Here is a 258,416-nt window from a genome sequence, read left to right as displayed (position 1 = left end):
CCTTAATCCCAGAGTATGCTCCTGATTGGCTGGTTATGGACAAGATTCTCTCTAAAGATCCTGAACTAAAGACACAGACACATTGTGTAAGCTGGTTTGAGAGTGACAGGCACTGAAGTTGTGAGGTCATACATCACCTGCCCAGATAGAGAGTCTGACTCTTGGGACAGCTGCCACCACAAGTACGTACGTTTTCAAAGTTATTAGGGTGGGTCTAAGGCCTCAGGTGTTTCTCAGGAATGCCCAGCCCCGTCTTACACTTATAGGAGCATCCAAGATCAACAAATTGGCTCTGATTTGATAAGGGATAGATGGCCCACTGCCTAACTGGACTGCCCATCCACCAAGCTAGGCTAAAAAATGTTGCTACAATACTGCTGCTTTTAATGAAAACCATTCTATTCTTCAATATTTGTTTTCAATTTCTTAGAATATCTCCTTGGATAGGAAGATCAATAACAAGGAATGGCAAAGGGAAAAAGAAAAGGAGCTATGTTGGGGACAAGTGGATGCTAGGATCTGGTTCATCTATTTCATCATTCACTCACTTTCCTTTCTTCCCTCTTGTGATTATGGAGGGGTCTGGGAATTCCTGCTGGGGAATAGTCTTAAAATATAGATTCTAGGACTCTGGACCTACTGACTCAGAATATGTCTGAGGCATATAAACTTTTTTTTTTTTTTAAGCTCCCCAAGTGATTACAGTACAGACATCCTGTGGACCTGCAGAGAATCCAATGAGATTAGGTACTAGTTGCCATCTTTGCCACTTGCAGGCTGATCAGTATGCAGACAAAGGCAGTGTTTAAAGAAAATCAAAGGAATGGAAGCAATGTCCAGAGTGAAGCAAAGAAGAACCCAAGCAGTCCACAAAGAGGAAGAAAGCCAGAACAGCTGCCTGAGAACTTTCCATGTAAGAAGGGCTCAGCTGTATGTCTGGAACTTATGAGACTCCCAGCAGCCTTACATGAGTCAGATTGAGTGGGTTTCTGTTCCTTCAACCAATTCACCACTTTTTAAGTAGTGAGTATTTCACTGCCCCAAAAAGATCTCTAATCAAACAAAAAAACAGAACAAACCTCAAAGAGATAAAGCTTTAAGACAAGTCTGAAGGGCCAGTGATGGATATAGGCAATTTCTTCTTCCCCTTGAAGCAGAATTATAAGGGTAATCAAAATGGAAACGCAGAGAAATGTAGATAAACAACAAAGAAAGATGACAGTATGTATATCACCATTCAGTCACCATTCAGCTCAAAAAGCATGCTCAGGAAAATTGACCAGCTAACACTAAATAGGAAAATGGAGTGAGGAGAAGGTTAAAAAAAGAGGAATTTCCCAAAACAAGTCATCTCTCTTAGAGTATTTGCAGGACATGGTTAAGCACATAGTCTGCACTGAGTTGGCCAGCAGGATCCAGATGCAAAGACACATCCAGCTCTTACTTTTGCCCCTAGTATTCTTTCTTTAGAAGGTTAGATGGAGAGATGGATATTCTGTACACAGGGCCACTGTGTACAGAGACCAGATAGAGCCTTTGGGTAAATTTAAAACAGTACCTCCTGGAAAAAGGAAGCCACAGGAATGGAGTCTCTGGCTGGATTTCAGCCCCCCTCCATCCCCTCAGCCAAGCACCTTCAGGCACTGCAGGATCTGCACAACCTTAAACAACAAGACTGGGCAGTTGGGTGAAATGGTAAACTACGCTTAAAGCGCATAAAACAAACAAACAAAAAAACCACATTTTTATTGTTGTTTTCCTCAGCATCTTTCCCCAGTTTTTCAGCTTATGGTACTTCCATCTCCCACGTAAAACCACACTTGCCCTGTTCCATGAGGTTCTGGTAGGCCTAGCATCACAGTCCCCTCCCCTCCAGAGCACATGATGACAAGTGCCTGGAGCAGGCCTGAGTCCTACCCCGGAATTTCACGTATTTGTTGGCTTATTATTTCCTGAATGGCTACTAGATCCTGGGGCTGCCCCATTAACAAAAGAGGCACTATTCTTGCTTCAAGGATTCTTCCTTGTAGTGGGGAGGAACAACAATCAAGTGAGCAAATAAATGAGATAATCTGTGGTAAAGGCAGTGAAGGAAACAGTTGATAGAGCAAAGAGTGAATGACTTGCAGGGCTACTTCAGAGGGGAAGGCCTCTGGAAGGGTGTTTTCTCACTTCCTTTTGGAATGAAATAATTCTGAAGCTGTCACTCTGTCTTCCTCCTCAAAAAGCTCCCTCTACCACCACTACCACCACCACCACCACTAACACTTGGAGGAAAGCTCATGTGTGTTAGAAAAGGATCCACAGAAACAGAGAATCAGAGCTAGGAGATGATGAGAGGGTTCTGACATCACGATGAGAATGTCTATCTCATTTATTTAAAGCCCGTTCCATCTCTGTTCTTCCTAATTATATGGGCCAAGAAATCTCCACTGCTTAAGCTAGTCTGAGTGGTGTTTCTGTCCTAACATCTGTTTTATAAATAATGCAATTTGGAAGTACTAGGAATTACCTTGTTACCAGTGCATGCCACGGACCACATACCACCGTCTTGCACTGAGGAAAATGTGTTTATTTTTATTTATCCTTCATTTTATCCAGTTAATGAGTGATCAGTTATTCTAACACTTGCATATTGACAAGGTCTATTATCTCCCTTAAAGACTCCTTAAATTTTCTTCCTTTAAAGAAATCACTTAGAAACTCATTGAATAATGGTTACAATCAACATACTTTGTGGTTGATTTAAAATAGGTAATGTACACATATGCCACTAAATAAAAAGTTGGTTGGGTTGCTCTATATTGTTATTCATCCATGAATGAGTAAAAACAACTAAAAATTTAAAAAATAAGTGAATAGAACTGGGCAAAGTTTCTCCTGGTTTTAGGTGCTTTAAGTTAAAGAATACCAGTGGAGATATTTATGGGTTACTCTTTAGCTACCTAATAGGTAATTTTAATCTAGTACCAACATAGCCGAAAATAAACAGTGTCTTTAAAAGTTTAGGTTAGGGCTTCCCTGGTGGCGCAGTGGTTGAGAGTCCGCCTGCCGATGCAGGGGACACAGGTTCGTGCCCCGGTCCGGGAGGATCCCACGTGCCGCAGAGCGTCTGGGCCCGTGAGCCATGGCCGCTGAGCCTGTGCGTCCGGAGCCTGTGCTCCACAACAGGAGAGGCCACAACGGTGAGAGGCCCGCGTACCGCAAAAAAAAAAAAAAAAAGTTTAGGTTAGCTTAGGTTTAAATTCTCAATTCTCTTTGTAAGTTATAAAGCAAGCAATCTCTAGGAAAAAGGAATCCACTACTTTATTTGCTAATGGCCAATGTTTGCACAAAACAGGTTTCCAAAAAAAAAAAGCATCTGCCACAGGTAAAACAAGTACAGTGATTAACATTGTGGCTTGGGTTCTTTTTTTTCCAAATTGCTATATGAAAAAAAAGTATTATCTGTAGTGCTCATGTAAGGTCAATAAAAATATCAGGCATGATTCAAAAACCCTAGATTGAGTGGCTATATCAGATGCTGTTATGTAGCAATTTTGTTCCAAAGATTCTTTAGGTGTTATGTGGATCCAACACAGGGGCAAGTCTATTCGAGTGCCTTAAACCCTTGTTACTCAAAGTATGGTCCACGGTGCAGCAGCACTGGTATCACCTGGGTGGTTATGAGAAATGCAGGATCTCAGCTCCCAAGCATAACCCAACCTACTGAATCACAACCTGTGCTTTTAATAGCATGTCCAAGTGATTTATGTACACGTGGAAGTTTGAGAAGCACTTCCCTGAACATTCAAAAAAGAATCTGATTCATACCCATTAGACTAAAAATTAGATGTTGTCAGACTTTCAAATGTGAACAAAGACATGAGAACTGGTAACACATACAACACCACTAGTGCAAGTGTAAACTGTACAACCATGTTGGAAAACAACTTGGTATTATCTACTAAAACTGAAGAGGCACATGCCCCACGTTCCAGCAATTCCACACCTAAGTACATACTCTGAAGCAACTCTTGCTTTGTACACCAGGAGACACATAAAAGAATATCCTTAACAATATTTTCACACTAGCAAAAGAAATGGAATTAACTCAAGAAAAAAGATAAATGGCGGGACAGTCACACAGTGGAATATATGAAGAAGGGGATGATAAGCAAGCAGAAATTTCAAGAGAATGGTTACATTTGGGGAAGTAGTATAAAAGCACACAGGGAACTCCAAAAGTAGTGGTTATATTTTTTAAGCTTGGTGGTATATACGTGTTTATTATTGTTTGTTAAACATTTTCATTACATCACATGAGTGCTTCAGTCACATGAGTGATATTGTGACAGATTTTCTTACTCCCATTTATTGCTCCCCTCCTATAAGATGATTGTTTTCTCCCCCTGTTGCCATGTTACCTGCAGGGACTATGGGAGGATTATAACTGCCTCACATCCACTGACATTAGGTTTGGGCATCTGACTCATGATGGCAGCAACATCTACAAACAGAAATAGTTCAGCTATGGCTTCTTTTCCATCTGACATGGTAATGACATGTCCTAGGTAAGTGCTGCTTCTTCAGACTGGGTCCTGGGACAAAGATAACACACAGAGCTGCAGCAACCTACAAGCAACATGCAACACGAGAAAGAAAGCTTTGCTGATGAAAGCCACTGAGAGTGCGGAATTGTTTACCACCACAGCATGATCTAACAAAAGCTAACCAAAAAAGTAAATATTTTAAAGAAGAATCTGACCCACAGATTCCCATCTAGTTTAGTTTAAGAGAATCTCTCTGATATATGAGCACATAAGGATTCCGTCTATGGTTAAAGAGTTTGAAAACAGTGTTTTCCAAACATTCAGATCTCATTAACCGAATTTCCCCCCAAATTTTACCAATTTAAAAATGATCTTTCCTTTAAAAATAAAAATGCAGAAAGGACAAAATCTTGGACTAAAAGCCTTTCCATTGAGCACATTTAGATTGATCAAGAACTCACTTCATGCTCCCTGTGAAAGCTTTGTCAAGGGCCAGCATTAATCTATAGAGTTGTGTCAGGGAACCACTGACTTAAAGGAAAACAAACTAATACAAAACAATCCTGATGAATTCAACTGTAGTTACAAAAACAAAAAAACAATAATGCTAAAATTGCTTGTTTTAGAAGAAAAAGAATTGTATTGTATGTGTGTTGATTTACTAAATCAGTATCTCGGAGAAACTCTGCCTATCGTGCTGGAAGAGGCATTCTGTTCCATTGCAAAGGTTAAATAATACACTTGAAAAATTCATCAGAGCTGTGAGTTAGCAGGCCTAAGTCACGCCTCATTACTAAGAGAGGCAATAAATGGAAGTTTAACACTTTGTTATCTTCCCATAACAACAACAAAAAGATTATCGCACTTAGTCTAAAATCTCAAAACTTGTTGGGGGGTGGGTATTTTACATTTGTATAAGCACACATAAAACCACAGCACTATCACACACACACACACACACACACACACACACAAAATAACCTAGAAGTCAAGCCAGCTTATGGTTACTGTGTATTCTTAGTTTCACCACTCTGCAAGTGTGCATTCTGCTTTTTTTAAATTTATTTATTTATTTTGTTTATTTATTTTTGGCTGCGTTGGGTCTTCTTTGCTGCATGTGGACTTTCTCTAGTTGCGGCGAGTGGGAGCTACTCTTCATTGCGGTGCATGGGCTTCTCATTGCGGTGACTTCTCTTGTGGAGCATGGGCTCTAGGCGTGCGGGCTTCAGTAGTTGTGGCACACGGGCTTAGTTGCTCCGTCCGCAGCATGTGAGATCTTCCCGGCCCAGGGCTCAACCCGTGTCCCCTGCATTGGCAGGTGGATTCTTAACCACTGCGCCACCAGGGAAGTCCCCATTCTGCTTCTTTCATTTCCTCTGAATATGTCTTCTGTTTCTGTTTGTTATGAAGATGTAGATAGTCACCAAACAGGATGTGTTATGTGGTCAGTTAAATCAGATTTCAGAGAGGTCATGCCAGCCAAAACTAGCTAGACCTTAGCCAATATTGCACAAATTATTTTCTTGTTTTATAAAAAATTTTGGTACATTCTTTTGAATAATATCCAGTAAGTACTTAATTGAATAGCAGGTTCACACAGAAGGATTATATCTATTTAATTTGCTTTTTACAGCACTCAAACCGCAGGCTGCCTTTACGGCCACTCAGTTTTCTTCCACTACGTTCATTTAAAGAATGAAACTTGGGCTTCCCTGGTGGCGCAGTGGTTGAGAATCCGCCTGCCGATGCAGGGGACACGGGTTCGTGCCCGGGTCCAGGAAGATCCCACATGCCGCAGAGCGGCTGGGCCCGTGAGCCACGGCCGCTGAGCCTGCGCGTCCGGAGCCTGTGCTCCGCAACGGGAGGGGACACAACAGTGAGAGGCCTGCGTACCGCAAAAAAAACACAAAAAACTGCTACCTCACAAATACTGTCCTCCCCGATTAAAAGGCTCACCTCTAAAGTGGAATCAACGTATCCCCCCGCCCCCCCACACACACTTTTTTTGCTTTGGTTGAAATGCATAGAGTTAGCTCCTAGAAAAAAAAATTCTGGCTTTTTGGCTTAAACTGGAAACTGTCTAATTAAACTGAATTCAAGCACTCACACAGGTTTCATTTAGGTAATATTTAGGTAATTTAGGTAGTGATGTCAAGCTTTCTTGATTTGGTAGTCCTGATATTCTCTAACAAACACAGAAGCTTGAGAAATCATGGGCATGATTCAGCTCCTGATATCCCAAAGCTAAAGGACTCCATAAAACAATCACTCATTTCTAAGACTGCCCACTGATAGAACAGAGTAACATCATAAAATTTATCAATCCTAAAGTTTCTATAGGCCTAAAAGACAGCCAAACATTTGTAAAGAATTTGTTTGAGCCCAGAGAAAGAATCAGTGGGTATAATAAATCTTCGGTATAATAAATCCTCAATACATCTCAAATAATGTTCCAAAGGAAACCAGAACCAGACAACTGATTTGTTTTCAGAATCACAACCCTCAATCCCACTTAAAAAAATAATTTTTTGAAAAGAATAATTTATTTGGAAGAAGGATACACCGAAGACAAGCCAATGAATCAACTAAAACAAAATCCGCAATTGAACCATTTCTGCTTACTGAGAAAATGTTGACAGAATAAATATAGTGTGTGTCCAAAGAACTAAGTGTATTGCATAAACAAAGTACAGTTCATTCTACCAAGTGCACTGACTGATACTTGGTAGAATGAACTTTGATTATATTTATCCCCTATCAAATCAACTGAAAAGTGAAAAAAAAAAACCCAATCATTTAACTAGATTCTGATTAGATTAATAGCAATACAGTTTTATAATACAGGTAGTAAACAATGACCAGAAATATCACTTAGTACTACTGTTTGAAACAACTCGGTGAATAGTTGGTAGCAAAGGAGCTAAATCAGAGAACTCTGTTTTGAAGCCCAGAAACTGCTTTTAAACAACAAGAGTATATTTCTCCCATTTTAAAACATTTCTTACATGTATCTTATTCAAAAAAACTACTTAACCACGCTCTTGCAATTAACTTGCAACTGACATTCCTAATTCCCTGCAAACTGCTGCTGAGAACATCACCACCTTATCAATCACCCTAGACAGAGTCACATGAAACTTTACTTAGAAATTATAGCTACAGAAAGCCTTGCTACTGAAAACTGGTATTTTTCTTTTTCTTTAATGAAGATTGAGCCACACTTTTACTTCAGCAACAAGGAAACTTACAGCTACATCTGAAACTCACATCTATGATCAATTTATTCATCTTAATGTTACACTCCTAGTTTTATTTTCTCTGGTACTGGTTTCATAATTTTTTAAAACCCAATATTTCTTGTAAATGTTATTTTTTATAAAGTGACTCAACACCTTTGTGTAAAAGGTAGTATACATGAGAATAAAACATAAATAATACATTTCCTTACTGGTTTTCCCTGGCACTTATAAATCTGAAATACCTAAATTTAGAGACTAGGTAACTGGAGTTCAGCATTTCAAATGAAGAGAAATTATTATTCTGAACTCACCAAAAAGTATACTTTCATACTTTTAGCCTTAATACATCCTTACACTCTTAAAGAGAATTCCATTTTTAAAACGCAAACACACTTCTAGCGCCAACTTAAAATATACACTTTATTCTTCGTACAATTAAAGTGAAAACTGAATATAAAATCTTCCAGAATTGTAAAGTGCAGAATGGATAACCATGTGTCAAAGTAAAAATCTTCTTTCCAAGAAAAGGAAAAGGGAAAAATGATTTGCCACGTGTAAGGTTAACATTTTTCTTCTACATTTGAAGACCAAGAGTGCCCCATCATTTTCATGGTGATCCATTCCAAATATTCACTCAGAGCCATTCTACCCCTCCAGGGGCCCTTCTCCCTCCCCTATCCCTGAGGTGAAGCAGCATGCTACACCCTGCTGAGCAGGCCACATAGAATTACACTACCTTCTACTAGGTGACGAAACAGGACAGCTCCCAAACCCAGTGAGGTCTTCCTCAGGTGGTGGCCTACCATCACCTTCCCTCGCTGGAACACCTTCACAATGGTACCACCCAGGGAGATGACACCAATCTTCCCCCTTCCCAAACTGTACTTTCCCTCAATACTGCCCCCTGGTACACAGAGCTGTGAAGGCAGGGCAAGTGCACAAACTCACAGCAAGAGGCTCTATTAGATTAGGTGAACCACAGGTACACAGTGTTACCTTACTCAACTATTTTGGCATCAAACTGAAATAATGATCTAACTCTTTCAGTATCTTTACTCTCTGCAATCAAGTCTCTCCTCTACCCTTTGGTCAGAGCTGCGTACTTTTTAATTCAAATACCAGTTAAAAAAAGAAAGGAGCCCAAGGGCTCTAAGTCCAACTTGAAGTTCAAACTAAAACTACCCTCAAAGCCACCCCAAAACAACTTAGTTGCCACATACTGGCCTTTGCTCATAAAAATATCCTGACTACCTTTCTTTCCCAGCTCATTTGGAAACGGTGCTTCTAACATCCACTGGCATAGAGTTCTATTGTTCACAGAAGCGATATGTGTTCAATGCAAAATAAACAAATAAATAAAGGCCAAGGACAAACAAAGTTGTTTATTCTGGAAACCCACCATCCAGAGATAATCACTGATGATGTATTAGTGCATATGATAACTTAATTGTTGATATATTTTTTTCTATATCTATGTTTAAAACAAAAATTGGTTCATATTACACACAGTTTGGCATCCTGCTTTTTGCATTTCATAAAATATCAAAAAAGAGTGTCTTATCAGTATCCTACAAAGTTATTTTTAATGGCTACTTAAAATTTCCTCTTTCTAAAATTCCCAGGGGCTCTAAAATTTCTTCTTTCCTACTTCTCCCCCTCCACAGTTTCCCAGTAGGAACACAACTAAAAGGCAACATTCATTCAATTAATACATCCTAAACACTTCCAGAAAACCAACATTCCACTGTATTCACAGCAATTATTTCATTTATATTGTTAGATGATCATGAATAAACAACTGTATCTGTGCCACCAAGTTCCAAGGAAGGGCCAGGCTGCCATCAAGTCTACAGTGTGTCTCCCCCATGAGCCATGACATATAATTCAAAATAACTCCAAACAAAATAAGAGTCACAACAAGGTACAAGTCTTTCCTAGAAAGACTATTTCATTGTTTCTTTAAAAGTCACAAAACATTAACAGATGGCCAACAGGCACAAGAAAAGATGCTCAACAACGTATTAGAGAAATGCAAATCAAAACCACAATGAGGTATCACTTCACACTGGTCAGAACAGCCATAACCAAAAAGTCTACAAATAATAAAGGCTGGAGAGGGTGTGGAGAAAAGGGAGCCCTCCTACAGTGTTTTTTTGTGGGAATGTAAATTAGTGCAGCCACTATGGAAAACACTATGGAGGTTCCTTTAAAAAACTAAAAACAGAACTGCCATATGACCCAGCAATACCACTCCTGAGCATATATCCAGAAAATATGAAAACTCTAGTTCACCTCAGTGTTCACAGCAGCACTGTTTACAAGAGCCAAGACACAGAAACAACCTAAATGTCCACTGACAGATGAATGGATAAAAAAGTGGTATATACATACAATGGAATATTACTCAGCCATAAAAACAAATGAAATATTGTCATTTGCAGCAACATGGACGGACCTAGAGATCATCAAACTGAGTGAAGTAAGTCAGACAGAGAAAGACAAATATTATATGATATCACTTATATGTGGAACCTTAAAGAATAATACAAATGAATCTATATGCAAAATAGAAACAGACTCACAGACATAGAAAACAAAATTATGGTTACCAAAGGGCAAAGGGAAGGAGGGGAAGGGATAAATTAGAAGTACGGGATTAACAGATACAAACCACTATACATAAAAGAGATAAGCAACAGGATTTACTGTTTAGCACAGGGAACTATATTCAATATCTTGTAATAACCCATAATGGAAAATAATCTGAAATATATATATTTAAAAAAACTGAAAAAAATTTCAAAATATTATTTAAATTTTTTTCTCTCTTTTGGTGCCCCCTTGCTAACGCTCAAACACATGCTTACATCGTCTATTAAGCACTGCCTCCTGGGATTGAGAAAAGAACAGGTTTTGTTCCAAGGAATAATATGAGTTTAAACTCAGATGATAAAATCTATGCACAATCAAAATCCCAGACTTGAGCACACAGATTTCAGTCAAACACATTTTGAAACGGAGAATATTAACTGCTTGTTCAAAGCTGTATTATTCATGTGGAATCACTGGCAAATGCTTTATGCTGTGTTTGAAACTGTACAAAGCTTCCCGAGATATATGCAATGCTTTCATTATATGAATAAATGGATAACATGATTTGCATTGAGTGGTTTTACGGGGGAATTTCAAGTGACTTATTCAGCAAACCTCCACACTTCAATTAAAAGAGACGATTTCCTTCCAAAAAATTAAATGTGAAGAAGTGTCAACACACTAATGATACTGACAGTAGTTTAGAGGCTGGGTTCTAAAGTCAAACTGCTTTGGCTTAAATTCTGACTTTCACTAGCTATGGGACGTATGCCTCTATACTTTAGATTCCTCATGAAAAAATATCTCCTCCATTGGGTTACTGTGAGAATTAAATGACTTAATACATGTAAGGTGCTTAGAACAGTGTATTGAGCCTTCAATAAATATTAGCTAGTTACCATCATCCTTATTCATTATTATACATTTTTGTAAAAGGCTCAAAACCTACTTTCCACCTCTTTCTCCCCTTACTAAGGAACAGACTAGACCACAGAATCACAAAAATGTTATACAGTGCTGTATTAAACCCCTACCTTATAATTTTCAGATCAACTGTTTTGTTCCTACTTTCTTTAAAAAATAAACTGAAGTTTAATATTTACATTGTATACACTGCACTCACCCTATTTTTCATTTAACTGCCAGCATGCTATAAGATACTGTATATCTATAATGACCAGTATATACACAGAACAAATGGTACCTATATATACTGAACAACACAGGTCTTCAGGAAACCACAATGTTCTAAAAGGAAAAAAGAAGATGAAAGCTGGAATAGGAAGTAGCTCTAATACTGCTGTTAAATTTAAATATCATATCTAATGTACTTTTTTACTTTTAAAAAGATTTCTAAATAACATTTTTACAATTTACAAATAAAACAGACTACCTTAAACCACTAGTGTAAGGTTTATTCTAGACTAGAGAACTAAGTCTGCTCAACCAGAATGAGAAATATTACAAAGATAGAATCCATCATGAGTTTGCCTGGGGTTATTCTGAAACCTATAATCCAGAAATGACAGACAAGAGTTCTCTGACTTTTTTTTTTTCCCAAAGAGTACTAGAACAGTACCATAAAAATTCTTTACTGTTTTTTATGTAAAAGATAGAGGAAAGTGGCAGATAAAATGAAGAAAATAGGCCAGGCTTTGGACTCTGGGCCTACCTATTAATTTTGCTTTCTTGATCATAGATATAACAGTCTGCTTTAAATCTCAGGAGAATACACTGGTTAATAATGAAAAAGATTTATTTTCCCACTAAATGTTCTTTGGCCTGATTACTTTCCTATATTGTTTATTCATACCTTACCAGGAATATGAATAGCTTATCAAAAAGCCACTCTCAGAATAAAAAAAACCCACTTCTTCAAAAAACTAAAGTCTAGGGAATTCCCTGGAGGTCCAGTGGTTAGGGTTCCATGCTTCCAATGCAGGGGGCATGGGTTTGATACTTGGTTGGGGAACTAAGATCCTGCAAGCCATGTGGTGTGGCCAAAAAAAAGAACTAGAGTCTAATCCATAAGTCCTCCCAAATATTTAAAAACTTAAACCCCAAAGAAAGGAGAACAATCACCCATTCTACAGAACATCAAAACCACTGAAAGCAAAAAGAATAGACTTTGCTTGTATGTACTTGTATAATCTTTTCTGAAAACCTAGGAGGTAGACATGTTCATATACTACAGTTCAGGAAACTGAGTCTCAGAGAGGTTAAGTAATATGCTCAAGTTACAAAGTCAGTAAAATAAAGACACAGGACTCAAATTCACAACTTTCTTACCAGCTAATGATAAAGCAGAAATGACAGGCATTCCCTGTACACCAGTGTGAGTGGCCACGGAGACGAGGATTACAGAACAAGTCCTTCAGTGCTCCCTCCCAACTCCATGCGCTACACCGGAATCTAGCAGGTTAGATTCAAGTTATTTTTGAACACAGTTGATTGCTCAAGAAAGGAAACAGCTCCCTCCCAAGTCTCACCCCCTAATTCACAGGTGAATTATCTTCTACCTTATCTTCTGTTAATAAATAAATGAGCAATTATTTACTGAAGACCCAGAAATGTAACCATACCATAAACTGCCCTTATTATAAGTGCCATATAAGGTGGTGTAGAAGGAAGAGACCACTTATATCTTTAGTATCTGCCCCTTAACCACTCTTGTTTTATAATACATAATTGCACTTATTTACATGAAGGTTGCTCTTTACTAGTCTGTGAGCTTTTGATACAAAATTCTGCATATTCCCCACTCAGTATTAGTCAAAATGTAGGTGGTGTCCACTAAAAATGTTGAAAGAGGGAGTGAACGAAACATTGACGAGTTGAACCTTAAATAACAACATTTAGAGAGATGGAGAAAAAGAAGGGGAAGTACGTCCTAATGAGGTGGCTAGCAACCAGGCAGACGACTGCTGGGGAAATGGATAGGCAAGTCTGAGCAGAAGATCCGTATCACCAAGCAGGAAAAAAACGGTAAACTGGAAGATCTGGAATTCCTGACTGCAGGGTTAGGACTTCATTTTCTAAATTAGGCCAATGGTTTCTGAACATTTATTTTTAATGCAGGGGAATGCTTTGTTTAAATTAAACCCTACTCGAAACCCCAATATAGAAAACAGGTAAAAGCAAAGCAGTACCGGTTGAAGCCCCACTCAGTCCCCATCTTACCTAACTGAGAAGCCCCCAAAGCCCCTCCTTGGAGCACAGTTTGAAAACCACTGGGTTAGAAAAAGGTCTGGAAGGACAGATACCGAAGTGCTCAGAGCACTGACTTCTGGAGAACTGGGTTGGCCTAGGTTGAGGGAGCAGGGTAAGGAAGGACTTGAAATACTATTTTCACTTTTTAAATCCTGCCTTTTTTTATATTATTTGAACTTTTGTTTATATTGAGCACTTTTTACTTTTAAATTTCAAAAGAAATAAGATACCATTGATCTAAAAAAGCATTTTTAATGGTTAAATTTCTTCAAGAGAATTGCCACATTTTATTTATTTTTTTTTTTAAAGAAGACGTTGGGGGTAGGAGTTTATTAAATTATTTATTTATGGGGCTTCCCTGGTGGCGCAGTAGTTGAGAGTCTGCCTGCCGATGCAGGGGACCGGGTTCGTGCCCCAGTCCAGGAAGATTCCACATGCCGAGGAGCAGCTGGGCCCGTGAGCCATGGCCGCTGAGCCTGCGCGTCCGGAGCCTGTGCTCCGCAACAGGAGAGGCCACAACGGTGAGAGGCCCGCGTAACGTAAAAAAAAAAAAAAAATTATTTACTTATTTTTGCTGTTTTGGGTCTTCGTTTCTGTGCCAGGGCTTTCTCTAGTTGTGGCAAGCGGGAGCCACCATTCATCGCGGTGCGCGGGCCTCTCACTATCGCGGCCTCTCTTGTTGCGGAGCACAGGCTCCAGATGCGCAGGCTCAGTAGTTGTGGCCAACGGGCCCAGCTGCTCCGCGGCATGCGGGATCCTCCCAGACCAGGGCTCAAATCAGTGTCCCCCGTATTAGCAGGCAGACTCCCAACCACTGCGCCACCAGGGAAGCCCCGAGAATTGCCACATTTTAATGAATCATTTCCTTATAGCAAGATATTTTCTTGACTAAATTATACTGTAGTGAAAATGAACATCTTTGTGCATAAGACTTTCTCATATTTAGAATGATTTTCTTAGGATAAATTTATACAAGTTAATGGTTCCCATTTAAGTTCAATTAGTATTTTTTAAAAGTCATCCTATAGGGACTTCGCTGGTGGTGCAGTCGTTAAGAATCCGCCTGACAATGCAGGGGACACACGTTCGAGCCCTGGTCGGGGAAGATCCCACATGCCACGGAACAGCAACTAAGTCTGGCCGCCACAACTACTGAGCCTGCGCTCTAGAGCCCGTGAGCCACAACTACTGAAGCCCGCGTGCCTAGGGCCCATGCTCCGCAACAAGAGAAGCCACCACAATGAGAAGCCTGAGCACCGCAACAAAGAGTAGCCCCACTCACCGCAACTAGAGAAAATCCGTGTGCAGCAACCAAGAACCAACACAGCCAAAAATAAATAAATGTTTTTAAAAAGCCATCCTATAGTAGCAAGATTTGATCCTAGCATGCATGTTTAAAATATATAAAATCTAGGGCTTCCCTGGTGGTACAGTGGTTGAGAGTCCGCCTGCCGATGCAGGGGACACGGGTTCGTGCCCCGGTCCGGGAAGATCCCACATGCCACGGAGCGGATAAGCCCGTGAGCCATGGCAGCTAAACCTGCACATCCGGAGCCTGTGCTCCGCAACGGAAGAGGCCACAACAGTGAGAGGCCCTCATACCGCAAAAAAAAAAAAAAAAAAAAAAAGATATATAAAATCTAATTTACAAAACTAATTAGCAAAGTTTCCATATCTCAAAAAATGTATTAAAGAGAAATCTGAAACAGAACTTGAAGTCTGTCTACCTTTCATGAATTTTTCATAACTTCTCTTGCCACTTATCAAAACCATACACTGAAACAATTTTCCTTCACAGTTGGGTTTCACGATCCAATTCTGTGAAGTCACAGTGCTGTGACAGTACAATCATTCTCTGGCAACAAACTGACATCACTGAATTCCTAATGGTAAGTTCTGTTGGGTATATGGATGTTCTATTTTTACTTCTAAGATCAAAATCTATTTTCTGTTGCCTCTCCATTAAGCTCATATGATTGATACATTTTTTTTTCTTGGACAAGAAAGTAGGATTTACTGGTGGGCGTGAGTAAGGAGGGGACAGCGCCAAGGCTCTCGCGAGTGCAGGGCCCGCCATCTGTCCAGGGAGCCACAACGAGGGATGCATTCGACCCCACAGCCATCCGGGATAAGCCGCTTTTCTGCCACCATGTTTTCAAATGTGTCCGCGTTAAACTTTGTAAATCCCCACTTCTTGCAGATGTGGATCTTCTGGCGGCCAGGGAACTTGAACTTGGCCCTGCTGTGGGCCTCAATCACATGTTCCTTGTTCTGCAGCTTGGTGCAGATGGACATCATGACGTGGCCAATGTGGACCCTGACCCCTGTGCCCTGGGGCTTTCCAAAGGCACCACCCATACCTGTCTGGAGCCTAGACTGGGGACAGCATGCCAGTCATTAATGTCCACTGGAAAGGGCTGTCTTCGAGGTCCCTTAGGGCAACCTATACAGGCAACAGGCTGCATCCACTACCGAGGAGGCTGCTGTTTGCAACCACTGCGCACCAGGCCCCCATGGGGAAAAGAGCACAGTTGACTGGATTGGCTGCAGGTGACTGATACATTTTAATCAATGTATTCTCTTTGTCCCCAGCCATCTTTATAAAACTGCCTTTTGGCGAGTGCTCAGAGAATGCCGATCTGTTCAAACAAAATATAAATGGCTGCCCGACTGCCTCCTCCTGTGAACAGCCTGCAATGTTCTGTACTTCTTGAAAGCAGAAACCCCAGAGTCAGAAAGTCCATTGTTCTTTTTCTTATCTCTACTACTGCTTTAGTATAACAAAAGTACTTTTTGTTAAATTAACTTTTTGTTAAATAAGTGAATGGAGTTCTATCACTAATGAATCCAACTGGGCAAAAAGAATTTCTAATAAAAACCTTTTTCCGGCTTCCGTGGTGGCGCAGTGGTTAGGAATCCACCTGCCAATGTGGGGGACACGGGTTCGAGCCCTGGTCCGGAAGATCCCACATGCCGCGGAGCAACTAAGCCCGTGCACCACAACTACTGAGCCTGCGCTCTAGAGCCCACGAGCCACAACTACTGAGCCCATGTGCCACAACTACTGAAGCCTGTGCACCTAGAGCCTGTACTCCACAACGAGAAGCCACCACAATGAGAAGCCTGCGCACCGCAACGAAGACCCAACACAGCCAAAAATAAAATAAAATAAATAAATAAGTAAATAAATAAAAATTAAAACAACAAAAAAAACCCTTTTTCTTTTTCCAAAAGCAAGGATTGCTAGAAACATCAAGGTCACTTCAACTACTATGTAACAGTTCTAATAGTCAGGGTATTTAGACTCTATCAGCAAAGATTTGCCTAGTGCCTACTGGGCATGGGGCACCATGCTAAACGCCAGACGTTCAGTGTGAACAAGACAGAAGCAAGGCCTGCTCTCATAGATCTTTCCCTCTTGGTGCAACAGCACTTTGGCAAACCACGAATCTTTATGAAACGAGAAGTTCCAGTACCAAAAATAGAAATATTCTTTAGAAGAAAGAGACTGGAACCAGACTTTGGAATACCCGTAACACTGGGCCAAGGAATGCAAAGTTTATATTTGAGTAGAGGAAAACGAGGTATTCAAAGGGATCCTTAGAAAATATTAATCTAATCAGGCTCTGATTAAACCTTTTCAATGGCTTCTCATTTCCTCTAAGATAAAGCCAAAATGTTTAAAAAGGGTAACTAAATCTTGCATCACCATTCCTACCTACCCAAGATCTTTGGCTGTGGTCATACTGTTCTTTTTCTCTGTTTCCTTTATTGTAGGGATTTTCAAACTTTATACATCACGATCTAGTAAAGTATCTACGTGTGACACGCTTATTTTCTGTTTTATTTCTTTTTAAAAACATGCAGTTCACAACCACTAAATTAATTTTACAATCTCCTGGTAGGTGCCTAGGTGCCTGAAGCTTGAAAAGTACCACCTTGGTATATACCACAGTCTCTCTCTCTCATTTTTTGGCCTTTCCACACATTCTTTTCACCAGAAACATTCTTGCTCATCCTCCTTCTTGCCTTTTTCTGGCTACTTCCTATGCTACTCTGTGACCTGAGCTCTTAAACATCACTTCCCTGACCCTCTTAGATTAGTTCCCCCTCCTCTGTGTTCCTGAAGTACTCTATGCTTTCTAACATTCATTAAGATTTACTGTAATTGTATGTGTGCTAATTGTCTTTCTAGGCTGTAAACTCCATAAGCATCAGGACCCATTCTTGGTCTCTGCTGAATCCTGAGAGCCTAGCCCAGTGCCTGTTACTTATTAGGCACTCAGTCAATGAGGAGTAAAGCAAGTAAGGAAATGGACTTGAATAATCTATATATTTAACCGCACAATGAAATGAGCACCCACTTAAAAACTGTTAAGAGGTTTAGCCAGTTCAAAGGAAAATATATTCTCAGTTCCAATTATATAAATGGTGATTAAGTTCCTAAGCTAGCCTACAAAACACTATTACCCACAAGCACTTAACTGATGAGAGGATGTCTGCTTATTTGCCTCTCTGCAAGGACAAGAGAACTTTCACTCCTCTAAGTAGGAGAAAACAGGATTAAAGGGACACCTTGCTTTCTCCCTACTCTATCAGTTCCTCCTAGAGCAAAGTGACTTATCTAATGGCTGAGATAAGACTAAAGGTCAATATTCCAGACAGGCCCCAGCCCTGAGCTCTCACTGGCTCTTGGATTTATCTGTCTTCAAGAAGAGAAGGTTCTCCTTTCCCTTCCAACTCCTATGAAGAAATTTCCCCAAGACAGGGCTTTCCCTGCCTGCAGGGGAAACCTGCAGTTTTTTAGGTGCTATAGAATCACGTGGGTAGATAAATTAAGAAGGAACAGAGGAAGTGTGGGTCTAAGCTAAATTCTCCAATCCAGCTTTACCAGAAATGAAAATTAAATTATATTTTAATAGTACTATAATCCTCATCTGGCTTCTTGAATCTGATCTCAATTTGCAGAAGCTGGAGAGAGAAGAGATGTAATCAGCAAACTGAAAAGCTCCAAGAGGAATAACAGTCATCCCAGTCTGATTTCTGAGTCCGAGGAGAAGAGTAGCACAGAGCAACAAGGTGGAGCAAAAGGGAAGGGAATGAAATGAAGGAGAAAAAGGTTTCTTTCACTTTTCCTTGTTTGAATTTTTCTTGGGCAAAAATGTCTAAAGAAGTTGAACCTATCTTTGTGTCCTACAACCTTCCCCTCCAAATTGTTTCTCATTCTTGCTTCTCTTTTCTCATCTTCCAGACCTTTTATGCTGCCCATAGATCTCCATTTTCAACACCCACACTTGTAGAAATAGAGCAAGTTTTCCCCAAACCTCCAAAATGTTCCATGATCCCATACCACTAACATCTCCTATCCCTCCTCATGTCAAAACTCCCATTTCCTCAGTGCAGCTGATCTGGAGGAAAGCAATCTGATTAAATTCGTTCATATTAAGATAAAACAACTGGCTGACAGTCTAGCCAGCCTACTAGAGATACACATATTTTTTATTTTATACACACACACACACACAGACAGACATTTTTAAGCTATAGAAATCTAACTACAGTAATTTCAGAGAAAAGATGAGGGGTACCTAAAAATCTCCCATAAAGGAGGCAGGTCCGCTCTGATCAGCATTTCCCAGGGATCACATCCCCAAAGTTGTTCCCACATTTTCCCCAACTTTCAGTCCTTAAGTGACACTAAAAACCCCAGGGGGCAGAGAAAGCCAACTTGGGAAAGCATTTGTAACTACAGGATATTTAGTCATCCATTGGGTAAGTCAGTTACAATCAATATTAGCTGGGATAGGTTATAATTTCAGTATGTTTGACAATCATTCTATTAGGTAAAACATACACTCAGGTTATATATTGCAATTATTACCTCATTCTACTAATGAGGTCAATGAGGCATAAAGGGGTTAAATAACATTTCCATTGTTTAAAGTTTAGTAGTTGAAGAGCAGGACTGTAGGGCTCTTCACCCACTTTGAATCAGTTGTTTATCCATTAATTCCACTTGAAAATCTCTAATTTTATTTTCCATAACGTTTCTGAAATGTGGTAGTGTACTTTAGAACAGTCACATTAGAGTAAAAGAAAAATGAGCTTGAATTCCTGGGAGGTAAACATCATGTCTTTTTCAGTGGTTTTTGTATGAAAGACCTGAGGCTGATGCTGAATTTGTGTGCGCTCAGAAATTAAGCATGGAATAGGCAAAGTAGCATTCATTCAGCTGCAAGTGGCTCTTAACTTCAGCGCCATAAAAGATACTTATTTGCCGCCCAAATATGAATACAGCTGTAATAAAGACTACACACACTTAGGATAAGATCTTCCACTTTGCCTGAGAAGTATATGAAATTTTAATTGAGTAATTGGTGTTTGCTATTTTTTATTAGTTTGCTTAGCTAGACACCAAAATAAATTATTTGTAATTAAAGTGATAACTGGGACTTTCCAAACCAAGCATAGAATACATGAAAATGCTGTGTGTGTTCTCTCTTGACTTTGGTCATGAACACACTTTTTGTGGCTTTTCTCAAAATACCAGAAAGGGTAAAGGGGCAGTAAGGCACCCAAGAAATGACAGTTAGCATATTCTGACAGACTTAAATGGCACTTATGCACTTCCCCCAAGTAGAAGCATTATGTTGCTTGGTATCAGGTTGGTTGGGTTTTTCGGTCAGTACTCATCCCCCAAACCTAGAATTTTTTAAATATAATTCAACAATAAAAAGACAACCCAATTAAAATATGGGCAAAAGATCTGAATAGACATTTCTCCAAAGCAGATACACAAGTGGCCAATAAGCGCATGAAAAGATGCTCAACATAATTAGTCATAAAGAAATGCAAATCAACACTACTTCATACTCACCAGAATGTAATAAAAACTAGCAAATAACAAGTGTTGGTGAGAATGTGAAGAACCTGGAACCCTCATACACTGATGAGAATGTAAAATGGTGCAGCTACTTTGGAAAAGTCTGACAGTTCCTGAAAAAGTTAAATATACAGACCCAAAAGAATGGGAATCATATGCCCACATAAAAACTTGTATGCAAATGTTCATAGCAGCATTATTCACAATGGCCAAAAAGTAGAAACATCCTTAATGTCCATCAACTGAAAATGGATAAACAAAATGTGATATTGTAGTACATCAATACAATGGAATACTATCCCGCCATAAAAAATAAGTACTGATACATGCTACACATGGATAAACCTTGAAAACATTATGCTGTGTGAAGGAAGCCAGACACTAAAAGCCACATAATGTATGATTCCACTTATATGAAACTTACAGAATAGGCAAATCCATAGAGACGGAAAGGAGATTAGTGGTTGCCAGGGGGTGGGATAACGGGGGAATGAGGAGTGACTTTTAATGGGTATAGGGTTTCATTCTGGGGTGATGAAAATGTTCTGCATGGTGGTGATAGTTGCAAAACTCGGTGAAAATACTAAAGTCCGCGCTTTAAAAGGATGAATTTTGTGGTATGTGAACTATATCTCAATTTTTTAAAAAAATTCTTCATTTACAGAAAGAAATTACATAGACATGTAATATACCTACAAATGTATTACATACATATACGTATTCTCTTTCTATGAATCAACGTTTGGGGTTCTTTTTAGTTGAGATATATTTCACACATATAAAGAAAGGAATGAAAGAACACGGTGACACGGAGCAATTGTGAGCCCTGAAGCCTTGGATCTGGGGTGTGCCCCAGCCTGACTCGCAGGGTCTCCATCCGTGCTCACCTTCCACCCATCACTCAGCCACCACCCGCTGTCCGGTCCACTGTCAGGGCCGGGGACGACCCACCACGGCCGCCCGGCTCCGCAGCGGGCGCCCCAGGGCCGGCCAGCCCTGCCGCCCGAGGTGGGGCTGCCGCGGCGGGCCGGGCTCGGGCGCTGCCTGCGGGCCCGGAGGGGACGCGGCGGCTCGGGCGGGCCCCGTCGCTCGGCCGCTCCCCCTGCCCTGGCCTCCCTACGCCCCGGCCGCCGGGTCTCAAGCCTCCCTCCAGTACCTGGGATGCACCCGAACCCCGCGCCGCGGCCAAAGCCGAGACTTTCCCTCCATTATCACCTGCCCGGAAAGCGGTGCGAGGAGAGGGGACCCCGCCTCCTCAGACGCGACCGAGGCACCGTGGCAGGGGACGGAAGGGGCATTCACCTAGTTCCCCCGCGGCGGCGGCGGCGGCGGCTGCCCAGCGGCCGTGGCTCCTTCCTCTGGCGCGCCTTCTCGCGCCGTCGCAGCCCCACGGTGACAGCCCCGGAGCCGGCGCCCTCCGCCCGCGGGCTTCCAGCCGCCCGCCCCGCCCCCGCGCGGCCGCCCAGCGCAGGCGCAGCCGCGCCGCCGCCCCGGGGGAAGCGAGAGCCTGGTGATGTGGCCGCTGGGTTGGCGATCGGGAGCGCGAGCGCCGCCTTCTCCTGGACCTTTGGCCGCAACCTGACGAACGCGGGCCGAGAACCCGATAGGGCAGAGCAAAAGGGGACTATTTCAAGGGATGCTACTCAGCAGAGAAGGGCTGTGGACTTCCTTGTTCGTCAGCCCCCTCCATCCCCACCGACCCACGCACATCCACATCGCTGGCTGCTCCTCGGTCCGAGCCCCCAAATCTATGACTCATGATTTCTGTTCTCAGACCAGGGACCTCCTGCTGGCCGTCTTCGTATTTCCTTCTCACAGACCGGGGTTAAAACTGTGTAAGCCTTTCTTAAGAGCAGTGCAGAATGGGCCATGCTTGATCCGAGGTAGGAGAGAAGGGGAGCGACCCCCAGGAGAATGAGATTTAGGGCAGCTCCCAGCAGTGGGAGAGAGGTGTACAGGCAAAGTGCATGGGCCCTATGGACGTGTCTGGAATGCCACACTTTTCAAGCTTGCCCGTGTTTGTTTTGTAGTCTATATAAAAGTGAGCCACAGTTTGCAACGTAAAGCCGAGAACTCGTGTATTTTATTTAACAACTATCTTTTGAGCATCTTTTGCAGGTAATGGGCAACACCGCGGAGGTATTCCAGTGACCCAAACAAAGGTTTCCGTCCTCGGGCTCTTCTTCTAAAAGAGAGACTGTCATTTAAAAAATTACACAGCAAATGACACTTCCTCAAATCAAAGCTTCCACCAACTCTAAGTCACTCCAATGATTTAGTAGCAGATTTTCAGGTGCTAAAGGATATCAGAGAGTACATTTATCCCGTTTATTTCTTTTGCTTTGCCATCAGAGTTTTGACCTTCACCTTCAGGGTGCTTCTGTATCAGTCTTGGCCATCTGGGGTAATGCTTTTGATAATGGCCCATGCAAGTGTTCTTCACCCCTGAACATCATTATTAGGAAAGGAAGTATAATTGCAAGGAATATGGAAAAACAGTGTTTTGACTGCCTTTTCAAGTGGTTTCTGTTCTTAATGCTTTGAATTGCATATCCCTCAGAGGTAATTAGCTGCTGTTGAAAGTTTGCCAGAAGTAAAAGTTCCAAACGGATGTGTTCCTCCTCTTGAAAGGCCCTCCTTGAAAGGGCCCTGCAGTCTTTCAAGATTTCTGCGCAAAGCACACATAGGAGAGGCCACCCTCTACCGGCTTTGAAAATTCTACCAACGTTTCTTCTCAGAGAGCTGATGGCTTCCATTGCCCTGAGTTTCATTAGTCGCCATGTATGTAGCAACCTTCTGCTTATACAGCACCCTTCGTTCTGTATGCCACAACATAGAGTATATTTTTTTAGTTATTTTAAGCTTCGAGTTGGAATCCAAATTTAAGTTTCAACCCTGAAAATAGCTCAGGGTGGAAGCTGGCGAAGAGCTACCCCCTTCTGAAAAGTTAGGTCCCGATGTGTGCAGGCAACACCACATTACTAGTTCATCTTCTACCTGACAGCTGGCAACACTAAATGTGAAGCAAGTGACTTAGAGTTGAGGATATGTAGTAACCACTGTTGGATGATTGCTAGAGAAAAGGCTGGGAGTTATGAAAGTGTGTAACAAAGGAAGCTGTCTGTTCTGGTGGATAAGAAAGATCTCTTTGAGGAAGTGACATTTAATCTGAGCCTTGAAGAATAAAGAGGAGGAGGCCTGGCAACAAAGGGAAGGGGGTGGGGTGGGGTGGGGAGTGTGCCCTTGAAGCTACAGAAACTGCGGATTTGAAAGCCCTTTTGTAGGAAGGGGTTTCACCTGTGGAGGCCTTGGGACAGGGCCACTGTGGCCAGAGTGAGATGGCTCGTTCTGCAGGAGAGGCCGGCAGGAGCCTTGAGGGCCACGCTGAGGACTTTGGATTTATTCCTAAAGACAAAAGGAAGCCACTGAAGAGTTGGAGAGGGTCCATTTGGACATGATCAGATTTGTATTTATGAAAGACATTGCTGGTCATAGTGTGGACCAGGAATAGGAAGGGGGCAATGGAGGAGGCGTGAAGGCCCATTTGCGGGCAATGGGGATTAGGAGGTAGTGGGTCAAAGAAATAGGTCAGGGTTAGAACTGCAAAGGCTTGATCTTTGACTGTGTGTGGAAGGTGAAGGAGAGAAAAGTGTCCAAAAATGACTCCCAGGTTTCTGGCTTGAGCTTATCCTACTCCCTGAGAGGAAGAATCTGGAGGAGGAAGGCTAAAGGGGACCATTTTGAGTTGCTTTGGATATGCTGGGTTTGCAGCCTCTATGAGCTATCCAAGCGAAGATGCTGAGTATATATTTGGAAAATAAATCTGGAACTCAAAGTAGAGATCTGGACTGAAGATAAAGCTAAATTTTAAGAGAACAGGGAATATGACTTGTTTGTAAGAATTTAACCTCTAAGGTTTAGAGAAGATGAGCAGAAGCAAAGGGAATCTAAATTTACTACTTGTGAGATGCTTCACAGAGGTTATTTTATTTAATCCTCACCCCCTATGAGGGTGGTGTTATAATGCCGTTTTTCAGATGAGGAAACTAAGGGTTAAATCCTTGCTCAAAATTACTTAAATTCCCAATTAAATAAGAATCTCTGCGGGTAGTTTTGATGATCACTGAGGTTCAAGAACCACCCTGTGGACTGTTTAAAAGTGGTCCCACAAACCATATAAAACACTCATAAAGAAAAGAGGATTAGAGGAAAGCATGATTCAGAGGACATGCAGCCCATGCAGCCCATGTTTGCAGACATATGTCCCATTTCTTCCCCCTCCCCCGCATCCTACAATATTAACACTCCTCCCAGGAATCTCTAGAACATTCATTTGTTCATTCAATCAACAAGTAGTCATGGTAGACCTACTATGTGCCAAATAATAATAATAGTAGTCATTCATTCATTTACAAATATTTACTGAGCACTTACCTAATGCCATGCTCTCTCTGTTCTGTGCTCTGGGAATAGAGCAGTGACCAAAATGAACAAATTCCTGCCTTACAGAGTTCACATTCAAGTGGAGAAAGACAACAAACAAACAGACATATGCTTGTATATGTATATTGATAGATAGACAAATGTATATCCCATATGGTGGTAACTACTATGAAGACAAAAAAAACATGGTAAGGAGTTGGAGAGTTTGGGGGCAGGTTGTGGGGATGTGTAGACAGAAAGGGAGACTTTCTGTCTATAGGGTGATCCAGGGAGGTCTTGCAGGTCTGAACAGAAAGGAGTGAGGGAAGAGCTCTGCTATCTGGGAAGTACAGCAAGCACAAAGGTCCTGAAACAGAAGTGTGTTTGTTGTGTTCAAGAGACAGCAGAGTCCTGTGTGGCTGGAGTGATGTGATCAAGGGGAGGCAGAGGAGTGGCTGGAGGCAGGTCCAGGCAGAGCAGTGGCTGGAGGCAGGTCATGAGGCTTGTAGGCCGTGGTGAGGTCTTTGGCTTTCACTCTGGGTGAGACAGGAGCCACTGAAGGGCTCTGAGCAGAGAAGCGGTTTAGGGTTCAACGGGATCCCCGGTGGAGGACTGAATGAGACTCTGAGAAGAAAGTCAGGAGACAGGAATGAGGTCACCTGGTGAGGTCTCGCTGTTCTAATCGCCTTGTCGGGGTGAACTCACCCAGTCTTCGTGACAACTCTCTACGTTAAGTACTGCTGTTATTCCTACTTTATGGGTGAGTAACTGAGCCATTACAGTGTGCCTCAGATTCCACAGCTGTAAAATGGGGATGATGAGACTTCTGAGTTTACCACTGCATTGTTTGTCAGGAAAGACAGACAACTCAATAAACAATTAGAGTATCTGGAGCTGTGAGGGAGAGTCTGAGGGGCTGCAGTTGTACAAAGCAGCCGCATCTTCCAGAGTTTGTGGGGAGGGAAGACAGGCAGGAGTCAGGGGAGATTTACAAGAAGAAGTGATAGTGAGCTGAAATCTAAAGGATCAATAGTTAAACTAAAAGCCATTTTAGGAGGTAGGATAGGAAAGGAAGGAGAGTATCCCAGGCAGACGGAACTACTTATGCAAAAAAGAGGGGGGACAGGGATTTTAAGGAATTGAAGAATTTCAGTGTGACATTTGTATCTCCTTTAGAACACCTTGTTGATTGGTCCCTATTGAGAGTTTTCCTCCAAGAACTCATGGTAATGTTTCAAGGGTTCCCTATTCCTGGTGTCTTTAGAACGTATCTCTGAGAAAGCAGAAGTCGGCTATCCTTGAATACTCATCAGGGCCCTGTCGTTCCTCAACCATGCCCATGGGTTCCTGCCTCCCAGCTTCGGGGCTTGGTGTTCTCGTTAACTAGGACACTCCATTCTCCCATAAGCCTTCCCGAGTCTGCACCCACCAGCTGAACTCAGGGTCTTCGCCCACCAGCTGAACTCAGTCAGGGTCTTCGCCCTTTGCTTCCATGATGGCCAGTGAAGGGCATGATCACGGCACTTAATTAAAATACCACGTTGGAAATGTTTACTTGTCTGTCCATCGTTCTAGTAGGTTGTCAGCAGGGCGTTTAAACCTCAGACTAGCACACTGTTGTTAGCCTTGAACAGATACTCAATAATTTTCACCCTGAAGTGAATAAATAAATACATTTTAATTGACCTTCCTTTACTTTTAGTGGTGCTGCTACCAGCATTTTGATTTTCTGTTCCAGTTCCACTCCCAGCAGAATTATTAATAGATTTTATTTTTTTTTAATTTTTAAAATAAATTTATTTATTTTTGGCTGTGTTGGGTCTTCACTGCTGTGCACGGGCTTTCTCTAGTTGCAGCGAGCGGGGGCTACTCTTCGTTGCAGTGCGCAGGCTTCTCATTGCAGTGGCTTCTCGTGTTGCAGAGCACGGACTCTAGGCGTGTGATCTTCAGTAGTTGTGGCACGCAGGCTCAGTAGTTGTGACGTATGGCCTTAGCTGCTCCGGGCATGTGGGATCTTCCCAGACCAGTGCTTGAACCCATGTACACTGCATTGGCAGGCGGATTCTTAACAACTGCACCACCAGGGAAGTCCCTTAATAGATTTTAAAATGTAATTATATATGGCGTTGTTCTGGCTTCTTGAATCTGACTTTTCGGATTTTGTTGGGAGACAGGTTTTCTGTAACACTGGATGCTGATGGCTGAGATATTTTTCAGGGACATCTGGGTATTGACTACTCTTCTGGGGATGAGGATGTTGACCTTGCTGATACTGTTTGGTTAAGGACCTGGCAAACCAATATTTGTTTTGTTCTTTTTAATTAATTAATTTATTTATTTATAGCTGTGTTGGGTCCTTCGTTGCTGTGCGCGGGCTTTCTCTGTTGTGGCGAGCGGAGGCTACTCTTCATTGTGGTATGCGGGCTTCTCATTGTGGTTGCTTCTCTTGTTGTGGAGCACAGGCTCTAGGTGCACGAGCTTCAGTAGTTGTGCATGCAGGCTCCGTAGTTGTGGCCTGTGGGCTCTAGAACGCAGGCTCAGTAGTTGTGGTGCATGGGCTTAGTTGCTCCGTGGCATGTCGGATCTTCCCAGACCAGGGCTCGAACCGTGTCCCCTGCATTGGCAGGTGGATTCTTAACCCCTGCACCACCAGGGAAGTCCAAACCCAATATTTGTGACCATTCCCTTAAATGGATGCTCATATACCCCCCCCTCAAAAGACTGTATAAAACCATTCATAGAAACAGACTCACAGATCTAGAGAACAGACTTGTGGTTGCCAAGGGGGAGGTGGGGTAAGGGAGGGATGGAGTGGGAGTTTGGGGTTAGCAGATGCAAACTATTATATATAGGATGGATAAACAACAAGATCCTACTGTATAGCGCAGGGAACTATATTCAATATCCTGTGATAAACCATAATGGAAAAGAATATGAAAAAGAATATATATGTATAACTGAATCACTTTGCTGTACAGCAGAAATGAACACAGCATTGTAAATCAACTATACTTCAATAAAATAAAATTTAAAAAAAACTGTTCATAACAGCTTTGTCATAGTTGTCTAAGACTAGAAATAATCAAAAGTTCATCACAGGAGAATGGAAAAACTAAGTTAATAATAGAATTACTCCACAATGAAGTGAAACAAATTATGGACATACTTAACAAAATGGATGAATCTCACTGACACTATGCTGAAAGAGAGAGAGCCTTGACAGAAAAAATATACATACTATGCATATTTGTTTTCCATTGCTGCTGTGACGAATTACCACAAACTTAGTGCCTTAAAACAAAACGTGTTATCTTACATGTTTAAATGTTTTAAAAAAAAGTGTTTCCTTCCAGTCCTCTCTCAGGATTTAACTCATGGGTGTTAGTTCTGGTTCATTAATATTTAGCAGAATTTAATACAGATCTCATTTGTTCCATACTATGGATGGAACTTTGACAAAGAAACGACACCTTGCACTGTATACAAAATTCAACCCTTAAAATATTTTTTTCTAAATTCCAGCAGGTGAGGCAGAGAATCAAGGTTTAAGCCAGTTTATTTAAGGCGGCTACTCTTCCAAACTAGAAATAAAATCCTGTTCCCCGTGCCTCCCTACTCCCTCCCCCTGCGTGAACACGTTATGTTGCTAGAAAATAAAGCATTTCTTTCACACAAATGTTTGATTTTATCCATAGCATTGAATGGATGAATTATGAGGCTAACCAAAATAAATTATTTGCAATGTAATTACACCATAATTTTCAGCATTAAAATATCCATGTCTCTAGAGATAAAATAGTTTTGACTTGCAAAACTGGGTAATTAAATTAAGTAGATAATTGTTCCTATGGGCCTGAGAGTCACATAAGAGCAACTTGAAAAGTTACCAACATAAGTAATCAGTTTGGTGAGTCTGCTGAAGATAAAAAATGAGTAAAATTTACCTCTTAGGAAAAAACTCTCAAAATAATAAATCCCAAATATTATTGGCTGCAATAAACATGTGGATGCCTCCCTAATTTCCTTTGCACCCTCTCCGTATAACAGCAGCTCTGCTTTCTGGGTGATATTGACACGCCTACCCCCAGCTGGAGGGGTAGGCCCTGATCTGCCTAAACCAATTAGGCTCATCCTAATTGTTTCAGCTAATTCAATGGCGGGCCCACAACCCAAGTTGTTTAGTTTTACATTTTAACTTTTGGATAGCAATCTTAATTCCAATTTCTTGGAAAAGTTTTAAGGTAACACCCAATCAGCAATCGGGGGCTGCTTCCCTTCTCTCATGATTAGAGTTTTTGCCCATGATAATAACTATAACCTATATGCAGGTCAACCAATAAGTTTCTTATATTTATACGCCTTTTAAGTATCTTAAAATTTAAAACAGCTCATCTTCTTTTTGTATGATTTTCCCTTTGAAGAAAACAGAAATTTAACCTGTAGAATTTCCCATATTCTAGATTAGGCTGATTGCTTCCTTGAGTAGTTTCACTTATCCCTCTGTTCCTCATATTTCCTATAAAATGGTAGTTAGAACCAGGCGCTTGATTTAGAAAAGTTGTCATTATTTTACAAAACATATTAGGTGGTACTGTGTACTTCCTAATGCATTAAGGCAGCAGGGCACAAACTGGTTGGTCACACTTTTAGTGATGTCAGAATGGTTGGCAGATCCAGATTTTGTCAGTTTGGGCTAGTGGGAATCTCTGGAGTTAGTTCCAGATTCCTTTTGACATGACCCCAATAGTCTTTGAGAGCGTCCTTGTTTTCTGGCTCCACAGGTGTCCCAGGTTTATATTTCCTGACCCAGACTTGAAATCAGTCATTTATCTAAGAAGCTCTATTCCTTTTAGTGGGGAAAGGTATTTAACAGGCACCATCTGGGCTCAGGGATACTTGTATGGTGGGTTGCTATTGTTTCTAGACCTTCCAGTGGACCAAGCTAGGGAATAAGTAGTTTTTCAGAAAGAGAAGAGGAAGCCATGAATTTATACAGATATTGGCAATTCAAATTTAAGATTACAGGAGGGTTTTGCTTTTATTTCTTTTCTCTTGAACAAAACATCTAAGCTGCAAATGGTGTTAATATAATTACTTATTTGTTCTATCTAAAATATTTACATAGCAGTTTCAAAATAACCATACCAATAGTAGTATGAAAAATTAAGATGATTGAATACAATTTAAGATTTCTCTGAGGGTGTGTAGCTATTGTCATTGTCCTTAAGATACATCTTACTAAGGATGTAACGTCCAAATATTGAGGTTTAAAGTTGCCTAAAATAATTCCTTTCTGTGTTGTTAGGCCACAGACTTGATATATAGTTAAATTCAGTTATTTAAGTCTGTTTTCAGTTTTGGGTGGGTTTTTATTTCCTTTTGTATTTAATTTTTTTTTAAGTATAAAGTATTTACATGATTCCGAAGACAAAACTATAAAACAGCTCATTCGGAGAAGTCTAATACCTTCCCTGTTTCTTCCTTTCCCCTATAGGTAACTATTTCATTCTTTTTTGGCTTATCCTCCATTGCTTCTTTTTGAAGACATAAGTATATGTGCATATGTATGTGTGTGTGCATGTATATAAACATATATAGGTATTTCCCTCATTTTATTACACAAAAGGCTGCATATTATAAACACTCTTGCAATTTGCGTTATTCACTTATCAATATATCCAGAAAATCACTCCATAGCAGGATATACATATGTTTCTCATCTTCTGCATCGCATAGTATTCCATTTTGTGTTTATTCAACTAGATCCCCAATGATAGACATCTGGGTTATTTTAATTTTTACTGTTGCAAATAGTGCCACAGTGTGTATGTTATCTTGAATTTTTTCCCAGAGTATTGATAGGAATTTCTGGGTATAAAGGTAAATACATATCTGTAATTTTACTAGATAATGCCTATTCCTTCCCATAGCAACTCGACCATTTTGCATTCCCAACATTAGTGTATGACAATGTCTGGATATCCCCACAACTTTGCCAGTAGGTATGTTGTAATTTTTCATTCTTGCCTTTCTGATAGATGAGAAATGGTTCTCCAGTGTCATTTTCTCTTGTGTGTTTGTTTAGTATGAGTTTGAGCACCTTTTTTTAAAAATATGCTTGAGCATTATTTGTATTTCTATTTCTGTGAATTGTTGGTTCATTTCTCCAACCCGTTTTTCCGTGGAGTTATTGGTCTTTTTCTTCTCAGTTTTTAGAAGCTTTTAATGTTATGAGTATTGACACTTGGCAGTGAGATAAGTTGGAAATCTTGTTTTCAAGTTTGTCATTTGCCTTTTTACATTGCTTATGCTGATTTTTGTTATATAAAGTTTATTTTTGAATTTTTGTATAGTCAGATCATGGATCTTTTCTCTTACTGCTTCTGTATTTTGAATGATAGTTAAGAAAAATTTCCCCATTGATTCAGTTATAAAGAAAATGTTTTCTCCCTCCCTCCCTCCCCCTCTCTCTCTCTCAGTACTTTTAAGGTTTCATTTTTAAAGTTTGAATCTCTAATACATTTTCAATTTATTTGGATGCATAGTGTGTGGAATGGATGCAACTTTCCTTTTTTTTTCCAAATGGCTATTATTTTGTTCCAGTGCCACTTATTAAAAAGCCCATCTTCTCCCTACTGATCTGAGATGCTCCCCTTATCTACACCAAATTTCCCACTGCTCTGGGATCTCCCCTCTTTTGTGTACCAATACTGTTTTTAATTATTATGCAGACTTCATGTTTTTAATATCTACCAGGGGTAGCTCCCCCTTCCCACTATAGCTTTTCCTTTTCAGAGTCTCCCTGCTGCTACTGTTTGTTCGTCTTTTTGTATGAACTTTATAATCTCTCAAAGAGAGAAAAATATCTTTTGGTATTTATATTAGGATTGGGAAAATTTCATAGTGTACTTTAGGAGATTGACATGTTTTGACGTTGAATCTTTCTATCCAAGACCATGGATTATCTATGTTATATCGTTCCATTTACTGAAATCTGTTTTTTATATTTCCAGAATGTCTTATGGTTTTCTTCATACATTTTTTGCAGATTTCTTGTTAAGCTTATGACGAGGTATTTTATCTTATTCCTCTTATAAATGGGTTTTCCTTCCACTATATTTTCAGACTGGGTGGCATTTTTGTGTGTTTATTTTATTTCTTGCTACTTTACCAAATTCTCTTGTTAGTAGCAGTTTTTCTGATGCTTCCCCCACTCCCACCCCCAGGTATACCATCATAACATCTGCGTCTAGAAATAGTCTTACTTCATGCTTTTGAATTCTTGTTTCTCACTGTTTCCTTTTATGTAACTGTTTTGGCTAACATTGCCAATTCAGTGTTTAGGTACTAGTGAAGACTCTGAACATCCTTGTATTTCGTCTAGAGACTTCAGCAGGAAAGCCCTGTATTTCCCCATTAAGTTAAATGCTGATTTGGGGGCAGAGGTATACACATTTTATCATGCATAATGGGTATCAATTTTCATCTTACTGAATGTTGAATTTTGTCAAATATCTTTTTAACATCTATAGAGATGATTATGTGATTTTTCTTCTTAATTCTGTTAAACTGATGTATTATATTAATGACTATACTATTTTAATAAATATACTAATTTCTCCTGGAATCAGCATCTCTTGTATGGCATCTATTTTTTAATGTGCTCTTGGATTCTGTTTGCTAATATTTAATTTGTTGCATCAATATTCATAATTAAGACTGGTCTTGAGTAAAGGCTGTCAGTGCCCCTCACCCATACCACGTTGGCACTTACTATTTGTGTACACATCTGCCCAGTTTTCAATGACCAGCATTTACAACTCTTTGCCTGAAGATTTTCTCTGGCCAGTGGAACCCACTTAACTAGAGAGCAAGGAGCCGGCCAGAAATGCTGGGAAATTTGCACCCCGTTGGAGCAGCCCTCAACCAATGACTAACATGAGCTGGTGGATAAATACCAAGGCTCACCCAGGATAACTCTGGGAATTCCGCAGCAGGATTAATTTCCAGTTGCCATTAGCCACAATTTGCTTGATAGTAACACATTATTGGTTCCCTTCCTTCCTCGTTTCTCTTTCCCCCTCTGGCTCCCAAGCTACTAGCACTTGAACCTCGTCTCTATATTGGCTTTCTAGGGAAACCCAATTAAGCCAGGTGTATAATTTTCTTCTTCTTCTTTTCTTTAAAGTTTATTTTATTTATTTATTTTTGGCTGCATTGGGTCTTCGTTGCTGTGCACGGGCTTTCTCTAGTTGCGGTGAGAGGGGGCTAGTCTTCATTGCGGTGCGCGGGCTTCTCATTGCAGTGACTTCTCCTGTTGCGGAGCACGGGCTCTAGGTGCGTGGGCTTCAATAGTTGTGGTGCACAGGCTTAGTTGCTCCACGGCATGTGGGATCTTCCCGGACCAGGGTTAGAACCCATGTCGCCTGCATTGGCAGGCGGATTCTTAACCACTGCACCACCAGGGAAGTCCCTAATTTTCTTTTTTGTACAATCATTGTGAAGTTTGGGTATCAATGCTATATTCATTTCTTAGAACTTGGGAAATTTCCTTTTATTTCCCATACTCTGAAATAGTTTAAGTAGCATTAGATTTATCTGATCTTTAAAAGTTTGATAGAAAGCCCGTTGTAAAACCAACTGGGCATGGTGTTTTTATGTGGGAGCTCTGAAAACCTTCTCTGTAATGTCTGTAGAAATTGCTCTCTTTAGACTTGCTATTGATTCTGGGGAAATTGTGTAAATTATATATTTATGGAACACTAATATATAATATATAACAACCATTTCAAATGGTTTCATACAGGTTTTCAGTTTTATTTGCATAGAGTTGTGCAAAGTAGTGTTTATAAGTTTTTATACATTTCCTCTGATTTTATGGTTATTGTTCCATTACCTTTTATTTCATATGTTTATACCTTCAAACCTTCCTCCACTCCCTATTTTGGTTTAGGTTAGCTAGTGGTTTGTCATTTTCTTGACTTTTTCAATACTTAGCTTTTGGGGGGCACAGTTTCATTTCACTATTTCCTCTTGATGCAAGGATTGATTAGCAGTGTGTTTTTACAGTTTTAGGTGGAAGAGATTTTTTTTAATGTCATTATTTGCCAGTTATATAGAATTGTGATCACAGAAGGCCCCTTATATCATTTACATTTTTGGAATGTATTGAAATTTTCTTGGTGGACTATAATATGTCAATTTGGTGAATTTTCCATGTGATTTAGAAGAAAGTTTAATCTCTATTATCAGGATTCAGTGTTTACATTTATTAGATCTACTTTGTTTACAATTTTGTTTAGGTCTTCTGTATCCATACACATTTTTTTGTCCAGTTAGGTCTATTCTGTTATGAAAGTATGTTAAAATTTCCAATTATTAGAGTTTCTGCTTATTTATCTTTGCATTCCTTTTCAGTTTGCTTTATAATACTCGTTGCTGTTTTATTGGGCACATGGATATTAATGATAGTTTCCTCCTTGCAAATTGCAGTATTTAGCATTATAAAGTGTCTTTTTGTTTCCTTTAGGGGGAACAAGGCTGAATTCTTGCTTGTCTAATAATAAAGTCATGACACTGTTTACTTTTTTTAAAATTGAGATATAATTGGTATATAACATTGTATTAGTTTTAGGTGTAGAACATAATGATTTGATATATGTATGTACTGCAAAATGATTACCAGAATAAGTTAACATCCATCACCTCACACACTTAAAATTATTTTTCTTGTGATGAGAACTTTTAAGATCTATTCTCTTAGCAACTTTCAAATATACAAGACAGTGTAGTTAACTATAGTCACCATGCTGTACATTACATCTCCAGGAATTATTTACCTTACTAGAAGTTCACCCATTTCACCCACTGCCACGCCTATCCTCTGGCAACCACCAATCTGTACCTATGTGTTCTATTGTTTTTTTTTTAGATTCACATATAAGTGAGAACACACAGTATTTGTCTTTCTCTGTCTGACTTATTTTGCTTAGCATAATAACCTTGAGGTCCATGCACGTTGTTACAAATGGGAAGATTTCCTTCTAAATATTGCTGAATTTATATAAGTATCACATTTTCTTTATCCATTCACCTGTTGATAGACACTTAGGTTGTTTCCATGTCTTGGCTATTGGAAATAATGCTGCAAAATATGGAGGTGCTGATATGTTTTTGAGATAGTGATTTCATTTCCTTCAGATAAACACCCAGAAGTGAACTTGGTGGATTATATGATAGTTCTATTTTTAATTTTTTGAGGAACCTCCATACTGTTTTCCACAGTGGCTGCACCGATTTATATTTCCATAAACAGTGTTCAAGTGTTCCCTTTTTTCCACATCCTCTCCAACACTTGCTGTTTCTTGTCTTTTTCATAATAGCCATTCTATCAGGTGTGAGGTGATAGCTCATTGTGGCTTTGATCCCTCCCACCCTTTTTTAAATTTAGGTTTTATTTAGAATGGTTATAGATATACCAGGTACACTTAAATTTTTAAAAACACCATCCTTTTATTTTTACCATTTTAATCTTATATTTTAGGTAAGTCTCTTCTATCCAGCATAGAGTTGGATATTGACTTTTTATCCAATCTGAAAATTCTTTTCTTTTTATAGGTCAGTTAAGCCCTATTGCATGTATTGATACAATTGATATGCTTTGCTTCAGTTTTGTCATAATCATATAAAGTCTTTCCTATGAAGTCTGTTTTATTTCTTTCTCTCTTTCTATCTCATTAATTTGGGTATTTAGGAATATTTTAATTTTGTTCTAATACCTTTACTCAATACCATTCAGTACGCCCCCTTTTTTATATTGTCTTCCCACTATGAACAATATTGTAATTTGCAAGTCATCTCCTCTTTCTCTTCTCTCCTTTACCCCCAGCATCTAACTTAAAGTATTACCCTTTTAGTCCCAGTTTTTAAAAAGTCAGCTTTTCTCTTCATATATAGTCTCTGCTTCCTCCCCATTTTTCATATTTGTGTTATATCCATATTATCAAAACCTATATAAATTAAATACTATTCTTTCAACCTTATTCTCACTGTTTCTCCCCAATTCTACTGTAAAATGCTCACCACCAAAACTTAAGTTGAATTTCTCCAATTATTTTCTGAATCATATTCTCTAGTAAATTCTTTAAAAGGGGTATGGGAACAATATTTCCTGAGTCCTTGTATGTTCATAATGGTCTATGTCTCCAAAACATTATAATATATCTGATAAGAATATGTAAATAACTCATACGATCTGAGTTAAAATGGGCAATGGATGTGAATACACATCTCTCCAAAGTAGATATACAAACGATCAGTGAACACATGAAAAGATGCTCAACATCACTCATCATTAGAGAAATGCAAATCAAAACTACAATGAGTTATCACCTCGCACTGACTAGGATGGCTACTGTAAAAAAAAGAAAGAAAGAAAGAAAGAAAAAGAAAATAAGCATTAGTGAGGATGTGGAGAAATTGGAACGCTTATGCCCTACTGGTGGGAATAAGATAGCGCAGTCACTATGGAAACCAGTACAAAAGTTCTTAAAAAGTTAAAAATAGAATTACCATACAGTCAGTAATCACACTTCTGGGTATAAATCCAAAAGAATTGAAAGCAGTACCTCAAAGATATATTTGCATACCTATGTTCATTGCAGCATTATTCACAATATCCGGGAGAAAGCAACCCAGCTATCAAGGGACGAATGGGTAAAGGAAATGTGGTATGTGCATGGAATGGAATATTATTCAGCCTTTATTTTATTTTATTATTATTATCTTTTTTTGCGGTACGTGGGCCTCTTACTGTTGTGGCCTCTCCCGCTGCGGAGCACAGGCTCTGGACGCGCAGGCTCCGGACGCGCAGGCTCCCCGGCCATGGCTCACGGGCCCAGCCGCTACGCGGCATATGGAATCTTCGCAGACCGGGGCACGAACCCGTGTCCCCTGCATCAGCAGGCGGACTCTCAACCACTGCGCCACCAGGGAAGCCCCGGGAAGCCCCTATTCAGCCTTTGAAAAGAAGGGAATACTATTACTTGCCACAGCGTGGATAAACTTTGAGAACATTATACTAAGTGAAATCTGCCAGTTGCGAAAAGATAAATATTGTATGATTCCACTTATATGAAATATCTGAAATAGTTAAACTCATAGAAACAGAAGTTAAAATGGTGATTGTCAGTGTTTCCCTGGTGGCGCAGTGGTTGAGAGTCCGCCTGCCGATGCAGGGGACACGGGTTCGTGCCCTGGTCCGAGAAGATCCCACCTGCCGTGGAGCGGCTGGGCCCGTGAGCCATGGCCGCTGAGTCTGAGCGTCGGGAGCCTGTGCCCTGCAAGGGAAGAGGCCACAACAGTGAGAGGCCCGCGTACCGCAAAAAAAAATAAATAAAATAAAGTAAAAAATGGTGATTGTCAGGGAGAAATGGGGAGGTTGCTCAGTGGATATAGAGTTTCAGTTTTGCAAAAAATTCTGCAGGTCTGTTACATAACAATGTAGAGTTAACACTTCTGAACTGTACCCGTAAAAACAGTTAAGATGGTACATTCTGTGTTATGTGTTTTTTTTAACCACAATTAAAAAAAAAAAAAAAAAGGAAAGGAGGGCAGCCCTACCGTGCGCTCTTCAGGTTTAGCTAAAAAGCCAGCCTTGCCAGCTCTTTCATCCAATCACAGGGTCCCCAGACCCTCCTCCTTCCTTTTCCCACGATAGGAATGGCCTACTCACTCCGCTAGGGGCCGCCCTCGCCGCAGGCCACCCTCGCTCCGCCCTCGCCCCGCCCCTCCGACTTTCCTCTAAGTGTAGTCCTGGCCCCGCCCTCTTCCCCAGCCTTTTTCCGGCATCCGGACCTGGCGAGGGGCTGCTCTGAAGACGGACGAGCAGCATGGAGGCCCACGGCGAATCCCAGCCCGACGCGAGCTGTTCCTCGTTTTCCCGGGACGGCTCCGGGGTCTCGGTGTCCAGGGAGCTGCTGACGGCGGGCAGCGGCGGCCGCGGAGGTGACGGGCGGGTGGCGGCGGCGTGGGGCGCGCACGTGCGGCAGGGGTCGCGCTGCCGGAGCAGCCGGGGACCGGTCGGCGGCTCCCTGCCCAGGCCTGGCCCCACCGAGGGACCCCCGGGGTGGCCGCAGGACTCGGTGTGGGACCGGGCGGCTGGGGGCGCGCACCCGGCCTCGGGCCTGGGCGTGGTTCCTGTATCCTGCACCGCGGTGAGCGCCCACTGATGTGCGCCACAGCAAGACACCTCCCCTAAGGGGACGGCCTTATGGTCGGCTCTGGGTCCCAGCAGTTGACTGGTAAGGGGAGCGGATGAGTATTAACCACCCTTCCTCGGCAGATGCCCACAGAGCCACCCTTAGTGCCTCTCTCTAGAGGAAGACGGGTGCAGGAAATCCGCACAGGATTTCAGACACCATAATAGAGAATTAAAAAGCAAGGATTCGAATCCCAGCCCCACGAGTTATTCGCTATGGAACTTTAGGAGAGTTGTTTACATTCCCAACGCCTCAGTTTTTACATTGGGAAGATGGAAGTAGTAGTATGTATAGAATTTGTTTTTCTTTTCTTTTTTTTTTTTTTTTGAGAAGAATACACCTACGGTCTTGGGCTTATTCTCCTTAAATACTTTTTTTTTTTTGCGGTACGTGGGCCTCTCACTATTGTGGCCTCTCGCATTGCGGAGCACAGGCTCCGGACGCGCAGGCTCAGCGGCCATGGCTCACGGGCCTAGCCGCTCCGCGGCATGTGGGATCTTCCCGTTCTGGGGCACGAACCCGCGTCCCCTGCATCGGCAGGCGGACTCTCAACCACTGTGCCACCAGGGAAGCCCTTCTTAAATACTATTTTGAAGAAAAGATTCTGTGAGAATCCAGAACATCCAAAGAAGTTATAATAATAATAGCCGAAGCTTTCTTAATGCCTGCTTTGCCCCAGGAATTAATTCACTAATTTAATCCTCACAACCACCCTGTGTAGAAGGCTCTGTTATCCCCATTTATAGATGAGGAAACTGAGACCTGGTGTATCATACAAATGAGTGACTTGCTGGAGATCGTGTGGCTGGGAAGTGGCAAAACTGAGATTTGAATCCAGTCAGCGTGGCTCCAGAGCCCATGCTCTTTGCACTAATCCAATTGCTAGGTCTAAGGTAGTAAGCAAGGAATGTTGAGCTGCTGCTCTGAGGGTGAACGGGATTTTTACACCAGAGTGAAGAGATTTTCGAGGTGTTGGAAACACGGTGCGCAAAGCATTGGGTTTTGAAAGACAAGTCCTGTTCTCAGAGCTCTGATGAGCTGGAGAGTTGGGTTGATTTGAGGAGTTGTGAATGTAAGGCTGAATAGATGGAGTTGGGAGTGGGGAGGTTTAAAGAGCTGTTTTGTCTAGGTTGGACATCTTTACTGAGGGGGAACTAATCTGGCAGGCATGTTTTATAAATGAAGAAATTAATGCTCAGAAAGCTTAGGTAATTTGTCCAATATAATGCAGCTGGTAAACAATTTCTGGCTTCACTTAACCCTTATGGTACTTTGTATTGCTTCTTGTGTTCTGTCATTGCCGACCCACATTTGTCATTGATGGGTTTCTGACCCAGAGAGGTGCAGTTCTGTGTTCATTTATTACCTGGCATTGGTGACGCAGAGATGTAGGAGACAGATTTAAGAAAGGGGAGATCTGTGTGCAGAGCTAAAATGTTGTAATGGAACTTGGAGTGCTTCTTTTTTTAAGAAATGTGTTGGGAAGTGAGGAACAAATGGTCAAAACCTGAGGGCTTGAGGGTGGTCTTGGAAAGTTTGCTGATGGGCTCCTGTTTCTTTACGCTATAGTAAATGAAGTGTGTGTGTTTGCAGGTATATGGGACAGGTTGCTCATCAACTCCAAGCCTAATTCCAGAAAGAACTCTACTCTTCAAACAGTTCGGATAGAGAGGAGTCCCCGTAAGTACTCTAACCTCTCTCTCTCTTCCTTTCTCTCTCTCTCAAGAACCCTCTGATGTGAAATTCTGCCTAATTAAGCGCTTATTTGATGGGACAGTATCTGCCTTTGTTGTCAGATATCAAACCACAGAGAGTGAAGCCGAGCAAGTCTTACTTGGGAATTACGTTGTGAATTCAGTGCACAGGGATAATACATTATTCACCTGAATTAAGAGGGTAACCTTGCCCAGAAAAAATCCTTGTGGGATGGATTTTTAGAAATCAAAACCAATTATTGTTAATCTCCATGGGAAATTTTTCTAGAGGTTACTGAGTCCTGAATTCAATATTCATGTGTGGGAAAACACTACCAGATCCCATTAAATTGGACATAATTACTTAAATAGTAAATGTTACTCATAACAGGGCCAGCTCTCTTCATTAATTACTCTGTCATATTGCTGTACTGCTCATAGACCACTCATACTTTGTTCAGGTAGCATTCATGTAATACTCAGGTTCTGTGTAATTCACTCTGAATGTTTAAAAAAAAAAAAAGAAGACAAGAAGTAGTAAAAACAATGTAAGTGATGCATGAAGTTATCATGTCTATAAACTAAGAAGTGATGAGTATTCCGAGAGGGGAACTTAACTATAGTATGCACTAAATCTACAACAGCTAAAATGACTGCATGGTGGCTCCCCGTTCAAATCCAAGCTTTTGTGTGGACATAGGTTTTTATTTTGGGGGGGGTACATATCTCTGAGTGGAATTTCTGGATCATATGAAAAGTATTCTTTAATGAAGAAAAAATTGCCAAACTCTTTTCCAAGTTGGGTATGCCATCTGGAATCCTTCCAGCCATCCTGTATCACAATTAAAGGCCATTTCTTGACCTTCACCTCGACTTTCTTCTCTTCTTCCGTACTCTGGACATTTCAGTCAGCTGTTCTGTGGTTGTATCAGTGACTTAAGGAGTTCTGAGAGCCTATGATGTGCATAGTTACGTGCCGGGCCTCTTTTTAGAGCTAAAGAAATTAGAAATCCCTTGTTTATTGACTCCCCTTTGCTTACCATAGTGCCTTTCAGTTATCATCCCTGTTTTACAGGTGAGTAAACAGGTTTTGATTGGTTAAATTAAACGTATTAGTTAGACCTCTGTGGTTGTAAATGACTGAAACCCCGTTCACATTGCCTTCAGCCAAACGATGTTGGCTCATTTTGTTGGGGAAAAATACCCCAGTGATTTCAGGTACATCTGCATCCAGGTGCTTGGCATCATCCGGGATCTTCTGCTCTGTGTCTCTTAGTTCTGCTTTCCTAGGTGTTGACTTCATCTAGAACAAGCTCTTCCACGACCAGTGGCAGGTGGGCCAGTTTATCAGCAGCTCCAGGCTTACATTCAGCAGCTCACTTAGTCATTTACTCGGAAAGAAGGGATATTTCTCTCATCAGTTCCAACCAGAGTCCCAGAGCGATCTCTGATTGGCCTGACAGATCACAGTGTCGTTAAACCAAATCATAGTGGCCAAGGTTGTGGAACACGTCGGCATGAATGGGGTAGGGACAAGAGTGACTAAGAGTGACAGAGCTTAAAAGGAAAGTCATCGTTACATTATCAGAAGAAAGGGGAACAGATGTTGGGCAGGTAAAAACAGCCATTGCTTCATTAACATGCCCAAGATAACTCAGATAGTAAGAGGTGGTACTGGGGTTCTATTATCATCGTCGGTGTGACCCCAAAGCCTCGGAGCCTCGTGCATTTAATTATTAAGTCCTACTGCCTACTTATTGAGTTACTGTTTGTTGAATGCCAGCCTTCTAGGAATTTCCAGTCCTGGGCATATATGAGAAACACAAAACATTGAGAAATAATTGCAGAATTGTGTAGTCCTACCGTTTTAAGAATTCAGGAGAGGATGGGAGTTTGTAAAATGGAAGGAATTTGAAAGATTTTATTATAATTATTGTTATTCCTGTCAAATTTAGAAGTGTTTTTACAGGAAATTCTGGATTTAAAAATTTGAAGTTTGGCCAAATACTAACATAAATATTGATAAACTATATCTTCTCTCCTTAGTATTGGACCAAGTACAGAGCTTTCTCCCACAGATGGCTCAGGCAAACGAAAAGCTAAGGAAAGAAATGACAGCTGCACCACCTGGTCATTTCAATATTGAAAATATTGACGAGACTCTCGGAAAAGTTATACAAATGGTAACTATGCTTTTTTTCATTTCATAATGTAAAATTACCAGTATGCCTCGTCACCTGAAAAAGAGAACTTTAAAATTTTAATTCTGCGTGTTTTTTTCCTTCTTTCAAAGTCAGCTCATGTTTCCAGTACTGCATAGATACTCGGTCATGTGATTAAGGATCTCATAGGTCAGTAAGCTTCCCTGGGTGAAGTTTAGGAATTTAGTAATTCAACATCATAGGAAGGCCTTTTTCAAGTCAAATAGCACATTTGTTATCTTGAAGCATTTATTTACTAAGTGTTCTAACTGGATTTTTTTCTTACTTTCCCATCTGAGGCCCAAAAGAGGTAATCATAGTCTGATTCATTGAGAATGCAAAAGTAAATGATGTGTATAACAGAATAACTGATCACGTAAGCCACACGTGAAAACTGTCTCTCAATTTAGGCTCATATCTTATTTCTACACTGGAATTCCCTGTATAACACTCGTGTCTGGACAGCGCTGACACCATTGTTAAGAATCATATCTGATTCATCAGCAGATCTGGCAGCTCTACCTCCAGAACACATCCCAAATCCAGCCATTTCCACACGGCATCCACCACCCTTTCTCTAGGTGATAACGGTCTCCCCTCTGGATTATCCCGGTCATTTCCCAACCAGTCTTCCTGCTTCCACCCTTTCTTCCCAGAGTCTGTTCTTCACCCAGTGTGTGTGGCCTGCAGTTTGGGAACCAGGGTGCTTGCCATCACATTTCTAATTAATTCAGAGTCCTTCGGGGGCCTGTGTGATCCTGCCTCCAGCTCTATGTTGACCTTGTCTCCCACCAAGGACCCTCAATGACTGCACTGCAGTCTCCATCTCCTTGCTCCGGGCCTTTTCCCTCCTTGCAGAATGCCCCTCCCCAGATTCCTGCGTCTTGACTCCTTCCATCTCTCATCACTTGTCACCTTGAGAGGCCTTCTCGGTGGCTCTCTTATTAGCTTTTATTTTTTTAAATTTTCACTGCCCTACACTATGCTTTCTGTGTAATTGTTTATTGTCTTTCTTTCCCAACTAGAACAGAATTCAGCAAACATTTTCTGTTGGGGGCCAGATAGTGAATACATTAGGCTTTGTGGGCCCTACTGTGTCCGTTGTGACTACTCATTTCTGCCATTTCGGTGTCTGAGCAGCTGCAGGTGATATGTAATGAATAGGCAAGTTTTATAAGCTTTATTTATGGACACCGAAATTTGAATTTCTTATAATTTTCATGTTTCATGAAATATTACTCTTTTGATTAGCTTTTTCTACCACTGAAAAGTGTAGAAACCATTCTTAGCTCAGAGCTGCACGAAAACAGGCAGTGGGCTGGGTCTGCCCTGCAGGCCGTGATTTGCCAACTCCTCAAAAACATAAGTTCCACAAAGGCCAGGATTTTATTGTTGTTGAGCCACTAGTGTGGTACCTGGTTCATGTTGATACTTGTTAATATTTGTTGAGTGAATTGTGTTGAATATAATCAGGATATATAGAATTCGGTTGTGGGGGACTTTTTAGACTTGCAGTAAACATAAATCATTATGGTGGAAAAAAAAAAAAATCATTATGGTGGACTCTGGCAACTGAAAGAATAATAGTGCCATATTGTATTAAGAACTTTTCTTGTCCGGGGGAATTCCCTGGCGGTCCAGGGGTTGGGGCTCCATGCTTTCAATGCTGAGGGCCTGGGTTTGAGCCCTGGTCAGGGAACTAAGATCTTGCTAGCCACGTGGCACAGCCAAAAAAAAGAATGTTTTCTGTCCTGCGTGCTTCTTGGGCTAAAGGTTGGTCCCTTCCCAAAGTTGTTACTGTAACTTTTTAGGGAACTGCCCTGAAATAAATTTCCCACATGGTGGTGTTTTGCAGGATGTGGCCTTGTTTGAGATGAATCAGTCTGATTCAAAAGAAGAGGACAGTTCAGAAGAGAATTCACAAGACTGTTCAGAGGACAGTTCAGAATTTGAGGATGAAGATGATAGCACCTCTTCTGAAGGTGAAGTTACCATCGATACCATAAAGCTTCCTCATTCAGAAGATGGAAAAGGCAAAATAGAGGTTCTGGACCATCCTACCGGTGAAAAAAAAGAAACAGGGAAATAATCTGAGAAACAGGTGATAGATGCCTGCTAATTCTGTGAAAAAGAATGTGGCTTGCCGGTTATTTTGCATTTCAGATACCTATGGTGCTTTTTTACAATATTGAATGTATTTTGCTTCTTGGAGAAACAGAAGCTGGCTTTTAAAGAGTTGGAAGCGATAGCATTTGGGCATCTTCTAAGAGCAGACTGTTTTTGATCTCATGCTAAAGAGATTTAGTTTAGAAAGCTTAACTTTATGTATGGTGATGAGTGAATTTGTTGGCATCCTCTTTCATCAGCATAGACTTAAGAAATCTCAAACTTATTTTAAAGTAAAAATACAAGTTACCCATTTGTTTTCGTTTTAAATTGGCCTCTTGGGGCTTCCCTGGTGGCGCAGTGGTTGAGAGTCCGCCTGCTGATGCAGGGGACGCGGGTTCGTGCCCCGGTCCGGGAGGATCCCACATGCCGCGGAGCGGCTGGGCCCGTGAGCCATGGCCGCTGAGCCTGCGCGTCCGGAGCCTGTGCTCCACAACGGGAGAGGCCACAACAGTGAGAGGCCTGCATACCGCAAAAAAAAAAAAAAATTGGCCTCTTGGATAAAACAACCTAGGTTGGGTTTTTTCTTAGGTTATTATAAAGTCACATTTATTTGTTACCATCAAAATGGGTCCAGTGAGGGGGAACTTTTTAACATCTTTATTGGAGTATAGTTTCTTCACAATGTTGTATTAGTTTCTGCTCTATAACAAAGTGAATCAGCTATATGTATACATATATACCCATATCCCCTCCCTCTTGCGTCTCCCTTCCACGCTCCCTGTCCCACCCGAGGGAGAAATTTTTTACAAAGAAAAGAATTACTTATATTTAGATGCCCTCAGACATATCTACTTTAATTAAAAAAAAAATCCTTTCCAGTTTGTGCTGGAAAACTGGTGCTCTGTGGTTTAATCACTGTCAGTGACTCTGTAGCCTCTCAATGCATGTAGAATTTGCTGGTTGGAAAAATTTGTGGTTTTTTTGGTTTTGTTTTTTTTCTCATAAAGGAATTTTTTTGTTTGTTTCAGCTATTAAAATTATTCCTCCCAGTTGCCCACACTTTTGAAACCTATTAATTGTAGAGAATAGGGACACCCCAGGAAAATAGAGCACAGTACATAAAAAGGTAGTAACAGGTTTTCCCTTTCAAAAGGCAAAATGATCCTGCATTGGAGTTGCCTTTCGGCCACATTCTTGATCTTATTTAACTTGTTTGGGATCTCATCTGCCATGGGACTGGCTTTGCTCAGGATATAGACCCGAGAATTTAAAGGACTGTCTCCAAGTGCATTGAGCTGATGGGACTTTGTTGCCTAATATCTTAGGGGTTTGTTTTAACTGTTATTTCCTACTCCTCTCATTAGCCTATGACATCTTGTAAATACTCTGAAGATAATTCTCCAAGTTCCTTCTGGTATTTTTCATTGGGAATTGGAAATTGGCTGTGCACTCAAAGTGTGCAGAAGTGAACAGATCTGGAAAGGAGACTTCTTAGCTGCAAAGGGTATTATGCTGTACTTTGTAGCACCAAACACAGGTGTGATGAATTATTGGTGTGACTATTTAAGGATTGTCTTCTACTAGATAATATTTATGCCACATTGTGGGAAGAGTTGCATTTGTCTGGTTCACTCCTTAGCTTGGTGCATGGTACACAGTAGGCACCGAATGATGTAGATAAATGAATTTACAGGTGTATTGAGGATGTACAGGGCATTTTAAGCCATGGTATCCATGTGGATATGAAAGTGTAACTTCACCGGAAATACAAAGCCTAGTAGAAATAGTCTGATGGTCAGTGAAAGAGACTAGTCAGTCTAGAAATATATACTAGTGTGTAGAATTATATTTCTCTCCTGCCATGGCCTTCTCATATAATACAACTAGGTATTCTATACAGTTAAAGAAGTCAACTAAATTCAGTTCCTCTGGACGTTCTTATGACATAGGAGGAAAAGGAAAAATAAAAATTTAATATGTGATAGGGATGTCATTTTAAGTAAGTGTAAAATGGTTGAATTATTTAATATACAGAGTCAGGGATGGCTGTTTTTAAACAAAGTTGGATACTAATATAAATTATGTATGTCTTAAAGGTTTAAATATAAAGAAATAAAATTACAAGTTTCATACTAAAATATAGATGAATATTTAATAACATAGTTGGGCAAAAGTTTTTTTTTTTTTTTTTTAAAGCAGAACATCAGAGCTTGAAATTACAAAGGAAAAGAGCATAGAGTCAAGTTTGAGAATCACTGGTCTAGGTCTTAGGTCCTCTTGACTTCACTTTACCCACCGGATCCCAGGAATACTTCCACCACACTCTCACGGCAACATATTACTTCCCTTGACCTACCAAGATCTCTCATTCTGTCACACCCCAGCCATCCCATCTGTTTCTGTCATTTGTCCCAAAGCTGCTTTAGAGTAGTCTATACCATCTGCTTAAACTCCTAACTTTTCAGCCCTCTGCAGTTTGGCTTTTGAAACTGTTTCCCTAAAGTCTTCCATTACTGAGTATTCATTCAGCTGCCATCTGAACTAGACTGTGTGAATGGAACTCAATTTCTTCCTCTTCAGATCATCCCCTAAAAAAAAAAAAAAAAAAAAAAAGGATCATCCCCTGTTTTCATCCTCCCAGTGAATGATACCACTAAACTAAAGCCTGGAGTTTTGGGGGCTCTGAAATATGAACTAGAATGGAATTTCCACAAGGCTGGTGACTTTGTCTGGAACATGGCTATACTGTGTGGCATGTGGGATCTTAGTTCCCCAACCAGGGATCGAACCCAGGCCCCCTGCATTGGGAGCGCAGAGTCTTAACCACTGGAGCACCAGGGAAGTAAGTCTCCTATAGCCCTTTTTTGGTTGTTGTTGAATTTTATTTTATTTGTTTGTTTTTTGTACGGCAGGTTCTTATTAGTTATCCATTTTATACATATTAGTGTATATATGTCAATCCCAATCTCCCAGTTCATCCCACCCCGCCACCCCCATAGCCCTTTTAAAATTAGTGTATCATTTAAGAATGTTTATATCATGTAAATCATATCTCTGCTAAGGGGTTAACATCCAGAATATATAAAGAACTCCCACAACTCATCAAAAAACCCAGTTTAAAAATGGGCAAAGGACTTGAATAGACATTTCTCCAGAGAAGAAATACAAATGTCCAATAAGCACATGAAAAGATGTGCTTTTATATCATTAACATCAGAGAAATGCAAATAAAAACCACAATGAGATACTACCACATCCATTGGGATGGCTATTATAAAAATAAACAAAACAGAAAATAGCAGCTGTTGACTAGGATGTGGAGAAATCAGAATCCTTGTGAATTGCTGGTGGGAATGTAAAATGGTGCAGGCCCTCAAACCAAAAAATGTAGGGACTTCCCTGGTGGCACAGTGGTTAAGAATCCGTCTGCCAATGCAGGGGACACAGGTTCAATCCCTGGTCCAGGAAGTTACCACATGTTGCAGAGCAGCTAAGCCCACGAGCCACAACTACTGAGCCCACGTGCTGCAGCTACTAAAACCTGCATGCCTGGAGTCCGTGCTCCACAACAAGAGAAGCCACTGCAATGAGAAGCCTGCGCACTGTGATGAAGAGTAGCCCTCCACTCAGCTTCACTAGAGAAGGCCCGTGCACAGCAATGAAGACCCAATGCAGCCAAAAAAAATAAAATTGAAAAAAAAAATGTAGAATTACAAAAAAAAAAAAAGAAAGCATAAAATTCATAAATATTTAAAACTAGTGGGTGGCAAAGAAGTTTAAAAGTCAAGGGACAAATTGGGAAAAATAATTTCATTGTAAGGCAAGAGTGAGTGTTATATAATGGGCTCTTTCAAATTAGTAAAAAAAAAAAAAAAAGACTAGTATCTCAATAGTGAAAAGGCCTTAGGACTTGAACAGGTAATACACAGGAAAAAAATGTTCGGTCCCATTTCTCAAAGAAATGCAAATGAAACCAATGTTGTATTTTTTACCTCTCAAAGTGGCAGATCAAACAACAGCTAGTACTTAACTGAGCCCTTTTTATGTGTCAGCCACTATTCTGAGTGTTTTATGTTTAAGAGTTACTGCCACTCACACACAAAAATTTCTCGAGTTATACATTTAACATCGGTGCACTTTATGTATGTTATACCTTAATTAAAAAGCTGTTTTGTTTGTAAGCAGTGTGCTCTACAGTCTCTTGGAAATTAAATCACCATCGTGCTTTGGTTGGTCTGACCCTGTGGGTTCTCTGCCTGATGCTTTGGTGTGAGGTGATGGCCGCCATTTGGAGAACAGTTCTGTTCCTGCTAAGGCTGATGAGATGTTCTCTTCAACCTTGTGTATTATCTTTCTATGGCTCTTTGACAGTCATAAATCAGAAAATTAGGTGTAATGGTCTTTGAAGCAAAAATATTCTTAATGAGTCTCCTCTATCCTCCTAATACTTTAACTGTGCATCAAATATGGTACTTATAAAAAAAACTGCCTTGCAAAGTAGCTCGTATTCCTGTGCCTGAGTCCACTACTACGGTAGGAAAGACAAGTAAAGAGGTTGAGTCTTTCATTTGTATTTCCTCAGTGCCTGGCATGGTGCCTTTCACTCAGAATGTACGATAAATGTTCGTGAAACTTTTTTTTCCTCTTGATGCCAATAAAGTAATACATGTTAAACATCAGTGGTTCACAATCCTGAGGAAAGAAAGACAGGTTTACTATCTTTTGATTGGTAGACTTTTCCCAGAAGTTTAATGGTGGAATCTTTGTGGTTGATTCCTCACCATATGTTCATGGAAGATCCTTGCCAGTGATTGGCTTGGGGATGGGCATGTAACAACCTTCCCAAAGAGGCACAAGCCAAGTCTTGTTAGTAGGCTTTTGGAAAGAAGATTTCTCATTCCTAAAAAAGAGGTACATGAAAAGATGGCTGCTTTCTTTTGAAACATGGATATCTTGTGACTGGATATGATTCCTGGAACTCTGGCCTAGTGGCCATAAATGGAGCCAGCTCCTGAGGGTACAGTCGGCACGTCAAGGATAGCAAAGAGAAGCAAGGAACATCACTGAATTACTGCATCAAATAACTGTAGACCAAACTATCACTGGGTTTCTTGTTTTGTGACACAATAAATTTCCTTTTTGTTTAAAAAAAGAAAGACCACCATCTTATGAGATATTCTCTTGTACCTACTTCACAGATTTAAGAAAAAAAAAAGTGGAAGGGAGACACTAAGCAATTTTTTTAAAGCCTTACAATAGGTAACTGGTGGAGCCAACTTTTAAGTTCAGTCAGCCACATCCTGCCATTGTGGGCCTAGCAGTCACTATGCCACAAGCATGGGCTGTGAAGCTGGATCGATCCCAGCACAGCCACTTTCCGTTTGTAAAATGGGGATAAGAGTATCTCCCTTATGAGGTTTCAGTAAGAAATTAATGAGTTAATACTCATCATGTTCTTAGAACAGTGCTTGGTAAGTGTGAGGTATTATGATGCTGTAAGAATAATGCACAGGGCTTCCCTGGTGGCGCAGTGGTTAACAATCTGCCTGCCAGTGCAGGGGACACGGGTTTGAGCCCTGGTCCGGGAAGATGCCGCAGAGCAACGAAGCCCGTGCGCCAAAATACTGAGCCTGCGCTCTAGAGCCCGCGAGCCACAACTACTGAAGCCTGCGTGCCACAACTACTGAAGACCGTGTGCCTAGAGCCGGTGCTCCGCAACAAGAGAAGCCACTGCAACGAGAAGCCCGCGCGCACCGCAACAAAGAGTAACCCCAGCTCACCGCAACTAGAGAAAGCCCGCGTGTAGCAACGAAGACCCAATGCAGCCAAAAATAATTAATTTTTTTAAAAAAAAGAATAATGCACAGTGGTGGCAAAAATTTGGAGAAACTGTTGGTAAGATTACAGATTGCTATATCCTTTTAATCAGATTCCACCTCTAGGAATTTATTCTAATTAAGCAAACAACAGTTCACAAATTTCTATCTTAAGATTGACTGTGACATTTAAAATAACAGAATGCAAATGTCCAACAGTAGAGAACAAGTTGAATTAAAGCCACTGAACATATGCAGAGGTATGTTTATTGACATAGAAAGATGCTTACATATTGTTAATTGAAAAAAGCAGGTAAAGTTATGTACAGTATTATACTAGTTCTAAAAAAAGTGTATTCATAGAAAAAATCTGGAACATCTCAAATATCTGTGGTTATTTGTGGAGAGTTTATGGCTGAATCTTACCTTCCCATTTTATTATTTTTACAAAATTAGGTATTAATCATTTTAAAAATCAGCTTGGGTGTTATTTGCATAATAGGTATAATAATAATAATAATCCACCCTATCCATCATGTCTCATGTCTGATAATCTACTTATAGCCCAGGTTTCCCTTGATAGCTTCTATTGTCTTAGAAGGGAGGTATGGGGGAACCAGTTTAGTTCCTTGCCCTGTCTCTAGTCATTTCCACAAAAGCTCTTGCAGTTAATGTTCACTCTGCTTAGCTTTTTACTTTGACAAATGTTTAACATTTGCCTACTATTCATTACTGAGGGCCTGATTCAGGCATCGGCAGTAACAGCATCTTAGCTTGGTTAAGACTACCAGCTTCATTGCTTGAGTGCCTGTTCTGCCACTGAATAGCTGTGTGATCTGGGCAGGTTTCTTAACCTCTTTCATTTGAAAGCAAATATTTATTGAGCTCCTCCTACGTGTTAGACACTGGAGATACGTCCTTGAACGAAGAAGCACCTGTTCACGAAGCTTACATTCTAATGGGAAGAAATCGATGATAATAACTATGCCAAGGTGGTGGTCAGTGCTACAACAATAATGCAGGAGAAGGAGACTAAAGAATGAGGACAGATGAGGTGTGAATGTGGGGATCTATGTGCTATTTTAGGAAGAGTGGTCAGCAAATGGATCTCTACTAAGATGATGTTTGAGCAGAGACTTGGAGGAAGTAAGGCAGCCACCGGCTGGGGGTGGTGTGTGGGGAAAGAGTTTCAGGAAGAGGCAGTGGTGTGCTGGCGCTGGCCCACACTTGTTCTAATTACCTGCATCTCATCCCAACTCTGCATTCAGTGAAGTCAAGTTGGTAGCTTGAAATCAGCCTTCGTGAGAGCATCTGTACACAGAAATCAGCAAATGCTACAAATCAGAGTTTTCTTTTCCTCTCAGAGGGCCACTTGTTAAATATCTACCAGCACACCGCTAAGAAGAAAGAGCAGTAAGTGCAAAGGCCCTGAGGTAGGAGTGTGCTTGATCAGTTGGAGGAACGTCAAGGCAGCCAGGGTGGCTAAAGAGAATGAGAGGGTAGTTGATAGGAGATGAAGTTAGAGGTAGCTGGGAACAGAATTGATAGGACTTTGCACAGTAAGTACACTGGACTTTATTCTAAGTGAAATGGGGGCCATTAGAAGGTTTTGAGCAGAGGAATGACACCATCTGACTCAAGCTTTGAAGAGAGTCACACAGGGAGGAATCGGGAAGGCCAGTCAAGAGACTGGCGATAACCTCTTGGTAGTGGTGGAGCCAGGAAAAAGAGCACCTTGATTTATTCATCTTTTCAGATGTTGTGAAGATTAAGTTGGCTTAGCATAGTGACTAGCACACAGCAGCCCCTCAATAAATGATAGCTGTTGTTATTGACATGCCAATCCTGGGGGTGGGGGAGGGGTGCTCATATCTAATTAGGAAGACCAGTAATTCCAGCACCAAGTGGTAAGTACTATGTTCCAGACAAGTGAGAGGATAGAGAGACACAAGCAAGTTGGGGGATAGGAGAGGCCAGGGAGGGTGTATTTCAGTAAAAGGCTAGGGTGGGGGTGGGTGGGTGCTGGGGGCTGCTTTAGCAAAGGCATCAGGAAGTGGACTTGGAAGGAAGACAGAACTTTTAAAAGTGTCTACACCTCCCCAACTCCCCGGTTCGGGGGACAGATCACAGCTTTCTCCTTCAGATTAGCAAAATAATCAGTGATCTGAAGAAATGGTGATAAATTAATTACTCAGTGTGTTAATTAAATCACCTAGTAGGCTGTGCATCGTTACGTTCCAATTCAAATTCACTGGTAATTTTATAAATTCCATGGAGCCTTTGATTCTGGTCAGCAGTCGGATATAAAAACTCAAGCCGCTGAGAACTTTAGAACTCGCTATGGGAAAAGGGAGTTCTTAATCTGGAGGTCAAGCATGGGTTTTAGGAGGTCTGTGAATCTCTTGAAGTTATTTGCAGAACTAGGTGTGTACGTGTGAGTTTGGGACAGAGGAGATCTATAGCTTTTATCAGATTCTCAAAGAGGTTTATGGCGCAAAAACTATTAAAAGCACTGCTAGTGAGAGTAATATTAGAGGGTAAAAGTCATTCTAGAAGAAATGGCCAGGTTTTTGTTTGCCATTTCATCTATCATTAAAATATCTGGTAAAGTGATACTTTAAATCACATGAAATCAGTTAAAACACTGCATTTAAAAAGTGGTTCCTTTCTAGTAAGAACATTGTCATTTTATTCAAATATGAACTGTCAGTTTGAACCCAGCTGGGTCCACATTTAGAATTTCACCTGTGCCGAGCTCTGAATGAGCTGTGGTACAATAAAAAACGCTTACAGGCAAAATTTGCTCTGTTGATCATCCAGGATCATCCCTGATATTCTTCCTATTGAATGTTTTCTGCCCCTGATTTTTGTTATTGTTGTTTATTGATTACTGATTCCCTACGTTCTTCTGACGTTAAGCTGCCAAGTTTCCGAAGTAACAAGTAATCCCTAAGGGCTTCTTCAAAGCCAATGAGATAGAGATGTTTACTGTAAATTTTTAAAAGGAGGATTCATGGAAATTAATTGCTCTGACCACCTGCCAAAGACTCTTCAATTCAGGATCTCACCTTCTTCTAGTCATACATACATGGATGGTTAGAATCTACCCACCTGCTCTTGTCTGACAATGAGCAATTACGTGAGTACTACATGGGTTGTAATAATTCCTCTTTCTTGAGCGCAGAGAATGGTCCAGACACCTTGTTGAGTGCGTTATGTATATTATCCCACCGGATCCTTACAACACCTAATGAGATAGGGACTTTATCCCTGTGTTATAGATGCCAAATCTGGGCTTTGAGATATTAGGTAACTAATTTGCCCAAGATCACCCAGCTAGTGGGCGGCAGAACCAATTGGTAGGAGAATGGGAAACCAAATGTCCTAGAAGGACGAATGAGCTGTAGAAAGAAAAGCACCCTTTTCCTTGTACCATTTTTCACTACATGGTATTTTCCAGTGCTGCTGTATCAGATGCTGGGTCAGACAATGGAGGAGAAAAGCAGCATAGGAATTGATGACTACTGGAAAGGGTTGTAGGGAAATTAATTCATTGAACTAATATATCTCACTATATTTTTAAAATAGTGATGGGGAAAGCACTTAACTTTTATTGAGTATTTGAGGATTTACCACAAACAAAGCCCAGTGCAAGGTGCTGTACTAAGATTATTGCATTGAATCCTCATAATAAGGCTTTCGAGGGAGGCACTACTGTCCCCATTTTACATATAAGGAGACTGAGGCTCTGAGAAGTTGCATAAGTTTCCCAAAGTCACATAGATAGTAAGATGGTAAGATATGAACCAAGATAAGCCTCCAAAAGCTATTTGCTTTATAATACATCATACTGTAAAATCCACTTTAACAGCTATTGACTAGAATTTAAACTATTTGGGGCCAAAGATCATGTCATTAAATTTTGTATACTCCTCAGGACATAATATAGTACCTCGTACTTGGTATGTACTCAAGAACTGTTTCTGGGTTGGTCACTCATCACAGTGGGTTGAAAAATAGAACATCAAAGGCACAAAGATGTATCTTATTTCCAAAAGGAAAAAAAAAAAAAAGAACTTCCTTCACATTCCTTAGAGGATATACTGTTTCTTGAGAGCAAAATTACATAAAATCTTTTCAACAACCCTATATGCCTGGTTCAGAGGTTAAAACCTGTACATATTATACAAGGGCTGCTAACAATGCACTTTCTGTATTATAACTGCATGATATTGATGTCTGCAAGATGAACAACCATGACTAGGTTAGTCTTGGTGGGGAACAAAAAAAGCAGCTTGATATTTTAGAAATATGTGTGGTATATGACATAGTCAAAACCCAACAACTACACATCATTTTAAGGTATAAAAGGGGTATTAGAGAATACTCAGGAACATGTGTAAACGCTTAGACACGTGGCCCGGTCCTCTTTGTGGTCCTTGCGGTTTTTTTCAGCTGGTGGCTGACACCTCCTTCCTCAGCACAGCCCGGCTTCTTCAGTGTGGAGAGCTGCGGAGCGGTGCTGTCTGAGAGGGGTTCCTGATGATGGCACTGCTCTAATATTCCAGCGTCACGGTCTTGGTTTTGAGGTATTCGTTTAGAGCTTCCTCACCTAGGGAAGAGAAAAGCAGCTGATGGACCACGTTCGCAGGTGGATGTGATGTCGCCAGATCTTGGACACAGGTGCAGGCATATCCGTCACTAAGCGAATAGAATGGGGCTGAGGCAGTGCTTCTCACACTTTAAATTCCATGTGAATCACCTGCAGATCTTGTGACACTGCAGATTCTGATTGGATTAAGTCCGGCAGAGGCCCCAAGGTTATATGTTTCTAACCACTCCCCGACGATGCTGAGGCTTGTGGTGCACAGTTTGACGAGCGAGGGTTTAGAGAGTGTTGGCTTATCACTTTCTACCCCAAACCCTTCCTTTATTTCCCAGCTTGATGACAAATCTCCATGTCTATTCCTTGCCCGTTCAGGCTGAACAGAAGTGATCAGGATACTGTGCTTCTGATTACATTAAATGAAGCAGAATAGAGCAAAGAAAGTTTGAGATCATTTGGTCTCATCTTATTTTAAAGTTAAGGGAAAGGCAGTTTTCCTGACTTACATAGTATGTTAGAGACACAGGGGCATATCCAGGAAAAAATAAATAGGTCTGCCTTTCTGCTTCTATTCTGTTCCTATTTTGAGCTACCACAATCATTGATTTCTACAACAGTTAAACGGCATGAATACCACAGGTGAAATTAGTGAGTATATGATTCTGGAAGTTGAGCTAAACCCAGGCTTCTTAATGTTAAATTAGAATCACCTTAGGGAGCTTTTAAAATTCCTGATCCCAGGTCATACCCCAGACCAATTAGATCAGCCTCTTTCCTTTTTTTTTTAAAGCTCCCAGGTGATTCTAATCCAATGTGCACCTGGGAAACATTGGGCTGAGGGAGTTTCAAATTAGGAGAGGAAGAAACTGTTAGACAAAGTCTACTGTTTTATAATAAAACAGACATGAAGTGTGTCGATCATTCTCTATCAAAAGACAAGTGGAACACTGTTGTCTCACTTTATAAAAATAATTTCCCTAAGAAAATCTCCCCATGTGTTTTGGATCCAGGGATGAAAGCCAGGTTGAAGATATGAAAAAAAAAAAAAAAAAGACTTTACCTTCAACTCAATGGAATTTAAAACGAGAGCCACTTTTATTGTTGCAAATACACTGCCAAAAGTCTTCAGGAAAGAGAAAATGTAAAAATACCCCAAATTAACCCAATTTATGTTAGCAGACTGTAATTGCAGTAAATCACAAGCATTTCAATTTTTGAAACAACCTGCCAGACTGACCATGGGGCGTGAGAACATGGGCTGCATAGCCAACTGTCTGGCTTTGCATTCTTTTTGCCAGTGGCTGTCTGGCTGACTTTGGGCAAGTTACCCCAAATCTCTGAGCCCCATTTTTCCCGTCTGTAAAATAAAAATAATAGCACCTACACTCCCATGGCTATTGTGAGCACTGCTCGTGCTATTACAGGTAGAGTATCAGAATAGGGCCTGGTACATATTTAGTGTTCAAAGTAAGCTGTAACTGGAAATGTGATAGTGTTACTGCCCACGGTGAATTACATTTTGGGCTCTCTGCAGACTCTCAATCTGAGCTCCCAGATGCCCAGAAAACTCTGCCAGTTTCAATGTTGTCTCTGAAAGACTGCCAGGTGGCTCAGAGACAGGATTTATTCTTGGGGCTAGCTGGTTATTGCCTTCTACCCATTTTCCTTTCTTGGTTCCACTTGGTCCCATGACGTCTAAACCAAGTTCATGCTGAATGTCAGGTTAAAAAAAAAACAAACCTAACATATTTTAGCTAAAAGATATTGTCAGGGTTTTCTTTTCAACACGAATCTTCTTTTTTAAAAGGAAACACTTTTCCGCACAATTTGAGTACTTTTCTATATTTACGTTATGTTCAATAAAAATGTTTAACTTTGAAAAAAATGAGTACCCTTGAAAGCCCAGATCCAACTGCCATGTAGGAAATGCCCTTTAAAGCAATACAAGAGTGTTGCATGAAGCGGACTGTTCTGTGATGTGCAGTAGAAAGGTAAGGCATATTCATACCTAAGTCTTTTCCAAAGCCAGACTGCTTAACTCCACCAAAAGGGGCTGCCACATCCGTCTTGTTGTAGGTGTTAATAAAAACAGTTCCTGCCTCTAGCTTTTCACTCACATACATAGCTTTATTTATGTCTCTCGTAAAAACCCCTGAGGCCAAGCCGTACTCTGTATTATTTGCTCGCTGCAATACTCCATCGATGTCCCTGCAAGATGTTTTTAGGAAGACGTAAAACCTCATTAAATGCAAAAGCAAAACACTTTCATTTTCTGTTCTAATGTTTTTCCCCTCCGTGCTAGAAACAGGAAAACATTACTGCCAATGTGCTTACATTTTTATAAATGAAATATTCCAGGCTTACACCAAAAGAAACTCCCAATGAAATATTACAACTCCAGTATTATATTTTTCACATATATCATGAAACACCTTTTAAAATCTGAAGTCATCCTTTCAGCCTTCTTCATTGCTTCTCCTTCATGATTACCCCATTTGTTTTCCGCTCCCTTGAGCTCCATTTACAGACATATTCTCAGAACACCCGCAGTGTCCCTCCATCTATTCAGATTTTACATGCACATTTCAAGGCTCATTCACTCGATGCCTCACCCTGAAGCCTTCCCAGATCCCACCAGTGCCACTGTTTAGGCAGGTAGTGTAGTGGCCCGGTGAGAAGGCTCCATAGCCAGACTGCCTGGGTGACCTTGGGTGAATCATTTCATCTCCCCTGCTTTTGTTTATTCTTGTGAAAAAATGGAAATAATAATAATAGCACCTGTCTTCTTGTCATGAGGATTAAATGAGCTAATAGTGTCTGAAGCACAGGAAATGCTCAATGAAAGTTAGCTATAATAGGGTAGCACATATTCCTCCAATTCAGTATTTTGGTTTACCTTTTCGTGTATTTGGTGTTCACCCTCCAACTAGACTGGAACCTCCCCGAGGGCAGGGATAACATCTTGCTTTTCTGTATACTAGGGTGTTGCACCATCAAGTGAGAGTGAATGCAATTAATATGCCAATCCAATAAAAGGGTAGTAAAATCATCCCTTAAATGGGTCTGGTGACTTCCCTGCCTTTTGACTCAGTATGTGTACACACCAAGTAAGTGTAGATGTGAACCTGCTATTCTCTCAGTTGGGTCCAGTTCCAACATGCCTGCCATAGTGTGAGTATCTCATCTTTATGAGTGTCATACTAATGTTAAAAAAATGCACGAACTACAACATGGCCAGCAAATGTAAGCCAAGATTTTATCTGGGTCTCCGGCAAAGAAACACGATTTCTTTTCCAAAACTGGAGCAAAAATTAGTTGTGCTGAATTCTTTGAGAGCTAGCATAGGCTTCAATGTGGTGTCTTCCCAAGGGATTTTCAAAGGTAATCTTGACTATACACAATCTTCAACTCGCATGAGAAATGTGGAATCTAACTTGGAAAGGACTGAGGCTCTGCCAAAACTCTCACACTTGATGCACTGCACCTGATTGCACTGCGAATACGTATAGCCTGGACTAAGGCCGAAAGACGGCTGTATGCCATTGCCCATTGAGGACTACTGAGACGACATAGCTTCACAGCACACCTTGCCCACTTTTAGACTAATGAGCGTAATGACGGCAATGTCACCAACAGCAAACACTTGACTTATTTAACACTTAGAATGACCCAGAAAGGTAGATACTATTAATAACCCAACTTCACAAATAGATAAACTGCACAAACAGAGAAACTTAATAGAGGAATTAAGTGGCCCAAGCCCACAGAGGTCGTCAGTGCACGCTCTACCTACTACACTTCCCACCTAGGCCCTCTGGGGTTAATTGCCCATCTCCTTGTCTGTCTCCCCTATTAGATGGTGACCTCCTTGAGGACAGGAACTGTGACTTATCTAGGCTTACATCCCCTAAAACTGGCTTCTAATATCTGCATATTTAACACAAGGACCATCCTATGGGGGAACTTATAATAAGGAAAAGAGGGTAACAGGGCATCCTTGGATCAGTATGTCAAAAGGTTACTCACTACAGCTTAGTGTCCCCAAAGGTCTCTCACAGTATGTCTGTTCAAGACCAAGAAGTCCTTCTGAACCCTGTATTCTGTTTTCTCATTGGTTAAAGGAAAACTAAAGCCAGAATTCTGAAGAATTGTATGCAGTATACCATGAGAGTCTATTGTGTTAAATATTCTGATATGAGCTCAGTTACCATACGGCCCTCTTTGATATGCTAAACACCGAGCATATCAAAGTTTCAGGCACCATAACAAACCAGTATGTCATTCACGGTTGATTATATATGGTGATTGTGGACATTTCTACAAAGAGTTGAGTATTAGGCTTTTGGGGGCATGATCCCCTATGGAGAAAACTTTCTTTGGGAAAATCAGATTTCATAGATGCTGCCTTCCCTAGAAATGTAAATGCGAAAACCAGTTCTGTTATTCTCAGTTACTGACCTTATTCCAGAGACATTTCAAATGCTGACTGTACAAAAACTAAAACTTAGCGAACATCCCATAATGTCAGCCATTAATTTAAGCTAAGGAGCAAAAATGTATTACAATCTACATTGGTTAGCATTCTCTTCTAATTATTAAGACAATTATGGTAGAAAATTACATGTTCATTGATTTTATGCTCTGTACATAGCACAATGACAGAAAAAAGAGAAGTATCTAGGCAATCTGGTCAAATTATGCCTGAGGAACATACCCATTTTGGAATTTAGAAATGACCATAATAGGCCCGAAGGATTCCTCTTTGGCAAGATACATGTGGTCTTCCACATCTGTGAAGACAGTAGGTTCCATAAAAAAGCCTATTTGAAAAACAGAAGAAAATAACATCAATTAAAGGGTAATTTTCAATTAGTAGTTCTCTCGTTTAATTACATTATAAATTTTTTTCTTCCGTTATGGGTCAGTAAAACCAAGAAGACTTTCATTTTCCTATTTCGTGTTAGCGTTCCTAGGTTATTATATTTTTAATGTCCTTATTATAAAACTTTCAAACATATGTAAAAGTAGAGAAAATAGTATAATGAATAGTAAAATAAATCTTTATGCATATTTTGCCATATTTGATTCTTTTTTTTCTTGCTGAAATAGTTTAGAGCAAATTCCAGAGATTACAATTTATACTCCACAAGTATTTCGGTACAAACCTGTGAAAAACAAGGACATTTTATTACACACCACAATACATTATCACACCTAACAAAATTAACGCCAATTCCTTATTCATAGTTTATATTTCAATTCCTTTTTTTAAGTTCCAATTTTTTAATTGAGATGCAATGACATATAACATATTAGTTTCAGGTGTACACCATAATGATTCGATACTTGTATTCAATTTCTGATTTCTGGAAAATATCTTTTTATAGTTGACTTGTTTGATTCGGAATTCAAACAAGTTCCACACTGCATTCGGTTGTTAGATAGCTTAAGGGTCCATTAACTCTAGAATATTTCTCCCCTTTACCCTACCCCTTATTTTTCATGCCATTGACTTGTTAAACAGACTGGTTCAGTTGTCCTGCAGAATATTTTATGCATTTCAGATATGTCATTGCTTCCTTGGGATGATATTTAATTTGTTCCTCTATCCCCTGTATTTCTTGTAAATGGAAAATATGACCTAAAGGCATGATTAGATTCATGGTTAAACATTTTTGGCAAGAATACTTCATAGACGATGCTGTGTTACACACTGGATCCCACAGGGGGCACATCATAACCAGCTGTCCTGCTGGTGCCCAATCTACCTACAACAGTAAAACATGAGGTTTTCCAGTTGCTGTTTGTTTGTTTTTCTCTCCTTTTGGGTATCATGACATTGAGCCATTCACATACTTCTGTAACAAGTACTACCTTAGACAACAGGAATGAATCCTTCCCAGGCTAAGCTGGCTAAGATTAAATCTCACATTGCCAGGAATGAAAATCACCAGTGCCTGAATAACACCGTATCCATTACACTTGTTTACTTACGCTGCTAAGGGCCTGTCACATCCATTTTATTTGATTTTAACGGCCTCGTAAAGCAGGATATGCACATTTCATCACATTTTACAACTGAGGCTCAGAAGAACTGTTGTTGAAGGTGTCACAGCTTATAAGTGGCCAAGCAGGATCTAGAAAGTAATTCTTCTTATCATAACGTAAATGACACTACTTTTGAGGCAAGATGGTGCTGCAACGGAAACTGTTACCATTTATTCCAATTTAAGAAGCCAGGCCCCCAGCACACCTCCTATGGAGGCAGTCTTACCTGGCCTTTGGACTTGTCTTCCTCCGTACACCAAGGTGGCCCCCTCTTTTACTCCAGCTTCACAGTACTGCAGGAGCTTTTCCAGATGGGCCTTATGATTTTGGGGTCCATGATCAGTAGATCTGTCAAGTGGATCACCAATTTTCATCTTTTTAATTTCTTCCACCTGTATGTCACCCAGTTCACAAAACACAATTGACTGTTAATAATAAGAATGGATGCCCTTGACCGAGTTTCTATTGTGTGATAGGTGTTGTACTAGGCTGTTCAAAGATGTGTCCTCATTTAGTCTTCAGTAGCACTGGAGGTAGATATTTATTATTTCCATCTTATATGAGGAAACCGAGGATCAGAAAGGCTAAGTGACTCGCCCAAGGGCACACAGCCACTAAATACTGTAGAGTTTTCTTGCCTTGAAAGTCCAAGCTTGTAACCACTGAGTTTTAAAATTATCCCGAACGTTAATTCATTAAAATAGCAAACCTGATGTTCTGGAATTTTTGTTAATACAGCATACCTACACTCTTCATGGCAAACTAATTTCTAAAATGGCCACATTGCTGTCTTTTTCCTTTCCCCAAATGCGGCAGACTGCCCTTGTGAAATTCTCACGGTACAGCCACACCAGAGGATATACTAGAATGTTCCAATGAAAAACCATCTTTATCGAAGAACGTTCATCACTGATATGTGCTCCTTGGTTATCTTAATCGATTTCTCCGTTTCCTGATGTTAAGTCCAATTCTACTAAGGAGAGAGAAAGGGAGTTACCATGACCCCACAGGGCCATGAATTTGAATTTAGGTCTGGCAATAATCCCTCAGTAAGTGCTCAAGAAATACCTGCTGAATGAACAAATGAGTACTGTTCATATGTGTGCAAGACATGTTTGTTGATGGACTGATACAGCAAATCCTTGACATTTCTGGTCTCAGCATTTTAAATTTCAACAAGTTGTTGTAAAAGCCCATGACGTGTAGTGCTGTACCTTGCATTTTACTAAGGCACAAAACTGAATTATGGGGATGTTCATGAGGCAGCCACTGCCCTCCATCTGCCTCTCCATATGACTTCCTTGTTTTCCACTCTCATGAGGAAAGATGCCTTTGCTTCTTGCGGGGTGGGATGGGGGAATTGGATCTGAAGGAAAAAAGGCTGGGTGCTGGTTTTTTAAATAGAAACAAATTCGTGATTACTATTACCATAATAATGATAGAGTGTAGTATGTTTTTTTTAATTAATTAATTTTATTTTTGGCTGCGTTGGGTCTTTGTTGCTGTGCACGGGCTTTCTCTAGTTGCAACAAGCGGGTGCTACCCTCGGCTGCGGTGCGCGGGCTTCTCATTGCGGTGGCTTCTCCTGTTGCGGAGCACAGGCTCTAGGTGCGCAGGCTTCAGTAGTTGTGGCACGCGGGCTCAGTAGTTGTGGCTCACAGGCTCTAGAGCGCAGGCTCAGTAGTTGTGGTGCACGGGTTTAGCTGTTCCCCAGCATGTGGGATCTTCCTGGACAAGGGCTCAAACCCGTGTCCCCTGCATTGGTAGGCAGATTCTTAACCACTGAGCCACTGTGGAAGTCCCTGTGTAGTATGTTTAGTGTTCATTTTAGCCACAGAATTCATCTTAATAGTTCTATGAATGACGTTTAGTCTCATATTTATGGAATCATGCCCAACTACAGGGAGTATGTATATATGTATGTATATATATCTGTCTATCTATCTATCTTAGTGGAGGAAATTATATACTATCATTTAACTGTAAATTCAGGATTTGTAAGAATCTAGTGGTATATCTCTCATAGCCAATTTAGGGATTTATAATAATCTAGGAGTATATCTTCTACAAATATCAAGGATCTAATATACTATAAATGCAGAGCAAGGTATAGGTAGTAATAGCTCTTAAGTATACCTTATCAAGTTTTCTAATATAGACCTATAACTTTTTACTATGAAAAATTATAGGGACTTCCCTGGTGGCTCAGTGGTTAAGAATCCACCTGCCAATGCAGGGGACACGGGTCCGAGCCCTGGTCCAGGAAGGTCCCACATGCTGCGGAGCAGCTGAGCCCATGCACCACAACTGCTGAGCCTGCACTCTAGAGCCTGTGAGCCACAACTACTGAGCCCGCGTGCCACAACTACTGAAGCCTGCGCACCTAGAGCCTGTGCTCCGCAACAGGAGAAGCCACCGCAGTGTGAAGCCCGCGCACCACAACAAAGAGTAGCCCCTGCTCACTGCAACTACAGAAAGCCCACGAGCAGCAACAAAGACCCAATGCAGCCAAAAATAAATAAATAAAATTTTTTTAAAAAGAAAAATTATAAACATATAAAAGTAGGTAAATAATATAATGAAACTCCACGTACCCATCAGTCAGCTTCCACAACTGCCAACTCATGACCAATTTATTCCCCCACTTACTTCCTTCCTTTTTGGATTATTTTGAAGCAAAGTCCAGATATCATAATCTAATCTGTAAATATGTCAGAAACTACTTCTAAAAGATAAGGATTGTGTTCTTTTAAAAAAATATAACCATAGCACTATCATCACTATCATAACTGTCATTAATAATCCCAGAAGTACTTTTAAAGTAAAGGCAATTTCTATACAAATCACAGAGCAAATTTGAAGACGCTTACCACTCTTGTCACAAATTCATCATGGATGGATTCTTCCACAAACAACCGACCAGCTGCAATACAGTTCTCTCCTTTGTTGAAAAATACTGCTCCCATGCCCTTCGGCAGCAAAAGAGAAAATACTGTTGTTGCTTGGGAAGTCAAGATTGTCATAAAATTGCACACACTGAGAATTAGATGTTATTGGAAGACAGCAGACAACACAGAGAAGACAGAGAAAAACACAAGCCCTTGGCCAACGTAGTGTTGCTTGGAGGTTCTTGGTTTTGATATTTTTAGGAATTTTGCTTCTCCTTTCCCCCTTTTGGTCCATGAGTACTTTAAAAAAATGTACATAACATGAAGGACATAGTGATAAAAACAGATTTTGTGTTACAAGAAAATTTAGATTATTCTATACATTTAAATGTAATATTTCTATACCAAATTTTGCTTTTAAAAATCTCTACATCAGTTTAAATAAATCATGAATGTTTATAAATCTCTACATCAGTTTTAAAAACCTGGCCTCCAAGTTTCAAAAACACGTTTAATTATGACATTATTTTTTTAAATTAAGTGCCCTGAGCAGTCCCAAATCTAAACATAAAGAGAATGGTTTCTGTTTATGATTAGATAGAACCAAGCGTTGGGCTTCCCTGGTGGCGCAGTGGTTGAGAATCTGCCTGCCAATGCTGGGGACATGGGTTCGAGCCCTGGTCCGGGAAGATCCCACATGCCGTGGAGCAACTAGGCCTGTGCACCACAACTACTGAGCCTGTGCTATAGAGCCCGTGAGCCACAACTACTGAGCCTGCACACCACAGCTACTGAAGCCCACACACCTAGAGCCTGTGCTCCGCAACAAGAGAAGCCACCACAATGAGAAGCCCACGCACCGCAACGAAAGTAGCGCTCACCGCAACTAGAGAAAGCCCGTGTGCAGCAACGAAGACTCATCGCAGCCAAAAATAAAATCAATTAACTAATTAAGTAAAAAAAAAAAAAACCCAACCAAGCGTCATTCTAAGGTTCCTGATGAGAAGGAGGTAGAATGTGTTTCCGAAGTGGGCACCTAGTTAGGTGGACCTGACCTACTCTTACCATTCGTACGGCCTTGTCAAGTTCACAGTCACTGAATATTATAAGTGGGGATTTGCCACCAAGTTCAAGGGAAACTTTCTTCAAGTTGCTCATAGCACAGCTAGAGAAAAATAAAGGGAATATGAGCATTTAGTTTGTCTATCAGTTTCTCTCTCTGTTTCTTCAACCATAAATTACTACTTAGCATGGGAAATATAACTGAGCCTCAGAAATATTAAGAAACTTATTCAAAGACAAAACATGAATGGTAGAATGGTGATAACAGTTGAAGCTGGGTGATGAGCACACAGGAGTTCATTACACTATTCTGTAAGCCTTGTAAATATTAGAGATCTTTTGTAATAGAGACGGGTTTCTTTTTAAATTCTGTGGTCAAATGATTAGAGATTATCATATGTAAATTCAGATTCTTTAGGTGTAAGACTTTTGGTTACATAAAGGCCTGGCAAAGAACTTAACCTTTAACCAGATTACTGGCACATCGGGGGGAAAAAATCAATTTTTAGAAGTATACTGTTTATTTCTCCCTGTTTGCAAAAGTATTGTTATTTGAAGTGTTTTAAAAATACTCTTAAAAATTCAGAAAGAAGGAAAAAAATCACAGAATTCCACTCCATGGCTCAAAGGCAACTTTTTTTTTTTTTTTTTTAACAATTTTGATATACTTATTTCTGGTCTGTATCCAAGCACAGCCTTTGTCTTATTTAACATAGTTAGGATTACCCAATATATACAATTTTGTACCTTATTTTTCTTTCTATTTACCGTTTAACACTCCAGTGTTATTAAAAATTCTACGTGACTGCACAGTATTCCATTATGTTAACAAACTTTAACCACTGCCATATTTTGGACATTTAGATGGCTTGCATTTTTTTGAACTAATGTTACTGCTTTTTAGGGATTAATTTTATACATAATCCAGATTTGATTTGTCTTTTATATGTCTTTTCAATTTCTTACTTATGCTCCAAAACCAATTTGGGCTACAGCTTTAGTACTGAAAATGTTTTGCGCTTAATGATTGTTAAAGCTATCAGAACTTTCAGTACAACTCTGGTTTTGGTGACTCTGGGCTTTACACTTTGGAAAGTATTTTATTGTATTCAAACATTTCAATACCCTGTGGTAAGATTTCTCTTCTAAATTCGATGTTATTTTTCTCCCTCCAAAAGCACCTTATTTAAAGCAAAAACTAAGCCAAAGACCTGGTTTTACAGGATTTTTAGCAAATCAACATACTAAAACCAATACCTCTTCATGATCTGTTTGCCAATCAGAGTGGAACCAGTGAAACCGAGTTTCCGGATATCAGGATGTTCAGAAAGGCGCTGTCCTGCTATGCCACCTGTGGAATTACGGAATAAAACACAGATTAAAACATTATCGAGTTCTTATGGTAAAGGTGGCTTTGAATTCATTGAAGTAGATTTCTAAGCTCTCATTTAAATCTCAGTTTTACATTTTCTATACTAATAACAAAGTGACAAAAATCTGAATAATATCCTCCATGCAACTGTCAGTACCCCAAAGATGGGTATGCCTTGATTTTTTAATCTTCCAAAGCCAATTTTAAAAATTGAAATGGGCCACCGTAGGGTGGTTTTACAATGTTGTACAATTTCCACCCCTCCCACCCTACTCATCTGCCACTGTATTTCCACTTTCAGATTTTAGCACATGGTAAGTATGTTTATACTTAACTGTTTGGTAAACTGTATTTAGTTTTAATATAGTTATAAGTCAGGACAAAACACCAGTGGGAAAACTCAGCTACCCTTGAACCATTCATTAGTTACAGCAAAGTGGGTCCTTGTTGGCTTACCTGAGCCTGGAATGATGTTGATTACCCCCTTTGGAAAGCCTGCTTTAACAGAGAGCTCTGCAAACTTCAAAGCAGTCAAGGGCGTGACCTGAGCAGAAGCAGACAGCAATTACTTACTTCAGATTCTGTCCTGTCCTTTAGATCAGCACCCAGCTTTCCTGCTATGGCCGTACCAGAGTTCATTTTATTTTTTCTTTTATTGTGACTTAATTTCTGACTTACAGCAAAGTTGCAAAAAATAGTACAAACAATTCCTATGTATCCATCACCCAGATTCCTCAAATGTTAACATTTTACTACGTTTGCTTTATCCTCTTTCTCTCTCCCAATGTTTTTGAACTGTTTAAGAAGTAAAATTTGATATGTCTCTTTACCTCTAAATACTTTTGTGTACGTTTCTTAAAAACAAAGGATTCTTTTACATAACCACAATACAATCACCAAAATCAGGAAATGAACAACCGCTAGAATACCTAATTTACACTCCTTTTTCAGTTTTCACCAATGGTCCCAATAATGTGCTTTATAGAAAAAGAAAATCCAAGATCATGCATTGCATTTAGTTACCACGTCTATAGTTTCCCTTCCTCTGAAAGAGGTTCTGAGTTTTCTTTTATATTTCATTACACTGACGTTTTCGATAAAAACAGACCAGTTATTTTGTACAATGTCCTTTTGTCTGGATTTGCTGTTTCCATGTGATTAGATTCAGGTTATGCACTTTTGGCAAGAACACCACAGGAGTGATGCTGAATTCTCCTCAGTGCATCATATCAAGAGGAACACGCTGTTGAATAGTCCCAATGTTGGAAAGGTTAACTTTGATCCTTTGGTAAAGGTGACCTGCCAGGTTTTATCACTGTAAGTTACTGTAAAAAGAAAGGGAGCTACTTTGAGACTTTACTCTTTGTAGTTAATAAATATTTTTTAGGGAGCTACTTTGAGGCTATTTAAATATTCAGTTACTCCTCAAATTTCCACTAGTTTTAGTATCCATTGATGATTCCTGCCTGAATCAATCATTATTATGATGGTTGCTAAGTGGTGATTTTCTAATTCCATCATTCCTTCTACATATATTCATTAGTTGGCTTTCCACTATAAGAGCTTTCCTTTCTGTTTAATCAATTAACATCAGTGTGAACTCATGGATTCTTACTTTATTCAAATGGTTATAATCTTTTACTACTGTTACTTTTTTTGAGGTTCAAATTGTTCCAGCTTTGGCTGATGGATCCTGTGTGGATCCTCTGCCTTTCTGACATGTCCCGATCATTCTTTGAGCATTTCCTTGCTTTTTGGCCCAACAAGATGTTCCAGGCACACCTTGTATTTTCCCTGTTCCAACCATTTTTTCAAGAGGCCCAGGTTTCTTTTAGTGCAGAATAGTATTTTAAAACTGTGATATAATGGGAAATACATATTTGGTCTTTGTCTCTGGGTCCTGGCCCAGAGTTCCTAAAACCTTGGAATCTCAAATGAAAAATGCCTTCCATATGTTAATGAAATGGTTGGTAGCTGAGAGCCCCTTAGGTAGCTTCAGGATGGGTTTTTGTAGCCAGAAAGATCAGGCCATGGTTAGAGAGTTGGAACTTTCAGCCCCAAACCAGGGGAGAGGGACTGAAGTTTGAGTTCAATCACCGACAGCCAATGATTTAATCAGTCGTACCTATGAAATGAAATTTCCATAAAGACCTCTCAACAGTGGGGTTGAGGGCTCATTCTATCCTTCTTTCTGTTCATATCTGTAACTCTCTTCAACAGTGAAAAGCAGAGCTCCCAATATCCACAATATATTTACTTGTTTGCTTAATCCTAAAATGTACAGAAAGTAATTTGAGAATTATTAAGCCATGTCCCTGTGAAAAAGAAGCCTACTAACTTCAATACTTATTTTCAGTGTTTTTGCCTCTAGTCTGAGGACATGGAGTGCAAGTGTCATTCACAAGTTACCTGGGTGAGTGCTTCCTCACTCCCTTCGGCGTGGTGATGTTGTTCATTTGAAGTTTGGCTTGACTGATTTTTTTTGTATTCGATTTTGGCCTCATCTACGTTGATTGTGTTTCTTTTCTTTTTTTGTTCATTTGCTGTCTTGTTGAGTATGGGAAACATGCTTCCCAAAGTGAGGACTATACAAAAGCACATTCAGAGAAGTGTCCTTCTCCTGGCCAACCACCTCCCACCCCCAGTCCTTTCCTCCACATCCTGCCCAAGTCTTGTAGTTAATCAACCTAATTAGTCTCCGTTTTATCCCTCGTATGTTTCTTTTTGCTCAAATGAAAACATACTTATTTTCCCTTTCTTTTTACAAAAAAATTGGTATAGTTATGGATCTCATTTTAAAGATCTATTACAGCAATGCATATCTCAGAAGCAAGATGAAAGTCATATTTTTACACCCTTAAAAAGCAATGCTGATCAAGTCTTAAATTAGTACTCGGTTAGCTTGGTCTCAAAAAATGGAATGGGCAAAAATTGAGCTGTGACTAGAAAATAGTAGAGCTATTTTATTTTGTATATTTTAACGGAAGAAGATGTGAAATAAATCAAACATAACTAACATTTATTATGTGGCTGGATAATGGTACTCTCACTCTGTCTGAATGAAGGTCAGATGGTCACTGGTCACAGAGGTACGTGTGGTATCCTAGGAAAGAATAGGAGCTCACAAGGCCAAGGGAAAAACAGTGGTTTCCTCACTTGCTCCTGTGCTTTCAGAATATTGCCGTGTGTTGACGTTTACAGGCCAGGTTGCATGGGTTCATAGACTATGTTGTTGTTTTAACTAATGCAAACTTCATAAAATGATCAAGTGACTTAAAAAGAATCTACATAGAAACTGCATAATAAATAATACTAATAGAGCAAATACAAGTAAACAACAAGAAAAAAGCAGGGTTAACATTTTTCCTCCTTCTAGTAACAGGTCCATGACAACAACATTGTGAGGTTTAAAAAAAATGGCAATCTAGTTAGACTTGACAAGAAATTTCAAATGCCCAAATATTTGAAATTGTCAAGAAGATATTTCAAATAGTGGATTTATACCTACTATAGTTAAAGACAATCCTAGACCAAAGTGTATATTATTATGCCTTAGTATGAAGTCATCATGATTAGAAAGACTTTTTAAAAAACTATCCTAAATTAGTGATGAGATTTTTAAAGTAAGAATAAAAAGATTTTATGCCATTAATAAATAAAATAAAACAAATTGTTTCATCTTTATCTCATCCCTTTTCATTTTATTGATTTTCTTCCATTCGGCTAACCAACAGGAATATAGGTTTATATTATGGCAGGATTATAGGTTTAAATGATATATGCAAAAGCATTTAGCAGTGTCCTGGGCACGAGTAGGTCATTATTAAATATTAGATTAAAAAAGGTGTTAGAGCCTGACAGACCTGGACCAGTTCAGACCATGGGAATCTGTACTTCTTACTGGTAAAGGGAGGAAAGCCAAGTGATTCAGCCCTCCTGCCATTTGCACAGGGCCTTAATACTATCAATGGTTTCATATCATAATAAAAAGATATCTCCCACATAACAACGGCAACTTTGGGTCTTTCATTCTCAGGATTAAAATTATCATCAATCATTAAACTATCAGTTTTAAATTGCAGATAGAGTTAGACTGTAATTTCCACAGGAACAGAAATTTTATGTCTTTGTCAATGATAATATGCCTGGCAAACAGTGGGCACTCAATACATGTTTGTAAATTTTGAACATTCTATGTAATCACTAGGGTTTTCCAATGCTTAGCACTCTCTTTGGATGCCATATAGTGGTTCTCAACCCTGACTGTACCTTAGAAACTAATGTGAAGATTTTAAGTAATACCGATGCCTGGCCTCTGACCCAGACCAATTAAATTAGAATCTCTGCCAATGGGGCCCAGATATCAGTATTTTTAAAAGAGAACTCCAGATGATTCTAATGTGCAGCCAGGATTGAGCACCACTGGGCTAGGTTACCTGCCTTCTCTCTTCACTTTACTAGCTTCTTGCTGTTTAATGAGTGTTGCTGCTTGGGAGAAACAGCACTCATACAGGATGCTGGTGAACTGTTCCATTCCCATGGAAGGATGAGCCAGCAGCTATCACACAAACACAAGTATCTTTTAACTAAGTGATTCTGCTATTAGGAACATACCACCCTATAAAGATAATTGCACATGTGCATGATGCCATATTTAAAAGGTTATTAACTGCAACATAGTTTATAACAGCAAAAAGATGGGAAAATCTCAATATCTATTAATTAGGTATTGGTTAAATAAAATATTGTTTATCTACACACTGGAAACTGTTTTAAAAAAAGAAGTTTGGGGGACTTCCCTGGTGGTCCAGTGGGTCAGACTCCGAGCTCCCAATGCAGGGGGCCCGGGTTCGATCTGTATTTGGGGAACTAGATCCTGCGTGCATGCCACAACTAAGAGTCCGCATGCCGCAACTAAAAGATCCCGCATGCCGCAACTAAGACCTGGCATGGTATAAATAAATAAATACATACATACATATTTTAAAATTTTTTAAAATGAAAGAAAAAGTGCTTAACACAGCACGTGGCACATACCAAGTGCTCAATAAATATTTTTTTTTTAAAGTTATTTTTCCCCCTTTGGTAGTATGTATAGAATGCTATTTTATTTTATTTTAGTTTTGTATTGTATTATGGTTAGAACACTTAACATGACATCTACCCTCTTAAATTGTTAAGTGTATAATACAGTATAGTTAACTACAGGCAAAGCGATGTGTAGCAGATTTCTAGAACTTACTCATCTTGCATAATTGAAACTTTATGCCCGTTGATTAGCAATTTCCCATTTCCCCTTCTCCTCCTGTGTGATTTTTAGTTGGTTAAAAAATTTTTTTAAATTATTTATTTATTTAATTTAAAAAATATGTTTGTATACACAGAGAATATTTCTGGAATACCTAAGAAACTAATAAATAACAATAACATTGGTGGCCTCTGGGAGGCAAATTGGTGGGCTGGGGGAATAAGATGGAGACTTTTCACTACCTACCTCTTGGTATCTTTTGAATTAAAAAAATTTTTGAATGTATACCTGTTTTTTTTACTGAAATTGTTTCTAATGAGGAAAACAAGATGGCTGTGGTCACATGACTATGTAGTTATGACAAACGAAATTGTATTTTTTTTTAATCCTAAAAGAAGAAATAAAAGAATAGTTAATAAGTAGCAAACTGTAAACTCTTCTTGAACAGAGACCAAGTTTTCTCCACAACTTGGGTACCTCAGGATGTCTACCACTGTGCACTGTCCAGAGTAAATGCTCACAGCCAGGTGTTAAGTTGGCTACCATATTTTTTTCTTGAAAAGCTACTGTAGCATTAAAAAGATGTTTTTGAGAACTCTATCATCTGAATTATTTTTTAAATTATTTCCTCATTTTCCACATGTATATATTTCCACACAGCTCCACAATTATATACATTCTTTTGCATGCTTGTCCCTCATCTTGCATAACTTTACAATATTTTTGATAATGAAAATTTGAAGGTCTGCAAAAAACTTTTTCTTTTGATATGTCGTAGCTACTCTAAATCACTACTGGGCACGTGGCATTTTGCAAGAATTGAATTGGTTTGTAGAAATTTAATGGATTTCACTGACATACACTATGCCTGCTTCCACTGTCATGGAAGTTCTAAATTTTGGAATCCCCATAGGATACACTGGGTAGCTATTAAAAATGAATATTTACTAATATGAAAAGATGCCCATGATATATGAAATGATGTTGTGATATATGATCCCATTTTTGCTTAAAGACATACTATTTGTAAATGTACGTCTCTGGTTTTAAGTAAACACGAGGGGAGGAGATGCTGTACCTTGCCCTGCACGTCTTACCTGCGCTGGCTTGAGCACTAAGGTGTTGCCTGCTGCCAAGCACGCGGCGCTCTTCCACGCCAGCATCATCAGCGGGTAGTTCCAGGGGATGATAATAGCACAGACACTGCCGGGGAAGAAAGAGACATCCTCAGTCCTCTCGAACCAACACAAGTCACTCAGAAGCGCTCTCCTTGTCTTACCCAAGTGGCTCCTTCCTGGTGAAGGTCAGATTGCGATTTGGACGGGCCTGGTTGATGGGAATTGTAGAACCCTAAAGAATGAAAAAGGTTGATACTATTTTACTAATTTCAGTGGGTAAACTTAACGAAGCCATTTTCTGTCTGCCTCTCTTGCTTTTTCTTAGTTGATATTAAAAAAGCAGTGCTCAATTGATGAGAAATACATCTACACCTAAAAAGGAACTGCTATGTCTTTCTCAAAAGAACTGAGACACAGGAGAAAAAAAACATAGTTCTAATTTAATCGCCTCCATTCCCAATTTCTTGGCATGGCAGAGAATGTTAACTGCCTGAGCAATATCCATTCTCCCCTCGGTTCTTAGTAACAGAAACCCTATATTAATAATGGGAATGGCAACGTGCCCAGATAAACTACTACGTTCCCCAGTTTCCACAGCAGATAGGGATGGCCAATGGAAGACGTAAGCACAAAGCACTGAAAGGGGAACACTCTTTAAAGTAGGCTGACTCAGCTTGGAAAATGCTCTTTGACTCTCCCCCTCACTCTCACTCTTTCCTTCTTCCTTCTCAGAATGTTGCTAAAAAGGCTGGCACTGCAGTGGTTATCATGAGACCAAGAAGCAGCCATGAGGGTAGAGATCATACGGTATAAGGACGCCCTGGCAAAGAAAGAGCAGGAATCTTTATCTCACACACTGGACTTGAGTGCCTGCCTTTGGACTCTTGAAAGTGAGATAAAAACAAACTTCTTAGTTGGGTTTTCTATTATACGCAGCCAAATTTGATCCCAACTGATTCATGACAGTAGTCTTTTAACTGAAGCTATACATCTGTTTTGCCACATAAAATATTATTGCTGTTACTAATACAAGTAAGTGTACAGTCTCTTATCTGAAACCCTTGGGGCCAGGTGTGTTTTGCGATTCAGGATTTTTTGACTTTAGAAATATAATATAATGTGTATACCTTATACAATGTTATTATATCTATAACCTCCAATAAGGTCTGGGGAAGCCCCCCATAATCAAGCATATTAATATTTATTCAGTGAAATATATGAATATTCACTCTAAGTGATATGAATAGAGATTACAGACTCATCTTGGTTCAGGTCAGGTTTTGGCGCCAAAAGAGTCTGAACCAATCAAACAAATCAATTTTCAGGTTTCACAGCAATTTGGATTTCATAATTGAGGATGAAGGATGGACTTGAACTGCTCTTACTAAATACTTATATATGTATGATTTTGTGGCTGAACAATAATAAAAACGACATTTATGTGCAAGACCTACTATGGTGCAGACTTTAATCCTGTAGTATATAAACACTTGTTTCTAATCCTCATAACATAACTTGCAAGGTATGGATTATTGTGACCATTTTACAGACGAGGAAAGTAAGGCACAGAGAGGTAAATAACTTTAACAACAATAGCTGGTAAGTGTCAAAGCTGAGGCTTGGAACCAGTTCTCTCTGACTCTATATTAATGGTGTTGGCGGCAATGTGCCCAGATAAAGTATTATGTTTCCCAGTCTCCTTAGCAGAGACAGCCAGTGGGAGATGTAAGCACAAGGTGTAGGAGGATCGGAATGCTTTTTAAAGTCCTTTACCTTTCTCCCTCTTCGCCACTTCCTCCTTGCTGCTGGGAACGTGGCTGTGACGGCTGGTGCTTCAATGGTTACCATGAGTCTATGAGTGGCATGCATTCTTTTGTTTGCTGCAAGCCCTATTTCCCTTCTGTATCCCAATACCAAAGCCATGTGTAGTTGCCATTTATCATCACACATGTAATATTTATTTTCTTGTAGAAAAAAGGAAATGGAAATTTTTATTGAACTCATGTCTTTAAAATCTTGTTCTTATAACCAGTCTGCATAGCCCATCTATGTTAGCTCTCTGACCTCTATAGGTATTTGAGTTTTCAATTCCTCCATGATACCAGGCTTCTCTCTATATGCCAACAAGACTGTTAGATGCTCTCAAGAGCATTAGATTTTAGGTTCAGAAAATCTTGAGTTCAAATTCTAGCTCTATGGTTTACTTACTATGTGACCATAGGTAAGTCATTCATTGTCCTCAAGCCTCAATTTCCTCACCTGTAATAAGAGTTAATAGATATCCACCTCCCTCAGATGATTGTTATAAGGATAAGATGAGAAAACCTACATAAGGGGTGGCTCTGACAAAGTGTCTTTACAGACTAATAAACATTCGTCCCTTTTCCTCTTGGAATGATCTACATGGAGACAAACAACATTTGCACTTACTTGAATTTTGTCACACCAGCCAGCAAAATACCTGAATGTTTGCACAGACATTCCAATGTGAGTCTTCAGAGCCAAGGTGTAGACAGCCCCTGAATCGAGGGCTTCGATGGTCGCCAGCTCTTCTTGGTTTTCTTCCAGTAGGTCTGCTAGTCTGTATGCATAAAGAAATTCATTCAACAAATATTGAGTCTCTACTGCATTTAATGCATCATCCTAAGGGCTGAGAACTTAGAGGTGAACACAAATGAACCAGGTCTCTGTCCTCATGGAGAACATGGTCTAGTAGGGAAGAGAGACATTCAACAAAAATTGTCATTAATAATTTGTTTTAAGAGTTATAATGAAGAAGCAGAGGGTGTTGGAAGTCTGTATCATTTGCACCATAGATGTATAAGCAGTAAAAGAGTGGTTGAGCCACAGTAATCCAAGGAGATCAATGACAGAAAACAGTGGGAATGTGGATAGTTCATGAATATACTGGGAGATGTTAGGGGGCAAACCACACTCCTAGAGAACCCAGGAACACTTGAGGCTTTCTGGTTGGGACAGAAATATTTCCAACACTAGCTGAAAAGGACAAAGACAGAAAAACAAGGAATGAATGATAAACACTGCAACAGGTTTCTGTTTGGTGTCTAGTTTCTTTGGGAAGATAAGTTCATAGTCCAAGTTCATCTTTTGTGTTCACCTCTTCCATTTGTTTTCCTTCCTTCCTTTAGTGATTCTGAGATGTTCCTTTTGGACCATTCCAAAGTCAGGCTTGAAATCCTCCTCCCTAATGTTTCTTTCAGATCCTGTTCCAAGAAATCTTTGGACAAAGTCAGCTATTTGGCTTTTAGTAAGTAGAAAACTGAATTTATGATCGAATCTGATTACTCTTGGCATACTCAGCTACCGATTTATAATACCCTTTCCAGGCCTTAGTGTTTTTCCTCCTTGCTTCTACTCCCTACACATGAAGTAGACTTAAAATGTCCCTTTGGAAACAGCAGGGTGCTGGATGTTCTCCATGTGCTCTCGTCTCCACCCTGCTCTGTGATCCCTGGAGGATGACCTTTATAGACTACATCACGGGCTCCCGTGCTCTCTCACTGGGCATTGCTAATGAGGGGCCAGTGGGAGGCACCCCCAAGAGACTGGCGAACTGGAGGATAAAATGGTCTGGGATTTGAATCCTCCGGTTGCCTCAGCGATGGGCTGTAGACCAGCAGATGCTGCGTCCCTCTACCCAAACCCGCTGTAGTGTGGTCTTCTCCTACAGCTATAGATCTTACCTGATTCTAGTAACAGCTCCTTCCTCTGTCCCTTCAGGCCTTGGAGTAAGAGCACCTTCCCCCTGTTCTACCCCTGCCTGGGTGCTTCATTATCCTTTGACGGATTCCCTTGACTTTGCTCACATCTTTACAAATACATAGTCCTTTACTAAACTTCTTCCGGTACAGGGACGCTGACTGAAACAAGCAACAGTACAAAAATCAGGAACTCATATATATGGGATTTTATAGGATGCAAGGGACAAAAGACGTGCTATATAACAAGTGCATGCTAGAATGTTTTGAAGAAATTTTTAAAATCTTGGCAATTTGGTCAGTATCCAAAGGCCACAGGCTGCGTCCTTAAAAATCGTACCTGTACATCAATATTCCTCTTTCTCGTGCATTCATTCTTCCCCATTCACCATTTTCAAAAGCATCTTTGGCTGCTGCCACTGCTTTATCAACATCCACCAAAGAGGCATAGGATACTTTGCATATCGTCTATTTCAAGGTAGGAAAAAATAGGTTCTAGGTTATCTATATATGGAGATACGCAATTATGTTTCTTGGGATTAATTATTATACTATAAAATTCAAAGAATTTTTATGATGGAAAATCAATACTTCCAGTAATATAGTAAAGAAAAAGAAACAATTTTTTAACATGAAAATTATGAGCCTAAAATTTAGTACTTTGCATGTCACACTACACTATGAGAAGACACATTTAGGAAACTGTATTTCTTCTCTTGCCTTGGGGAAGCTGAATTTCTCACCACGAGCTTGCAAAGTCTGAGATTTTCTTTTTCACACATATAGCTTTATGTGGAATTGTGCTTCTGATGTGTATAGGTATAGTGATCCATCTAAATTCATCATAAATATTCATTCTTTAAAGTTGGTTACTGTAGTTAACAGCAGCCAGTACCAGAAATGAATAGTTGAAAGAAATGCATGAAGTACATTTATATTAAGTGCTCAGGGTCAGAGTAGTAGAATAAGTAACTTTTTAAGACTGTTTTATAACAGTGTATAAATGAAAAAAATCCACGATCAGTGGTCACTACACACGCTAAGAAATTACTCACAGATCCATCTGTTGGGTTGATGGTGTCATAAGTCTTTCCATCATCGGCATCTGTGAACTGTCCATTTATGAAGCACTGATATGGCATTTTTACTGTCATTTCGTTGACCTCCTTTGAAACCTAAGAGAGAGAATTATATTAGTAGATTCAATGGATTTCTGTGCGTATGCATTTGATACCAAAGAGCAATAAAGAAGCTTATTCACTAATGCAGAGGGAGGCGTTAAGTCAATGGGATTCTAGTGCTTACTGTCCAGAAGAGACAAGCATGTGTAATATTTAGGCCTTATGATGCTTAGATTGGCCATTGAGACAGGAGGTCGGCTTCTGTGATGACCGAAGTACTCTAGGGGGAGCTTTACAAAGATCTGTTTTCTTCCTCATAGAGGTGAAATATGACTCAGAAGACCTCAAGATAATGGAAACACCACCATCTAGTGGCAACATCTGTGGAGTGCACCAACTACTGTCATTCAAAGTTTTGAAATTGCCTGTCAATAGGTTTCCTTTTACGCTGGTGCCATTTTAAGTTTTCTTTCCAGTGTTCTTCCCTGTTTTCACTTTCCCTCTCTTACATATGTGTTGCTTAAATTGTACTCTCTACTACTAGCTGGCAAGTGAATTTAGATTAGTCCATTGACCTCTATAAATCTCAGTTTTTCCAACAATAAAATGGGGATAATACACCTGTTTCATACAGTTATTAAGAGACATAATTAAAAATATACACGTGAAAGAGCATTATTGGCATAAGGTCACACATCAATGAAGGCATTAAAAATGAAATTTAATGATTTCAGAAATTATTTTACATAGAGAAATTGATGATGCCTAGAAAAGAAACAAAAAATAGCAAGAGGGTAGCTTGCTGCTCATCATCAGTAAGTATTAGAGAAATACAAATCAAAACTACAATCAGGTACCACCTCACACAGGTCAGAAGGGCCATCATTAAACAGTCTACAAATAACAAATGCTGGAGAGGATGTGGAGAAAAGGGAACCCTCCTACACTGTTGGTGGGAATTATATTGGTACAGCCACTATGGAAAACGGTATGGAGGTTCCTTAAAAAACTAAAAATAGAGTTGCCATATGATCCAGCAATCCCACTCCTAGGCATATATCCAGACAAAACTCTAAATTTGAGAAGATACACGCACCCCAATGTTCATAGCAGCACTATTTACATAGCCAAGACATGGAAACAACCTAAATGTCCATCAACAGATGAATGGATAAAGAAGATGTAGCATATATACATATACATATAAACAATGGAATACTACTCAGCCATAAAAAAAGCAATGTGCAATAACTGAAATTTTACAAGTCACTGGAGAGGTTCAACAGTAGATTCAAGCAGGCAGAAGAAAGAATTAGCAAGCCAGACAATGGGTCAATAGAGATATCCAGTCTGAAAATAGGAAGGAAAAAGAATTTAAAAAATGAATAGAGGGACTTCCCTGGTGGTCCAGTGGGTAAGATGCTGCACTGCCAATGGACGGGGCCCGGGTTCAATCCCTGGTTGGGGAGCTAGGTCCCACATGCATGCTGCAACTAAGAGTTCGCATGCCACAACTAAGAGTCTGCATGCCACAACTAAAGATCCCACGTGCTGCAACGAAGACCCAGCGCAGCCAAAATAAATTTTAAAAATGAATAAATAGTTTTAGAAAATGAATAGAGCCTTAGAAGCCTGCAGAACACCATCAAATGTACCAACACGTGCATAATGAGAGTCCCAGGAATGAGTGGAGAAGGGGAGAGGGGCAGAAAGAATATTTGAAGAAATAATGGCTGAAAATGTCCCAAATTTGATGAAAAACATTAGTCTGCACGTCCGAGAAGCTCAATAAACTCCAAGTAGAAAAATCTCAGAGATCCATCTTAAACACATCGTATAAAAATGGTCAAGAGCCAAAGACAAAGAGGGAATCTTGAAAGCCGCAAGGGAGGAGCAACTCATCCCATAAAAGGGATCCTCAATAAAATTAACAGATGACTTATCCTCAGAAACCACGGAGGCCAGAAAGCAATAGGATGATATATTCATAGTGCTGAAAGAGACTGTCAACCGAAAATTCCACATGCAGCAAAAACACCCTCCAAGAACAAAGGAGAAATTAAGTCATTCCCAAATGAATGAAACTAGCACATTGCTAGCACATGAACATTGCTAGCACACTGCCTTTCAAAAAGTACTAAAAAGTGTCCTTCTGGCAGAAATGGAAGGACACTAGACAGTAATTTAAATCTACATGGAGAAATAAAGAACACTGACAAAGGTAAATATAAATCAGTATAAATGTTTTTTTGTTTTTAAACCCTTTTCTTCTTCTATATGATTTGAAAGACAACTGCATAAAGCAATAATTATAAAACTATGTGGGTGGGTTTATAATGTATAAAGATGTATTTGTATGACAGTAATAGCACAAATAAGGGGGTAGGGAGCAGAGCTATACTGTAGCAAATTTTTTCTACACTATTGGTATTAAGTTGGTATTAATCTGAGCTAGAATGTTTTAAGAAAAACGTCTCTTGAAATCCTCAAGGCAACCATTAAGGAAATAAAAATATATAGCAAAAGAGATTAAACTGGCATACTAGACAATATCCATTTAACAAAAAAGAGAGCAGTAAAGGAGTAGAGGAGCAAAAAAGGCATAAAACAAGACATATAGAAGCCCAAGTGGCAAAAGAACAAACAGATTAATTGGACTTAATCAAATTTTAAAACTTTTGTGTGTTAAAGGACACTATCAAAAAAGTGAAAAGAAAACCCATAGAAAGGGACAAAATATTTACAAATAATAAATCTGATTAGGGTCTAGTATCCAAAATATACTAAGGTCTCCTACAACTCAAAAATGAAAAAGACAAATATCCCAGTTAAAAACGAAGCAAAGGATTTGAGGGAATTCCCTGGTGGTCCAGTGGTTAGGACTGGGTGTCCTCACTTCCAGCGGCCTGGGTTCCATCCCTGGTCAGGGAACTAAGATCTTACAAGCTGCTTGGTGAGGCCAAAAAAACCAAACCAAAACAAAACAAAAGAAACAACAACAATGACAAAAAAAAAACCCCAAACAGGTGAAATATTTGAATAGGTATTTCTCCAAAGAAGACATACAAGTGGCCAATAAGCACATGAAAAGATGTTTATCATTAGTCATTAGGGAAATGTAAATCAAAACCAGAACAAGATGTCACTTCACACCTGCTAGAACAGCTGAAAGAGAAAAGACAGACAATAGCATATGTTGGTGAGGACATGAAGAAATTAGAAGCTTCCTACATTGCTACTGGCATTGTAAAATGGTGTAGTCACTTTGGAAAGCAGATGGGCAGTTCCTCAAAAAGTTAAACATAGAGTTACTATATGACTCATCAATTCCACTTCTAGATATTTACCCAAGAGAACTGAGAACATATATTCACACAAAGACTTATACATGAATTTTCATAACAGCATTATTTATAATAGCCCCAAAGTAGAAACAGTCCAAATGTACATCAACTGAGGAAAGGATAAACAAAATGTAGTTTATCCACACAATGGACTATTACTTGGCTAGGAAAAAGGAATGAAGTGATAATCTACTCTACAATATGGTTGAACCTTGAGCACATTATGCTAAGTGAAAGAAGCCAGCTGCAAAAGGCCACTTATTACCTAATTCCATTTATATGAAATGTCTAGAATAGGCAAATCCATAGAAACAGAAAGTAAATTAGAGAGGAGAGCAGAGAATGACTGCCAAGGGATACAGGGTTTCTTTTTAGGAGGTGATACAAATGTTCCATAACCAGATAGTGGTGATGGTTGTACAACTCGGTGAAATACTAAAAAACAATGAATTATACATTTTATTTTATTTATTTTGTTTATTTATTTATTTTGCGGTACGCGGGTCTCTCACTGCTGTGGCCTCTCCCGTTGCGGAGCACAGGCTCCAGATACTCAGGCTCAGCGGCCATGGCTCACGGGCCCAGCCGCTCCGCGGCACGTGGGATCCTCCCGGACCAGGGCATGAACCCGTGTCCCCTGCATTGGCAGGCGGACACTCAACCACTGTGCCACCAGTGAAGGCCGAATTATACATTTTAAAAGGGTGAAATGTATGGTATCTGAATTATAATCTCAATAAAACTGTCATTTTAAAAAGGTTGTAAATGTAAAAACAAATGGATGAAAGGTACAGCATTCTTTTATAGTATGAAGGTCTTAACGATTTAGGTTTTCGACACCATGGACAGGCTTACATAATCCACCACTAGCTCCGCTTCTTGATCTTCTCCTCTCAGTTTCCTCACGACTTTTTGGATGAAGTCTTCAAACTTGGTGGCCATATAAACATCCTCATTCTGTAACTGAAGTCCTCCACATTTCTGTCTTATCTCTTCAACCAGCCTGAAAGGAAGAACCAGCTCACGTTACTTACATTTTTAAAAGAGTTTAGAGGGACTGTGATTACATTTAATGTGCTTTGAAGTAGGACGTATGTCACATGCCTATTTATATCCCATGAGATCTTCTATGATAATAATCAGAGAAATTGATAAGATTGGGAGAAAAAAAAATTTTAAGTGGTCTTGAAGGACAGTGGCAATTATTAAACTTTTTATTTATGTTTTAAAAATTTTATTTATTTTTGGCTGTATCGCATGGCACGTGGGATCTTAGTTCCCCGACCAGGGATCGAACCTGCAACCCCTGCATTGGAAGTGCGGAGTCTTAACCACTGGACTACCAGGGAAGTCCCAGCAATTTTTTTTATACATGACTAGAAATACCAGAAATCAAGGCAAAGACATTTTAATTACTTGCAAGCAAGATGATAAAGGGCACATAAAATCAGTTTCTTTCCTTTCAAAATACTCAAGGAATAAGAAATAAGGAAAACTTCTGAACTGTGACGATTATAAGAAACCAAAGTCATACCGTAGAATACTTTCTCTAGATCCTGTGAAACAATAAAACAAACATTTGTTTGTATTACATGGCTAAGATAGGTACGAAACAGAACCATCGGGAAGGTTAATATAATTTGTAAAGTCCTTTTCAACTCTTTGATTTTTCACTGTTAAGTTTTCAAATCATAGCTCTAATTTGACATTTCTTGAGTAGCAAAGGTGTACCAGACAGAGGTATACTAGAAAGCTCACCACAGGGGTTGCTCAGCCATGTATTCCCTAAGAGAGATGAGGTGCCTTGGTAGTCCAAGCTAATAATATCAGATGATTATGGTAATAAGTCAGACACTCAAACAGGAAATGGGTAACTCCTGCAACAGTATCTTGTTAGCAAAAAACTAGTGTTAAAAGTACAATGTTGAAATCTTTAGTTGAGCAAATGAGAAGGTTCTGGGAACTCATGAACCGTAGCTGAGAAATCTGTAACTTGAGGAACCAAAACTTTTAACTTCTGGTAATGATATTTGCTCTTGAGAGGATTGTTTTTGATGATTGGAATAAAAAAGATCCACGAATGAAGGGACTTTGTCTTGTTCATGACTGTATCCCCAGTGCAAAAAACTGTTCCTGATGTCATAAATGTTCAATAAATTGTGTTAAATACATGAATGAATAAATAAATAAATAGACAGAATGTTCATCAAGAACACTTGCTTTGCCGACATGAAGGATTGTCAAGAGGAGTTGACCTTGTTTATTTAGTAAATGGCCATAGCGTGGCCCTCAAAGAAAAAGCACCTCTGCAAGACTCGTCACTGTTAGGATCCTGGTCTGCTCTTCATGCCACAGAGGGTGGCTTTCTAGTCCTCTAGCCCTTTCTACTTGTTTGAAACCTCTGTAGAGAAATTCTGACTGTCGAGTGATTACCCTTACTCTTGCAAGAAGTCTGGCAATCCTCATTCTAGATATATCATATCGGGTAACTTAGAGAGATAGGAGAAAAAGATTAGGGGTAAGCATAATCAGTGTAAGGTATCCTTTTAGGTGAGACTATATAGAGAAGTCCCTTTTAACGTTCTCACTCAGAACTTCCCAATTCTAACTGGAGGAGAATCAACTAAGAAATATGAAGACAGATTTTTAAATGAAACAAATAATTAGAAGGGTTGTTTTCTAGGTGTACAGTAAATATGAAAATAACTCCTGGTTAGCAACGAAGAGAAGGGAACAAATACATGTATTTGACCATGGAAACAAACAAACCAAAAAAGATGAAGAAAAGAGAAATACAGTAGATGGGTACAATAGAGTGATAACAACCAGTACAAAGGATTTCGATTTGATTTTCAAAGTCAAAGTCAAAATCCCTGGTGGAGGGGTATGAGTCAGTAAGGTGGTGGTTTTACCTGACAACATCCATTGAGCTTGCTCCAGATTTAAAGAAGTCTGTTGAATCTTCAATAGCAGGGACGTTGCTTAAAATCCCAGCCCAGATGACCTGCACACGGGAAACTTTTATGAGGGAGCTGCCAGGTAGAACGCTGTGGCAGAGACTAGTTAGCTTCTCACCAAACCTACTTCTTTTCCTGGATTGATTACAATTCTCAGCATCTCCTTAAGTTAGAGGCGGCCGTGCGACTGACTTCTAGCCGGTGAATATGAATATAAGTGACCTGTACTCCCAGACTTGTCCCATGAAAAACCTCCTTCACACAGTTCTCTGTGTTCTTGTGCTCTTCTTGGCTGTCTGGGATGGAGATGACCCCCAGCAGGACCTTGAAGATAGCCCAGCCTCGGTTCCTGCTTGACTCCACCCCTAACCTTCATGTTCCAGGTTCACCCCTAACCCCCAGGACAACCTAGAACTGCCTTGGATTATTTATGTGCGTATACATTTTGGCACTGATTTCCTTTTGCAGCTAATACGAAAAAGAGGAAATAAAAGTTCCATCCCAACTACTTTGAGGATTAATGGTACCAGTTAACAAAAATGGTTTCGCTTTCCAAGATAAGAGTAACATTAAGAACTTCCCGTGTTCACCTTGATGGTCTCTGCCACCTTCACCTCTTCGGCTGTAAGTTCCACCACTGATGTCTCACCCGCTGAAAAGTACTGAGAGGCAGGAATCATTTTTCCATCTTCAAACTGCAGATTTCTCACCATCAGCTATAAAATAACAACAAAACAAGCAGAAGAATTGAGGATTAGGACAATTCAGAAGTGAGACTGGTGGGAGGAGTCATATGCGTATAAGAAGCAGCTTATTTGACAAATATAAAAATATGGATTAGGGCTTCCCTGGTGGCGCAGTGCTTGAGAGTCCGCCTGCTGATGCAGGGGACACGGGTTCGTGCCCCGGTCTGGGAGGATCCCACATGCCGTGGAGCGGCTGGGCCCGTGAGCCATGGCCCCTGAGCCTGCGCGTCCGGAGCCTGTGCTCCGCAATGGGAGAGGCCATAGCAGTGAGAGGCCCACGTACCAAAAAAAAAAAAAAAAAAGGATTAAAAGCACTCACCGTTATGTGTAAAAGGACTGAAATGGTATTTCAGCCATGGCATCAGAAAGGAGGAAGTTACGGTATATCTCAAAATGGATGATAAGCCCTCCCAAAATTGACATTCGGATATAGGCATTGGGTCTAAAGCCTACTGTAACTACCACTGCTACTAGTACAAGTACTACTACTACTACTGCCATCTTTGGAACACTTACTCTGCAGCATGCACTGTGCTAAGTACGTATATGCTGAAGTATCTTATTCAATCCCATAAATCCTGATGGAGGCAGGTGTCCTTATTATCCCCATTTTACTGATGAGGAAATGGAGGCTCAATGAAATTAAGTACTTTGCCCAGTGCCACACAGTAAGTAACAGAACTGGGGTTACAGCCCAGGACTAGATGGACTCTGCAGCCTACAATCTTAGTAACTGATCTATCCTGTAAGCCATCAGAAAGTGTCTGCGAGCTGCAAATGTCCTTTTGCTTTCTTCACTGGGCAGCTGCCCAAGAGCCCAGAGAGGCCCAGAGTCCACGCTCCCAAGCACAGGCAGAGTGGGTGGGCGCCTGCCTGGTGAGGCAGAGGAGGGAGCCTCTGAAGAGGGCCACACCATCTGATCCTCCCAGACTCTGCCAGTGGGAAGGCAGACAGACAAGATCACTCTCTGTTTTACAGATGCGGAAACTGAGCCTCCGAGGGGAGAGGCATCCTGTCCAAGACCAGTAAGTGGCAGAGCAGGGATTCACGACCTGTTTCCTGACTAAACTCCAAGATCTTTCTACTGTATCACAAACCAGGCTGTGCGGGTCCTCGGGGCCCGTCCTGAGAAGCCTTCTCATCAAGGTACCTAGAGCCAGCTCATCCCCAGAGAGAAATGGAGCACAGACACCTTGAGCTCCCACATCCCACTGCAAAGCCAGACTACCCTGTGAAAGCTAGTCCCTCAATAGCTTGGGTTTATCAAAGGAAACCAAAAAAGTTATTTTAGAGGTAACCATGTTGAATACTCACTGCTTTTCCATCGTTACCAAAAAGAACAAGGCCGCTTTTGGTAACAAGACCAGGCTTCCTGGCACCTTTAATTTCCAGTGGTTCTCCAGGAGGGATGGAGCTATTCAGTAATGATGAGCCGTAGAAAGTGACCACCTAATAAAGAGATCAAACCCAGGTTGTGAAAGGGGGAAGTGGAGGCTGGTTATAAGGGTGTATGCGAGCAGCAGTCCTGGCAAAAAAGCTGAAGTTGCAATTCTCATCTATGACAAAATTTGGGACCCCCCCACCCCCAATGATATCAAACATCTATGGAAATGACACAAAGCAAGAGATAGTCTGTGAATGTGTGACTGAAGAGTTTTAAGAAATGCCGCACATCCAGGTGACACGAGTATACATTTATCATTTATGCACATTGACACAAAGGCGAATGAGATAAAAGCTCTCACAGACTTTGCAGCCTGAAGGTAGGGTTTGTGGGGGAAGTGGAGGTGTTGGTGGGGTATCAGGGAGGGCAGATGCAGAGCGGTAAACAAACTATTATATTGCAGTGGGATGTACGATGGGAGGTACAGGGGCTTTGTGTGTCGGCTTATGGAAACAGGACTGGATCCAGACTGTAACTAAGAGAACTGGATACTAATTGATTTGTTGTTATAATAATTATTATAATTCTATGTCCATTAGCTATCATTTATTGAGCACTATAATATTTAATAGTTATTGAATACTCATTCTATGCCAGGGACTAAGTACTTTGATGAATTAACGTGTATTAACTCATTTCATCTTCACAACAACCCCAAACCTATGAAGGAGGCACTATTATTAGTCTCATTCTACAATGAGGAAACCAAGGCACCCATTGGTGAAATAACCTGCACCCAATGGTTAAATAACCTGCCAAAGGTTACACGGCAAATAGTTGCAAAGCCAGAATTTTAATGGAAACATTCTGGCTTCAGAGCCCACACTTTTTTGTGTGAGTATATCTGCTTTGAAAAACTGGGTATTATCAGTTGTGGTAAAATATATTCATATGCTATGATGATGTCACTCTAGTCTAAGATATACACCCAGTACTAACGATGTGATCAAGGGTACATGTGCAAGGATGTCCATGGTAGCCTTCTTTATTTTTTTATTGAAGTATAGTTGATGTATAATATAAAGTTACAGGTGTACAATATAGTGACTCACAATTTTTAAAGGTTATACTCCATTTATACTTATAAAATATTGGCTATATTCCCTGCGTTGTACAATATATCCTTGTAGCTTAATTTATAAATAATAGTTTGTACCTCTTAATCCCCTACTCCTATCTTGCCCCCCAGCCCTTTCCCTCTCCCCACTGGTAACCACTTGTTTGTTCTCTGTATCTGTGAGTCTGCTTCTTTTATATTACATTCACTAGTTTGTTGTAGTTTTTAGATTCCATATATAAGTGATATCATACAGTATTTGTCTTTCTCTGCCTGACTTATTTCACTTACCATAATGCCCTCCAATCCCACCCTTTAAGCATTGCACTAAACCTCTTCCCTTGGTCCTTCGCTGATCCCACATATTTTTATAGACACCTAATATGCACTAAGAACCCTGTGTAAGTGCTGAGAGTATCAAGACAACAACATGATGCTCTTGCCCCTGAGGGGTTCACAGTCTACGGGGGTAAGAGGGAGAGATACATAAAGAGATGCTTATAGTATATAACATGCTGTGTCAGAGCTAGGCAGGGCGTTACGGGAACAGAGAGAAGGAACGCCCAATCCCGCCAGGCTGGGCGTGTGAGGTCAGGAGACTTCCTACAAGAGGTGAAACCTGAGAAGCTGAGTTGAGTAGAGATCCCACAGGGATTAGAAGGCCTTTCCTGCCCGCCCCCCCTCCGCCCACTGCCCCTGCTGCATCTCTCCCCATGCCTCTCACACCTGATCCTCACACCTGGAGCTACAGCTTCACTGAACTCTACTGCGAGTCCCTGTCCAGGTAATATGCTCTCCTACCTCTGGGTCTTTAACTCTTTGACTCATTCTCTACCTGTTGACCTCTTCTCGAAGTGCAAGCAAAACAGTTAGCTTTTCTAGAAAGCCTTTCCTAAGACACCCGAGTCTGGGCCTCAGTTACATCATTTGTCTTACTTCATTGTGCGTGTTTATTCACTTCTCTGCCTTCTCCATAAAACTGCAGTCGCCCTGAGAGCAGAGGCTGTGCCTAGTGTCTGCTTCACACCAAATGCTCAATACATGGGGAGTAAAGAGGGAGGTGGTCACGTGTACCTAGAGCTCTTTTAGCTGGTCACGTGTACCTAGAACACAGACTCTCCTCACAACCAAAGGAAGAACCAGAGGAAGCCTAGACTTAAGTGTAATACCTCTTACAAAGGTTATATGCAAAAAAAAAAAAAAAAGGTTCCTGGAACATACCTGTCCATTTATCTCTGTCCAAGCTCCAGGGACTTTATCATGACCTCGGATCCAGTTATGTAAAGCTTCAGCAGACTGATCCCAAGAGATCTAGAAATGCACAAAGCACAGGTTGAACTTCTAATGCTGCAAGTCTCAAAGGCAATAGAAACATTTCTCTCCATCAGTGGCGGACATGAGTAGGGATGGGGTAGCAGCCTCCCTTGGAGATCTACCTTTTGGTAGGAAATGGTAAACTGAGAACTGCTTAAAGGTGGACAACAATAAACTCTGAGATGTGTTACTGAGTTGATATAAATACCTCAGCATTTTCCTTTTTCTGGATACCTTCATATGTTGCAGCTGCTTCTGACTGGGGCATACGAGCAGCTTTTCCATCGGCTATGAGCTGGACAGCTTCCACCTAAAGCCAAAAATATTAACTGTGTTAGAGCCCAGTGGTCAACAATGGCATGGCCTGTTTAACTGAAGTTTCTGTTGAACAGAATTACTACATATAAATCTGTCCAGAGAGTCAGACTTTGATAAAAATAACTACCATTTCTTTGGATCCATAATTATGCCAGGCAGTGTGGTGGCTACTTTATGTAAAATATCCCTTGCAGCACCATACCAGTCCTACAACATGGGTATTATTAGTCCTGTTTTCCAGAGGAGGAAACTGAGGCCTGCAAAAAGCCTCAAGCTACTAGCCCGAGAAAAAGCAACTAGCTCAAGATCACAGAGATAGCTTGTAGGTGGTAGAAGCAGGATCTGCATCCAGGTCTATCTACTGCCAATCTCCATCCTGTACTTTTTAAAATGACTCCTTTATTTAAGCAAATTTCAATCTCCCCTTGGTGTTTCAATGGAAGTTTCAGGAATATCATTGTAAAATAAGTCATTGTGGGTTATTTCTGCCCATCACGATGATTCTAGAAAGTCATATTTAAGGAATTCAACTGGCTTTCTAGCTTAGGACACCTGGAATAAAAAAAAACAATTAAAACTGTCCATGAGTTTGATTGCCTTTGGGATGTGTCCTACATCCCCTTCCATGCCATATTTATGTTTACCTTGAGTTGAGAGCCTCTCTCCTTCACTGGGAGACCTATGTGAGCTCAAGTTCTCAGTTTTCTCTCTAAGTACTCACAGCTGAGTACTCCAACCGCCAAAAGAGCACGTGGTGGGAGCCACATGGGAACAGGGCCAAGTTTACAGCTCATTCGTTCCACCTGTTTCTGGCTATAATATCACCAGGTACAGGATCCAGGCTTGCTCGAATGCTACTGAACACACAAAATACTATTTTGATTTTAATGATCATTTTGAGCGCCTAAGTGTGCCAGAGGCTTTACACAAACGTCATTTAATTTTCACAACAACCCTGTAAGTCAGGCAGTATTATCCACATTTTATAGATGAGGAAACCAAGGCTAAAGAGGCTAAGTGACCTGCCTATTATACAGCAAATAAGTGGTAAAACGAGAACTACTCTCTTAATCGTTAAATGATACGAAGCACTGCTCTCCTCTCTCCCAAATCAATGGCTGCTTCTTTATATCATCTTACTGTCCATCTCTGTGTTGTACTTCTACCATATCAAACTACAGAAGACATTAAATGACATGGATATTATCTTTCAATGTTTTTACAGGTTAATGTATTTTTTCTTTGTGGTGCACATGTTTTGAGCCTTTAATCCAGAGCATATCTGAACAAATAAAGCAGTGTTAAAGTTCACCCTTTTACATAGACTGATTTTAAATGTTTTTGAAGAAAGCCCAAATTACATATCAAAATTTCTTAAGATTCTGCCGCTTCTTTACAATTAGTCATTATAAACAGGGTTGGAGATTCAAATATTTGGTAAAACGAATGAAGGAGTTTGATTACTGCTTTATCCACTTGATCACTGTTCTCAGAAGAACAAGTTAGATTCATGGACTAAGAAATTCTAAAGTGCAGATTTCCACCCTCAAAATACCATCCTACTGGTAAATATAAAATCTAATTTTATTTTGGGGCTTTTTATTTTTAGTACAAATTCACAGAAGCAAATTCTCAATAAAAGAAAAACTTTAAAGCATTACTAAATTCTCCTTGATAGCATAAATATACTGACCATGGCCTTGATTCCTTCAGGAAAGAGAAACCGATTATAAAGTGCATCCACTGTATCATTGGGTTCGACATCACAGGACCTCTGGAGGAGGATGGGTCCTGTGTCTAAACCATCATCAGCCCAGAAAACAGAAAACCCAGCTTTCTTATCTCCCATGATTAGAGTCCTGGGAAAAGAAGAGTTTCAACATAAAATGTTGGTTAACTGTATCATAAGGTGATAAATTAGTGACATTAAAGTACAAGGTGTTTACAGTGGAAAATAGACAGTGAATGAAACTATTGTGAAAATTACAGCAGAGCTGGGAGATGTAAACACTCAAAAAAAAGCAGAACTTAATGGTACTGCTACTTTATACAACCTCATCTCTGTAGTCTTTCTTGTTAACACATACTAATGACTTAGAGTCTACTCAAAAAGCCATTAGAGACCACTAGTACTACCCCTCACTGATTCCCAGGTGTCGGCTTTCTACTGCAGCATCAAGTAATTTTGCCCACTCATGTCCAGTTCCTACATTGTACCTGACCCTGTATTAGGCAGAATAAGATAATGGAAGATAAAACAGAAGATGATCAGTGCAATGTGAAAAGGAGAACTGATAATTAATTTAGGTTGTGTAATTCAGGTACAAGCATCACTTAGAGCTAGAATTAGTTCTAGATTAGCTATAAATTGTAGTAAAAGATGGTTGATTAATTCAACTATTTGTATTTTGTATTCTATAAATTTAGCCTAAGAGGAAATGCTGGCCCTGCAGACCTCATAATACATACAATAAACCAGATATATGGAAATACATACATAAAAGAATATCAGAGAGCAGGCTAATATAGACAGAGTATGAACTGGTAGGTCAGCCATGCTCTCCATCTAATCATTTTTACCTCTCTGAGCTACTAATCAAGCAAGACCTAAATCAATCAACCAACCAGTCAATCAACCACTCTTTTCAGAAATATTGAGGAATTAATTGGCATTGTGTTATCTAAGAGCCTTGAAAATATTCACGTATTTTGACCCAGTGATTCTGCATGTGCAAGCAATGTGAACTGAGAAAAAAAACACATGTTTAAGTACAAAGATATTCACTATCGTACTATTTCCAGGAGCAAAAAAGAAATCAATTCATATAATTGGTCTTAAAATACAATGAAATGCTTTTCTTACCACATTTAAACTAAGTATAGATTTTCTGCCTATCTGATAACTTGACACTAAGAGACAGCTGGGAGATGTGCAGGTAAAGGAGAAAAGGTAGAGAAGGTGGGAAAGGCCCACCTTGACCCACAGTATAGTATACCTATAGGACTGGGCACCTACAGTATACCAGGCAGTGTTCTTGATACTGGGACATATGGCGGTAAAAATGTTAGACCAGAGTCCTATTTCCCCTCAAGAGGCTTAAAGTAGAATGGGGGAAGTCACACCATGAGAAAGATAATTTCAGGTAATTCAGCATTTCCTGAAATGTACTTGAGATATTCTATGCAAAAAAATGTTCTACGGCCAAATAAGCGTGGGAACACTTTGTACTCAGATTCCCTCTTGGAGATTATGATGCCCACATTAAAGCACATATTAAAATTTCTGAGTCCTGAGATAAAGAAATCCAGCATAAACCAAACTTGTCTAACCACAGGACCTTTGCCTGCTCAATACCTAGTTATATCTGATAGAGCCAATACTCCATAGATTATTCTTGGGAAACGCTGTTCTGGCTTATGCAGTACCTCTAGATCTCAGGGGAGTTTGTGCAACAGTAGCAGTCAATCGGGACCTCACAATTGTTCAAGCATACCTAGTTGCCTGATCACCTAGGTAAAACACAGAAAGATTACAAGCAATGGGAATGGGCCCATCTTGGTTATTTAAAAAAAATCTCACCAGTTGATAGCAGAGGCTCCTCTGTGTCTGGGAAGGATAGATGGGTGATAAATGATGGAACCATGCTTAGGGCTGTCAATTACATCCATGGGGATGAACTGCGTGCAGAAGGGAAGCACGTTTAGCTCAGCACCCACGGATCTGTAGGCCTCCGCCACCTCCTTTATGGTCTTGCCCTTGACTCTCCATCTAGGGAACTTGAACACAGGGGTCCCATTTTTCTCTGCAGCCAAAGCTGAGCATGAAAGAGAAGATTATTTTCATCAAAAAAGTTTTAGCCATAATTTTGTATTACTATGGATCCACACATTGTAATTTCACGAAACATTTACAAATAAAACATGGTAAAGAACAATTTAGATTCTGACCAGGATTTGACATGATACAATTTTATCAAGATGCATCTATTTTTCTAATGTGATTTTTATCTATATAGTTAAGGCATAATGATTCAACTCAGAAGTTTGTGGCTAGACAACGTTTTGAGATTTTAACTGAAGCTGCTTCTTTTATAGATCAAAATTTGTACCTTTATTACTGATACAGCCATTTAAAGGACATTTGTTTGTTTGTTTCTTAAGATTTGGAGTCAAGTGCCAAAACATCACCATCCCAATTAGACGTAGCCTCTGGTACAGATGGAAAACCTTGATTCCCTTCCCACACCTGTTTCCTGGGGGGAAGTCCCTTTTGTCACAGGGAAAACTGTAGACTGGAACATACTCTCCCCGCCAAACAGGCAGATCCCAAAAGATAAATGGAGAAAGTGATAGGGATAGAATAAGATAGTTACACAGCTAGAAATCCCACTAGGGGAAGACAGATAGAGAGAGACTTCAGGAGATCACCATAAGCTAGACACCAACCAGAAAATGCCCAGACCATCGGGCAGCTAAGCAACAATCAGAACATTTTGAAACTAAACAGACTTACTTAGGCTGATACCACAGAAAAACAGATATAAGCCTGCATTCGGCCTTGGGAGGTCTATAAGATAACAGACCCTGAGAAAAACCGCATTCTTGCATGTAGCCAAGACAGGTAAACAGGTGAAAGGGGAAAGAAACTAGGTGGAAGGGGACATTATACCAAAACCTGAGACAAATTACCATATTTTAGTATATGTTACCACCCTTTTGCTGATATGCATATGATTTAAATAGCGCCATGACAGTCCCGGTGAGACCATGTAGGGTGAAAGGAGGAAATAATGATGTAAGCCTTGACATCTACACAAAATGAGGAAGAAGGTGGTCTTCTCCCCTCCCATTTTTTCTTTGACTATAAAAATGTAGACCTCTGAGGACTTCCCTGGTGGTCCAGTGGTTAAGACTCGTGCTCCCAATGCAGGGGGCCCAGGTTCGATCCCTGGTGGGGGAACTAGATCCCGCACGCATGCCACGACTAAAGATCCCGCATGCCGCAACGAAGGTCCCGTACTCGGCATCGAAGATCCCCCGCACCGCGAGCAGTGCCGCCAAATAAATAAATAAACATTAAAAAAAAAAAGTAGCCCTCTTGTTCTTGGGGCTGCACTCCCTGGCCGGCCTGCTTGTATCCCTCAAGCCTCCTATGCGAATAAACTCAGTCTTTGCCTGCCACTGCCTCACCCTGAACTCTTTCTGTGCTGAGACAAAAGAACCTGAGCTTCAGTAAGTCCTGACGCTAGGTAAGCGGTTTCAGTGAAAAGACAGTGGGTTCAAGTCCCATCCTAGGTCAGGGATTGTGGCTCCGGCCCTAGTCCGAGGTGTGGCTGGGTTTGAGTCCCATCTGAGGAGGGGTGCGCTTTCAAAAGCAGCTGAGTTGAGCTGCATCTGTCTAGTTCCTTCTCCTAAACTCGCCCATAAGTTAGTGGAGGAGAGGGGCCAAGAGTGGAGAATCCGTGCTCCCCATAAGGGTTTGCCCTACTGAAGCAGATCCCAGGCTCTTTGCTCAGGAAATGTTGTCCCTTCTGAAAGGAATGACTCCTTCCTACCTCTGTGCGAAATGGAATGGTCCTCCAAAGTACAGACAGCACAAGCCCATTTTTTCCATAATAAAATAGCGCTTTTATTAACTATATACCTTGCCTATATTAAGTATATATATATTTATTCTCCATCAATAACACAAAGAAACCACATTTTCGGCAATATCCAGAAGTCTTAACTAAGGCATTGTACCTGCATGTTTGGGCTTCCTTTCCTTTATTCCCATCTAATCACCAACATTCATAGACTCTGCAGGGGATGATGCCTCCATGAAGCCTAAAGGCTAAAGCCTAACAAGTCCTAAAATGGCCCTGGCCTTCAAGGTGATGCCTTAGTCAATCCAACTGGCAGAATCTGAGAGACCAGTATAATAATGTTTACAAAATGTAAATGTTCCTAAAATGTTCAAAAAGCTGTGAACAAAACAAAATGTCAGATGATAGGAAAATGGGTAAATGGTGGTGAAAGACATGTGGTGAGGGCTTCCCTGGTGGCACAGTGGTTGAGAGTCCGCCTGCCAATGCAGGGGACATGGGTTCGTGCCCCGGTCTGGGAAGATTCCACATGCCGCGGAGCGGCTGGGCCCATGGGCCATGGCCGCTGAGCCTGCGCATCCAGTGCCTGTGCTCTGCAACGGGAGATCCCACAACAGTGAGAGGCCCGCATACCGCAAAAAAAAAAAAAGTGGTGAAATTGAGAGAAAATTGTGAAAGGTTAGACTGGGAAAGAAAAATGGGGTGGAAGAGACTTAGAAGTCTTCATTTGAAAAATCCACTCCACTGAGACAAGCTTGAGCCATTCAGGTGTTGCTCCCCAATATTGATTTTTGGCTGCCCCAGGACTATTTTTTGTTGCTCTAGTTGACTATACCGACAACAAAAATCGCCGCTGTCATTATTGATCCTTTTTATGAATCAGGTGCCGTGCTGAGCAGTTTACATACATTATCTCATTTAATCCACGTGAGATGGGTATCACTGAACTAAGCTTCATGAGTTTAAGTGACTTGTCCAGGGTCACATGGCTATCAAGTGGCAGAGTCAGAACTAGTTTCATGATTCTAGAACATACACTGTTAACCATATGCTGGGACCAGGCACCAGGGAAAACAGTCTGAAAGGAGGTGTAAGAGTCACATGCTTGCAATTCTTCTGAAGTTCACTGTACATGGTAGAGACTCTTAGTTGCCCCCTTTCCTCCTTTACCAAGGATTCCTCTACTTTAGCTGAACACATGGCCACCCCAAATAAAATCTGTATTTCTCAGCCTGTTCTGCAAATAGATTTGGCCTATGACTAAGTTCTAGCCAACAGGATACAAGTGGGAGTAATATGTAAAACTTCTGGATTATGCCCTTAATAAAGGCTTGCCCTCTGCTTCCCATCTTGCCCTTTCTGCTTGCTGGAATGCAGAGTTGATAGTGGGGGCTGAAGCCACCACCTTGGACCATGAGATGGAAGCCCAGTGTTGATAATGGCAAGACAACAAACCGAAGGAGCCTTCATTGTGATAAATATCTGGCTGCCACAACAGCTGTGACAGTCAATCCAAACTTGAGAAAGGGACTTCTCTCTTATTTAAGCTAATATTATTTGAGGTCCTCCTGATTCAACAGCCAATCTGATATCTCAAATGTAAGTCCTTCCAAACATCCCACACACAAAGCTGGTGGGAATAGATAATGATGAGACAGGTAGTCCCGGTGACGGGAATCTGTCCCCTTCTGCCCTTGGAGCCAGGTATGAATTCAGGAGGCAGATTCCCTCAGAATTTCCCAGGTTGAGATAATCTTTTTCTGAAACACGGATAATTTCTAAATCAAGTGGTTAAATCCATGTGCATATGTGCTCTTGGCCCAACTCTTTTTTTTTTTTTTTTTTTTTTGCGGTACGCGGGCCTCTCACTGTCGTGGCCTCTCCCGTTGCAGAGCACAGGCTCCGGACGTGCAGGCCCAGCGGCCATGGCTCACGGGCCCAGCCGCTCCGCGGCATGTGGGATCCTCCCGGACCGGGGCACGAACCCACGTCCCCTGCATCGGCAGGCGGACTCTCAACCACCGCGCCACCAGGGAAGCCCGGCCCAACTCTTTTTTAGCTTGACTCTTTTTTTTTTCTTCCAGTTTTACTGAGATATAATTGATACACAACCCTGTGTAAGTTTAAGGTGTACAGCATAATGATTTGACTCACATACATCATGAAATGATTATCACAATAAGTTTAGTGAACATCCATCCTCTCAGATAGATATAAAATTAAAGGAAAAGAAACAAATTTTTCCCTGTGCTGAGAACTCTAGGAATTTACTTTCTTAACAACTTTCACATAGAACGCACAGCGGTGTGAATTATATTTACAATGCTATGCACTACATCCCTAGCCCTTAGTTATCTTATAATGGGAAGTTTGTACCTTTTGACTGCCTTCATCCAACTACCCCAGTAACAAGAACTAGAATAAACCCCAGAGCTGATTCCTCCAAGAAAGGAAAGTAAAATTTTAGGATTATCACAGATATTGTTTTCCAACCAATGTATTGCATCATACCAGTGATTTATAAAGATTCAAGTCATAAGTCACGATTTCTAGATGCTAGTTCTTATTCCCTACCTGTAGACTGTTTCTTGCACTCTTTCTCAACATAACTATAGCATGCAAATCAGAATCACGCTGTAGGTTTGCTCTGAGGATGGCTATTTTCTTTACCTACCTTAATAACCAAGCAGTCATAGCTATAATTTGTTCTGAGATAAATGTATTCTTTATGACCCCACATCAATTGCTATTGTTGGGTGTGGCCTTCCCTGCATTCCTATCGGCACCTCTGCAACAGACATTACTCTAGATGTCCCATAGCACCTTTGGAAAGTCACAAGTGTAATTCAGGAAAAACACATGCTTGGAAATTCCTCTGAGGGACCTTGTGATTACCATGGAGGTAAGTGGAGAAACTTAGTAAAATAGGGGCCGGCATTTTTGTCTTGAGGCCCACAGAGAAGGGAGAGTTTCTGAGTCTGTATCTGCCACACAAATAGACTTGGCCTAAGAAGGCTTTCAACAGGCAGAGTGGAGACCAGTGCAGTCCTTGATCCAGTTGTTTCAAGATACACTCACCCAGTGGGTCAGCTTTTCCATCCTTATCTGGAACTGTGAACACTCCCACAACTCGGTGGCCCTCTTTGCAGAGGTGGCTGTAGACTTCTTGTCCAAAGAGGCTCTGACCAATAAGTGCCACCTTCAGCTTGTTTTTTAAATAAACCTGCAAAGCAATTAAACAGTGACAGGTATTAGTATGGATAGAAGACATATGGATAATAAACACTCTTTTTTTAATCATACAAGATGACTTGAGCATTACAAAAGGCTCAAAGATCTACACAGTAAAATAGTTATTGACATACATGGAACTCAGACTACATGCTATATAGGTAGTAGTGAAAATAATTTCACACCTAAGTATTCCTCATTTTCCCTTTGCTCTAACTCCCTTGATTATTCATTATAATCATTGGGATTGCATATATTTTTACAAGGCATTTCAACTCCTTGATGAAATGAGGCCAGATGTTAACAAATAAGCATAAGTTTCTTAGTTAAAAGGGGTATAATTCTGAGCAAGATCTACTTCAATATTGACAATGCTTTTATGTCCTGCAATTTTTTATGCCCACCTCCAAAAGATGCCAAGAGCTAACATCTAGTATAACATAGGGGTCAAGAGCAGATCCTAGACTACCTGAGGTCAAACCTAGGGTCACCCACCCCTTGTTAGTTGTGTGACCTTTAGCAAGTAACTAACTTCCATTTGCCTTTTATTCCCCTCATCTGTAAAACTGGAATAACACCAACTCACACAATTCTGATTGAGGTAGATGACAATATGCATTAGGCTTAATGCAGTGTCTGACACAAAGCACTGTTTAAGTAAAAGCTTTAAAAATGTTTTAAAGGCTTTCCTATATACCAGACAATTCTATGTTTTTTCACACGGTCCAGAATTCTACAGTCCTTGCTAAGTGGCATAAACTCATTTGGTCTTAAGACGTGGACTGAACTAATGAAATGTTCTTTATAGTCCTTGTAGGTTTCTTATAAGTTAATGCAGTCATTTGGCTTCAAACTTGACCTGCACTGATAATGCCACTTACAGTCTTTGCTTATAGTATATTGTAATTTGCTGCAGAAAAGTCAATGTGGGGCTTCCCTGGTGGCGCAGTGGTTGAGAGTCCGCCTGCCGATGCAGGGGACACGGGTTCGTGCCCCAGTCTGGGAAGATCCCACATGCCGCGGAGCGGCTGGGCCCGTGAGCCATGGCCGCTGAGCCTGCGCGTCCGGAGCCTGTGCTCCGCAACGGGAGAGGCCACAACAGTGAGAGCCCCGCGTAACGCAAAAAAAAAAAAAAAGTCAATGTGCTTCATTACAGATACTATCCCAGACCCTGCTGTAAATTGTGCATAAGGTCCTATATACCACATTGACCTTCTCAAATGTGAATGATTCTGAACCCCACATTTGGCCCCACAGATTCCAGATAAGGAATTGAGGGCTGCACATAATTTCATTTATTTTAATCCTCACAACTATCCTGTTTTCTTATCCCCCATTTTGTACCATTTTATGAATGAAGAAACCAAGACTTAGAAATATCAAGTATATCTCCAAGGTCATACTAGCAAAACAAGGGAGAGGTAGGATTTGAATCCAGGGCCATCTGACTCCAAAACCCACGATGGTACTTAAAAATAAAATGAGCCACTACTGCCCATCTCTTCCATCTCCTTTTTTAGAACATTAACACTGATGCACAAAAATGCAGTGATTGTCAATAAATATAAACACCGCATAGATAAGAGCGGCACTAAAGGAGTTAAAGTTTTTAAGGACTGTCTTTAAGCAATTATGCCTTCTGTAAATTCTCCCAAGATGAAACCTTTTCACAAAGCCTAAGGTAACATGTTGACATGATGATTGTTAAGATGGTGATGAAGAGCCACCAGGTGAAGCAGGCTAGTTGCAGGATTGTGCACGTAGAGGTAATCAGAGGGTCACCACCTCCTATGAGTTTCCCGTCTTGGCAAAGAACCAACCCCAGCTCCCCAGAGTTCTTTCCAACTTTCATTCCTCCACGTTAGAATACGTCTCCACAGGATTTGGATTTAGAATATTTTTCCTTCAATCTAAATGGGATCCATTAATGTTCCAGAAAGTCATTCTAAGTTAGTAAAGCCTCACTGTTAAAATCTGACTATGAGGAAAACAATTTTCCCTTATTTCCTACTTTCTTAAGGGCATAGATGGCATCCCTTTTTAGGCATAAACTTAAAAGCCTACAGGTTCAGGGACTTCCCTCGTGGCACAGTGGTTAAGAATCTGCCTGCCAATGCAGGGGACATGGGTTCAAGCCCTGGTCTGGGAAGATCCCACATGCCGCAGAGCAACAAAGCCCGTGCACCACAACTACTGAGCCTGCACTCTAGAGCCCACGAGCCACAACTACTGAAGCCCGCGCACCTAGAGCCCGTGCTCTGCAACAAGAGAAGCCATGGCAATGAGAAGCCCGCGCGATGCAATGAAGAGTAGCCCCTGCTCGCCACAACTAGAAAAAGCCCGCGTGCAGCAACAAAGACCCAATGCAGCCAAAAAAAAAAAAAAAGCATATGGGTTCACATCTTCCCTGTGAGCTGATAATTAAACAATTAAGGTTTGGGTATAAAAATTCTTTTCCATGGCCAGCCAAAGTTTCTATCCCAAAAGAGCCTAGAGCTTCAACATCTAATAGATTCTTGCAAACAAACAGATTAACTCTGTAAGAACAGCACAATTTGCCTGCAGATAATGCATGACTGTTTCATTTCCTCCCATCAAAAATATCAAAATGTTCTCTAAGTATTCTATCTTAAAATCCTATAATTAATGCTGTTGCTGGAAATAGAACTGACCTGACGTGTTGGCTATCTTCCAAAATTTGGCTTTACCTCATACCATTACCAACACCAAATATTTTAAGACTTCTAAAATTATTAGTCTTAAAACATACAAGAGCCAAGAGGATGAGCTGACTCAATTGTAATGTGCTCTCAGCTGTCATCTGGTTATTGGGAATTCAATTCCAGAGTGAACACTGCCCCAGAAAGACAGTGTTTAAAGAAACCATGTCAGTATCTCTGGAAATTCTACATTCACTGAAACACTTTCTGAGCTTAGTGGTAAAACTGAAACTATAAAGGTGAGTTTCTAGCAGTGAGAAAAATTTCAGAGTTTAAGATTTTAAGTATTTATAATGAGTTAGTATAATTCCAAAGAACTGGACTGGGATATTTCACCTTAGTCTTATTTCTCCAAGTATGATCTGAGGGCTGACTGCCCGTGTTGGCAGAATCAGCTGGGAGGAAATGTTAAAAATGTGGTTTCCTGGGCCCCACCCCTGATCTACTGAGTCAGACCGTCAGGAAGCTGGCACTAACTCAAAAGCATATGAAGAAGTTTGGATCCTGCCTCTGCACTTTATTAGCCCAGGAAGCTGCATTTGAACAAGCTCTCCATTGATTGACAGGCACACTAAAGTCTGCGAATCTCTGCTATACAGAGTGTGTGTCTGCCCCCTACAAAAGAGATTTTGCCCTGGGGAGTCTGGGTCAAGCAAAAAGTGGTGGAAGTAGTAGCAAACAGTTTAACGAGACCCTGGTATGTGTCAGGTATTTAATATGTGTTACCTCATTTTGATTGCCCAACGACTCCCAAGAGGCAGACATTAATAAGCCATTTTACAGATGGCTTTACAGATGAAGAAACTAAAACAAAGAGAGGTTAAGATACAGCCTGGGGCTTCCCTGGTGGCGCAGTGGTTGGGAGTCCACCTGCCAGTGCAGGGGACACGGGTTCCATCCCTGGTCCGGGAGGATCCCAAATGCCGCAGAGCAACTAAGCCCATGCACCACAACTACTAAGCCAGCACGCCACAACTACTGAAGCCCGTGCACCTAGAGCCCATGCTCCGCAACGAGAGAAGCCACCGCAATGAGAAGCCCGCGGGCAGCAGCAAAGACCCAACGCAGCCAAAAATAAATATAAATAAATTTATAAAAAAAAAAAAGAAAGAAAAAATGGATGGTATTAAAAAAAAAAAAAGATACAGCCTGGAGTCAAATCACTACTCAGTGGCAGCTCTGAGATTCTAATCTAGTTATTACCCCAGTGCCATTGTTTTTCTATAACACCAGCTGTGCTACCTTGAGCTCAGCCTCATCAATTAAAATCTGAATAATAATAGTACCTATCTCATAAGGTTGTTAGGAGGATTTAGTGGGATAAAGCATGTAATGCATTAGTGCAGTGTGTGGCAATAACAAAGGCTCAATAAATGTCAACTGGTATCATTATTATACCACAAGTAATGTCCAGGTAAATAAAAATGATGATAATGGATCTTTCCTACTGGGAGTGTACCATAAGGCAGGCACTGTATTGAGCCTTTTTCACTGATTAAAAAAAATGTATCAAATCCTTATCATATGTCTTTAAGCCTTACTGTGATCCATTTTACAAATGAGAAAACATAGGGCTCGGGGAAGTTAAGTAACCTGTCCACGGACAGGGCTAATAAGGGGCAGAGGAAGGATTCAAACTCAGATCTGTTTCGCTTCAGCAGATGTGCCTCTATGGCTTTCCTATGTTGATGGTTCCCCCAACCCTTCTTTTTTTTTTTTTTTTTCCTTCTTTTTTAAAAGGAAAATTTGGCGATAGTTTGACAGGTCAATTATGGGAAATAGTTCCATCAGACTTTCTAAGGGAATATCATGGTGGTCCTGACATGGGAGACAGCACCATTCATTAAAGGGTTAGGCTGATGACCAGAGAACATACTTTAAGGCACTATAAGTGCCTTGTTATATTGGTGAGAAAGAAGAAGCGGGCATAAAATGACCCACAGCATTTCTAAATCCGGGTGATAAGTGCTGTTATCTTGGGGTTCTCTAGAGATAACATTCTGCATTAGAAGAGGCTTTTGCAGGGAATAGAGCTTTTGTTTCTTAAACTATCAACTATTGCATTCCCCAGCTATCCACATCCTGGTGAAATTCTTCAGGAAGCAAGTTAATATGGACTCTGATTATGTTCCAACGGTTTAAAGAAAAATACACACAGTCTTCTCTGGAGAACTTAAAGGCACAGTGCTAAGAGTCTGTGCTGATCCGAAGCCCTTTTGTGAAGCAGATGTTACCTTAATAGAACCAACAGAGCAGGCTGTAAAATAAGGTCAAAGCTGTCCACATGAGCAATTGTGAGAACTGGCAGTTTTCCCAATGAGAACTGGAAAGGAGAAAGGACCTTCCCACAAAAGAATAAAACAAACTAAAATTTTCTGAGACACTGAGATGGACCATAACTCTTAATGGACCATTTGGCACATGGTTCCCCAAATCGTGCCTGATGGTGCGCAAGATCTGTTCACCAAGCATGTTTAGAGCATTTGCCAAGCTCTGGGCACAGTGCATGGCGGGGTTGCAATCAGTGGCCTGGCAAAGAGGATTTTATCTGGCCCACAGAGCATCTGCAGAAGAACTGTGATAAGATTTTTAGGAGGTTTCACATTAGCAGGCTGAATTTCTGACTTCTCTTTAAAAATCAGGAGGTTTGTCAACCATGGTTGACATTCCCATGTGGAAACGGTCGGCTGCAGCTGAGCAGGGGCTGCTCCCTTTAACTCTGAACGTGGCCTTTCACTCCTTCCAGCCCAAATGCTACCTTTGTCTTATCTGTTTGGCCTCGGGGGGTGGGGGGGGGTGTTTTGGGATCCCTAAGCTGAAGGCACAAGAGTAGTCCCTGCCCTAGTTTGGTTGAGTGCCTTTTCATATTTTATTGCCCACTTGTATTTCCCTTCCGTTATTATCCTTTACCTAAAGGCAAGTTTAATCATTTGTCCCACTAATCTGTGGACTCCTTGAAAGCAGGGACTATTTATCTCTTGTTTATTGTTTTATCCTTTTTGGCTGTGAGACTCTAAAAAAAATTATATCACTTCTCTGGGTCTCAGTTTCCTGATTTGTAGAATGGGCATTATAATAGTACCCACTTCATTGAGATGTTATGAAGACTAAATGAGTATATGTAAAGCATTTATAACAGTGCCTGGTGCATACAAAGTCTTATATCAATGATACCTATTATTATTATTATTATTTCTTCAGGATTTAGATGAAGTGCTCAGTACATAATACACAATTTAATATGGTTTGAAGTTGAATCTGAAGGTCCTAAATCAAATTAGATGCCAGTGCAGAGGGTCAGGCAACAAGGAAACAAGTTAAGGACCTGGTTGCTAGAACTAGGGTATAAAGCCAGTACTTGGTTTCAAGAAGCAGGGAAGGGTCCAGCCTCTTGAATTGGATCATAAAGTAACCGTAAGTCCTGGAACCAAGCTATGAATCCAGAGCAACAGCCAGGCTTGTCCCAGACACTGGCAGAGGAAATAACAGCTAAAGAACAGAGTGCCAAATAAATATTAAGGCTAAATAGCTCCCACCATCGGGAGAAATTAAGAAGTAGTGAGCCAGGCAAGATACTGGAAGTGGACAATAATAACTAATTGACAAAGGGCCTTATTGCTGTATATAGTTGCACTAGTTAATAAGATCCAGTCATATCATTAAGCTGAGATGATTAAATATTTCTAAGTCCATTTCTTTAAGACAGAGAATGGAAAAATTAATTATATCAGGAAGTGTTATGAACTAATCTCTTCCTTGGATTTTGTTAAGTTCTGAGAGGTTTTTTTTCATTCCTCTTTCATTCTGCTTTAATATCAAACTCAAAAGCGCTGTGTGATTTAAAAAAATTTTTTTCATACGAAGGTACAATTTACATAAAATGAACACACCATTTTCAATGTAAAATTCTTTCAGTTTGGACAAACACACAGTCATGTAACCACTGTTACAATCAAGATAAAGAACAGTTCCATCACCCCCCCAAATCCCCTCCCATCCCTTTGCTGTCAATCCCTCCCCCTATCTCCAGCCTGGCCTTTTTTTCCATCACTTTAGGTTTACTCTTTCCAATGTGTCAGACAAATGGACTCATATACATATGCAGCCCTTTGAGTCTGTCTTCTTACACTTAGCATACATATTTGAGTTTCATCCATGTTGTTGTATATATCAGAAGTCCATTCCTTTTTTTTTTCTGAGTAAGATTCCACTATATGGATGGATATACCACAGTTTGCTTATCCTGCCACCAGCTGAAAGACATTTAAATTGGTGATTATGAATAATCCCTTTGTAAACATCCATAAATAGGTATCTGTGTGAACATAAGTTTTAATTTCTCTTGGGTAAATACCTATGAGGGCAACTGCTGGGTCATTTGATGGGTTTATGTTTAATTTTATTTTTAAAAAAGTCAGTTTTCCAAAGCAGCTGTACCATTTTATGCTCCCACCAGCCATGTCTGATTTTGAACAATTCTTATAGAACACAGTCCAAAGGATGAATCTCCATTTTCTATGGAGTAAAATATCCCAAATTCTTCACTTATTATTCCATGTCTTTCTTTGGCCATTGAAGAACCTGCCTTCTTCCCAGCCATATGGCACTGCTCTCCCACATGTATTCCTGGAGATAGACTCAGGCCCCTGACCCCTGACCATACCTGGCACTTCCCCACAAGAGTGTTTTTGTTTATGCCATTTGCCACCTGGGATGTTCATCTTTTATTACTGAAATCTTATATAACCCCATTATTGGCATTTTTTCATCCTTCAGGAACCCCTTCTGCTCTCCAAAAAAAGACAAATGAAAGGTGTTGACAGAGGAGGCCAATAAAACAGGCATGCACGAGCCCCTTGTTCTCTGTGCCATCCAACCCAGATTCCCGTGTGCCACGTGGCAGGCGAAAGCTAAGGAGGAGTCTAGTGCTCTGCATAGGAGAGCAAGCAAAATATCTGCCAGAGCAAGTTTCTTTTTGCTTATTTAAAAAAAGGTGAATACTCCCAAAATAACTATAACTGACTGCATGGGATAAAGTGAATTCTCATTACTTGTGGCTGTCTGGGGGACAAAAGCTTTTCCATTTATGCAACTTTGGGCCAGTTCTTGATGCTACTCAAGACTTCTCTCTGCTCCAAGTTTTTTACATCTGGATATGTACACATGCGCATATGACTTTGGCAGAGAAGAGGAATCAAAAAGCAAATTCTTTTATAACACAGCAAACATACACTTCCTATAAAAGAGAGGATGTACATGGGGTGGACTTTTTCTTCCCTAAACAGCTTGGAGTCTGCCTAGATGCAGGGAGGCATCTCTCCTCAGGCCCCTGAAGTGCTGAAGGCAGCGCCCCATGCAACGTGTCCTCCCTCATTCCGTTTCTGGAGAGGCTGATGCAATTCCAAGGCGCGGGGCTGGGCCAGGGCTAGGTTTTTGCACCATAGTTTACTAATGTTCCAGGGTGGCTGCTTCTGCAGCGCCTGGTGATCCTAGAAATCTTGCCGCCTGCAGCTCAGGAATAATGAGCTTGCGGTCACCGGCTCGGAGTGCCGTTATCTGAATGGGCCCTGCATGCCAGTCGGGAGCGCTCACACCTCTCAGGCCGCGGAGGAGGAACCGGTTGACTTGATACCACTCTCCTCCAGGAGGTGGTCTCGGTCCTGTACCTCGGCTCCATCTCGTAACCAGGCAGGGATCTCACAGTTGAAATGAAAACGGAAAGGGAACCGACTCTCTCCCTCTTGCCGAGCGACTGTTTCCACCCTGTCAATCCCAGCCAGACATCCTCAGCCCCGTCCCGGTAGAAGACAATGGCTCGCTCGACAAGCCCCATTCAGGACCCTCCCCGGACCCTTCTCTTCACTCTCCGGGTTTTATAAACGTCGTCCTGGCCTTTAGCAAAGTAAACACTTTGCTCAAAGTAAACACTGCCCTCCCTCCGCCCCGCTGCCCGGCCCGCCCTCTCCGGATCTGGAAAGCAGCCCCCGGGTGAGAGCCGGGACGCTCGCCGGGGCCGGACTCACCTGGCCGGTGGAGAAGCGCCGGAGCGCCTGGTTGCCCTGCCACAACATGCTGGAAAGAAGCGCTCGTGCGGGCGGCGCGGGAGGCAAGCGGGAGGCACGCGGGGTCGGCTCAGCCTAGGCGCGGCCTGCAGCCTCAGAGTCCCGGGACGCAGCTCGAGGCCCCGCCCCCTCATCTGTCAGGGCTCCCGCAGCCAATCCCGAGCGACTGGGCGGGGCGTGCTCCAGCCTCCCGGAGCCCCGCTGGTGCCCAGCCTGAGCGACAGCTTCTGGCGGCTGCCTCGGTGCAGTCTCACTATCTGTGGGATCTTCTCCCAGTTACTAACACACTCTGAAGTACATAAGGATCTGCCTTAAAAGTCAGTCTGACACCCCAGGTCATGTCCTTAACACAGTCCTGAGAAGACAACAGGCAAGTGCGTGGAGCCGCGAAATATAAACGGGTGAGGGCACCTTCGCGACGTAAGGATCCTGATTCCTATCTCGTAGTCTGACAAGAAGATTTAATGAGAGATTGTGTATAAAGCACCTGGCAAAGGGCTTGGCACAGAGTTGGTCCCGATAGATGATAGACAAATAGATGGGTTGATAGATGATAGACACCCGACAGCCTTTTCCCTCACCTCTCTGAAGAAACGCTCAAGACATGCTTTAGCTGAGCACTTGTCTCAAACAGAACTCCTTAGCCTGGCATTCAAGACCGTCTGTAGTTTGGCACTTCCTCTTATTTCTCGCTGCTCTTTTGCACGTGTAATTCAGTGTGACCGTAGTACTTGCCTATTCCTTCCTGGACAACGTTTCCCAGGAAAGCTTGCCACCTGTCACTTGTCACCATCTAGGCATGACCAAATTCCTTCTCTTCTTAAAGGTATAGCTCAAATGCTGCCTCCTACAGGTATTTTTCCTGATTCTTTCCTCCCTAAGCTCCTAACTTCCTCAAAGTAACCTTTCACTCCTCTGAACTAGGAAGGATTTTTGTCTATGCAGCTCTTATGAAGCCTCAGTCTGTTACTACTACTTATGTAGCAGTCATCTTCTCTACTGGAAGCTCTTTGCAGGCTGACTCCATGCCTTATTTATCAAGATTTACAGTACTTAACACTAAGCAGAGCTTAGAAAATACTTGTTGAGAAGGTAAGAAGGAAAGAAAAAGAACCACTCTTTAAAAAAATGTTTTTAATTGAAGTATAGTTGATTTACAATGTTGTGTTAATTTCTTCTGTACAGCAAAGTGACTCAGTTATACTCAGTTACATATATATACATATTCATTCTAGAAAAAGAACCATTCTTAAAGCCTGGAGAATTGCAGCAAACATCCAAGGTTTTGCTTTAGGAACTGCCCCTTGACAATTGACCCCATTTCTCTGACTGCATTTTTGTGAATTCTTGCCTCTCTTAAACTTCCAAATATTGATATTCATTTTATTTGTTCTAAACCAGGGAGGGTGGGCAAGGACTGTGGTTTTTCCTGAGTGAAGATTCCATAGTTATATACTCCAACTCCCAACTTTAGAAAATGAGCTTATGTTCGCCCAAATATAAGAAAATATGCATGATGTCTAAGATTTTCATCTTTAAGAACCAAAAATGTAGTCCTCTTGATAATTGGAGGTTAGACCAGATACAACTAGAGAGTTTGACAAACAAAAAATTGCCTGCCAACCTAGACTTCTCTTGCTAGCAAAAATGGAGATGAAATAAACTTCAGAAACAAAAACTTGAGAGACTTTGTCATCAGCAGACATACAATAAAGGGAATATTAAAGTATCCTTCAAGGAGGAGGAAAATTACTTACTTGGAAGCCCGGAAATGCAAGAAGGAATAAAGACCAACAAAAAAGGCAAATATGTGAGTGAATTTAAGTAAACATTGACCATATGAACAATAATAATAATAAAATCTTGTAGATATATATATATCCACAAGATATATATATATATATCCATGAAAATATACAAACAACAATAAAAAATTGTCGGATAGGGACTTCCCTGGTGGCCCAGTGGCTAAGGCTCCATGCTCCCAATGCAGGGGACCCAAGTTCAATCCCTGGTCAGGGAACTAGATCCCACATGCCGCAACTAAGAGTTCACGTGCCGCAAGTAAAGATCCCACACGCTGCAATGAAGATACTGGCGCAGCCAAATAAATAAATATTTTTTAAAAGTGTTGGATAAGTTGGGGGGGCTGGGAGGAATGGAATATTCTTTAGGCAGAAGGATAATAATCCTAGATGGAAGCTCAGAAATGAAGGAATAAAGAGCTTTAGAGAGGGTAAATACAAGGACAAATTTTAATTAATATTGTTTAGAATGCTTCTAATAATGTTCTATGGAGTTCAAAAATATATATAGTTAAAATACATGACAACAATAGCATATGATTTTCAGGGAGAAAAGGTTAAGTTAAAGGTTCTAAGCTTGCAGCATTGTCTTGGAAATAATAAAAGTACTAATTTATGTTAGACTTAATAAGTTAAGGATGCATATTATAATCTCTAGTACAACCACTAAAAGGATAGTAATACAATGTATAACTACCAAGTTAAAGAGTGTAAAACTATTAAGACAATAAAATGATAAAAAAATCAATCCAAACGAAGGCAAGAAAGGAGAGAAAAAGGAACATGCGTAAAAAGTAGAAGGAAATTAGTAAGATGTTAGATTTAAGCCAGTAATTGCGGTAAATGAAAATGGACTAAATGTTTTGTTTTTTTGCGGTATGCGGGCCTCTCACTGTTGTGGCCCCTCTTGTTGCGGAACACAGGCTCCGGACGTACAGGCTCAGCGGCCATGGCTCACGGGCCCAGCCGCTCCATGGCATGTGGGATCTTCCCGGACCGGGGCACGAACCCGTGTCCCCTGCATCGGCAGGCGGACTCTCAACCACTGCGCCACCAGGGGAGCCCAAAAATGGACTAAATGTTTTAATGAAAAGACAAAGATCATCAGGTTGGTTAAAAAACAAAACTCTGATGAGAGACTCATAAAATATAAAGATTCCGAAAGCACTCATAAAATATAAAGATTCCAATTTTTAAAAAAAACACTCAAACACTAGCCAAAAGAAAATGTTAATCTGACAGGAAGATAAAAATTCTAAGTTTGTATACACTTAATAACACAGCCTCAAATTTTATAAAGCAAAAATTATAGAACTTCAAGGAAAAATAGACAAAACTATAACCATACTTGAAGATTTTTTTAAACATTGTAGTAATTTTTTATTGAACTATAGTTGATTTACAATGTTATGTTAATTTCTGCTGTATAGCAAAGTGATTCAGTTATATATATATATTTTAATTTTCTTTTCTATTATGGTTTATCACAGAATATTGAATGTAGTTTCCTGTGCTGTACAGTAGGACCTTGTTGTTTATCCATTCTCTATATTATAGTTTGCATCTGCTAACCCCAAACTCACACTCCGTCCCTCTCCCACCTTCCCCCACCCCATGGCAGCCACAAGTCTGTTCTCTATGTCTGTGAGTCTGTTTCTGTTTCATAAAAGTTCATTTGCATCATATTTTAGATTCCACATATAAGTGATATCATATTGTATTTGTCTTTCTCTTTGACTTACTTCATACTTGAAGATTTTTAACATACTTCTCTTAATAACTGATAGAAACAGGCAAAATATTTGCAATGATACAGAATATTTAAATGAGATGATTAATGCATTTGGCCTAATTAAAACATCTAGAAGCACCCAACTACCAAATACGCATTCTTTTTATTTATTTATTAAACTTTTATTTGCATTTATTTTTTGCGGCATTTATTCCCAGGCCATAAGTTTTTGTTTCTTCTGGGATGTCTTTTTCTTCTGGGCAACCTCCTCTTCTGGTTTAGGAACAGTCTCTTCTTTTTCAGTAAAGATCATCTCAATGTGGCAGGGAGAGCTCATGCATGGGTTGATCCAACCATGAGCTCTGTTAAGTCCTGTGCCGCATCTTGGGGGCTTTGTTCACCTGGATGTGCTCAATGACCAGAGAATCTATAGCTAAGCCCTTAAGTTCAGCATCACTCTCTGCATTTTTGAGCATGTGCAGTAAAAATTCAGCACTTTTTTTGGGCCACCGACCTGAGTCCAGCTCCACTGTTTGGCGTGGGCACACCTACCAGCTCCACCATTGTAACGACGGAATGGCACACATTGCTTCTTTAAAGTGACATCTTGCAGATACTTGGTGGCTTTACGGATATGCATACCCTTACTGGCCTGGGCAGTTTCACGAGTGTTCTGAAAGTGAACACGAAGATTTGAATCTCTTGACTTGCATGAGTTTGTGGGGTTTTCTGGGTCAAGTGAATAGCAAACCATGTTTTAGAGGTCACTGCTAGACACTGGACCTCCAGAGTCGTCACCGACCATAGGCTGCCTGTACCCCTGCCAGCCCCATTCCCAATCATCGAGCCCCTCTGCGGCCCGCAGAGGCCTGAGAGCACAGGGCGCCAAGCCAGGGACTCCGACACATCCCGCTGCATGGAACTCTGCTCCGGAGGGTCTCGAAATCAGCACCGCCAAGGCCAGGATGGCAGCGATAACCAGAGGATTCACCATTCGAGAGAGATGCCTCACAATCTTTTTCAATACATACAAAGCATTTTCAAAAATTCACCGTATGTTAGCCTTTAAAGAATGTAAGTCATAGAGTTTGACTCTGGCTATAGTGGAATGAAGCTAGAAATCAATAACAAGAAGATAATTAGTGTAATTGCCACTTCTTTGGAAATTATGAAATACACTTCTAAATAATGATGGGGGAAGTCACTGGAAGAGATGGCATGTTCTTTGCTTTTCGCAGTGTCAGGTGTATGAGGGAGCCCTGGATCTGCAGACCTTCCCACGACATCTTTGCTGAGATGAAGGAAATGAGAGAAAAAGTGCCTAGTCTAGAGAAAAATGAAGATGCAAAGTTGAAAGCGAGCTATCTTCATCTGAGAAGAAAGTCTGGGGGCAGAGCTCTTGAGGAAAGAGTTGCAAAAAAGCCTTTTAAAAAATTCTGAGAATTACAACATGGATAAAGAAAAAATTAAGATCAAGCAATTTCTTTTATTATTATTATTATCAAGGTATAGTTGATATACAATATTATATGTTTCAGGTGTACAAAAAAGTGATTCACAATTTTTAAAGGTTATACTCCATTTATAGTTATTATAAAATACTGGCTACATTCCCTATGTCGTACAATATATGCTTGTAGTTTATTTATTTTGTACACAGTAGTTTGTACCTCTTAATCCCCTGCCTCTATCTTGCCCCTCAAGCAACTTCTACTGCAGCCTCAGATGAGACATAGGTGTCTAGGGACCATGTCTCCTACTCGACGGGAACTTCCAAACAGAGACCATTGCTGTGGCTAGTGAACTGTCTGGCTGAGTAAAATAACTGAATTGGGAATCTTCTCATTTTTATTGTTTCTTCTTAATATATTACTTCTCAGCTATTTGTTTCCTTTCATACACTATGTCATTGGGACAGCTTGATAAGTAGCAGTGAGATGTGCTGTTTCTTGAAGGGGTATAATCTTAAAATTTGAATGTGTATAATTTTTGGATTAAACAATGCACCAGTGAAAAAGACACATCAGAGCAGTATAAAGTAATTTTCTGAAAACAACTGTATATATTTCCTATTTTCTAGTGTAGAACTAGTTCTAACAAATAATAAGCAAATTTTATGATTTTAATGTTTTGGGTTTCTTCACTTAATTTTAAACTTTTAATATTTTTCTTATTTCATATAATCTCTATTGTTACTTTCCTCTGTCTTTTTCTTTTTGGATTTTGTAAAACATTAGTTTAAGAGCACAGATTAGAAGACATCACATATTTCAAGCAGGTATGAAAGACTTGTGTCCCTGTAGCTGAACTTGATTTGCCTTAAACTTGTTTCATTTTTAAAAATAGAATTTTTCCTGGGCAATATTTGCCTATTCTGGTGTAACCTTGTGTGACCCTAATGCTTATGTAAGCGAGCCCATGGTACCTAGTGTTTTTCACTTCTGTAGTGTTAGAATATCTTTTTGTTTTTGTTGAAGAGGTGAATGAAGTATGTACACGCATAGACTGTTGAATTCACTTTTGTGCCATTTTTGTAAATACAGTAACTTGTACAACTTTTTGCATATGTCTGAACTGACTTCACACATTAGGTGATAGATGATGTGTAAAGTGGAAACCCAAGAATTCCCACAAAAAACTCTGTGTGTAGAGCTGTGTATAGTAAAAGTGATATATAGTCTTGACCTTCTAGAATATCACACTGAAATCTTTACTCAGTCTGCCATGGATAAGTGTTTACTTTTGTGACTGATATCTGTGACATTCAGGGGCCTTGTTCAAATATGATATGTTGCTCAGGGATCTATTTTGTCCTGGATAGAACATTCATTCAGAATTTTATGAAACTGCAAGTCATATAATTTATAAACTTTTTTAAAATATAAATTTATTTATTTGTTTCTATTTTTGGCTGAGTTGGGTCTTTGTTGCTGTGTATGGGCTTTCTCTAGTTGCAGCGAGCTGGAGCTACTCTTCATTGCGGTGTGCGGGCTTCTCATTGTCATGGCTTCTCTTGTTGCAAGACACAGGCTCTAGGCGCGTGGGCTTCAGCAGTTGTGGCACACAGGCTCTAGAGTGCAGGCTCAGTAGTTGTGGTGCACGGGCTTAGTTGCTCCGCGGCATGGATCTTCCTGGACCAGGGATCAAACCCGTGTCCCCTGCATTGGCAGGTGGATTCTTAACCAGTGAGCCACCAGGGAAGCCCTAATTTATAAACTTTTTTAAACATAGAAAAATTTTACTTTCATAGTCAACTTCAGGATTTTAGAATAAAATTCTAGGAGTTTTCATACTCTTGTTTGGTTGCTTATTTGACTCAAACTGATGTGCAGCCATTTTTGCTATTTGGAAACAGAGCTGCGTGTATTTATTTATTTTGAATTTGTTCTACTGAATACTCTATGTTATTCATTTTTAGAATGGTGTTTCCTTTATACATTCTCATTTTAATTAACACACTCTTGAACCTGTATTATTATTAATGTTTGATTATTGTTTAAGTGAAAATAACTTCATGATAAAACAAATACTTGAGAGCACTGGCCGAGGATTCTACAACAGAAAGAACTGGAGTAGGGGCCAAAAGGCAGAGCAACCAGCAGATTTCAGCAATCTCATGGCGGTACAGAGAACAAATGGAGTTTGAGCAGCCAGGACTTGAGCCAAGATCTTGGCACTAAGGGAGATACAGAGGTGAACTTAGCTCCTGACACTCACTTGATTTATGCTTTTTTTTTTGGCTGCGTTGGGTCTTCGTTGCTGCGTGCAGGGCTTTCTCTAGTTGCAGTGAGCGGGGGCTACTCTTCGTTGTGGTGCACGGGCTTCTCATCGTGGCGGCTTTCCTTCTTGCATAGCATGGGCTCTAGGCGCACGGGCTTCAGTAGTTGCAGTGTGTGGACTCAGTAGTTGTGGCACGTGGGCTCAGTAGTTGTGGCACGCAGGCCCTAGAGCACATGGGATCAGTAGTTGCAGTGTGCAGGCTCTAGGGCACGTGGGCTTCAGTAGTTGTGGCACGTGGGTGCAGTAGTTGTGGTTTCCAGGCTCTAGAGCACAGGCTCAGTAGTTGTGGCGCACACAGGCTTAGTTGCTCCGCGGCATGTGGGATCTTTCTGGACCAGGGATCGAACCTGTGTCCCCTGCATTGGCAGGTGGATTCTTAACCACTGTGCCCCCAGGGGAGTCCCCTGACACTTGATTTCAGTTTGAGGTATGTACTGATTCTTAAGATACATGGATTAGAGGCTATAGAACCAAGCAGAAAGTGGCTAAAAAGCAAATCAGAGTTTCCCGTACCCAGAAGTTGGAGCTGAACATCTGCCAGAATGAGGTAATCCAGGAAACAACTCATCCCTCTCAACTGATACTCTTGGAAGGCATCCCCCGAGTGTAATCTAGAGGTAGAGCAACTGCTGTAAGACTGCAGCCCAGCCTCACATGAGCTCAGCCCTCACTGTAATGAACTGATCTGCCCTACTTTAATTGCCTGCCAAAAAATAAGGTCAATCTCTTCTCTAGAAAGATAAGATCATCTAGAACCTCTGTAATTGTTTATTTTCCTGCATTCAATCAAAAGCCTTCAGGGACAGCAAGAAAAATGGCTCAAAGAAATAAACTGTATCATAGGAGAACTGCTAGGGTAGAAATGACCAGCACCGCTTTCATCTTCCCACCAGTAATCTCTGTGCAATAAATAAATAATATATTGTTCCATCATGTCTGCCCCCACCAATTTGTGTCGACTTTAAGGACAAGGGTTCAATAAATAATTTTTGAGCACCTACCGTGTTCTAGGCTCTGTGGTAGTTGGTGGGCACGGAGAGATGACGAGACAGAAGATTCGCTTCCCTCACGCTGTTTTATAGTCCAGCAGGGAATGGCAAAGAAGCGAAGTGTGATCAGTGCTATAAAAGATGAAACAGAGTTTTATGGAAACACAAAGCAGGAGGACCTAACTCAGGGCTAGTCCGTGTGCTGATCAACCTTGCACCCCAGTCCTCAGCATAGTTCTTTTTTTTTGTTGTTGCGATTTTCAAACTATTTATTTGCTTATTATTCGTGGCAGAAACCTTTCTGAATGGAAATCTTAGGCAGAGGCTCAATCCATGAAAGAAATAAAACAGATCCTGAGATGGTGAGTCAGGGCTTCCTTCTTACCCTCCCCTGAAGACCCCAGCAGCACAGCTGGAAAACCTAGCATTGGGGAGCTTAGCATAGTTCTTGACACATGGAATGTATGTTTATGGAACACAGAAATAAATGAATCTAGTGACTGGATAGAGGCTGAGGAACAGAGAAAGGAGTGACTAGCTCAGTTTCACATCATAAGGGGGGATTTCACAAAAGATTTACCACCCTGCCCACTCTGACCCCCCTCACTCTAAAAGGTAAGTTTTTTGTTTGTTTGTTTTTGTTTTTGCGGTATGCGGGCCTCTCACTGCTGTGGCCTCTCCCGTTGTGGAACACAGGCTCCGGACGCACAGGCTCAGCGGCCATGGCTCACGGGCCCAGCCGCTCCGCCGCATGTGGGATCTTCCCGGACCGGGGCACGAGCCCGCGTCCCCTGCATCAGCAGGCAGACTCTCAACCACTGCGCCACCAGGGAAGCCCTAAAAGGTAAGTTTTGAAGGGGAAGAGTTTACCAAAAGATAAAGGGGGAAACAGCATCAGAGGTACAAGAAACAGCAAGTAAAAGTTATGAAGGAGAGAAAAGAGCACGGCAAGATCAGAAAATGCTTTCTTGATGGTAACTGGGATAACCACTTTTAAACCTTTAATTAGAAGCAAAATACATTTTTTAAAGGAAATATCATGAAAAAGCCCAATACATTAAGAAATAAAAGACAGGGGCAAGGGGATCCTCTGAGTGAAGGAGAGCCCTTAATCCCCTGCTGTGACCTCCAAGGCACTTCCAGGAAGAGACTTTGTTAAGCTCATTTTGTAAGCCACTGGTCTACAAAGAGTATTCACTGGAGTCAGGGGGAGTAGGCCAAGATGGAGAGGTGGTGTGGGGTCTCATAGGGCCTGTATACCATGCTAAGTAGGTGATGGAAAGCATTGAATCTTTTTCTTCCGCTCATTACTAAATATTGTAAAATGCCAAAATGTATAAGAACAAAAACATCAAATCATCAATCCCACGGTTCAAGGATAACTACTCAACATCTGGGTGTTTTTCCTCACTGAAGCATAGTTAAGTAATACAGGGAGGAAATTCCATTGTATTTTAGGAAAATGCTTTTCTTAACAGTATGCAAGGTGGTAAGTGACACCGGAGGCCGTTTAGGAGAAAGTGTAATAGGCCAAACAAGTAATCCCCATTACAGTGGGAAGGACAGAAGGGATCAATTTGAAAGACATTGTTAAAGTCAGCTGAACCCTGTGACTGACGGATGGAGGGAGAATGAGGGCTTCTGTGGGAAATGAAACCATTTACTAAGGCATGGATTGCATACAGGATGAGAAGCAGGTTTTGGAGTGGAAGCTCATGAGTTCACTTGTAGGCGAATTGAATTGGATAAGATGCCTGTGGGAAGTCCCTGTGGAGATATCTAGCTGACTACGGAAAAATCATGAGGGATACACCTAACACCACTGTGAATCTCAAACTTTGGTGATAGAGAAAACTTTCCCTCACACTCCTGAGGTTCTCCAAACCATATTCCTGCCAAGAGAATTTCTTGTTTAAATCATCACCCTTCAAACTGATCACCTTTCAAATTTCCCCCCCAGTTTTTTCTCTCTTTTGATAATTTTCATTTTGATTAGAGAAAACAGTTAATTGCATAATTCCTTTGAGAACCTGTAATAAATTATTAAAATCTTAGAAGCTCTTTTATCCTGGAGCCTAAACATAAGAAGCATCTAAATAATGAAATTGTTCTAAAAGGAATTTTGAAATGGTGATCTTTTTTAAAAAAATCATCCTACTGTAATAATCAAATAATTATTTGCTCTAGTACCTGGCAAATAGTGACAGTGTGGTCTGCTTGACTGCAAATGACCAAATGGCTGTTTAATGTAATGGCCATGTAATGCTTTTGCCTCCCGCCATCTAAGCCCTCATCTTGGGATAACAGTACTCTGGTTTTCATGTGAGGATCTGTTTCTCCTCCCGTCTTAGGCCATGTGGTTTCTATGAAGTTACCTCTTCCTCTAAACCCCCTTGGAGCCAGGGGTGGAGATGTGCACTAAGACAATCAGGGCATCCCTCTCACCCCCTTAATTACAATGATTGGTTAAAAATGTGCAAAGTATCCTAGTAAGGCTAATCAAGGCCTACAAGACAATTCTGGGACTTCTCTTTGAGCTATCAGTTAAGCATGCTCTTCATCTCTCCTTTGCTAGATGTGACATTGTGCTGATATGAGCCTGAAGTTGCCAAGGGCTAGCATATGCAACCTGAAGAATGTAGCAAAATCTGCAAGAGTTGGAAGAGAAACAGTGAAAAGTCAAGACCTGACATCATTTGAATCCTAGAACCAGATGCACAAGAAGGCCAGTCCCACCACTACATTTTAAAATTAACATACAGTAAAATTGACTTTCTTTTTGGTATACAGTTCTATAAGTTTTAGCATATGTATAGATTTTGTATAAGGAACACCACAATCAGGATACAGAATAGTTCCATTCCCCTAACACCCCCCCGCCAAATTCTTGCCCTATCCCTTTGTAGTCATGTCTACCAACCACCCCTGAACGCTGATAACCACTGACATGCTCTCTATCCCTGTTGTTTTATCTTTTCAAGAATGTCAAATAAATGGACTCATGTAGTATGTAAGTTATTAGACTAGTTTTCTTAATTCAGCATAATGCCCTTGAGATTCATGCTAATATTTAGAAAATTTCCATTGTGGTCAGAGAATATAACTGTAACATTTCAATCCATTTAAATGTACTGAGACTTGCTTTATGGCCTAGCATGTGGCCTGTCTTGCTGGGTATTCCTTGTATACTTGAAAAAAAAGTCTATTTTGCTGTTTTGGGGTGAAATGTTTTATAAATATCAATCAAGACAAGCTGGTTAAGAGTATCTTTCAGTTCTATATTCTGTCTACTTGTTATACCAAATACTGAGAGGGACATGTTAAAATTTGCAACTATAATTATTTTATCTATTTCTTCTTTCTAATTCTGTCAGATTTTAGTCAGTTAAAATTTACCACTTGTTGTAAAAAAAAAAAGTAAGTTCACTGACATTCTGAACTCTGTTACATTCTTAAGAAAATTATTGTGGCTTTAATTTAGAAAGAAGTGAATTTGCCTAGACTCAAACCCTGTAGAGTGTAGTAGCTTATATTTCTGCTTAGTTCTCCATTTAAACAAAGATTTGGCCAATGTTTTTGCTCAGATTATGGGGTTCACCCTCTTCGCTGTTCCCCTAATGATCAGTTTTCCCTTCTAAATGTCAAGCTACTCTCTCTGCTAGCCCTGTCTCTGTTCTCTGCTATCTTAAACCCATAGGGCTTCAGCTTTTGCTGCCTGAGGTGCACATCTGTTGGGGAATATATGTTGTCAGAGGGCAGCAAACACACCTCTCACCCAATGCTATTGTTTTCCAAGGACTCCTGACTGCTATTGCTATATTTCAGCAGGTCCTGCGCATGTAGTTGAATGCAGCCAAGGATTTTGATAGAGTTTTTACTTGGATTTTGGATCTTTTCCCTTCTGTGGGTCCTTTGTTTCAGGACTCCCTCCCAAGTTTCCAGGTTCTCTTCTAACAACCTTGAACTTAGTTTGCTACCACCTTGAGCCAATAAGACTTCAGTGTTGGGACTTTCCTGGTGGTGCAGTGGTTAAGAATTCTCCTGCCAATGCAGGGGACATGGGTTCGATTCCTGGTCCGGGAAGATCCCACATGCCGTAGAGCAGCTAAGCCCATGCACCACAACTACCGAGCCTGCGCTCTAGAGCCTGCGAGCCACAACTACTGAGCCCGTGAGCCACAAGTAATGAGCCCGCATGCCATAACTACTGAAGCCTGCGCACCTAGAGCCAATGCTCCATAACAAGAGAAGCCACCGCAATGAGAAGCCCGCGCACCACAAGGAAGAGTAGCCCCTGCTCACCGCAACTAGAGAAAGCCCGCGCGCAGCAATGAAGACCCAACACAGCCAAAAATAAATAAGTAAACATATATACATATAAAAAAAAAGACTGCAGTGTTTCACTCCTGTATTTGAAGGGGTGAGGGACACTGTCAGGTAAAAAGCCACAGATTCATAATTATCACCAGTTGCTGAGTAAATTCTGTGGTTTCTGCCTAAATTCATCGTCTTTCAGATCTTTAAAAAGTTATCTTTATTATATTTTGCCTACTTTTCTTTGTTATTAGCTGCACGTGGGTTCACGTGACTGCTTTAGGCTGCCACCAGTGCCTCCTGAGAAGGACACAGAAGTATCTTTGTGGATTACTTTAATATGTTGATTGTAAGATTTTTCTAAGGTAGTTGTTTTTTTTAATTAGGTTATTTCAACCCACTCTGTAAACTAAAACTTATGTAGAAAAACATATATATGTATGTGTGTATATGTATATTGTTCATTTTGCTCTTTTGGAGTTAAAACAAGGGTTGGCAAACTTTTTCTTAAAGGGCCAGATAGATATTTTAGGCTTGTGGGCCGTATGGTCACTGTTGCAACCACTCAACCCTGCCATTGTATTGTGAAGCAGCCATAGACAAAAATGCAAATAAATGGGCGTGACTGTGTTCCAAAAACAACTTTATTTACAAAAGCAGATAGTGGATCTGCTGACTGTACTTTGCCACTCCCTAACTAAAATTATCTTAATAATATATCTTATCAGACAACTGGGCTCTTTGGAAGATTTTAGTCACTCTGGTGTACCAAACAGAGAAGGTCCTGATTAAATACTGGCAGAAGAAGTGACTAATTTAAAAAGCCACTTTATTAAGTGATTTTTTTTTCCACTTACACATTCTTTAACCAACAATGCCACCTCCTGACTAAGAGGAAATAATTTTCCTGTCAAATGAATATTATGGAGCAATTGAAAAAATAATTATTGGTTTATTCTTTCAACAAATATATATAAATATATATAGTATACCAAGCACTATACTTGGCATTGAACTGTATCAAAGAGACATGGATGTTTATAGAGTTTATAATCTAGTGGGAGAGATAAGCAATGATTAAGCAAGTAACCCCTAAATAAATGATCCAAAGTTTTGATGAGAGCTACAAAGGAAAGAAGTATACAGTGAATTTCATATAATAGAAGTACCTATTTGGGCTTGTGTAGTCAGGGATGTCCTCACTAAGGAAGTGATATTTAATCTGAGATATCAAAGATAACTGGAAGATAGCCAGTGGGGGGTAGAACTTTCCAGGCAAAAAGAGGGCACAGTATGTGTACAGCCCTTCATGTGAAAAAGAGCTCAGTTTGTTGGAGGAACTAAAAGACCAATGTGGCTGGATCATAATGAATGAAAAAGAAAGAGCCTGAAGAGGATGCTGGCGAGGTAGACAGGTTTTTCCTACAGATGCTGTATTTTATTGTAGGCACAATTGGAAGCCACTGATAGTTTTTTAAACAAAGGAGTAGAATACTCTGATTATATTTTAAAAATCAAGCTCTGACTACTAAGTCAAGAATTAGCTAGAGGGGGAAAAGAATGGAAACAGGGAAGTAAACAACTTTATTAAAAACAAAAATAGAAAAGCCTTCATGGCTTCTGGCTATGACTGCCTAGCTTATGTCAGAACAACCCTCTTGCTGAGAACAACTAGAAGGGCTGGTAAAATATATTTTAAAATCTTTCCGTGGGGAGAATTTTTAATTGTGGTAAAAAGCACATAACATAAAATTTACGTTTTTAAGTGTACAGTTAAGCAGTGTTAACTATATTCGCATTGCTGTGTAACAGATCTCTAGAATTTTTTTTTTTTTCCTGCGGTACGCGGGCCTCTCACAGCCGTGGCCTCTCCCATTGCGGAGCACGGGCTCCGGACGCGCAGGCTCAGTGGCCATGGCTCACAGGCTCAGCGGCCATGGCTCACGGGCCCAGCCACTCCGCGGCATGTGGGATCCTCCTGGACCGGGGCACGAACCAGCGTCCCCTGCATCGGTAGGCGGACCCTCAACCACTGTGCCACCAGGGAAGACCACTTTTTTTTTTTTAATGGTAGAATTGTAGCAGCTCTTTGTATATACTGGATATTAACCCCTTATCAGATAGATGATTTGCAATTATTTTCTCCCGTTCCATAAGTTGCCTTTTAACTCTGTTGATCGTTTCCTTTAACGTGCATAGGCTTTTAAGTTTGGTGTAGTCTCATCTGTCCATTTTTGCTTTTGTCGCTAAAAATCTTTTTGAAGGCATTGGAGACCTAGGTAGGTGAGGATTTGAGAAATCGAGATTCAGGAGAGAAGGTCCAGAGAGGTGAACCTCAAGGCATTTGCTGATTTGTAAGTATCAGAAAGCAGCAGCTGTGAGGTTGAAAAGCTGAGCAGGGGTTTGGCAGCACTTGCCCAGCACCCCTGCAGAGCTACATCCTAGGATTAAGATGATACAGAAATAGACCAGCCCTCACAAAGACAAAAACCCAGCTTGGAATCAGAACAGTCTAGACTGGGTTAAAGTAGTCTGCCCCTACTCTAATAACCTTCCAGAAGAGATAGTAATCCACTCTGGAGGAAGATAACACCCTCCAGATCCTCAACTTATCTCTGTAATTTTTCATACTTAAAGACAAGGATGCACTAAAAAATTTATCAGCCTTATCAAGAAACAAGACCAAATGGTGGAAAACCAAGAGGGGGAAAAAACCCCCCCCACACATACCAAACAACAGAGTAGAGACATACAGATAAATCCAGATATTGGAATTATCAGAAAAGATGTACTATATGTACAGACGTGAATAATAGACTTCCAAATATGTCTATGTCCTAATTTCCAAACCTATGTTTATGTTACCTTACCTGTTTAAAGGGACTCTGTGGATGTGATTAAGTTAAGGTTCTTGAGAAAGGGAGATTATCGTGGATTGTCTGGATGGGCCCAGTGTAATTGCAAGGGTCCTTATAAGAGGAAGTCAGGAGAATCAGTGTCACTAGTAGATGTGATGGCAGAAGAGACTGGAATAATGCATGGAAGCCAAAAAAGGCAGGAAAGTGGATTCTCCCCTCAGTGTCTCCAGGAGGGACCAGCCCGGCCAAGACCTTGATTTTAGCACGGTGAGATTCATGTCGGACTTCTGATCTCCCCAGCTGTAAGATAATAAATCTGTGCTGTTTTAAGCCACTGAGTTTGTGGCAATTTGTTACAGCCATAATAGGAAAATAGTATATAGCCTAAAAGGGGATACAGTTATACAAACATACAATTTCAAAATAAATACTATGGAGGCACAGGGCTGGAGTGCTCAGTGCAATCCGGGATTCACAGAATCAGGTATGATGGTAACCTACATGATCCCATAATCATTGGTCATCCATGAGTATAGGAATCCAAAAACCCAGCTGAATGGCAGATTTTTGGAATAATCAGGAGGCTGAAACAAAACTTCATTGTATCTCTAATTAAGAAGTTTGATTTGATGAACATAGTACTCTGCATTCAATACTTAAAGAACACCTCTTTTTTTTCAGGCTCACATCCATTTTCTCATTTCACCACTTATTAGGCTACAAATTAGGATATAAAGGAAGTCTCATAATATTTGAAAGAATCGATATCACACAGACCATCATCTCTGACCATATGAAATTGGGTTAGATATCAATTTTGAATGATAAATCAAAAATCCCCATGCATTTGGAAATTGAAAAACGCAGTCAAAAGCACAATAAAAATAATTACTATGTCAAAGAAAAAAATTTAATGAATATTGAACTTAATAAAAATGTCCAGATGGTAGTGAGCTAGAAAGCTCTAGGAGCCATCTGTAGGATGATGAAATTAATGGAGCACCTCAGGCATCTGAACATCCTGAGAGGAAATTTAGACAATTGGTGAAGACTTTCAGGTTGAATTGGTAAAAACAAAACTAAGCAAACAACATTAAAAAAACCCCAAAATAATTATGCCAGGAAAAATAAAAAGCTTTGCCTGGAAAAAATATCATAGTCTACTACATGGCTCAACTATGAGTTGTGTTAATAGAGTCATAACACTGAATATTGACCTACCAAAATTATTATATAACTATATTGGAAAAAGGGTAGGATGGCAGAGATATGGATGGTGGGGTGAGGGGATAAAGATAGTTACATCCTCATCTCCCATAGTGGGAAGACAATATATAATTCCCAAAGTTGAAAATTAAAGAATATTGTCATTATGCTATTTAGAGAAATGGAAGTAAGTATTAAAATAATCAACTAATAGAGATAGAAGTGGTTGCCTTTGGGGACAGGAAAATGGGGGAGGGGGTGGGTGAGACTTTGCTGTTTTTCATAATAAACTTTGTATAACCGTATGATTCTAGACAAGGGGTTGGCAAATCTTTTCTGTAAAGGACTAGACAGTAAACATTCTAGGCTTTGCAGGCCATATGTTCTCTGCTGCAGATTGGAAAAAGCCTTGTATTCCATCCTATGAAGTGTAAACTCCATGCCAAGGACAATGGAATTCTTTGATGGACTTAAAGTGGGGCATTCCCTGATCAGATAGGTTTTGAGAAACTTCACTCAGTGGTGTGGACAACGCAAAGAAAAGATCTGTCATGATAGGTTTAGGAAGACTCAGACTCCTGTCCAGGTGAGAGATTATTTTGCAAAGAAATATATGAATTACCATATTAGGTATCTTTTTGACAGATACACATAGGACTCTGACAAATTACTAAGAGAAATGCCTTTAGTGAATTATTACCATAGATTTTCTATTGTAGGAAACATACTTTAAATGTATATTAAGAAACAAGTTCACCAAGACCTTAGCACTGTTTTATACACACACACACACACACACACACACACACATACATTCACTATGTTTTGGTACAGAATAAACTGGTACTTAAGTTGTGGGTATAAGGGTTAAAGGCAAGGTGCCAGAGGGCAGGCACATTCTGAAGGCAACGTTTCTAAAGTTCTTTGAAGCTCTCAAAATAGCAAAATACTTCCCCTTCTAGTTCTAAGCTTGCCTTTCAGAAAGTACTGTTAAGAATGAAGAAAAGTAGAAAGAAGGCTATTTAAGTTTTCAAAATGATTATTTGCCTTTGATAGCCTAGGCCTGGGAAATATAGAACATCTGTTGTAATAAATAACTTTCAGAGAGCACATTTCAGTTTATAGTGAATGTGCTTTATTTATTTATTTAGGATGTGGACCGTTTTTAATATTTATTTTTATTATTTATTTATTTAGGTTGTGCTGGGTCTTAGCTGCAGCACATGGGATCTCCGTTGCGGCATGTGGGATCTATAGTTGCAACATGCGAATTCTTAGTTGAAGCATGCATGTGGGATCTAGTTCCCCAACCAGGGATTGAACCCAGGCCCCCCGCGGTGTCTTACCCACTGGACCACCAGGGAAGTCCCTGAATGTGCTTTAGATTTAGTATCTAACTTGTAATTCTCTAATAAAGTTGTAAATTCAAGGCATGGAATTTGATTTAAAGATATGTAAGCTCAAGACAGGCAATCCTTGACATGTCCACATTGCTATATTTAAAATGGATAACCAACTGAGGACCTACTGTATAGCACAGGGGACTCTGCTCAATAATATGTAATGGCCTAGATGGGAAAAAAATTAGAAAAAGAACAGATACCTGTGTATGTGTAACTGAGTCACTTTGCTGTATACCTGCAACTATCACAACATTGTTTATCAACTATACTCCAATATAAAATAAAAAGTTAAAAAAATAGAGGCAATCCCTGAGGTTTCTTTTAAAATTAAGGCTATGATGTGTCAGAACAGCAAACATTTCTATAGTATGTGGCTGGCATTGCTCTATGCCTCTTACATGTATGAACTAAATTAGTTCTCATAACAATCGTATGAGGAGTTTACTATTATTATTCCCGCTTTACAAATGAGGAAATTGAAGCAGAGGTTAAATTACTTGGCCCAAAACCCCATGGCTAGTAAGTGGCAGAGTTATGATTTGGATCTACACAATTTGACTGTAGAAACTTGTGTTTTTGATTATTACATGACACTGCCTCTTGCACTGATTTAATAGATTAGTGGATATGCAGATTCAAATTGCTCTGACCTGTAATTTCAATGTAGCATAATGAGCTATTGGGAGATTAATTACAGTGATTAACACAAATGTGAAGGATACAGCAAAGTCAAACTCATGATCACACATAAGTAAAAGGAAAAATGTCTGCCAACCGTGAGGCACTGATGTTACCTGTCATTTTCGTTTCCTTTCTTTTTTCCTTTCTAAAATGCCCACTAAGACTGCAAGCACCACAGGGGTGGGACCCACCTTTCTTGTCTGTTTTTTCATAATAATCTCTGCATCTAGCATGGTACCTGGTACCTAGTGGGCACTCAAATATTTGACCTACTGCAGATTCAAGGGCCTCAGGGAATGCTCTTTCAAGAGGCCGTTTACTAGCTTTGATTAAGTTAGTTCTTTTTGGTCCTTTTTAAGACTACAGAAGACCTTCATAAATTCTGTTAAAGATTTAAAAACATGTAAGTAGACACAATAAAACTTGAAAATTCACTTTCTAATCACCAACACATACTCTTTTCCAGTTGACAACTGTCCTGTTTGGTGTGATCTGAGTTCTCTTTCTATGCATCTACATGCACATATGCCAGTACACGTTTATATAAGTATACAAATGTAACCACAAATACACATTTTTCTCCTGTCAGTTTCTCATGTCTCTATAAACCTACTTCATTTCTTTTAACAGTTATCTAGTATTTCGTAGTATGGCCATATTAAACTTTATGTAATTACTCCCTATTCATGGACGTTTACCTGGATTCTTCCTAGTATCTATTAAAAACCATGCAGCAATGAACACTGCTGTGCAAATACTTGTAGACATGTAGCCTTACCGGGTAACACGGATCCTTGTTCACCGAAAAGCCAGTTAGCGGGTAGGTACCTTTTAGAACCCACTTAAACAGCGCTTCTTCCTCCCCACTCCCTTTTTAAGAAGAGGTGAGTAGAGAGCCGGTGAGCGCAATATTAGCGAAGTAAAATTCCTCGCTTAAGGTGTTCGTAAACTCCTCCTCTTGCACACGGCTTTTTTTCTCAAGAACAATCTGCATAGGGCGTGCAGAACAAGAGGTCGGACGGTGACTACCGGGAAGACGTAGGATAAACGGGCTTCTGGGAAGAAGCGCCTGGACGGCGACGTCCTAGAGAACCGCGTCTGCTGAGCCCCGACCCCATCAATTTTGCCCTTTTTAGGCTAGACTGAGGGAGCACTTCTCCTAGTATTAAAAATGGCCCGAAGATAGCAGAGCGAAATTGAAGGTATTGATGTGGCGTGAAAAGTGAACTGAACGGTGGCGAGGCCCAAACAGGAACGGGAGGACACCGCGAGGACCACCGCCGGCGCCGCAGCAGCCTCCTCGAGCCACCACGGAGGACTCGCTTTCCCAGCGGCCCCCGCGACCCGCCGGGGAAACGAGCCCGGCCGGCCCTCGCGAGTGGGGGCGGGACTGAAGCCGGAAGTCACGTGCCGTTAGAGCCGCCTGGGTGAGGCCGCTGTCGTCGCCAAGGCTGTTTGGGGCTGTGACTGTGGGAGGCACCGGAGTGATGGCGGTGGAGACTCTGTCCCCGGACTGGGAGTTCGACCGCGTTGACGACGGCTCACAGAGTAAGGGAGCGGCAGGCAAGGGTTGCGGGTGGACGCTCCCCGGCCCGCCTCAGCCCCGGCAGCGCTCCTGCGGGAGGGCTCTGCGTCGCTGTCGGCGCGCAGCCGTCCGCTTCGGGACATTTTCTGCGCCTCGGGGTGTGAGAGGGACGCGCTCGCGAACCTAACTTTCCGGGTTGGGATCCCCGGCGATGCTGGGTCAGGCCCGGCCACGGCTCGGCCTTCGGGGCGGTGACTGTCCTGGGGAGCCCGCTGTGGTCCTGGGGAGCCCGCTGTGGCCCGGGGGGCGCGGCGTCCACTTCGTGCAGCCGGGGGCTCGGGCGGGGCGCGCCCGGGGAGGGCCCGCAGCCCGGGGAGCGGAGGCTGCCTTGTCTCTGGCCGCCCGGGGCTTTCTCCAGATCTTCAGAGCGTGCAGTGGTAGGTGAGGCTGAGGTCCAGGTTCCTGTTTCGGTTTCCTGTCTTTCTTCGTTTTCCTCCCAAACCAACTTTTGGAAGTTTTGAGTGTTTTTACCTTCGTATTCATATGCTTATCTTCTCTAGAAGATAGCGAAAAAGAACTCATTTCGCGGTAAAAAAAATAAACACGTAAATGTCAAGTTTATCTCCTCCCATGCCTTTTATTTACGTTAAGTGGTATTTTTCAAAAGTGGTGTCCTGTAGTTTCCAGCGCACCTAAAAAGGTTTCAGAAATTACAGCAAATCTGCTTCCGATTTTACTTGATAAAATTGGATTGTCTCATTTTAACCTAGCAAATTCAGTTCCACGCAGCAAAATTTAGAGGCCAAACTATTTCAGTGAAACTTTACCTAAGATGAATGCAAATTGGTGATCTGTTTCTGACCTTTGGTGATATGAATCTGCGTAGGTGATATAAGAGAGATTGGAACATTCTGCTTGTGAATTTGTTTTTTTAATGTAGTTTTCTCAAAAGGTGAATGTAATTTTTAAAAATTAGGGGTAGGGCTTCCCTGGTGGTGCAGTAGTTAAGAATCTGCCTGCCAATGCAGGGGACATGGGTTCCATCCCTGGTCCGGGAAGATCCCACATACCGCAGAGCAACTAAGCCCGTGCGCCACAACTACTGAGCCTGCGCTCCAGAGCCCGCGAGCCACAACTACTGAAGCCTGCGCGCCACAACTATTGAAGCCCGCGCGCCTGGAGCCTGTGCTCTGTAGCAAGAGAAGCCACTGCAGTGAGAAGCCCACACACCGCAACGAAGAAGAGTAGCCCCCCGCTTGCTGCAACTAGAGAAAGCCTGTGTGCAGCAACAAAGACCCATTGCAGCCAAAAATAATAATAAAATAAATAAATTTATTTTAAAAAATTACGTGTAAATTTTGCATAATTTTACAAAAGACAGGCACATTAGATGTAATTAGGTTTTATTAGCCTCTCAAAGAAGCATGAGCTTAATTCAGGATGGTTAGCAGTTTTTCACAAAACATTCCATAAGTTATAAGCTCCTATGCAGCATGAAAAAATGATCCTGGTGGTATTGAATCTTTCAACTTGTTTACAGAGAAGATAACTGTATTTACTGTTAAAGTGAACTGCACCTTGTCATGTATGAAGTTTTATGGACAGAGGTTCCCTACTTTAGTATCTGCAAAATATTGGAATGAAAATATGTTTTGGGTTTGAAAAATGGTTCAATCAGAATGATCTGATTCACTCAAAAGACTTTTTCCACATGCCAGGAACTGTGGTAGGTATTAGGGATACAAAGATAAAACAAGGAATTAAGTCTGTTGGAAGAGATAAGCATGTAAATAGGTTTTTGCATTTTTTACTCTTGAAGAATCATTATGGAGTTCTTATTTCAAATCTTTTTATTTTAACTTTTACCAACTTAAAAATTTATCAGCAAGGAACGTTAATGTTATTACAGGTTTTCTCTTGCCTGCTACTTTATGAATTTCCAAACAGACTAAATGAATAATTCATTGGCATGTTTTTCTAGCATTGCCATTAAGAACTCATTTGCTGTTTAAACGCAGCTTTGGTCATTTCCCATGTAACTGAAAATTAGACATGTACTTGGGATTTTGAGAATCTTAATGCAGTTTTAAAAATTTAAGCTGTAGGGAAGAGAAAACTTCTCTTCTCTGTGCCTGGTTTTCATTAATTTTTGGAATATGAATCATATCTAGACTAATTGCTTTCCAGAATTGCCTAGATTAATACTATAATGAGATGGGAACCTTCATGAACTAATTGATCCACCTGATTTGGAGCATTAGTTGCAAAATAGGGGAGAATGTGAAGCTAGGTCTTTATCCTTAATGAGTTAGAACATACCTTATCTTAGAGTTGCTTGGCATTGCTAATTTGAGGAGAGAAAATTTTTACTTTTTTTTAGAAGACAGCGATTGAATAAAGTAATTCACATCAATAAAAGAAACTGAGTTGGAGTTGAATTTGCTGCCTTTGGAATGAGTAATGAATTCTTATGTTTAATAAGGTGGAATATTTACTGTCATTAACTTTGCTGAGTAGGCAAACTTTTATTGTCCAGTTTATTCCAGTGAGTTCCTAGAGTCATCTATTAATGTGTAAATTCTGTAAATATCAGCACAGTATTCTGTACTCACTGTCCTTTAGTGGCTTTTCCAATTCTGTTATGATAGTTAAATAATTAAAACAAAATATCTTGGTAAATTTGAGGCATTACAGGAATAATATGATGAAGCAGGTCTAAAACCATTTAAAAAAACAATATTTAGGTGTATTTTTAGACGTAGTTTACTGTGTAATTAAGCATTACATTTTAAAATTTTGCTTCTATGACAACACAGATTTTTGTACCTAAATCAGGTCATGATTTTTTTTTTTTTTTTTTTTTTTGCACAAAAAAGTTGTTTATGACTGAAACATAGAATCAGGACATTGAGTTGTCTAAGGCATTATTCACATATTTTAGATTTTGGAGTAAATGGTATAGTAACTTTTTCATAGTATTTTAAAGTTGCAGTTTTAAGATGATATCTCTAAGTGGTAACATCTACTGTTTTTTACAATTATCGTATCTGTTTGGAAAAGATTGAAAGTTCAGTTGTTGTTTAACTTTAAAACTTTATTTTCAAGACCTCCAGACATTCCGAAGTGATACATTAACAATGCTTAGTATCTACTTTGCTGTGACTTTTGAGATTATTTGAAGTAAATGTCTTGTAATTCATTACTTGTACTTCTTACAAACTTTTAAAATTTAAATTTAGAAATTCATGCTGAAGTCCAGCTTAAGAATTATGGGAAATTTCTTGAGGAGTATACCTCTCAATTGAGAAGAATTGAGGACGCACTGGATGATTCAATTGGAGATGTTTGGGATTTCAATCTTGATCCTATAGCATTAAAGGTTTGATTTTGTTTTATTTTTTAATTTATGTGTACTTTTTAAGGACATACTGTATCTTGAAAACAGTTTTCAAAATTGGGATATGTATTTTTATTATTTGGAATCTAAAAGAACTAAAATAAACTTGGAGAAAAATGGTTAATTTCCTTTTCTCTAAGCCATGCATGTGTTTTTGTTTTCCTTTTTAAAGAATGACACAAACTCAAAGTCTTCAGTGTCAAAGAATGACACGAACTCCAACTCTTTGAGCTAACTTGTTTTTCATTATCAGGAAAATGAAGAGGATTGGAATAGCATATTGAAGCTTTACTTGTTTTTTTTATTGAGGTTATTTTACATACAGTGAGAAGCATAGATTTAAAATACTGTTCAGTGAATTTTACCAAGCACCTATTCCCATGTATCTCATATCCCAATCAAGATACTGAATATTTCCATGATTTCCCAAAAGCTCCCTTATGCTATTTAGGGGACCTTAATATGGGAGTGATTTTTTTAAGATATAAAATAAGTCACTCCTGCTCTGTTCCATTTTGAGGTAGTTCTGTTTTATCTTTGAAACTGTTGGCGCTTAAGCCATAGCTAACATTTATTGAGTACTTACTATGTGCTAGACAACTGTCCTAAGTCGCATGTTGACTTACTTTAATAACAGCTTTCCTGAGATGTAATTCATATATAGTACAATTCTTTGGTTTTTACTGTATTCATAGAATTGTGCCACTATCACCAGAGTCAATTTTAGAACATTTTCACCAGCCCAAAAAGAAATCCCATAGCCATTAGCAGTCACTGCCCATCTGGTGTGGTGCTAGTGCTGAGTACAGGGTCGAACACAAGTTTCCATAGAAGAGAGATAGTCTCTCAGTTTGTGTATTTAGAATTTTCACGATTTTTTTCAAATTAAAAAGAAATTTTATTTTCCTTTGTTTCTATAGCTTTTGCCTTATGAACAGTCTTCCCTTTTGGAACTCATAAAGACTGAAAACAAGGTACAGATTCCTAAACCTAAAAATCTGTTTTTAAAATGCTTTAGTTATCTGCTATAATTTACTTTTTTCCTTTTATGTTTTTACTCATGAAACTAGGTCTTAAACAAAGTCATCACTGTTTATGCTGCACTTTGTTGTGAAATCAAGAAATTAAAATATGAGGTAATTATTTGTACTCTTAAGACCTTAAAAACATGATTTAAAAGCAAATATGTGCTTATATGTGTACAGTGTGCATAAATATTTAGTGAATGTTGAATGAACTGTATATTTATAATAGTAGTAATAATGAGTACCATTCACTGGGTGTTTACTGTGTACCAAACACCATGCTAACCCCGTTAATGCTAATAACCACCCAGGAGGTACGTGAGGAATAGATGAGGAAACCGAAGCTGAAAGAGTGTCACTCAACCTAACATTTTACTGGTAATAATGGTTTGAGTCTGGGTCTGCATTCCTTCTGTGTTACTTGTCATATATAATGGCTTTCTGGATATAACTGATTTTTTTTTAAAGCTTTGCATTTTTAATATGTTCTGTGTTTCCTCACCCATGAGCCATTAAAACTCTGGTAGAAGATGGTAAACTTCATCTTTTTTTTCTCTACCTTTTTGATACTGTGTGGTTGCTTTTTCTCTCCTGAACTAATGGGAGGATGTGGGAAATTACAGAGTGGTCAGATAAGACAAAGTAAAGGCTAAAGAAATCAAGAAATAAGGTTGAGTATCAGTAATATCTTTGGTACTCTAAAGATAAATTACATTTACCTATATGGCAAGCAGTTTTTGAATTTAAGTGAATTTATGTATGTGATGTAGTCATCTGCTTACTATTAAATAGGGATAACTAAGAGAGCTTAGGAATTTAAAAACAAAATAGCAACCTTATAAAATTATTTTAATTTTTTTTAAACAGGCTGAAACTAAATTTTATAATGGTCTCTTGTTTTATGGAGAAGGAGGTAAGTTTTAAAATTTCACATTGTAATGTTGTGATGCTTTTTTTTGCGATTGAAATGAACAAAAAGTTAACTGGCAATTCTAGGACTGTCATGATCATGTGAAGTATTAGTGTGAGAAAATTAACATTCAGATTTTTTGTCGGTTTATATTTTTGTAAAAAAACCCTCAGTGATGAAGCAGCAGCAAATTCTGTATGAAGTTTATTTTGATATTTTTATAAATTACAATGCACTGTAGCTAGATGAGGATTTTCCTTGAATTCATTAAATAGTGAAACAGATGGTTACTTTTAATTGTGTGATTAATGATTGTTTCATTTTTCTCTTCAGTGTAAAAATTCTGTTTTCAATACTATGCAGATTAGAAGATGTCCTAATGAATAAAAATCACACTTTTTCTTTTGGTGTTGATTAAAATAAAAAATTGAAATATTCTTCATGTTGCCTTTTAAAGCTACAAATTCCAGCATGGTGGAAGGCGATTGCCAAATTCAGATGGGGAGATTTATTTCATTCTTACAGGTAAATGGTTTTTACTTTTTATTGAGCCTTTTCTTTGAAAAGTTTGAGTAAATCACACATAACCAGAAAAGAGTTATGAAACCTTCAAATGCTAAGAATGTGTACTGTGAGGGTAAGATACTTAGTTGGAGATGGATTAAATTGTTAGTTGAGATTGTAATTCCTGGAAGATTTTCATAGCATTTTTAGTAAGATAAGCTATCAAAATAAGTTTCTTTGTATAGTTTCATTTATGGACAGTTTATCACCATGCCTTTTAAAATAATTTAAATTTTGTACCTGGTAGGAAAGGATACTTTATGTTCGAAAAAGTTGTTAATGGAGATCATTAAGCTGTTATGTGAGCTATGATGAGGTTTAAAAGCAGCAGCACATGAGGCTTCTAACCAGATGTTTCAGTTTAGATATGCTTCTCATCGCTGCAAAGTTTTAGTTATTCTAGGTCTTTTGGTTTATCAAAAGAATGAAATAACTTCTGTTTCTCTGTTATAAAAGCAATGCTTATATAATATGACAAAGGCAAAAATTGGAGATAAGGGAACAGTACTCATAATCTCACTTACCTTCTGATTGTTGGATATAAGATTTGATATATTTCATTGAATCACACATGCTACTATATTCAGATCTTTTATATCTTTACTACTTTTTTTGGTCTTCTTACCTAACAGAGCATTTTGTTGAAAGTATCCTCTATGATGGTATGTGTCAGTCAGGGTTCAGTCCAGAAAACAAATCACATGAGGTATTTCAAAAGGGGAGATTTAATAGAGCTACCATATGATCCAGCAATGCCACTCCTGGGCATATATTCTGAAAGATGAAAACTAATTCAAAAAGATACATGCACCCCAGTGATACAGCATTATTTATAATTGCCAAGTTATGAAAGCAACCTAAGTGTCCATCAACAGATGAATGGATAAAGAAGATGTGGTACATATATACAAAAATGGAATATTACTCATCCATAGAAAAGAGTGAAATAATGCCATTTGCAGCAACAGAGCTGGACCTAGAGATTTTCATACTAAGTGAAGTAAGTCAGACAGAGACAGACAAATATTAAATGATATCACTTATATGTGGAACCTAAAAAATAATACAAATGAATTTGTTTACAAAACTGAAACAAACTCACAAACATAGAAAACAAACTTATGGTTGCCAAAGGGGAAAGGTGGTGGGGAGCGATAAATTAGGAGCTTGGGATTAACAGATACACAATACTATACATAAAATAGGTAAACAACAAGGATTTACTGTATAGCACAGGGAACTATACTCAATCTTTTGTAATAACCTATAATGGAAGAGAATCTGAAAAAAATATATATAATTGAATCACTTTGCTGTACATCTGAAACTAACAGTATTATAAATCAACTATACTTCAATTAAAGAAAGAAAGAGAAAAAAAAAAAGGAGGTTTAATATAGAGAATTGGTCCCATAAGAATTGGAGGGCTGAAAGAAAAAACAGTGAGGTAAGCCAGAGGAAGCAGATATCACCTCTACGTCTAGGGTAAAAAAGGGAAAAGGTTTGAGTTGCCAGAGTCTGGGAGCTATAGGAGGAGGAGCCCTAGGAAATTAGTATCATACCTCTGAGGAAGCAGTGCTGCCTGGTTGCTGCTGGTAGAGTTTAAAATTGAAGATTGGTTCTGTAGTGCTGAAAGAAGGAGGAGCCTGGGGCAAGCTGCCATTGCTGGGGTGAACTGCTCCTGCCTGGATTATGTTGATAAAAACAGCAAGAAATAGGAAGGATGTCCATTTCCTGCCTTCTAGTCTGCTTTTAATACCACCTGTTGGCAGAACCTAACAGGAAGCCTGCTGGGCAGGAGTCTAAGAAATGTTAATTTACAAGGTTGAAGTGAATGTGTCAGTTTCTCTAGTTTTGTCAAATTTTGCATTTCTTATTTTGAGGATGTTTTATTTGGTGCATACAAGTTTATAATTGTTCATAATTTCCAGTAAATGGAATCTTTTATTGTGTGGTGATCTTCTTAAGCTGTGATAATAATTATGTATGTAATATATAGTTACATATATGGTCATTAGCTATAGTAATGCTAATAAAATCTGTTTGATATTAATATCATTGCCCCAGCTCTGTTTTAGTTAGCATTTTTTTTTTTTTTTTTTTAATTTTTTTTTTTTTGATGATGAGAAACAATGCCGTATTTTATTTTATCTTTTTTTGCGGTGCGGGCCTCTCACTGTTGTGGCCTCTCCCGTTGCGGAGCACAGGCTCCGGACGCGCAGGCTCAGCGGCCATGGCTCACGGGCCCAGCCGCTCCGCGGCGTGCGGGATCTTCCCGGACTGGGGCACGAACCCGTGTCCCCTGCATCGGCAGGTGGACGCTCAACCACTGCGCCATCAGGGAAGCCCTAGTTAGCATTTTTTAAAAAATTCTTTTTATTCTTTCAGCCTTTCAGTGTCATTATGTTTTAGTTGTGTTTCTTTAAAACTGCATCTATCTGGATTTTGCTTTTTTATATAATCTGAAAATTTCTGTGTTTTAATTGGTTAATTCTATTTCTATTTCTGTCTTATATAAATAGTGTATTATGTATCTGGACTTATTTCTGCCTTTTTGTTTTGTGCTTTCTATTTGTCCTGCATTTTCTGTTCTTTCCTCTGCTTTTATTAGACTTTTAGAAGTTTAATAAGAAATGTAAAACTAGAGCTGTTTAAATAAAATTGAAATGTATTATTTTCACTTTCAAAAAATTTAAATTGTGGATCTAACAGCTGCATATGATTCCATTTTTAAACATTCAACAAATGTTTTATGAGCCTAGCATATGTTAGAAACTGTTCTTGATGCTTGGGATACAGCAGTGCACAAAACCAACAGAAATTTCTGCCCTCATAGAGCTTACAGTTTAGAGCAGCCATAAGTTTAATTAGGTTCTAAATACTTTAGGATAGATGTGAGTTAACTATTTAATGACAAACATATTCCTGGGATAATTAATATTTCACTTGATGTGTGCCAAGCCTGTTCATAGATAAGGTTCAAGGTAATAAACATTTGAAGTTATTTCAGAGTGACTTCTGAAGACCCCTTCCCCTCATTGTCATACTTTCTAAACTGGCAGCTTCTGAGCTTCTTCATTCATTCAGATGTTCACTCATTTATTCATTTAATAGGCAGACATTTATTGAGAAGCAGTTGAGGGTTAGCCACCATACTGGGCAGTGGCCATTCAAAGAAGGAATAAGCCAGTCTCTGTCAGTTAGGAGTTATATGAGTAATGAAAACAAGACTTAAAATAGAAGGATGAGTGAAATGCTGTAGGGGCAAAGAGGTAGAAATAACGTTGGGAGGTGAATTAAGAACTGATTGCTTGAAGGATGCTTGAAGTTGTCTTTCTACAGGTTAACTGGAGATTTTTAGTAGAAAATTGTTTTGTTTAGCATTGTTACCATAAAAATTCAGTCAGAAATAGTGACATTTACTCAACTTGTAACATATACTCAACTTGTCATTTCAGGAACTGTCTTGTTTTGTTACGAGGTGCTATGAAGTGGTGATGAATGTAGTCCATCAGTTGGCTGCCCTCTATATCAGTAACAAGTAATGGATTTTAGAAATGTTTTTACATTTTTAATAGAGATGCAGGAAATGTTTTTCTTAAACTAGCTGAATATATGAAAGTTTTTCATTTGTTCACTCACTTATTCACTCATTCCTTCATTCACTTATTCAGCATTCTTTGAACACTCATGATGTTTTAAACACTACTTGATGTGTGTAATCCATAGGTTAGTAAGACAGTTTCTGCCATGGTGAATGAGCCCATTATCTGTCTGAACGAGAATGTTGACAATAATCTTAAAGAAATCTGATTGTATAGAAAAGGCTAATATAGAATTAGTATATGTACCAACTTCTCTCTACTTATTTCCTCTTTCCTTTACATTGAAGGGTCCTTGGATTAGAATCATGTGACACTTTTCTTAAACTACAGAATCTTGGGGAGTGGGGCTAGGTAATCTACCCTGAAAAATTTTTGTGAGTAATTCTAATGCTCTTCCAAGTTTGGGGACCACTGCCCTAAATCAAGAAAAAGACCACATTTTCATAGAGCCCTTAGTATTCTTAACCACCACAAAGTAATATCTTGCATTTGATTAAAACTGTATATTTAAAAATTTTCCCATTTACTACTTAATTATAATGTTACAAAACTTTGTTTAGGTATATGACTAGGGATTCTCAATTATGAGAAGAGAGATAACTGAAGCCCAAAGGAATTATTTGCCAAGGTTCCATAGCAAGTTAGGTACTGCTTTTTTGGTCACCAGTCCATTCATTGTTGTTCTTACTATACCATGCTGCATCTCAACTCTCTTTATAAAATGAAAGACTGTGTTAACTGTTTCTCATTCTCATGTTTTTCCAGTCAGTCAGTTATTTATTTTATGTTCTGTGCTCTCACTGAAGTTCTCCTCATGGTAGAAGTGAATGAGAGCACAGCTCCCCCCAACCCCTGCTGTACTTGGTGTGTAATTCAAAGAGACTCCCCACTACCACACTGCTGCCCTTGAAAGAGGAAATTTGTCTGAATTTTGTGTTTAATTTTTTAAATATTCTGTCTTGTGGGATATTTATATATGCTTTGATAAGTATTAATTTATTTACTGTTGAGTAGATTGACTCTCTAGGAAGTAAAATTGAATTATCCTGGGGCTTTTGACTTTGGTATAATCCCAATTGTATGCATTGTTTTTTCAGTAGGAATGAGAATGCTAGCAATAAATCCAGCTGAACAAGGTCTAGTTCCCAAATGCCAGTTTGGGTGGGATAACAAAGATTCTAGTTGAAAATTGCGAAATTCTGATAGTTTAGAAAGAAATAAATACCAGTTTTGTTATTTCTTTAGCTCCATCCCAAGTTAGATCCTTTAGGTTTGAATGGCTAAGGGTTATTCATGGGCTGCCTATTGACATATACCTACCCACTGAGGAGTTGGGTGTAGGCAAGGAGAGCCCAGACTCTGTATGTACAAGTTATCTGCTTGGGAAAGTGGAATACGATAATAATTCTTTGGGTCATGTAAATTTTAGTGACTAAAGCCTAAATAAAAATAAATACATATTAAAATTCCAAGAGCTTCTGCTGTTATGTGTTTTCCTTAAACATGAACTGTGACAAAAAAGGAGATTTTTTTTTTTTAACTTGGGTGTTATTTTATTACAGGATTGCACCCAAAATTATAGAGACAACTGGAGTTCATTTTCAGGTAAAAGTAATTTAACTTGACCTGTAAAACTGTAATTTTTAGTATATTTTACTTTGGAGTTTGCATCATTGGGGAGTACAACAATTATTGCAAGGCTCTTAAAGGAGTTCTTTTTTTTTGCATTTGTTCTCTTTTATCTGTGAAGTTGATGAGGCATTACTGACCCACTATCAGTGTAACTCTTCCTAGTATTGGCCCAATGCAGACTCTCCAAGTGGTCTCTTCAGAGAATCTACAGTATCACGATCAAGGATGAAATATTGGGTGAAGGGTTTCCCAATTTAAGGCTGATGGTTCCATCTGAGGATTAACAGTTTCATCTGTAGTTTAATTTACCCACTGCTTTAATTTAGTAATTAGCCCAAGTATGTTTAACTTAAAAAATCCACATGAAGCTTAACTTCTAACTAGTGATTAAATGATAATCATTTAAGGTTTTTTGACAGACTATGTATGAGCACTTGGGAGAGCTGCTAACAGTTCTGCTTACCCTGGATGAAATTATTGATAATCATATCACACTGAAAGACCACTGGACTATGTACAAAAGGTGAGCCAATTACAATGTTTAAAATACTCTTACTTTGTATAGGTAATGTATTAGTAAAAAATAAATAAATATAAATAGTACAGATCCGTTAGGAGACCTGAAGATCTGTATTTAGAAGAATCTCATGTCAGATTTTCTTTGAAGACAGTAACCATTCTTTTAATTTCAGGTAGGCTTTTTGAGAGTATGATATACTTGTACAAAGCATCCTAATTCTTAAAGTGTAGTTGTTAATTTGACTATCTTAGGACTCAGATTCATTTTTTCCTTGTTCTATACGAATGATAGTTGTTTATTCTCCGCTTGGTTTTATTTTGTTATATACTCCAGAACTTTTAAAAGTCAAGGCATTTTGTTTTATTCAATCTATAAGCATTCACTAAATGTCTGTTACCTAGAGAGCACCAGATATCTGAATTTAAAATGATATAAAAAGGTATGATTAGAAAATTAAATATGTTAGGATTGTTTTTGTTCAAATTTTCAAATGTGTAGAGCCAAACAAGTGATACAAATATAAAACTTTGATTTCTGGGAATATTTTTAATACAGTAATTTATTAGGCAAATCAGAGGTCTTTCTCCTACTTTTCTACAAGGTTACTGAAATCTGTCCATCACAACCCTTCAAAATTTGGAATTCAGGAAGAAAAACTAAAGCCATTTGAAAAGTTCTTGCTGAAGCTAGAAGGACAGTTACTTGATGGAATGATATTTCAGGTATGAGTGCTGTATCAGGCTATAATAAATGGGCTTATATTAGTAGACCCATTTCAGAATTGTAGTGGGTCACTTTTATAGCATATTGTTGTGACTATATTTTTCTTTAAAAGTGCTTAGGCTTAGAACATGGTTAATGTACTAAAATATAGTTATATCAGTATCTAGTAGGAAATGAAATTAATAGTATACTGGTTGTATTTGTGATAAGGGTTTTTTAAATTATGTAAAAGGATAAAACTGTTCAAGGGTTAGTATCTGAGTAGTTGTGTCAGGCATTTTGTTGTTAACCTCTAGATTTAGGTTTGTAAGACAGCCTTTTATAAGTCTGTTTTAATTTCCTACTCGGAATATAATTTGCATCTGCACAATCCAGGTAGCTTCTAACCACGTGTGGCTGTTTAAATGTAAATTAGTTAAGAAAAATAAAAATTCATTTCTTCTGCTACACTAGCAACATGTCAAATTCTTAATAGCTGCGTGTAATCTCATTATCACACTGCACCTTAAACTTACATATGTTACATGCCAGTGATATCTCAGTAAAGCTGGGAGAAAAGCCAGCTGTGGCTAACGATCATATCAGACAGCACAGATATAAAACATTTTCATCATCACAGAAAGTTCTGTTGGATGGCACAGCTTTGGGTAGTATCCACCAGAAATTGCATTACAGTACCCTTGAACAACATGGGTTTGAACTGCACAGGTCCACTTATATATGTATATTTTTCAATAGTAAACGCTATAGTATTACACAGTCCACGGTTGGCTGAATGCAAGTGTGCGGAGAAACCGTGGATGCAGAGGGCTAGCTCTAAATTATACGGGGATTAACCCCCACTTGTTCAAGGGTCAACTGTGTGTTCCATTTAAAACCTGATTCAAGGTTACCTTTATATTTTAGATGATCACAGTTTTTACAGAATGATCACAACTCTTGTTTATACCAACTTAACTGTTAATCTGTTAATTTCAGAAGAATTTTTTTGTTGATTCTTTTTCCAGGAGCCATTTCTACACATAATGTAATAAAGTGTTAGGAAAGTAATTGTAAACAGAAAAAGTCTCTTAAAATTGCAAATTAAAATAATAAAGCATGCTTTCCCATGCTTCATCAGATATACCTTCTATACGTCAGCAAGCATCACTTGTGTGTATCTCTTCATGTAGAATTAGAGATTTTGGTTCAGTTTTATTACTTTCACATAAGGGGTACTCAAATATGTAAGTACATATACATTTCCCATTCAGAAGGATTTAGATATTAGGTTAAGGTTAAAAACCTGAGCCTCAGTGTTAGTAAAATCAAAATGATGAATGTAGGAGTTATCACTCTATATTTAAATCTGTTTAAAGCATATTAAGTCATAATAGCTTATGAGAGTATAAATTTCTCTAAATGTTTCCTGTCTAGGCCTGTATAGAACAGCAGTTTGATTCTCTCAATGGAGGAGTATCTGTGTCAAAAAATAGCACTTTTGCTGAAGAATTTGCACATAGTATTCGCTCAATTTTTGCAAATGTAGAAGCCAAACTTGGTAATGTAACATGCATTTTTTGGTTTTCATTTAAAAGTTTTCATTTCCTTTAAAGCAGAATTTTAAGTATATTCTGTTTTTCTCTCATGTTATTGTTTTATAAGGAGAACCTTCTGAAATTGACCAGAGAGACAAGTATGTAGGAATTTGTGGACTCTTTGTATTGCACTTTCAAATTTTTCGAACGGTTGATAAAAAGTTTTATAAGTCTTTATTGGACATTTGTAAGAAGGTAAGAACTTGGAACTTCTATTTTTTTCAGTTTGAATAGATGGAAAAGATTTGGGATAAAATTGGGTATTTTAAAATGTATTTTATTCCTGCTTACAAAAATAATAATTTTTGTAATAATAATTACAAAAATAATATCATAATATTCATTTTAAAAAGTCTAAGCATTCCAGAAATAAGTAACATAGTAAATGAAAATACCCCATAATTCCACATTGTATAAATACATATTAGTGGATGCTTTTCCACATTTTTTCCTGTACATTAACTTGCTATTACTACTTTTTTCTCTTTCTTTTCCTTCGCTTTCTCTTCTTGCCACCCATTCTCATTATTGAAGTAGGAAAAAATTTAAAACAATTTTTTTCTCTGTCTTTGCTGTTTCCATGATGTGGCACCTGTTTTCAAAATTGAAAATTTAGATGGTTTATATAATCAAGTGATCTATGACCATGAGAACCCAGCCATCTTGGATATTTATTTTGTATTTTTTCACTAAAATAGAGTGAAAGTAAAGGTCATGAAGACTCAAGTTTCTGTTTAATTTTTGCATATTTTTGTTCATCTGAAAATCTGTGAGTGTGTGTTGTTTAATATTTAGACAGAATAAAATTAGTGTCATGCTCCACACCAGATATAGGAATGCCTTTACTCTGTGCCACATTAACATAATTTATCTCATATTAATGAGTATCTTTTTATCATTATTTTTCTTGAAATAAGTTGTTTTCCATTGCATGTTGTAGGATTATTAAACAGTTTGTTGCTTAACCTGCATTTAATGATTTTCCTCCTCTTTCATTTCCTGTTTCAGGTACCAGCCATCACTCTGACTGCTAATATTATTTGGTTTCCCGACAATTTTTTGATCCAGAAAATACCAGCAGCTGCCAAACTTCTGGATAGAAAAAGTCTTCAAGCCATTAAAATATACAGAGATACTTTCCTACAGCAGAAAGCTCAGTCACTTACCAAGTAGGTTTTATAAGTACCCATAATGTAAATATTTAGATAGTTTATATTTTCAAATTTTATACTGATTCTAAATATGCAGAAAGCATTTGAATTATAAGATCAGACATAGTTACTCATTACCAGAGAAAACGTTGGGCAATCTCTAGGAGATTTATTTTCTAGGAGTGTTTTTTGTTTTAAATGTTGTAGGCTTAAACTCAATTTAAGATGTAGGCAAATTATACTTTATGGAAATATAGATATGTGTGCATACATTCATATACTTTTTGTCAGGTGCATTAAATATTTTTGTGTGTAAAGTGAAGTCTGCAGTAGATGCCAGTTGATGACATTTAGAACATTGTGTGTACATGACTCAATGTTGATTTTTGCAGGAGTTGACTTTAGTTTAATGCACTCCTTTTTTAAATTTTTATGAAAGTAATGTATGCACATATTTAAGAAGTTAAGAAGTACTAAAGGTTCAGAGGAAAAAAATGATTGTCCTCTGCCCCATTCCCCCCTGTGCCTTCGTCCTGCTTCCTAAAAGAACACTTTTAACTCTTAGTTTCTTCTGATACTTACATCTTTTAGCTTATCTTACTGTGTAAAATTTCAAGTATACACAAAATAGAGAAAATAGTATAATGAGCCCCCATGTTCTCATCACATAGCCTTAACAATTAAATTTACTGTACATTGTCACTTGAGTATACTGCTAAAATTTCACGTTGACTGGGATGAAGATTTTAAGTGAAGCGACACAGGACTCTGCCAGTGGCCCTGTACTGGACAGTTTTTAACTGTAACATGGTTAAAGGGTAATAGGGATATTTACCTACTTTCTGTTAATCTTGACTATTGAGGGGAAATTGGGTCACTCCTGTACAGTGGGGCAAAGAGGAATATATCTGGAATATACGAGATCCCCTAAAGCATCTCTTAGTACCCCCAGGTCCTATAATTAAAGTTAGTGGAGAGTGACAAGTCAATTCAGGCAGGACTACTCATGGCAGAGATTTCAGGGCACTCCAGTACACTCTGAAACAGAGTTGAGGAGGGATAAAGACATAAGTTTGGATTTAGATTAGAGAGATGAGCTCAGTAGGATGGAGAGACAGGACCAGGCTTGGTAGCAGTAATTTAAAAAAAGATGTGTATGTTTTAGTTATCAGAGACTTCATATTCTTTAACAGTATGATGCAGTTGCTAAAACTGTCAGTTTGTACTTGGATTACATTAATAACTATACCCAAGTTATGGAAGCTAGTAGTTATAATATCTAGGCTAGGGGAATTGGTAGTTCCATTAAATTCTTATTGGTCAGATTATAATGAGTGTTTGGTGGTGCCACATTTTAAGAGGGCCACAAACGGTAGCATCTTCAGATGAACCTGATCAGGATGTTAGATCTGAGAACCATGACCTTTGAAGACTCACTGAAAAGTCTCTATATAGTTTGGCCTTTAAAAGAGAAATCTGAGGAATGATGTATTAGATTTCTTTAAATATTTGAAGGGCATTCAGGTTGAAGAGGGAACAGATTTGATCTCTGTGGCTCCAAGAAGTTGAATTAGAACCAAAAGATGAATGTGACACATATTAATAATAATTGCCAACATTATCAAGCTTGTAACTATGTAGTAGGCATTATGCTAAAGGCTTTAAACACATTGTCTTTTGTAAACCCTGTAACAGTCTTCTCATATGGGAAATAACAAAGTCACAACTAGTATTTACCCTATGCTTTCTATAAGCCAATAACTATTCCAGGAACTTCATGTGTATCATCTTTTTTAATCATCAGAAAATCCTATGAGGTAGGTACTGTTGTCATGTCCATTTTATAGGTGAGAAAATTGAGACACAGAGGGATTGAACTTACCCAAATCGAAACAACTAATATGTACAGAGCTGGGAAGTCTTAACTCTAGAGCACAAGCTCTTAACACTACCCTATAGTGTTTCTCTATATTTTTATCCCATTTTCAGGTAAGGAAAATGAGGCTTAGAGAAATGAACTTTGCCAGGTCACACAGCTGGGTACGTATCAGAGAAGGCATGCAAACCCACGCCCGTCCTACTCTAGAGCCTTTGCGACAGAGTTGTGTAGGCTGCCCTGAGAGGTAATGTACCCTTTCACCAGAGCTACGCAGGCAGAATAGAGATGACCATCAGTCCAGGGTGCTGGAGGAACTGAGTCGTATTATGTAAAAGATTGAATAAGTTGACTTTCAAAGACACCCCCCCCCCCCGTGTGATAACATTTCAATATTTCTGAATTCTTTAATTTCAAAAACATACCTCTCTGCAGTCACTATAGAGCTCCTTTGAGCTGAAGAGGGCAATGTCTTTTTCATTCTCCTCATTAACTGCCAAAGAAACCTAAAATTCACAACACTAAAGTGAAACCCAGGAGAGAGGAGATGGTGTGATCAACATGAGCTTTGTCTGACATTTTAGAAGAAGTTGAGGAAGTGACTAAGGGCTGTCCCAGTCAGGCTCCAGAGTTCATTATGGAGGAAGAGGAAACAGTGGGGGACAGTTTTCCTGCCTCCGCACCATACATTAGACCCCACGTGGCCAAGTGCCCCCAGCCACCTCTTTGACTAGGGTCCAAGGTTTGTAGGTTGCTGCATTTTGCTTTTTGTTCACAACCATTTTGATGCTGGGGATACTGCCCTTGGAGGGTAGAGGTATGAACCTTTGTTTCAAACCCCCAGTTGACGTACAAGTGTTGACACTGTTAAGTGCTTTATATTAGGACAGGAGATTTGTTCTTTCTCCCTAGTGTTACTCCTGTTTGTACTTGGAAATGAAGCTGACAATCTGACAGGACCCTTTTTGGACTCACTTTGTCAATTAACTTGGCTTTTTAAAACTTGAAGCAGTTTCATTTTTATATATTTACAGGAGATAAAGATTATCTGGTGTCTGGATCTAGGAATGATGGGTGGAGTGACAGACCTCTGCTTTATCCCATGTAGTGTGACCTAAAACTCAGTGATTCTTGACTGCCCTTGACTGTGTATTAGCCTTCTTCTTAATGTTACTGATTGGATTGCCATCAACTTGATTGCTGTTGTAGGCCTCTTCTGTCCCTGCTTGTGACTTTACTGTTCCCTTCTGTACATTGTATCCCTGCTTGGGTCCTGATCACAGCCTCTTCCTTAAAGTGGAGGCATTGCCCTAAGACTCTGCTCTTACTCTGTGTTCCAGACTTCTAAATCAAATCATCCACAAGTCAAATAATACATTTTAGTGCCATTTGAGGCAAAGCCAGAAGTGCAGCTATTGGTGTCTTTTGTATAATGGAATCCTGGCTCAGAAGAAATAATTTTTCTCAGATTTGATTGAATTAATTAAAATTAAACTTAATTTTTTTTTTTTTTTGCGGTATGCGGGCTTCTCACTGCTGTGGCCCCTCCTGTCACGGAGCACAGGCTCCGGACACGCAGGCTCAGCGGCCATGGCCCATGGGCCCAGCCGCTCCGCGGCATGTGGGATCCTCCCGGACCGGGGCATGAACCCGAGTCCCCTGCATCGGCAGGCGGACTCTCAACCACTGCGCCGCCAGGGAAGCCCAAACTTAATTGTTTTTAAAATAAAAGAAGTATAGCTTAAATAGCTTGTGGGCTAAAAGTTCTCATCTTGAGTAATTTGAAATGCATTGATATAGTGATTTAGTGTTAGTAAGCAGCCTGCATAGTAGAATTATATTATTGATTTAGTTTTTCCACGATGGGAAAGCTTCCTAGATTTGGGCTGAAGTCCTGGCTTGGCTGTGTACTAGTTATATGATGTTGGGCACATTACTTCTCTGTGTGTCAGTTTCCTCTTCTGTAAAATGGAGATCGTAATACTTAACCTCATAAGGTTAATGTGAGGATTTAATGAGTTAATTTGTGTAAAGTGCTTATAACAGTTGCTGGGCATATAGTAAGCATTCAGTAAATGTTAGCTTTTATATTCAGATTCTGACAGCTTCCATTCATTTCTGGTTCAAGCTGTCATCCCCTTTTTCCTGCATTATCACAGGAGCTTCCTAAGTGGTTTTCCTGCTTTTACCATTGTCCCCTTTATAGTTTATTTTCAACATACCAGTCAAAGTGATATTGATCCTCTTCAGAGTTAGAGTAGGTCACTCTGCCCAAATCCTCTAGAGGCTTTCCACTGAAGTCCTTACTGCCCTACCAGGCATTACACAAATCCCCTTTCCACTCTGCACTTTCCTATTCCTCCAACCCCCCGACCCCTGTACCTCTCTGATCTTTTCTGTTCTCATCTCTGCCCTCTGTGCTCCTGTCATACTGACTTCTCTGTTATTACTTGAACATGCCAGACAAACTGCTGTTTTGGGATGATTGCATTTGTTATTTACTTTCCTAAAATTCTCCTCTATATATTTGCATGGATTACTTATTCAACTTCAAATCTTGGCTCAAAATCAGCTTTTACAATAGGCCTACTTTGATCACTGTGTTTAAAATTGTACTTACCACCCCAGTGGCTCTTTTCCCTGCTATATTTTTTCCATAGCACATATCTGACATCTTACAGATTTCAGTTTCTAATTTCTTTATTATACAAGTCTCCTTTCTAGAATGTAAGCTTCGTGGGGGCAGAGATTTTTGTTTATTGTGTTTACTGCCCTTTGTTTTTAGTACTGAGAAACAGTGTCTGGCATGTATAGGCATTCAGTAAATATTTGCTGCTTAAGTAAATTATATTTGTATATATGATATATGTATATATTGAAAACCAGAAAGATGAAGTGGCTGCTGCAGAGAAATACTCCATCCAGTATGAAGAAATGGAAGTAAATTTTCTTTCCTATGCTGAATAACCTCAATATTTTCCTTTGTTAGAGATGTACAGTCTTACTACGTCTTTGTGAGCTCATGGATGATGAAAATGGAATCTATTTTATCTAAAGAGCAGAGAATGGATAAATTTGCTGAAGACCTCACCAATAGATGTAATGTTTTTATACAGGTAGTTGCATCTTCTTACTTAGAATATTTGGGGGGGGGGGTCATTTCTTTGTTAATCCAGTGTACAGGTGCACTTTGAAAAAACTGTAAAGGGTAGGACGTGTTCTTGTTTTTAAAACTGAAAATTGATTTGGTTATGTATGTTTGGATCTGTTTGACTTTAATTAATTAATTTAGATTTTCTGATATATGCATTTAAATCTCTACACTCCCTCCAAGGCATGACTTTTTTGCTGTATCCCATAAGTTTTTTTTTGTTTTTTTTATCCCATAAGTTTTGATGTGTTGTATTTTTATTATTCTTTAGTTCAGAATATTAAAAAACATTTATTGTGATTTTTACTTTGCTCTCTTGGTAATTTTGAAATAGAATTCTTAGTTTCTAAATGCATGAGGGTTTCCTAGTTATCTTTTTATTATTGATTTCTAGCAGTACTAAGATACTTCCAGTATTTTGAAGTTGTTGAGGCCCATTGTGGCCCAGCCTATGGACAGCTTTGGCAAACATTTCATGTATACTTAAAAAGAATGTAATTTGCTTTTTGTTGGTTGTGGTGTTCTATATATATCAAGTAGTGTCATGTTTGTTAATGATTTTGTCTGAATATTCTATCAGTTACTGAGACAGCTGGGTTAGAATCTCCCACTATTATCGTGGATTTTTCTATTTATCCTTTGTAGCTTTGTCAGCTTTTGTTTTACATATTTTGAGATGAAGTAAGTGCATAACATTTAGAATTGTTACAGTTTACTGGTGAGTCAAACCTTTTATCATTGTGACATGTCCCTTTTTATCTCTAGTAATGCTTTTTGTCATAGGTCTTTTGTGTGTGATAGTAACATAGCTGTACCAGTTTTCTTTTAATTAAGGTCTATATGGTCCATCTGTTGTCATCCTTTTACTTGCATCCTGTTTGACTTCTTTTTTTAATGTGTGTCTCCTATAAGCAGCCTGTATTTCTCCCCAATAAAACCGTTTTCTGTATATGTCAATACTGATATTTAGATTTAAAATTAGCACCTGATTAGTTGCTTTCTATTTGTCTCACTTGTTCTGTGTCCCTATTCTTTTCCTTTCTTGCTCTTTTGAATTATTTTTATTATTTCATTCTTCCTTCTATTGGTTTGTTAATTCAGTATTTTACTCTTTTTTTAGTGGTTAATGTAGAGATATTAAGATGCATTATTGAACATTCGACTCCAATATAGATTAGTAGTTTCACCATTTTCCAGACAGTATAAGGATCTTAAGCCACTTGAATTCTATTTATCCCTCTGTCACCTGTGCTGCTGCTGTGTATTTTGATTCTGTATATATTTTAAATCTTATAAGGCATTGTTGCTGTTGTTTTTAATAGTATTCACTTAGATTTACCCATATATTTACCCATTCTGTTGTTTTTTATCCTTCCTGCATCTCCTCATCTTTCTACTTGCAGAATACCTGTTAGTATTTCATTTAATTTTGTTTTTGTTGAGAAGTCAGCTTTCAGTTTTGTTGCTTTTTCAATATGTGTCTTTGTTTATAAGATTTACTTTTTGGCTTTTAGCGATATTATTACTTTGATGAACCTATGTGTGGTTTTCTTTGTGTTTGTGCTGCTTGGGATTTGTAGAGCTTCTGGAGTTTCCGGAAAATTCTCAGTCATTAACTCTTTAAGTACTATTTCTGTTCTGTTCTCTTTCTGTTCTAATTATTTTTTCAGTTACATCTAACCTGCTATTAAACCCATCTGCTGACTTCTTATTTTTTTCTGAGTTAATTTTAATTATTTTACTTTTCAGTTTGTTTCTTTTTTATAGTTTCCAGTTGTTTTCTGAAATAATTTTGTGTTTTATTTCTTCAGCATATTCAACATAACTATTTTGAAGCCCATGTCTAATAATTTCATTATCTAGGTCTTTCTATTATCTATTTTTTGTTGTTGTTTGTTTTTGGATATGTCTTATCTCTTTGTATGCCTTGTTATTTTTAATAACGCATGTTGTATATGGAAAAACTGTAGATATAATTGAGGATCTGGGTATTGTTTTTCTTCCTCCAGAGAGGATTTAATTTTTGCTTCTGATACACAGCTAGTCTAGGACAAGCAGCACCCAGATCGCCTCAGCCCAGTCATAGATTGAGATGACTTAAAGTGGGACCTAAATTCTATGATGGCTGTCATTTCTAGTTCATGCTTACTTTCTAGGGGGTAGTTTTTAAGAACCCAACTCAAAAAAAAAAAAAGAACCCAACTCAGAGCCTAGGTGATTTGCCAGGACCTCCTCCCCTCCTTGATGGGCCATGGACTCATATTTTTACCCTCCTTCCCTTGTGGGTTTGGCTTCTGTCTTTACTACCCTCTTTGGGAATGGGCAGATGCCTCTGTGGGAAAGCAGCCACAAATGCCAGGCTCATGTCTTTGGGTTTCTGTCTTCTTCCAGGTCTTGGCCTTGTATTTTCTTATTTTCTTGATAGCTCTTTGATGCTTTTCAAGAGATTTTAAAAATGTTTTGCCCAGATTTCCTAGCTGTTTTCTGTGGAAAGGTTGGTCCAAATTATTCTGCAGTTAACGGAAACAGACCCCAGACCTCCCCCCTCCCCATTTAGATGTTTAAAATACATCTTTTGTCAATGTCCTTTACAAATTAATGACCATCAAGGAATGGTGTGGTATTGGCCCATGAGTGCTCTGCCCCCTTTCCCCCACAAAAAAGAAACTCCCTTTTTTTTTTACCTGCCTTAGAGTTACACTTTTGCTGTTCCTTGTCTCTGCTTTTTAACTTTTCCCAGTGCTGCGCTAGGGCAGAGTCTGGTGTAATAGTCCTGTAGCTGACAAGGTAAGACTTGTGGCTCTTTCCTGCATGTATGCCCCAAGCTTTGGTCTTATTGTCACCTCTTAGGCTGCTACCTTCTCTCTCATTTCTTAGTTCTCTTAATTTTATCACATCTCTTCATCACAGAGCTATTACTGGTTCACAAAAATCCCCTCTCCCCCCATTGGGTATCACTCCTTTAGTGAGCCATTGTTACTGATGGTAGAGCAGGAGAAAAAGGTTGAGAATCACTGGCATATAGCTTCTGCCCTGGCTCGTTGGATATATTCACAATAACGTAGTTCATTTCTAAACTGTACATGTATCTTTTTTTGGTCCTTCTTTATAAACCTAAAGAATCTCCATCATTATGTTTCTCTGTGTCCTTTTTGGATCTAAATGAAAATATATTTGAGAGGTAATACCCATTTTCCTGTTTTGTATTCTATACTGTTTCCCTGGGTTTACTAGCACTAAATTTTTTTTTTAAACCTTACAAGACCTGTGGCTTCCTTCATAAATAGAAGGATAGGAGAGAATCTGTTCTTATTGGGCTGGAAAGAGAGAAAGACTGAATAGCACCAGCATAGCAGGGGACATGGTAGCAGATGGATAGTATGGATTGTCCTGGGTGAAAAAGAAACGGGGATTCGCTTGGAACTGAGAAATACTGTTGGATATCTGTACTGGCCAGAGAGCAGCTCTCTTTCTCCTTCTCATTTTTCAATTCCTACTTCCTTAGAGTCCTCAGCTCTTGTCTTAAGCTGCAGCAGATAGGAGTCTTTATCTTCTTGCCTGGCAGGTAAGATAAGGATGAATAGATATCTTCCTGACATCCAGATCGTTCCTCTGAAAGTCTTGTTTTAATGGAAAGATTCTTTAACTGTGGTTATATGCTGTAATGTCAACCTTACTAAATTTCTGGTAAGTGATAGGTTACATAACTTTTAAGGGCTGCTTTGAAACTTAACCACCATGTATAACATTGTGTAAGAAAGAATATTTCAAAATCTTAAGAGCTGACTTTAAAATGAACTTTAAAAACACTAGTTATTGGCAAGTTGAAGAATTATTATTACATAGAGAATGAAATCTTGAAGAAATGAAACCTTTTCTTGTGATTATAATCAATGTTTTATATTATTTTTTATAGGGCTTTTTATATGCATATAGTATTAGTACCATTATTAAAACCACAATGAATCTCTACATGTCCATGCAAAAGCCAATGACCAAAACATCAGTTAAGGCATTATGCAGGCTTGTTGAACTTCTCAAGGTAGGTTTTAGATTATTTTACCTTGCCATTATAATTGAGAAATGACCCGAGCTTAAAGCAGGATTTTTTCTTTTGGTTAAGGTTTGACTTCTTGATTATGAGAATAAAAAAATTATGGAAAAGTGTACTCATCTCTCAGTTGGATAACGGAACTAGCCACTGAAAGAAATTTCTGAGTAGTTTTCTATGAATGGCCAATAAACTTTATTAAAAGTTAACTTGTGGTGAAAGAGAAAAGAAGGAAAATGAAAAGGTATTAGCCTAAGTATTGATAAAGTTTTACTCACGGAAGTTTTAAGCATGTTGCATGAGTTTTAAAAATACATGAGACAGGCTTCCCTGGTGGCGCAGTGGTTGAGAGTCCGCCTGCTGATGCAGGGGACGCAGGTTTGTGCCCCAGTCCGGGAAGATCCCACATGCCGCGGAGCGGGTGGGCCCCTGAGCCATGGCCGCTGAGCTTGCGCGTCCGGAGCCTGTGCTTCGCAGCGGGAGAGGCCACAACAGTGAGAGGCCTGCATACCGCAAAGAAAAAAAAAAAAAATGAGACGTTAATATTATTCTATAGTATTCTAATGCATATGAGGCTAGTCAGCAGAGGCTGTTTATTTTGTTATTTAGAGAAAGTGTTATAATTTTGGGATTTGAATACTTTTGAAAATGTGGTAAAATGCTTCTTAACATACTCTGTATAAATAAAAAAAAAGAAACTCCTTACAGGCAGGAGAGCCCACTTTTAACCTTTTGTAAAAACTGAAATAAAGATTTGCTAGTAAATTTCTGCTAATAGTGGCTTTAGATTCGCTTAGGAAATAAAGATAGTTTGGAGATTGTGTCTTTAGATTTTTAGCATTTTTTTCTTTAAGGTATTACCAGTTATATTTATTTTTTATGAAATACAAATACAGAAGTATATGTATGTATAGATGCATATATATCTTATATCTAATATATAAGCATAATTTTAAAAATAATAAACACTTAAAAACCTATCATCCCACTTAGGAAATAGAATGTTACCAATATTTTCAAAGCCCCTGTGTTGTCCCTCCCTGATCGCATCCTATCCTACCTCCTCAGAGGAACCACAGCCCTGAATTTTATCATTCCCTTGTTTCTTTTTAGTTTGCCACATATGAATGAATCTATCAACCATTCATTGTTTAGTTATGTTTTTGAAATTTGTATTAATGTATTCTTCATGTATTCTTTGGCTTGGTTCATTTTACTCAAAATTTTTTATTTGAACTTAACCATGTTGGGATGAATAGCTGTAGTTCATTAATTTTCATTACTGTGTAGCTTTCCTGGCAATGGACTTTTGGGTTTTTTTCCAGTTTTTGCTATTATAAATAATGTTGCCATTTTTGTATATGTCTCTTGGTGTAATTGTGCAGAAATTTTTCTGAAGTATTGTATATCTGTGAGTGGATTGCTGGGTTCTGTGATATGTACATAATCAGCTTTTCAAGATTATGCCAGATTGTTTTCCAAAGTAGTTCTATCAGTTTACACACCTCCCACAATATATTAGACTTCCCATTGTTCCCTAACTGACCAACATTGGTGTCATTGGCCTTTTGTGTATGTTTGTGTGTGTGCACGTGCACATTGGTGTTTATAAATGATTTTATACTTAACATTCATTTCCCTGATTGTTAATCATGGTATCTTGTCTAATACTGTTAACTGTGTTTTCTTTGTGAAAAATATATTCATGTCTTTTGTTCAGTTATCTATTGAAATTTTTGCCTTTTTTAAAAAAAAGTGTTTAATTTGTTTGGTGTCTTTACATACTCTGTGTACTAATCCCTTGTGTGTGGCAGATATTTTCTCATACGTTGGCTTGTCTTTTAATTTTCTTTATAGTGACTTTTGATAGAAATCATTAATTTAATATAGTTGAATTTACCAGTCTTATCCTTTATGGTAGTGCTTTTTGCATCTCATTTACAAATGTCTTACCTAGCTCAAGGTCATAAAGATATGCTATAATTTTACCTAAACGTTTTGAGTTGATTTTCATAAAATCACTTGTGATTCTTTTTAGGCAATAGAACATATGTTCTACAGGAGAAGCCTGGTTGTGGCTGATTCAGTCTCACATATAACACAGCACCTTCAGCATCAGGCTCTTAATTCTATTTCCGTGGCCAAGGTATGAAAGTTTGTATGTATTCAGCATAATTATATCATCTTTCTATTTTGCCCTTCCTGTTGTTTTATTTGTGTTTTCTAGTTAAACCTGTGTACTCCATTTCTTCAAACACAATATTCTTGGTTATAATCTCCATGGTATTTTATGATTTTACTTAGAGTGATCAGGGTTATCTTTACTCTGAACTTGTAGCATTAACACAGTTCTATTAAAAAATGACATATTATGCATTTTAAAAATATGATGCATCTTCTTTTAAGAAATGATTTTCTTATTACATCAATACAGTAATTTTGAAGTATGCCTAGTAATTTGCTGTCCCTGACAGTGCTCAGCGATAATGTTATGGCAGTAAAGCATCGAACATTATCACAAGAAGCTGAATGGGGAAAGTATTTGTCTAAGTGCTCTTAAATTGAATCATGGAAAAGATAACAGAAATTTTTCTTCTCCATCTTTTGTTATTGCCTCAGATTTAAAGCTGATATTTCCTGTTTTCTTTTATCTTTAAGAAAAGAGTAATTTCTGACAAAAAATATAGTGAACAGCGTCTTGATGTGCTCTCTGCTCTAGTTTTGGCTGAAAACACTCTAAATGGACCAAGCACAAAGCAACGACGACTTATTGTTTCTTTGGCACTAAGTGTTGGCACACAAATGGTAAGTGTATTGCTATTATTTATGGAATAAAAGTGAGATTTGAGGTTTCACACTTCCCTTATTACTGACCTAAGAAACCTGTCTTACAAGTGCAATTTCTCTGCCTTTTTCCCCTCCCTGATAGAAAACATTTAAAGATGAAGAACTCCTTCCACTTCAAGTAGTCATGAAAAAGCTGGATCTTATCAGTGAACTTAGAGAAAGGTAAGTAGGTATATGTAATGATACTCAAAAGATAGGGGTAATGGAAACATCAGGGCTTTTTTTTTTTTTTTTAAGGATAGCAAGACAAGGAATATAACTTAGGAATATAACTTAGGTAGACCATTAGTTCCTGTTCATAACTTCTACTTTAGACTAAAAGTAGACTGTGACAAGCGATCATATTTCTTTAACTTTGCTTCTACAGTAAGAATGTAGCTTTTGGAAGAACTCACATGAGAAAATACGATATAACCCTTAGAGCATCTGGCAGACCCTGGAACATTATTGTGATCGTTGTGATGTGTATCTGTGATGGACTTAAAATTGCTGCTTTATAACAAGACTTCATCTATTTGTGAGAGACTTAGAGCCATCTCACATAGTCTTCTGTAATTTTATTTGGGGCATGAATTTGAATTACATTGTTGGGTAGCCAATCACTAATACGAATTAGGTTTTGGAAGGCTTATTTATATAGCTCCTGTGGCTTTATTGTTTTCTTTTTATTAAGCAAGCAGTAAGTTTCTTAATGGGAAAGTGGGTCTTCTGAATTTTGATTCCCAGCCGAATTAAGGTTTCAGCACAATTTGTATTTAATGCTCATATTTGTAACATGATGTTTTTGTTGTTCTGAGAAGCTCGATTTTTGTAGTTAGTGGCATTTAACTTTACACCCTTGGTAGAAATACTGAGCCTTCTTTACTCTAAGATACTTAATGATCATTTTGTTGCCTGATAATGTGTGAGATAGTCACTTAGCACAGATAGACAGGTTGAGTGCGACTGGTTTTTGTTGTTGTTGTCATTGTTTTGGTCACAGTTTTTTGAAAAGTCTCCGTTTCAGCTTTGAGACAGGTGCATGTGATGCAGGTCTTGTAAGTCGAGTCATATCAAATAATATTGAAAATAAATTTATTTTAAACTCAAAGTTATCTGTATATATTTTTTAATACCTTTATTGGAGTATAATTGCTTTACAATGTTGTGTTAGTTTCTGCTGCACAACAAAGTGAAAGAGCTGTAAGTACACATATATCCCCATATTCCCTCCCTCTTTAGCCTCCCTCCCACTCTCCCTATCCCACCCTATACTGTTTCTTAAGTATGCTTTAACACTGAAGTGTATTTGCAGAATTTTGACAGTGTCGGGTATTGGAGTGTTTTGTTACTGTTGTTCAATTTGAAAAATATTTATTTTGTGGCTTTTCTATACTAATTTTGGGTTAAATGATGTAAGGAATACAAAAGAGTAAGACAGAGCTTTTACCCTTATGATACATAATATCATTCCTTTTATTATTTTTTTTGGGTTACTTCAATTTTGGTACCACTAATTATTACTTTACATTGTAGAGTCCAAACACAATGTGACTGTTGTTTTTTATACTGGCATCGAGCTGTCTTCCCAATTTATTTAGACGATGTATATGAAAATGCTGTTGATGCAGCCAGATTACATGTAAGTAAAGAATAATGTAAAGAATAAACCCATCATTTTTTTAGTCACTGTGTAAACCACTTTAATTAATTTAAAAATAGATCATTTAATAAACTTTTAAAACTGCTGATGCTGTTTTTTAACAGTGCTATGCATATTCAATAAAATTTATATAGTCTTAGATAAATTTTATATTACTACTAATGAATTAATATATATTTCACTCTTCTCATATTCCTAATCATTCTCATTGCACTGGGTTTTAGTTTGTGTCAAAATAATATGACTTATTTGTCAGTAAGTTATATGTTGTTCAGATCTTTCCGTTTCTTTATGGAAATGAGTGTATTTGAATGTTCAAGGTAGGAAAAGGATAAGTTAATGTGCATTTTTTGTATACTTAAAGTATATGCTTCTGAGAATAAAATTCAACTCTTACTTAGGAAAGTAAGATATATGCTTCTGAGAATAAAATTCAACTCTTACTTAGGAAAGTAAGATAGTCATGTGTAAAAAAGCCTTCAGATTGAGGTTTTGTCTTTTAAGGTAGGTGATTAACTTTTGTAATATAATTTAGAAATGTAATTTTTCTAAATTCACGTACATTCTACTTTTCGTCTTAGTACATGTTCAGTGCTTTACGTGACTGTGTACCTGCTATGATGCATGCAAGGCATTTAGAGTCCTATGAAGTACTTCTGGATTGCTATGACAAGGAAATCATGGAAATTTTAAATGAGGTAACATATTTTGAGATTGAAAAGCTTAAAACATGTCTAGAATGCAATGTTTAGAAAAACTTTTTGGATTGAAGCAGGTTTTCACAAATTTAAGATTATTATTGTAAATCACAAAGGAACTATCACTATTGTGCTAAATTGGTCTTTAATTCCTAATTTTTAATATAGAAATCCAGGAATTTGGAAAACTTTTTTTTACTTTAGTAAGTAGTATATTTGAATTTAAAGTTCTGTTTGTTAGAAGAATACAAATGGAAAAGTTGGTTTGACTATTGTCTGCAGCTGATGGTCATATAGTTAAGGTAACTTAACTATTAATGTTTTATTGAATTTCATTTGGAAAGCTAATGACTGAAATATTTTATATTTAAAAGTATAAAGCCTATTACTTGTGTAACAGATAATTTGAGTGCAACATAGTACATCCGTCCCTGTTTTAATGAAGTGTGTATTATAAACACTGATATCTTTAAAATTAAATTTCCAACTAGCAGTATTTTTGTATGGAGGGAGGAATTAAAAATGAGTAAACTTCACAATATAAACCTTATATAGGTTTGATAAAATTGTGAAATTTTTAAATATAATTTCTCATATTAAATACTTGTATTTAGAAAATAAGATACATGTCTGGCCAGTACTTAGAACCCCATGGTACACCAGAAAAAATGATCAATTTCATTGCCTTTAGCTCAGTGAGTTTTGTGATTTTTTTTTTTTTTAATGATTATTACAAGGAAGCTTTTAAAAATTTTTCTCTCTTGCATATTCTCAGGACCTTTCCTCCTTTGTTGCCAGTTTCTATAAATTTTTTGCTTTATATTATATATTCATGTTCCTTGTAATGAAGCCATCCGACGTTAGCTTTTGATTTCTTTTTCAAGGGTGTTATACTTAAAATACTAATGAATTCATTAGAACTCATCTAACTGCTCCGTGGTCAAAAATAATTATTGATTTCAATAGACAGCAAATAATTTCACTCTCCCAATAAAATAATATTTTACCGTAGAGTATTTAGACTCTTAAACCAGTTTGACACATTTTTTCAGTATTAAAGCTCTAACAGTGAGAACATAGACATCTAGAAGAATAATACAATTAGAATATTATTTTGAAAAATTAAGATAGCAATTCTTTTGTGAATAGCATTTGCTGGACAAGTTGTGCAAAGAAATAGAGAAGGACCTGCGACTTTCTGTGCATACTCATTTAAAGCTGGATGACAGAAACCCTTTCAAAGTTGGCATGAAAGACCTGGCCCTTTTTTTCTCTCTGAATCCAATTCGGTTTTTCAATCGTTTCATTGACATTCGAGGTGAGTGTTCTGGTTTCCTTCTTAGGGTCATATTCTATATCTGTTTGCCCTGTTAAAGAGCAAATAACAAAAACAAAACCTTGAGAAAATCTTTCTTTGTATTAGTGCATTTATTCTTGAATTCCTTTTTGTTTCTTCATTTTTATTTTCCTAGCACCTTATTTTAAAGGAAGAAATTTAATGTTCAAAGGCAGGTTGTTTCCTTTTTAATTTCATTTCTCTTCCTTTCCTGCTGTTCATGAATCAGAAAAGTTTTGATTGGTTTTTTTTTTTTAAGCTTATGTAACTCACTACCTAGACAAGACTTTCTACAATCTAACGACAGTAGCTCTTCACGACTGGGCCACTTACAGTGAAATGAGAAATTTAGCTACTCAGCGTTATGGATTGGTTATGACCGAGGCACATCTTCCTAGTCAGACTTTGGAACAGGTATAGTATAAACTGTTCTTGGTATAGTCTGATTGTAGCATGATAACAGTATTTCTCTAAGAAAAATTCTTTCTTTTTACTTTATATAGTACATGTTTATATTCCAAGAAAAAACCTCATACTTGAGAAGAATAAAAAATTAGATGGTGCTAAATTGCTTTATGAAAGAATTTACCATAGCCTTCCAAATGTTTATACTTCTCCTTTTGTTGAAAATTTGAAATATACATAGATTTATATACAGCTTTTCAGAAACGTGTCGGGATAATGAGGTGACTTCTGCCGAATTTTAAAAAGTTTAATCAAGGTGACAGTTAAGGATTTTAAACCTAAATACAATATATAAGCTTTAATATCTTAGAAAATTGGTTAAATTTATGTAATTGTATTTGTCTTAAAATGAGGAGTGCAAACAAGTATTTAGGTTTACTAATTCAATAAGCTGATTTACAGTATGGCAGTATTTCATGAGTGCAAAGGTTTGTTTTCAGTTAATGTGCATGTAATTCTTTCTAAGATAATCCAGATAATGTTTACCAAAAAATCTTAATTCAGTTCCAAAAGTTAAAGATCATAATTTTTCATTCATCTTACTGCATATATAGGGACCAATTGCAGGATCAGTCTGTATATCCTTTCATTCATTTATTTATAAATTTAATATTTACTGAAAACATGCTAGACACTGAACTACATTTAGGGATACAAAAATAAATAAAAACAGTCTCAGCTCATGTGGGAGAAAAAAAATGAGTAAATAAATTTTTAGATTAAAACATGAGAAAATTTATAATAAAACCTTAATCAAAGGGGTATTGTGATATTACTTTGAGCCCCAATTAGAAAAGCTGTGGAACAGTTTGTATGATACCATTAGGTATTAGAGTAATAACTGAAGAAAGAAGGATTCTTGTTAGGTAACTTGTATATTAAAAGTGGTCTAGTATGATTAAAAGAAGCATAAGGATTTGGAATTCGATTTTTTTAAATCCCTGGGTTCTGCTTCTTCCTAGTTTCCTTGCGGAACTCCCTTAGCTTCATTTTCTTCAGCTGTGGAATTAAGAAGAATAATACCTCATTTTGGCGAATTCCATATAAAGAACCTTGCACAATGCCTGAAAAATAGTATATATTTTATAAATGTATACTGTTTATATATAATACACATATTCTGGCTATTATATATAGAATAATAGCCAGAATCTGGCTTTTATTTTAGAATCTTTTAGAATCTAAAATAGAATTCTAAAATTCTAAAATCTAAAATAGATTCTAAAATCTATTTTTATAATCTGGCCATTAGTTTACTTTGCAAAAAATATAGAAAAGATCCTTGGGAAGACAGATATTCTCAAGAGTGGTGGCAAAATGATTGTGAGTCATGGATCTTTGAAATTTTAAATTTAACCGTTCCTTTCTACACAAAAGGAATAAGATAACAAGCAGTCAGATTTCCCCAAGCAGATAGTCCTAACTGTACATGTCTGAAGGCTCTTTTTAACTTTTGGTTGTACTTTTTGTATAGTTGTTCTTTAAAATAATTTAAAAATATTGGGAGACTTTGTATAAGCAGTAAGTCACTATGTTGATATGTCTGATTACTTTAATAATAATAGAACTTCTTTGTGGATTGTTTTGTAGGGCCTGGATGTCTTGGAAATTATGAGAAACATTCATATATTTGTGTCTCGATACCTCTATAATCTCAACAATCAAGTGAGTGAGTTTCAGAAAAAACTTTTTTTTATTAAAAAAATTTTTTAAATATCTTTATTGGAGTATAATTGCTTTACAATGTTGTGTTAGTTTCTGCTATATAGCAAAGTCAATCAGCTATATGTATACATATATCCCCATATCCCCTCCCTCTTTAGCCTCCCTCCCACCCTCCCTATCCCACCCCTCTAGGTTGTCACAAAGCATTGAGGTGATCTCTCTGTGCTATGCACCAGCTTCCCACTAGCCATCCATTTTACATTTGGTAGTGTATATATGTCAGTGCTACTCTCTCACTTTGTCCCAGCTTCCCCTTCCCCCCACCCCCATGTCCTCAAGTCCATTCTCTACGTCTGTGTCGTTATTCCTGCCCTGCCACTAGGTTCATCAGTACCATTTTTTTAGATTCCATATATGTGTGTTGGCATATGGTATTTGTTTTTCTCTTTCTGACTTACTTCACTCCGTATGACAGACTCTAGGTCCATCCACCTCATTACAAATAACCCAGTTTTGTTCCTTTTTATGACTGAATAATAGTCCATTGTATAAATGTGCCACATCTTCTTTATCTGTTCATCTGTCGATGGAGATTTAGGTTGCTTCCATGTCCTGGCTATTGTAAATAGTGCTGCAGTGAGCATTGTGGTACATGACTCTTTTTGAATTATGGTTTTCTCAGGGTATATGCCCAGTACTGGGATTGCTGGGTCATATGGTAGTTCTATTTTTAATTTTTTAAAGAACCTCCATACTGTTCTCCATAGTGGCTGTATCAATTTACATTCCCACCAACAGTGCAGGAGAGTTCTCTCCCTTTTCTCCACACCCTCTCCAGCATTTTTTGTTTGTAGATTTTTTGATGATGGCCATTCTGACCGGTGTGAGGTGATACCTCACTGTGGTTTTGATTAGCATTTCTCTAATGATTAGTGATGTTGAGCATTCTTTCATGTGTGTGTTGGCAATCTGTATGTCTTCTTTAGAGAAATGTCTATTTAGGTCTTCCACCCATTTTTGGATTGGGTTGTGTGTTTTTTTGATATTGAGCTGCTTGTATATTTTGGAGATTAATCCTTTGTCAGCTGCTTTGTTTGCAAATATTTTCTCCCATTCTGCGGGTTGTCTTTTTGTCTTGTTTATGGTTTTGTTTGCGGTGCAAAAGCTTTTAAGTTTCATTAGGTCCCATTTGTTTATTTTTGGTTTTGTTTCCATTACTCTAGGAGGTGGGTCAAAAAGGATCTTGCTGTGATTTATGTCATAGAGTGTTTTCCTCTACGAGTTTTATAGTGTCTGGCCTTACATTTAGGTCTTGAATCCATTTTAAGTTTATTTTTCTGTATGGTGTTAGGAAGTGTTCTAATTTCATTCTTTTACATGTAGCTGCACCACTTATTGAAGAGGCTGTCTTTTCTCCATTGTGTATTCTTGCCTCCTTTGTCAAGGATAAGGTGACCATAATGTGCATGCAAGAAAAATTTTTTTAATGTAGAAAGGCTGAGGGGCAAAGAATTGATTCTCAATAGTGCAAGTTAGTAAAATAAAGAAGACAAAAAATAATTGTTTAGAGATCATCTTGTTTATTCCTTTGCTTTGACTGTATTATCATTCTGAATGACTTTTCAATTATCTTTAATAAAATAAAATTGTAAAATTCTTGGGTTAACTGGCCAGTGTTTGCTACTGATTGTGTTTGTTTCATTACAGATTTTTATTGAACGAACAAGCAATAACAAACATTTGAACACTATTAACATTCGGCATATTGCTAATTCAATTCGAACACATGGCACAGGAATCATGAATACAACAGTAAGAACCTTCTGGGAGGGAGGTTGTGTGGGTAATAGACCCCTGTTGAATTTGGTAGTTTGAAAAGTAGTTTTTTTCATCAAATATTCTGGTAAATATACATTATTGCTTGTTTATATTATACCTTAATGTCCATTTTTCTGTTTGGTATAATTAAAATGTCTGTCACTGAAATTGTATTAGATGTCATGGAAGCTTTGTAATTCAAAAGGCACCTTAGGGACTTCCCTGGCGGGCCAGTGGCTAAGACTTCTTCTTCCAATGCAGGCGGTGTCAGTTTGATCCCTGGTCGGGGAGCTAAGATGCCACATGCCTCGCAGCCAAAAAATCCAAAACATAAAACAGAAGCAGTATTGTAACAAATTCAATAAAGACTTTAAAAATGGTCCACATCAAGAAAAATCTTAAAAACAAAAAAAGGCACTTTAGAATGTTTTACCATCTTAAGATCATCATTATAAATAACATTGGAGATTTGAGGACATCAGCATAAGTATATATCTGGGTGGATTGTTTGATATTTTCTGTTGCTTCTGAAAGCAACAGTGAGGTATCACCTCACACCGGTCTGAAAGCAAATCATTGATAGTTTATTTAACATCAGTCATGCTCTTTTTTTGGGAGGGCGTTTACTAGTTTTTTGATATCTATAAAATAGCAATTTGCTGAAAAAATATCTTGAATCTTCTTAGAAATGGGCATTCAGTCACTTGCAAGAATCATTTGAGCTTATATGCTATGTTTCCTTCAATGGAAAAAGAGAAGTCTTTAAATTTACCTGGTTTTCAGGCCACAGTTTCTCCTTGAGGAAAGAAGAATGCAAATGTTTAAATAGTAAAGTGTTCTTAAGCGTATTTGGGAGTAAGGGAATAGGGAGAAGTTACATGACTGGAAAGTTACATAGGGACCATTTTAGTGTAGTGGGGAAGCCATTGAAGTCTTTGAGCTGATAAGTAATGTGATTGGAGCTCTGTTAGTGGTTACCAATAGAGGAAGGGGCCATAGGTAGTCAGAGTTTCAAATTTAAAACAAGGGGTTATCCATGTAGAGATGTCTGAGCCTTTCAGGATGAATAAACTCTGAACCTTTAAGGATCAAACTCTTCTTTGACCTCATCTGTCAAACACTCATTCATGTAACAGATACAATTATGCTCATATTTTATGTGTCTCAGGCACTATGCTGGGCACTGGGATAAGAAAAACAGACATTTCCTGCTGTCGTAGTAATTGTACTCTAGCAGGAAAAACAGTTGTTAATCAGTTAACCACACTAATGAATGTAAATTCCTGATGTCTGGTGATGATGAGGTGAGCATAGAAGAAATAAGATCAGAGGCTGGCAGAGTTACCCACTCTTAAGAATGGAAAGGATATGGGCTTCCCTGGTGGCGCAGTGCTTAAGAATCTGCCTGCCAGTGCAGGAGACACGGGTTCGAGCCCTGGTCTGGGAAGATCCCACATGCCGCGGAGCAACTAAGCCCGTGCACCACAACTAGTGAAGCCCACGCGCCATAGAGCCCATGCTCTGCAACAAGAGAAGCCACCACAATGAGAAGCCTGCGCACCACAACGAAGCGTAGCCCCTGTTCGCCGCAACTAGAGAGAGCCCGTGCAGCAACAAAGACCCAACGCAGCCATGAATGAATAAATAAATAAGTGTATGGAAAAAAAGGAATGGAAAGGGTAAAGAAGAGACTACTTCTAAGACTACTACTGCTGAGGAGATCAAGAAAAAGCAATGTTTAAACCACAAGAAAAGTTCTGAGAAAGCACGCATTTATATAACTGGGTGATGAAGACTGTTGAAAAGGGCATACATGTGCAAAAATAATTAGTAATATTTGAGGGTGGTGGGGATGGAAATTAGTACAAGGCTTTCATCTATCGGTCAGAATTAATCTTGTTATTTTGACTTTAATCTCAGCTCCAATCCTACTTTTTCAGTGTTTTCTGAGTCTAGGTCAGGACCTTTTAACCCATTCTCAGAACACCTATACTTCTCATTTTAGAAATTATTGCAGTTGAGATATAATAGTTTATTTAACATATATTTGTCTTAAAATGCCTGTCCTGCTAGAATATACACTTCATGATGATGACCATGTCTAGCATGAGAGCAGGTACATTGCCTTGTACATAAGAGGTGCTCAAAATATTTATGGATAAATAATTGAATGTTACTCTCTTCCTTCAGGAAAGGTCTCTTGCACCATGTTTCTTACTTTAGTATCGTTTTAGACATGTAGATTAGTAATAAGTAATCTTATGAATGGTGGAACATAGAAGCTTCTGAGTGTGGTTTATGACTTGAAAACTAGAGCGTCAAATCTGGTTTATGATTCTCACTATAGCTCTTAGTCGTCTTATGAAAGTATTTTCCATTTTTTTAATTTCTTTTTTCCTTTTGTGTCATAAAAATATTTAAGGGGAGCTTTTAGAAAGCTCTGTAAACTTGGGCAAAAAAACCCTTCATTTATTTAAATAATTCAGGTCCAACATGAATTAGACTTTATAAATATTTTATTCAGTAATACTGATTTGAAATTAATTTTCATAACGTTCTCCAATTTTTGAAATTTTAATTTTATAGGTTAATTTCACCTACCAGTTTTTGAAAAAGAAGTTCTATATATTTAGCCAATTTATGTATGATGAACATATCAAATCCAGATTGATTAAAGATATTCGGTTTTTCAGGGAAATCAAGGACCAAAATGATCATAAGGTATTTTTACATCTTCTTTTTAAGGTAGTTTGATTCAACTGTTGAGTATTATATAAGCATACCTTATATTACTGTGCTCTGCTTTATTGTGCTTCTCAGATACTGACTTTCTTACAAATTGGTTTGTGGCAAACCTGTGTTTTCAGATGATGGTTAGCATTTTTTAGTAATAAAGTATTTTTAAATTAAGGCATGTACATTTTTTTTTACACATAATGGTATTGCACACTTAATAGACTGCAGTGCAATGTAAACATAACTTTTATATGCACTGGGAAACCACAAAATTCATGTTACTTTATTGCGATATTTGCTTCATTGTGGTGGTCTTGAACCAAACCTGCAGTATCTCCAAGGTTTGCCTGTATGGCAAATGTTTATGCTAAAATTCATTATGGGTTTTTTTTTCTCTTGGGGTTTTTTTTCTTTATTATTTTTCACATAACGTCTCCTCGATTTGGCTTCCTATTTTCTGTATTTTCCCTTGCAATTTCTTACTCTTTGCATTCACTGTAAACAAAAGTGTAAGGAAAAATTAAATGATCAGTGTAAGTCAGGTGTTACCTTTCTTTCTTTTAAAATAATACACAAGCAGAACATACTCATTTTGAAACATTTAGGCAATATAGAGTGCATAAACTAAATATCCTCCTTCATTTCTCTTTCCTTCCAGTTTCATTTTCTGGAGGCAGTTGCTATTAACAGTGTCATGTGATGCCCTCCAGATGTCTGTGATAAACATGTATTTGTGCATTACAAATACTGTTTTTCTTAACAAAAATGGACTAAAACTAAACATACTGTTTTGCAGTGTGCTTATCGCATGTCAGTACTTATAGGTCTACCTCATTTTTTTGAAGAGTTGATAGTAAAGATGTATACTGTAACTCCTTTAACCTTCTCCTACTGAGTGGATATTTAGTTTTTTCTGATTTTTCTGTGTTACAAATGGTGCTACACATAACATCTTTGAACATTTATCTGTGTGTTCAAATATTTTTGAAAGATTCCTTGAAGAGGAAAAGGGCAAAGAATATTTAAAATTCTGATACATATTGCCAAGTACTCTAAAAAACTGACAGTCCCTCCTATAATTTATAAGAATGTCATTTTCCCTTCACCCTCAGGGCTAAGTTTTCCCATAGTGAAATGAAGAATCACAAGTGGTAACAGTACAGAGGCATATAGCCATGTGGATGGAGAACCAACAGGCTGAGATGGATCTTAACGTTTGATGTGCTGCATCCAGAACTGTATTAAGCATCACCTAGTTCCAGCCCTTTTATACACTAGTTTAGTTCTTTTCAGTGTCAGAGCGGCAAAATATTACTTTCTGGTGAAATAATTATTAAAATTACAGATTACAGTTATCAGTACAAAATTATATTCACTCTCACCTTTATTGGAACAGAAGTTACTAGTGTTTAGAGAAATAAATAATAATACTGTTGTTGGATAAGTATTTCCATTTTTTATTAATATAAAATGAGTAATTTTCTAAATCTTTTAATGGGCTAAGACTTGAAAAATTATAAATCCCTGATACTTCTCAGGCCATGGAAACTTGGTCACACATTTCTGAACAAATGTTTCTAGGAGGAATTGATTTCTTTTGTCTATCTGACAGAGTTGTTGGGTCTAGGGAGACAAATAATGTTGGTGGAAAACCTGAAGTTGATGGCATTAATAATTATTCTCCTTATTTAATTTGTATTGACCTTGAATATTGGTAGTTTTTGTGCTATAAATTTTTTGTCATCAGACTTCAGTGACTTCTTTTAAGTACAATGGAAATACAAAATTAGAAAGGACAGTGGATTGTCATGGTAGGCATTTTATGCTTTAGGGGTCTTTGTTAATAATGGTAGTCTTCAAATTATCTCTCTAGTATCCTTTTGAAAGAGCAGAAAAATTCAATCGAGGCATCAGAAAACTTGGAATAACCCCAGAGGGACAAAGCTACCTTGATCAGTTCAGGCAACTCATCAGCCAAATTGGTAAGTTACTGTAAAAGTGTTGGGAAATAAAGTACAAATCCCAAGAATCTATCTCATATATTAAGTATCTCATACGAATAAACTTCAATATGTGAGTGCCTGAGTTCAGCTTTATTCCACTAATAATTTCCTTTTCTTACCAGAAATTTTTCAAGTATGATTAGACTGTTGGTGCATAATAATTGAGAGATTGTGGATTAATTTAAATAAATGAAATATTTATAAATATAATATAAATATTTTTGTGGATAAGCTCTTCAGTTAAATTAAAAATATAATAACTAACTCATCTCAAAGGCCATACTCATGGTAAATAGTCAACTGGTAACTATTTATTGGGTACCTACTCTGTTCAAGGCACTGTTTTAGACTTTTAAAAGTTAAGCCTAAATGCAAAGGTGTAAAATGTTTATGTGAAAAGTTAACTAATAATTTTTCTATGCTACATCATTTCATATTTATATATAATATCTTGAGTTGTCCTTCTGCTTACAAGTAGAACTTGTCTTCTGAAATGTGTAATACTGTATTTAAAAAGAACTGCATTTAAAAATAATCCTAGATTAAAAAAACTTTATGCTTACTAGAGCTTTTCACATATATTATCTCTATTAATATCCGCACAGTAACCCTTGAGGTAGGCACGTAGTCATGTTTTTAAAGATGAAAAAAGAGAAACACAAGAGAGATAAGTGGCGTTGCTGGGACTTTTTTGGCTCCAAGTCCAAAGGTGTTTTGTATTCTTCACAGTTGCAGACGCCAAGCAGTTAGTAAATTCTTATTGACTATACTTTGGTAAAATTGTGCCTCCTGAGATTCATTCATTCATTTATCAAACATTTATAAAGGCTCTGTTATACCAGATATTTTTCTAGATGCTGAGAATACAAATAGCCTTTGTTCTAAGGGGCTTTAAGTTTACTAGTGGGAAGGGTTTTATAAGCATTTAGTTAGGTAGTAAAGTCAGTGAGCACGAGCTTAAGTTTTATAAATTAATTGTTTTACATATTAGGCCTTTCTATTTTGTATTAGTACAAGAACTTAGAGAATTTTACCTTAGTAAATTTTTAATTTTAAACAATTTAATAATGAAGTATTTTCAAATAAGTACTTTTTTATTCATAGTGATATTTGATGACGTATTAGATTGTAAACACTTGGAGCAATAGTTTTTAACCCTTTCTGAGAATCTGATGAAAACTCTGGATTGATTTTTGTTTTTCCCAGAACAATGCCCATATGCACATTCACGTACATTTTTGCTTATAGTATACTGGAGTTCAGATGCTCAAAGTCAGAGTCCATGGGCCTCAAATTAAGAGCTGTTTTTCTGGAGCAGTGTTGCTTAAAACTTCACTTAATTCATACACCAGTATGAGATTTTTTCCCCCATGTGAATACTGCCTGTAGTAGTATTTATTTCATGTTTTTATATTTTTTAAAAGTATAATTTTGTACTATGAAATTATCATTAAATCATGAGCTTAATATGCTAGTCATTTTTCCCCAGTACACATCAAAATACACATTTTCCCCCAATACACAAAAAATGACACCTCTGTTGCCACTAGCATGTATTCCGCAGTTGGCGCATATTATCCTTTTTACTTTGTTCCAGCATTTTATTCTTTATTCTCTTCTTAGGAAATATAAATTCTTTACCTCTGCCTATGAAAAATTGTAATGTGCTTTTGAGTGTCTTCACTCTCTTGAGAAAAGGAGTAAGGAATCTCAGAGCTGGGAGCAAAGTGAGAAGTCCTTTTGTCTAAGTCCTTTGCCTGCTGAAATAATTGACAACCATTAACATTTATTGAGCGTTTATTTACTATGTGCCAAGGCTGTTCTGAGTGCTTTATATGTTCTAATGCATGTAAAACTCACAATGTTATGAAGTAAATGTTATTTCCATTCATTCATTCCACAGGCTTATTGAGGACAACACAATGTTCCTAGGTGCTGGTGATACCTATGACAATAAACAAAGTCTTCGCCCCTTTAGAGCTTAATTTAACAGATGTGGAGACTAAGACACAAAGTTTATAACTTGACCTAGGTTTTACAGCTGTGAAGTACAGAGTCCATATTTGAACCCAACTAGTCTGGCTTCAGAGGTTTGCTCTTAACTGCTACTCCCTATTTGCTTCTCACTAGCACATTTGATCAGTCAGATACCAGTTTGACAATTTGGAGGAAAACAATCACACTAGATACTTGATGTTTTTAAGATGCATAAAGAAACATTTTAACATCATCTCTCATATTGAGATAAGCCTTAAAATAGATTCAGTAATACTACTTGAGGGTTTTAAAAGGTATCAGATGAGATTATGTATGTAAAGTACATATTACTATAATATATGGTTGTGAAATGTTAACAGTTTCTTACCTTTTTGTCTATTCTTTCTCCCAAGTAATTTCATTTCATTTGAGTAGGAAATGTTGGCTCTAGGGATAGAGCAGTGAAGAAAACAAAAGCTGTATCATGGATCTTGCATTCTAGTGGGATGAGACACAAAGAGATATATAATGTATCAGTGATAGGTGCTGAGTAAGCAGATGTAGTGGTGCTGGGCAGTGCTATTTAGTGATATTCAGGGAAAGCTCTAAGGAGGTGACATATGGGCAGGAACCTAAATAACATGAAGGAATAAGCCATGTGCATGCATAGCTAGGAAAAGAGTGTACCAGAAAGAGGCGACACTAAATGTAAAATGCCTGAGTCTGCTTGGCATTTTTGGGAAATAGGGGCTGGAATGGAGTTAGTGAAGACCTGAATGGTAGGGCATGGTATCAGAACAGCAGCAAGGGGCAAGATCATACAAGGCTGTGATGACCATGTTAGGAATTTGGATTTTATTCTGAGATGGAGAGCTATTGTAGAGTTTTCAGAAAAGGAATGAAGTGCTCCAACTTAGTTTTAAAAGAACCACCAGCCACTATGTGAAGGAAACATTGTGAGGGGTGGGATGCTAAAGGTGGAAGTAGAGATCAGGAGGCCATTGCATAGCACATTTCTAGGCAGGAGATGGTGCTGGTTTGGAATAGGGTGATAGCTGTGAAGGTGGTGAAAACTGGTTGGATTCTGGCTACATTTTGAAGGTAGAGCCAACATAATTTGCCCATTGATTAGATATAAAGTGTGAGAGAAAGGAAGGAGTCAGGGATGACTTCAGCGCATTTGGCCTGAGCTACTGGAAGGATAGAATTGTCAGTTTCTAAGGTAGAAAATATAATTGGGGGTGAAGATCTTGAGTTTGAGTTGAACTTACTAAATTAAAATTTCTCTTAGACATGTAGGTGTAGGCATTGGATAAAAAAGCCTAGAGGAGTAGCCCAGGTTGGAGATATTAGTTTGGGAGGCATCAAATAAGGATTTCTGAATATCACTTCCATCTGTGTGTGTGTATGAGAGTGAGAGAGAGACACAAACACATACTTAATGTGAGTGAAGAAATTATTGATATAGTAATATATTAAAGTGATTTTTTAAAAATGTAGTCAGCATTTAATGACTACAAGTGAAAGTTACATTTATTTTAAAAATATTTAATATAGATGTATATATGTACCTTTATATTTTAAGTGCACAAATATGTAAGTTTTATTTTTATGGAGCAAAAACTGAAGTGTAAAATACAGCAAAATCTCTTGCTACTTAGGAGTGGAAACCTTGTAATTGCTATAAATAACTGTATTCCTGATTATTAGAACTTAGAGTTATTTGTATAAACATCTGATTTTTTGTGTGTGTGGTTTTTAAGGTAATGCTATGGGCTATGTACGGATGATAAGATCTGGTGGCCTTCATTGTAGCAGCAATGCCATTAGGTATGGATGCAAACATATTTTTGCCTTGTTTATGCCATTTAGAAATGTCATTTAAATATGTCTTTTTTATAAGTAATAATGTAGAGAGGGTTTTTTTCTTTTTTTGTTGATACATTTTGAGATCAAATATGGAAGAAAATCATTAGTTGTACTAGTTAAATTTTTTCTCAAATTTTAAGACTACAGCAGACCGTTGAAAAGCTTTATTTAGTTAACTTATAAATAAAGCTTATAGTTAACTTAAGGTTATAGTTAATTTCTTTTATTGGTACAGTTTGTGAATGGTTCTATAGATTACATGATTTTTAAGGATAATTTGATTATTCATATATCTAAAATTCAATTGTGGAACTAAAGTGGTGATATTAATAATATAACTGAAATGCAAAATTCTTTCCAAAGATACAGTTGAAAAATTTAGAGTCTCGCAGTACTGCTTTCATATCTGTGTCAGTTGCACATATTTAACTTAATAAATTCCTTCCCAAATTCTTATGTAGATTTGTACCTGATCTTGAAGATATTGTAAATTTTGAAGAACTAGTAAAAGAAGAAGGTCTTGCAGAAGAAACATTAAAAGCAGCTAGGTAATCTGATTTTGGAATAATTTAAATTTGGAGATTTGAAAAGTATATGTTCATTTAAATGTTAAAGACAAGACTAGAGGGTAATATATAAACTTATATGTCAGTGTTTTTACTACGCAAGTAATGGTCTCAGTTTATGAAATATAATTTTTTCAAGACTACAGTATTCTGATGCCTTTCCAACTTCCCTAAAAGGAATCTTCTAGACCATGGGTTTCTAATACATGTGACTGTTGAACACCTGACATGTGGCTAGTCCGAATTGAAATGTGCTAAAGTGTAAAGTTCATAATTGGTTTTGATGATATAGTGTTTAAAAAAGAATGCCAAATATCTCATTAATAAAATTCATTTCACTTATTTCTTTTTACTCTTTTTAAATATTTCTATTTGCCAACTAGTATTTCTAGAATACTAGTCCTTCCTTTCATGTAATCTATACCAGCAGTGTCCAGTACAGTAGTCACTACCACATGTAGCTGTTGAATACTGGAAAGAGGGCTAATGGGACTAGGGAACCGAATTAAAATTTTTATTTCATTTAAATTTAAATAGCTAATGACTATCTTATTGGACAGTGCAGATCTACAGACTTGAGTAAATGGTGATTTTGGAAAACAATTTAAAACTTGAGAGAGGCATGCAGAATTGTTAAGAAAGTCTTTAGAAAACTAAGTTATAGTATTAATAATTGTAACACTTATTGAGTCCTGGGCAAAGTGGAGACAATTTGAATATCAAAATGAATAATGGTAGAAGTTGCTTATAATACATTGAATTTAAAAAAGAAACCGTGAGTATAGTGATAATAAGAAAAGTTGGAGAAGCAGAGGGAAAGTTCTTTTTTACAGTGCTAGCCAGCTAGTAAATACAGAAGGGATGAGAAAATTTAGGAAAAAAAACAGTTTTGCAACCATCACTGTAATGCTTGAAATGAGACAAATCATCAGTGGGTTCTCAAACATTTTTGGAGAACAGAGTATTCATTCACTGTGAAAAAATTATCTCAGAAATTGATTATTAATCACAAAGGGAAAAAACATCTTCACAATGCAGAGACTGATGTATTCCACCTTAACCAAGTGATCAAACTTAGCATCACCGGTAACAGGACATGCTGACATTATAGGGCCCCCTGATGTAATGTAATGGCAAGTACCTATTTTGTATTCTCACCCAAAATGTTTACTCATCAAGTGAAGGAAAGTTCATGGCAGGTGAAGTCATGGAGTTATGAGGTTATGATAATGAATTGATTATCTAAGTGGACATTAAGTCTTCCAGAATAATGGAGGAGAACTGGAGTAGGTCTCATAGTCCAAGATAAACACATGTAGAGCAGTGGTTAAAACTGTTATAGATGCCTGCTTTCAGGAGCGGGTAGTTGGATATAGTTGGATCATGAGTCTCAAAGGAGAGATTTCTAAGACCGTCTAGTGGTGGGGGAATAATAATTTGAAAGTGGTAATAGCTATACGTAAGGGATGTAGGAGAAAAAGCAGTTAATGTTTCTGAAGGTCGAGTGGGAAGCTAAGTTCTTCAAAAGGAGATGGGTTTCAGTTGAGGTAAGGAGGTATAGAAGAAGTGTTAGTGAAGAGATTTAAGATGAAAACGAATTTATTCACAATGAAATGGAATTCTACAGGGCTCATTGTGAGAAGAAGAAATAGAAAATTCTATAAAGTTCCAAGAGGCCCTACATATTCTGTTTTAGGGACTAAGTTAATTAAATCATATTGATTAGCCTCTGTCCATAAAAAAATGAGTTCATTCTGAACCCCAAGGAAGTTTACTTAGAGGTGTCTTATATTTCACATTTTTGAGTGCTCTCATCTAAACTAATGAGAAGTGGATTTTAAAAGCCACATCTTCTTTTGAGAAAGGAACCAAGTAAATAATTTTTTTGCATTTTAGGCATTTGGATTCGGTCCTCAGCGATCACACACGAAATTCTGCCGAAGGCACAGAGTATTTCAAAATGCTTGTGGATGTTTTTGCTCCAGAATTTCGAAGGCCGAAGAATATACATCTCCGAAATTTCTATATCATTGTTCCACCTCTGGTGAGTATTTTTAGTACCCAAAATGAATTTTTTGAAAAAGTATTAATAAATAGATCCAGTTTTTTTTACAGCAGGAAATGCAAACAGACTATATTGTTGACTTTCTAGTTGTAGATAAAACCAAATGTGGTCTCAGTGAATGCGGCCTAGAATTTTTACTTATTAGCTATGTAGAATGAGACTTATTTGTAGTTCAGATAGATTCTTATTTGTTCATAACAGCCAGAGAAATCCTAGTGTGATTTAAATTAATCTTTGGGCAGAATTATACCATATAGTCATTTTAAGTGATTAGTGTAGACTGTTAAAATATGAAGTATTTCTTAAAAGCATACTATTTGAGGACAACTTCTGTATTTTTGGTAGTAAATATTAACATCTAAGCTAAAATTTTAGTGCTTTCTTGTTGTAGTATATGGTATGTTTTGCTCTAATTCTGTAGTTGGCATCATAAAAATAGCTCAAGTTAACCAAAATCGCAATATAAAAACAATTGTCACAGTGGGGAAAATGGAGTTAAGAGGTTAGAGAGGTATATATAGCAATAAGAGTTATTTTTCTATAAAGGTTTCTATAACAAAGCTCTTTCTTAAAAAATTTGTAAATGGATAGCTCTAAAATCTAAATATCACTGAGCAGACGTAGCTTTTGATTACATCTAACTTTGATCAAGTTATAACTTTTCACATTGCTGCCTGAATTAACACATACGTTCCTAACATATTAGAACCATTATTATCCATTGAAAGCAGCTGATGGTCTATGGACAGCTTTTTTCTTCACGCATTTTCCTTTCTACTGTTTTTTTTTTATACGTTAATTGTTAATGCTCTATTATAATAATTGTTATGTAGCAAAAATGTCCACAGTTATCTGATAGGCATTATCTTTTCATCTTCAGATATGAATAGAAGTGTCAGATTGGAGGTGAATCTATCTTAGTTATACTTTGATAATAGTGTAGTTAACTCATGGTGAGTTCTCACCATCTTTCTTTAATTTGAAGTCATGGTAAATAGCAATGGCAAACTGTTGTGGGATTGAGGAAGAGTCTAGTTTTGCAGAGCTGCTGTCAGAATTCAGTTAGTGATGGAGAAAACAAGAGGGATTACAAACACTACAAAGAAGAGAAGTATAGGACACTATTCTTGTGTCCTTGAGTTTATAATCTAATTCCAGAAAGAAGACAAACATAAATGAGATATCTAAATATTTAAGTAACAGTTGACAAAGATTTTATAAAATGTGATTAATTGCCAAGTAAGTTTTACAGGCAAAAAAAGTGGAACTTGATAATCTTGTTTACAAGTGTAGGCTATTATAGTACTTATCACACTGTACCATAATTATTTTTAAACAGGTCTCTCTATATCCCAGTGCTGTGCTATCCTTTTGTAGCCCCTGATGGCTACTTAAATGTAAATTAGTTAAAATTTTATCAAGAAATTCAGTTCAGTTCCTGAGTTTTACCGTACACACTTCAAGTGCACAGTGGCCATGTGTGGCTGGTGGCTTACTGTATTGGACAGTGTAGATACACAGCATTTCTGTCATTGCCAGGAGTGCTGCTCTATAGAGTGTGAACTCTTTGATGGTATTCATTTTTTATTGTAATTATTTAATAATGCCTGGTATTATTATTATTAAGTTTCACTAAATATTTGTTGAATAAATGCTATGATTAGATAAGGTATTTCAGAGGAGCTAAACTTTTAGGGAAGTGCCTTTTTTGGGGGGAATTTGTTTATCCAAATGACTACTAAGCCTTTTAAACTGAGAATATGGTAAGAACTACTATTGTAGAATGAATTGGGTGGGCAGAAGTAAGGACTGCCATGCTTAAGAGTGCTTAAGCTTTTAAGTAAAGCAGGCCTACTTTTCTGACCACAACTTTGATTTAGAGTATGACTTTAGGCAAGTTACTAAACCACTCAAGTCTCAGTGCCTTCATTTGTTAAATGTGCATAATATTTTAGAATGAACCATACACAAAAGCGCTGTGCTTGGGTTAAGTGGTGATTGAGGGAGTGCTCATATTTAAAGGACTTGGAAAGAAGAGCCATTAAGAGATACTTACACAGATTATGACCTCACCAAGAGGCTATCTATATGAGGGAAATGTTTCAAATCAAAAGGACAGGAGCTTAGAAGAGATCCTGTTTATAATTTCTGAAATGTCTGTTTTAGGAACTGAAGATCTTTTAGCACAATTGTTTCTCTAATATGTTGTTATATCTTTTTAGACCCTCAACTTTGTAGAGCATTCCATTAGTTGCAAGGAGAAATTGAATAAAAAAAATAAAATTGGAGCTGCCTTTACTGATGATGGCTTTGCCATGGGTAAGCTTAGTGGAATTGTTTTCTCATGAATTTTATGTTTACCTTACAATGGATTTTTCAGAATGTTTGCTTGAGAATAGAGCTATGTGCTCTTTGTAGATTTGTTTTTCACGAGCAGTGTTTTATTGTATTTTTTGGCTGGGTCATCTGATTGACCATTACTTATACTGTTGTTCATGCTCCTTTGGTATTGCTAATCACTTAGAGTGGTTGGACCTAATTATTTAGGCTTTGTTTTTGTTGTGGTTTTATTTACAGTTTGAGCATCTTGTATTTAGTTTCCTGTAGCTTCCTAGTTGTTGTCTATTTAGCAGTGGAAGTTTTTCCCCACCTTTACAGCCGTATGTTATCTCCAGGTGATTTTCATAGCCATGTTATTTCTTCTTGATTGGCCTTTTTTTTAGTTCTTTATATGTTTTTAAGGAGGAATTAAGCCATGTTGCTAAACTTATTCATTTGTGCTGTAAAATGTAATTTGAAAGAGGATTAATTCAAAATGGTTAGCTTAATTTTAGGAATTATTGGTGGAGTAGAATATAACCTGTCTACACATTGTAATTTCGTTTTGGTTTTGCTGGTGACTCTAGGTGTGGCTTATATTCTGAAGCTTTTGGATCAGTACCAGGAGTTTGACTCACTTCACTGGTTCCAGTCTGTTAGAGAGAAGTACCTGAAGGAGATAAGAGCAGTTGCTAAGCAACAGAATGTGCAGTCAACGAGTCAGGATGAAAAACTACTACAAACCATGAATCTCACTCAGAAGCGACTGGATGTTTATCTACAGGTAGACGAGAGTAACAGTCAGATCTGCTTTGACTTTTTAATATCCATTACTTCTTGATCACTGAAGAAACATAAATCATATTGAAACTCCCATTTTAACGAGTGAGATGAATAGTGGTCATAAGAGTATATTTTTAAATGAATGGTATTTGGAAGCCATTTGACTCATATCTTAAAAAATGGGTGGATTGCACAGTTCAGTTTCTGTATTTGCGATTTGCACTCACTAGAGCTTTTTAGAAATAATGAGATATTAAATATAATTTTGATGTTTTACTAAAGTATTTTCAGCTTTTATTTCTAATTTTTTTAATTTACTTAGGAATTTGAATTGCTCTGTTTCTCACTGAGCAGTGCAAGAATTTTCTTCAGAGCTGACAAGACTGCAGCTGAAGAAAACCAAGAAAAGAAAGAGAAAGAAGGTCAGTGAGTGGCTTAAATTTGGAAAGACCAATAAATCTGTCTTTAGTAGTAGACACGAATACTCCATTTTATCTAGTCAGACTTTTCTTTTTGAAAAATAATATAGACCTAGAAATGTCTTTTTAAAGAAGTAAAGCCTAAGGGGATCATTTGTGAAACTGAAAAGAAATTTAACATAGATTATGCATTTCATTCTGAGATAACTCTTTATTCGGTTCATCTCTTAATTAAAAAAATTTACCAACTTTAGGGTTTTTTCTTTCACCCTTCAACTGTATCAGATAAGAAGGAACAAATTAGAGGAGGAGACTAAATGTTGGCTTAAGTCAAAGCTGCTGATGACTAGACACGGACTGAATGTATGGGACAGGTGATTAAGGAGACATAACATAGTCGGGGCCATTTTAGTGTCACAGTAACAGTCTCCTGTGCTCCTCCATAGCCATGCCTTGGAGAATTAGAGAGCAGTAGAGCCATAATAGCTGATAGTCATTAAGGAGAGGATTCTGTCCGTTATATTCTTTGTGGGTGTAAATCGTTCAGCATTTCATACTTAAGGGACCCTCATGGTACATTTCTCTCAAATTTGAAATTTAGCAACAATTGTCTTCCCTGAAGAATGGATATTTCCTTTTTTCTGTTATGGAAATTATGTAACTTAGGTTTCCTCTTTGGAAGCTTAAAACTAGGTACAGCAACACGACAGGTTTCATGTTTGCTCTTTTTCCTTTTTCTTACTTGTATTTCACAAATCAAGAATAAAAGATACTTCATAAAACGTGATGTTTTTATTAACCTTATTTTGCCAGTTAGATTTTAAAATAAATATGTTTTTCACACTGAATAGAGGTGATTCATTTGGGTAGACCACTTATATCAGTTACCCTATTCCCTGTTGATAATGTTCCATCAGTATTACTTATTAGCATATGCAGGCATTTTTGGAATCTAGACTGAATAATAATCGTGTTCTTGAAGAATGACTGCCGGCTGTTACCTGGAAGATACTAAATATTTATTAAATAAAAAAATATATGTGTTATGTTTGGGTTCATTTAAAAATAATACTTAGCAAAGCCATCTGGAAGAATTTGAGTCAGTATAATCTAAATTGTGAAGAAACTGAGTTATTGCTTACGTTCTACTCAGGCCTTTCATGATGCCAGAACCTTGTCTCCAGCCTAGGTAACTAGGAATATTCTGCAGGTGGATTGGCCATTTACTTTAAGGCCTAAAGCATTAAGACAAAACAGACATTTCAGTCTCAGTGGAGCTCCTTGCTTTGGACTGCTGTTCCTAAGGAGCTTTCTAGGGTTTTGGGTAATGTATGTCACCCACGTGCCTGATGCTGGGTGGTGGTTCTGTTTTAGGACTCTATTTTAGCTAAAGTTTGCTCAGAGATGTTGTCAAAGTTGCTGAAAACATTAGTTTTTCTCTGTTAATGAAGTATATATATATATATATATATATATATATATATATATATGACATTTTTTACAAAAGGCAGAAATTCATTTTATCACAGTCATAATAAAAAACTGCATTTAAAAATAAATTATAAATACAGTTGGAAAGTTATTCATTCTGGACAATTTTTTATGTGAATTTGTAACCATGTTTCTATCAATAATAGCACTACAATTTCTTGGCCCAGCTGGGGGAAGGTGCATTGTGAAACCCACCTCAGATGCAGTTTTGCTCTCTCACAATTCTCTACCATTATTACAAACCAGTCAAAACAATTATATTTGCAGTATTTAGCCTAGATTTCTAAAAAATTAAGGTAAATAAACTACATATAATGTGGTATTAGAGAAACATTTGGTGGATGTAGCATTTTCTTAATTTGAAATTTAGCAATATAGTCCTTCTTAATTTTTTTTTTTAGTCCTTATTTACTTAATTCACTTTTTAAAATGAACATAAATATGTCCATTATTTTCACTCATGCTTCCAGAAGAGACTAAAACAAGCAACGGAGACCTGTCCGACAGCACTGTGTCTGCAGATCCTGTTGTCAAATGATACTGATGGTATGCGTTGCCCCTATGAAATCATCAGAATTGTATATGAAATGGATGTTAATAAGCTAATAACCAAGTGTTTCCTGGGTCACATCTCTGGGAAATATTTAGATGCTGCAACTCTCTAAGGCAGTGCTCTAAAGTTAAGTCCATTCTTCTGAAGGCTCTACTTTTCAAAGGTTGAGAATGAGATTTTAAAATCAGATTTTTGTCTGGACTTTGGCTAGATGTGCCTGGGAACAGTTATTTGAAATGAAGTTTTAGAAGGGTTAACTTAAATTCCTAAACTGCCACCTCAGACCTCTTGTAATCTACATGAATGTTTATAATTTGTATTTGTATAGGTCTTTGATCCATATTTGTCTCAGTCATTGGAAATTCAGTGCATATACTATGTACAGCCAGTAATGTTTAAACAAAAGGAATTGAGCCTGAAATTCATGAAGCATACATATCAATATTCTTATAAAAGGGATATATGAAGATGGTTTTGATACTAGAGGTGAGGCATAAGTGTTATGTACCCTTTTTGTACAGTGTGAACTGATTCATTGTTAATTTCATGTGGCTCACTAGAGCTGCTGCTGTCTGTGGTGAGATATTTTATAACTAGTTTACATTGCTTTGAGAACATTTAACCTCCAAAAACTGCTTTAAATTTAAGATTTACTTAATACTTAAGGGGGAAGAAAATACAGATAAAGCCATAGAGTCCTGCTTGAAGCTTTACTTTTGGCTGAAGGCATTATGTATGATAGCAGAGAAAATTGAATGAATTCTTATTTCTACATCCAAACTCAGGTTTCTTCTACATTAGGTTGAACTGAAGTCTTGATGATGGTTTGGGCAGACTTTTTCTTTAAACCAAGTATAATCTAAGAAATCAGATTAAGCACTGTGCAGGCTTTTAAAAAATTACCACTGTGAGAATAAAGTTCTAATAAACTAAACCACTTACTGATTAAAAGGTACAGAAAGATTTTGAGTAAATTTAGTTCCTGGCAAGCTATTAGCTTTATTTTTGTAAAGATTATATCAGTTAAATGGTTAATCATGGCCTATAATCTTTTAATATAATACGGTGATACCTTTACAGTGAAAACAAAAAAGTTTAAAACTTTATGTGTAATACTAACATCATTTTAGGAAATACTTGATTTTTCCATTGCACTTGCCTATTAAGCATTTCTTTGGGTAAATCCTGCAAGTAATTCTAACATTGTTGTTTGATTTCCAGCTTTTGGAACGGGTGTACAATGCCCTGTCTGTATTCATTGATCACGGTCAGGGTAACTTTCCCAGCTCAAGATAACACTTTCACTGTTAAAATTCAGAAGAAACAGAATAGGTAGGAAGTGTTTTTTGTTTATTATGTAAACATGATTTACAGAGTTATGTACAATGGATGGAGTAAAGGCATTTAATATTTGTAATATGTACTAACTGTAGAAATGGCCCTAAAGCATGCTGCATAATTAATAATTTATATTTTCATTATTGTAAATGTTTATATTAATGATCTTGCATTTGATTGTATCAAATTGGTCACCATTTCATAGCAACAGTATTGTTTTTTCTGTTTTTCTTCTCTAACTTCCCTAAAATCATCTCCTTTAATAGAGATAGAAATTCTAAATAGAAGAGAATCAGATGTCTCTGTCATTATCCCCACACATGTCAGTTATTTTATCAATACTAGATAGAGTTCACATGCTGACTGCATGGATACCTACAACTGAGAAAAATGTGACAGATTATTATTTTGCCTTTAGTTCAAAATAATGTCACTGCAGTCTGGATGAGGTATAATAAGTTTACTTATTTGAAATGAAATCTCTGAAAAGATGGAGCATATTTAAATGCTGTTAAAAGTGCAGAGCAACAGGGCTTGAGTGTTTTACACCTAAGTTGATGTACACATTTAGATGACAGTTTTCCTTGCTGATGTATTGTTAATATTCTCATTTTTTTCAGACATACTGCAGTTTAAAAATCAGTGTGAGCATTTGTTGTAAACTCACAGAAAACTTAATGTTCAGATTCTCAGGAATTAAAGACTAACCATAACATTGTCAGTTCTAATTAAATTTTATAAAAGATGGCAAGTTTGTTATCTCCGTTAAGTGGGGCTTTCCTCTTCCCCAGTTCTAAGAGAATACAATATGCATTGATATAATAGAACATTAATAAATATAATTTCAAAAATTTACTTCCTCTGGATGTTTATGTTCAAAATTGAATGTCTTAAACCCAGTAGTTCTTATATTGATCTTTTTGGAGTTCCTTTTATCTAATAGTGTGTGGACTCTCTTTAAAAAAATACTTGCGTGCACATAGGCAAATTTTCAAGTATAAAACTGGTACTGGCTCCTCTTTGTGTATCCCAGGTGGACTTTTGTTTTCTTCCCTTTTTATATTCTTAATCTTTCTATTGCTTGCTATTTTCAAATAAAAGAACCCACATGAATGTTTAATTTTAAATCTTAATCCTGGGAAGGGATCATTAGTTTGCAATGCTGTAGTGCCATTTGCAGTCATGACTTGGACTGAAACAATCGTAATAAAGGAAAGCCTTTTAAATACTGTGCTGGAGAAAAATGTTCTTGCTCAGAAAGTCTGATTGCTGCTCCTTCTGAGGAGAAAAGTTTGTAAGGTTGTGGGAAAGATGAGACAATACCATCACATACATTGTCACGTTACTCTTTTATGTTGGACTGGCCAAACGTAAAAGGTAGACTTTAACCGATTTTAATAATTTTAGTTCTTCTTCCAGCTTAAGGTGCAGAAGTTTCAGACTGATGGTATACCTTTTCTTAAGAGAGATTTAATGCTACAGTGTTTTGTTTTTAGATGTTAGGAACAATTTAACAGGTTGTCAAAGACGTCACTTTTAAAAAAGGAATCCAGAATAAGTGGGTCTATAGAGATTACGTGAAGTCATAGGACTATGCAGTGAACTCAGAGATGGTGACAGCAAAAGGAGAGTTTGGTTTATACAAGAAGTTCTTATATACTGTATGAAAGGTCGATTTGGACAAGTATATGGATATTTCCCTCTATTGTAATAGTTTGGTTCTTCTTTACCACCTAGTTTACCGGATAGCGCCGGTGGTTCCTATGAGTGGAGACATACTCAGGAAAGTAGATGAAATTTATCTCCCAATCAGTGCAGATCTGATGTCGTAATTCTGGGACCACCTTTAAGGACTGTACATTCTGTAGTGCAGGTAAGATCTGTGTGTATTGACACATTCTTTGGTAATGCCCTCATTGTTATTAATGTGAGGGGAAAAAAGTTAGCACTTCTGTACCCAGAAGCACCAACTATATAAAATTAGTATTACAGTAATCATTTCAGAATGTGTACAAAAGGTAATAAGGCATTAAAGATGCACTTTTAAGTTGATTACTGAATATCAGAATAATCTTCAAAGATTAATGTATTGAGAGAAGCATTTGGAGATTGCTTTGTCTCTGGTTTTCTCTGTGTGCTAGTAATATAGCACATAGTGGTTAGAAGTGTAGATTTTGGAGCCAGACTGTGATTTGAATCCTGATTTGCTGCTTACAAGGTTACTTAACCTTTCTGTGCTTCATTTCCTCAGGCATAAAATGGTGTAATAATATAGCTCATAGATTGTTTGAGGATTTAATTTGTATAAAGCACTTTATTAGGAAACTACTATAAATATTAGCTGTTATTATGATTGCTCTTACAAGCAGAAATACACTTGGCATATAATTATTAGCTGTTGAAAAGTTTGAAGATAAACTGTATTCGAATTGGTCTCATAAGAACGATTTCTTTTTAAATGGCTCAGATAAGTGTTGACAATGTAAGGCAGGTCCTGCTCTTCCCTAACGGTAGTTCTGACAGGTGGCTAAACAACCAAAGGCAATGCTGGGAAATGAAAATTGGTGAGGCTAGCTTATTTATCCCAGGGATGCAAGGATTCTTCAATATACGCAAATCAGTCAATGTGATACACCATATTAACAAACTGAAGGAATAAAAACCATATGATCATCTCAGTAGATGCAGAAAAAGCTTTTGACAAAATTCAATACCCATTTATGATAAAAACTCTCCAGAAAATGGGCAAAGAGTGAACCTAAACATAATAAAGGCCTTATATGACAAACCCACAGCAAGCATCATATTCAGTGGTGAAAAACTGGAAGCATGTCCACTAAGATCAGGAACAAGACAAGGATGTCCACTCTCACCATTCTTATTCAACATAGGTTTGGAAGTCCCCTAGCCACAGCAATCAGAGAAGAAAAAAATAAAAGGAATGCAAATTGGAAAAGAAGAACTGTCACTGTTTGCAGATGACATGATACCATACATAGACAATCCTAAAGATGCCACCAGAAAACTACTAGAACTAATCAATGAATTTGGTAAAGTTGCAGGATACAAAATTAATGCACAGAAATCTGGCATTCCTATACACCAACAACGAAAAATCAGAAGGAGAAATTAAGGAAACACTCCCATTTACCATTGCAACAAAAAGAATAAAATACCTAGGAATAAACCTGCCTAAGGAGGCAAAAGACTTGTACTCAGAAAACTATAAAACGCTGATGAAAGAAATCAAAGATGACATAAACAGATGGAGAAATATACCATGTTCTTGGATTGGAAGAACCAATATTGTGAAAATGACTGTACTACCCAAAGCAATCTACAGATTCAGTGCAATCCCTATCACACTACCAATGGCATTCTTCACAGAATTAGAACAAAAAAATTTCCAATTCGTATGGAAACACAAAAGACACCCCAAATTGCCAGAGCAATCTTGTGAAAGAAAAATGGAGTTGGAGGAATCAGGCTCCCTGACTTCAAACTATACCACAAAGCTACAGTAATCAAGACAGCATGGTACTGGCACAAAAACAGAAATATAGATCAGTGGTACAGGATAGAAAGCCCAGAGATAAACCCACCCACGTATGGGCACCTAGTTTACAACAAAGGAGGCAAGAACATACAAATGGAGAAAAAACTGCCTCTTCAATAAGTGGTGCTGGGAAAACTGGACATCTACGTGTAAAAGAATGAAATTAGAACACTCCCTAACACCATACACAAAAATAAATTCCAAATGGATTAAAGACAAATATAAGACCAGACACTATAAAACTCTTAATTAGAGGAAAGCATAGGAAGAACACTCTTTGACATAAATTGCAGCGAGATCTTTTTTGATCCACCTTCTAGAGTAATGGAAATAAAAACAAAAATAAACAGATGGGACTTAGTTAAACTTAAAATCTTTTGCACAGCAAAAGAAACCATAAACAAGACAAAAACACAACCCTCAGAATGGGAGGAAATGTTTGCAAATGAAACAATAGACAAAGGATTAATCTCCAAAATATACAAACAGCTCATGGAGCGCAATATCAAAAAAACAAAAAATCCAGTTAAAAAATGGGCAGAAGACCTAAATAGACATTTCACCAAGGAAGACACACAGATGGCCAAGAGGCACATGAAAAGATTTTCAACATCACTTATTACTAGTGAAATGCAAATCAAAACTACCATGAGGTATTACCTCATGTCGGTCGGAATGGCCATTATCAAAAAATCTAGAAACAATAAATGCTGGAAAGGGTGTGGTGAAAAGGGAACCCTCCTGCACTGTTGGTGGGAATGTAAATTGATACAGCCACTATGGAAAACAGTCTGGAGGTTCCTTAAAAAAACTAGAAATAGAACTACCATATGACCCAGCAATCCCACTACTGGGCATACACCCTGAGAAAACCATAACTGAAAAAGAGTCATGTACCACAGTGTTCGTGCAGCTCTATTTACAATAGCCAGGACATGGAAACAACCTAAGTGTCCACCAACAGATGAATGGATAAAGAAGATGTGGCACATACATACAATGGAATATTACTCAGCCATAAAAAGAAACGAAATTGAGTTGTTTGTAGTGAGGTGGATGGACCTAGAGTCTATACAGAGTGAAGTCAGTCAGAAAGAGCAAAACAAATACCGTATGCTAACACATATATATGGAATCTAAAAAAAAGGTTCTGATGAACCTAGGGGCAGGACAGGAATAAAGAGGTAGACGTAGAGAATGGACTTGAGGACATGGGGAGTGGGAAGGGGAAGCTGGGGCAAAGTGAGAGGGTAGCACTGACATATATACACTACCAAATGTAAAATGAATCGCTAGCGGGAAGCTGGTGCATAGCAGAGGGAGATCAGCTCCGTGCTTTGTGATGACCTAGAGGGGTGGGATAGGGAGGGTGGGAGGGAGGCTCGAGGGAGGAGATATGGGGACGTGTGTGCATATGGCTGATTCACTTTGTTGTGCAACAGAAACTAACAGTATTGTGAAGCAAGTATACTCTAATAAAGAAAGATCTATTAAAAATAAAATGCATGCTTAAGTCTTCAAAAAAAAATATCTCATTTTCCACCCTCCCACCTTTCATTTACATGGCACTTATTTTTAGAGGGCCTTAATGTGCATTAACACACATTTCAGTTAAGTTGAAAGTCACCCACTCTTTCTAAACTTAAAAATTTTATTAAAAAAATGATGCATGTACAAGAGTATATAATATGTATGTACTGTTTAGTGAATGAAAATAGAATGCTTGTGTAGCCACCAGGTAGGTTAAGAGCTTATTGCTACCACCTTAGGTGCTCCCATCATTTCTCCTTAGGTCTCAGCTCCCCTTTCTACTGCAGAGGAAACCACAGTGCACTGGGCTTTTCTTGGGGGTTACAACCGTCCATATTTTTAAAAACAATATGATGGTGTTTTGCATGTTTTTGTAAAGTTAATATAAATGTATTCTGACTTCTTTAATTCATTGTCATTTTTTAAATTCATCAGTGTTGATGCATATAGCTATATAGTTTATTTAGCTTTATTTCCCTCATATTGTGTTACATGAATACACAGATATTTAGTCTGTAGGTAAGATTTGGGTTATTTACAAATTTGGGATACTATGAATAGTGCTGCTGTAATCGTCATTGTACGTGTCTCTGGGTACGTGTGTTGAGTTTCTGCAGTGTGTGTCACAAGTGAATCTCCTAGGTGGTAGGGCCAGGTGTACCTGCAAGGTCGTTGGAGAGAATGCAAAATTGTTCTCCCATCCCAACAGTAGGTGAGGTTATTCCTCATTGTTCCATCCCTACCAGCAGCCTAATTTCTGCTGTCTGTAGTCAGTATCTGTGTGGTTTTAATTTGCATTTCCTTGATTTTTATATGATTGAACATATTTCTGTTTAAGAGCCTTTTTTTAATTCTATAAAATGCCTTCATGACTTCTGTTTTTCTTTCAATTTATCTTTTTCTTACTAATTGTAGGAATATTTTGTATATTCTGGATACTAATTTTTGTTGGTCATATGTGCTTGCTGAATATGCTCAGTTAATTTTGTGTTTTCATTCTGTGTTTTTTTGTGAAGTTTTAATGTATTGGATTTCAGTCTTTTGGTTTTTCATGATTTGCAGGCTTTGTGGCTTAGTTAAGCCACAGTTTTGTTTTTTTTTTTTTTGGTAATACAGTCGATTTACAATATTGTGCTAGTTTCAGGTGTACAGCAAAGTGATTCATTTATATATATCAATTTTTTTTCAAATTATTTTCCATTATAGGTTATTACAAGGTATTGCATATAGTTCCCTGTGGTATACAGGAAATCCTTGCTGCTTATCTATTTTACATATAGTAGTTATATATATACTAGTATTTGTTATTCCCATATTCCTAATTTGTCTACCCCACCAGCCTTCCCCTTTGGTAAAGTTTGTTTTCTTGTCTTAGTCTTTTTCTGTTTATAGATTTATTTTTTAGATTCCACATATAAGTGATACCATATGATATTTGTCTTTCTCTGACTGACTGACTTCACTAAGTATAATATCGTCTCGGTCCATCCATGTTGCTGCAAATGCCAATATTTCATTCTTTTTTTATGGCCGAATAATATTCCTTTGTGTGTGTGTGTGTGTGTGTGTGTGTTTATATATATGCACACCACATCTTTTTAAGCCAGTTGTCTGTTGATGTTACCTGGGTTGTTTCCATGTCTTGGCTATTGAAAATAGTGCTGGCTGCATGTATCTTCTAAAATTAGTTTCCATCTTTTCCAGATATATACCCAGGAGTGGGATTGCTGGATCATATGGTAGCTCTGTTTGTTTAGTCTTTCCATAGGCCACACATTATTAAAATTTTTTTAATTAAAAAAATTGATTGTAGTTTCTAACAATGTTGTTCTCCTCCCATCCTGAACAATTCTAAGCAAGAATTCAGGGGACTGTGGCTCTTGAAGCCTGTCAGAACTTACTGATCTACTATGATTACGATATAGAAATTTATAAGACATTAGTTAACACCGAACTGATGATTTTATGGTGTATAATTTCATACTGTTTTGACTAGCTCACTGTGTCTCTGACGGTGCACACATTATAGAAGTGGATTCCTCAGTTAAATCCTTTAACCTAATTTTGAGTTGCAAAAGTCATTAATCCACCATTTTAAGAGCAGCACCTTTTAAAAACTTGGCATTGAGATCACGTTATTCCACTCATGTTGCATAGTACGTCCCCTCTGCTGTGATTTCATTATGATGTCCTGGTTTTCTTTTGGGAATTAACTGTTAAAGGTACAGAACCAACTTTAGTTTTTTTTCAGGGATGTTCTAGAAAATAACCACAAAAAGCAAAAGAAACAGAAAGATAGTTTTTATTTGCTAGCTTTTATTGCTAGGTTAATTTATTACAAAGAAAATGATATTTCTGTTGAACTTCGTTATAATTAAACATACTGTACCAATTAAAGATCATTATACTTGTTTCCTAGTGGGCTGGGATGCCTGGAACCGTCTGTGTCAGGATGGAAATTGGAACTTTTATACCAAGCCCCATGGCCAGCTGTGCTTCAAGTGAGTTTTAAAGTTAATTGGTCCCTTCTTTAAGGAGGGTCTGGCTCAGAAGAAACAGGAATTGGTAGAGCTGCACCCTGTCTGTGGTGATCCACCCCTAAAAACAGTATCTAAAGGACCATGAACTTCTGAATGCTGGTTCATTAAGGTTCCACTGTAAAACTAAACATCTTTCGTGGTACTCATCTGCTTGTCTTTCTATTGCATGATGTTTGGACAATTACCAAAACTAGACCTGCATTTCTGCTAGTGCTTGAGCCTCAAAGCACAGGGCTCATCACCTAGCTGCACAGATTAATGCTGTTAGGTCCAATTATGAGACAAACTTGATTATAAATATACAATCTTCAGAATGACAGGCACTTAAAGCTCATTAAGTAAAATACAAAAATAGATTATATTAATAGGAAATATTTAGTGTTTCTCAAATTATAAATCTAGGCTTTTACCATTTTTTGAAAAGATACTGGAAACTGAAAAGAGATGACACTGAAATAAAGTGAACAATGCATTTTTTCCATAGCTTTCATTCTGAGCACTGAACAATGCAATCTAAGAAAAGGACTTACCACAAAGCACCTAAAATAACATTTGTAGATGGGTATGTTGTCAACCATTTCTTACTGTCTCCCTCCCAAGTCTCAGTATCAAGGCATCAATAGTACGTTCCACAAGTAGCTGTCAGCATTCTGAAACCAAGTGGTGTGCCTGTATCAGAGAAGTTGAAAACCCTTAAGGAGGTAGCTCTCCTTCCTGGGTGCTCTTCACCCAAAGGCGCAAGAAGGTTATGCTTCAGATTCTGCGCCTCTATTTTCACTTGGACTTCCATCATTGTCATCTGGTTGATCGTTTAACAGTACATATTTTCCATCATTGGTTAGTGGTATGGACAGCATTAATTGAGCCAATGCTTCTGGATCCTGAAGTTATGGGAGTTTAAGAAGGAGAAAAGAAAATGCTTAAAATGCACTTAAAACCCCTTTGGCTTGGCTGTCATTATGTTCTGTAATCTAGCCTCATTCCTTCTGACTCGTCTGTGTGCGCCTTCAGGTGGGTCTCCTTGAATCTCTAAAGAAACCCTCAGTTGAATTACTTCCTCCAGAAACTAGGCCAAGTTTCTACCTCTCAGCCAAAATATCATTTACAGAGCCAACTCAGAATCATCTTTCTGAAAAGAGTCCAGAGAGGAACTTCCCTCACAACTTTGACCTTGTCTTTAAACTCCTTTTTTTCCTTTTACTCTATACCAAGAGTTGGCAAACTATGGCCATTTTATTTGGCTCACCGCCCGTTTTTATTACTGGAGCATAGCCATGCCAATTCATTGACATACTATGGCAGCTTTTGTGTTAACAACAGCGGAGTAGAGTAGTTGGCAGCAGAGACAGTAAGCTGAGAAAGGTTTATTATCTGGCCCTTTACAGAAAGTGTGCCAACTCTGATCTACACCATAAAGTACAAACTTGCAGGGCTTGCTGTGTTTTCATTAAGTTGGTCTTAGTCCTTGATCTGTCTGCCCCTCCCTGATAGATCAGAACTGCACAAGTATGATACCCACTAGCTATTCAATACACGTTACTATTTACATTAATTAAAAATTTAAAATCCAGTTCCTTAGTCACACTAGCCACATTTCAATCTGCATATTAAATAGATCCTTTCCATTACTGCAGAAAGTTCTACTGGACAGTGCTGAACCAGAAGCCCCCTGTTCACTGCTGTAATTCCAGGGGTTTTCTTATACAAAATTTAATCTCAAAAATCAGTTGGGTAAATGAAAGATTGCAAACTGCTGATAGACAGGTCTGAGAGTCTTCATTTCCAATAAGCTTCCAGGTAACGTCTCAGTGTTGCTGGGCCTGTGACCACTCTGAGGAGGAAGGCCTTAGAGCGTGTGGTAGATGCTGAGGTTTGTACCAGCTTCATTTGAAAGAAAGGAAATCTAGCCAACAACAACAGCAACAAAAAAACCTGATAAAACAGTAGGAGGTGCAGCAGTGATACTAAGAACTCTACGTGTTACCAGTGACCATGGAACTAGCTGATCAAAAATGCCTGGTAGTTAGAAGGCTTAAAAGGAAACCCCAAACTTGGCCACCCTGCCTAGTGAGCACCATTTCTCTTTTTGAGAGCTATCTAGGTGTAAAGATAGCCTCTGAGTTGTTGTTAAACCAGCACGAAAATGCACCTTACCTTCTGAACCTCAATGATTTCTTTTCCCAAGTTAATAGCATAACATATCTGCAAAAAACAAGAAAAGTAGTGTTTGGCAAAGGCAGAAAAGGATAAAGAATTTCAGGAAGAAATGTGATTATGAAAGTACAACGAGGTCACTGTCTGCTCACGTCAGCATGGGCACAAAGGACCTGGCTGTAGGAGACTCATCACACAGGGCTCTGAACACTAGCGTCCACCTGTCCTGGTCTCCTGTTGCCAGTTTGTGCGTACAAAGAATATCCAGGTTAAGTGAAAACTGAAGGTATTAAATCGTTTCAAGTTCTTACCGGGATACTTTTTCCCTTTCTCTCTTAACCATATTTAACCACTGCACGTTCATACACAGTGGTAAACAGATACTTCCTGAAAGAAGGGTTGATTCATTTTGATTAATTCTAAGTAGTGAATGCAGTTTTTCACACTAAAGAACAGTTTAGATGTACTTTCCTGACATCTGCTTCCTTGGTTTGCTCTCTGAGAATAGATTTTCTCCATTGTAACTTTTTTTGCTTTAATTTTTTAAAAAAGAATAAATTTGAGGGGAACTGCTTTAAACATTTCCGGATAGCTCTACTAAACACTTGTATTTCACCATTAAAGTTCTTCATTCACTCTATTTTGGTTGATATGTATTTTCCACAAGGAAATTATACTCCAGTTTTCTTTCAGTGGGACCTTACTAGGAGGTATTATTATCTAAACTACTCAATGGGGACCTGAACAATAGTCAACTAAATATCCAAGGAGGTTGTGTAAAATAACCCTTTAAGTATCTTTGTTTGGGCTGAAATATTATGGAATCTTAAGATGAAGAAAATAACAAGACCTTTTCGCCTTCTGAGTTGCTTTCAAAAACATATGTGCTCAGGGACTCTCCGCCTGTGGATTCGGGCATGCGGACCACAAAGCCCACCAGTCTCTTGTTTTCTTGATGAGCAGCAAACTGGGTGACACTGGTGAGTTCAAACTAGAAAAAAACAGGAATAGACCTAGTATCACACAACAAACTGGAATTAGAAAAGATCATTCTCCATGGCAAAAGTCATGAAAAAAGTACACTATTAGTGACATTTAATTTGGCAAATAAAATTTACTAAGTGCCTACTTTGTGTTTCAGGTGGCTACAAAGGTGAATTAAGGAGTAATCACTAAAATTAGCATGCATGAGGGTACTTACATTGGCCCTTGTTACTTGAGTCTGAGGATCTATCAACCTGAAATTTTAAGAGATTGACTGTATCACAAATGTTGGATAAAATTATATCCTTAGATGAGTTTGTACAAGTTCAGAATAAAATCACACAAAACCCCTCGAAATATGAAAATATAAGACCTAGTTGAGGGCGAGGTGAGATCGCTCCATGTGACGATCCAAAGGGAGCGTGTGCCATGATTTCTGCCTTTGTTGAACCCGTGTAGTTAAACCTCAGGGTATCTTTAATGGAAGATTATAGCAAATAGAGAATTTCACAGTATCTTAGTGCTTATCCAAAAAGGCTGCATTATAATTCTCTAGAAAATTCTCCAGAAAATTAATGTGGATGGATCTTATTCCGTATAGCCTCTATCTCAGCACTTACTATCAGTCTGTTTCCCTTAAAGTACTGGATAAATGGATACTTTTAAGTTTAACAATTTTTTTTTTTTAAACATGGGGTAGAGGTGAGACAACAGTGAAGGGATTTTAACAAAACTATTCCCTATCAGTTTGGGTGTAGGAGGAGTAACTTTAAGAAGGTATTCTAGATAAATTCTTTAACAACATTTTAAGCATCATCAGTGTCTCTGAGAAAATTAACTGCATTAGAGAATTTACTGCTATTTTATATATAGATAAAAATTTCTACTTTCTAACACATGGTATTATGTATATAAATTATTATTGATTTGCTGTAAGTTTCGTAAGTGAAAGCAAAAAATCTGTTAAAAAGATGGTTATAATTCTGTTTAAATGAAATGTCCAGAATAGGCAAATCTATAGAAACAGCAAGATTAGTGGCTAGGGCTGAGCAGGTTGCAGGGGAAAAGGGAATGACTACTAACAGGTATGGGTTTTCTTCGGGGGGATGATGAAAATGTTCTAAAACTGTTTGTGGTGATGGTTGCACAAATCTGAATATACCAAAATACTCTAAAGGGGCAAATTGTACAGTATGTAAGTTATATCTCAATAAAGCTGTCCCCCCCCCAGATGGTTACAATTTGAAAGGTATGCAGTTATACTTGTTAAAGCATGGTGTATTTTATAATCAGAGGGCTTAAGACTGAATTCCAACCTGGCTACTTATTTATGATCTTGTGTAAGTCACCCTGACTTCTCTCAACTGCTTTGTAAAATTGGGATAAGAACCTCCATATTTCAAAGAGGTGGTTAAGAAAACGAGAAAATGTGTATGGAATTTTAAGCTACAAAGCTAAATAAATAAATTTTTATGTCCCTATAAATGAGTATGAATTTAATGATTTTTAAAATTTACATCATCAACAATTTCCCTCAAGTTGGGATAACTTTAAATATTTTGTAAAATTTTTCTATAAATGAAGATTTAAGCCATTCATATATTTTGTGAGTAACTTTTAAGTTTGCTGTCTACATCAGGTAACCTGGACTTGCTTAAGATCTGATTTTCTGTGTGACTTCTAAATTGTCTCAAAACATGAATTCCCATACAAGGATATATGTATGGTAAAATTTACCATTATTGATATTTAACACATCACAACATTGTACAACCATCACCACTATCTAGTTCCAGAACATCTTCAGCACCTCAAAAGGAAACTCTCGTACCTGTAAAGCAGTCGCTTCCCATTCAACTTTCTTCTCAGCTCTTGGCAGCTTCTCACTAATCTGCTTTGTCTCTACAGATCTGCCTATTCTAGATATTTCATATAAGTGATCGTACAATATGTGGCTTTTTGTGTCTGTCTTTCAATTAGCATAATGTTTTAAAGGCTCATCCATGTTGTAATATGTACCAGTACTTCATTCCTTTTTAAGGCTGAATAATATCCCACTGTATGTATACACCACATTTTGTTTATCTATTCATCTTTTGATGGACATTTGGATTATTTCTACCTTTTGGCTACTGCGAATAGTACTATTATATGAACACTTGTTTTCAATTCTTTTGGGTATCTACCCAGGAATGGAATTTTATGTTTAAGTTATAGAGGAACTGCCAGATGATTTCCCACAGTGGCTGAACAATGTTATATGCCCACCAGCAGTGGGTTCCAATTTCTCCACATCCTTACTAACACCTGTTACTTTCTTTAAAAATAAAAAAAAATCCATAGCCATCCTAGTGGGTGTGAAGTGGTTCTAGGTTTGATTTGCATGCCCTAGTGACTCATGACACTGAGCATCTTTCCATGTGCTTGTCGGCCAATTATGTATCTTCGGAGGACTGTCAACTCAAGTAGACATTCTTCCATTTCTTACCTGGGTTCTTTCTTTGTTGATTTGTGAGCGTTCTTTATACTGGGTACTATACCTTTATTAGATAATGATTTGCAGATGTTTTCTCCCATTCTGTGGGTTGTCTTTGCACTTTTTGGGATAGTGTTGTTTGATGTACTATGGTTTTTCACATTGCTTTTACATATATTTACTCTGATCTTTTTGGTGGTGATTTTAAGAAAGATTATCATAAGCTTTGTAGCTTATGAAAGCTTTCAATGCCTATGAAAGGTCCAGGACATACTTAGAGAAAATCTTTAAATAAATATAAGGTTTTATTCATAAGAACCTCATTCTCAGTAAAAGGTTTATAACAAATGAAAAGGACTGATTTTAATAAATGGAAGAAACTATATTCTGATTTTTGCCAAACTGCTGATTAACTTTTTTGAAACTATCATTACTTTCTCTGTGCCCATCACAGCTGTAAATGTTTTACATGAATTAACTCACTTATTCCTCATGACAATACTATGGGGTGTGGATATGGTTGTTTTCATTTTATAGCTGAAGAAACCGAGGCACAAAGGTTAAGTAACTTGCTCAAGTTCATACAGCTAATAAATGCCAAAGTCAGGAATAAGGCTCTAAAGCAGTGCTGCTCTGCTGTCCCACAGAAATTTAGTGTAAGCCTCGTATGTAATTTAAAAATTTCTAGCAGCCGCCTCAAAAAAAGTGAAAACAGCTGAAATTAATACACTTTAATAGGTTGAAAATATTACCAGCTAGGTGTATTATTAATTTAAAAATTATTTTGCATTCTTTTTTTGGGGGGGGATAGTATGAGATCTTAAATGTTTGGTATGTGTTTTACACTTAAAACACTTCTCAATTCAGATGAGTTAGGTTTCAAGTGTTACATGTAGCTACAGTATTGTACAGCGCAGGTCTTAATGCCCATGGCAGCCACAGCTTGACGGTCGTTTGCCATCATTCATATGGATCTTATTACTTGAAACCACAAATCATGTAGCTAACACGACTTGGCTTCTTTAATTTCAGCCCAACAAATATTAATCAGATTTTCCTTGTGGTGGTCTAGTTATCTCAGGCAGGCTCATGTTCTGTTTTCATAATTTTTATAAATAGTACTCTCAGAGATGGAAGAGAAAAAACAAAAACCCTTCCACTTGCAACCTCTGAGATACAGAGAGTAACTCTCGAGTGATGGCATCTTTACGCCCAACAGGGTAGAATTCACTCACCACTAAAGATACCAGTTGCTAAAAATATCAGCTCTTGTCTTTAAGGGCACTTCGTCTAGCCAATGTATCTTATAAAACCAAAATGTAAAAAACAGAAACATGAGTAGCATCTTTACTTAATCTAATCAAACAATTCTACTATGAACATTCTAGATGGTTAAACGTGCTTTCAAAGGGGAATCAGTTGAAGCTGTAAGAAAATCTGAAAACGAAACTGAATGTACCTCAGAGCTTGACTGGTGACCATCAGATGGGATTCTGTCATACGGAAGATGTTATGAATAGCCCGAGCAGCCAATACTTGTCTCATCGCTTCGTAAATCACTTCAGTAGTGTTGTCTGTTTTAACTGCCATTGATCCCAAAAACCGAACTATAAACATCTGTTGCAAAAGAGAATCTGCAAGAGAGCATTTTCTGCTCAGGATCATTTCACTTCCTGCCTGTCGATGCGCATACCAGAAGCACACGTGCTGGTCTGAGAACAGGCTGAAGACCTAGGGTTTGCCTTGCTTTCTGGAGGGCTTTCTACCAAAACTTCTGAATACTCTGCTTTTATATAAGCCACAAATTGCAAAGCTCTGAATCTCCTATTGTCCATATTTTGTCTGTTTGGAACTATTCATTAGACTAGAAAAGCACCTCTTTTTCTTCATCTATAAAATGAAACCACATGAACATCCTTCTAGCATGAAAACTCTAGGGTGACTACATGGAAGTGGCAGTATACTGCATCTTACTTTTTCTCTGAAAATAAGAGCTTTTCCACTAGACAATAGAAAATTCATTCATCACTTTGGCCTGCTGTAAAGTCCTCTTATAGAAGAAAATGTATTTGAAGAAACAAGACCTGATGTTGGGTTTCATTCAAATCATGCCCATCATTTATTACTGAAGGGCAGTGATGACGTTCCATAAACTAATGGAGATTGCAGAACTGTTAGCTTATTTGATGCTAATGAGCTGCCAGTATTGGCTTCTTGATAATGGCACGTAACCTGACAAACTGACAGCAGCCACACCTGGAAGATCAGGAAGAAGGTTTAGAAGATCCTTTTTTTTTCTCTGTAAGAACAGTAATTGACTTATCCACCATTTGAAACTAAGAGGCCTACTTTTGCTTCACTTGTCCTCCCTATGAGTATCCTTGCCCCTAAAAAATAAGGGTTAAAAAAAACTTATTAGGAAAATATAACTGATATGTTGTAAATGGTTATTCCCATATGAAGCTGGTTTTTACAAGTTAGAAAGTTTTTTATGTAGACAGTTAAAAAACTGTGGACTGTGAGAAGTCAGCTAGATAGTCAGATTTGATGCAGAGCGTATTAACATCATTTTTTCTTTTTTTACCTAAAGCTGTAAGGAATGCCAGTTCTCAAGTCCTACATTTAAATTTAAATAAGTGGGCATTTCATTCTAATGCCATTCTCAGGCTTCAGTCAAGGAGAGGCTGTGTTAAAATGAGGTCTTGCCCGCACTTCTAAATTGCCTTGGCTGGGAAGTGTAGCTCTTGGGAGTAGCAGGTTTTGGTCAGCTCTACTGAGTATGTTCTTATGTACCTTGTAAGAATGTAAATCAAACAACAAAAATCAGAATCTGAATTTGAACAAATTAAATACCTTTTTTTTTTCATGTCATCTTCAAATTTAAGAATGAATTATCTGTGTTTTTGGTTTTCTAAAATGAAATAGCATGTCTGTGACTCACCCAGATTTTATCCTCTTGGACTTTGTTTTGCAGTAATGTTATAGCAAATTTAGATTTGGCAGCATTTCTCTGCAGGAGCTACAAAAAGGGCATGGATGTGGCTGATGGTACGACAGCTGCAGGAAATCTGTCAGCCTCCCCTTAGTGTTTATGCCAGGATGGTCCTAACTGCATGTGTCCTAGTGAGTCTGCACAGAGAACACACATCTGTGGATCACAATTTCAATTCATATTTCAAGTCAAAGCTCTTTAGAACATGACTTCACATCTTATTTCAATGGCCCTGGTCATTTTGTGCCAGGGAAAGAATAAGTACAGAACTAGCCACTTACCTTCTGTTTCTGGAAACGTCTCATCCTCAGTTTCACCAAAAGGGTTGATACGCCTAGGGGAATAGCCAGAGTCAAACATCCTGACAGTTTCAGCTAAAGGGACACGTGACACTTGAACTCTAAGTCAGAAGGTGATAGTCTCTGGAGGTGGGAAGGGACACGAGACGTTAAATTTATTTTCAGTTCTCTCAGAGATAAACCCCCTTAGCCCATACCTGCTCCCTCTGTTCTGATCAAGGAATTCTGTAGCAGGAAGTACAATGTCAAACTGAATAGGTGTTCCAGGTGCAATTAGTTGTTCAGCTTCAGGTATGACTGCTGCTTTGGGAACAATCTTGTCATTTTCCACCTCTGAATTTTTCATGTTCTGGCTGGAGTACAAAATAGGAAAAAACTTTTTTTTTTAAATCCCTTTTAACCTTAAGCTTTTACAATCAAATGAATACTTGTTGAATGCCGATGTAACTTTCACAAGTAGATAAGGGAGAAGATTTAACCCACTCTACCAATAAATCATGGTAAAATGTCATTCACGTCCATGGTTAAAATCCCTCAGATCTCCACGTTACCTACAGCTTGATCTGGTGCACAGCATTCTGCATTGTTAAGACTACTTACTATAGTACCTGTTAATTTCCTGTTTGTATCTTTCTCCCTTTGAGACAGGTTTTTGAGAGCAGGACCTATATAGCTAAATCATATTTATCACTTGCTCCGCAGTAGGCACTCAAAACCGTTAGCTGAATGAATAATACCTCTTGGCCTAGCATTCAACCGCCTGGCTGTCCTTTCTCCTGAAGGTCTCCCTCTCCCCTCCCTTAACGCATCCTCCACTAGAGCTACACCAAACACCCACGTGCTTCTCATTTCCAGCTCCATCGCAGGTCCTGCACTTCAAACACCAGCTCACATCGCCACTCATCCCCTAGGCCTTTCAAGCCAGCCTGACCCCCCCCTTCCTCTGCAGCCCTGTGGTTCTTCTCAGTAAGCCACGAGGACAGTCTTGGATCTCCGCGTGCCTCCTGAGCTTACCACTGTGCCCACATGTACTGTTTTGAGACTGTGGCACGTAAAAGCAGAGCATGGTCTGTAGTAATTAACGTGCCTCCATGTTTCTTCTCTTCCAGTGTCAGAATGCTGTAATTTCACCTTTCATGTTTATCATCTTTTCTCCCCAGCTAGCGTGTAAAAACCTTTGAGGGGCAAATCATGTAAAAGTATTTTGATTTCTTACATTGTTTGAACCATAAGAAGACTCTCAATATCTTTCCATTCATTTGATATTTTGTATATCAGTATTGCAAATTTCTCAAGTATGTCAATAACTAAATAGGTTGTATGGGGCTTCCCTGGTGGCACAGTGGTTGGGAATCCGCCTGGCAATGCAGGGGACACAGGTTCGAGCCCTGGTCCGGGAGGATCCCACATACCGCAGAGTGGCTGAGCCCATGCGCCACAACTACTGAGCCTGCGCTCTAGAGCCTACGAGCCACGACTACTGAGCCCACGTGCTGCAACTGCTGAAGCCCGTACGTCTAGAGCCTGTGCTCCACAACAAGAGAGGCCACTGCAACGAGAAGCCGGCACACCACGACGAAGAGTAGCCCCTGCCCACCACAACCAGAGAAAGCCCATGCGCGGCGGCGAAGACCCAATGCAGCCAAAATAAATAAATTAATTAAAAAAAAATAGGTTGTATGGAACTGCTATAATATCAGCTGACGAATGAGCAAAATGAATGGAAAATGGATACAAGCACAACAGGATGGTAGACGGTCACTGCAAGGAGAGATGCTTAGTTTTAACCTCCGTTATTAACAGAAAAGGAAACCGAGGCCTCTAGAGAAGTTGAGTGGTAATCCTGAAGGCACTCAGTTACCTGGTGGGTCAGCTAGATTAAGAACTAAGGTCTCCTCACTGCCGGCACAGCGCTCTCCCACAGTGTCACACTGCCTCAGTAACCAAAATCAACCACATCTGCTCTATGATCAGTCTTTAAGAGAGTATGATATAATAGTAAGTGAAGCACTGGAGGAAGGGGTGAGTAGAAGCTTCAAGGGAAGGAAGCGAGTCCCAAGATTTTGGCTCCCCAGTGGGTATGAGGGGAGATCACACAAGGAAGACAGGACGGGGCCAGGCTGTAGAGGGCTGTTAACACCATCGGGTGAGGTCTAGCTTGACTCTGCATGTAGGCGGCCACTGAAGACTCTTTGAACAGAGGAGTGAAATGATAGAAATTAAAGCATCCCCTGTGATCTGCATGTCACCAACTCGAATGGACACTTCGGGATCATCATCCTGTTTGGTCTCCCAAAGCATCTGACACGACTGACCTCCTCCTTGAAACTCTCCTTTCTGGGTTTGTGCTGATGCCACACATTATAGGTTTTCCTCCTACTCTTCTGCTGTTCCTGAAGTGTTTTTTGCAGGCTCCTCCGCTAATCCACATGTTGGAGCTCTTTAGACTTCTGTCCCAGGCTCCACTTCCCTCCCTCTACACTCTCCCTAGCTGACCTCTTCTACCACCACTTCCGTGCTGATGGGCTCCCAATTCAGAGACTCAGCCCAGACATTTTCTTTGCCCTCCAGACATATATCAGTTGACTACTTGACAATTCACTGGAATGTCTCACAAGCCTCTCAAACTTAAGTCATAAACCGAACTCCTGATACTACCAACTCTTCATGTCTTCACGGTGGTGTCATATCGCCACCAACTGCCAAGGTGTTCAACCCAGACTGTGGTCATCCTTTGTTCCTTTCTTTCCACTCCACATCTCACATAACAAACGTCCTACAGATTCTGCCTTCAAAGTAAGTCCCCAATCCACCTACTTTTCATCTCCTCTGCCATGATCCGTTTAAGACACCATCGTGTTCTCCTGGACTAGTGCTACAGACTCCTCACTGGATACCTGCTTGCCCAGCTCTGCCTTGTGTGTCCTCCACAGCAGCCAGAGCTGACCTTGGAAAATGTAAAGTGGATCATCTCTCTTTCTCTCACTCTCTCTCACACACACCCCTACCTCTAAAACCCTTCCAGAGCTCCCCAAACCCCTGCCCTGACTTCCTTCATGATCTGTCCCTGCCCCCCTCCCTCCCAACCTCGTCTTGCTCTATGACCTCCCTCTGCCGGCCACTGTCTAGTTACAGTGATCTCCTTTCAGTTCCTGAAAGACACCAAGCTCTTCTCTGCCATTCAGCCTCCACAGCTGGGATCAGGAATGCACTACCTCTGGCTCTTTGCAAGAGAGGCTACTTCTCATCTCTTACTTCTCAATTTAATTATCTCTACAGACAGGCCCTAAATAGGTCTCCTCCTTATTCTCCATGATGGCACCCTCATCTTTAACATAACAGTGCTTTCCTGTATTTTAACTAAGTATTTGTTTACCTATTGCCTGTCTTCTCCTACAAGTCTGTAAGTTTCACGATCTAGCTCAGCGCCTGGAAACTTATACATCTGTTGAACAGCTGGATAAGTGAATGAATATTACATATAAGTAACTGCAGAACAAGGGAAGGCCACGTAGGAAATCTGCTTGGAAGTGAACGGCAGTTTGTTCCCAAGAACAGAGTTTCTCTGCTTCATTCTCCCACTGTCATCAAAACATCTCTTTATTCCTAATGAGCTGACCCTAAGAGAGATGCTAGCCTGGCCCTCCACTGCTCTGGGGCCATCATCTGGCAGCCACATCTGTCACCCTTCCGATCTTTGCATTGATTCAGCTGTCTGGCTACAGTCATTTTTTCTCCTAGGGATTCTTCTGTATCCCTTCTATGGGTTCCTTTCTAAGAATGTGATTTACGTATTCTATTGTAGAACAGAGGAGAAAAATCAGTTACTGAATAAATAAATCTGAGCTGCAGACTGTTTTTTTAGAAAACCAATCACACCTTCTGATTACACCCCAGAAAGACAGCATTTTAGAGCTGGAAGAGGCCTTGGAGGTGGTCTGATTTCTCTCATCTTATATCACAGAGTTGAGGAGACAGAGGCCCAGAGTGCTGACGACCCACTCAAGGACATCTAGCTGTGTTCAGAACTGTTATTAAGACCATGTCTCCTAACTCCAAGTCTAGTGCAGGGTTCTCCACTATGTCCCTCTAACACTCGTGTGGCTTTACAGAGAGTAGACAGACACATTTACCCAGTACAGTACTCACAGGTTAGCCCCACTGGCCGGATGTGTATTTCCATTTCCATTTATAAAGTGCTTTCCTTAAAGCTGCTCTTAGTAAACATGCTACTTTTGTGTAAACTGTTACCCTTAAATTATGGCACTGGAGTGTTCTCAGACTTGTTGCCTCGTCCCCATTTTTATTCCCTTTGCTCGGGTTCTCATGTTCTGTTTCACAGCTACTATCACAGGGACATCCCGTGGGGCCTCGCTGCCCTCCCTTCTCCTGCCCCACCCGCTCTCTCCCAGAAGGTGCCGCCCAGCAGTCTTTCCAGCCGGTTCTGACTATGCCTCCCCTCTTGTCAAAGCCTGCAGTTCTGTTCCCCTGCCTGTGGCTCCTCAGCAGGGCACCTAGTTCTTTCACCATCGGACTCAGCCTATTCTCTGCTTTCTCTCGGGCCGTTCCTCCTGGCGTCCCAGGGCTGGGTGTGTGAGCGCTGGCTCCACACTGCACCGCACTGAGACCCTGGGAAGTTACTCAACCACTCTGAGCTTTCTGACAACTTTCTTCTGGAGTCATTAGACAGTATCTGTAAAACATGTAACGGGATTCTTTCTACCATGCCACTAAAGATGGAGGCCTAATACAGTCATGATTTCAACTTGCCCTGTGATGCCATGCTTTCATTAGCATAACAGATAATACAGCCTTCTATTATTTAATCAAATGGAAACTCCCATTAAGATGGCATTCCTGGAATAAATCCTAAAGCAGTATTCAAAACAAGAGGAAAGCTGTATGTGTGAAAATGCTCACTATAAACGACAAGAGCAAACAAAGGAAGGGGAAGCAAACTAAATATTCAAATAGTCAATAATAATAAATGATGGATAGTGTGTAAAGGAACAATTATGAAAAATGTGAAAATATGAAAAATATATATGTGAAATAAATGCACATATGATAAGGCCTGCACCATAACATGGACACATAAAAGGTGATTTTCTTCCTTATTTAAAAAAAATTTTGTTTTGGTTTCATGATTTTGTTGATGCTGATACGAAATGTGGGGAGAACTCCTGACTAGCAGATACTCAGTGCATGTCCTATGTGCTCAGGCTGCAGCTGCGTGGTCCAGGGGAAGGAGGTGGACATTGAAAGCAGACAGCTTTGAATTCTGACTCGGCCTCTCATTTGTGGTGTGAACACGGGCAAAGTATTTACCCTTTACTGGTCAGAGTTACTGCTTCTGTACAACAGGGCTGAACACCACGGTGCTGTAAAGATGAAATTCCTAGTACAGGTGAAATCCCTAATACACAGTTTGGCTCCACAAAAGCTAGTTTTTTTCTGTCCTTTAGTTACCTGGGGCAAGGGCTTTCTTGTTTTTTTGCAAAACTTGTAATTGGAGTCACTGCTTGGAGAGCCGTCTGATTCAACTTGATGGCGACTGCCTAAAAATCCAGAGGAAGACAGGCTCAGTTCCAAGAGGTGGACGCTTACCCTTCACACTGAGAAAAGAGCTGAGACGCATGTAGGGCAGCCGTGAATTACCTCTGGGTTGTCAGTCAGGTAGATCTGTCTGGAGATGTTGTTTATTGCACATATCCACTGTAGAGGACATTAAAAAACGTGCTGAGTCCCAAAGTCACCCACTATACTAGAACAGAAGTGAAACAAACAAAACCTTTACCTCTTCGTTTTCCTTTCTGCTTTCCGCCTGGAGGATTATTCCCCTGAAATAAAGTACATCTAAGTAAGTGCTTCCTGGACCTCAGTGACTGAATGTCTGCATGCAGCGGGCCAGGAATAAGATACAAATAATTCTGCTCTACTTCTGCGAAGGCGTCACTCTTAAAGGGACTCCACACCTGCCAGTCCCTTTGTTCCTCATCTGTGAGAGGTGGGGAACATGGATTTTATCCCTATTTCTTATCTGAGGGAACCAAGGCCCAGAGGAGTTAAGTAACTGCCTGGGACTGTGACTAGAATCCAGAAGCTTCGTTCCCAGGTCATTTACCATCACCCAGAGAGGAAGGATGATGTCTAAAGATGCTCTGCCATTCTGGGAGAAGAGATGGTCTACATCATACCAACGCTGCCCCCTCCCCGTGAATGTGCTATTTTTCAAATAAAGTCTCAACTCAGAAGCCCGACAGAGAAAGCAAACGCAAGCAGAGCAGCTCTGACTGAGAACGGGGCCACTCCTCTCCCTCAAGCAGGTGAAGCCTGGAGCACTTCATGGGGCTCCAAACTCCTTGGAGCAGTTTGAAACCACGGCTCTAAGTGAGAGGGGGTCCCACTGGGATGGGATCTACTGTGATGATGCACGGCTGCCATTCTGCAAACATGGCCTCTCCTGGGCCCAAGGTGTACGGCAGATGTGGGGACAGAGTGCTGGCGAATAACTGCTGCAGCGGCATGTCCTGTTCACACTTCCCGTGTCAGCTGGGGAAGCGGACTCCTCAGGCAGGCACCCACTCTCCTCGTCAGCCCCCCGACCCCGTGATGTGGACACAAAGGCTTGTCTAGAACAGACGAGGAGCGGCTACAGCCCCACCCCTCTCTCTCTGAGTCTCCACTGACAAACAGCTCCTATCGCCGTCTTACACAAGGAAGTCACCTCTTCTCCATAGCCACAGACAAATCCTCTCTGGGACCTCTTAGATAAGGCAGGCTGGATTCCATATGGTCCTGTGTGCTTGCTTAAAGAGGACATAAAACCACCCTCCCGAAAGGTCAACACCACCCAGAACGGGGCCTCCCCTGTGGAGGGCTGGCACAGAGGAGTGACCTAGGAGGCCCTTGGCAGAAGTGGGGTCACTGCACCTGTTTCCTCCCACATAAAACCCGTGTGGCCTACGCTTTTCCATTGGGAGTAGTGATCTGGAAGCAGTATCGTCGGTCTTCACAGTCCACCGCCATCACTGAGCAGTTGTCCAGGTCCTGGATCAAGCCTCCAGCCACGGCGCCCCTGGGCTGACACATGAGATTCCCGCCTTGGGTGAAGAAGTAGAGTCTCTCCCAGGTGGTGGTGACCAGCCCTGTTTTACTGTAAGAATTGTGTTGTGAAAAGCTCATTAGTCCTAGGAAGCATAAGAGGCACCTCAGTCTTGCTGCCTCTTTATGGGTATTCGTAGCATTTTAGAAATAATGTGTTGCTTTACATTAAAGCAAAACTTCTCTGAAAAGAATTCAAGTGCAAAGAGTAGCAGGAGAGGCACAGGTTAGCTTGAATGAGCTGGGAGCTGATGGGCTCTGCTCAGACGGGAAAGGCTGGTCCACAGCCAACTCCAGGGTGGGGGCAGGGGGCGCCCACCCCCACTGCAGCCAGTCTCTGGCTTCTAAAGCCGGGAGCTGGAAACAGAATTAGTCCATCACCATCGGGAACTGAAAACCTGGAAGATCATTTCTCTAAGACACAGAGCTGAACTGCTCTTAGTTAGAGTGACCAGGGTTACCCCGGCCACAGCGCACACCCCAGAACCCTGGGCACTTTATACCAGCTTGGCTTCTGCTCCAGCTACGTGTTATGCTTCTTCTGTGGGCTGTTTACAAGAGAAAAATCTAGTTCCTGGCAAATAAAACCAGAACCTTGTGGAGTTTTCTATCTGTACAGAACTAAAGGAGACCTCTGGCTTGTGATGTCAGCGAGCTTTACAGACCTCTGAAAGGCTCCAACCTGGTAAGAAAACAGCTGGCACCTCTTCACACACCCTCCATTTGGGGGATATCACATATATTTATTCGATTCGGTATTTACTAAGTAGCGACTATGTATGGGGCACTAGGTTTCCTGCCTCAATAATGGTAACAGCTAACATTTGAGTACTTATACCTGCTAGGAATTACCTCACTCAATCTTTGCGACAACTTTATGAAGTAGGTGCAATCTTCAGCTCTATTTTACAGATGAAGTGCCGGGGCAGCGGGGCCCAGCCGGGCCAGGACGTCTGACCAAAGTCAGAGCTCACCACCACACCTGACAACAACCCCACCTGCTCTCAGACACAGTCAAACCTGGGTACCTCTTTAATTCATAGTGAACATCTGAAACCTGAGGGTTGAACATGGGGTTCAGTCTATATGAACCTAGATGATTCTGGAAGCTTCCTGGCCCTCAGACTCTGGCCTCAGTGCTGCATCACCGGCACACTGCTCTCACCCATCAGGGGGTCTGGGGAAGGGTCTCAATGGTCTAGGATGATGACAGTTAAGAGCAGTCTATGTCAAACGGCCATGGTGACCAGGGAGGGGCGGCCTGTGGTGTCTTGGGAGTCTACGCACTGACTGGGTTCTTACTCACACGACTGTTTCAAGCCCCATCTCTCAGTGCAGTTTGGGACCTGGGCCCAGACACTTCCTATGTCCCAGGCAGGAGGGGCGCTGTGGCGGGAGCTATAACCCAACCTCACACACCCCCACCCTCTGATGGGGCACTTAACAGGGGCTTTTTAGCCACTCCCAGGGAACGCAGACTTTAGAAAAAGAGGCAGGCAATGAACTCTCACTTTCTAAGGTTAAGGTAACCAGCCTTCTGGATGAGGTTCCTGTTGATCTGGGGTGCAGCCACATCGAAATCTGGAGTGTAAACAGCTTCCTCAAGAGAAAGTAATTCTTGCTGGGATGCCTGCATCTTCTCTGCTTCCGCTTCCAGTTCCACCTGGATGCTTGAGACAGAAGGTGTCCGGTCAGTCACTTGTCACAGCAGATGGTGGAGCCTCCCCACGGCTTCCTGCCTCACACAGGGGGGCACGACACTCCACCTGAGGCTCTGAAAGCTGGAGATCACAGGGACTCCGGTCCGTGCTACCAAATGGTTTATATGACTGTTGTTTTCAAACAGAGCATAACGAATACCACTGGACGATGCCTGAACCCAGCTAAATAATTTCTCTGTTGACACAGTGGTATCCAGGCTCAGACTTGTCGATGCAAGTTTTAGAAGATGAACCCATCCTCAGGAGCCGCATGTGCTGGCAGCCTGCGAAAGAGCCAGAAAGGCAAGAAGGAAACGGCAGTCATTCGTGGCCCCCACCCCCCGGTTTAGGCAGGAATGGTGGGGACGGCCACTGCAGACCAGAAAGGGACCAGGAGGTGGTACCCAGGCGCAACAGCAAAGCCAAGAGCAATGCTTTTCCTTATATGAGAGCCACACAACTGCCCTGAGACGGTGCAGGCTGGCCGGCCCGTCTGCCCATGGTCTGAGGCGTGGAAAAGCTGGAAGCTTTAGCTTTCTCCCCATAACATGAGGCCTCAACAGCTACCCCACCCAGGGGCGACAGCCTGGGTGACAGTCCTAAACGCAGTCTGCCAAAATGGGCCCTCCATCCGAGAAAACAAACTCTAGAGGCGTTGTTCCACTTCTCCACTGTGTAAAGGAGGCAGGACTGAATTCCGATGTTGAAATCGGGAGGAACCTAGGGGCTAGCGTTTTACAGAGTGAGCTCCTCAGCACTTCCTTTCAAAAGCGTCCTGTAGGTGAGTGAGATTGGGCTTGTGTGTTCCAGATGCTCCTCTTAGAGGTTCACAGTGTATACCACCTGTATCCTGTTTAATGCAACCCTAAGGCAAGCCGTCAGTCCAAGTTAATTTTGGCTATTTTGATGTTTGAATGGAACGATCTGGGGCTCCACCAACAAACTTCGTTAGTTTAATGGGGTTGTCATTGCCAAGGCTGAGAATGGAATGAGAAAAAAGAAGTTAAGCTGTACAGGAGTGCACGGAGGGAGCCAGAAGTATACAGAACCGCTTAGGTCCTTCAGCTTTTGTGAGAAGCCTCTTTGAAGATCTGATGAAAGGTAAGGATTGTCTCCCCCAGAAAAGCCCTCATGTGAACCAACGTGACATCATGCACACAACTCCAGGGAGTTTTTAGTAACTGTCCCCCCTCTGCTCCCCGACCCATACAGGGAGGCTCAAAAACTGAGCTAGGGCTTCCCTGGTGGCGCAGTGGTTGAGAGTCCACCTGCCGATGCAGGGGACGCGGGTTCATGCCCCGGTCTGGAAAGATCCCACATGCCACGGAGCCGCTGGGCCCGTGAGCCATGGCCGCCGAGCCTACGCGTCCAGAGCCTGTGCTCCGCAACAGGAGAGGCCACAGCAGGGAGAGGCCCGCGTACAGCAAAAAACAAAACAAAACAAAACAAAAAACTCTGAGCTAATCCAAGCCTCCCAGAACTCAAGGAACAGGGTAGAAAAGTGACTCCCTTCAACTGTTCCCTTCGAAGATTTTTATTTTAAATCATGTTTCATTTAATTTAAAAAAAGCATGTGTGTGTGTGTGTTTGTGTGTGTGTGTGTGTGTGTGTGTGTGAAGAAGCCAAGAAAAAAGCCTGAAGTGTATCACTGTGAAGTAGGGACTGAAAGAAAAGCCCCTGGCACTGTGGGGTGGTGTGAAATGCCACCCATCTGGGTTTAGGCTGGGTTCTGAATCCTCTCACACCCTGACACAGTGAGACCAGGCATCCACCTCCCGGGGAAGGACTGCAGAGCCCAGAGCCACCACTAGACGCTGTTCCTTGGCCACTCGGGCTGGCTGGCTGCTGATGCCCAGCAATGTGGCAGCAAGACCCCTCCTAGTGGCACAGGCGCAGCAGTACTTATCTACTCACCAGGATACAACGTAAGGGATAAGAAAACTAGAATTCTTAGCTGAATGCTTCAGCCATTTGAACCAGGAGGTTCCCGTGCTCCCAGGTTCCACTGGGAGCTCTGCCTGCTGCCCCTGTAACAAGATGTGCCTGGTCAGGCAGCAGAAGCACGACTCACAGAACTAGACCCGGCCCTCGGGAGCAGGCTGCGTGGCCGGGGCTTTCAACGCCAGTCACGAAACTGTGGGAACAGCTGGTGCTGCACTTTGGTGGCCTAGTAACGGCTCAGAGAGACACTGACAAGGAGAGAGGACACAGGCTGCAGGATGTGTGGAAAGATACACACTGCAGCATCTCGGAAATGGGCATGAATGTCCTGCCACCAGTTAATAAAAAAATCTAGTACATGAAAAAATTTGAAGCACAGGTAGTTCTCTCAGAAACAAAAACCATGGGATTCTGAGAGTTAAGGAAGGTAAGAGAAAGACAGTGAGAGACAAGGGAGAGAGGGTTTTTAAATGACAATTTAATAGGCTCCCTTCTCTCACTTTCTCCTAACCCCCCAGGGGCTAACAAATTAAAAGGCAGGAAACTGAGCTCGGATTTCACAAATTGCCTTCTAGCATAATTATAAATCTAACCTGCATCCAATGATCAGGAAGAAAACAGCTCAGGGACTTTCAGGAAGGAATATACGCTTCCCTAAACCACAACTCTCCCCTCGTGCCTGTATGATGCTCAGCACTGGTCTTCCTTGGGATTCATTCTCTATCTTCAGCATTTTACGGAAACTTCTGTCTAAATAAATTTACTGCTTGGCCTCCTTAAGGTATTTTGAAATGCAACATCCTCAAGAAAATGAACACCTTTCTCTTCATTTTTCCACACAAAATCCTATACTTATACTTGTTTTGTATATTTACCTATCAACTACACACGTATATACAGAGAGACATTATTTCTATACTCCAGGAATCACGCGGAGTACTCAAGGAACCACACGTCTGCGCTGTTAATGAAATAAGCCTGGTGCTGGCAGCGCCTGGGCGCCTCCCGCGAGCTCACTACCGCAGACACTGATGACAGGAAGCAAGAAGACTCAGGGCAGCCCCAGCCTTAATTAAACGTGGGCAGGACAGTCTGCAGAGATGACACTGTATTTGTTAAAAATAAACATTTGCAAGGCTGAACTGCAGTTTGTTAAATTAATTCAAAAAAAGGCTTAAGGCCTTATTTATCTATTATAAATCAATGTGATGTTAAGTTTCCTGAAAAGTTGCAGCACTTCCGGCCGCTAACCCCATTAGCTCTCAAAGAAAAAAGCAAGCATCTCTTCTAAACTGGACTGACTCATAGGCTTATAGCATGTGAAATGTGAATATTAACAAAAGGAGATCCTAAGAATAGGAACTTGGACTTAATGGGAAAGTACTCCTGTGGACATTATAATCTTTTATTTAGTCTTTTAATGTAGTAGATAGGACTCTGGCTCCACACGGGTCAAGAACTGCAGAAATCATGACTTTTCAACCACACAAAGAGCAGCAGCTAAGAGGAGGGCGCTGTTCTGAGCATTCATGGAGTGGAGGGGGCAGGGGGCTCTCTGGGGCCCTCCCCCCACCTCCCAGAGAGACTGATTCAGCAGGAGAGGCAAAAGGCACACGAGATGCAAACCGGAGCGCAGCATTACCTTTGAACCATGTCTGCAACGGAGGCTAAGAAGCTGTCCATACTTTGGGAAAACATCTCTGCTCCCTTCTTAAAAAAGTTAATCTGAAAGATATAATTATGATATTCTGAAAATTGTCTAAGAAAGGTGATCGATGAAATCATGACATGTGAGACTAACAGCACAGGGGCCGCAGACACTGGCTGGCCCCTCCTCACGCACCTGCTGCCTCTCTGCTGAGCCCCACCTCACTGGCTGAGATTGACTCCCAAAGCCCCTGGTGTATCTGTAGAGGGAGGAGGGTGAAGCCTCCTAACTTGCTGCAAGGCAGTAAAGACCAGGGATAATTTAAGTGCTTGGTACATACCACCTCATCCATAATTACTACTGATAATTATTTCGATATTATCATCAGCAGCCTTTTTCCTGTGTGAATTCTAGACAGTAAACAGTTTCTTGAGGGCAAGGATTAGGTCTTGTTCACCTTTGCATCTCCAGGGGCTAAACTGGTGACCAGTGACATGCACAGCACCAGCAAGGAGCAGACAAGCAGGTGCGGCTCTCAGTGAAGTGAAGGCCCCCACCGACTGCCCCTGCTCATCGAGCCACGTGCGGCTCTGAACACAGGCTGTGTGGATCGTGGTTTGGCTGCGATCTTGCAGAGGGAAGACCGGGCAGAAGACCCTTAAAAGGCTCTTCCAACCCAGACATCAACTTCAAAGTGACTGTGTATGAGAAGGACACAGCAGGACTGCACAGGTGCTGGACACGGGGGACAAGGCCCCTGCTGCTCCCCAGCATTCTGATCTGGAAGCAGCCCTGGCCCTGGGTGGTGGGTCGGAGATCGACCTCTCACCTCTAGAAGGCTAGAAGGTGTCATCAGCACAGTCTGACCCCTTACACCTGGCTCCCCAGACGCCTGGGGAAGTGTGTACACCAAGGTACTTAGTTTTCACAGTACAGAAACACGATGATCGTGCTTATCCTAACGCAAGGTATACCTGCAGGGAGATGTTCTGGCCCCATGATCTTTGAACCATACAGAGATCAACACTGTAAATGCCATCCTGAGTCCCTGAAATGTTGAATATCAAGGTCTGTTAAACAAGCATTCTACATTTCTAAGTGTACAACATCAAGGTGGCTTTTTCTCTCCTTCCCCTCCCTGAACTCCTTGGAATTTATACTCTAAGTCCATGTCTTAGCTCCTCTACTACTCTGTAAATGCCTAGGGCAGGGGCTCATGCAATCCCTAAAAAAAACCTGATGAATGAACGGATGAAGGAAGGGATACGACACTGGCTTCTACAGCCACATTATGTAGTACTCACCCTGTAAATATGACACTAGAGTTCATTTTTGTGTTCTCATGAACCTGTACACAGGTAACAAAACCTCAGTTTGTATGAAGGCCTGAGGAATGAATCATGGTCTAACTGGAAACCTCTTTAATGAGGGCCACGGAAGGAAGAAATGGAGTCAAGCCACCTCCACTAAGGTGGGTGGTGCTGAGAAGTCTCGTTCAGTGCAACATCATCCAAAGACCTAAGTTCATGGCCCTTTGTGAACAGTAGGAAGTACTATGGTCATACGACCATCAACTGACAAAGGAGATGCTCAATGGGCATTGGTTAAAGAGGCCTGATGAGGCAGTAGGACAGCAGATGCTTTAGGATCATCCCAAAGATTCATGGTGTCAGACAACAACCTGGTCTTTAGGAAGGAACTATAGTTTTCATCAGGATGAAAAAGTCTGCAGGGTGAGATTTTTATTTCGTCTTCTGTCTTGAAATCTGCATACTTTTCATATGAAAAATGAAACATGCCATCCTTGGTCCTCAAAAACGATGCTGCCACCACCCAACAATGACGGTGTGCTCTGTTCTGACTTCCTAGGCACAGGGGCTACACTAGTACTAATGCACCCAATGTCTTGTCCTCCCCACTGTGTCCAGGCTGGGAGAAGTGGTGGAGTCCTTGGCCATGGAAGCGAGTGAAACCAGCCAGTATCAAACCCATCCTTTAGGACTTGTGAAGACCCTCCTCTAAACAACCAAGCTCCCCAAGCACTGATCCATCAGGCCTGGAGCAGTTCATCCTTCTGAAATGCTGAGTCCAGGTCCCTCCCTGACTCAGGGTCTCCAACTGAGCAGGAATTACTGCTTCAAAGGCAAGAAATGTCAATCAGGGAGGACAGATGTGAAAGGAGGTATTAATCAGAGAGAGCAAAGGAGTACTGGCACTCTCTAACAAAGCAAGGACATTGGCAGGGACACAGGTGCAACAGGAGAGGGGAGGGTGACAGAGAGTGAGCGAGTATACACGTGTGGACACAGTGCCCATTATGAGGAAGCGGAGGAAGCTCCCAAGGATTTGCTGAGGACTGAAGCCCACAGCTGCACAGCGCTAGCTTTTGGTTTAATCCAGCTTTACTCAGTTCACACAGCAAGATTTTATTGCTCTAGTTAAATACTACCTCTAAAAACACCAAGCTGACCTTAGTGTCCCTATCACTCAACAATAAAATAACCATATGAAGAAGACAGACAGCTGAGCTTAGATGTTTAAAGATCCTCTCTTGTTCTCCTTTTCCCTGAATGAAACTGATACTGTATTCTTTTGAAATATATGTATTTTTAAAATGTATTTAAAAAAATAGATGCTCACATGTGGGTTTTTTTAAGTTGCTTTTTTTCTTCTCAACATTTTGCTTCCTCACATTCCTTTCTGTTTCTAGATTGTCAACTGAGAGAAGGTTCCCAGCTGTGTTTCTCACATGCCCAAGTGAGGTTTTGGAGTCAACCTAAGTGGGGCTAAAGCAGGGCAGGGATGGAGGGTGAGGGCTAGTGCCGCACGGTCAAGGGCCCATCCCAAAACTGGAGCCTCCCTGCAAACAAACGTTCAGTAGTAGCCCACGAAATGGGAGGAAGAAGCCAGATAAATATTCTACAGAGACTTCATCAGGCAATGGCAACATTTCCCCACGCCCCAGATGCCCAGGTGCCAGCAATAACCTCAGCAACGTATCTTTAAAGAACAGCCCAGCTGAGGGTGACCCTTACCACACCAAGCAGCAAAGGATCGTGCGGAGTCCTGGGTTGTAGGCCTAGCTCCACCAACCTGGGAGTCAGCTGCTTCTCAGGAAACTGGACCAGGCCTGGCTTTCATTTGAATCCGACACAAAGGGTCATGCCAGCTCCTCCCCACAGGAGTCTTGAGATCAAAGCCATCATTTCCTGCACGTATAGCCTAGTAAGTCCAACTAATGATGACCCAGCCCCTCTGGAAGCTCTCCAAGTGCTGAATCTCAGAAATTTCTAGGGAGGCTGTGCACCTGTGTTTCTTTCTCTGATGATGCTTCAGTATCCCCTAAGGGCTACGTCAGCAGAATGCCACGCTGTTCTCCACAGCTGGCTTAGGTCTGATGCCTCAGGGAAAGGGATCACCCTACCTGTCCGTGGGCAAAGCCTAGCATGGGCTCCATCATGGCCACTCGCTTTCTGTACTGCAGCGCGTTGAGAGCACAGTAGTACTGAAGGGATGAAAGATGCTGTTTCCGCCGGGCAGCTGCCACCTCCTTTACAATTTCAGTCTTCACCTGGTTAAAAGGGGGAAGGAAAACAAACATCAAGTTGTCCAAAGCAAGTGGCAATTCTGTAAGAGCATGCAACTTCAAAACATGTTTGTTTATTCATTAGAACAATTTTTTTGACAAATAAAAAACAGATGAGATTCCACCTCAAGTTTTTAAAAATTCCAAATTAAAAATACCAAATTAATGGCATCTCAGCGTTTGTGAGGCTGCACTGGGGTGAAGACAATACTTTCTGCTGGTAGCACTACAAAGAGCTACAATCCTTTAGGAAAACAATATGGCAGCGTGCATTCGAAGCCATAAATATTTTGGTTCACCCATAAGATGGTACTCCCAGGAAATCATGGAACAGAAGTAAAAGCTATATGCCTGAAAATATTCGATATTATCTATAGCAGCTAAAAAGCTAGAGAGCATGAGTTAAAAAATCAGAGTCAACATTCAGGGCAAGGAGTTCAAGTGCCCAAGTATATGTGAGTCAGATAACCATATGAGCTATCAAGCTTAAGTTAGAATCATTATGTGATTATCATTTTACAATGGTTCCAAGTTGACATTTAATAAACCAGTTTGAAGAAAGCTAGAACAGAGAAGAAGTCTACTTATGAGATTTGGAATAAATATTTTAAAAATCCAGGGACTTCCCTGGTGGCAGAGCGGTTAAGAATCTGCCTGCCAATGCAGGGGACACAGATTCGATCCCTGGTCTGGAAAGATCCCACATGCCACGGAGCAACTAAGCCCGTGTGCCACAACTACTGAGCCTGTGCCCCAGAGACCACAAGCCACAACTACTGAGCCTGCGTGCTGCAATTACTGAAGCCTGTACGCCTAAAGCCTGTACTCCACAAAAAGAGAAGCCACCACAATGAGAAGCCCATGCACCACAACCAAGAGTAGCCCCTGCTCACCGCAACTAGAGAAAGCCCACGCGCAGCAACGAAGACCCAATGCAACCAAAAATAAATAAATGAATATATTATTTTTAAAAATCCATGTACAGGAGAAAAAAAAGAATTCATCAGGACACCCTCAATGCCACAAATTCACAATAGGGAAACATAAAAGGAGCTTAAGTAAATGAAGTGAAAAATGGAAGGTAGGTATTCGTACCTTTTCATTCTCCTTTTTTTTAGGAAGCCTGCTATATTTTGCCATTGAGAGGTCATGCTCTAAAAATAAAGAGATATTTTAGCACCTAGATGGGCTGAAAGGCAAGAACATTCATTCAGCATCTCCTCTCACAGACATACTAAACTCACATACCAAGAACAGAGAAGATGCTTACCATTGCTGGCGAGTCCAAAAAGATCCTTTAAAGTGCTTACTTCTGAACAAGAGAAAAGAAACATCTTAAAGCAAAGAAAAATAAAATATGCTAACCTGGAGCTCTGTGCTTTCCCAAGAAAATAAAGGTATGTTCGTGGAAGGGGGAACCTCCGCCAGCACCCTCGGGTCCTGGTGCCTGCGGATGCTTGTTTTAATGAAAGAAATCTGAAGCAATCTAGTATACTGTACTTGCAACAAGCCAACACCAATAAATGTTAGTCCATGTGGGTGCCACACCCATCATGCACAAAGACGACTTAACAAAGTCTAAGACCAAAAAAACAAAAAGTTAGTGAGAGCAATGACTGTCCAGGGTTAAAAATTTAAAAACACAGAGATATTTAAAAGGAAGTGACACTTTCTACGATTCTAAAACAATCCATTTTTACTTTGTCAAACAGAGCAAAGCATTTTCACATCTTCTACATTGTTTTTCGATCTGTCTCAAAACTGCCTCCAGCTTTTAAATTTCTCTTCACATTTTTCTTACTCTTTCTGATATGGGGCTGCTTTCTGCCTTTCTCTTCTTTAATTTTTCATTTCTTTCTCATCTTCTACTTCCTGATGGAGCAGTTTTAGAGTTTCTTCCTCATCAATTTTAAATAGCTTCCTAAATAACTCTTGTATTCTCTTCATTCAGATTATGTACTTATATTGGTGGGTAAATGAAAAAGGCAACAAAATGTAAAATAAAACACCACTCCCACTACTGGGCATATACCGTGAGAAAACCATAATTCAAAAAGAGTCTTGGGGCTTCCCTGGTGGCACAATGGTTGGGAGTCCGCCTGCCGATGCGGGGGACGTGGGTTCGTGCCCCGGTCCGGGAGGATCCCACATGCTGTGGAGCGGCTGGGCCCGTGAGCCATGGCCGCTGAGCCTGTGCTCTGCAACGGGAGGGGCCACAGTGGTGAGAGGCCCACGTACAGCAAAAAAAAAACCCCAAAAAACCCAAAAAGAGTCATGTACCACATGTTCACTGCAGCTCTATTTACAATAGCCAGGACATGGAAGCAACCTAAGTGTCCATCGACAGATGAATGGATAAAGAAGATGTGGTACATAAATACAATGGAATATTATTCAGCCATAAAAAGAAACGAAATTGAGTTATTTGTAGTGAGTCTGTCATACAGAGTGAAGTTAAGTCAGAAAGAGAAAAACAAATACTGTATGCTAACACATAGATATGGAATCTTAAAAAAAAAAATGGTTCTGATGAACCTAGGGGCAGGCCAGGAATAGAGATGCAGACATAGAGAATGGACTTGAGGACACGGGGAGGGGGAAGGGTAAGCTGGGATGAAGTGAGAGAGTAGCACTGACATATATACACTACCAAATGTAAAATCGATAGCTAGTGGGAAGCAGCTGCATAACACAGGGAGATCAGTTTGGTGCTTTGTGACCATCTAGAGGGGTGGGATAGGGAGGGTGGGAGGGAGACGCAAGAGGGAGGAGATATGGGGATATATGTATATATACAGCTGATTCACTTTGTTATAAAGCAGAAACTAACACACCATTGTAAAGTAATTATACTCCAATAAAGATGTTAAAAAACAAAAGCAAAACAAAAAAAAAACACCACTAAGCAGAGGGGATGCCAGATTCTAATTTGGTTCTGATTCTGACTCAGGTATGAACCAAACCAGATACTTAAAATTTCTGTCTTGGTGTCAGCAGAAAAGTATACCTTGATTAACTTTTTTCATAGATACTAAGAGCTTCTCATTTTACTACTACTAGACAGTTTTATTTTCTTAAAAAAAAAACATCATCCTGGGTAAATATTACTGATACTACTAATCCACAAGTTGAGCCCTTTTGGACTAACAAAGGCCACATCTCATCAACACTACTGGGCATTCTCAATCCTAGGTTCCTATAAACAAACCTGAAAGACATCAATCTGACAATACAAGTCTTAGGGGGTAATTATTTTGTTTCTAAAAGACTTGGAGTTTGTTTTTTAAATGATATCCCCACACATTTCTAATGTTTTCATTTAGAGAAAATCTTTTTTAAAAATGCACTCAATGAGGCTTTCAGTTACTACTGGATAATCAGCACATGACCACATTTAAGTTTGGCTTTTACATGCGATTACAGATGAGCAACACTAAAAAACACTAAAAACCCTGCTCAGTCAAGGTTTCTCTTTATACAAGCTGACATTATTTATTATTTTTTATTTATCAAGTGTTAGTGCTATCACTCTGCCCTTGGGTAGAGTTTATGCCAGTTCTGCTATTTCCCCCATAGGCTTCAGATGACATGATCACAGGGGATCTCAAAGTGAGGGGAAAAAAAGCTTCATATTTAAGATTTGGCCTTCCATTTACTGCATCTTTTCTGCCTAAAAAGAAAGTTTTAAACTTCCTGTTTTTAAACAGGAAGTACTATACTGAACAACAGATATTTCAGCACTCAGGTTTAGACTTTTTTGGTCTGCAATGTTTTATAATCGGTGTTCTAGAAAATACAATTCTTTATTCTCTGTGCAATGAATATTTTCAATGAAATAAGAAAGGACAAAAGGACTAGAAAAGCTGCATTCCCTTTTGTAATATCAACTAAGTTTTTTCAAGTTTATTTATTTATTTATATATTTTTTTGCAGTACGCGGGCCTCTCACTGTTGTGGCCTCTCCCATTGCGGAGCATAGGCTCCGGATGCGCAGGTTCAGCGGCCATGGCTCACGGGCCCAGCCGCCCCGCGGCATGTGGGATCTTCCCGGACCAGGGCACGAACCCGTGTCCCCTGCATCGGCAGGTGGACTCTCAACCACTGCGCCACCAGGGAAGCCCTTATTTATTCTTTATATTTAGTTTTTGACTACCTTGATTTCAAATGATATAAAATTATTCTAAAGTTTTACTTTAGTTGAAGAATCAAAATTAATCCAGAAGATCAACTAGGCTCTCTGAACTAGTCACAGATACTCCCACTCACTAAAATGGAGCTCCATCAGAACAGGGACCCTATCTACCTTGTTCACAGCTGTACCCCCAGAGTCTAGCACAGATAAAGCATGGTCCCCACTCTGTCCTTTCTTCTCCAAGCCTCCCACTTTACATTCCAAAGTGTTCATGGCTCCTCAAGAACAGCATGCCTTTACAAATGTCCCCTAACCTGTAATATAAGCCTGCCGTCTTTGTCTACTTGGTAAACATTTATTTATCAAAACCCAGCTCAGAGATCTTCCTCTTCTCTGGGAAGCCTTCCCTGGCACCTCATCCTCAAAGGGTAATCACGCCTTTCTGTGTGCCATTTCTATTCCTTGTACATCTCTGTCCTGCTGCCCTCATCACATAATATTACAATTGTCTGCTTCCAAGTCTGTTTTCTTATTGGCCTGTGACTTCCTTTAGGTGAGCCAAGAACATAGCGAAGATTTAATAAAAGCTGAAAAAGAGGGCATTTCTCAATGATCCACACAGTTAAAGAAATAACTGCAGTAAAAATTACTATTAAATGAATTAATATTCTTACAGTATATGGCACTGAACTCAGATACTTTACCTGTAAGATCCTTTTCTCGAAACTGTATAATCGGTAGAACCATTGTGTCTGCCAGCTGTTTAGCCAGCTCTGTATGGAGAACATTAAGCTGAAAGAAAGAGAAATCTACTGAAGAAAATTATACCCACTATTACTGACACTGTCTTATTTCACTGAGGGATCACACTGAACACATCCATGTGGTTAAAGAGCTCAGTTACACTTCCTTAGCAAATAAATACCCTGCATAAACCAGTAAATGACATAAGCTAAGAGGTATTAAAAACTAAATGCAAGTTTCTAGCTGACCGGGGCATCAGTTAAGTTTGCTAAGAGTCTCCGAGCCCACAGTTATTGTTTGTTGACTGTGCAAGATGTGGCTCTGTGTTCTTGATGTGAGCCACACCCACCTAGACAGGGAGAAAGCTCTGATGTGCTGGCAGCACCGGTCAGCACTTTGCCGGGCCTCTGTGTGCTCTCACTCTCAGAGGGGGCTTAAGTCACCCCTGAAAGACAGGCCTGCTGGGAACCTACTAACCCTGCAACTACAGACACTGGGGGCCCGGGAATTGCCGTGGAGAAAGAATGTTCCCCGCAGAAATAACTCAGCCAGATTTCAGACCTTTCTAAGCACAAGAAAGCTGTATTCAAATGTGCTCCTCCTCACTAGATAATTTTAACAGCCCTTGATTCCTTCTCCCCTTCTACCTAAAGGCCTTAACTAAATCCTGTCTTTGTAAATCGTCTAGGAGAAATAAAAATGATCACGATCAGCACTACCACTTTTGAGCTCTTTCTGTGCTTTATACCACTTAGTTCCCACCTACTCTGTTAGATGGGTGTTATTTATTATCCTCATTTTTACAGGAGGGCAAATAGATCTCCAAATCCAGAGAGCAACTAAGTGACACACCTGGGATTTTAATCCTGGGCTACTGGGATCCAAAATCTATGCTCTTTCCAACACACTGTGTGGGATACAGAGTTTGTCTTTCATGCTCACACAGCTACCACAACTTTAAACACGTGGTAGGCCCAGACTTCCGGATATTGTGAGGGTGCTCTGGGACTCCTGCTGGGTATATAAGGGGAGGTCACCCAGCAGTCATCTTGTGGAGTAAACATGTGGCAAAGTTTTCTTTCAGCAGTGATAGCAGTCACGTGTCCGAATCCCCCTTCTGCACACGGATCTCCCCACAACAGATCTGGTCCTTCAGGGTTGTGCTTGCAGAGGCTGCTCTGACAAGCTTAAAGACTGGCTTCAGGTCAACCATCTGTCGGGCCAGGGAGTGACAGGCCAAGAAGTCAATGTTCTCCCTATCTTTCAATCAAGCCAAAGAATGGCAGCTTTTTCTGAGGGGAACACATGAAGACAGCCATGCCAAAACATGCATTAGGATATAATGTGTTAACTACTTTTCCTGAATAGCTTCAATAAGAAATGTACTGTTTTTTGTTTTTGTTTTTTTACTAAACAGTTAATTAGATGAATTGGCTCTGCGCCGAATGCTCTGATATAATTATTTAATTTAACCTTTATAACAGCCTAATTAAGTGGGCTGTCCTGCTACTGCCATTTACGGATGAAAAAAAACAAAACTCAGAGAGGTTAAATGGTTTTCTTTCCAGTGGTTATGCACTTCAAGAATGGCAAACTTCCTAGCTACTCTACTACTGCTTCTTAAGGATCAAGTGGTCTGTGTCACCAACTTTTTGCCTTGGGGCTTTGAGAGGTAAGGGATAGTCACTTCCAAACACAGCACCTTTGCTGAGGAGAGTGCGAAGAGCACAGACCACCTCTTGGCACTTCAGTATCGTCACACGGAAAATGGGCATAACAGCATCTTCCTTGCATGGCTCTTTTGATGATAAAACAAACCATGAATAGGCAACACTCAGAGCAGAGGGCCTGACACATAGTGGGCAATGAAATCCATAATGCCAAAGATTTCCTGTCTCAGATGCACTAAAAGGAAGTAATCTAGAAACCTTGCTTTTGGTACAATCACCAAGGATAAAAAATCTCTGTATGCCTAGGACATCGAATACCGGAATTCAATGTATTCTATTAAATATAAGCAACACAAATCTCTACTTTTAGTTGGATTTTTCAATTTCTGAGTCAAGTTACTTCTCTTGAAAAATTTTCAACCTGATGCAGGCCCACCTTTTGAGAAAACCACCTCAAAAGCTACTACACTCTTCCCACCTGAGTTAACTGCTTTCACTGGCTTAGGTCTTGACATCAAGAGGCTTGTTTAAAAACTCACAGTGTTAAGCTTCCAGGAGGCCATGACACTGCCTTTAAATCACAATTCTAGGCTTCCATCCTTCTGCAATGAGTCACTCCCCACTAAAGGAACTATTCTAATTGTTAGAGAAACGCAAATCACAACTACAATGAGGTATCACCTCACACCAGTCAGAATGGCCATCATTAAAAAGTCTACAAACACTAAATGCTGGAGAGAGTGTGGAGAAAAGGGAACCCTCCTACGCTATTGGTGGGAACGTAAATTGGTGCAGCCACTATGGAGAACAGTATGGAGGTTCCTTAAAAAACTTAAAAACAGAGTTACCATATGACCTAGCAATCCCAATCCTGGGCATATATCCATAGAAAACTCTAATTCGAAAAGATACATGCACCCCAATGTTCACAGCAGCACTATTTACATGGCCAAGACACGGAGGCAACCTAAGTGTCCATTGACAGATGAATGGATAAAGATGTGGTGTGTATACACACACACACACACACACACACACACACACACACACACACACACACACAAAATGGACTACTACTCAGCCATAAAAAAGAATGAAATAATGACATCTGCAGCAACATGGATGGACCTGGAGATTATCATATTAAGTGAAGTTAAGTCAGAGAGAGAAAGACAAATATCATATGATATTACTTATACATGGAATCTAAAACATGATACAAATGAACTTATTAACAAAACAGAAACAGACTCACAGACATAGAAAGCAAACTTACAGTTTCCAAAGGGGAAGAGGGGAGGAATAAATTAGGAGTTTGGGATTAGCAGACACAGCCTACTATATATAAAGTAGATAAACAACATGGTCCTACTGTATAGCACAGGGAGCTATATTCAATATCGTGTACTAAACTATAACAGAAAAGAATATGAAAAAAAGATACATATATCTGAATCACTTTGCTGTACACCAGAAACTAACATTGTAAATCAACTATATTTCAATAAAAAATTAATTCAAAAAAAAGAATCATCATTCCCACCCATGAAAATACAGTTCTGAGTAAATATCTTAAAGTAGAAATCCCGGTTTAGGGTTTTGACAACTAATCACATCTCCTGAGCAAATCTCCTCTAGTCAAGAAAACACATAACTTCAGTGGGTGTAGACTACTGCTTCTCCCCCTGGGTTATTCATTCACTGTTAATTAAGAAAAATTCTTCTCCCCACCTTCAAAAAAATTTACTTTCTGCTCCTCTCTAATTCCATTCTCCATTCATCCTCCTCCTCTTCTGGAATAGATATGCATCCATATTATCACACACTTCAAAGAGCCACAGCAGTGGGACAGAGGACAAAGTTCACAAGGAAGTGGACAGTTTGTATCTATATCCCCGGTGCCTAGAATTGCATCTGCTAAATAGTAGGTGGTCAGTAAATGTTTGTTGAATGAATAATGCCTCGGTGAACTGATCTGTTGAATGAATGAACAGGCAACTTGTACAATTTCATATGAACGTTAGTTTCTCATTTTATGAACTGAAGATAGCGTTACGTTCATATCAATGATTGCACAGTGAAATGGCATCTGTACATTGCCTTTTTTGCTTCTTCTCTATGGTGATATTCTACTGTAGGTACTACACACTCCTTGGAAGGTGAAACGGTTCATACCTACCTAATTTGGCAGAGGGTTCTGCCCAACACCAGTAGCATCTGAGCTCGTGTTTTTTACAATTACGATTTATGTACTTTTTCTATAACAATACCTGCTTTTCACAAATATTCCAAATGTATTATACAATACAGTTACAAAAACAGTTGTAAGAAATCTCTCTTTAGTGGGTTCAATCGCACTCCCCCCAAAGATATGTTTATACCAAACACCATGTGGAATATTTGGGAAAAGGGTCTTTGCAGATTCAATAAAGGATCTCAAAAAAAGACCATCCTAGGTTATCCTGGTGGGCCCTAAATCCACTGACAAGAGCTCTTATAAGAAGAAAAGACACAGACAGAAGAGAAAAAACACGAGGGTGGCGTGGGGAGAGAAGGCCATGTGAAGTCAGAGGCAGAGATTGGAGTTATGCTACCACAAGCCAAGGAACACCCAGTCACCAGATGTTGGAAGAAGCAAAGAAGGATTCTCCCCTAGATACTTTGGAGGGAACGTGGCACTGCCAACAACTTGATTTCATACTTCAGGCCTCCAGAACTGTGAGAGAATAAACTTCTATTGTTTTAGGCCACCTACTTGTAATTTTATTACAGCAGCCCTGAGAAACTAATTCTCCCTCCTTAGGAAACTGAATTCTTAGAAGTCTTTCTTTCAGTCTATTGTTCATATATATACCAAAGCCTTAGCCCTCAAACCAGAAACAAATGGAACGGCATACAACCTCTTTTATGAAATGAACCTTGGAAGATAAGGTTGAGATACCTTCTCAGATATTTAAGTAGATATCTAAAAATAAAAAGTGGGCCAAAATAAAGATGAAAGAAAGTTCAAAAAAGAATCAAATAAAATTTTGCCATGTGGCTATCTTACCTCATCCACCACTTTGGAAAAATAGTGGAGTGTAGAAATTACTTCTTCATCGCCTTTGCCAAGAGCAAAATTCTACCACCAAAGAAGAAAAGCAGCAGGTGTTAACTGAATGCTAGGGAATTCAGCACCATAGCGTTACCCCACAGTACCCTGCCCTCCACCTCGACTTCCTCTCTTCTCCCAAGAGCACATCACGTCAGAGCGTCTGACCGCGGAGAACTAGAGCTCTCCCCTTGTTCTGCCCCAGCCACGCAGTCAACAAGCCTTCCCAGGCTACTCCTTTGTCGGTCAGCACCCTTCTGTTGAGATATAACGGTATCTTTCAGTTTGTTTCCCGGAATTCTTAGTGTTGATTCACTTGTAGTCCCTCGGAAAATACGAACCCTCGGGGCAGTTGATTACTTCTGTAGGCTAATAAGAATACATCATAAAGACTTCGGGATAATCATCAGAATTTATCAGTGGATAGGAAAAGGCAAGACAAAAGAAAAAATGGAAATTGCCTATGGAGAAAAAGAAAGGAAGGAAGGAAGGTCTCTAAAGGATGCCTCTAGAGAATTCCTTTATAAGAACTCCGCTTGAGTCCTAAGCACAGCATTATATGCCACATATATATCAAGTTACCTGTTTTTCATATGCCAGCAGTTGCTTAGAAAGCTGTTGAGTAGCCAGGCACATTTCATTCTGTAGGAGAAGAGCAAAACAAGTAAGGTTTGTCCAGTGCATACACAGTCACTGAAAAATGCCACCTCAGAGACTCACTTAAACATAATATGTATCTGTAAAGTAATAAAATATTTTGTTCAGAAATCATTTGGAAAACAAGACCAAAACAAATTAAAAGGTTAAAGCTTGCTTTTTCCTCCCCATCATTTATAAACTGACGTTCCTTCTGGTCATTCAGTCAGTAAACAAATGTAGTAAACAACTAACATGTGTCAAATCTCCAGCAAAGACGTGGTCCCTGCCCTCATGGGGTTTACTGGGGAAGCAGACACTAAAAAATAGTTACAAGCATGAGAACCACAAAGGAAATACTGCGTGCAGGAGGAGGCTCTGACTGGAGGATCTGCATGGTCCTCAAGAAGACCGTGGAAGAGGTGTTCTAAGCAGACCCCTGGAGAAAGACCAGGAGCTAGCCATGGGGATGAGCTTTCCAGAAGGAGGGACAAGCAGGTAGTAAAAGCACCCTGCCTGTCTGAAGAGCTATAAAGCAGGGCATAGCTGGAACATGGGGTGCAAGGTGGGGAAATGAGACAAGCCTGGCAACACAGGCAGGGCAAGGGCATGCGGGGCTCCGTGGCCCAGTTGCAGACTTTAAGTGCAGTGGGAATTTAAGCGACATTATGACACAGTCAGATTCTACCAAACTTACAGCACTAGGTCAGTAATGATGGATGGTAACACAGAAGCACAGCTACAATGCCTGGGAAGGCCCTTTCTGTGCTGTTTTTCACTGGCCAATACTGTCCACTTTCTTCTTCTCATATTTATCCCTCTGATCTCCGGCTACACAGCAGCTGTCGACCACTATCCTCCCATCATCAACACATCCAGCCTAGAAACCGTGTCTTACGTTTCTAAAGCTCAGTTAAGGATTCTTTTTAAGTTCAGGGTGTATTCCTAAGAGAGGGAGGGAGCTACTGGGTCTGACCTGGAGCAGATAAAGGGAGGGCACTGGCCAGCCTTGGCCTCCACTTCCTTTCTAATTCCCCTGGGTTTGCTGTTCCTTAGGGGTAAGGCCTGAACTCTGCTGGAGCTTGTTTTATTTTTCATGGGCCTCCTTTGCAAGACCCATCAGAGCCTAATCCTATGTTTTTTGGGCCTTCTTTGCAGATAACTGGTCAACCTGTTCCCTGACTTCCTTCATCTGCCCCAAGAAACAGCCATCAGTAGACCCTGAAATGTGGCGCTCTCTCTTCTCCCCCAGAATAAAGTCAGGCAAACATAATGATAATTCCTGGCTTTGGCATCCTACTGGGGTGCCACCACTTTGAAAACTAACCAGAGCTGGCAGTCACAAAGCCAAGAGGAGGACAAACAAACAAATCCACAAGTACTACGTCCTGGATCTAGACAAGAGCATGCAACCATTACCTAGCACAGAGCAGGCACTCCACAAATGTTTGATGAATGAAGGAACAAACAAGGTTAGAAGATTCATATAAATTTCAAGTTTTTAAACAATACCTGGAATCATAGTGTGAGGGGAGAAATACTTCCTAACCCTGTAAGGCAACATCACAAATGGTGGGAAATAAAATACAGAGTGGACCGGCATAAAGCAGTCAGCCAGGAAACAGCCAGTTGACCATCTTTAGCAGTGCTGTTTTGAAGATCAGGGCGCATGGGAACAAGGGTCTTAGCCCATTCACTGAGCTGCTACCCTGCTGTATCAGAAAATCCCCATCTCCTCTTCTCTGAGTTAGCAGCAGTGCGCTTAAGATGGATTCGTTCAAGTTACCTTGGCATCTGCCTCCCCAGGCAGCCCCATGTAGACTGTGATTTGCAGACCCACAGAATCATCCTAACAATAGCAGCTAACATTTACACAGCACTTAATTCATGCCAGATACCAACTAACTGCAATCCAGGCATTACGTCATTTAATTCTGACAACCCTGTCAGGCATGTTCTAATTAGTAACTCAATTTTATAGAAGAAATGGAGGCACAGAGATGTGAGGCCACCTGCCCAAGGTCACACAGCTAGTTAGTAGCAGGGCTGGGATGTGAATTCATATCTGTCTAAAATCCACACTCTTAAACACTACTCTCTAAGATCCCAAGTCCTGCTAAGAGAAAAGACCTGAGAAGGCCATTGCCTTAGGCTAGAGTTGACAAACTTCTCCTGTAAAAGGCTAGATAGCAATTATTTTTGGCTTATGGGATATACAGTCTCTGTCACAACACAAGAGCAGCCATAAATAATTCATGAACAAATGAGTATGGTTTCGTTCCAATAAAACTTTATTTACAAAAATAAGAGGCCAGTCCAAGGGCTGTAAAGTACTGATCCTGCTTTAGACAGTAACTGTCTCAAAAACTCTGCCACAGCTCCCTCAGGAGGCTCTCCATGAAGCTACAATCCTTCAAATTCAAGGATTGAATTCTACTCTTCTACTCTTCTAGTTTCTACTCTTCTAGTCCATTCTTTTCTTTATTTTAGCTAAGTCTAAAATATTACTCCCCCATATCTGTATTCTTTAGAGACCGGTCAACAGATATGATAACCACCCTCCGTGCTCATAACAAGCAAGTGCCACAGGCTACTTGAATTCTTCTCTCCTTTAGAAGGTACTGGCAAGCACCCCACGTGTAGTGGACACACCTGCCAGGGAGCTGCTGGCATCCGACTGTGCCCAGGTCAATGGGGGGCACTCGTGTGCCACGCGCACAACTCCACTGAGGCCGAGGAAGAAGGGGCACTGCACACAACAGACAACTGCTTCCAAAATTCCTGTGTGCAGTGGACTCTGCTGGGTCTCCCCTAGAAATACTTTCTGCAAGTGCTATGTATTACAGAACAGCAAGATTCTGTTCTACCAGCATGATTCCACTGGGTACAAACAATACATGTACAAAATGGCCTGTCATCTGCCCTGAAAAACAAAATGAACCTCTCCTATACAGAGCACATGACATGAAAAGTCTTTTAAACTAGACCAACTTTAACCTTACTCACACTTAATCTACTGTACACAAAGGTTTTATGAAATGCTCTACCCAATACATACACACCCTGTGAGGTAAGCCTGCTTAAATCTCTTCAATAAGACTTGCAAAACTGGAACTTGCGTGAAGAGTAAATATTAGCAGTAACAATAATAAAGATAGCTGCTGACATTTACTGAGTCTTTTTTAGGACCTGACATTGCTGTTAAGCACTTTTTATATATTATTACATTTAATTCCACGAGGCACTTAGGAGGTAGGGTATATTCTTACCCTCATTTTACAAATGAGGAGAAAAAGGTTCAGAAAGGATAATACCTTTCTATAATTACACAACTAGTAACTGGCAAGGCAACGATTCAACTCAGATCTGTCAGACTCAGAATCTAAAGTCCAAGTGCTTAACCCCATACGATTCTGATCCGAAGTCCAAAACTGTATTTAATAGTACTGTACTCAGTGAGCAGGCCTCACAGGCGCTACAGATATCAGCATAAATCCCATACTCTTCTAGCTGTAGTCCAGCAAAAGTGGTGGCGTACAATGTAGATTCTAAATGGAGTTCTGCGAGTAAGAGTCCGACACCCTGGAAAAGCTCTCTGGTTACTATCTATGCTATTGGGTACCTCACAGGAAGCCTTAAGAGATGACCTGACGAAGGGTTTACTGACAGAATATCCTATGTTCATCAGAACTTCCCAAGGCTGGCGCCAAGGCAGAAAGACCAGTGGTTAACAAACCCGGAAGGAAAACTGAGCTCTGGCCAAAGGAATGTTTACCTTATGGTGGCACAGAGCGCTCGCTAACTGCAACTGTCACCTGAAACTACCCAAAGGCCTCTGGGCAGGAATGGAGAGGCCAGGAGCAGGGGCAGAGGAAATCCACTAGAGTCAAAGTCACAGTGTAGGCACTGCTTTGATCTAGGCTAAACAACTGGCCAGAAATGTTACCTAAAGCCAAGTGGCTGAGAGTCTGATTCATCACAGCACTACCCCAAAGCTGGGGTCAGGGGGTCGCACTGGATCAGGAGCCCCCTGGGCGGGGGGGGAGCTGCGCACAGAGGGAGTGGCGAGGAACGTAGCAAGGACAGAGGCTGGAGAGCTGTGTTTGGGGCAGGCCATGTGGGGATGCTTGCTGAGGACTCTGACATTCTGCCAGCACCAGGGAAGCCCCAAGGAACTTTGGCAGGAGAAAGACAAGGTCAAATGTGAGCAGAAGAAAAATCATGAATGGCTGTGGTGGAAAAAGAGGATGACATGAGGGTCAGGAGACCACCTGAAGTCGAGTGAGAGAGAAAGAAGGCTGAGCCCGAGCCAGAAAGTAGCAGAGATATGCCTGGTATCGCTGAGGCAAAAACAACAGGCTAGAGTGAATGAGGAAGGAGGGGGAGTCCAAGACGAACGGACCCTAGACTGGATGACCCATGATGGCAGTGCACCGAGCTAAGGTGCTGACAAGGGGACACAGATCTGGGAGGGACAATAAATCGCACAGAGGGGGTGTGCTGACGGTCTGGTCGAGGTGGCCCGGATGCAGTCTTTCATTTAACACCTATTTATCAAACACTGAGCGGGGCCACGGAAGGTGCTGGCCATTGGAGACAAAGACAATCTGCTCTCAGAGCTCACAGTGCACAGGGAGGAAAGAAAATCCCCCACTGTCCCTCAGTGCTCTGACCAACAAGAGTGCAGGGCATCTGGGCACACGGGTGAAGGGTGCTTTCGTCCAAAGGGAGAAAAGGAAGAAAAAAAAGGGGACAGACACCTTGGACCTGAGATCAGTCTTAAAAGCCATTTGCTGGGAAGGCCATTTGCCAGGGCAAGGGGTCCATGTGGAGTCCTGGAAGCAGGAAGGGCATAGCAAAGTCTCGAGATGTGCAGAGGGCCTGGCACATTCTGGAACAGCCAAAGATGAAGCTAGAGGAGTAGGCTGAAACTCAGCTCATGAAGAGCTTTGCGTGCCTTGATGAGGAGTTTTTACCTCTGCCTGTGGTTACAGGGAGCCACAGAAGCAGGTGAAGACAGGGAGGGAAGGGAGGTTTGCATGTGGTAGCTCGAGAGTAAAGGATGGATTGAAGGGGAAAACAAGCCCCTGACGACAGGAAGACTGCTTAGGACGGTGCTGCAATAGCCCAGGTAAGAGCTGAAAACTCACTCTCCACAGTGACAATAGGCAAAAGTCGTTTGGAATAAGGACCTAGAGACGAGGGCTAGAAATAGATTCTGAATGGCCAGGCTTTGCTGAAGAAGTGACCTTGCCCAGGAAACGAGTAGAGACTAACCAGAGAAGGACTCCTGTGGAATTTTGGAGAACACCAAGACTTAAGGGGCAGGCAGCATAAGGGCGCCAGAAAAGGAGAACAATCAAGAATGGTGGGTAGAGACTCGGGACAGACACTGTCACAGGAACCAAAGAAGGACAGTTTCGAGGGGGGCAATGTTAACAGCATCGGGTGCTACCTGGGATGGAGGGTGGAGAGAGGCTATGAACCAGGCATTACGCCGCCTGTGCTGCCAGTGGGGGATCGAGCCCAGACTGAGGTGCCTGAGGAGCAAACATCAACTACGCAGTGGGGAAGTGAGGAATGTACAGACTGCTCCTTCAGGAAGGTCAAGATCAGAGGACCAAGCTTCTATTTAACCCAAGTAGCAGTCCCAGGGTACAGTGCTATCATAACTACTATTATTCTAAGGCTTAGAAGGTGGTTATGTTAACAGTGAGCACTTCGTGCCAGGGACTGATCTTATACTTTACAGGTATTATTAGTTCTAATAACAACCTATGAGGTGGGTATTATTATGGCCTCTGTTTAACCAACAAGGAAACTCAGGCAATCACGTGACTTGCCCAAGGTCACACAGCAAGTGGCCAAGTCGAGACTGGAACTCAGATCTGATGCATCTAAGGTCACATACTTAACCTCATACCTAATGAATGAGCCTGGCCCAGAATAATCTTCCATACTAATCTGAAAGCCTTCAATGCCAGAATGAGGGAAGGCTGTAGATCCCACATGCAAATCAAGTGCAAAAACTCAGGTCTTTGAAGGTGCTTCCAGAAACCACTCAGGGGCTCTCTACTCCCGAATGCCTTACGCTACACACATATTTCTCTGTCCCTGTCACAGAAACCTCAATTTGACTGTTTTTGAGAGCTATTAAAATGCACTGATTGAAACCATTATGGATAAAAACCAATTAAACAAGGGAAGTTACTCTGGGATACAAAAAGGAGCTGGCTCCCACCCATAACACACTACAAAGCTGTTAGGCTGATAAGTGTGGGTGTTCTATGGTGACAAGAAGAACCTTTGAAGACTCCCACTTCCTTAGCCTCTGCTGCCATTTCTAGAGACCAGTATGTCGAAAGAGTACAGCACAGGGGTTCAGAGTGACAGTGCAGGTTTTGGAGTCAAAGACCTGAGTTCAAATTCTGTTCCTGCCACTCATCAGCTGTGTGACCACAGGTGAGTTACATAACCTCTCTTATATAATAATACCTCTCCTTTATTGCGAAAGCTAAATGAGATTATACACAGGCGGTGCCTTGCCTAGTGTGTGGTATGTTTATGTGCCTAATAATATTTTTATTATTAAAATATACAGTTCTGATCCTGTCTGCCTCCCAAATCCTTCTCTCTCCCCTATCACAAGCTCACACTCCTGGATGCCCACTACTCTGTTTCCCAAGAGGAACATTTACTCACTTAGCTTGATATCTATATATATTATCATTTCTAAAGAAAAATATTTTCTTCTTTATAATACCAAATGTATGCATATCTTCCCTTCAAGGTATTTTACTCCTATCCCCTCCCACGGTCTCACCCCAGTTTGAAAAGATACTACTCCCAACTCCAATGTGGGCTTTTACATTTTAGGATCAGGAGTTCTGCACTCCCAAAGGTCTGGTTCAGAGCAGCTGCAGAGATGAGACTGTGTTTGTGTAGGCCTGCTTTGCTGAAAGGAAGTGAGAGTCTGAACCACGGTTCTCACTTCGAAAAATTCCATCCAAAATGTACTTAAAAAAAAAAAAATCAACAAAACAAACAAAAAATTCCATCCAGACTGAAGGCACCAACTACAGAGGCTTGTCATCTTTTGGAGGAGAAAGACAGGTTCCAGGAGGTGCCAGGTTTCACTAATACTGCTAGGAACATCATTTGACCTTCCCGTTCTCTCAATACAATGTCTGAGAGGAGAAGTAAGAAATTTACGTAAGTAAATTTCATTGTAAGACCCTAAAAAATCCATTTCGAAAAGATTTTTTAAAATTTTAACCTCATTAGGAAAGAAACAAAATCACAGTAGATATACAGAATCAAAACAAGTATACCAAATGTATTAAATGCAAAATTTGAGCAGATTTTACCGAATAAGTATACCCATGCATCTATTCAGACACTATAGAAGTTTTAAATTTAGTCAATAGTTTGAAAGATAGCAGAGCTTTCTAAGTAACCCGTCTCTTGCTGCATGAGAAGAGTGTACGGCTTCCTTCATTCAGATGACCCATGATGGAGTACTCAGTTCCCCCATGTGCAAAGGCACATCTGACAATTAGGAGACCAGATGTGACCAGTGACTGCTGTAAAATGCTGAAAACAGCTTATAGCCTATAGCTTCATTCTACTGCTTAAGCCAAATAAAATTTAAAATCTCCCCTAAACTAGCCAAAATCAGCAAAACTGTTTGTTCACAGAACTTTCCTCTAGTTTTTTTTAACTCTTCCTCTTTCTAAAACTAAGGTCCAAATACTATTCACTATATCAGAATCCAGAAACTTACCATGTGGCCTGATTTTAAGTATCTTTTATGAACATTTATCATTTATCAGCAGCATAAATCTGGTTTAAAAAATACAATAATGAAAAATAACATCTTACTAAGTGCCTCTGTTCTTAAAAATGAAATTATAAAACTCTATTAATGCAATTTAACACAACTAGGTGTAAAATATTTAAGGAAGAATGTTAAATAAAACCAGGAAAACATAACTTTGGGGGAAATAGTTGAATGAAAACATTGGTAACTCTTTTCTTTCTTTCTTTCTCTTTCTTCCCACCCTCATACATATAAACAAACTGATCAAAGAGGAGTTATAAAGTTTTCTTTTTAATTTAATTGAAAAGAAACAAAACAAAACATGTTCAAATAAACCTGAAAAACAACTGATCCTGACCCAGCCTATCCGAATGCCACTGACCACTGCTTGTATCTGTCACTGAGTTGGCAGCACTAGCCAGACGTTCTTGCTAGCTTCTGCTGCAGGAAATGCCGAGGCAGAAGGAAGGGCTTCTGCCAGTAACCCATGTGATGATCATGTGATGTGAAGTAAAAGCTGGTTACAGCCTCTTGGAATGCAAGACCCACTTAATTTTGGCAAAATGCAGTTTTCTGGCTCAAAAGAAAAAAACGCATAAAAGAGCATCTGGACATCTCCAAGTAAATGATTGTGACAGACATGGAAAGGCAGAACAGAGACTCTTGGGAGTGGTGGAGTCAGAGTCCGTAAGTCTTGGGACTCTTAAACATGAGAAAAATCATTTGATAACAATAGTCAAACTACTAAAGAGCAGGTATAAGCTCAGTAAAAAATTTTCTGTTCTCTTAAATTTTGAATAGTTAGGGAAAAATACAAAAACATGTAACAGAAATAAATAGGGCTTTTAAAAAATCGACAAAGTATGTCCCAGTTTTTAAATGTTTTACCTAAACAAACGAACAAAATCACAAATGTACATGATTCTTCTGGTCGTTAAAATTAGTTCCAATTAATCAAGTTACACTTCTATAATACAGTAGTTTGCAAATATCTATCTCCAGCCTGAACTCTGGACCTGAACTTTCAACGAGATCTCTTTCCCCACTCTTACGTCCCATGGACACCTCAAAATCAGCCTCTCAAGGAAGAATTAAGGGGAATTCCCTGGTGGTTCAGTGATTAGGACTCTGCACTTTCACTGCCAAGGGCCCAGGTTCAATCCCTGGTCAGGGAACTAAGATCCTGCAAGCCATAGTGCGACCAAAAAAAAAGAAAAGGAAAGAATTAAGATTGACGTCCCTGCCATTCCTGCCACTGCCACACACACACACACACACACACACACCCTGCTCCTCTTCCTGTATTCTCCCAACTATGCACCCTGTTATTGAAGTCAAAGACGTGGGCATCACTCTTGATTCATCCTTCACCCATCCAACCCCTTCACATAGAATCAGTCACCAATCCACTTCTTCCCAATTGCACTGCCGCTTCCCTAGCTCAGGCTACCACCCTTATGCTTAGTAGTTAATTGTTTGGGCTTTGGCTTCAGGCTGACTTGCTCTACCATGTATTAATGGGGTGGAATTGGAAAGTCATTCATCATCAGAATCCTTAAATCTCCTGACCTATAAAATGAAGATATAATAACAACACCCACCTCAGAGTTGTTAGGGAATTGAAGTGAAATGATTACATGTAAAAGCCCCTGAAACTGCACCTGGAACCTATGAAGTATTCAATAAGTCTCAACTATCATAATCCTCCTCCTTTTGGGTGCCCAGCACAATTCCTCCAGGTTAGGTGACCCTTCTCTCCTAGCACCTCTAACACTCTTTGGTAATTATTTTTGTCTGTCTCCCAACCCAGCTGTAAGCTCCTTAATGGCAAAAGCTGAGATTTTTCCCCATATAGGATATGAATGAATGATTAATAAAACCATGATAATAATAAATGATTGTATATGAATATTGGGAGCTATGTAAAATAAATGAGTATACATGATTATTGATATATTATATTATTATTATACACTGAATGTGGTATTTATTTAGAGATCGTCAATGAGAAAAAGGAACATATTAACAGATACAGGCTTAAGTCGGCAAGGAATCAATAATGAAAAGTATCGGTTGCCATAATATTTTGATGTGTAACGTAACAAATTTTATTTTTAAGTAACTCACAAGTTTTCTCTTAGAAAGTAACATACATGGGCATTTCTTGATCTTAAAAAGATCCACTTTTGCTACTCAGCAATTTATTTTCCATGGTTTTGCAAGGCAGAGATATTTGTTCCTCAAAACAAAGAAGCCACCCAACAGTTCCAGAACTGTGACTCAAGTCTTTGCAGAGGAAGCCCTTGAAAAAACATCTCTACTCGCCTGCGCTGACATCTAAGACTGACCATTTATGAGAAAGACAAAGAGCCATGCCTTAGAATACTGAACCCACTCATTCACAAGTAGAAAGAGGAGACTCAAATGTTTCCCTTTGGAGTAGAATTTTTTAAAAAATTAAAAAGCAGTTATGTGGTACCTTTCTACTGGGTCTACTAGTTACAGAAAAATTACCCTATTTCTTAACCTGTGAAAATGAACTGTCCTCAGTTTTTTGAGGTGAACAGAAGAGAAAAACAATTGTGATTTTATTTCAAAAGTTTAAATGGTGGTGTTCTGACTCAAATCTCTCAACCTCCTGAGAGAAGTTCAAGGTGGGCAGAGGGCTCCCACTCTGTTCCTCTCCAGGTGAGGGGGCAGGAGGATACCTGGGCTCCATAGACGCGTTGCATCGCCTGGAGCAGCTGGTTGGTATAATCCGTGAGAGTGCCAGCATCTTCTTCAAATACACTCAGTAAAGAGCGAGTCTGCAAGAAAAGAGGTCAATTTTATTTCTAAGTGGAGAAGTTACAATGGAGGTAAAACAAACACACGCACACAGAGATATGGGGAGGGAAGATGTCTGTTGTCTGGCTTTACTTTTTTATTGCTAATACTAATATAAGCTGATTCCTAGAGCTTTAATTCAGAACTTCTTTTCTAATCCTTTAGACTACATTGCGAGGGCAAACTGAATACAGTTTGAGTACTGGGGCCGGGGAAAGAAAGCCAATTTTTAAAGGGTTAAGAAGACTCAAGGGCTATTATCTGTCTCGACGTTAGCCTCTACCTAAGTACCAGTAAAGTCCATCCAATAAAATAAGTGTTAAAAAGGGCAGTCTCTCCCTTCAAGCCCATAAACTGAACTCAATGTCTGGCCTGTCTGTATACCTGGGGTGTGGTCACCCAGCACTGCATCATCACAGCAGTTAACCATCTGTCTGGTTTTCTGCAATCCTGGAAGTCTTGCAGGGGTGTGTCATTCTTTCCACTTAAGATACTACAGTCAGGCTCCATGTCTTTCGTCATATTCTATTCAACCAATTTTCAAACTCATGACCAGGAAATTTCATGTACCATGGGCCCACCAGTGGAAGCTCTGGGCACAAAACTCAAATAGCAACTTAAGAATGCTAGCTCAGTTCCTTTGGGAAGACTACTCAGTGCTTCGAGAGCAGCTGAGAAACGTCTTAGATGAAAGGTATTTCCTCTCATTTTCATGTGTAGTGCCTGATACGCTGAGCACTAAAGAAATATTTATATATTGGACGGTGCCTAAAGAAGTATCAAGTATAAGAGACCATATCTATTCAAGGGACTTTTGTTAATGTGTCCAGCACAGTGGGAATTTAGAATACTACATTAGTGATAATGGGATCTATATTTCAGAAAATAACCCATTAGGCATAGAATGGAGAGTAAGCTATAGAAATGTCTTTAATGAGATGATACCAAAGGCACCTTACAAAGAACAATCCATTAAGGTTCGTTATTTTCCTGCAAATGAATTTCAATTCCTTCTTTCTTTTTCTAACCTATCTCAGGTAAGAGAATAATAACTGACCCAAAAGCACCCCCAATAAACTGGAAGAGGAACCCCGACGTTTGAATCATTCTACCTTTGATTTTGTTGACAAACTCTGGTGGACTTCACAGTCATACATGCTTATCCTGGTTTTGCCCGAGGTCTTTAAGGCTAAAAATACCTGCTCTCAGACCAATGCACTCTCTTCAGTACCAATTCTTATCAACAGAAGGATCAGAGCAAACAAAACAAAAATCATGGATGTGACCCACTGGATCTCATAATCCATTAATGGATGTCAATGAGTAGGTGAAAAACATTGGTTTAGAATTCTTTATTATATCTCTTTAAAATACACTACTTGAAAAACAAAGACTGTTAAAAGACGTTTTGAGAACCTACAGTGATTGGTCTATCACTCTACATTCATTCATGTATATACTTCTGCCTTCATCCAATATTTGATGAAACGTTGTGTTGGGATCTGAGATTCAAAGGTGATCAGAACCAACTCTGTTCTCCAGGAGCTTACAGTCTACTGGGGCCTCTCAAAAGATCTGGGATCCCCTTGGGACCGTGTCAATCCTGGGTCCAAATTTAGGCTCTAACACTAATTTGCAGGGAACACTAGAGGTAATGAATTACATAAAGTGCCTACCAGTGCCTAATACACAGTGATAGCAGATGACGCTGATTATGAAGAAGATAACGAACTTTGCTTATCACATGTTGGACACTAAGGGTTTCACATGTTACGATTTCATTTCAACACTAAAGCAACACTATTATCTACACAGTTATCTGTAAATGTCATCTAATAGGAGAGAATCTTTTGATATTTGTGGTGCCAATGCTGGAGAAGTCCTTCAATGTTTGTGATGATTCTCGTTCCTTTCTTTGCTATAACAGTATATCTAAGAGAATGAAAAAGAGTGATACAACTGGATTGAGGATATTTAATTTTTTAAATACTACTGATGTCCATTTAGTTGAGTCCTATTTATTGTTTTTAATACTCTTAGAAATAAAATACATAGAATGGAAAATGAGCCACAGGATGAAAAGAGAGGGCTTGTATAAATGTCCTCCATAAAGAGAGTAGAAAGAAAACTAAAACTACCATTTACTCTGTACTTCCTATGTGTCCGACACTGTGCTGAGCACTAAATAGTACTTCATTTAATCCTTCCGACAATTTTATGAGGTAGACACCACATAATCCCATTTTAGAGATGATGAAACTGAGGCTCATCAAGGTTAAGAAACTTGCTCAACCTCCCACAGCTGGGAAGCAGCAGGGTTGCGATGTAAACCCAGGTCTGGCTGGTACCAATGGCCATGCTTTCTCCACCGCAGGAGGCTGCATCCACCACCTAGCAAAGGTGGGTCTCATCAGTGGACATGCTCTTTGGCCCACAGCCCACCATCCTGTCTGGAGGCAGGATGCTGACTGCTTGGAGCTGACTTCTCTTGGGTCATCCTACTGTCATGCTCTCACCTGTGATAACTGCCAAAACTACATCACAAGTTTTTTTTTCTTTATATTCTGAACATGTTTACCATGACATCCATTGGAACTGACAAAAACACTCCCGTCTTCCCTTTCTAACTTAACTAGGCCATGATCATCCTTGAAAAAAAATATACCCAGCTATCTCAGACACTGTTTTAATATCCACATTTATCAGCTCCGCATCTGCTTAAACTTATATTTGGAAGAACAGGAATGTTCTGAGACCTAATGAAGGAATAAGACCAAGGACCAGGCAGGTACACCAGTTGCTCGAAAGTTCCACAAAAAAATCCGAAAGACTGGTGCATATCACTGATAAAGACAATAACAGCAATCATTTATGGAGTTACTATAATATGCAGGCATGAAGATACTTTACATATGTTATTTATTCTTCATAAGAATTAAGCAACTATTTTTATTCTAATTTTACCCATGTTGAAACACAAGCGGTTGAGTTTGAGTAACCTGCAGAATCAAGATTTAAATTCCGTCCTTTTTCTACTACCCTACACTCTCAAGAGTATGCATGGACAGAAAAACGACACCAAACACCTTAGCCTTAGCTCCACATTACCCTCTATCTTAGAATAAAGAAACTGGCTGTCATCTAATAAACTAGTCCTAGACATTTTTCACTCCTAAGAATAGCATCTAGTTATATAATGGCACAATTTTAACAGCTGTGATTGTAAAAATACACACGCACACACACGTGTATATTTTATATATATTTAAATATATTTTAAATGTTTTAATATTTAACATATGTAAGTATAAATATTATACACATATATATTTTTTAAGGTAAAAACAATTAAAACTCTTGTTCCCATAGTGTGGGAGAGGGAGAGAAATGTCTCAGTAGAACCAAGCCTACCGAAAGGAAAATGTATCATAAACAAAGAGTAGAGCAGGACAAAAACCCTCCACAATGAAGACAAAACCACTAGGTAATGTTTTGAGGCATCCTGCTTGAGTTAAAAAAGGCCTGGTTTCCCAGCTGGACCGCTCACTGAATAATCTCAGAACTTAATCTTTAAATTCTCTGTGCTTCAGCTGTGCCAACTGCAAAGGAAACAAACAAATATCGTAACGAAACAGCAAGCAACAGTGCTACACTTTATCTCAAAAGTACACTACTTACAGGAAAGAGAATAAGCCCCTGGAGAGGTGTGAGCTGCAGCAGCTCAAAGCAGCATTTGTGTTCCTATCACAGCAGCATTCACACAGTACTGCAACTGCTGCTTTCCTTATCTGTCTCCCAGAACAGACTGTGAACCAGCGGAGGGAAGGCACTCTTATCTTATTTGTCATTACATTCCCAGCATCTAGCAGCACCTAGCGAGGAGCAGAGGCTCGCAAACAGCAATGGAGACAAGTAGCTTAATCCCTAAAACATTTCATCTTTCATACACCAGAGGTAACCAGAAATAATACATGTACGCACAAAGACTTGTCTTATAATACACTGTGCAGCACTGTGAACTTAAAAGGGCATGAATAGATGTGTATAAGGTCAGTCAACTGCTATTCAGCTCTTCTTGGGTCACTGAGCTCAAACATAAAAGCTTTTGTGTTCATTTAATGAATCCTGTGCAACCAGGTTACTGGAGCAACCCTCATAAATACTCTACATAAAACAAGAGGAAACAATAGATGGTTTCTTAAGATCACTTCCTTTTAGTGAAACATTTTAGGTCACTGATGACAGAAAAGCCAGGTGCTAGGTAGCTGGGCTAACTTGAACAACATAGGCAGACTGCCTGGGTTCCAATCCCGGCTCTGCCACTTGATAATGTATAATCTTGGGAGCAAGTTATTTAACTTCTCAGCTCCTTGGTAATTTTAATACAGTACCTACTTCAAAAGACTGTTGAAAGGATTAGCTAAGTTAACATATGTAAAGCACTGAGAACAGGGCCTGGCATATAAAAATGCATGTATGACACAGGTGTTTGCTATTGCTTTTATTCTTTACAGATAAAACTAAGGAGTTGGATTAGATTCCTTCCAGTTACAAGTCTATGAATCTCCTTGGCAGTAAAGCTGCATTAGGCACATACCCCATACAAGAGAGCTAAATATGTTTTGATGGTTATCAAAGACCTTCCTGGAAGTTTGCTTCCATTCAAACCTCACTGAGAACCCTCAGAGGGTGACACCCACGTCTCAAAAGCAATGACAAATTCCCTACATAGAGAGGAACATTAAATAGAAATGACAATGCCTCTTAACCTCTTCTTCCTCATGCAAGCTCAGTTATAAATCATGCAGATATGTTAGACTTGTAAGCCCCTTAAATATTATCTGCTCCGTGACCCTCATTCTGCAGATGAGAAAACCCAGCCAGTCACAGGATGAGGATGAGTGACTTGCCCAAATCAAATGATAAGTTAGTGTTAGAGCCACAATTAGGACCCAAGTGGCCTGACTCGTTTGCCAGTCCGCTGTCTCCTACCTCACTGCTGAGCACATCCTATAAACAACTCAGAACCAGTGCCTATTCACTGATGTGAGAGCCAAAAATTCCAAATGTAACTCCTCGGTAAGGGCAACATGGAGAATCAGTTAGTGCCACTTCTTTAACCTGGCTCAGCCATCACCATGTCCAGTTAGGAAAGCAATATATCTTTGCACCTCAGTTTCTCCAACTACAAAGCAAGTGGAAACCCCTGTTCAAAATGATATTAGAAATTCCACAATATTATCTCCAGATCGCACGCAACAGGTGTGAGGATGGACAAAATGACTTCTACCCAGGGTTTTGATCCCATTAAAATGCCAGAAGTTTAGAGGCTTCAGAGAGGCCTTTGAGAAGTCAATCAGACCAGCGGATAACAATTAAAAAAAAAAAAAAATCACAGCTTGCTTACACTTTCTTACTTGCCTGTGTAAGAAGATCACAAAGAAATGGGCACAAGGCAACTAAGCACACAGTCCTTTTGACTACTAATTCTGAACTGGAGAGATGCAGAGTGGGTGTAGGTAAGTCCATCAAAGGATCATCCTGGGGAGGCACAATTCACTAAGAAGAAAATGGAAAGGAAGCACAAAGGGATGAGAAACCGTGAAAGGAAAAGAGGTTACTCTTACTCTAATTTTTCAAGAGTTGAGATACTAGGGAATAAGGAGAGGTATTGAAATAACCCAAGGATGCAGAGCCTCTAGGGCAGATATGAAGCTGGGGAAATGTTAATGAAGAAGAACAAAGGTTCCCTGGGGAAAGGTGCCCTGACTCATGAAGTAACGTCATTCTGCACTCATTTACTACATTTGCACACCAGCTTTCATCTACAGAGCTCAAAGGGCTTGATTCTCATCTCGGGTGCGCTAATGAAGTTCCCCTGTGCGGCAAATAGGGCAGGTATTGTAATTTCCTCTTCACGAATGGGAAAACAGGGCCAAAGGGAGGTCTGGCACCGCTGGGGAAGAGGTCTAGGCTCTCTACATCCCACTCCGGTCCTAAATCCACCAGGTCCCATCATATCAGTAGTAGTAATAATAAGTAAGACTGACTTCTTATTTTGTACCAGACATTGCCCGCGAACAACTTGACAGGCATTTCCTTATTTAATTCTAACAACTCTAGGAGGCAGGTACAATTATTCCTATCTTACGACAAAGCTGAGGCAAAAAAAAGATTATTTCCCCGGGGCACTTGGTGGAGCCCAAGCGTAGGCCGAGCAGCCTCGGTTTCAGCCGAGTTTGGAAAGGGGTCGGGACACAAAGACTCCGGCCGCGGGGGGCTTTTCCGACGTCTCCAGCCCTTTCTGAGGGATGCCGGCTCCCGGAGCATCCCGGACTTAAGACACAGGGCCGGGCCCGCCCCCTCTTCGCCCCCGAGGGGGCCCGGCGTACTCCCAGCCTCCACCCCGGGGCTGGTAGGGCCTCCTCGGCCTCAAGCCCTCGGGCGAGGGGGACCCGGGCGGCGGGAGGTACCTGGGGGCTGTCCTGCAACGCCTCCTCTAGCAGGAGCTTGTCCACGGCGGGCATGGTGCCGCGCGGCGGGGCCGAGGGCCGGACGAAAACACGGAGGGCAGGTGACGCTGCGGCCGAGAGTGCTCGAGGCTCAGGCGACGAGGCGGACGACGTTCTGTGCCCAGGGCGGCACCGCGTGCGCCCACGCCTGGCCAGTGAGTGACCGCCGCCCGCCCGCCGGCCCTCCTCTCCGCCCAGCCCTCAGCGGAGCCGGATCAACAGGAAGTGTGGCGAGCGCCCGACCCGGACACCGGAAGTGTGGCGGCCCCGCTTTCCCCCCGCGCCCACCTCTCGCGGGAAGCCGCAGACCCCCACGGGTCCCCCAGGCGCCAAGTGAACGCCTAGGGTGTTAGGCTCAGCAGTTAAGGGGCCGAATCTTATGCCGGTCAATGCATCTAGAGCCCAGGAGGGGGAACTCAAGAGCGGAAAGATAAGGTTTTATCTACTTGTGGCTATCCAGATTTTTTGAGTCAAGGAGATAGGCGCTAACAGTTTTGCTGATTTGAAAATCTGTGAAATGCTGTGTGAAAATCCCGCGCTTCCCGCACCACTTTTTCTACGTAAATCTCAGTGCCCTCGTAACAGCTCTGAGAGCAGAGAGATCTACTAGTTCTAGGGGGAAAAAAGGGGGTAACTGAATCATCTGTGATATTTAGAAGTAACTTTTTGGGAAACCACAGCTATTTAATTTGGCCAATATGATTAGGGCTCGTCCTCGTCGATTGCTGTGTTTTGTCATTTTGGAAAGTTTCATAATCAAGTTTTTAGAAGTGGAAGGGATAGATAATCTAGTTCAGTGTTGTCATTTAGAGATTAAATAATAATAATAATCAGGGACCCAAAGAATGAAGTGATTTGGTCAGAGTCAGTTAACGAAAGAAAGCTAAAGAAAGAAGAGAAGGAGGGAAGGGGGAGTACTTGACATCTTTTAATACCAAAGGTAAGGGTTTCAGAATCTCCTTCTTTAGGAATCTGTAAGATTTGCGTAATAGGACACGCAACCAAGAACGGTCAGAATATGGTAAAATAATACAAATTCTGTGTTTTATAGAAACACTTAGGTATATTAAGGCACAATCTGAATTGCCAACACCTCTGAAAGTCTGATCACATGCTTCCTGATCACTTGAAAACTCCAAGGCCATTCATTATTCCCTGTCTGGTTCTAGATCAACTCCAAGGCCATTCATTATTCCCTGTCTGGCTCTAGATCAGCGCTAACCTTTCCTGAGCTCATGTAGGCTCCATGGGGAAATCATCCAGCATCCTTTCCCCACCATATTCTTTCTTCTTCTTGGGTAGAATCATACTCACACCGTGTTTCATCCTTTTTCTGTATTTTTTTTTTTTTTTTTTTTTTTTTTTGCGATATGCGGGCCCCTCACTGCCGTGGCCTCTCCCATCGCGGAGCACAGGCTCCGGACGCGCAGGCTCAGCGGCCATGGTCCACGGGCCCAGCCGCTGCGCGGCATGTGGGATCCTCCTGGACCGGGGCACGAACCCGTGTCCCCTGCATCGGCAGGCGGACTCTCAACCACTGCGCCACCAGGGAAGCCCCTTTTTCTGTATTTTCTATCAAGTACCATTCAGTTAATTTCACCTCATATACTCTCCCAACTCTTTTCTCACTGAAATCCTCTTGCACAAGGTCAGACTCAAGCACTTCCTGCTCCCTTCCTGGCCCCAAAGATCACTGAACAGGCATCGCCTTGATTGTCATCCAACATGACTTACCCAGTAGTGCTTTTTCTTTCTACGTGTGGGTCTTACTTCCTGTATAAATAGTAAGCCTCTCTGTGTCACCTTCCTTCTATTCTGAATACTGAGACACATAATAACAAATACAAGTTTGCTGTTTATGACATGTTCATTTCTTCCAACTCTTTTCCAATTACTTAAGAGAAATTTCCCTCGACCTTCCATCTTGCTTTGTTCCTACCCTTCCATCCAACTGGAAACTCGACATTTGTTAATTGCCTACCAAGAAAACAATAATGATCATGCTGATAAGAATAGTATAAGACTGTGCCAAGGGAGAGAAATGCATGCATTTTTATTTGAAAATAGATGTAAAAAGGAAACAGTAGGGCTTCCCTGGTGGCACAGTGGTTGAGAATCTGCCTGCTAATGCAGGGGACACGGGTTCGAGCCCTGGTCTGGGAAGATCCCACATGCCTCGGAGCAACTAGGCCCGTGTGCCACAACTACTGAGCCTGCGCGTGTGGAGCCTGTGCTCCGCAACAAGAGATGCTGCGATAGTGAGAGGCCTGCGCACCGCGATGAAGAGTGGCCCCCGCTTGCCACAACTAGAGAAAGCCCTCGCACAGAAACGAAGGCTCAAAACAGCAAAAATAAATAAATTAATTAATGAACTCCTACCCCCAACATCTTCTTTAAAAAAAAAAAGGAGATAGTACCCTCCAGAACACTTGAAAGGTCTCAGAAGTCCCCTTCGGAATTACCACATTTTTCATGCACCCCCTCATCTCCTAATTAAAGTTACTTTTCCTCAATCACCAGTATTCCAAATTGTTTAAACCGCATTCTGACACAATGCCATTACTTTTCTACATTTTATTGCTACACTATTGGCTAAACAGCCTTAGTGGGATTTCTTGGCACTTAAGTACCATTTATAAAATTGTTTCCTTGGGAAAATGCATCCCAAATTCAAACCAACTAAGTTACAAAACCAATTCTGGGAATACAACACATTTGCAAACTGTTAATTTAATTAATTTCATTCATTAATTCATCCATTTAATAAATATATTAAATAATATATAAATATATAAATAAATGTATATTTATATATAAATAAATATAATTTATAAATATTCATTTATTTATTTATATAAATATATATATATAGATATTCATCCAATTATTCATTCATTTAAATATATAAATATATTTTTAAAATATAATAAATTTTTAAAAAATATATGCTCGATGTTAAACACTGTATCTCTCACTCATTTTACTGTCTTTATTATGACCCTCATTTAAATTCTGAAGCCAAGTATTCTCCTCTTCAACAGATAATCTGTGCAAAACTATGTAAGAGGAATTTTCATGTAAACATGAGAAATTTTTAAAAAGTTTCATTAAAAATATTGGTTCCTATTAAACTATTGTGAGGGTGGATTTCAAACATCCACACAACTATATCTGAAATCCCTGGACAGCTGTGAGGTTGGCGACAAGAAAGTACACAAATGAACAATTTAGAGTTGCCATGTCCTCTGCGGAGAGAAAGGATGAACTCTATGGAGCTATACTCTTTTTACCCATTGAAGACGAATGGGGAAAAGTACACTGGCTGTTTCCATAGGTACCTATCCATGTGTCCTGTATTAATCAGGATTTTTTCAGTTGCGACTGACAGAAACCTAACTCCAGTTTGCTTAAAGAAAACATAAAAGCCTGGGAGAAACTGAGGGGTGAGAAGACTGTATTTCTTAGATTATTTGTACACTGATGAGGATAATCCAATAGAGTAGGGAGGAAAATTGAAGATACAGGAGGGTGAAGGGACAATTGCAGGATGAAAGTCCTTGAGCAGACAAAAAGGAGTGGGATACAAGTCACACATGATGGAAGCAGGGACAGTACATTCAGGCTGATACATGAGACAGTAGGTTGGTGGATGAAATGGAGGAGGCTGAAGGAGTTCTTTTCTGATTGCTTCTATTTTCTCAGTCCTTATTTCATACATCTTTATTTCTTTAACACCAAGCTCAGGACCTGGCTTTTAATTGACTTTCAATGAAAATTTGCTCAGTGAGTGAAGGAATTCAGTAACGGTATCAGTTAGGGTTGGATTTGGCTGTAACTAATGAAAAGATAATAGTGTCAAGCACCATAGAAGTTTATGTCTCTTCCATATTTAAAAAGCCCAAGGGGGTAGCGTGGCCTTCCATGGTGTCAGTCACAGATTCCTTCTGTCCTGTCCTCTGGCTTTCCTTCCCAAAGTCACTCCATGGCCCAAGATGGCTGCTGGCCTTCCAGTCATTAAGTCGACCTTCCAAACCAGAAGGTTGGAGAAAGCGACAGAGGACATGTTTCAACCAGAAACTGCACATACCACTTCTGCTTACATCCCATCCTATAAGCCAGAACTTAGTTGTGTGGCCATATATAGCTACAAGGGAAGCTGGAAAATTGACCTTTTCCCAGGCTTAGTATGCCCAGCTAAAAACCAAGGATTCTCCTCATATACTGCTGGTGGGAATGTAAAATGGCACAGCCACTGTGAAAAATAGTTTGGCAGCTCTTCAAAACGTTAAAGTTATCATATGACCCAGCAACTCCCTCCTAGTGTAAACCCAAGAGAATTGAAAACATCTGTCCACACAAAAACTTGTACATGTATGTTCAGGGTAGCATTATTCATAATAGCCAAAAAGTGGGAAACAACCCAAATGTCCATCAACTATAGATGGATAAACAAAATATGGTATTATGGTATACCCATACTATGGAATATTATTTGCCAATAAAAAGGAATGAAGTACTTATGCATGCTACAATGTGAATGAACCTTAAAAACATACTAAATAAAAGAAGCCAGACACTAAAGATCACCTAATATAAGATTCCAACTATAGGAAATGTCCAGAATAGGAAAATCCATACAGATAGGAAATAGATTAATGGCTGCCAGAGAGGATGGAGGGAGGAGAGAATGGGGAGCAACTGCTAATGGCCATGGGGTTTATTTGTGGGGTAATGAAATAATTTGGAATTAGATAGTGATGAGGGTTGCACAACCTTGTGAATCTACTAAAAATATTGAGTTGTATACTTTAAAACACTGAGTTTTATGATATGTGCATTCTATCTCAATAAAAATAAATAAAAATTTTTAAAAATTCAGGGGTTCTGTTATTGAAAGAAAAGAGAAGGGAGTAATAATTTGGGGACAATGGTTTCTGCCACAATTCCCTAGAATGAGTTAGTCAGAAAAGATCCTCTTTAGGCTACGTTTAGGTTAATGGAATAGAAGGAAGAGAAAGTTCTATAAAGAAGAGTATGTGCTACCTCACACCAGTCAGAATGGCCATCCTCAAAAAGTCTACAAATAGGGCTTCCCTGGTGGTGCAGTGGTTAAGAATCCGCCTGCCAGTGCAGGGGACATGGGTTCAACCCCTGGTCCGGGAAGAACCCACATGCCACGGAGCAACTAAGCCTGTGTGCCACAGTTACTGAGCCCGCGTTCTCGAGCTGCGTGCCGCAACTAGAGAAAGCCCGTGCGCAGCAACGAAGACCCAATGCAGCCAAAAATAAAATAAATTTATTTTTTTAAAAGTCTACAAATAATAAACGCTGGAGAGGGTGTGGAGAAAAGGTAACCCGCCTACACTGTTGGTGGGAATGTAAATTGGTGCAGCCAATATGGAAAACACTATAGAGGTTCCTCAAAAAGCTAAAAGTATTTACCACATGATCCAGTAATCCCACTCCTGGGAATGGAATTATATATAATGGAATATTACTCAGCTGTAAAAAAAAAGAATGAAATAATGCCATTTGCAGCAACATGGATGGACCTAGAGATTATCATACTAAGTGAAGTAAGTCAGACAAAGACAATTATTATGATATAACTTATATGTGGAATCTAAAAAAAAGATACAAATCAACTTATTTACAAAACAGAAACAGACTGACAGACATAGGAAACAAACTTATGGTTACCACAGGGGAAAGGGGAGGGGAAGGATAAATTAGAAGTTTGGGATTAACAGATACACACCACTGTATATAAAATAAAAAACAAGGACCTACTGTATAGCACAGGAAACTATATTCTTCTGCCCTCGTGTAATTTCTAAGTGTTCTTCCGGAGAGAGTAATGTCACAAAGTCTCTGTATTAGAGAACTCTTACTCATACAGAGCTGATTTTCCCCATGTTCTCCTAGCTGAGATGAAAGAAGGCAGAGGGAGAAGTACTGCATAGATCCAGGCATGAAGAGGCTACCCCCTCTCCCCCCAGACCACCCTTCCCCTTCAACCCATCCCTCCTCCCTCACCATCCCATACTCGCTCTTTCTTCTATTCCACATCTCAATGAATGACTTCACCCAGGGGCTGAAGCCAGAAGTGTGGAGTCAAGCTATCTTCCTCTCCCCCATGGAATGACTTATCCAGCCCTAGAACTCTGCCCATGAATTCCTCACACTTCTACCCCTTTCTCCTCATCCCCCTGCCCTGCCCTAGCACAGACCGTACCATCCTTTGCCAGTGTGACCGTGATAACGGATCTTCTTTCTCCTTGTTGTGCCTCCCTCTATATTAACTTCCACACTCTGCTGAGAGTTATTTTTCTAAAGTAATAGTCTTGTCATGTTTCTTCCCTGCTCAGGATTTTTTTAATGGCTCTCCACCAAGGCCAGCTACATACTTTGCAAGGGAAAGCAAGGGAAAAGTGCCATTAAGTTTACTAAAATATAAAGTTTCTTCCCTTTTTTGGCAGTCTGTCTCTCAACATGTCATGATATTTTTATTTATCACTTAATGTCCTAAGGAAAGAAAAATTCGAATGAAATGATTAGCGTGAACTTTACTGTCCATCTTTATATTGTTCAATGCCCATTTTAAATGCAAATGTGAGTGTTTAACTCATATGAGGAATCACTGAAATGATACAATTTGTTTTTTATAGCCCATTGTACAAAACTAGCCGAACTGTTTTCTCTCACTTCTTAAAATGCACATAGTCTATCAACACTCAGTGGGTGCTGATGCCTTCCATAATATGCTTACCTTGTACTAGCTCTGAGTCACTAAACTCTCACATGTAGTAGGCCCACTGGAATTCTGTGCTCATGGAGCATCACAGACACTACACGTGAATGAAGCAGCAGGTAATGCAGATGTGCACCTTGCGTATACCTCCTCTGCTTGTGTGTATGCTCCATTGTCTTATTGGCCTTCACTTACAAAACACAAGTTCAAAGATAAAACTATTTCCATCAACAGGTGAATGGGCAAAGAAGATGTGGCATATACATTTACAATGGAATACTACTCAGCCATAAAAAAGAATGAGATTTTGCCATTTGTAACAACACGGATAGATTTAGAGGGTGTTATGCTAAGTGAAACAAGTCAGACAGAGAAAGACAAATACCATATATATCACTTATACGTGGAATCTAAAAAACACAACAAACTAGTGAATATAACAAAAAAATGAAACAGACTCACAGATACAGAGAACAACTTAGCGGTTACCAGTGGGGAGAGGGAAGGGGGGAGGAGCAACATAGGGGTAGGGAATTAAGAGGTACGAACTACTATGTATAAGGTAAGCTACAAAGATACATTGTACAGCACAGGGAATATAACCAATATTTCATAATAACTATAAATGGAGTATAACCTTTAAAAATTGTGAATCACTATATTGTACACCTGTGACTTACATAATATTGTACATCAACTGTATTTCAATTTTAAAAATAAAATAAAGTAAGAAAAATTAAATTATTGAGAATTTCAAGACAGCCGACAGCAGAGCATTAAACCAATGGGTGAGTTCAAGCTGCTTTAAATGAAATACCAGACCCTTTATAATCAATTAGGCTGAAGCCTCCTTTCTTTCCTTTTTCCATTCACTCTCCCACTTATTTGCCCCACAGAATTTATTCTCCTCCAAGGATGAACTTATCATTTTCTCTCACACCAACCTCATTGCCTGAAATGTCTGAGATTCTCCATGTATCTTAAGTCTCAGTTCAAAGGCTGCCTCCTCCGTGAAGACTGCCTTGACTCTCCCAGGAAGATTAAGACCTCATCTACTTTTGCCTGCACTCTGATACAGCCTGTGGTCATTATATATTGCATCGCCATTGCCTGTGGGTCCATGTCCCCAAGACTGTAAGCTCTTTGAAGGCAGGAACTGTCTCTTTTCTTTTTTGAATTCACAGCATCCAGCAGAGTGTCTGGCAAGATAGGAGCTCACACAGTAAAATATTTGTAAATTGAATGAAAGAATGAGACAATGCCTGGCATAAGTAGGTATTCATTAATTAATTGATTCTTTCAAAAGTAGTTACTGGATGCCACTATATAATGGACTCTGTGCCATATCTGTCCCTCTTTCAACAGATAGTGAGTGAGTGTCTATTGCATGTCAGGGCCTATGATAGAAGCTGGGAACACACTGGTGAACAAGATAGGCAGGCCCCCTTCTTTCTAAGACCTTATATTCCAACTAGCCCTCGAGAAATGTGATTTCACTTCCTCTCTCTTCCTCTGCACCTCCCAAGAGGTAACCAAATCAGTCCTACATATTTTAAGACTTTCTCTGCTTCCACCTTCTGCTGGGGATTCTCTTTCTCTGCTTTGCTCTCAGGTACCAAGAGATGGATGCTTGATCTTGCCAGAGCTGTTTTGTTTTGTTCTGTTTTGTTTTTTTCAACCACTGCAGAGATCAGCTCTTTGGCCCCTGCACCAGCTCAGGCCTTCTCACTAAATTACTCCAGAGGTAATTCCCCTTAGGCTCAGGGAGATCACTCAGTGCAGACCAATGTTTTCAATCTCTTCCCCTCCCCTAATTATTTCTCTTACAAATTAGAGGTTTATTTCCTCGTAGCACATATCATGTCTGGTAATCAAAACTGTGTGTGTCTCGTTTGGAGTGCAGTTGGCTCCAGAGCTCAGCTCAGGCTAAGGAGCGAGAGAACAGAACTGTTTGGATGCTTGAGTTCTGGGTGCCATAGGCCAATTTTCCATCCTCCCTTCACTTCTCTGTGACCTTCTGCCCTCGTGTAATTTCTAAGTGTTCTTCAGGAGACAGGAATGTCACGAAGTGTCTGTATTAGAGAACTCTTACTCATACAGAGCTGATTTTCCCCATGTTCTCCTAGCTGAGATGAAATGTTTCACACTTAATCATGGCTAAAAAACAAATATTTGGGGAAGTCTGACCAGTCTCACTTCCAGCAGCTATTTATGACTTAGAGAATTGTGGAACTGTTTAAGTGATGAACTCTCATAAGGGTCATACTAGGAACCCAGTAAGGCACCCTCCCCCATTCATATATTGAAGCCCTGACCCCCAGTGTGATGGTATTTGGAGATGGGCCCTTTGGGGGGTCATTAGACTTAGATAAGGTGGGGGTGGGACCCTAATGATGGGGTTAGTGGCTTTATAAGAAGAAGAGAGAGAGGTCGCTCCCTCCCCACCACGTGAGGACACAGTGAGAAGATGGCCTTCTGCAAGTCAGGAAGAGGGCTCACACCAGGAATTAGCCAGTACTTTGATCTTGGACTTCCTAGTCTCGGGAAGTCATAATTAATTTCCACACACCTCTGTTAAGTGCTAATCACTGTTGAATAGTTTGGGTCCCTCCAGGGCATGTTAGGGGCTAGACTGACCACATCAACTGCCTCAGCCTCTCACTGCACTTTTTTTTTTTTTTTTTGTGGTACGCGGGCCTCTCACTGTTGTGGCCTCTCCCATTGCGGAGCACAGGCTCCGGACGCGCAGGCTCAGTGGCCGTGGCTCACGGGCCCAGCCGCTCTGCGGCATGTGGGATCTTCCCAGACCGGGGCATGAACCTGTGTCTCCTGCATCGGCAGTCGGACTCTCAACCACTGCGCCGCCAGGGAGGCCCCTCTCTCACTGCATTTTTTAAATTCAACTGATGACCCCAGCTGAACTCTGACACCTTGGAAGTGGCAGTGGGTTGCTGGATCCAATGACCACTTGCAATCATTCCCAATCCATGAATAGGATGTCATGGAATTCTTGTTCCTGAATAAACTGCTGTTAAATCATTATTTTTGACACTGGAGGACTCAGAATCCTCACTGGAGAATCTCGACATGGAGGACTCAACTCTCAGTCACAGCACTTTGGCGCACTCTGCTCTCCAGCAGGTCACTGAAGACTTAAATGAGGCAGATGGGCTGGTCCACCTCCAGCTTGAGACTGCCCTGTTGTAAAGGGGAAGAGCCAAATCTGACTACATGTTGGATCTGTTTCTTTTACTTTAACCTTTGCTTCCCATTGCTTTTGTTCACTGAAAGGATACTGTCTGTACATAATGGCCTGCCTCGGGGAACCCTTCCCCTCTGCCTGAATGTTAAACCAAAGTGCCTTTGTTCAGGGAAACATCCGGACCCTGTCCACCTGTGGATGGTTACAAGAAAGAAGAAATTAACACATCCCCTCCCCGAGGCCGGCCATTCCAGGGGATATTTGCAAAACTTATGGCCTTTTTACTTTACTTCCTCATCTCCTCCCCCTCTCTGTTCTATAAAAGAAACTGGCATCCAAACCCCAATAAGATGGCTCTTTTGAGACGCTAGTCCGCCATCTTCTCCGTCTGCCGGCTTTCCGAATCAAGTCGTATTCCTTGCCTCAGCACCTTATCTCCCGATTCATTGGCCTGTGGTGGGGCAAGCAGAGTGCGCTTGGACTCGGTAACACTATAGCAACTTCACTTATCAAACAGAATATTTTGGAATACCTGGAACTACAGCAACAATAATAGATAATGATAGCTCCCATAAATGGAGGCCTAATATATGTCAGATGGTGTGCTAATACTTTATAATATATTGCATGTAATTGAGGTCTCACAGCATCCATGCAAGCTATGTACCATTATTCCTGTCTTATGTATTCGGAAAGAGAGGCCCACATAGCTAGTTTGGAGGTAGAACTAGGATTTGGACTCAGGTCCACCTGACTCCAATGCATTTGCTTTGCTCACTACACTGCCCTCCCACTCCCGCCCTGCAAATCAAAAATGTGATCCTATACCTCAGCCTTACTTTCTGGGAAAAATCTATAATTGACTCAGAGTTTGATAGTCAGAAAAGTCCAATCCTCTGGTCCAGGAACCAGTGAAGAGGTGTCTTGAAGTGGGACTCTTCTTGCAAAGATTCCTTTGATCTAGCACTTTAGGAAGAGGGTGTGCTTCCCATATCATTGAATTGTCAGTTTGTTATTAAGAGAAAACTTTTTTGAGGAAGGTCAAAAATCTTGGGGAAAAAAAAAGAGACTTTTATCTTCTTTGCCTTATTAAACAGAGTAGATTGGACATAACTAATTCTATTCTTGGTATGTCAAGACCATTTTTTATATAAGCATGAAATGTGAGCATCTAACATAAATAGTGTCATCCCTGGGGCTACTGCAAGCTGCTTTGTAGGGAGCTCTTGCTTCTATATTAACTGGCATGAGCTTTTGGTTTTGTTTCATTTCTTTTTTTGGTTTTGTTTCATTTTTTGGTTTTGTTTCATTTCTGTTTCTTGTTTCTCCTTCCTCTTAGGCAGTAACCTGTCACTTTTTCTGAAGTCAAAGGGACTTGTTCTGGTAGTACCTCCCCACTCCCCCAGTTTCCAATTTCCTGTATCGAATCTGTTATTCTTTGAAAACCATCTTGAGTTAATGGACTTGGGAACTTTATTTTTCAAAAAATTTCAGTCAACTGTGGGTAAGGGTGTGTGGCCACCTCTTGACTCTCCCTGCAGCCAACGTGTGTGCATTCATGATGGTGCTGACTCTTATCACCGTCTCTTTTGTTTTATTCTGGGTTTGTGACAATGCTTTAGGTATCATAGCTTCTTGTGAGTCTGGTCTTTGAACAAGATGGCATTACTCATATAGCAATGATGGATGCTATTACTTCCAAGGAAGAGACAGCCTTACTCAAACTGGCTTAAATAATAAGGAAATGTATCATCTCACATGACACTGAGTCCAGAGATAGGGCAGACTTCAGGGTTGCTTGATTTTAATAGCTCAACAGCATTATCAGCGACCCAGACTTTCCATCTCTTGGTTTTGCTGTGTCTAGAACAGCTCATTGTTATAAGATGGCTATTAGCAGCAGCTGAGGCACCATCTGAGAGCAGTGAGGGAATCATTGTTATAAGCTTGAACTATGAATTCTCTTTAATCTGATGGTCTAATGTAAGCAACAAGCCCACCTCTGGAACAATACCATCTGCCAGGGGAATTCAATACTCTGATTGGCTTAGACCAGGGGTCAGCAAACTTCTTCCGTAAAGGACCAGGCAGTAAATATTTTAGATTTTGCCAGCCATACAGTCTCTGTAACTCAACTCTGTTGTTGTATCACAAAAGCAGCCATAGGAAATGATGGGTATGGCTGTTTTCACATAAGTGTTATTTACAAAAACAGGTAGCAGGACCATTGCTAGTTCACCGATCTCTGTAGACTAACCAGCATCCACCCCTGAACCTACTGATGAATAAGCATCTCCAGAGTCATGCGGGATAGGATAGGAGTGGACCTGTGTGAAGAACGAGGAAATGTGGTCTGTTAGGAAGGAAGGGGGATGGATGCCAGTAGCAGACAATGTGATTCACTGCATTGTTTTTGGAAAGAGGGGAGTTTGAAACCACCGCCTTTTTCAAATACCACGAAAAGCAAAGGAAGGAACTCCGAACGCCTGACAACCAAAAAAATGTAAATTTTTTACAGCTTTTCACAAAGCTGATCACTTCAAGAGCTACTCTCTTTCCTTACACCTGCGCTCCAGCCTTTCTAAGAAAGCACAATTCCTGGAAGGCGACAGGTTCTCTTGAGCCTCGGCACTTGCGCTTCCCTTCCTTAGGCGCGTACACTCCCATCTTTGTCACTCGTTCCTAGTCATCCCTCCTGCTCCGTCTTGGGGAGCTTCACTGACCCTAAGGTGGGATGCTTCTCACTGTGCATACCTCCATGATAGTGTGTGGCACCCTGCACTGTAAAGATCTGTTTACAGATGGGTATCCCACCTAATAGCGCCATCCTGGAGGGTTCCTTCCTCTGCATGTCCCAGTCCCTGCTCAGCAAAGCCACTGCACGTGGTAGTCCCTCAGTACATATTTCTTTTCTTTCTTTTTTTTTTTTTTTTGTGGTACGCAGTCCTCTCACTGTTGTGGCCTCTCCCGTTGTGGAGCACAGGCTCCGGACACGCAGGCTCAGCGGCCATGGCTCATGGACCCAGCCACTCTGCGGCATGTGGGATCTTCCCGGACCGGGGCACAAACCTGTGTCCCCTGCATCGGCAGGCGGACTCTCAACCACTGCGCCACCAGGGTAACCCCCTATTTCTTGAATGAATGAGCATTTGTGCCTCGGATGATGAAAGGAATCACTGTCAACTGAAAAAAAACAAAAAGCACAACGTGAGAGGTGTGAGTTAAGTTCTTTGGGGGCAAAATGAGGACTATACCCCGGGAGACAGCATCTCAGATAGCTCTGAGGAACCTCTCCAAAGAGGTGTTGGGACAAGGTCAGTATTATAGATGATTTTAGTGAAGGGGCAGGGGGGGACATGCAGTCAAACACACATTTTGGCAGAGGCCTGTGGCTGGTCATGAGGAGCAGATGTCACTGTCAATGATTTCAGTGTTTTCCTAGATATGCAAAGATAAAAGAATTGGGCTCATAAAATCTTCTCCTGAAAATATCTAACTATCGGAAAGACTGTTTTGCCAGTTTTTCCCAGAACACAGAGGGCCTCATTCCTAATCTCCACCCTGAACTCCTTACAGCGTATGTTAAAGGTCAGTGACTACAGTGGCTAGTGACCTAATCCTTGTAGAGGTAGATGGCAAGTGATAATTTTTAGCTGGCATTACTCTTTCAGTATGTTTGGGGTGTTACCCTTGTGGTCAGAGTAGCAAAAGGTATGAATCATTTTTTCCTGAATGCCTTTCTTGTTGAATATGAGTTTCAGGCATTTGACCCTCTAATCTTTAAATATGGAGCTGATTTGATGTTTTTTTCTGTGTGCCTGTGTCATTCTGACTTCAGACTTCATTTCCAAATGAAGCAGCAAAATGCAATACAATATCTGTCTGTGCTGTGAGACCCCCTCAATCCCACATTCACCTCCCACTCCCCCCACCAATTTACTCATGAAGAGGTGAGTGTCTCTGGCCTCTGGCTCTCTCTAGAGAGGTCAGCAGATGGATTCCTCGCTCTTCAGTTTTCTCTGGATCTCTCCCGGGAGTGTATCCAGGTCACCTTACTGATAGCAGAATTTCACTCCTGGAATTCTTGGTATTTGCATTGGCGCTCAATGGATTTGCAAATAAAGATCTCTGGTGGGCGGGCGGAGGAAGGGTCTCTCCTCAGCCCCTCGTGCAGCAAGTATCCAGTGAATACATGGGCTTAGAGGGATGACTGCCTTGCCTTGGTTACCGGCCAGCTGTTTACTTAGCTTCTCTAATCTACAGCTTCCTCGCTGATAGGGAGACGATAATAAAAGTCCCTACATCATAAGCTTTTTAAAATAATTAAATAAAATTATATATCTAAAGTGTAGCATTGAATCTGGCATACAGTAAGCTCAATAACCAAAGCTACTAACTGATGTCCCAAACGCATGTGGGTGTATAATTGATGATATAATAAATTTAATTTTCTAGTCTAGAGATTCTAGATATGATTCATCTAAACCTCTGGGGGAAGGTTTCTAGATATCATTACAAAACACGCCAACCTGGAAGCAGCAAAATGCAATACAATATCAGGATTAGGTTCAGCGGTGAGTAACAAAGACCTCAAATCACCATGGCTTAAACAACATAGAAATTTCTCCTTTACATAAAAACCCAGAATTGGCAGTCTAGGGCCGGGATAGCATTTTACTCTGCGAGGTCCTCAGGGATCTAGGTTCTCTCTAATTCCCACCCCCAGCTTTATTGCGGTATAATTGACAAAATTATATATATTTAAATTGTACAACTTGATTATTTAATATATGTATACATTGTGAAATGAGTACCACAATCAAGTTAATTAATACATTCATCATGTTACACAGTTACTTTTTTTTTTTTGGTAAGAACACTTGAGATATATTTTCTTTTTTTTTAACTTTTATTTATTTATTTTTGGCTGTATTGGGTCTTCGTTGCTGCACATGGGCTTTCTCTAGTTGTGGTGAGCGGGGGCTACTTTTTGTTGAGGCGTGAGGGTTTCTCATTGCATTGGCTTCTCTTGTTGCAGAGCACGGGCTCTAGGCACGTGGGCTTCAGTAGTTGTGGTTCGTGGGCTCTAGAGCTCAGGCTCAGTAGTTGTGGCGCATGGGCTTCGTTGCTCCGCGGCATGTGGGATCTTCCCGGACCAGGGCTCGAACCCATGTCCCCTGCATTGGCAGACGGATTCTTAACGACTGTGCCACCAGGGAAGTTCGAGATATATTTTCTTAGCATATTTCAAGTATACAGTACATTATTATTAACTATAGTCACTATGAAGTATATTAGATCCTCAGAACCTATTCATCTTATAACTAAGTTTGTACCCTTGAACCAACATCTCCCCATTTACCCCATCCCCAGCCTTTGACAACCACCATTCTCCTCTGTTTCTATGAGTTTGACTTTTTTCTTTTAAGATTCCATATGTGAGTGGAATATACAGTATTTGTCCTTGTCTGGCTTATTTCACTTAGCATAATGCCCTCCAGGTTCATCCATGTTGTCACAAATGGCAGGATTTCATTCTTTTTTAAGTGAATAATATATCTTTAACTATTTCACATTTACTTTATCCATTCATCCATCCACAGACAGACACTTAGGTTTTTCCTCTATCTTGATGCTTCACCATACAGAGACTCCAAAGGTCACTTCATGATCCAAGAGGGCTTCTCAGCTCCATCCATCAAATCTAAATTCCAGGCAGGAGGAAGTAAAAAAGGGGCAAAGAGGAAAGAGTAAATGGTGCAAGCCTGCATTCTTTTAAGGAGGATTCCTGGAGGCTGTCACATGACACTTCCACTTAGATTTCATTGGCCAGAACTGAGGCACATGGCCTTACCCAGCAGCAAAGGAGGCTGAGGAACCCAGCCTTTCTTCTGCATTGCCATATGCCCAGCCACAAATCAGGTGTTCTATTACAATGGAGGAGAGGGAAAATGAAGACTGAAAACAGTCTCTGCCATGAAAACCTATCTTTCTCCTCATGATATTTATTATAATCAGGGACATGAAGTGAGGTCCCTAAAACATCACTGTATTATTTTTAATAAATTCAATAATAAATCCCAACATTATGCTTGGCACTGATATACATGCCATAAATCTTGGCACGGGGGATACAGAGACAAATAGGGAAGAGTTCCTCCCCAAATAAAAGTAGTACAATGTTTTATGTGCTGTACCAGTGGTGGTTACAAAGTGTCACCGGATTCGGAGGAAGGAATGATTAAACCTTCTGGGGAAGAGTGTCACGGGGGATGTCCTGAGGAGGCCTCATAGAAAACAACTGTTGTTTGGGAACTTCATAGATAAAGAGAACCTTCTTAGAAATGAGCAGATACAAGCCCAAAGCCAACTGCTGGGAGCATTTGCCACCGTAGGCAAGGGATGCTTGGCTCAAGAAAGTGCATTCAAGCAAAGAGTTAGAGAGAAAGGGAATGGACAAGGAGAACCCTCCCCCTCCCTGTTTTGTGCACCCCAAGGAACCAGAAGGAAAGAGTGGAAAACAATGATCATTCCTTACTTTCAATGATGAAACTTGGCTAGACCACTTATGGCCCTAGCCCAATTTTTTCCCCCTGAAATATTGGATACTTTTCACAGAGAGCTAATTTATCATAATGTGAATGGGGCGGAGAGATCCTTTTTAGAGACAGATTAAAAGTATTAAATTGCAGACTTAGCTGATGGATGCACAATATGAATTTTCTGCTGAAATAATAGAAAATAATCTCATTGAGAGAGTAATCAGAGCTCTGGGGGAAAAGCTTCAACGACGGCAATGAAATCAATCTCAGTTTGTAATTACCCATGCGGCAATGGATTGATAAGTTTAGCTACCTTTCCCAAATCATGGGGCTTGATCGTGGAAGGAGCTCAGATTTTCTCATTCCTGGCAATGTTGGGTTCCCTCAGTTACTAAGCCTCTTTTGAATATAGACATGGAGTTTTCTATACTGCATACGTGGGTTGACAAATTGAAATAATAATAATAACATATAATATATATTAATATATAATAATTATAACAATTGTATAATAATTATACATATAATATATAATAATAATAATACTCCAATATGGAGTAATCACAGTTCGGGCAGACAGAAATGGAATTGGGCGACCATTGAGGATCTGGTCTCAGATACGTCTCTGTACCACCGAAAACTTGAACTTTCTTTGTACTATACTAGACCCAAGGACACCACTGGCCATATTCAGAACACCACCTGACAGCTACAACCTTATGGTCTCAAGGTCTCCCCTTGTATCGATGCAACCGTTTCAGATCCCAACAAATCTTTACTTAACAAACACCCTTACTTCTTGCCAGCTCCAATTATTCTTGCTGAATAACTCATGTAACTAACTGTAACCTTGTGATTTTTGCCTTTATAAGCCTCCCCCATTTTGTAGTCTGGCAGAACACAATTCAAGTGCTTCTTGAATCTGTGTCCTGGGCTGCAGTCCCAACAAACCCCACATAAACACCTTTTTATTTCAATCAGGTCTCTGTTTCTAAAATTCTGGTTAACCCATATAACGTTTCAAGTTCCAATTTGTTTTCTATTTTGTTCCAGCATGCATACATTCTAACATAAGCTCACAGGTACAAGCTGAAAAAAGACCTATAGTTAACTGTGAAAAATGTCTTGATAAAGCTTTCATCATGCATCTGGGTAACAAATTAGCATAGATTGTGATGCTACAAAACCATCACTATAAACGTAGAAGCCATCACATGTCAAAACTGGATTCAAAATAATTTGAAGACACTTCTTTCTAAAAGAGCATAGAATGACTCCATTTCATTAGAATCTAGGGAAGAAGAGAAAAAGTATTCAGCCATCCAAGGCACTGCTAAGTGTGACATAACCCTCCCTGCGGTTGGGGTGGGAGCCTTTGAGAAACCCGGAGTCCATCCAAGAGAAAGATACAAGGTGCCGTGTGCAAAATATGCTGCTCTCAGCAGGAAAAATAAGGGCAAAGTAAAATTAAAGTAGCGATGGTGTTAGGCTCTTTTGTTCCATGTGAAGGAGGTTTTTGGTTTTTTTAGTGCTAATAAACTTGAATGGCCTATTGTGAAATAATTTCACCATGTAATTGTCAAGGAAATGCAATAAAAGTTACCCAAACATTAAATGTCACCTTTAACTTATAAAACTTCTTGTTGCCCAGTGGTTTTGTATTCTAGATGGTTTAATTCTCTTTCTCTATCTTTTAACTTACTTTTAATTCCCTTCTGCTTTTGCTTTTTTTTTTTTTTTTTTGCGGTACGTGGGCCTCTCACTGCCGTGGCCTCTCCCATTGCGGAGCACAGGCTCCGGACACGTAGGCCCAGGGACCATGGTTCACGGGCCCAGCCGCTCCGCGGCATGTGGGATCCTGAACCGGTGTCCCCTGCATCGGCAGGCGGACTCTCAACCACTGCGCCACCAGGGAAGCCCTGCTTTTGCATTTTTGAGAGAACGATTGCCATCCGATAAATCAGATACAATTTTACTCTCACTCTTTTGGACTTTCCTTGGGAACTTTTGTTTTTGACTCTTAAGAACCCACGAACCTCCTGGCCAGGGTCTTCCTCTAGCTGAGCTACACCTGGGTTTCCAGCACAAGAGGTTGAGAGGTGGCAGATTCAGTTAGCCTGAGGGGCTGTGTGTTATTAAGCATGCAGATCCTGGGTTTGAATACTGGCCCTGCCACTTTCTAGCTGTGTGACTTTGGACAGATTATTTAACCTCTCTGGGTCTCAGTTGCCTACCTCCAAAGGTTGCTGAGAGGATTAAATGAGTGCCTAGTGCATAGTGAGTGCTCAAAGAAATGTTAGCTATTATCATTGCTGTGTTCTAATACTCCATCAAGATATTTATGTTTGATGCAAATGCTTCTTTAATGTTTTCTTTAATATAATATGTCCTGAAGTGGAGAGTCCAGTTATTGAAGTCAAAAGATCTTGGTTTGAAGCTCAGCATTGTCACATTCTAAATGTATGACTTTGGGCAAATCAGATTTTTGTTTTGTTTTTGTTCCTCAGTTTTCTCAACCATAAAATGTAAAGGGGGATGGAGAACGGGATAGTTTCTCAGTCATTCATTTAATAAAGTCATTCATTTAGCACTTTATATTCATCTCCAAAATCCATGTGATTGCTTTAAGCATTTTATATTTTGTGTCTGCCTAATATTATCCCAGGTATTACTTTTTCAAGTGGAGTCATTCGTCAAGGGTTCTCCCACACCACCTCCTTCCCCGACCTCATATCAGCTTTCCCAAACGCTGAGCATTACCTCATAAGACTGAAGCCTGCCCTCCCAGGAGTTCTTAACCCTCCCACGACACTCCCATGACACTCCCACGTACTAAGGAAATTTTTAGGTCCCTTGAGTTTAGCTTCAATTCCATTCCTTTCTCTCTTACTAAAGAAAGCACTTTGGAAAACAAGTGAAAATGCAGTTATTAGAAGGATAATCTTGAATCTTTTAAAATTTAAAAACATAAGTGTAAATCATTAGAAAACTTGGTCATC

General features: G+C 39.7%; 4 protein-coding genes, 1 non-coding gene and 1 pseudogene across 7 annotated transcripts; 2 read left to right on the top strand and 4 right to left on the bottom strand.

Annotated features, from left to right (window-relative positions):
• Nucleotides 1-15,988: 15,988 nt before the first annotated feature.
• Nucleotides 15,989-16,123, bottom strand: LOC136131635 (small nucleolar RNA SNORA70). The gene has a single exon (XR_010656371.1). It is a non-coding gene; the product is annotated as a small nucleolar RNA SNORA70 (small nucleolar RNA).
• Nucleotides 16,124-37,768: 21,645 nt separating this feature from the next.
• Nucleotides 37,769-44,341, top strand: NOPCHAP1 (NOP protein chaperone 1). The gene is made up of 4 exons (XM_065888115.1): nucleotides 37,769-37,883; nucleotides 39,731-39,817; nucleotides 41,878-42,014; nucleotides 43,888-44,341. The coding sequence occupies exons 1-4, from the start codon at nucleotides 37,769-37,771 to the stop codon at nucleotides 44,119-44,121; spliced, it is 573 nt and encodes a 190-aa protein (XP_065744187.1). The 3' UTR covers nucleotides 44,122-44,341.
• A 10,172-nt stretch (nucleotides 44,342-54,513) lies between these two features.
• Nucleotides 54,514-105,926, bottom strand: ALDH1L2 (aldehyde dehydrogenase 1 family member L2). The gene is made up of 23 exons (XM_065888328.1): nucleotides 105,879-105,926; nucleotides 96,983-97,127; nucleotides 91,900-92,134; nucleotides 90,013-90,178; nucleotides 88,210-88,311; nucleotides 87,909-87,998; nucleotides 85,501-85,635; nucleotides 84,031-84,156; nucleotides 83,396-83,487; nucleotides 81,339-81,486; nucleotides 77,074-77,193; nucleotides 76,359-76,486; nucleotides 74,730-74,880; nucleotides 72,461-72,531; nucleotides 72,279-72,384; nucleotides 66,390-66,477; nucleotides 65,819-65,912; nucleotides 64,565-64,664; nucleotides 63,482-63,580; nucleotides 60,838-61,003; nucleotides 59,278-59,383; nucleotides 56,572-56,771; nucleotides 54,514-54,569 (listed from the first exon to the last, which is right to left on the bottom strand). Exons 1-23 carry the CDS (start codon nucleotides 105,924-105,926, stop codon nucleotides 54,514-54,516), a joined length of 2,772 nt encoding a protein of 923 aa, XP_065744400.1.
• A 3,736-nt stretch (nucleotides 105,927-109,662) lies between these two features.
• Nucleotides 109,663-110,208, bottom strand: LOC136131045 (large ribosomal subunit protein uL22-like; annotated as a pseudogene).
• A 15,964-nt stretch (nucleotides 110,209-126,172) lies between these two features.
• Nucleotides 126,173-177,629, top strand: WASHC4 (WASH complex subunit 4). 2 transcript variants are annotated; one of them, XM_065887119.1, is made up of 33 exons: nucleotides 126,173-126,233; nucleotides 129,450-129,589; nucleotides 130,528-130,581; nucleotides 130,678-130,743; nucleotides 131,500-131,545; nucleotides 132,000-132,067; nucleotides 135,565-135,647; nucleotides 137,274-137,316; nucleotides 137,763-137,866; nucleotides 138,465-138,585; nucleotides 140,003-140,126; nucleotides 140,231-140,358; nucleotides 141,172-141,332; nucleotides 146,180-146,306; nucleotides 150,258-150,383; nucleotides 152,431-152,538; nucleotides 153,051-153,197; nucleotides 153,322-153,401; nucleotides 154,755-154,860; nucleotides 155,463-155,579; nucleotides 156,729-156,897; nucleotides 157,175-157,329; nucleotides 158,971-159,045; nucleotides 160,753-160,857; nucleotides 163,450-163,584; nucleotides 165,473-165,581; nucleotides 169,343-169,409; nucleotides 169,910-169,996; nucleotides 171,911-172,058; nucleotides 174,302-174,398; nucleotides 174,986-175,182; nucleotides 175,504-175,603; nucleotides 177,562-177,629. In XM_065887119.1, the coding sequence occupies exons 1-33, from the start codon at nucleotides 126,173-126,175 to the stop codon at nucleotides 177,627-177,629; spliced, it is 3,522 nt and encodes a 1,173-aa protein (XP_065743191.1). The 2 variants fall into 2 exon arrangements, with proteins under 2 accessions (XP_065743191.1, XP_065743190.1); XM_065887118.1 differs by having other exon boundaries at nucleotides 146,180-146,309.
• Nucleotides 177,630-186,364: 8,735 nt separating this feature from the next.
• APPL2 (adaptor protein, phosphotyrosine interacting with PH domain and leucine zipper 2) lies at nucleotides 186,365-239,152 on the bottom strand. 2 transcript variants are annotated; one of them, XM_065886585.1, is made up of 21 exons: nucleotides 238,884-239,152; nucleotides 232,293-232,391; nucleotides 221,712-221,771; nucleotides 221,088-221,159; nucleotides 216,329-216,416; nucleotides 212,763-212,804; nucleotides 212,588-212,646; nucleotides 211,331-211,477; nucleotides 207,901-207,983; nucleotides 204,129-204,287; nucleotides 202,481-202,669; nucleotides 201,311-201,353; nucleotides 201,172-201,228; nucleotides 200,983-201,071; nucleotides 195,711-195,866; nucleotides 195,496-195,548; nucleotides 193,682-193,856; nucleotides 189,964-190,000; nucleotides 189,613-189,753; nucleotides 188,763-188,810; nucleotides 186,365-187,489 (listed from the first exon to the last, which is right to left on the bottom strand). In XM_065886585.1, the coding sequence occupies exons 1-21, from the start codon at nucleotides 238,935-238,937 to the stop codon at nucleotides 187,355-187,357; spliced, it is 1,986 nt and encodes a 661-aa protein (XP_065742657.1). In that variant the 5' UTR covers nucleotides 238,938-239,152; the 3' UTR covers nucleotides 186,365-187,354. The 2 variants fall into 2 exon arrangements, with proteins under 2 accessions (XP_065742657.1, XP_065742656.1); XM_065886584.1 differs by having other exon boundaries at nucleotides 187,355-187,489; nucleotides 212,588-212,664; nucleotides 238,884-238,937.
• Between the last annotated feature and the right edge of the window lie 19,264 nt (nucleotides 239,153-258,416).

This window comes from Phocoena phocoena, chromosome 11, assembly GCF_963924675.1.
Source record: "Phocoena phocoena chromosome 11, mPhoPho1.1, whole genome shotgun sequence".
Lineage (NCBI taxonomy): Eukaryota > Metazoa > Chordata > Mammalia > Artiodactyla > Phocoenidae > Phocoena > Phocoena phocoena.
Note: the sequence above shows the minus strand (reverse complement) of the source record. Positions and strands in the feature narration are given on the sequence as shown.

Bases quoted from the DNA above. Each gene is read 5' to 3' on its own strand.
- WASHC4 (XM_065887118.1), top strand. From the start codon at position 126,173: ATGGCGGTGGAGACTCTGTCCCCGGACTGGGAGTTCGACCGCGTTGAC. The intron at 163,585-165,472 runs GTATTTTTACAT...TTATCTCTCTAG, and splicing joins AGGACCAAAATGATCATAAG to TATCCTTTTGAAAGAGCAGA. The intron at 175,183-175,503 runs GTAGACGAGAGT...TAATTTACTTAG, and splicing joins GACTGGATGTTTATCTACAG to GAATTTGAATTGCTCTGTTT.
- NOPCHAP1 (XM_065888115.1), top strand. From the start codon at position 37,769: ATGGAGGCCCACGGCGAATCCCAGCCCGACGCGAGCTGTTCCTCGTTT. The intron at 39,818-41,877 runs GTAAGTACTCTA...TTCTCTCCTTAG, and splicing joins TCGGATAGAGAGGAGTCCCC to TATTGGACCAAGTACAGAGC. The intron at 42,015-43,887 runs GTAACTATGCTT...GGTGTTTTGCAG, and splicing joins TCGGAAAAGTTATACAAATG to GATGTGGCCTTGTTTGAGAT.
- APPL2 (XM_065886584.1), bottom strand. From the start codon at position 238,937: ATGCCCGCCGTGGACAAGCTCCTGCTAGAGGAGGCGTTGCAGGACAGC. The intron at 190,001-193,681 runs GTACATTCAGTT...TTAAAATTTCAG, and splicing joins GTCACCAGTCAAGCTCTGAG to GTTGATAGATCCTCAGACTC. The intron at 187,490-188,762 runs GTAAGGTGCATT...CCATAACTTCAG, and splicing joins AAATCATTGAGGTTCAGAAG to GATCCAGAAGCATTGGCTCA.
- ALDH1L2 (XM_065888328.1), bottom strand. From the start codon at position 105,926: ATGTTGTGGCAGGGCAACCAGGCGCTCCGGCGCTTCTCCACCGGCCAG. The intron at 90,179-91,899 runs GTGAGATTTTTT...TTCTTTTCCCAG, and splicing joins GGAGCCTCTGCTATCAACTG to GACTCTAATCATGGGAGATA. The intron at 72,385-72,460 runs GTAAGACAAGGA...CTTCCCCGGCAG, and splicing joins ACCAGGAAGGAGCCACTTGG to TGTCTGTGCTATTATCATCC.